Source organism: Elephas maximus, chromosome 20 (genome assembly GCF_024166365.1).
Source record: "Elephas maximus indicus isolate mEleMax1 chromosome 20, mEleMax1 primary haplotype, whole genome shotgun sequence".
NCBI lineage: Eukaryota > Metazoa > Chordata > Mammalia > Proboscidea > Elephantidae > Elephas > Elephas maximus.
The window spans coordinates 34356257-34585376 of NC_064838.1; the positions used below are offsets into that span (position 1 = coordinate 34356257).

Sequence of the window (229120 nt, forward strand, 5' to 3'; positions counted from 1 at the left end):
GTGCATCCTTTGGACCCAGGATTCCTGTGCTGAGAACCTCCTAGACCCAGGAGACAGAGCTGTAACACTGGAGACAGCACAAGACAACAGCAGCATGGGACCGGCAGACAGTTGCTGTTGGCTGGTCAACCCATGGAGAAAGAGAGCTGAATGCCTTCAAGCAGGGACCTTCCTGGCAGGAGCAGGGTGCCTCCAGGCACTTATTGGTGGAGCTAAAAAAAAGAGCTGTAAGACTTGCCTGAGCAGGGCAGAGGCCAGGCTCCTAGCAGGGCCTAGCAGCAGCAAGTCCCAAACAGGGCGCACGGGCAGCAGCCAAGGAGAAGCTGTCCTCTATCAAAGAACTGTATGCTGAGTTGTTCCTATTACTTCTAAATTGATCCTGATCCTGATAGGCTGTTATTTCCCTAATAATCCTCATAATTGTGCATGTGGTCTATGAGTTCTACGTGGCCATTGCAATGAATTATTAAGCACAGCAGGGACGTAGAGAGTACGTGAGAAGGACAGACTGTATCAGAATTGGTAAATAGGTTGGAGAGTGGAGGTATGTCGGACCTCCACCTTGTGGGACTCTCCACCTCATGGGATTCAGCCTTGGGCTGATGCTGATGTTAATTCTCTCCTCTCCCCCTGAAGCTACAGGACCTCTGATGCCACCATTTTACACCAGGGCTCAAGAGCTCTCTATAGGAACCTCCACTAAAATAACTACTCATGAGAAGAAAGGTTTCTCAGCTATTTAAGGATGTGGAAGTGCACTGTTGTTGTTCTTAGCTGCCATCAACCATTGTGATCCATAGGGCTTTCATCGGATGATTTTCAGAAGTAGATCACCAGGCCTTTCTTCCTAGTCTGTCTTAGTCTAGAAGCTCCGCTGACACCTGTTCAGCATCATAGCAATGTGCAAGCCTCCACTGACAAACAGGTAGTGGTTGCTCATAGCGTACATTGGCCAGGAATCAAACTCTTGCCTAGAAGGCGAGAATTCTATCACTGAACCATCACTGCCCCCAGGGAGAACACTACAGATTGGTATTTTGAGGGTGAACTGTTGGTAGAACAGGGGTCAGCAATCCAGAGGAGGACTGCAGCACAGATTACATCCATTGGCAGTGTGCAGATGGGCATCAAGAGGAGGTGGGCATTTGGAAAATTAGGGCTTTTCTTCGCTGAAGTTATCAATCAAGGACATAATACCACAGCAGAATGTGTCCTAGTTTCTTCTGAGTTATTGTTAGGTGCTGTCAATTCAGTTCCAACTCATAGTGACCCTATACACCAGAGAATGAAACACTACCCTGTCGTGTGCCATCCTCACAATTGTTGTTATGCTTGAGCCAATTGTCACAGCCACTGTGTCAATCCACCTCATTAAGGGTCTTCCTCTTTTTTGCTGACCCTCTACTTTACCACTTCTGAGTAGTCCCTTATAGGAAGAGAGACACACACACAGGGGGAACATAGCATATGAGGACTTGTCTACAAGCAAAGGAATGCCAAGAATTGTTGGCAGCCACTAGAGGTGAGGAGAAAGGCATGGAAGAATTCCTTTCTCAAAGCGCCAGAAGGAATCAACACAGGTGAGACTCTGATTTGGACTTCCAACCTTCAGAACTGTGAGACAATAAATTCTTATTTTTGAAAACCCCCATTTGTGGTACTTTGTTATGGGAGCCCTAGACAACTAAGACAACATTTGTATATCTTTCTCTGTGCCTTCCTTGTTCTGGTCCTTTGTTCAACATTCTATGGGGTGAGTCATCTTTTTCTTTATTGACTATACTTGTTTCTTGTCAATTTAGGAGTTAACTCTTTGTCTACGATACAAGTTGTATATAATATTCCAAATTTACCAACTGTCTTTTGATTTCACTCATTCTTACTATTTTTTGTTGTACAGAAATTTTCAATCTTTATGTAGTCAAATTTATCAACTTCTAAGCTTTGTGTCATTCTTAGAAAAGCCTTCTCCATTCTAAGATTATAAATAAATATACCAGTTTTCTTTCAAAAAAAAAAAAAAGAGGAGGTAGGCAGACAAGGCAGCATGACAATCAGTGGTCCAAAGAAGACAGGCAATTACATAAGCAAAATGAGCACAGCACCATGCCTATAGTCAAAAAGGTGAAAAGACTCATGACCAGTGGGCTCCAGCAGAAGGACTGCAGCTCTGGTTATATGTGAGAATTCCCCCCCCAACCCCACCCCATTCCCTAATGCCTGTTGTTGCTGTTGTTAGTTGCCTCTGAGTAGATTCTGACTCATGCCAACCCCATGTGTACAGAGCAGAACTGCTCCATAGGGCTTTCAAGGCTGTGACCTTTTGGAAGCAGATCACCAGGCCTGTCTTCTGAGGCTCCTCTGGATGGCACTGGAACATTTCAGCCAGTGGTTAAGCGCTTAACCATTTTTGCCACCCAGTGACTCTTTCTCCTGATGCCTAGAGGGGATCATTTGAGAGAAGACTCTAGGAAAGACTAGGTTTTCTGCTAATCATGGATTGAAGTGTGCTGTGACTGTCACATTCATATTCACCAGTGGGTGAGATCAAGGGATATTTGTGCTACCCAAGTTCTCCTATCATCCTAAAAAGCATACACTCCAATGGGATACCATCTCACCCCGACATCACTGGTACTAATAAAAAAAAACTAATAAAAAAAATTTTGGAGGGGCTGCAGGAAGACTGAAGCTCTTAAGCACTGGTGGTGGGAATGCAAAATGGTAAAATCATTTTGGGAAATGGTATGGTGCTTCCCTAAAAACATACCCTCATGGAATCCTGTTATCCCAAACTGTGCAAGGATCTAGGTACAGACTTAATTAGAAGTTTGCTAACAATAGTAGCTTTTGTTGCAGTCTAAATTAGAAGTCAGGTGGTATATTAACTAGGTTCTCCAGATAAACAGAACCAACAACATATATACAGTCATGCACTGCATAAAATCCTTCAGGCAACATCTCACTGCATATACGTCCATGGTCCTGTAGGTTATAACAGAGTTCAGAAATCCCCATTGGAGAACAGGATGTAGCAGACGTAACCAGGCTCAGGGAACACAACAGCTTCCTGCACGCAACACATGTATCTCCTGTCTCTTATATACAAAGCAATTGTGCTGCCAGGCATATAATGGAACAGTACATATATAACACATATGTCTTGACAATCCTAATAAACGCTTGTTACTGGCTTATGCACTGTACTGTACTTCCTATCATTATTTTAATGTGAACTTTCCCTACTTACAAATAAAAAGTTTACCGTTTAACAGTATATACTTCAACTCATAGGCAGCAGCATCCAATCTCATGTATCGCATGCCTCTTAAGTGTCGTAGCGTTTTCTTTCTGTTTAATATTCTTTCGAGAACATTACCGTGAAGCACATCGTGGCTCCCAAACACAGCAAAATCAGTGCTAGTGATAGCAGCAACAAGAGGCAAAGGAGAAGTATTGATTTGAAAGTGAAACGAAGGGCATCCCATAGAGTTTTGCTGAGTGTGTAATTTGATGTTCGCACAGCATCCAAATCACACAATGTCCTATTCCACAGAACATACTGTGGATGTGGAGCAACACATGACCATATATATACATACAGTCGGCCCTCTGTATTCACAGCTTCCGTACCTGCACATTCAACCAACCACAGAGCAAAACTATTTGGAAAAAAAGACTTTTTTTCTTGTCATTATTCCCGAAACAATACAGTACAACAACTATTTACATAGCATTTACATTGTATTTGGTATTATAAGTAATCTAGAGATGATTTAAAGTATACGGGAGGATATGGGTAGGTTATTTGCAAATACTACGCCATTTTACATCAGCAGATTTTGGTATCCTTGGGGTGTCCTGGAACCAATCCCCCACAGATATTGAGGGACAACTGTATATGTGTGTGTGTGTGTATGTGAATATATATATATATATATATATATATATATATATATATATATATATATATATATATATATATATATATATATATTTAGGGAGAGAGAGAGTGATTGGTTTTAAGAAAGTGGCTCACATGACTATGTGGGCTGGTAAGTCCAAAATCTGCAGGCCAGGCAGGCTAGAAACTCCAGCAGGATTTCTACATTACAGTTTTATGCTCAGGAAACCTCAGTTTTTGCACTTAAGGCCTTCAACTGATTGGATAAAACCCACCCACATTACGAAGACTAATCTGCTTAAAGTCAACTGATTGTAAATGCTAAGCACATGTAAATACCTTCATAGCAACATCTAGACTAACATTTGACCAAACAGTTGGGTGCCATGGCCTAGCCACATCGACACATAAAATTAACCATCACAGGTAGAAAAGCTACAACAAATATTTTGATATATTTCATGAGAATTAAAATGATTTTTGTCAAAATCTGAGCTTGATGGTACACTATGTATATGGTTGCAAATACCCACTACATCTCCAAACGGAGTGGGAACTTTTCAGCACCAAGATTGCTTGGCCTCTCTGGCATCTGATATTGACAATTCTTCCCTTGAAATTCTCTCCTCGCTTAACTTCCTTTATCCTCTGAGCCTCTCCAGCCACTTCTGATACGCCACTGCCAGCCTGCTGCAGGTAAAGAGGGTGTAGGAAAAGAGAACACAGGAGTATGTGCCTGGGTGCAGCAAAGAATTGCCTTAAGTCCTAGTAGGTAATCTTTGAGGGCTGCTGGGCCCTTCCCCAGACTGAAGAGCAGTGAGTTATGGATCAGACCTGAAGGAGGCTACACTGACCCCTTAACTTTGGTCACAACTCCGTGAGGAATAGGAGATACTCCAGAATCTGCACATTCACTTTTATTCCCATTTCATATGCCTCTTGCATTACTTGTTTGCAGGTTGATAGAAAGTCAAAATGAAAGCAGCCTTGAACTTGTCCACCTGGTCATTCTTACCAGGCTTTGAACCTGGGCTAGTCCATCACAGGCTGGCCTATCTCACCACTCCTCAATCTTCCCAGTGGCCTCTTCTTGGTCCTGCCCCTGAACCATTGCTGCTGTACAGTTTCCTCCACAGCCCTTTTCTTACTATACACTCTCCAGGCAATCTTAACAACCACTCGGTTTTTTGTTTTGTTGTGTTTTTGGCTTTAACTAACAGAAATTTATCTTCTCACAGTTTAGTTTAGGAGGCTAGGGAAAGACTTTCTCTGTCAGCTGTGGGGGAAGGTCCTTGTGTCTTTTCATCTTCTGCTCTTCCATTCTTTGGTACTCTTCATGTGGCCTGGCACTAACTTCCTCCATCTCTGCTTGCTTCTCATTTTATATCTCAAAGGTGATTGGCTTAAAACACACCCTACACTGGCCTTATTAACATAACGAAGAAACCCTATTCCCAAATGGGATTACATCCACAAGCATAGGGGTTAGGATTTACAACACATGTTTTTGGAGGATACATTTCAATTCATAACAGTTGTTTTCCAGTCGATTCCAACTCATGACAACCCCTCATGCGCAGAGTACAGCTGCTCCAACCCTACCAATATTATTCGCTGAGGCACAATTTTCAAAAACAAATGAGAGTAGCCTAGACTCTAAGCCAGTTACATTTTAGGTGAAATTCTGCATTTTTCTGCTGATCTCTTCACCATTTTCTCAGCCTTTGCGGTAATTTAGGATGCTGTTTCTTCAGAGCCGAAGTTAGCCTAGTGCCCAAATATTAACCACAAAGTTCTTGATGTTACCTAGGAAACTGAAAGTTTATCTTTTAAGAGTGCAGCACCTTTCTTGAAAAAGCTTGGTCTCTCTCAAGTCCCTAGGCTGATGTCCCATTTTCAGGTTTCTTTCCCTGGCCTCTGCTGTTCTGTACCCCCTATCTTCAAAGCCGTCTAAAAGCCTTTGCTGCCAAAATCTGAATCATTACCCCGTGCAGCTCATTATTTAGGCAGATTCAAAGGTCAACGTGAGCCACTCTTTAATGCCACCAGACTAATGGGATTTATTGAAACTTGAACTTATTTTGTATGCTCTAGTATCCACAAGGCTCAAGAGTTTAAGAAAGTGGTAGGTACTCCTACGGCCTCAGGGAGTACCATTAGGGCATTGTTATGGATTGAGTTGTGTCCCCCAAAAATGTGTGTCAACTTGGCTAGGCCATGATTTCCAGTATTGTGTGGTTGTCCACCATTTTGTGATCTGATGTGATTTTCCTATGTGTTGTTAATCCTACCTCTATAATGTTAATGAGGCAGGCTTAGAGGCAGTTATGTTAATGAGGCAGGACTCAATCTACAAGATTAAGGTTCTGTCTTAAATAAATCTCTTTTGAGATATAAAAGAGAGAAGAAAGCAGAGAGACAGGGGGACCTCATACCACCAAGAAAGTGGTGGCAGGAACAGGGCATATCCTTTGGACCCGAGGTCCCTGTGCTGAGAAACTTCTAGGCCAGGGGAAAATTGTTGACAAGGACCTTCCTCCAGAGCTGACAGAGACAGAAAGCCTTTCCCTGAAGCTGGCACCCTGAATTTGGAGTCCTAGCTTACTAGACTGTGAGAGAATAAACTCTGTTAAAGCCAACCACTTGTGGTATTTCTGTTACAGCAGCACTAGATAACTAAGACAGGCATGAACATCAAGTTTTTCCCAAAAAAAACTGTTGCCACCAAGTCTATTCGGACTCATAGCAACCCCACAGGACAGAGTGGAACTGCCCCATCAGACTCCCTAGGACACAATCTTTATGGAAGCAGACTGACACATATCTCTCCAGTGGTGCAGCTGGTGGGTTCAAACCACCAACTTTGAGGTTGACAGCCCAGTGCTCAACCACTGTGCCACTAGGTCTCCTTCAAGTCATTCCCACTGGTCTCTGAACTACAAACACCACCAGTCAATCTGTGGGATTGTGTAGACCACTCCAGTTTTAATGGTCACTGACATACTGATAATTTCCAATTCTGTACCTACTGACCCGGCCTGAGCTTCAGACTCATGTACCACAGCTTAGTACACATCCCACAAGCCCCTCAAACTCCACATGTCCAGAATTGAATCCTCTCCCTCCACAATCCAGTCCTTCTCCTATATTTTGTTTCTTAATCAACTGTACCTCCATTAACTTAACTAAGCAAGTTGAAAGTCAAAAACCTATCATCAGGGTTGGCTGTTTCTTTAAATGGATAATTGAAAGTACTACAAGGATATGGATGAATCACGTTGCTGTTTTAAAAGGTCAACTGAATTACTGAATTGAAGGTATGGTGTATGTTCATAGTCTCATAGGACTATTGAACACGTCTTAAATCAGTTTTTCCTTCTCCATCCACATTGCCATGGACTTGGTTCCAACCTGCATTGTACTTTGCTTGGACCTCTATAATAATCTTTTATCTAATCTCCCTCATTCACAGTCTTCTAACCACTGCTTAGGAAGTGATGTTTGTTTCAAGTATATTTAAATGCCTTTTTTCTTATTACAGGAGTAATATATGCTTGTCTATATTTCAGAAAAATTCAAAATAGTATACAAAGATAATCACTGTTAACATTGCATTATATATACTTACAGCCATTTTCTATGAATAGACATACATCTTTAGATGAAAAAAGACTTATATTATGCATACTCTTACCTGCCCTACTCTTTAAAAATTAATGTTGTGAACAATTTTCTATGTCAATAAGTTTTCTCATTATCATCATATATAATGGAAACATAGTATTATATCAGGTGGGAATACAATAATTTGTTTAACCAATCCTCTTATTATTAGGATGTTTAGGTTTCTTTCTATATTTCTTAATACAAAAAAATACACTATAAGAAACATCTTTGTACATACATCTTTGTGAACATTCATTATTATTTTTTAGGAGAGGAATTACCAAATCCACCGAGATGTACATTTTTAAGACTTTGAACCTGTTACCAAATACCCCCCCGGGAAGCTTTTCTCCATTTATTATACTTCCACCAGTTGTTGTTAAGTGTCATTGAGTCAGTTCCAACTCATAGCAACCTATGTACAAAAGAACAAAACGCTGCCCAGTCCTGCGTCATCCTCACAATCGTTGGTATGTTTGAGCCCATTGTTACAGCCACTGTGTCAACCCATCTCGTTGAGCGTCTTCCTCTTTTTACTGACCCTCTACTTTAGCAAGCATGATGTCCTTTTCCAAGGACTGGTCCCTTCTAATAACATGTCCAAAGTACGTGAGACATAGTCTCACCATCCTTGCTACAGCATTCTGGCTATACTTCTTCCAAGACAGATTTGTTCGTTCTTCTGGCAGTTGAAAGTGTATTCAATATTGGTCACCAACATCATAATTCAAAGGTATCAGTTCTTCTTTGGTCTTCCCTACTCATCGTCCAGTGAAGTGATCATTTTAATGTAGAAATCAGATTGTCACTCAAAGTCTTGGAGGGAAGTTACAGGTTCAAGAACTGCAGACCAGAGAAGGTTCAGAAACAATGCAGTCAGAGTCCTTGAGGCCACTGTGTCTGCAAGCATTGTTTTGGCCCACTAGATGAGCCACAAACAGAAAAAAAAAAAAAAAAAAATGCAAGTTCTTTCTTCAATTCTCAGGACAAATGCCATGCATTGCCAGGGACTTTGATTTTTACATATGCCTAAGTACTTAATAGCTTTCTTCATTAATTATTAAGAGTAATTAAACTTTTATATTCACCCATAAAAGTGCTGTACTGACAATTATTGAAAACTTTGGCTCCCACAGAGAGCTTAGCAATGACACAAATTTCTTGCTGCATACACATGACAACACAATTTGCTCGAATTTCAATTTTTTTCAGTATCTCATGTCTTGAGTTTCAATTACAGCTCTTCTTGTACTTATTTTTGACATGTGAGATATCATTGTTTTAATGCTTTTGATATTCTTGTTTAGGAGTAAATGTTATGATGTTGGCCATTTTGGTTGCTGTTTTGTTCCTCTCTAATTCTTTGGAGCCCTGGTGGTGTAGTGGTTAAGAGTTTGGCTGCTAACCAAAAGGTCGGCAGTTCAAATCCACCAGCTGCTCCTTGGAAACACTATGGGGCAGTTCTATTCTGTCCTATAGGGTCACCATGAGCTGAAACTGACTCGAAGGCACCTAACAACCACAACAACAACTAATTCATTTTCATCACCAAATTCTTTTCCCACCAGAAATGGAATGAATGGGGTAGGTGGATCTTGGGGTCTGTTGTCCCAAATAAGTGAGCTATGTCAAAAATTGTTCAAGAACCAGTGGTTTGGCTGGTTCAGAATCTCCATACCCTGAGTCGAGTTTGGGTTAATAAGTTCACTGAATTGGATTACTAGTAAAGAGACCTGGTAATTATTGCCTATAAGATGATCAAATGCTTGAAGGAAGGAAAGAGAAACAGGCCAAATGAAAGGAAACTCATTCTTCCTTCTCCCAAGTCTCAGTTTTTAAAGCACCTGTCTTATGTAACAGAAGAATATAGGCAGGACTCTACTGAACATTAGCAGGGCTAAGAGATCTGAGCTACCTAATAGTCTAATCACAAGGAAGGCTGTATTGAGAATTGCATCGATACTATTTTGCACTCAATCCAAGGTGCCCAGCCACTGGCTTGCAGATTCATGATACTCCTAATTTGAATCTGAAAGTCTAGTGGGAAAAAGGAGAGCAGTCTTCCAAGGAAATGGAGACATCCGTTTAATATGTTCTGGTGAGAGATTCAAAACTTCTTATTTTCCCATCTAGCCCTGGGAAGTCAGGATTTTAAAACGTATGGGATTTGCCTTGACAAACAGCTTACGAGAGGAGATGGGAGCTGAATTTCCACCAGCCCAGCTTGCATTTCAACAGGGGTTCCGTAATGTTACCAGCCTAACTGGTTCACTGCATGGTATTACATTTCCATTCCCTTATAGAGGAAAAGGGGAAGAGAAATTTGGCTAAATTAGTCCTATTTGATTCTGCTCACATTTCTACTGCCAAGAGTAGCATTGTTACTCACCAACAGGCACTAGAAACACCCACACGCTCACAAACACATAGTCAGGCATTTGTTAGGCTATCGCTTAATAAACTCACTGTTTTCCATAATCTAGTCCCCTGGTTAAAATATTCAGTAGCACCAGAATTGGGCTCACCTCTATGGCTTTTTTCTATGGCAGGTTGAAGGGGAAATAGATTCCACTTCTTGTTGGGAGGAGTGGTGGTACTTATAGGGATAAGAAGAATTGTTGGCCACCATCTTTGCAGGCAATTCACCTCATTTACCCCATGCCAGAAACTGCACACGATCTCAGTTAGCCTATACAACAACCTATAAGATAGTCATCATTTTATCTCTGTTTTACAAAGAAGGAAAATTAGTCCCTGAAAGCAGTGGTGTCACTAGGGTTGGTTCCACCCAGTGCGGTAACTCATGTGTCACCCCCACTGTGGCCCTCCTCCCGTACCAGACCGTACAGAATCCTTAGTAATGATGTTTATTGTACTAATGTTACTTGAAAATCATAATTCCCGTGTATCACTCCTTTTCCTTTAATTACTACTTCATTTGCAAAACAGTTATTGATACAGGTTCACAAATACTAATTATCACAATACTGTGGCTAAACCTGGTGGCGTAGTGGTTAAGAGCTATGGTTGCTAACCAAAAGGCCAGCAGTTTGAATCCACCAGGTGTTCCTTGAGAACCATATGGGGCAGTTCTACTCTGTCCTTTAGGGTCACTATGAGTCGGAATCGACTCAACAGCAATGGGTTTGGGGTTTTTTTTTTGGTAGCTAAAATACCAGAAAATTTGACAAAGTCAGCGACTATAAAAACACCAGCAGCAATGAAAACAATAGTGTGTGCTTGAAGCGAGTGCAAATGAAACCACGTGATTTGAAACATCATCGTAATTAGCTAATAAGGACAGCTCTGAACAGAGCGCCTTAGAAGGGTCAAAAAGTAAGTTAGCGTAGAGTTTTAGCCTTGTAGGTATATCGATACGTGTAAGCTGGGCTTACAAAAAAAAGTTTTTGTTGTTACTACTAACTACAGGGATATTTTCACAGTCATTTTGGTGTCACCCCCTCTGATAGTGTCATCCATTGCGGTCCACATCTCCCAGCCCCCCTAGTGATGCCACTGCCTGAAAGCTTAAGTATCTTCCTACAAGTAGGTGGCAGATTTGGGACTAGACCTTAACCGTCTTAGAATTCCAATTCACCACCAGCTGCCGTCGAGTCAATTCTGACCCATGGTGGCCCTACGTGTGTCAGAGCAGAACTGCGCCCCATAGGGTTTTCAATGGTGATTTTTTGAAAGTAGATTGACAGATCTTTCTTTCAAGGCAATTCTGGGTGGGCTTAAATCATCAAACTTTCACTTAGCAGCCGCTTAGCCCTTTGCACCACCCAGGGATTCCTCCAATTCACAATCATCCTCAATATGATGGTCATCTTTTAGGGTCACTGCGAGTCAGACTTGACTCGTTGGCACACAGTAACAAGAGAGTTAAGGTGGTTGAACCCCGCATGTCCCCTCTCTAAGGGAAGTAGGAAAGTATAATAGTTAAGAGCTAGAACTCTGAGCTCAAACTGCCTGGGTTCAAATCCTGGCTGTAAGGCTCATTAACTATGTGCCTTTGGACTGGTTACGCAGTGTCAGTTTCTTCACCAGTATAATAGGTCTAATAACAACATTAACCCCTACAGAACTGTCGTGAGATAATACAGATAAAGCACTGCCTGGATATAGTAAGTTCTTTACACATGGTAATTATCAGTGCTGTTCCCAGAGTGTCCAGATTAGTTTACCCTGAATCAAGCAGATCTTCAGTCTCATGGTCTCCAGGGCTGTTGAGTCTTTGTGACTTTATCATCATCATTTTGTCCCTGCTGACCTTGCTTCTGAGTCAGCTTTGCCTCTGGACCCATGGTGCTGTCGCAGTGGCCACTGCCGAGGGCTCATGCCCACAGCTGCCCCTCTCTTGTTCATCTGTTCATTAGTTTAGTAGTTCACTCCTGCCACATTGTGCCCAAGATCTGGTAGCTGTTCGTGTTTACCTACGACGTTCTCCCTTTGTCAATGCTTTTAATTCTTCTGATTGCACAAAGGGAGAGTGGCTTTGAGAGGCTAATCCCATTAATGCCTTGTTTTGTCTTTGGCTATTTACAAAGAGCTCACTAACATCCCTTTCTAGCAAGGGAGACAGAACGGAAGTTTCCCAGGTTCAGGACATTTGCTGGATATGTTTCCTGTATAACTCAGTTCCTTTTACATTCTTCTGTATTTTGGAAGCACTGCACTGTTTCAACCTGAGTGACCACTAGGTGACAGGATTGTTTCATTCCCCAGTTCATTACCTTCTTCCCCCTTGTAATCTCATTTACAGCAAAGATACAGTTCCTTTCAAAATGAATGAGTTGCTTTTAAATCAACTTGCTCATCGATATGAATTAGAGGGAACAATAAAATTCATGTATACCCTCTTGAAAATGCACTGTGATGTCACTAATCCCATTGGAGAGCTCACACGGGTTACATTACTGAAGCAGTTTTACAGCCTTCAGCTTGAAAGGGTATGAGAAAAGTAAATAAACCTCCCCTAGTTTCTTTTTTTTTTTTTTAGTTTAGGGCATGGCCAAAGCTGATTGCTTTTCCCCTCAGTTGTTAACACCAGACTGGACAAAGGTCTGTAGGGCTAAGGGTTCGTGGACTCCTAGGCTATCATTTCATTAGTAGAATTGGAGAAACTGCTCTCATTTCCTAACGAGGTCCCAAAAAGTTTTTTTAGAGGAGTAGAATTTCAGTAGCTCCATGAGTTGAGAAGGAGGCGTACGGCATTTCTTCTTTCAATTATATCCCCACAGGAATCCAACCTGCCAAGTGGTATCTTCTTTTTAAAAAAACAGGTTGGGAGGTAGAAAGAAGTGAAGACAGGTAGAGAAAAGGGCAGGAGCGCTAATAAAGTCCTCAGCTTACAGTGTGGAGGATCAAAAGATGCTGTCTATAATTGACAGGACACAAAGAGGATGTTTAATATACCACTCAAATTTACAAAAGTAAATTTTACATAGAGGAACAAACTATATCAGGCTGTGACATAATGGGAAGAGAAAGAAGGGGAAAATAGGATGGTGACGATGTTAGTAGGCTAAACCAACTACCATAACAGAGTATATAGATAATACTAAGTTTGAAAAGCAAGAAATAGCAGTAAAAGCATATTATTTAGAAACATGGAAGTAATCACCATATGAACTAAAAGCAGAAGTGGTTAAAAAATCCTTGTCTCTGTAGAGGAGGACAGGAAGGGACTGGAGCCGGGGAGGTGGCTATACTGTTTGCCTCTCTAACCACGATCTTGTTTTAAGAATAGGCAAGAATAGACAGACATTAGGGTAAAACAGATGTCTGGGTTAACAGGAATAACTACCACTGAGTTCCAAATTGGCGTCATCATATCTGATATAAAGAGACCTGGCGGCTCAACGGTTAAGCATTTAGTCGCTAACTGGTTCAAGCCCACCCCGGAGCTTCACATGAGAAAGACCTGGCAATCTGCTTCCGTAAAGATTATTGCCAGGAAAACTCTACGGGGCAATTCTACTTTGTCGCATGGGGTTGCTATGAGTTGGAATCAACTCAATGGCACTCAACAACACACAACATAATCTGATATGAATTATCAAGCTTAAACATTTGCTAGTTTACTCAGGGGTCACTTTAATATCGCTTTAATATGCTGCCACTTTAAAAAAAAAAAAAAAAAAAACCCAAACCCAGCGCCATGCTGCCACTTAGAAACTACAATTTAAAAAAAAAAAAAAGTTTCTGTTGGGTCAATTCCAATTTCCTGTGTGTCAGAGTAGAACTGTGCTCCGTACGGTTTTCAGTGGCTGATTTTTTCAGAAGTAGATGTCCAGGACTTTCTTCCCAGGCACCTCTGGGTGGACTCAAGCCTCCAACCTTTCGGTTACCAGCCTTCAATTTCCGTCGTATATCATAATTGTCCAAAACCGGCATTTTCTAGCAGGGATCCATTTTAGTCAATATTTTCATAGCAGATCACCAGGATCTTTCTGACATAAGCGAAAATACTACTAGTCTTTGCAATAAACCAAAACCCTAAGGAACAAGTACGTCCATTTTTATTTCCTTTGTGGCGTTCAAGCCCAAGTTCTTTAACATGCATTCATCACAGAATAGGGTTACTCACGACCAGCAAGTCTGCTACATCTGATCTTTAAACTTCCCGGTCTTTTTCTTCTCAAACCCCACATCTAATCCACCTGCAATGACAGTTTATCCTTCAAAATACATGAGGACCTGATAATTCTCACCACACTCACCCCTAATGTCCTAGTTGGAGCCATCATGACCTTTCACTTGGACCACTGAAATAGATTCCCACTGTTCCCATCCCTGCCTACATTCTCCACACAGCAGCCACAGTGATTTTTTCTAAATGTAAGTCATGGTGAATAGTTCGTAAAACATTGGCCTATATGTTCCACCCCCTTTTCCATCTCATCTTCTCCCTCTCTCCCCTTCACTCACTCTTCCCAGCCACTTGGCTATTACTAGAACCTGGGAGCATGCCCCTGCCTGAGGGCTTATGCACTCGCTGCCCCCTCAGCCTGGAATGCTCTTCTCCCAGATGTCCAGATGATTTGCCCCTCATGTCCTTCAGGTGCTGCTTTGTCGTCTTATACAAAAGGCCTTTCCCAACCAACCTATATAAAACAGGCACTCCCCTCCATCCCTTTAGCATGCTCCAATTCCCACACTTGCTTAGTTTTTCTCCACAATACTTGTTATTAAAAAAAAAAAGTTCTATAAGGAAGTATCATTTCGCAGATGAGGAACTTGCAGATGAGTTTTCATGATGACCAAAGTTTCCTTTTTAAAAAAATTTGGATAAAATTCACTACTTTAAATGTTTTAAAGAATATTTTTAATATACTCACAATGTTGTGTAACCATTAAAAACAAAAAAAACCAAACCCAGTCCCGTCGAGTCAATTCTGACTCATAGCGACCCTGTACGACAGAGTAGATCTGCCCCATAGAATTTCCAAGGAGCGCCTGATGGATTTCAACTGTCCACCCTTTGGTTAGCAGCCGTAGCATTTAACCACTATACCACTACACCACCAGGGTTTCTGTTACCACTGTCTAATCCCAGAACATTTTTATCACCCCCAGAAGGAAACCCATACCTATTAAGTAGTCACTCCCTATTCCCCATCCCCACAGCCCCCGACAACCACTAATCGGCTTTCTGAATTTGTCTATTCTGGCTATTTCGTATAAATGGAATCACACAATTACGTGGCCTTTTGTGTCTGGCTTCTTTCATTTAGCATACTGTTTTCAAGCTTCACCCATGTTGTAGCATGCACTAGGACTTCATTTCTTTTTATGGCCTAATAATATTCCATTGCAGGGATATACCAAATTTGTTTATGCATTCATCTGTTGACATGGACATTTGGGTTGTAACCACTTTTTGGCTATTATGAATAATGTTGCTATGAATATTTGTGTACGAGTTTTTGTTTAAACACCTGCTTCCAATTCACTTGGGGTAGAATTGCTGAGTTTTATGGTAATTCTGTGTTTAACTTTTTAAGCAATGATCAAACTGTTTTCCACAGTGACTGTACCATCTTACATGCCCACCAGCAACGTATGAGGGTTCCGTTCCTGCTGACTGTTAGGTGCCATCGAGTTGGTTCCAACGCATAGTGACCCTATGTACCACAAAACGAACACCGCCCAGTCCTGTGTCCTGCTCACAATCGTTGTTATGCTTGAGCCCACTGTGGCAGCCACTGTGTTAATCCATCTCATTGAGGGTCCTCCTCTTTTTCACTGACCCTCTACTTTACCACGCATGATGTCCTTCTCCAGGGACTAATCCTTCCTGACATGTCCAAAGTATGTAAGATGCAGTCTTGCCATCCTTGCTTCTAAGGAGCATTCTGGTTGTACTTTTTCCAAGATAAATTTGTTCATTCTTTTGACAGTCCATGGTATACTCAATATTCTTTCCCAATGCCACAATTTGGAGGCATCAATTCTTCGGTCTTCCTTATTCATTGTCCAGTTTACACATGCGATGCGATTGAAAACACCATGGCTTGGGTCGGGCGCACCTTAATCTTCAAGGTGACATCTTTGCTTTTCAACACTTTTAAAGAGGTCTTTTGCAGCAGATTTGCCTGATGCAATGTGTCTTTTGATTTCTTGACTGCTGCTTCCACGGGTGTTGATTGTGGATCCAAGTACAATGAAATCCTTGACAACTTCAATCTTTTCTGTTTATCACAATGTTGCTTATCGGTCCATTTGTGAGGGTGTTTTTCTTTATGTTGAGGTGTAATCCATACTGAAGGCTGTGGTCTTTGATCTTCATTAGTAAGTGCATGAAGTCCTCTTCACTTTCAGCAAGCAAAGGTTGTATCATCCACGTAACGCAGGTTGTTAATGAGTCTTCCTCCAATCCTGATGCCCCGTTCTTCTTCACATACTCCAGCTTCTCGGATTATTTGCTTAGCACACAGATTGAATAGGTATGGTGAAAGGATACAGCTCTAATGCACACCTTTCCTGACTTTAAACCATGCGGTATCCTCTTGCTCTGTCCAAACGATTGCCTCTTGATCTATGTATAAGGTTCCTCATGAGCACAATTAAGTGTTGTGGAATTCCCATTCTTCACAATGTTATCCACAATTTATTACGATCCACATGCTCAAATGTCTCTGCATACCCGATAAAACATCGGTAAACAATGCAGACCCCAAATTCTCATAAAAAGACCAGACTTAATGGTCTGAGACTAGAAGGACCCCAGTGGTTATGGCCCCCAGGCCTTCTGTGGGCCCAGGACAGGAACCATTCCCGAATTCAACTCTTCAGACATGGATTGGACTGGACAATGGGTTAAGTGAGCTTCTTCAATCAGGTGGACAGTTGAGACTATGTTGGCATCTCCTGCCTGGAGGGGAGATGAGTAGAGGGGATTAGAAGCTGGTGAAATGGACAGGAAAAGAGAGAGTGGAGGGAGGGAGTGGGCTGTTTCATTGGGGGGAGTAATTGGGAGTATGTAGCAAGGTATATATAAGTTTTTGTGTGAGAGACTGACTTGATTTATAAACTTTCACTTAAAGCACAATAAAAATTATATTAAAAAAATAGGTAAACATCTTTCTAGTATTCTTTGCTTTCAACCAGGACCCACCTGACATCAGCAACTATATCCCTGGTTCCATGTCCTCTTCTGAATCCAGCCTGAATTTTTCACAGTTCCCTGTTGATATACTGGTGCAGCCACTCTTGAATGATCTTCGGCAAAATTTTACTTGCCTGTGGTATTAATGATATTGTTCAATAATTTCCACATTTGGTTGGATAAACATTCTTAAGAATAGGCATAAATATGCACCTCTTCCAGTCAGTTGGCCAGGTAGCTGTCTTCCAAATTTCTTGGCATAGACCGGCAAGCACGTGCAGCGCTGTATCCATTTGCTGAAACATCTCAGTTGATATTCCGTCAATTTCTGGAGCCTTGTTTTTCGCCAATGCCTTCAGTGCAGCTTGGACTTCTTCCTATAGCACCATCAGTTCCTGATCATATGCTACCTCTTGAATTGGTTGAATGCCATATTCTAGCCAACACTTATTATCCATCTTTTTTTGTCACAGCCATCCTAGTGGGTGTAAAGTGTTATCATTGTGGTTTTGATCTGCATTTCCCTAATGAGTAATGATGTTAGGCATCTCTTCAGGTGCTTATTGGTCATTTGTGTATCTTTGGAGATTCGTCAAGTCCATTGCCCATTTTTTAAAATTCGGTTGTATCTTTGTTGTTGAGTTGTAGTAGTTTCCTTTTAAAATAAAATTTTCTAAGTTGAAACAATCCAAAGAAAAGTATTAAATAAACAATAACGCAATTTGGCAAAAACAATGAAGGCACTATGTGCATAACCATGGCCAAGTTTGAGCGATTCTGGCTCAGGGTTAAAAGCAAGGATTGTAGAATCACACCACCTAGCTTCAAATTCCAGCTCTGCCTCTAAAATGCTGTGCGTGACATTTTGGGCAAGATATTTACAACCCCTTTGACACTCAGTTTTTCCGGGTTAAAACGGTGCCACTTCATAGATTTGTAGGGAGGAACAAACGGAATGTCGCCACGCAGCACTTAGTGCGTGGCACAGCCTAAGCGCTCTATAAATGTTACCTATCATACAGCATACCGTGCCCAGACTCAGCTTGCAGATTACCCTGTCTGGTACATGGGGACACACAAGCCGCAATCGCTGCCACGCCACAGAGAGTCTTGTGCGCATGCTCCTCTCCTCAACCCTGTCCCGACACCCGCCCCTAGCGCTGAGGTAGCGTGACCGCGCGGCCTGACTTCCGTTTCCGGAGATGGCGAAGCGGTTTCCGGCGGCGTGACCTGAGCGCGCTGGGCTGGCGGGGTGCCGGGGCCGGAATGGTCTGAGCTGCAGCCGGTAACCGGGCGGTGGTTGGGAGTGGCCGGGTGTGGCGGCGTATGCCCTTCGGCCACAGGGGAAGGTAGGGGCGGATCCGGGCGCTCCCGGAGAGGCGGCCTTCGCCTTGCGGCGGGGCACGGACCACAGTGCTGTTGCGAAGGCTGGACGCGGCCCTGGACCTCATTCGGTCCCACACGGATCCTTTTTCGCTGCCGCCTCGGCCCTCACCCACTCCCCGAGATTCCCGTGACCGCGGGCCCCGAGGGTGGGAGTCAGGGGGTGGATTCTCTTCCATTCTCGGTGCTGATTGGCTCTGTGACCTTGGCCAGGACATGTAAGGCCTCAGCTGAATTTGTATTCACAGCGATTGTGAGCTCCTTAAGGGCAGGAATTGAGTTTTGAAAACAATGCATATACAGGTATTCTTTGGCCTGCCTCATTTGTTTGGTGGTCACAACCGTTCTGAAAATATGTTGAAAGCTATTGATTTCCACTTCTCTGCCCCCAGCCCCCAACCTGTGTTCAGATGCATTTAATATGACTTACTTTCGGGGAGCCCTGGTGGCTTACTGGTTAAGCACTCTGATGCTAACCGAAAGGTCGGTGTTTCGAACCCAACATTATTTCCCAGGCCTCGCCTGAAACTCCAACCCAAAACCAAACCCACTGCTTTGAGTTGATTCCGACTCACAGCGACCGGGTAGGACATGGTAGAGCTGTCGCATGTTCCCAAGGTTGTAAATCTTTAGGAAGCCGACTGCCACATCTTTCTCCCGCTGAGCTGCTGGTGTGTTCCAACGGCCGACCTTTTGGTTAGTAGCCCAGCGCTTTAACCACTGTGCCATCAGGGCTTCTTTCATGGACCCCAGAGCCTGACATGTAGGCAAATATTTGTAGGTCTTGAGTATTAAAAAAAAAAAAAAAAAAAAAATTTTTTTTTTTGAGTAGTGGCTATCTTTAAATGCATGAATTCTTATTCTCTTAACATAAAGAAGGAAGATACATATCCTTTTAGCAAGTTTTAATCATGTACCTGTTGGTGTGCTTATCTCATTTAAATCTCCCAACAATGAGGAAGGTATTATTTAATTCCCATTGTACAGATAAGGAAACTAAGGATTAGGAGAATTAACTTGTTATGGGTTATGCAACCACTGAATGATAGGGGCAAGAAGTGAAACCCATGTCTCCCTGAAACTTCAAAGCCCCATGTTCTTAACTGGTGGATTAAAGGACTGGATGCAGGAATGTATCTGAATGTGCTCTAGCAGCCTCTGTATTTGGATTGTTAACTGTTGATAGTTTCGAGTTTGTCAATTACCGGCATAGATGGCCCCAAATCAGATGTCGCATACTGTGGAAATACTTTTGTTTCCTATTCTTCCATAGTACCATATTGCTTGTTCAGTAACATGTTTTACAACCTGCTTTCTGCACCCATATTTATTCAATCCTTTTATCTTTGGCGAATGCTTACTCAGGTGTGTTGACTGAATGTGACTGTATCAGTTCATTACCTTGTTCTTCCTGCCCTCCAAAGCACTTATGGTTGATAATATGAGGTGATACTGTTGGGGCTTTTATTTCTTTTCTGTACTGCTTTTTAAGGGACTGTATTAGGGATCTCGAAAGTGCTCCGGCATGTCTGACATTCAGGAAGCCACTGACCAACTCTTGGATGTGAACCTGTTTGAGAACCAGAGGTTTGTACAAGTGACAGAAAGTGGCCACAGAAGTGAGCCTGAGCATCTCCAAGTCACTATTGGAGCCACTGTACCTACTGGCTTTGAGCAAACAGCTGCGGATGAAGTGAGAGAGAAACTGGGGTCATCATGCAAAATCAGCAAAGACCGGGGCAAGATATATTTTGACATTTCAGTGGAAAGTCTGGCCCAGGTTTGCATGTAATAGAATTTAAATAGTTTTCTAAATTGTTCGATTTATGATTACTTTTTACTTACAGATCCTTTTGGAATCCCTTTTGCTTTTCTTTGCCCCAAATCAGGCGATTTTAAAATGTACTTCATTTTCTATTAGGTACTGATTTGTAAGTTTGACTAGTAGGTTTGCTCTGTTTTTAGAAGTAATTCTAGTATTTCCTGAGGATGAATTCACCAGAAAGAATCCTGTGTGACTTATGAAGGAATTCCAAGTATCTGCTGTACATCTTCGAATTTATTTACTTCAGCATCTAGCTCCAGATTTTGGTGATGAAGCAAGGAATAAGAGTTTTCTTGTTGTTTTTAAATCTGTGTAAAGAAATTCTTGCACAAAAGTAATTAGGAATCACTGAAGGTGAGAGGTTAAAGGTCAGCAAACTGCCATCTCCCTATAATAAAAGCTGAAATGTTTTTCATTCCCACCTAACAGAAGGGCAGGGGTTGTCTGGGTTTTTTTGTTTGTTTGTTTTTTAACTGTCGTAGCCCAGCTCTCAGTGTCTAACATATAGTAGTCACTCAGTAAATATTGGGGATGAATTAGTGACCAGGTATTTTCCATACAATATTTTAGTTAATATCCTCAACAGCTGTGTGGAGATAGGCACTAGCACTATTTTTATTCTCAGTAATCATTAGGTTTAGGAAAAATAAGTAATCTGCCCAGGATTACTCAGCTAGTAGTTACAGAGCTGTGCCTCAACCCCATGCTCTTAACCACTGCAGTATGCAGCCTACTACAGAGAGCCATGAGGGAACCACGATAACGTGTCACTTGATTTTCTTTGTCTTCCCCTTCTCCCTCAAGCCCCTGTTGCCCACATAATACTTCAAGCTTCAATCTGCCCTTCCCTTTCTGTTGGGGAAATGCAGAAGCAGATGGGAGACTTGCAGCTTTTTTTTTTTTTTTTTTTTTAAGTTTTACATAGAAATGATAGGTATTACTTGCCTTAAAACATTGTGTATGATTTGTATGTTTAAATGTTGATAGTTTGTTCTTCAAAAGCTTTCTCAGAAATTTATTTCTATTTTTTTTTCCTCCTCCCCAGGTTCATTGTTTGAGGTCAGTTGATAATTTATTTGTGGTTGTTCAGGAGTTAAAGGATTACCAATTCAAAGAAACAAAGGTGAGCAATTCCAGACATGGTGGGTGATTTTTAGTCACCTTCCCCAAGGAGATTATTTCCAGTTTTTAAATTCTGTCATCAGCGTTAACTGTTGCTTTTTTTGTGATACAGAATGCTGGGAGGCATTTATGATAAAATCCAAAGAGATTTGCTGACAGCTCGTTCCAAAAGTTGTTCTTACAAATCAATATTGAAAAACATCAAAGTTTATAGGAAATAAAACAAATTGTTGGACTTACTTAAAAAAGATACAAACTATAGATTAGCTTTGCCGACGTATATAGTTCCAAAATAGAATTACTTGCAGCCTGTGAACCAAAGACAAGTGACAGTGTATGTCATCTACAAACAACACTTTATCTCAACATTCTGCTTTTGCCTTGCTTTCTTCTCTAACTTCATTTTTTAAAATAAAGCCAAAGTAATATCTAAATACTCCTTCAGTTGTTAGGACAACAGCTTTGTCTCCAGCTTGAATTTAGCTTGATTCCCAAATATTCAGCTGCTGCCTAAGCTGAAGGTTGAAAATAGATTGCAGTAAGATTTTAGTGTTTTTCCACATTTTTTTTTTGGTCAGGTTTTCAGAGTCAAATGCTTAGAAACTTTTTTTTTTAACCAGTTGTATTACCTGTCTTAGAAAAATCTTTTTTAAAAAAAAAACTATGATATGCTATGTATTTTCATGTTTTTGTTTATTGGGAACAGGTTGGTTTCCAAAACATTATTCATAAACCAATCAGACAAATTGGTATCAACCTACAGCCTAGAAAAATAAAACCAGACCTAAAAAAAAATTCATACTGAAATACTTAAGAATCTTATTAACTAAAAATGTAACTTTCGACACTAATATTATAACCCTTCAGACTTCTGAGGGCCATTGCCAACTAAATCATATCTATGAAACTAATAAATAATAGACAATTAGAAAAATTTGCTGATATTTTTAAATTTAAGTAGCCAATTCTATAAATGAATAAATGTTGACAGACATTTTTAAAAACTAAATTTCTTGTCTCTAAGTTACCAGGGTGCATTTTCTTAAATTCTTACGTTTTTGCCATCTTAGAGTTTGTATTCTTTTGAGCATTTTTTATCTCTAATTAGAGGGGAATTTGATTATTATGAAATGATTCTATATAAGCCAGCTTTTCAGAGCTGCCTTGTAAGTGGCTGCAAAAGAGGTTCCTGGTGGAAGTCCTAAAAGAAGAGCAGCAAAGATTAGGGCAGATTTTCAAACCAGTGCAAGGGAAACATCTATGAGTCCGACCATAAGAAATTGTTAAGCCCTTGACTTTGTGAACTTAAATTGCAACATACTCCAGTAAAACTCCTTTTTAAAACATTTGTTTCTAGCTTTAGTTCTGTTGACTGAGTTTATTCTTTATGGAGTTAATACTTTCTTTTACCTTATAGTCTGTTAGTTTAAGCATTTTAATGGGTTATTACATTCTTAAGTAGTCAGATCATATCATGAACTTTTTTTTTAAGGCTAACAAATCTGTGATTGATTGATTTAGGTAAAACATGTACTTAGAACAAAATTATAAAGACTGCAAAGAACAGAGTGAAAACTAAGACTTTGCTTCTGTATCCCCATGCTATGTACTTCTGTCTCTGGAGGCAACAACTACTACTAATTTCTTGGGTATCCTTCTAGAGATATAATTATTTTATTGATTTATTTAATGCAGATGGGGCATTCTGTAATACTGTTCTGTGTTGTGGTTTTTTCCATATATTTTGGAGATCGTGTCAAAATCATTATTGGATTTAGTTACATGTATTCCATTGTGTTGCTGTATCATGCTTTAACCAGTCCCATTTTAGGACACTAGATTTTTCCCAGTCTTTTGCCATCACTGTAGTACAATGAGTAGGCTATGTGTATCCTTATACGTATTCAATCTAAGGGTCATTTCTCTGTCTAATAGGAGAGTTTATTCCACTGATATTTATTAATATGACAAATGTTTAATCTTCTGTCACATTTATGTTAAACCTTCTGCTTTTTCTTTTTAATCTTTATGGTATATGTTTGCTTCTTCATGTCCGTGTCTTTTATAATAGTTTGGTAGATTTATGTTTGTGCTCTAGCTGTTACTTTTATAAGTACAACTTGATATTATGTACTTAATCTATTGTTTACACAGTATTTCCTGAATTCATACTAAGAGCAAAGATGAAGTTGGTATTATTTCCACTTCTTCCCTCTACCTCCCAATTTTAGTTAATTTTATTATTTTTCTTAGTGTTGACCTTTATGCCTTTAAATACGCTTTTATTTATTAGCTTTAACTTCTATTCTTTGACCTTTAGATATAAAAGATGAGAATAAACAGCATACTTAAATTACTTCCCTGTTCCTACCTTTGTCCTCTCAACTGTAGGCCATAGTTTGTAACATTTACATCATATTTGTAATCATAATCTCTATATTTGTTTTTATTTTAGTTCTACAGTTAAATAGATTATAGGTGCTCTGTCATTTTGTTAGTTTTTCTTTTAAGCTCTTGAATGACATGAGTTCAAAAATATTTGTCTTTCATCTTTATATTTGATCAATAGTTTGGATAAAAATTTTGGAATCACACTTCCTTAAGGATATTGTAGGCAGTGTTTTTTCTCGTCTAGTATTAAATCTTGCTGTTGAAAACCCTGAGGCCCTCCTGATTTTTTCCCCCTTATTTATTGTTTTCTTGATGTGTTTGCTTGATACCTAGTTGATTTTTTTTTTAACCTTTGAAGTTACTAGGATATATCTCATTGTTGACAATTCCTTGTCAGGACATGTCCATCTGTAGAGAAAGTCACATCCCCACTTACATTGCTGGAAAATTTTTTTGAATTATTTGGGGAAAAACTTTTTTTTTTTTTTTTTTTGGTTTCATTATTTTAATTTTCTTCTTCAGAGATACAATTTATACATATGTAGAATCTTTTCTGACTGCCTTCCATATTTATCTTTTTCTCTCAGATCTTTTTTTAAATTTATTTATCCTGATTTTTTTCTACATTCCTTACTGTGTTTTCAGCAATGTCTTTTATATGTGCCGCTTTCAAAATGATCGTCATTTCTGTGATAATTTTTTTATTCCACTTTTTCTTTGAACTGCACAAACTCCTATTTCATCTCCTTCTGGAGGCTCATTTGATCTTTCTGTTTTTATATCTCTCCTTTGAGCTCTTATTCTACCAAGGTATTTCCTTATTACATTTTTAGAGTCATATCGTTGTGTTTGATCACAGATTTAAACTGCTCTGTGGCAGTGTTTTTCTGATCACTGTTTTTTGTTTGCTGTTGATTTTTGTTCCTTCTTTTACTACCTGTGCTGATTCCTCTTAATAATTGCTCATCTTTGAATGAGACAGTTCCTCTTGGACTTGGTGTTTATAGGTGGGTCTTACAGTGGGAAAAGCCAGGAACATGTGCCAAGCTAACAGGAAGTTTATTTGGTTCACAGTTCTTTCTAAGAGTTGTGAGTGAGTGAGTTCTCCCTTTTTTTTTTTTTAACTGCTTTATTGAGGTATAATTTCCATGCCATTGAATGAGTTCTTGTAACCTTTTCTACTCTCTAGGCTCAAGGGATCAGCAGTTTCAGGTTATTCACAATGCAGAGTATCACTTTCCCACTCTGCCTCACCAACAGTTTTCAGTACACAAGCACATACAGCATGTCTATGAGATTGCCTGTTCAGCCCCCATTCCCCTCCCCTGCTTCTCCTTGGTACAGATGAGGTCCAGGGAGGCTCCTACCATCAGTCTGCATAGTTCTTTCCAGCTGTTCCAAACAAGAGTTGATTTGCTACCTACTTCACAGGCTGTGCTTGTCTGAGGTCTGTAGGTGTTCTCTCTCGTGTCTTCTGGTACTGCACCTTTGACCTTCAGTGCATTTGGAAATCCTTTTGTTGTAGTTCAAAGTTACAGATACCATCTAGATTCAATAAAAATGAGTTGGTGTTTCTGTTTCTTTTTCTTAGACCAGTTTCTGAGGAAAGAAGGGGACAGGGAGCCAAGAAAGTTTTACTGAACCATGTTAAAACTGCAGGTCCTCTAGAGGCCCTTTATAGAGAAATAGTTTGTAAATAGAATTGAAATTGTTAATCCTGACGTTTGACATTATTTCAGCAGGTTTGAAGTAGTATCAAACCCTCACTCACTTCCATTTCAAGTATTCTGTCAGTCAGTAACATACATATATTGTCTATACCAGCCCTGTGCTATAGAACTTCCTGATGGGAATGTTCTGTGGCTGCTGTCCAACATGGTAGCCGTTAGCACATGAAATGGGGCTGGTACAACTGAGGACCTGAATTTTTTTTTTTTTTTTTAAATAGCTGCATATGGCTCATGGCTACTATATTGAACAATGCAGGTCTAGGTCACGCACCTTTTAACATTTAATCTCATATTATCCAGAACTGTTTAATCAGCAGGCATTTTTCTACATATTTGGTCTGTAGCAGTGATCAAGACAAAGTCCTTTCTACCATGCACTTATCTTCTGGGAGGAGACTTGATGACAAACAAGTTAATACGTAAACCTACAAACTTCAGATACCAAAAAAAAAAGTTGCCATCCAGTTGATGCCAATTCATGGTGATCCCATGTGCGCACAGTAGAACTGCTTCGTAGAGTTTCCAAGGCTGTAACCTTTTGGTAGCAGATCACCAGGCTTTTCTTCCAAGGTGCCTCTAATGGATTCGAACCACCAACCTTTTGGTTAGTTAAGCGCTTAACCATTTGTGTCACTGAGGGACTTCCTAACTTCAGGCAATGCTAAATAAGATAGGAAGAGAATGACTTGGGGAGACTTCTTTAAATAGAGCAGCTCTCAGAGGATGTGCCTTTTAAGTTGCTATTAAATAATGATAAAGGAGCTAGCAGTGCAGAGAGACTAAGTGAAACAAATATGTTTCCAAGCAGAGGTAGGAAGTGAGGGAGAGAATAGTCCTGAGGTGATGTAAGGCAAATAGAGATCAGATTTTGTTGGTTTTTTAAGGAATTTAGATTTTCAATGCACAATGCAAAGCTACTGGAGGCTTTTAAGCAAGGAAGGGGTGTGACCAAATTTACTTTTTAAAAAGATGATACTATTTAGAAATTGGATAGATATGTTAGCTGAATGGAAACCCTGGTGGCGTAGTGGTTAAGTGCTGCGGCTGCTAACCAAAGGGTCGGCAGTTTGAATCCGCCAGGCGCTCCTTGGAAAGTCTGTGGGGCAGTTCTACTCTGTCCTATAGGGCCGCTATGAGTTGGAATCGACTCGACAGCACTGGGTTTGGTTTTTGATTAGCTGAATAAATTTTTTTCTTGAAAAAATTTTTATTTTCTAAAATAGTTCATTTGTATACTCAGTACAAAACTGAAAAAAAGACAAAAGGAAGTCAGCCAGTGAGAAGTAAATTTCCTTCCCCTGTCTTTGATCCATCTACCTCCCCTTTGTGGAGGTAACCACTGTTAAATCATTTCTCACTGCTTAAATTGTAGTCTTGAAGTACAACTTCTGATTTACCATTCTGTCTTATATTGTTTTTTAGTGGCTTAATTTGTGTATATCTAACTTCTAGTTAGATACTCATTTCCTTGAGTGCAGGCATTATTTACTCCGTTGTCCTATACTCTCACCACCCCCAACATAATGATCAGTGTAGTTTGTAGCAAACGAGGGGTTTAATTGTTCAATTAAAGTGATAAGAAATGAATGAATTTCATTCTCTTTTCTTTATAGGAAGAAGTTCTAAAAGATTTTGAAGACTTGGCTGGGAAACTTCCATGGTCTGACCCTTTAAAAGTGTGGAAAATTAACACCAGTTTCAAGAAAAAAAAAGCAAAGCGCAAAAAAATAAATCAAAATTCAAGTAAAGGGAAGATTAATAATGGAAGAGGAGAGAAAATAGATGAGAGAGATGTTAAAAAAGAGTTCACTAGCGATGCCTTAGATCCACATATCCTAGACTATTATGAAAATCCAGGCATTAAAGAGGAGATATCAACATTAGTAGGTGATGATTTGGCATCTTCCAAAGAAGATGACACTGATGAAAGCTCCAAAGAAGAAACTGACCATCGAGCACTAAAATTTAGAGTCACATGCAATAGGGCAGGGGAGAAACATTGCTTTACATCAAATGAGGCTGCAAGAGATTTTGGGGGTGCTGTTCAAGACTATTTTAAGTGGAAGGCTGACATGACCAACTTTGATGTGGAGGTAGGTACAGACTGTTAATGATTTAAGAAGGCTGTTATGAAACTCATTGCTGTCCCGTCAATTCTGACTCATAGCGACACTACAGGACAGTAGAACTGCCCCATAGAGTTTCCAAGGCTGTAATCCTTACAGAAACGGACTGCTACATCTTTCCCCAAGTAGTGGCTGGTGGGTTTGAACCACCAACCTTTCAATTAGCAGCCAAGCACTTAACCACTGTGCTGTTAGTGCCCCTAAAGCTGGTATAGATTTGTGAAATTTTCAGACTGACCCAGTCTTAACAGACAAACTGAGGCCACAGAGCTAATAGGGTGCGGTTAAGAAGAGCATCAACTATGGAGCAGGAGATCTAGCTCCAGATTTTGACTTAACTACTCTGTAACTGTGAACAATGTAGTCTCTTCTATGCCTCTGTTTCAAATGAATCCAATAATAGTATATACCTTTTAAGGTTGTCCTAAAGGTTAAATGAGGTAATACATTTAAGTACTTGGCACAACACCTGGTACAGTGAAACTGTGAGAGCTGGAACTCAATGGGACTGCCTTGTTTTCCTGGGTCTTGCAAGTTTTCTGCTTTTGACAGGGTGTAGCCTTACCACTTTTCTGTCACTCATTTCAGTGGAAAATAGTCAAGTTTTCCTTCTCTGGCAGGTTTCCATCTTACACAGGTTCCGGCTTTTGCAGGTTTTACTGTATATAGTAAGTGGTCAATAAACGGGAACTATTGGAACTTGAGTTTTCTAATTTCAAATCTAGTACCTTTTACTACATTATGATGACTTTCAAATTACAAAGTTCAACCAGATTAAAAACAATTATTTTGTTTTTTGTGTGTCTTGGTGGTTCAGTTTTGTTACTAAAAAAAAGCAGAACACATTTTAAAAATAAGCTTTGATCTCCTCCAATCAGAACATCAGTGCTAATAACTCATCCTAGAGCCAGCTTTCCTCCTTCTTAAGCACTACTACATTCCCAAACACAAATACTAGCTCATAGTACTTCTTAACATGTTTACTCTCTTTGGTCCCAGTACTCTACTACCTAGGTGATTCACATATGGGCAGTTTCAACCAGAATCTTTAAATCTCTGACATCTTAAAAAGGCTTTCAGCAGATGAGATTTTTACCAAGAAATCGTTTTCTATTGCTTTTGGGGCTCTTGAATCTGGAGCAAGTCACTTATTTGTGCACACGCTTTCTCTTTTGCATATCTCATAGAGCTGCTGGGAGAAAGAAGAGACTAACTAGGTAACTAGGACAGTGATGTCTAAAAGTTAGCAAGGTGGCTCAGAGCACAGACTCTGGAGGCATCCTACTTGAGTTCAGAGCCCAGCTGTACCAGTTACGAGCTGTATGAGACTGGGTTCCTCATCTATAAAAAGGGGTACTAAGAGCACCTAGCTCAGAGGTGTGACTACGAAATGAGGTAATGAAAATCAAGTGTGTAGAATAGATCCTGGCATATAGAAAGGCTGTATAAGCATCAGTTGCTGCTGCTGCTGCTGTTAGGATCATTAGGAGAAGGAAATGGAAGTGATTTTAAGTGGAAGATTGAGAAACATACTTCATTTGAATAGTTCATGTTCAATATTCTGTGTGTCTTTGAAAAAATTATAATCAGTGTAAGAAACCCATTATTCCACAGACATTACTTAAGGTGAGTCAAATTACAAAAAAAGAACACAGTATAATAGGTGATAAAGCAAATGTGGTATAGCATTAATAATTGGGGAACTCAGAGAAGGATATATTTAGAAGTTCATTGTGCAAGTGTTCTTGCAGCATTTTTCTGTGCTTGAAATGTTTTCCAAAAAAATTTTTAGAAAAATTTAAGTATATTAAAAAACCCAAAACCTTCAAAATATACTTGTATTTTAAAAATTTGGAGAAATCTGGTTACACCCAACTTATAGTGAATGAAAAGAATAAAGTCAATACAAAATTAAGTAAGAAAATATTATATACTATATGATTCTATTTATATGAAGTTCAAAAAGTGGCCAAAATAATCTATGGTGCTAGCAGTCAGATTAATGATTACCTGGGGTGGGGAGTATTGACTGGGAGGGACCAAAGGGAGTCGTTAGCGGGTGCTGGAAGTGTTCAGTCTTGATCTGGATGGTGGTTCCACAAATGTTTGTGTGTGTGTGTATACAAATTAATTGAGGCTTGTGTACTTTACTGTAGGGAAAGTAAAACCTCAATAAAAAAGTTTTTTAAAAAAGCCTCCAATAAAAAATCTTAGTTGTTAGTGCAGTTTGAACAATCCTAAAACAGTTTTCTTCTATCTTCTTTAAATTTATTATAGGTTCTTTTGAATATCCACGATAATGAAATAGTTGTGGGCATTGCACTGACAGAAGAGAGTCTCCACCGAAGAAATATCACACATTTTGGACCCACAACTCTTAGATCTACTCTTGCCTATGGAATGCTCAGGTAAGAGAATTGTTTGCCATCCAGATTAAAGTGGCTCCCTGATTTGAATTTTCTCTTGAAAACACTTGAATTTTTTATGAGGTACTGTGTTGGAATTTAAGGAGCCCTGGTGGCACAATGGTTAAGTGCTCAACTGTTAACCAAAACGGTGGTTCAAACCCACCCAGCCACTCTGCAGGAGGAAGACCTGGCTATCTGCTCCTTAAAGATTAGTCTAGAAAACCCTATGGAACCAGTTGTATTCTGTCACATGGGGTCACTATGAGTCAAAAATCAATTTGATGGCACATAACAACAACACATGTTGGAATTAGTGGCTAAAAACAGAATAAAAAGCTAATGATTTCTTTCCCTGTATTCAGTGTTGACTCCTTGTGATCCTGAAAATACCACTGAATTACTGTTTCAATTTTCTTAATTATAAAATGAGAACAATACCTTTCCTCTGCCTCTTGAATGGAGCTTCCTCATTTCTGTTTAGAAAGCCAATATAATATCTTATGTTGGGAATTAGAAAACAATTTTTTTTTTCATTTCTGTGCAGATAAAAAGATTTTAAAAAAATGTAAAATTTATAAATGAACACATAAAGCTTTTACTTTCGATTTTTGAATTTTTTACTCACAGCAACCCAGGAATGATCCTGAAATTTTCTACTTCTCAAAAGTCTAAGAAGTAGCTCTCCATCTTCTCCTTTGTCTTTCTCTCTTTTTTTGGGTGCTTCTTTCCACCACTTGGACAAGTTTTTCTTCTCTAAGCTGCTGTTTTCCAGGCTGCAAAATGGGTTTGATATAGGATTTAAAGGATTATTACTGAGGATTAAAAACAAAAACATATGCAGAATACCTATTATATAGTGTCTGGCATACACTGGTGGTTTCCTTTTCTTCTGGTATTTGCGTCCTTTTTTATCCTACTTGTCCATGAATTCACAGCTCAGCACAGTAGGAACTTATTAATTCAGTAACAATATTAACAAACTGGGTCCATTTGATTAAGGAAGAACTCCTAGTCATCATTCATTTAACCAACAATTACTATTTACTGCCAGGCCATTACAGTGGAGCCAGAGAAGAAGATACGGAGAGCTATTTGGGGTGAAAGTATTAGAAACCCAAGTAAACTAGCTTAAGGTAAAGTGATGATTGACGGGGAGGGGAATTTATTGGAAAGACATTGAGGCATCTTGGGGAATCCAAGGCAGAATTGAAAACTGGATTCTCAAGGATAGTAGCAGATCCTGGAAACCACCAAAAAACTAGGCAGCCGCTCTTGTCTCTACTAGGAGTCAGTAGGCTCTTGTCGCTGCTCATCTGTGCATATGACTGCCCTTCATCTAATCCATTGCTGCTGAATCAGTTCCAACTTATACTGACCCCATAGGATCTCCAGGGCTCTAAATCTCTATGGAAGCAGACTGCCACATCTTCCTCCTGGAGCTGCTGGTGGTTTCAAACCACTGACCTTTGGTTTAGCAGTTGATCACTTTAACCATTGCGCCACCAGGGCCCTTTGTCTATTATTTATAATTTCAAACTACTAGCCCACACTGCCTAGAGCTTCTAGTTCTTTATTCCAAATTCCTGGAAGAGAGGATCTGATTGACCTAATTTCAGTCAAGTGTTCATTCCTGGACTCATTAGCCATGGCAAGATTAGAACGACAAAAGAAGGAAAGAGAAATTAGTGACCTGGTTGAGGAGGGGATACTTCATAGAGAGGGTAACATTTAAGCCACTGACAGTCAAACAATGCCTCCAATACTCTTGTCACTTCCTAGTTTGTGTTCATGGACAAGTAACTTGTTTTCTCGTCGGCTTCCTTACCTGTAAAATGAGAAGACGAGTAATAGTAATATAATCTTCCTGTTGCGCATTGAATTGTGTCCCCCAAAAATATGCATGATAAATCCTAAGGCTCTATGTCTATGGTTACAATCCCATTTGGGAATAGGTTATCTTTTTTATGTTAATGACAGAGGATTAGTGTAAGGTGTGTTTTAAGTCAATTTGAGAAATAAGAGATTAAACAAGTAAGTGAATAGAAGCAGAGATGGAGGAGAAGAGATGCCATGCCCCATGAAGATTGCCTAGGAGCAGGAGCTATAAGAGACAAGGACCTTTGTCCAGAGCCAGCAGAGGAAAAGCCTTCCCCTAGAGCCGGCACCCTAAATTTGGACTTCTAGCCTCCTAAACTGCGAGAAAATAAATTTCCATTTGGTGAAGCCATCCACTTGTGGTATTTCTGTTATGGCAGCACTAGATAACTAACACAGAATTTGGTCTACTGAGAAGCGGGGGTCCTACTGCAACAGATACCTAAAATATGGAAGTGGTTTTGGAATTGGTTGGAGGTTAGAAGAGTTTTAAGGTGCCTAATAGTAAAACCCTAGTAGATTGCCTTGAAGAGACTATTGGTAGAATTATGGACATCAAAGGCAGTTCTGGTGAGGGCTTAGGAGGAAGTGAGGAGAGCTATAGAGAAAGTCTGTAAGATCTTAGAGAATATGTATGGTGCTTGCAACAGAATGTTGCCAGAAATGTGGATATTAACATATTTCTGGTGAGGCTTTAAAAGAAAATGATACACATGTGATTGGACAGTGGAGGAAGGGTGATGCGTTTTATGCAGTGGCAAAGAACTTGTCTGAATTATGTTCAGATGTTTGGTGGAAGGTAAAACTTGTAAGTGATAAATTGGATATTTGGCTGAGGAAATTTCTATGCAAGATCTTAAAGGGGCTGCCTCGCAACCTTTGCTGCTTATAGTAAAACGCAAGAGGAAGGAGATGGACTTAAAAATGAACTGTGCAAAATGAAAACAAAGTTCAAAGATTTGGAAAATTCTGTTGTACAGACCAAGAACATGTGTCTTAAAGTGTTCACCAAGGATGTGACTGTACAGCCTTTTGTTAAGATTAAACCTGTGACTGATGAACCTAACCAGCTACCACAATAGAAGACCCATCAGCTTAGACTGAAGGGGACAGAGAAAGAACAAAAGGACAGCACACTGTCTGCCTCTTGAAATTCTATAGGCAGGGAACAGGCCAAAGGAGTTACAGCTGTTATCATCCAAAAAAGAAAAGAACCATCCCTGGAACAATTTGGAGATTGGCAGAATTTTAGAAGCACTCTGCTTCTCTGGTCTCAAAGGGTGGGGCTGTGATCTCTGGAGTCTCAAAGGGTGGGGCCGTGGACTCCTAAGATTCAAAGAATCAAATCTTTACCAGCTTGGTTCCAGAGTGTGGGGCTGCCATTTGGTTTGGCTAAGAGGATGGAGCTGCTACCCAAAGCTGAGGCACTGCGCTGCCATGCCCAAGGGGCAGAATAATGGCGCCTGCTGGGGCTGAGGGAGTGGGGTCGCAACACAGATGGACTAGGAGAATGGGGCCTTCCAAAACTGATGGAGCAGAGTTGTCATGCCAGTGGGCCTGGAAGGTGGAGTTGAAGCCCAGGGTGGAGGGGCCTGTACCCAAAATCCAGAAAGCATGGCAAATACCCAGAGTCTGGAGGGCAGGGTCATTGCGTAGATGGTCCCCAAGAGCAGAGGATTATTTTCAAGCCTTGAGAGTTAATGTAAATTGTTCTGCTGGGTTTTGGACTTGCTTGGTGCCTGTTAACCCTTCCTTCCATCCATTTTCTCCCATTTGTAATAGAAATGTCTACCTTGCATGTGTTCCACCACTGTACTTTGGAAGCAGATAACTTGTATTCTTAGATTTCCCAGGTTCACAGATGAGGAGGAATTTTACCCCAGGATGGAATACCCATATTTGATTTAGATGATTCAGAAGATGAGATTTGGAGTTACTTTTGGGATGAAGTGATGGGGTGAATGTGTTTTGCATGTGGCAAGGACATGAATTTTTAGGGGCCAAAGGGTAGAAGGTTATGGATTGAATTGTGTTCCCCAAAAATATGTGTTGTAAATCCTAACCCCTGTACCTCTGGTTGTAATCTCTTTCAGGAATGAGTTGTCTTTGTTATGTTAATAAGACAGGATTCATGCAGGGTGTGTTTTAAGTCAGTCTCTTTTGACTTATAAAAGAGATTTAACAAGCAAGCCAGAGAAGTGGAGATGGGATAAAGTAGATGCTATGCCAAATGGAGATCTCTAAGGAATCAGGAAGCACAAAGACCTTCCTCCAGAGCCATCAGAGAGAAAGCTGTCCCCAAGGGCTAGCACTCTGAATTCAAACTTCTAGCCTCCTTAACTTTGAGAAAATAAATTTCTGCTTGTTAAAGCCATCCACGTTCCATATTTCTTTTGCAGCAGCACTAGATAACTAAGACACTCTCTCACAGGGTTGTTACGAGGATTAAATGAGAAAATGCATGTAAAGAGCTTAAATCCATGTCTGGCAAATCCTAAGGGCTCAAAGTACAATAGTCCCTCTTAATCCATGGGGGAAACATTCCAACACCCCCCGTAGATGCCTCAAACTTCAGATCGTACTGAACCCTATATACAGTTTTGACCTATACATACCTTTGATAAGGCTTAATTTATAAATTAGGTACAGTAAGAAATTAACAATAATTAATAATAAAATAGAACAATTATAACAATATACTCTAAGTTATGTGAATGTGGTCCCCGGATGAGATGGAGGAGGAAGTTGTGAGATTTCATCACACTACTCATTTAACTTTTTTGGACCACGGTTGACCGAGGGTAACTGAAACTCTGGAAAGCAAAACTGGAGATAAGGGGGGGCTACTGTATATCAATTACTTTTAAATCAAGGTTTTTATCTTCAGAATTCATCAGGAATACTGAATGTCTTAATTGCCAGGAAGGTTGTATCAATATATGTTTTACTTGAGACACGTTTGAGCTTTTTCTTGTAACAATACAGGTTTATGTAGAAACTAACGGTGGGTTTCTAAAGACATAAGTGCATTCTAAAAGGTCTAGAAGGATACAAGCTAAAATCCCATCCGGGATTTCAGATGATAGTCAAAGGGGACTTTTAAGTTATACGTAATGATTTTTTTTTCCCCCCAATGCTAGAATATAGAGTCAGAATGTAATTAAAAATTGATCTTTAAAATGAATATAGGTTGGTGTTTCTTCATGCTAGCATGATAGGTTCTTGATCTTAGAGCTTCAGGAATAGTCATTGTGGAAGCCTTGGCTTTTGGTTAAGTCTTTTCACATAGCTGTTCTCTTCTCCAGGCTCTGCGCTCCTCAACCGTCTGATATAATAGTTGATCCAATGTGTGGAACAGGGGCAATACCAATAGAGGTAGGTAATAACTGTTATTCAACTTTTAGGTAAGCAAGTGATACATCCAGAATGTTCTAGATGTAATGTGTAAGTTAGACATAATGAAATCACAGAGGTTGAATCAATGGACCCAAGAGTTTTGAAAGATTACCGTAGTAAAGCTGTAACTTCTGTGTAACGGGTGTAACCACTTATTACAAATAGCCAAGTATCAAAGGACTAGATAGATTTTAGCAGTATCTATTCATTGGATAACAGAGAAGACTGAGAATTAAAAACTGGTGAGTCCCTTTTCTACAACAAAAAAGCTGGTAGAATTGAGAGGGAAAGGATAATTGAAGACATATGCATAAACAGGAGGAAAGCCAGTTCATCTCTATAAGGTGAGATCATGGTTTCTTAATACACTTAAATTCTTGAAGGGCTTAGGTGCAATTGTAAAAAGAGAAACCTAAAGACATTATTTAGATTTTGGGGAGAATCTGACAAAGTTATGTACCAAATGCTCTTAGTTTTCAAAATGACTGTGAGATTGAGAGAACTCAAAAACTGCCTAAAAGCACCGCAAGAAATGGAAAAGGCATTTTCTTAGCGGAGAACATGTAACAATAGAGTTTCCTTGATGATAGTATCTGTACTTCTGTAAACAAATTGGAAGTCGGAATTCCCAGTAAAAATTGCTTAAATTTGTAAAACATGTTAAGTTTTCCCATATAGTGTACCTAAAGGCAGTAGGAATAAACTGCAGAGATATACCACAGGTTCTATGAGTGGACAGGAGCTGAACAGATGAGCAAGTCCAGAGCAACCCATAAAGGGGAAAATAATCCAAAGTGTAATTAGAAAATGACATCTGTGACGTGGGAGTTAAGATCCAAGAAGGAAATCATAGCAGTCCACATGACTACTGTTTCCCGCCAGTGTCAGTTAGATAAGTAGCTCTGGCTAGAGAGACTCACACAGAGAAATAAATCCCAGTGTGATCAAAAAGAATTTGAGGAACAAAGCAGAGTGCTCTCCTTCTCTAGCGTTACACCATGATGCGCCTATGTCTGAAATAGCAAGCAAGGTCAGTACATGTCATGATACAACAGAGCTGGAAAGAGGCCAGAAGAGGGCCCCCAAAATGATTAAAAGTTTGAACCATTTCCTTACAGGGATAGACATGAGGATGCTAGTGTAGAAAAACCTACGTGATGTATGATCAGAATTATGAAAGGTATTGACAGAGTATATGTAAAGATTTGCTCACCAAAGTATAAAATACTTTATCTAGAATACTCTCTTTAAAATTTAGAAGTACTGTAAAACCCATCTCTTTCAAAGGCTGAAAATCTAAAACAGGTGTATTAAAAAAAAAAAAGTTGGAGAATCAGAATCTCTTGAGAGGCTCTCATTAAACTGTCCTTCCCCTTTCCACTCCACCCCTCTTCCCCTAAAATGCTCAACTTCCCTTTTGTCGGAGAGTCACTTCTGTAGGATTATAAATAGGAATGTGTCATCACCCCAGGCAAGAGAAAAAGTTACAAAGTGCTGTATTCGTGGGTGAGAGGCGTGGTACTATTTACAAAGGATGAAGTGTTTGCTGCTCATCGCTAAGCCAAGACAGAGCCTTTCTCTGCTTTCATGTAAGAAACCTGTTATTCTGCTTAGAACATTTTTCTGGCCTAGGAAGGTATGTCACCTGATTCCACGAACAACTGATGACATTTTTTAACTTAAAATTGCAAAATGTTTCAGGGATATGGTGGTTATCATTCAAAAAAAAATATAGGCATTCAAAGGAAATTGTCTTTTATTTTGAAATTCCTAAGTATTCCATGTATCAGAATAAATACATTTGCCTATAATCACAAAAGGCTGTAGGTTTGGTTAATTTCAGTTGCTTAATTTTTTTCAAACCATGTTTATTTAGGGTCTACTGCAAAATGTGTCAAACACGGCCGGGTGAGGGACTGAGTACAATACCAGACTTGTCCTCAAGGGTGTTCCCAGATTAGTTGCGAGGCAAGTGTAGAAATAATTTAAAATAGAACAAGTGCAGTGGCAGAGGTATGTACAAAGTGCTTTTGAAGAGGCAGATGAGAGACAGTGTGGAGATGTGGGGTTGATGTCAACAGAGAGCATGATATTTGAGCTGGCTCCTGAAAGATAAGTTCAGCAAGCACAGAGGGCATTTCAAGCAATGTTTTGCCACCTCAGTAAAGCCAGATCGGATTGTTTCATTTATTGACAACTGGCAGAAATGATTTTCCCTTAAATAATTTTTGCACTCTTCTGCTTCTGTTTTAATACATTCTCTTGTCTTTTAGGGGGCTACTGAGTGGTCTAACTGTTACCATATTGCTGGTGACAATAATCCATTGGCTGTGAACAGAGCAGCAAATAACATCTCATCTTTATTGACCAAGAACCAAATTCAAGAAAGGTAAAAATCTGATTTAAAAGACTTTGTATCATCTCTTAGACTTAATCACTTTTCATGTCGTCTTTATGAATAGCCCCAAATGCATTATGACATCATTAAGTCTAAATGAAAATATTATGAGACACCATTTAAATTTTAAAGTTTGTTGAAAATTTAATTTTTAAAAAGTTTGTTAGCTATAATTCCCTATCATAATGCAACTTTTTATTTCTGTCTTCCTTTTTCTGTTGCTTATTCATACTTATTCCCCCCACATACTGAAGACTATTGTATAAATTTTTAATTTCACAGATTTTGAAATACTTTTTGTATTTTATATACTCTTACTTTTTAATGACTGCATAATATTGCATTGTATAGAAACACTGAAGTTTTTCTAGTATTCATCACTCAAAGGAATGTCAAGAGTTGGAAGTGACCTGCCTAAATCCTATAGAAGATCCTGACCAATCACCTTCCAGCCTGTTTAAACGCCTCTAACCACTCTGCCTTTGAAGACTGTTGACTCTGTCTTTGCTTACCTCTCAGACCTAGTCATATCTTTTAGTGAGCTTAATCTCTCTTTTCCAGAGACTTGTTTTTTTCTCCCTTGAGTCCGTAAAGGAAAAAATTTTGTCCCTATGTCATTTAGTGATTGACAACAGATAGCCTGTCACATGATGACTGTCGTCTCATATTTGAAGGGCTACCAAAGCCTTCCCCACCCCGCTTCATCGCTTGCCTCCAATTCCCGTCTTCTCTAAACAAAATATACAAAGGTCCTTCAACCATACTTCTTTGACATTCATGGATTGGAAGTCTGTTAGCCTCTAGGAAAATGTGTCATTTTTCCATCCTTTTGAGGTATACTTTGTTACAGCACACCATCTTAGGCCCTAGCCCAGTACTCCATATTTGAGTACACTATGCTGGCCTTGTACCCAGTTGAGAGAAACTGATTAAAATGCCACATGGTCTACAATTTTCATAAAATCGCTTTTCTGGTCTCTCTCTGCTGCTGTCATTTATTCTCTTGCAAAGCACCAGGAGTAAAGTAGTTGTCAGTGGATTTGTTAGGCCTTATAGGTGCTTCACATCCTACCTAATCCAGAAACTCGTTTTGTCTTGATTGGTCTTATGAGATCTAGAAACATTTATTTTCATAACCCTCAGTGAGGTTTATATTCGTTAAGTATAAATCAGTTGTTTTAAAGAAGGTAATTTTATTCAAATATTTCAATTTATTGTTTATACATGGTTAAAACCTTTTCTTTGCTAGTTTTGTCTTTTTTTTTTTAGTTAGGATTACTAGTGTCTTGTTTTTTACTTCCATATATTATCTGTCCTATGGTTTTATCATGCTCAGTGCTTCCTGTTTTGAGATTTTCTAAATTTTACGTTACATGCTCTAACAGTTTTCTTTTTAATGATAAAAATTTCTTAGTATAGATGAGTTTTATTCCAAGTACTGTTGTTGACTATATCCTATAGATTCTTATAATGCTCTTAACTTTTGTGATTTTCTTAATCATCGGCTGTGTGCTTGTCTCTCCAAACTAGCAGTTTGGGACCAAAACCAAAAACTAAACCTTTTGCTGTGGAGTCAGTTTTGACCATAGCAGCCCTACAGGGCAGAGTAGAACTGGACCATAGGGTTTCCAAGGAGCGGCTGGTGGATTCAAACTGGTAGCCTTTTGGTTAGCAGCTGTAGCTCTTAACCACTGTAAACATGAGTCACCTGGGAATCCTGCTAACATAAAGATTCTGATTCAGTAGGTTTAGGGTTGGACCTGAGAGTCTGCATTTCTAGCCAGCTCCTAAGTAATGTTGATATTGCTGGACTATGGACCACACCTTTGAGTGGCAAGAGGGTTCAGGAGATCATTTTTTATACACAGTGGTTGGGAAGATTTTGGTTTATATTTTTATATTCTACTTTTTACTGTGATTAAGGAATTTTTATGGTATATTTTGTTTCATATTTATCAAGATGTTCTTTGAGGCTTATTATTTGAGGCTCAGTGTATGAATTTTTTTAACGATAAACATTTTTAAACAATGTATTTTTCTAGCTTTTAAGTATTTTGTTAAGACCCTCTGCAACTTCACTTTTTGTCTGTTGAACCTGTGCAATTTCTGTCAATTTTACCTTGATTTTTAGTGTTTTGTAGCTTATGTCTTTTGTTGCAGTTATTGGTACCTGTGGTTGTAATATAATTTTTTTTTAATTATATAGTGCTTGCCATTAAAAATTACTGTAGCAATTTCCCATTTTTTTAATCTAAAAACAAATATATCTATATTGTTCCTTTAGGTCTCATTATTACTTTATATATTTGTCTTCTTGTAATTTTTTCCTCTTTAGTGTTCTGGTTCTGATTCCTCCCAATGAATGCTTCACTGGTAATTTTGTACATCGTCAGTTACGTAATTTACGGCTTCCCTCCTGCTGCAGTCGTTTTACCCTCCTATATGCATTCTTAAGTTGTAGGCGAAACATGTCGACATGTACGAAAACCAGTCCTAACTGTTGTTTAAATTTACAGATTTTCCATTTCAGCCATTATTAGTTTTATCTTTTAGGATTTTCCCTATTCATCTAAGTTGTTGATGTTGTCACTGATTTTTGTAGCATTTTGTACTTTATTGTAGCAGTCTCTTTTCAGAAAGCTTTTTTTTTTTCCCTTCATTCCATACTTCTGAACATGTTGATGCACTCTGCTCTCTCCCCATAGCAAACCATCCTGGGGCCTACCCATAGATGCTGTTCAGTGGGATATCTGCAATCTGCCATTAAGAACTGGCTCTGTGGATATCATTGTAACAGACATGCCATTTGGAAAAAGGTAGGAATTGGTTTAAAAAAATGTTTTAGCTCTAACTTATACCCACAATGAGTTGGAATCGACTCGACAGCACTGGGTTTGGTTTTTTTGGTTTTATACCCACTTGTCTTCTGAATCTGTCAATATTTTCTTTGAAGTTGTTCTAAGTCAGAAAAAGAAATTTTCAGTTCCTTTTAGCAGACTTCAGCAGAGCTATTTTTCACTTAAGAATTAAAACAGTATGATGGATTCATCCATTGTTTCTTCTGATAATTTGCAAATGTATTACTATGTTTTTATCCTAACCATCACAGATTCGTGTTAAAATTGTGTATCTATAATTCACTTTCTACCCCATTGTTGAGAAAAATTTGGTTCTGATTCAGTTTCTCAAGATAAATCATTTCTGAGAACATGTTTATATAATTTGCTTATATTCATTAAGAGGGCAAGTTATAAAACTATTATAGTTGTCACATTTTTTTCTATCTGTAACTGAAACTCCAAGCAGTTTACTGATAGCTCATTTCATTGACATACAATAATCACAACTCTGGCTTTTAAATATAACTACTTTACATGCCTCAGGGTGCATATTTTTTTACTGCAATAAAAGAATGAGTTTTTAATAACTTCTAAATTTATCTTCAACAATAGTGCTTGACTCACTGGACCCGCTTTTATAGGATGGGCTCCAAGAAGAGAAACTGGAACCTTTATCCAGCTTGTTTACGGGAGATGAGCCGTGTCTGTAGGCCTGGGACAGGCCGAGCTGTACTGCTTACCCAGGACAAGAAATGCTTTACCAAGGTGCTGTACATTAGCTCAAAAAGTCAGCCAATGGCAACTTTAGGATATTGTTAAGTAGAACTTGGGAAACTAGATAGGATTGTTTTCTTTTCCCCTAATGTTCTGACAACCAGGATTGCTGGTTGGTTTAGAAGCAGGTTGTTAGTCTAATTACTTCTGTGCTTTTTGTGTGCACACAGGCATTATCCAGAATGGGACATGTGTGGCGGAAGGTGCATACTGTCTGGGTGAACATAGGGGGTCTTCATGCTGCAGTTTACCTTCTGAAGCGTACCTCTCAGGCTTTTGTTCGTTCTTCAGAACAAGATGAAGAAAAAGGAACCCCTTCGTCATGCCAAGAATGAAGATGACTAACAGTATTTGTACTTCCCAGCACTGGAAATGTCAGCTTGAAGAACTTGAGAAAAAAATAGTATTAACAAAAGTGCATTTTACACTGAATTTAAACTGGTATAAAGCTTTTCACCCTACTTAGCAAAAGATGTACACATAATGTGATGGAACTGAAAAAAGTCTTATGAGAAAGTAGAGCTTTTCTTCTGAGCTGTTTTAAAGGGGTAGCTGAGCAATTAGAACTTTTCTTAAAATGCTTTAAAGATGTCTAGTGAAAAGCCTACTAAAATGCTCTGGGATTTGGGCTTACAACAGTTTGTTTTCAAGCTTTGCTGCAGCAGTTCCTGTTTCTATGGTGGCAGGTGGAAAGCCACCTTGGCCTAAAGGAAAGGCAGAGAACATATCAGAGCGTCTTGGGTCATGTCTGTGCTGATGCAGCTTTGCTTTGCACTTGCTTAATTTCTCATTACCTCAGCTTCAAACAATGAAGTGTTATTACACTTCATGACCAGTGTTTGTCCCACAACAAGATGAAATCACAAGGCCTGTGGGAAAATTTACCATTTGCTTTAAAAATTTATACATCTTTTATTCAGATTAATACATGGAACTAAAATAGTATGAGGATTTATCAAGGAGATTGCAAAGATACTGGGCTATTAGTAGTATGGAACATTTCTTTTTGTAAATAGTAGCAAATACATATATAAAAATAAAGATGCAGTGTGGGACCAACAAGCCAAGTTAAATTTTATTTTTCTTTCAGTACACAAAGGTATGTTTTTCAAAGTCAAACATAAATCTCTCAAAGTATTTTTATTGGTTTCTTAAAGGGACTAGGGAACAGACTGACATATGTTTGAGTGAAAAATTTAAATTTTGGGGTCATATAAAGTTCTTTTACTATTTCTCCTGGATAGCTATTCACATTTAGCTGCTTTTCCAGTTACAGACCTAAAAGCCCTTCCTAAGATAGTTTTCTGGAAAATGAAATGACCTCAACATTTACTCCTTGTGAAAATGGTACCTCCCTGGGGCAAAGAGCAGTTGGGCTACGTTTTATGTGTGTCTGTGTGTAATTCTTTATAATACTCAAAGTTTACTTTTGAGTTCCTCTGCATTCAGCTTAGATTTGCAGTGTCATGTTAGTGACAGAACAGCATTACTCATATTACCTTTTGATGTCTTACATGTTAATTTCTTAAGACACGTTATTTCCTTCCTTTGAAAGAATAAATAGTTCACATTAGCAGCATAGCCAACAGTCCTAGTCTGGTTTTTCTGATACACTACCCCATACTTCAGACTTAACTGGACATAAACAAGACATTTATAAAGGTTTTATACCCTAGACTGGAGTTTTTAATATGATCAGAATGCACAGCAGTATTTATAAAAAATAGGCTGGACATAAAACCTTTCATCTCTGGCAAAAGAAACCATTTAAATCTCATACTAAATAAGGGTTGGTCAGCATCCCACTACAGTGCAGAACCAGGAGGTGTGAGGACCGTGTCTGTTTTCACTGCTTTTTACCAAGTACCTGGCATAGTACCCTGGTGGCACAGTGGTTCAGAGCTACAGCTGCTAACCAAAAGGTCAGCAGTTATAATCAGCTGCTCCTTGGAAACTATGGGGCACTTCTACTCTGCCCTGTAGAGTCACTATGAGTTGGAATCGACTTGACAGCAATGGGTGTTTTGGCATAGTACCTACCACAGTGGGCATTTAATATTTGTTGAACAAATGATTGTTTTACATGAGTTTGGAATAATGAAATTTATGCTTGACTCTTCATACCTTTAAAGTGAATACCACAGTGAAAACATGGCCAGACTCAATTCAGTAAGTTAATATAACATGGGCATTGTCTGCATAGCTTGCCATCTTCCTTCCTAGTGTGGTATTCTGTACTCTGGAGACAGAACAGGAAATGGCTGTGAGCAGGATTAATGGCTGCATACTGGCTCATAATCAAGGTCAGCAGGGAAAAAAGACCATCAATCTGGGGAGGGGAGTTCCCATAAGCAGAAGAGAGCTAGCCGGCGGTCCACATAAAGTGTTCCCTGGAAGGACAGAAAGCAGTTGAGAAGAAGGGTCTATGAGTAGGATATGAAAGTAGTTCCAAAAGCATCATTCCTGGAATCAGAAGACCTGGGAATGAGTTATATATGACACTGCCACTCACTAGTTGTGACCTTGGTTTTCAACCTTTGAAGCCAGTCTCTTGGACCACAGGAATGTGAAGAGATGGAGAAAGTAATCTGTAATCTGAACTGAGTTATGGACCAGACATCCGGTTACTGGGAATGAGTTTTTTTTGGGGGGGGGGGGGCGGGGGGACAACAAACATTGAGAAATATTTTACAAGTTTAAAGACAGGAAGATAACTAGTTACCTCCAGAAACTGACAAAGTACTAGAAAGGTCAAAAAGGAAAACTTGTTTAAACATCTTTCCTTTTAAATGGTAATAAGACTTTCAGGAAGCTCTGCCAAAACTGTAGATCCCTGAAGAACTATTAAGTAATCTAAAGATCAGATACAGCTCAGGTCTCCACTGCCTGCACCAAAAGACTGAAAAAATGAAATATTTTCAAGGGTCTGTAGAGTACCTAAAGCACCATACAAAAAAAAAACAAACCCGCTGCCGTCGAGCTGATTCTGACTCGTAGCGACCCTACGGGACAGAGTAGAACTGCCCCACAGTTTCCAAGGAGGGCCTGGCGGGTTCGAACTGCTGACCTTTTGGTTAGCTGCCATAGCACTTAACCGCTATGCCACCAGGGTTTCCATAAAGTACCATAATAAAAAAATAATATTACTTAACTAGTGGGATGGGAGGCACTGCCTTGATTTGTTCTAAGTTGGTAGCAGTTTTACCTACCACTGCTTTTTAACCATTAGTATAAATATCAATATAGTTCTGGATAAATCATGAGATTAAAAAAAGTTATTCAACATTTTAACTATTACAGAACAAGTTGTGCTTGTCCTGGGTATCTCTGATAATCAGTAGATGCTCATACCAGATAAATACAGCAGAATGACTAGTTCAGGCCATTTGTAGATTCATCCATTTTTAAGGCAAAAAGCCCTGGTGGTACAATGGTTAAGAGCTTGGCTGCTAACTAAAAGGTCAACAGTTTGAATCTACCAGCTGCCCCTTGGAAATGCTATGGGGTAGTATACTGTCCTATAGGGTCCCTATGAGCCGGAAATCAACTCAATGACAATGGTTTTTCCTTAAATAGATGAGATATGACTTCATGTCTACACAAAAATCTTCAACATGACCAATTCCTGTATCATTAAAAAGTGTCACTACTATTATCCTTACTTTTCATCCAGCAATGTCAGCTGTATATGGCCTTTTAAAGTTTCTAGCTATCATGTCTGTCCAGCCAATGTAATACACTTTGATACTTCAGTAGCTTTTTCATTTCTAGTTTGAAAACCTATAAGGGTTTTTTGGATTTGAAGGAGCTCGTCACGTCTACATTTAAAATCTTTTTAAAAAACACTGCTTAGTTTTCAAAGTAATACCACAACCTAGCTGGCACCAAAATACTATTCAAAATTATTGTATTTCATTTAAGACATGATAAGATAAATTAGCATCTACAGTCAAGACAAAGATAACTTTCATATTTTCATTTCTCAGTTCCTTTGGAGTTGATTCTTCCTTCCCGTGAGTCAGAACTTTGAGTTAATATCGAAAAATATAAATCTACACCTACTACCTTAGAAAATTCACAAGTATATAGCACCATCCATTGGCATCAAAAGGAGCCCTGGTGGCACAATAGTTAAGCACTCAGCTGCTAACTGAAAGGTCAGTGGTTCAAACCCACCAGCGGCTCTGGGGGAGAAAGACCTGGCGATCAGCTCCTATAAAGATCACAGCCTTGGAAACCCTGTGGGGGCCGTTCTACTCAAATGGACAGCACACAACATCCATTAGCATCAGTAGATGATGTCATCACACATCATGTAGCCTCTATACACTTGAGAGTGAGAGGAAAAGGAAAGCAGTGTCTCTTAGTATTATGAAAATGGTTTCGACCTCGTGGACTCCCTCGTAGACCTCCCTGTGCTGGGCAACAGGGATACAGCCATAAACAAGCACAGTCCTGCCCTCAAGGAGCAACCTAAAGTAGTAGGAAAAAACAAATTATATAATTAAAATTGTGAGAAGCGCTACAATGAAGAAATTCAGAGTGTTACAACATCCAAGTGGGGGACCCAATGTAGTGGGTCAGGGCATCAGGGAAGGCTGCTTTGAATTTTTTTTATCTGAATACCCCTTCTGATTTATTTTTCAAAAAACATTCTTATCCAGTGTTTTACTATGGTTTTGTTTTAAACTCCCATTCCTCCCTCCCGCCCCCAGCCCCTGGTAGCCACTAATCTAATTTTGTCTTGATGTACTTGCCTAGTCTGGATATTTCACAAAACTGCAATCAAAGAAGTGATATTTTCAAAATACTCTTCCTCTTAATGCCTGACGTTCTGCCCTATAATAGGAAGTCCTGGATAAGAAAAGTAAGATTCTGGGTAAGTGTATCTTCCAATATAAACTAGTATGCCACTAGGTAAGCTAACAAAACCAAGAATTTTCAACCTGCGAAATACCAGATTTCTGGATTTGTGATCTTACAAGACTAGCATGAACAAACTAGTTTATTCTTGTGATGTGGACGTCTATCATATTCTGGAGTTGTAATCCGTAATTACAGAATAATACCAAGCCTCCGTATTATAATAAATACATGGTAGAGGCCTTATCTAGTTCAAATTCTACAAATCTAAATAAATTACAAGCCTTCACAAAATTTACCAAATCCCTCATGCAAGTACACATACGTGTTCAATGTAGTTAATTTTTGTCCTAGAAGTATAGGAAATAATACTGCACTACTTCAAAAGGAAATAGGCAGCCAGTTTATTAAAAAAAAAAAAAAAAGGCCCACAGAAATAAAGCACAGGAAGAGGATAACTGAAATGGTTAGAACAGGAAACCCAAGGAAGGGATGAATGGCACAGATGGATTCAGAGACCACGAAGCATCAGTTTCCTTTATGAATAGAATACTCAGAGACTTAGGTTAAGTATGACCCTAAAGTTCCTCCATGAAAGGAGCCTTATTTCTATGTTTTGTGGGCTTAAGCTAGAACTTGAAAACCAATTTCACATATAAGTAAATAAAATCAGCATTTTCTGAGTACTGAGCTCTGCACTTAGGCATTGGGAATCAAAAATTAAATCCCTGTGTCCTTGAGGAATGCAATTTAGCAGGAGAAACAAAACAATGAAGAACTTCCATTTCTTACCTTAAAAAAATATGTGTGTATATATATATGGACTATGTTAACATCCTTTTGAAAATTTGACCTGCAAGTTCCCCAAAATATTAATTACTACTTTTTTCTTTTTTTGGCGGGGGGAGGGGGGGAAGGATAGAAAATAGCTCAGTTGAAAAATTGAGGGACCAAGAAGATGGGACATAAAGCATCATTAAGTAGTTTTTCTGAAGTTGTAATCATTTCAGAGACAAAAAGATTCTTTTTGTCAGGTAAATAGGTATAATGCAGCCCCCAGGCTGTATCTGCAGTGTGGCTTCTGCACCACCACCATCAGAAGCAAATGAGGAGCTTAAAAAAATACACACAATTCTAGTATGTTCCCCACCCCATCTTAACTGAACTCAATCTCTAGGTGTGGGATTTCACAATCTGCATTAAACAGCAACTCTGTGCACACTGAAGGAAGGTAGGAGTCCCAGGGTGGCACAATTGGTTAACTGATGGAACTAACCAAAAACTTGGCTGCTCAAACTCACCCTCGTGGGGCCAACACAGGGTCGCCATGAGTCAGAATCAACTTGATAGTTAACAGCAGCACTAAAGGTTAAAGACCACTGTCCTGAAGGTCATATATCCTAAGTCCAAATTTTAAGTGAAAAAAACCCTAAAATCTCTTTAAATATATAACTGAAATTGATGAAACGCTATATTAGCCATAAATCAAAAAGTATCTTGGTGTTAAAATGTTTATATTAACTTACACTTAACAGGATGAAAGTTACTTTATGATACTTTCTTGTCACTCATGATGCTTAGAGCCTCTAGTTGTTTTCCGCAAAAAATGAAAACTTGGAGGACTGAAATTTAGGTTCACATTAGGTATAATCCTTGTCTTCATTAAACTTTTGTCATCTCTCATTTATTTTCCAGTTCCCATTATAATGAAATCACACCTTCCTAAAATTCATTATGCGTTTTTTGAAATCCAAACTGGTCAACACTTGCTTTCTCAACACAGTACAGGTGAACTATAGAAATAAGTAAAACAAAACAATTATGGGGAATAAAAACGTACACAGACCAGAACGGTTCAACTTTTATTTTCACATTGCTCAGTATAAAATTATCAATGTCCATATGAAGTTTTCTGCCATCCTCAACAGAATTTTGTGGCTATCACCTACACTGTCCACAAGTGGTTATTTAAATTTAAATTAAAAAATTCAGTTGTTTAGCCAAACTGCCAGTGTTCAACATCACTGGACAGCATATTGGATAGCACAGATAGAACATTTCCATCATTGTAGAAACCTTCCTCAGACAGTGCTAGAGGCTAAAAAAAAAAAAAGCTAGCAGACATAAAACACTGTTCAAGAAACCATTAATATGGCAAACCTTACAAAGACATATGCATGCCATTTATTCCATTTTATTTGTGGTTAGCTATGGTGGCACAGTGGTTAAGAGAGAGGCTTCTAACCAAAAGGTCAGCAGTTCGAATCCACCAGCTGCTCCCTGGAAACCCTATAGGGCACTTCTACTCTGTTCTATAGGGTTGCTATGAGTCGTAATTGACTCAACGTTAATGGATTTTTTTTGGTATGCATCAAGTAATACACAGTTATGTGTTGCTTAAAATCCACAACACATTCTGTGAAATAGAATGTTATGTCATTTAGATAAACTCATATGGCAATGGGTTTGGTTTTTTTTTTTTGTCATTTGGATGTTGTGCAAACACTGTTATATACTTAGCAAAGCTAGTATGGGGATACCTTTTGTTTCACTTCCAACTCGATACTTCTCCTTTGCCTCTTGCTGCTGCTATCACTAGCACTGGTTTTGCTGTTTGGGAGCCATGATGCCCTTCACAGTAATATTTTCAAAGGAAAATTAAACGGAGATAATGCTACAACACTTAAAAGATGTGCAATACACAAGACTGGATGCTGCTGCCTACAAGTCGAAGTATATGCTGTTTTACGGTAAACTTTTTAAGTAGGGAAAGTTCACATTAATAGAAAGAACAGTACATACGTAAGCATTTATCATGACTGTCAACACATACGCATTATAGGTTATACATGCACTGTACCAGTATGTGCCTGGCAACACAATCGCTTTATATACAAGAGACATAAGGTACACATGTGCACAGAAAGCTGTTGCGTCCGCTATGTCTGGTCATGTCTGCTACGTCCCATTCTCTGGGATTTCTGAACTCTGTAATAACCTTTTGGGACCACGGACCTGTACGTGGGTCAGACACTGCCTGAACGGACATTATGCAGCATAAGACTCAAACTGCACCTTAAAGAAGACTGCAATAGTGAAGAGAGTTTAAATCAGCAATAACAACAACTTGAGAACTATGATTCAAGCCAAGTACAAACTGCTATGGGATTAGGAGAAAGTACTGTTACTTCTTTAAAGGGGAGCCTGGCTTAGAAAATATTTGAGTTTTAAGTCTCGAAGGGTACACCAGGGGTAACATTCCAGAAGGAACCCTACAAAGAAGGATGACAATGTCACTATCATTTGGCTAACAGCAATCAATTCAGTGTGGAGGGGTAGTGTTTGTATACGTAAAAAATCATGGCAAATAACAACAATGTAGATAAATGTTGAGGTTAGCTTACTTAAGGACCTTGTGCACCACACTCATGAGCATGTAACTCATCCTGCTAGTTAAGGAGCCAGTGAAGGAGTCTAAGCAGGCATTTACATGCTCTATGTGTACTTTAGGACAATCACCCTGGCAACATTTAAGATTGATCAGAAGATGACACTGGAGGCAGATCAGTTTGAAGGCTATTATCCTGGCAACTGACCTTAGATATTAACAATGAGAATGGAACAAGGGGATGGATTGAGAGGTATTCCAAAGAATCAACATCAGGACTGAGGGCATCACCTGGGGAAAGGGGCAGGGAAAGAGCCCAATATGACTCAGGTGTTTATCACTAGTAACTAAACGGCAAATTAACAGACCTCAAGACTAGGAACAAATGAAGTTTGAAGGGATGGGAGAGTGCAGGAGAATGAATTCAGTTTACACATGTTGAGTTTGAGGTAGATATATCTGTTGTTGTGTGCTGTCAAGTTGATTCCGAATCACAGCAGCCCCATGTGGAAGACCACAACCGACCCACAGAATTTTCTAGACTGTAATCTTTACAGGAGCAGATTGCCAGGTCTCTTCTCCCATGGAGCAGCTGGTGGATTTGAACCACTGACCTTTCGGGTAGCAGCAGAGCACTTAACCATTGTGCCGTGAGGGCTCCTTAGATGTGCCTAACAAGCAAAAACACAAGACTCAGTCAAGGAAGACTGGCTTTGGAAATAGATTTATTAGTCACAGGCACTCAGGTAGATGGATTCCTCCGTGCAGTATATAACGTGCAAATATTTAAGTATGAACTGTTCTGGGAAAATGTTTTAAAAGAAGCTGTAGAAACTGGATCAAGTCACACACCAGGAACAGTGGAAATCTGAGGATACAGGTAAAAGGCTGCAAACTGGTAGGCACTAATTGTGCTTTCTATGGTATATTAGTGTCACAGAACATTTAATTTCACCTAAAAGTCTAGATTTCCAGTTTTCTATTGAAAAATACCAAGACAGGCAAACTTGGTCCCACATTCTTAAGATTCAGCTGAAGTTGAATAGCTGCTTCCCCCTTTGGGCAGAAACTGAACTCCTCAGTTCCGCAGCATTCTCACTCCATTGTCTTCCAGGCAGTACATCTGGCTCCCATCATTTCCAATATCAGGCACATTTCTTGTATTTAGTCACCTGCCTGGATTCTGTAGAACTGTTTACAACCTCTCATGTAGGTTAAGTAGAAAGCTAAAAGAAGTTTCAAGAAAGTGGACTGGTCACAGGCCCAAGTTATAGAGCAGGTGGCTAAGAAACACTACTGGATTTGATGGTATTCACTTGCCCTTCCAGAATGGTTCAATGCCATGGTGCGGTCAAAGTCTGTATCACCAAAGGGCTACACAGTAAATGGACCATGTGGGCGAGAAGCAGCACGGTGGCTGCCTACTCTCATGTAGTTTGTTGGTAGAGAGAAAAAGGAGGGATAACTTGACAAGGTAGCAAGACCAAAAGAAAGCTTTCAAGGACAGAAAACTTGAATACACTCTGGAACTTAAAAAGTTAAATTGTAGAGAAATAGGAAATATGACAAAGGTAAAAGCTCAGGGAGTAAAGTCCTTGTCCAAGGGCTCAGATAAAGGGGTTAGCTTCAGGAAAAAAAAGATCAAAGGACTAAAGAAGACAAATTCTAATGTAAAAGGGAGATGCTGCTGAACTCCATCGTGTCAGATTCTCAGTTAAAGCAGGCGTCAAGGTCAGCTGGACTGTGAAGTATAATCCCAGCTGAAGAAAAAACACAATACAAAAATCAAGACAAACATTCAAGAAAACTCATTAGGAACGAATAGGTAAGGCAGGGTAACAGTGAGGCTGGCTTAAGTTGCGTAGCCTTAATTCGTGGTGGAACCAACCTGTCTAGTTCCATGACTCACTGGGCTACCCATGACCAGGAGAAAGGTTGGACTGGATGAGCAAGAGAAAAATGGGACCAAAGTATGAGTGATAGTGGTAAGATGCTTGACTAGATGGCTGAAAGAGAGCTGGTGGGGAGGCGCGCAGGGGCGGTGGAGGAAGGCAATGAAACACCGGGCTCTGAAGCTAACGCTAAAATTTTAAGATTTACACTAGGATGTTACACTGCGGTGGTATAACAAAGGTGTCATATGGACTAAGTACAAAACTCCGGTGATCGTGCCTTTAATCATCTCTATCTCCAGGAAAACTGCTCCAAAAAGGACCTTAAGTAGCAATACATCATAGTGCCGCTGCAAAAAATCAGCCCCAGGTGATTGCCTAGAGCACATCCCCTCCGCCTTTATGTAGTGACATCGGCTCAGATCTGGAGGAACGATATAAAAATTGGGTTTGCCCTCAAATCTTACATGCGCTCTATCCCCCCGCAGGACAACGCCCAGACACCAGCTTAGCCCTTAAGCCTCGGCGAAAGAATCACGCCCACAATCGAGAAGGCGCAACTCGACATGGAGGCGATGACGAGATCACAGGGAGGGAGGGATTCTTCTAGGCCCAGGGCGGTCCTTAGCAGACAGGAAGCAGCAAAGAACTCCCATAAAGGTATTGCGGCACTACCCTCCCCCTGCCGAGAAGGGTGCGGCCTTCTCTCCGCCTCCTCCGCTGCAGCTCCCTCAGGATTGCAGCTCGCGCAGACTTTTGGAGAACCTGCGCCTCTCACCCACAAATCAGCCAGACAGACCCTCGCTCCCTCCCCTACCTCCACGGGTCCCGGGAGTAGGTCGGGCTTTTCTCGTCCTTCAGGCGGCGGGCGCCCCGGGTGGTCTCCGTCACCCAGAAGCCTCGGCCGGGCGGCCTGCTCCCGCCTCCAACGCGCGCTTCCTGCCACGTTGCGCAGGGGCGTCGGGCCAGACACTGCGGCGCTGGGCCTCGGGGAGGACCGTACCAATGACCGCCTCCGCACCACCCCCGCCGCCCAGTGCAGTGGTTTCGCTCATTTGGGACCCGAGCCAATAGCAAGGGGCCGTTCCTCGAGTTCCAGCAGCCAATCATATGCCAAGGCCGAGCAGGCGGCGGGTAAACCGACTCCCCAAAGGAAGGGGAGGGTGGGAGGACGCGCGCGCGCGCGGGAGCCACTTTCACTGACCCTACCCTTCCCTCCCCCAACTCCCGCGGGAGGCCGACCGCGCCCGCACGTCCAGCTCTCCCCATCCCACCTACCTACCCACCCCACCCAGGGGGCAATGCGAGAGTCCCTAGGCGATTGCGCGCTCCCGAAGCTGTAATTGACAAGACTTTACTCCAACCACAACACGCCATTTGTGTTTTCGCACACGGCGGGAGAAGAAGCGGCCAATCAGCGACAAGAGGTAAGCCGGAAGCACTCCTCCCTATGCGGGAGCAATGCTCGGTCCGGTTTCGTGCTTTTTCCGCTCCTTCCTCCCTCCCCTCCGGTTGCCGCAGGGCGGGCCGCCCTCCCTTCTGCGTCCGACCTTCTGTTTCCCTTCCAGCTTAACAAACATTATATTCCCAGCTTCCTGCGGGAGAAGGGGACTCCCAGCTACCAGACTGTCCACCTCAGCCACCCCGTCCCCCCCAATCCACCGGCCCCCCCCTTCCACCAGAGTTCCGCTCCCCTACCTAGCCGAGGCTCTCTGAGGAGTCGGAGCTCCGGAGCACAGCCTCTCCTCCAGGCGGCCTGGCGGCTTCCGCTGATTGGCGGCGAGCTAGCCAATGACTATGGGCCGGTGGGCGGAGAGGCCAATGGCGCGGCGGGAGGGGGCGTGTCCCGGGTGCCCCTGGCGCCGGCACTGGGAATCCCCGTGCGGTCAGTGGCGTTTCCGCTCGGGCAGCGGCTGACTGAGCTGCCGCCGCCGCCGCCGCCGCCGCTGCCGCCGCCGGGGGAGGGGCGGCCGCCGCCCGCCTGCGCTCAGAGACTCACGCAGCCCCAGTCCCGCCAGTCAGCCAACACAGTAGTGCCGTCCTCCCCTCCTCCCCTGGCCCTCCCCCCTCCCCGCCTTTGGCTCGCTCCGCCTTTCTGCCCCCCACCCCCACCTCTCGGGCACGGGCCATTCCCGGCCAGGAAACGCCGTGGCGCCGCGTTGGGCCTAACTCGAGTCCTGCTGCCTCCCGGGAGTGCCGTGCGCCGCAGCCCGGGCCCGGGCCCCGGCAGCGCCTGGGACAAGGTAAGGGTCTTATAGAAAAGAGACACCTACTCTCACTATCCGGCATGGGGAAGGGAAGGGTCACCTCCCTCGCCTCCGCTCGCTCTCCTCGGGACGTGGGCCTGGCCTTCCCTGGGCTCTTAGCAGGAGGGTGCTGTCCCTTCTCATCCTCCTCGCCGCACTGCACACGCCGTTGCACCCCTCGTTTCTAGGGAGCGAGCCCCCACATAATCTAGGCGACCCCACTACCCTTTTCGTGGTTTTCCCAGGTCAGGACGCTTCCCCTCCCCCCACACCGCCTCACTCCTGAGAACTGCCTGCTCCACGTTTATCTTTTACTTGAGGATAGGCCTCTCGCACTTTTTTCCCCCTCTCCTAGCCTCCCCATCCCCGTTCCCTCGGCCTTGTGCTAACTCTGATGGCTCTGGGGGCCTCGATCTCGCCTTCCTAATGTTCCCGGAGGCCTTGCCTCTCCTTCTCAGATCCCCATCTCAGATGACTGCTTCCTTTCCCACACTGAAGATTTTACCTCCGCCACCCCCACCTCACATTCTTGGGCTCCCAGTGGCGTATTCCCCAGTATCTCTGATACAGCCCCATTGAATTGTAGGGTTCGAGCCTGGAGTGGAGCCAAATTGTGTCGTTTTTTCTGCCTTGGGCGTGCAGTGCGATCATTTGAGAAGGTCTCTAAAGGCAGAAGAATTGAGTCTTTATGAATTCTCTTTTCCCTCTGCGTGGAAGCCTGGGATGTGAAGTGAATGGGGGTGGTTAATAGCCCTGGTTTAAGTAGGTGAATCGCGTGAGAGGGAAAGTTTAACTGTTGGGAAAGCCCCTTCTATGCTAATTTATTCTGTATAGCGCCTTTGCTTGTCTCATTTCTTAGGAGTGTAAGTGGTCTTTCCCTTGGGTACTGATGCTGCAGCCAGCTCTGCTGGTCTAGGTCAGGGGTGCGTGTATGACCTGCATTTTCTGCTTTCTCATGTTACTTGTGCAATGTGTTCACCAGTAACTCATTTCTTGCCCAGAGCTCTGGGTTCCATTGGGCTTTGTCTGTACTTAAGTTCATTTCTCCAATTTACCTTGTGCTCATAGTACTGGAAGAATCCAGGTTCCTTGCTGATTTCCTTCATCACTTGACTAAACAAGTTGTTTTTAATGACATATTTGTGACCAAGGTCATATTTACATTTCTTTGTCCGGCAGATGTTGTATGGTTATACTTTTGAATGGAAAGGAGCCAGCTGAGCTTAGAATAACAAGCTTTTCAGGAGAATGTTTATGTACTCCTTATTTGGGAAAAACATTTTTTGATATTTTATATCAGTAGTGTTTTTAGGTCATTCTGAGAGAAAAGTTACAAATGGTAATTTTAGATGTATGAAATTTGAGCTAGAATTAAAGCAGGGAATACTCATAATCGAAGGTTTCTGGGCCTTTTGGCGGACACAAGAAATTTTTTTTTTTTTGGATTTCTTCCAGTTTTCTCAGGAGGATCATTAGTTTTCTTCCATAGCCAAAAATTCTGGCCCGTTAAGGGATTAGAGTATTTAAGGTTTACTCAGACTGTCACTGTGTGTAGAAAAATGAATTTATGTCTTCTGGTAGGACATGATACAAGGCTCTGTCTCTAGCAGCAAATTTAAATTCGACTGTAGAGTGCTTGGAAAATTGGCCTTCTAAAGACTAAAGCTTAATCTTAGCTCTTAAATTGCTGGTTTAATTAAAATGGATATTTGGAATTTGGTAAATGTTGATTTTTCTAATAAAGGATCTTAATTTAAAACTAAGAGGATGACCTTAGGGTTGTTTCTTTCTGAAAACAGAATTCCAGCTTTTCTGGCACAGAGCACTGGTTTAAAAAAAAAAAAAAAGTGTAAGGAGTGGGGGTGGGTAAGGAGAAGGTTGTTCCTTTGGGTTGGATCACAGGGGTGAGTATACAAGGCAGCAGCAGCTGCTGGCTCTGGAGCTCTGGTTGCTACGTGAGAAGCTTGAGTAGTGCTGGCTGCTGTCTCCAGGGAAGGACAGCAGTGCAGCGTCCATTAATGCCGTTGGCTGCAGGGAACTGCACTTAGGCAATGGCTGCTTGAAGATTAAGAAGAAACCTTGCTTTTCTGAGAATTCTCACTGATGAATTGGTTTGCATTTTATCAGTGGAGAGATGGGAACTAGCAGTTTATAATTACCTATTTGTAGATACCAGCATCTGAAAACTGAATCGTAAAGACTTTCTTTTTTGTTGGTGGGGTGGTGGGCTGATTTTTGTTTTTTTCTGGGGAGTTGTGCTTGGATAAGACTGTAAGTTCCAATAGAATTTTAATTTTTGACTCCATTTAAAACCAAAGTAATAAGAATTTAAGGATCTTATTGAGAACCAGATGGGGGAAAAATCAGCTTTTTTTCTGCCTGGCATGTTTTCCTCCATCTCTTTAATCAGTTTTTTTTTTTTTTTCCTTGTTTGTGTGCCTTCTTCCTTCCTTCCTTCCATTGGTTAGGCCTTATTTACCTATTGAATAGATGGTTTACTAAACTGAGAACCTTAAAAGGTTTAACTCTAAAGAGAATTGCCCTTTTTGAAGTGATTTGTAAATATAAATCTCAGAAATACTTTCTTTTTAATTTCTATATTAGTAATAGACTTCTTCAGTTTAGATTATTTCTTTGGAGTTTTGACCTGTAATATTGATTTATTATATATGTGTTGGAAATAGTCTTCTGACATCACAAAGATGTATTTTTGGCCATGATCAATCTGAAATATAGGACAGACCAGAAGGAATATTCAGAAAGCAAATAAGTCTGGTACGGTACACTTAAGAAGACAGCCTCTAAGCCCCTTAATGTGGTCTCTGCTCCCCCAAAGCTCCTGGACACAGGAAGATCTCTGATTAAGCAGAGCAGTCTGTTGAGTATGGAAGTACTGTAAGGAGAGCCACCACCCAAACATACCACCAGTTACATACAATATAACAGATGCCCATGTGTTAGGTTCTCCCCCGCCCCATACTTGCATTTTATACTTTTTTTCAGAATTTTTATTTGTTCAGTTTTGTGTAAATGCATTTCAATCCCACAAACATTTATAATGTGTACTATGATTCTGACATTTGTGGCAGGGGACCAGAAGGAATGGAAATGAGTTTTGCCATTCACAAATATGGCTTGCGTTGTCTTTCCAGTGATACAAGCAGACCAATGAAACAGAAGCTTAATGGAGAATATATTAGATGATTCTAATTCTTATTATCAAATGTATAACATGCCATATCAGATAAGTATGTTTTCACTCATACTGTTGACACGCTTATAGTTTAAGATGTAAATATTCTTAGTTTAGATTTTTATGTAATATGAAAGTTACCTTGTAAGATAATTGCTTTTTCGCTTGTTGTTTAGAACTCATTGTGGTCTTGATATAATAATTTTCCATAAGGATCATAAAGGCTCAATAGGATTTATTTAACCGAGATGCTGGAAATTTTGTACATTTTCTGATCCTGTTTTTTGTCCCAAGATTTAACATGTTTTGTGAAATTATGCTGGCCTCTCTGGGGGAGTGGCTCTTTTATTTCTGCCTTTTGGATGGAAAAATAACATAGTGCAGATATGCAGATACCATTCTTGTTTTCTCCTCTTTGCATTGAAGTAACCTATGAGATATTACGCCATAGTTAACCACAGTAAGTGATCATTGGATACATTTTTTAGAGAGAAATTGAATTATGACTAGTATACAATTTCTTATAACATCTAGTTCAACTCTGGTGATTTGTGAGTTTATTGTGAAACTAAGAAGCCTAGCGATGAATTTTTTTTTTTTAATTGTGTTTCAGGTGTTGAAAACTGAAACTTCTTGATAGACATTTTAAAGACATAAGCTTACTTTGATTCTGCAAAATGTGTCAGATGATATGTACTTAATAGTACAACTGGTGATCATTTGTAATATGATCAAAACATCTTTTCAGAGACCCTCCTTACAAAATAAGTGTGATGGACCTATGATAGATGGGGATTGATAGCATTCCTTGCTGCCCAAAATTGCAAACTATGTGGAAAATGGCATTTTAACCTTTCAGTTGATGTGATTAATGATTTATTTTTCTCGTGGAAAGAATTCAGGAAATTTAATGAAAGGTAGAGGGAGTATCATCTACTACATAGTCAAATCAATTTCTTAGAAAATTGCCCTATTTTGTATTCAGTTCTAAATTGGGTGAAAGATACCCAGTAACTCTTTTGGGGGGCTGTTAAAAAAAAAAACATTGCTTTAGAAAATTCTCTTATTCTGGCAAAATGTATTCAAACTCAACATTTTTTAGCAAAGGAGCTATGAGATATAATAAGGAAATAATGGGACTGAGGCTAAGTATCAGTCTACTTTATCTGCACCCTCCTTGAGCAAGGAATTTGTAATCCCATCCTGCCTCACTCAATTTTTCCATCGTATTGATTTTGTTTGCTGAATACCTGAGGGAACAATGTAAGAGTTACATGAAGTATCTTTGATACAAAGACAGGGAAAAGGAATTTTCTGCTTATTGGATTAATGTCTTAGTATTTTAAACCCTAAGATTATTTGCCAGTTTTGCTTGATGCATGTTACTGTTGGCTTGATCTGATTCTTTTCTGTGCTCTTCTACCTTCCTTGTAGCGTGAGAATTCCCAGAGTATTGATGGCAGATTGGAGTAGTAATCCTTTCCTTAGCCCCAGAGCCTGGGATACTCTCTTGCCTATGTCATGAACCACAAAAAAAGCAGTGGCTGTAGGAATTTTTATAGAATTGGTTTCTGTCTAGGGAATCGTAGTATTTATTTGTGCTACCTAACCGAGAGAAAATGCCAAATTCCTTGCTGCTGCTTTTTGAGAAATAGATAGAAGCATGGGAGGAGCCAGAAACCTCTGCAGCAGGGTTTGGTCTGAGTAGAAAAGGAAGATTTTTGTCTCAAATTGCCAGCTGCTAATGTCAGACTGACTCCCTTATTATGCCTCCAGTAGGCCTGTCAATATGGCCAAACAGCTAGATAAGTGCAGGGCAGGACAAAGGGCTCTTTGCACAGCAGGGAGGCAGTGTTGGTGGGGGAGGGACAGGAGGTATGAACGGCTGGAGGAGGAGGTTCTTTTCCTTGGGAGATTATTCAGCTTGGCATACAATTAAAGAAATCATTTGTAGTTCCCACTTGAGCATTGAATTTGTGCCAACCATGTACTGTTAACCCAAAATTTAGTATATCCTAGAACATCTAATAGGGCCTCAACCTCTTTCTCCAGGGAAAAGTATGAAACTAAAGCTTGTATATGTTGAAATAAGATAAATCCCATGCCCTCCACCCTCCTGAATACAAGTCACCTCTTTAGTAGACCAGCTCTAGAGCATCTGACAGCTGAGTTCTCATTAGGAGATGGAAAAGAATATTCTGACTGAATAAAACATATTTTGGAGAATAGTGGGTACAGAACTCAAATTCAAGTAAAAAGGCCAGGCTTAATGGTCTGAGACTGGAAGAAAAGACATGACCTCTGGACTCTGTTAACCCAGAACTAAAATCATTTCCGAAGCCAACTCTTAAGACAAAGAATAGATCAGACTAAATCAAAACCCATAGGTCAGACTATAAGACATAAAATGATACTTGTGAAGAGTGTGCTTCTTTTTAGTTCAAGTAGATACATGAGACTAAATGGGCAGCTCCTGTCGGGAGGGAGGTGAGAAGGCGGAAAGGGATAGGAGCTGGTTGAATGGACATGGGAAATCCGAGGTGGAAAGGAGGAATGTGCGGTCACATTATAGGGATAGCAAGTAGGGTCACATAACAATGTGTGTATAAATTTTTATATGAGAAACTAACGAGCTATAAACTTTCACCTAAAGCACAATTTAAAAAAAACTTTTATTTCAAGGTATTTGGTGTCTTTATTTTGGTTGGGATTAGACCAGAACATGTAGAATAATTTTTTGTGTGTGAAATAGTTGCATATTGTTAAGCTCCAATTTCATGTCAGTGAGATGGAGAGCTCCCTCCAGCATTCATGTGTTGGGTTACCACCATGTAAGATGCTAACCATTGAAGGCTACTTATTGTTCCAGCCTCATACCTACTTCCTGGAGAACCTGATATTCCCTGGAGATTACTCCCTCACCCACCTTGTAGGTTAGGCCCAACCTTGTTTGATACATTTGTGCTCAAGTCCCAGCTGAAAGTGAGATGGTTGCATCCAGTTTTAGAGTTAAGATGAATTACAGGATTAAAAGAGCTCTATCGGTTATCAAGCCCTTTGAAACATTTCAAATTTGGGGCCACTGTTGAAGTTTTCATTAAAATGTTAAAAAGATCAGTGTCCCGAACAATACTTTTAGTTCCCTTAAAGTAAACGGCAAGCAATACAGATGAGCCTGTTCTTTTTTTAAAAAAGTTAGAGAACCGCATTCATAAATTAGAGAGCAGTTATTCACATTACAAAAGGATTCTCCTTTATAAAGGAATACATGAGGTTCTTTTAAATACTTAATATATTTTAAGAAATAATTGGTTTGAACTCAGCTTTCCAAGAGCACATCTGTTGCTTGAATTGAGCTACCACCTGTATTGAAATGTTGCTAAACCAGGGCCTCAAACCAGTTCAGTCATGGCCAACGGAGTGAAACTCAAACAGGCCAGAATTTTTAAAATTTGGGTGATTTGGACCATAACTGGAGTGAAAAAAATTATGGGCCAGAGCCCTGGAATGGCAGAGGTGTAGTGATCCTTTTCAGGAGACTGAGGTGTGAGATTGGATTATTGGCAGGATTTTTAAGGAGAGTGACACACATTCATAGCAGCATGCTCAGCCACCATCTTTGAACGAGGCACTGCTTGTTTCCGACAATGCACAAAATCCGACGGGCAAGAAATTTGGTTGCTGTGTAGTGCATTTGCTACCCTTGTTTCCCTAGGAGGGAAGTTAAGTTTCTAGCAGGGCTTCAACCTATAATTTTTCCAGCTTTGGTTGTAGTTCCGGTTCACCCAAATTTTAAAAATTCCGGCCTGCTCCGGTGTCACTTCATCACCCATGATTGAACCTGGAAAAACCGGTTTGAAGCCCCGTATTAAACTAGCTTAAAATTTTCCCTTCTATCCAGGCTGCATGGGAAATTGAACAGTAAAACTGAATGCTAATTTTTGCTTATGGATTGAGGGCTTGTGGCTGTTAGCAAACGAGATGTTTTAACTTAATGGAATAATTTTTAGAAACTGCCTTTAATGCACATTGTAATAATCAAATGTGCCTCATTTTTGTCTTTCTTTAAAAAAAAAAAAAAAAAAAAAGATTTGTTAACCCAGTTAACATTATATGTTTATGTGTAATGGTCTTGGCAATAATGACAAAATATTTTGACCCAAAAAAGAAAATTTTAGTGACTAATTACTGAAATTACCATCAGTTAGAAGTTTCTCTACTTTCTTACAGTAAAATAGCAACAGCATTAACACGAAACTTAGCCATATTTCATGTTAGTACAGAAATTGAGGGTAGTCATTTCTTAATAATTTACTCACATGGATCTTTTCCATAGATTGTGGTACTAAAATAGAAGCCATCTAGCTCAGTGGCTTCCATTCCAGGTAGTTTTCTCTACATGTGCTAAGACCAAATAGGTAGCACTAGGGTAAACATCCAGGAGAAGCGAGGGTATTCATTCTACTGCGTCTGTTACCTAAATCTTGCCAGAGGCCTGAAAAAGTTCCCAGCAAAGGTAAAAGAGTAGGAGGGAGCATGTCTTGATCCCAAAGGATTTGATAACTGCTATGGCTCCCCAAGCAGCTAATCTCATTTTGAATAAGACCTAGCCAGCAGTAGGCTAGAATGGAGGTGAATCATGGCATCATACCTCATCCTGCCGGTGCAGCTGCTCCATCTTATTTCCTGCTATTATTATCCCACAACGCCTCTCCCCAGCAAAAGAGAAATTAGAACAAAGGGGAAAAATTGGATGGGCTCATGTGACTTTTATTATGGTTAGGTTGTGGATATACTTACATATACTTAAATACAAAGCTGATGTGTTCTAGACTTAAAAGTCTATAGTGAAAGAGATTTTTTAACTTCAGTATTCTTCACTTCCTTTCCTGATAAACCATTTCACATGCTTAGCCTTACAGAAAGGTTTTTAAGAATACTTAATTTTCATTGTCTGGTCACACATTCATTATTACCACCAGATGCTACTGTGAGTATTATTAGCTTGAAGAAAGGTGAAATCTCTTTTGTAGGTAATACTTCAGATTTGTATTGGGAATTACTAATTTACATAACTTAGATTTATGATTAAAATAAGGTCTAAAAAACCTAGATCTTTTTATTTACCCCTTTACATTAGTGGGTGAAATTGGTTAACTTCATGTAAATTTTTAATGCTTCAGAATTCTCCAAGTTGCAAAATTTATGTCTTCAAGCTTTCTTTATTGCACGCCACCCTCCAAAACCAAGAAATTGTATTTTTATCGTTTTTTTGTTGCCTTCTGATGCTGAGGTTCTCCTCTCCCCACGCCTGAACTGTGAAGGCTCAAAAGTAATCAAATAAGGCGTGTGCACTGCTGAATACAGTAAGAGGATTATTTCATAATTCTTAGAAATTATGATCTGGTTAGGATGTTCCAGTATCATGTTAGCATATTTTATAGTGCTGACATGTTAATTTTAATACATGTCCAGGTGGATCTCATTGTTTTATGTTTGCACCCATTTTTCCTCATTTTGTACTGGGCTTTTTGTTTTTTCCCTTCCTTCTTTCTGTTGCCAAGGTTCTTATTCCCCATCCTGTTACGATCTTTGGCCCCTGTTGAAAACCCTGTTTCCTACCACCAACCTCTGTACATACCATAGCACATAAAATTTGTGCTCTCATAGTTCCTGTGAAGGAGGATGATCTGAAGTTAATAATCAACCGTTTGGGCATTCTTGGTATCCAAGGAAAGTTTTATTTATGAGAAGGAACCTAGAAGGACCTGTTGGCAATTAGACTGCCTCTGCATTTATTTATGTTATATTTTCCTTTATTAACATGGGCTATTGAGAGTTGACTTGTTTTATAAGAAAAAGCCAGATAGAAAAGGAAGACCCACAGTTAGATATGGTTATCTGAAAAATAAACATGTTTACTGTGATAATATTTAGGGTAGACTCTAAAGGGCACATTTAAAAAAAAAAAAAACTTTTATTTCTAAAGACAAAAGAGTTTAACCTCTTAACATAGACCAAAGGGAAGGACTTTTGAGCAGCACGATTGATTGCATGGTGAATATAGCATTACATTGTTGTATGACTACATAAATTTTTATTTTCTCAATTTCTGTGGTACAAACTCCTATAACCATGCAAGTTAAATATTTTATTATTCTATGACCTGAAAACTATGAGGTGAAATGCCTGTAAACAGTCTGAAGAAAATAAGCAAGTCTAAATTTTTGAAATCTTTTTTTAAAATTATTTTTGTTCTTGTTAAATAAATTTAGATTCTTTGTGTCACTCAGAACAATAATGTTATAGCCTTAGTAACAAAACGAGTAGTATGACACGGTATCAGTGCATATTAGGGTGAGGATAAAAATTTCAGAGTCTGTATATCAAATTAATACATATTTTCTTTTGTAGGCTACTTTTATTGAAAAAGCTTACTCAATATTTAAAAACCTATAAGGTGGCATAAAGTATAGATTAAACAGGCAGTAACCTTATTGGTGGTACATTATGCGAGTAGTGCTAAAACCAGTTATTTACTAAAAATCCAAAAAATGAAAATCACACTAACATATATAGCCATAGTAGGTGATAATGCCAATCCTAATGCTATCACTTCAGAGCCTGGGCTAGCTGATCTGACCCAGGTGTTTTTACCTCACTCTTCCTTACTGAACCCATGGGCCATTAAGACTTGAAGTGTTGCTTGGAATAATGAATAGGAGCTTGACTGGGCCATGTTTGGAGGTCCATGGGAAGACATGTCTTTTTAGAGAAGCAAGGCTTTGGGTAAGTAGTAACCTTCTTTGTAGAGTTTTATCACAACCAGCTGGTATAAAAAGGAATGTAAGTTTGCAGAGTACTACACCACGCAGAAGAGGAGTAGACATCGCACTTTATGAAATAACCTTGTGCCCTCCAAGGGAAATGACAAGCAATTCTTTTTGTAGCATAACTTAATTTTATCACCTTATCATGGAAAATAGTTAACCAAAGGATCGAGTTAAATATCTTTGGTGAAAATGGTAGAAATTTTAGTCTTTTTATAGATAGGGTGACCATAAATATCATGGTTTCCCGGGGTCAGTTCTGGTTTATGCCTGCTGTCGTGGCATAATTAGTAATAACACCCCCTTTCAGTCTCAGAAATGTTCCAGCTGGGACTATAATTTATATGCTCACCCTAATTATAGAGGATCATGGAACTTTTAGCCATTACCTAGCAACCCCGATTTCCTTTATAGAGCACTTTTGATTGTGGAGCCCCTTCTCTACTGGGATTTATCTGTTGGTCCCTCTGAACCCCCATTTCCAAATGAGCAGTTCTTAGAATGATTCATTGCCGTTTTCTTTTCGTTTTAGTTGGTAGCAAGGGAGGGGTGGATATAGATACAATTTTTTGTTGTTGTTACGAAAAACTCCAAATACAACAAAATAGAGGGAATAGAAAAATGGACCCTCCCCCACTAGATTTTATTTAAACCATTAGTTAAAAAGATTGCATTTGATCGTGATAAGGAACGTACATAGCACTTGGTAAGTTTCTTGAGTTTTTTAATTTATAGGTTAGGCTGTCTTTCCCTGTTGTTTTGTTTTGTTTTAATGTAGTGTACTTGTTGAAGAAATTTATTGTACAGAGTTTCCTCCTTTTCGGATTTTGAAGATTCCATTTCTGTGGTTTCATTTAACACATTTCACTGTTAGGAACCCGCCCCCGCCCCCCCACCCCCCATGTAAGGTAGTGGTTTAGTGATTAGATCAATTGCAAGCATACTTTTAAGAGTGCTGTGTACTTCCTTTAAGAGTTATATAATGTCTGCTTGTCTATGTGATGTTAAACAGTTGTTTATAATCATTGCCTAGATCAGCCATTCTCAAATCTAACAGTCTTAAAAATTGAAGATCCAAAAGAGGTTTTGTTTACGTGGGTTATATTTATATTTACCATATTATAAATAGAAACTAAAAAATTTTTAATTATTAATAATTTTTAAAATAAAAGCAATAAACTCTAATGTAAATAACATGATTTTTGTGAAAAATAACTCAAAAAAAAAGGTGACAAGAGTGGCATGGTTTTACATTTTTGCATATCTCTTTAGTATTTGGCTTAATAGAAGACAGCTGCTTTTTCATAACTGCTTCTGCATTTAATTAGTTGTGATAAGTTGTTTTGATTGAAGACCATGAAGAAAGTCTAGCCTCACACAGATACGTAGTTGAAAAAGGAAGTACCTCACATATACCTCCTGAAAGAATCTCAGGAGCTTCAGGGGTTCTCAGACCGCTGGTCTAGGTCTGTCATTTCCTTCATGGTTGCAAAGAGATGGTATTTTATCACCTCTTCATTTATTATCTGGAATATTTCCTTAAAGAGAAACTCCCCCTCATTTATTACTTGGTTACCTTAAGATACAGTTTGAATACAGAAAGCAAGATAAACACTTGGTTTTCCCTTTTATCCATCAGTTTTCAAAATAATGAATTGGTAACCTAGCAGCTTCCAAAGATGATCAATGAAGTGGGTTGTCCTTGTTTCTAGACCTTTCCAATGGACAGAGCTAGGAAAACGGTTTCTTCTTTTTTTAAATATCAGTAGTTGGTACTTAGTAACTTCCATTTCAGATTCATACATGATATTTATGTAAACTATTTCTCCATGCCCCAAAACTGTTTCCATTGACACCAACACAATTCTTTTGCAATGCAACAATTTTAGAATAGCAGAACAATGACTACTGAAAGGTGGGGGGTTTTTTTTTTTACATTTCTTTTTGCTTGTAAGGTGTAGCCTTTTAATGATACACAGTCAAATTACAATGTTTTAAAATCATTTGGCATGGTTCCTTCTCCATGTGGTTATGCCACCAACTCGATACATAGTAAGGTTAATTTGATCCATTTTGCTTGAGGATTTTTCAGGGATTATTTCTTGTTTTATAATTATGTAAAATATTTAAATGGTTACTAAGGGAAATTTACGAAGCTGGATGTACTCAGAAATCTAGCTCTACTTTAGGCTGTTCTCTTCCTATCTTTATGCCTAGGAGTTGACAGATTTCATCATGAGTATGTATTTGAAGTGATACTTTGTCATTACACTTCTCTTGCAATACTTAAAGCATAATAGTTTATTTACTAAAACTATCTTTCTAGATTTTTCAATAACAAGTATTTTTATTCCATGGAATAGGAAGGTGAGCTAGTCAATTCTCTTTTAGGATCCAGAATTTCTTGGCTTAACATAAACAGTTCAAGATAAGAATTTTTTTTAATGTAAAAATTATCTCTCTGTAAATGCTAGATCATTTCCCATTTGTCTCCCATGATTCAAGTATAAACATGACTGTCAACTTGGGACACTGTTGGTACTCGTAATAGCAAGCTCATCAGCTAACATTTCTTGAATGATTTGCCCTTAACCTGGAAATTTAGATGTTATTTTAGGATGTCATCTATATGTGTGTGCGTGCGCATGTGCACGTGCACTTTAGGTGAAAGTTTACAGCACAAGTTAATTTCTCATTCAGAAATTTATACACATACTGTTTTGTGACGTTGGTTGCATTCCCCATAATGGGACAGCATGTTCCCTCTTTCTACCCTGGGTTCCCTGCGTCCACTCATCCAGTTCCTGTCCTTTTCTGCCTTCTCATCTTGTTTCTGGTCAAGAGTTGCCCATTTGGTCTCATATATTTGAAGAAGCATGTTCTTCATGTATGTTGTTTTTTGTTTTATAGGCCTGTCTCATCTTTGTGTGAAAAGTGGGCTTTAGGAATTGTTGCAGTTCTAGGTTAGCAGAGCATCTGGAAGCCGTAGTTTTGGGGATTTCCAATCTCTGTCGACCAGTAAGTCTGGTCTTTTTACGTGAATTTTAATTCTCTTTTGCATTTTTCTCCTGCACTGCCCGGGACTCTGTTGTGATCTCTGTCAGGGCAGTTGTTAGTGATAGCTGGGCACCATCTAGTTCTTCTGGTCTCAGGCTGGTAGAGTCTTTGGTTTATGTGGACCTTTAGTCCTTGTGCTAGTATTTTCTTTGTGTCTTTGGTTTTCTTCATCCTCCTTTGGTCCAGGTGGAATGGGACCAATAAATGTGTCTTAGATGGCTGCTCGCAGGCTTTTAAGACCCCATTCGCTACTTACCAAAGTGGGATGTAGAACACTTTCTTTTGTGAACTACGTTATGCCAGTTGACCTGGATGTCCCCTGAGACTATGGTCTGCAGGCCCCAGCTCCAGCTACTTGGTCTCTCAAAGTGTTTGGGTGTGTCTGGGAAACATGTATGCTTTTGCTTTGGTCCAGTTGTGCTGATTTCCTCTATATTGTGTATTGTCTTCCCCTCACTGACAATTCAAATGATTTAATTATATGATTTTTAAATCTTTTAAAACCTGTTAAATATTAAATTTTTATCCTTCCTAATTATAATACCTAAAAGAAGTTGCAGTATCATTTCAACAATATATATGCCATATTCTAATATGTAATATAGTACTAAGTGAAGATATGCCAAATGGTGAAGCAGTAGTGATAGAGTATTAGGGTTCTGGAGTTGAATAGACCTTCGTTCAGATTCTAGCTTTTGCTGTTTTCTTGCTCTGTCCTTGGACGTTTCTTAACTTGTTGAGTTTAATTCTTTGGCCAAATGGGAATGGTACCTTCCTCATAAAGTTGTTGTAGGCATTAAATGAGATGATGCAGGTAAAGTGATTGGAAACAGTGGCTGGTACAAAGTTAAGTATCCAGTAAATGTTAGCTTTTATTTTATGTTATTGTTATTATGAATTATTTATTATTTGATCAGGTCTCCAAACTGCCCATTATTTAGGATAAGTAACACTAAAAAGCACCTGATTTTCGTGGTTCCGTTGATTATATGAAAAGAGCCCAATTGTTAAAGGAGTAATTGATGTCTTGCCAAAATTTTTTGAGGCCTCTGACTTTACAAGTGTATCACTGCTTACTATATAAATAATATTGCCATTATTGTAATCACACAAAAATGCTAACAGAAAAGGAATCTTTAAGGAAAGAAGGCTCATTTTCAGGATCTAAGAGTCTTTTCAGACGTTAGAAATTGTATTCTCTGAAGTGGTTTTAGGGCACTAAGTATTCTGATTAGAGTTAAAGGAATTTTTTTTAAACTCTTGAGGTTTAGGATACATCTGCCTTTTAAATGTCTCCAGATAAAGCTATATAACACTAGGCTGGTCATTATAATGTTCAGGTCTTTTGTGGTTTTGTTGAGTCGTTTATTTTGTTTTTCAATATTTTGGGTTTGGAGTAAGATGCAAGAGTGGTAAAATGAATTCGTATTGGATGGTAGTATTTTACATATGGGAATGAAACTTTTTAGGAAAGGACAGAATGATGGACTGAAGGTCTCTGCTTTTAAAAAAATTAAAAACGCACGTTTTGTTTAAAAGATTTTATAGCTACATACTGAAATATTTATGGATGAAATGATGTCATCTGGGGTTTGCTTTAGAATGGGGGCATAACAGATGAAGCAAGATGAACGGAGTTAGTAATTGTTGAAACTGGGTAATGAGTAAATGGGAGTTCCTTTATAGTTTTATACTTGTTTGAAGTTTTTTGAAATAAAGTTTTTTTTTTATTTAGCATAAGAATATCCATAGATTTACTTGGTTATCGTGGGTACTGTTAAATCAGACTAGTGAACATACTCAGCTGTTTCAGTCTCCCCATTGGTGCTACTTGCCTTTTGAGCACAGTTTCTCGTTACTGTCATATATTTCCAATTTACAGAAAAATAGGGTGACTACTATTAGGCGAAGAAGCAGATCACCATGAAACCTACCTATGAAAACAGTTGTTTTCTTATCATAAAGAAATAATCTGTTAATTAAGTTTTTATTTTTCAAAATTCAAATAATTTTGCTACTAGAGATTGAAGCCTCTATTCAGACTTAATTTGTGTCAGCTTGGCATAGATGCACACTCAACTGTGATTGGTAGGCTCAATAATTTTTTTCTTTTTCCAAAAGGAAAATACTTTCAAGGAAATTTGTTTAAAGGAAGGCATTCATAGCAGATCCAGAAGTGTCAGGAGGCGCCCTGGGTGGTGCAAGCCATTAAGCGCTCAACTACTAGCCAAAAGATTGACAGTTTGAACCCACCCAGAGGTCTCTCAGAAACAGGCCTGGTAACCTGCTTCCAAAAAGGTCACACAGTCTTAAAAACCCTATGGAGCAGTCCTATTCTGCGCACATGGGATCACCATGAGTCAGAATTGACTCAGGGGCAACTAACAACAACAGAGGTATCCGGTAAGACTTCCTTAAAAAAATTGTATTTCAGGAGAATAAGGAATGGTGGCAAGAAGTTCCTAAACATTTGTCTTTAGAACTTTTTTATTTGCAGATTAGCGTTTTGTATGGTAATAGGTTCCTAGCCAAATATTTATTCCAGATCCCCTCAAAGAAGAGATGAAGGCAAATGTTGCATCCTTTGAGCAGTTCACTAAAGCAGGATTGATAGAAATTCACGAGTATGTGTGCAGAAGTATTGTCAGTCCTCTGTAATTATTATTCTTGGACACTGGTTTCCTGTTTGTGAGCCAGGGGCCCCAGTTGCCAAGGATCTAACATGTTACCAAATTCATATGTATTTTTTACTGTATTATGCTGATCAACAAATAAACATTTTTTACACTTTTAAGAAACAATTCTTTAATCCCAGAAGATTGGGAACCACTACATTCGACTGCTGTTGAAAAGGTTGGCAGTTCGAACCCACCAACCACTCCTTGTAAACTTGGTAGGGCATTTCTACTCTGTCCTATAGGGTTGCTGTGAGTCGGAATCGACTCAATCACAGTGGGTATAATAGATACAGGAGAATAGCTTATCATTTTTTTTTAAGTATGTTTTTGTATTGATTACCAAATATTGGGCAAGGAAAGCCAGTATTCAAGAACAGTAATGTTCAACATTTGGAAATATTTTATTCAAGAAAAAGTAAGTTTGTAAATAAAAGATGTTTTAACAAAAAGTAAAGTAACACATAGATGAAAAAATCCTAAGATACTTTGTGTTTTATTCCACACTATTCATTGTTGGAGCACTGGTAGCGCAGTGGTTAAGAGTTTGGCTGCTAACTAAAAGGTTGTTAGTTCAAATCCTCCAGCTGCTCCTTACTGTGAGTCAGAATCAACTCGATGGCAACAGGTATTCAGTGTTAGAATTGTAGGATTTGCTTAGGGTTACACACATTGAGAGAGATGACAAACTCTGATATAAACAGGAAGGCAACAGAGGTGATTAAAGGAGATGATAAAATAACGAGCAGAATTTCAGTGGTAGAATTTTCACCTTGTATGCGGAGACCTAGTTCAACTGCCAGCCAGTGCACCTCATGTGCAGCCACCACCAGTCTGTTAGTGGAGGCTTGCAGTGTTGCTTTGATTCTAAAGTTTCAGCAGCACTTCCTAGATTGAGCTGGACTAGGAAGACAGGCCTGGCAATCTGCCTCCGAAAACTAGCCAGTAAAAACCCTGTGGCTCACAGTGGTCTGAAGGATGGTACAGGACCAGACAGCATTTCTTTCTATGGCGTGTGGGGTCGCCATGAGTTGGGGGCAGCTGAACAACAACTAACAATGTCATGGTTGTGATTTTATTTACACTGTATGTATTTTAGAATATATACAGCAAAACACCAGTTCAACAATTTCTACATGTAAAATTAAGTGACATTGGTTACGTTCTTAGAGTTCTGCAACCATTTTCACCTTCCTCCTCTGAGTTGTTCTTCCCCCATTAACTCACTGCTCTCTAAAATTCTGTCTAATCTTTTGAGTTGCTGTTGTCAATTTGATCCCATATAGATAGTCCTTAAAAAAGTACAATGCTGAAGGGAGACATTTTTTACTAGTTAAGGTAACCTGTTGTTTGGTTTTAAGAAGATTCCAAGAAGGGATATTTTTGTTTGAAAGTTTAAAACTTACCTCAGGGCAATAGTTTCAAGAGTTCATTCAGCCTCCATGGCTTCAGAAAGTCTGGAGTCCATGAGAATTTGAAATTCTGTTCTGCATTTTCCCCATTGATAAAGAATCTTCTATAGACTCTTTGACCAAAATGTTCAGTAATGGTAGCCGGGCACTATCCAGTTCTTCTGATCTCTTGGCAAAGGAAGCAGTTGCTCAAGGAGGCGGTTAGCCACACATTCCATATCCTCCTATTCCTGACTCTTTCTCTGTCGCTGCAGGTGAAGAGAGACAAGTTGTTGAGCCTTGGATGGCTGCTTGCAAGCTCTTAAGACCCCAGGCCACTTCACATTGAACTAGGAAGTGGAACAGAGGCACTAAATACATTATTACGCCAGTTAACTGGGATGTCCTATGAAACCATGACTGTAAACCTCCAAACCGAGTTACCAAATCCCATGAGGTGTTTGGTTGTACATAAGCAGCCTCAGCAGCTACTCTTTTGTTGTTGCTGTTGTAAATACAGGTAGACCCCAACTTACAACGTATTCTATTAGACCTCTGCTTTTTGGTTTGGGGTTTTTTTTTGTACATCTTCCTGTTAATAATGTATACTACAGTGTTCAGCATGTACCATGCCAGCGTTGTCATTCTCAGATGTTAACTCATCAATGTTTATATGTAATGTTTCCAACCCCCAAAGACAAACCATTTAGAAATACTTTATAAAGGTACTGATAATAGAAGACCAGTAATAATGAAGACTTAAAAAAAAAAAAAAAGTACTCGACTTAACGTTAGAACCAACTTACAACGGAGTCGGTGGAACAGAACCCCATCATAAGTCAGGGACTACCTATATATCTATCAGTGCTTAACAGTAATCGGCTGTGCAACCCTACCCTTAATTGGTGTGATTTTGCCATCTCCATAAACTGAAACTCAGTACTCTTCACCCCTCGTTCCTGCTCCTGGTAACCACTAATGAACTTTGGTTTCTAGATATTTGCCTTTTCTTGTCTTTTTCTACAAGTGAGGTCATGCCATATTTGTCCTTTTGCGATTGACTTATATCACTCAGCATGATGTCTTCAAGCTCCATCCATATTATAGCATGTGTCAAGACTTCATTTCTCCTACTGGCTGAGTAGTATTCCATTGTGTTTATGTACCACATTTTGTTTACTCATTCACCTGTTAATGGGCATTTAGGTTGTTTCCACCTTTTTGGCTCTTGTACATAGTGCTGCAGTGAACATTGGTGTACAAGTCTCTGAGTCCCTGCTTTCAGGCCTTTCGGGTATATACCTAGGAGTGGAACTGTGTCATATGGTAGCTCCGTTTTTAGTTTTTTGAGGAACCACCACTTTGTTTTTCACAATGGCTGTCCCATTTTGCATTCTCAAGTATCAGTGGATAAGGGTTCCAATTTTCCCACATCCTTACCAATATTTTTTCTTTTCTTTTTTTTTTTTTTAATCTTAGCCATCCTAGTGGGAGTGAAATAGTATCTCATTATGGTTTTGATTTGCATCTCTTTTATGGTTAATGAAGGAGCTCTGGCGGCTCAGTAGTTAAAAAGCCCTTGGCTTTTAACTGAAAGGTTGGTGATTCACACCCACCAGCTGCTTTATGGGAGAAAGAGGTGGCAGTCTTCTTTCATAAATATCACAGCTCTGGAAACCCTATGGGGCAGTTCAGTTCTGTCCGCCAGGGTTGCTTTGAGCCAGAATCAACTCGGTGGCAACTGGTTTGGTTTTTTGGGGGATGGCTGATGACGCTGAGCATCTTTTCATGTGTTTGGTGGCCATTTGAATGTCCTTTCTGGTGAAATGTCTTTTCCAGTCCTTTGCCCACTTTCTTATTTGTCTTTTTGTTGTTAGGTTGTGATTATATTTTGCGTGAGATTTTGGAGAAGCTTACTAAGCAAATTGTATTCATTAACTAAAAAACACTATTTTGTCGAAGTCCTGGGGCCAGTTTATTATAAGTATTAATTACTGGCGTGAGAATTTCAGTCCAAATACAGAAGAAATGTTTACTGAAACTATATTAAAGGTGAGCATCTCTGTCAAGATTTTAAAATCATTTTTCATATTTAAATCTCTGAAGTTTTGCTTTCTCCATAAGTTTTTTTGATGCCTTGGATGATAAGAACTGTTGAAGTACCTGGATCTCAAAACAAGCCAGTAGCTGGCCCACAGATGTTGGTTCTCGTGGGCTTCTAGGGAAATAATGCACGCACCATTCCAAAGATCTTATTTCTCTCAGTGACCTTCTGTATGAGTAAATACAGGTTACTAAGCAAAACCTAACAATGTATATTTGATTGAATTGGTCATTTTTTCTATTACTGTTAATTTAAGTTTTTATTGCTATTAATATAGCTTATAGTGAGTAAGTAGTTTGATACAAGAATGTGCAGGGGTGTGTATTTCATAACCATTTGGGCGTATTTTCCAGTAACTGGACTTTAAGATAAGTATGCATTGTGGTTCAAGTAGGAATCATCTATACACATGCCAAGGTTTGTGTTCAGTGACACTCATTGTTATTACAGAGTTATTTTTCCACTGAAAAATGGGCCTCAGTGGAGAAAGATTGTAACTACTCTTAAGACATTCCTCCTGGTACTCTAAGAGACCACTCACTAAAAATGAGAACAGCTGGTCACTAGCCTCAGCTGTGAGCCATCACTTGTGTGATGTAATCAGCACTTGTCTTTAGCAGTACACAGGTTTGTGGAATATCATACTCACTGTACCCACTTTGGTGTGTTTCTCTTCCCTGTGTTTTATCCATTTTTTTATATTGACATACATATAGGAATGCTGTGTCACAGCTGTGGATCATGTGCATATTTGCAGTTAAACCCATGGCGAATTCCCACTCACAGAACTGCCCTGTAGGATTTCCAGGGAGCAGCTGCTGGATTCACACTGCCAACTTTTCAGTTATCAGCCAATCGCTTAACCGCTGGGCCACCAGGACTCCGTATTGCAGTTAGCTCTGCTATAAGAAGAAATTTGCGTTCTCAAGAACACAGTAAATTTTATTATCAAAAAAACTCAAGTCATAAAAGTAATTTTTTATACTGATTACCTGTTTCTGAGACCTTTCAGTGATTAAGACATTTTTAATAGCTACAGTATGTAGTTATAAAACCTAAACATTACTCAGCAGATCTAGCATTCGGTGGATTGCATTTAGTATTTTATCCATCTTTGTAAAAGAAAAATGGCCTCTCCCTATCACCACCACCTATCACTATGATAAGCAAAATATCTTGTACACCTGTTAATGATAAACAAAGGATAACTCCACTCAGCAGATGCAATATGCTTGCTAATATTTCTGGGGTTTGCTATAAAATAACACTGGAGGAGGGGAAAGATTATAGATAAAATAAGATTGACCATGAGTTATTGATTGAAGCTAGTAGGGACCATAGTTTCCTCTGGTTTTGTTTTTTTTTTTAGGATTTAAAAAGCATATGAAACAGAATATACAATGTGAACAAAATTTTGAAGGAGAGGAAACAGGTTAATAGCTAATCAACAAGAAGGTCTTATTCCATTCAGGCCAAGGAGTTTGTGTTTGCTTTATCTGGCTTTGGTATCAGGGTTATGCTGGCTTCATAGAATGAGTTCAGGAGTATTCCATCCTTTTCTATGCTCTGAAATGCCCTTAGTAGTACTGGTGTCAACTCTTCTCTAAATGTTTGATAGAATTCTCCAGTGAAGCCGTCAGGGCCAGGGCTTTTTTTTTTTGTTGAAAGTTTTTTTTTTTTTTTTCCAATTACCTCTTCAATCTTTTCTTTTTTTTATAGGTTTATTTAGTTTCTCTACCTTGGTTTGTGTTAGTTTAGGTAGGTAATGTGTTCCTAAAAATTTGTCTATTTCTTCTAGGTTTTCAAATTTCTTGGAGTACACTTTTTCATAGTATTCTGTTACTATTGTAATTTCATTTGGGTCTGTTGTGATATGGACTATCTCATTTCCTATTTGCTTACTCCTGTTTTTCTTTTGTTAGTTTAGCCAGTAGTTTATGAATTTTGTTGATCTTTTCAAAGAACCAGTTTTTAGTCTTGTTGACTCTTTAAGTTGTTTTCCTATTCTCTGTTCCATTTATTTCTGCTCTGATTTTTATTATTTCCTTTCTTCTGGTACGTGAGGGCTTCTTTTGCTGCTCTCTCTGTTTGTTCAAGTTGTAGGGTTAATGTTTTGATTTTAGCTCTTCTTTTTGGAAGTGTGCATTTATTGCTATAAATTGACCTCTGGGCATTTGCTTTTGCTGTGTCCCAAAGGTTCTGGATATGTTTTCATTCTCATTTGATTCTCTGAATTTCTTTATCCCATCCTTGGTTTCTTCTATAACCCGGTAGTTTTTGAGCAAGGTATTGTTCAGTTCCCATATATTTGATTTTTTTTTTCCCTTGTTTATTCTATTATTTATTTATTTTATGGCTTTATGATCAGAAAAGATGTTTTTTCATATTTCAGTGTTTTGGATTCTGTTAAGGCTTGCTTTGTGGCCTAAAATATGAGGTCTATTCTGGAGAATGTTCCATGTGCATTGGAAAAGAAAGTATACTTGGCTGCTGTTCACTGAAGTGTTCTGTATATGTCATGAGACCTCAGGCCAAGGAGTTTGAAGTAACCTAGCCCAAACCCAGTGAAATAGCAACCAAGGTATATATGAGTTTTAGAGGGTAAGCCCACTCATAGTGACCCTGTAGGACAGGGTAGAACTGCCCCATAGGGTTTCCAAGGCTGTAAATGTTCACAGAAGCAGACTGCCACATGTTTCTTAGGAAGAGCAGCTGGTGGGTTCAAGCCACCGACCTTTCGGTTAGCAACCGAGTGCTTAACCACTGCACCACCAGGCCTCCCGCTGAGAGGGTAATCAGTAGTTGTAAAAGTGTATCACGTAATTGTTGCAAATTTGAAGTTAACTTGCGTTTTAGTGTTTTAAGAATATGGAGAATTTTCTAAGGAAAGGATTGTATGAGGACAGTTAGAATTGAAATTACCTTAAACTTTACAAGAAAATTTAACCTTCCCACCATGAACTTGAATGTTTGTAGACGTGTAAAATGGTCTTAACTTTCTGGAGGGTGGTTTGGCATCCCTAATAACTATGCCCGTGCCATTCTACTAAGTCTGCTTGTAGGAATTTATCCTAGGGAAATGTTCGTACACATGTATGAAGAAAGGCATATGTACATGACGATTCAGTGTAGCATTGCTTATATTACAGAAAACTGGTGATTATCCAAACATCCACCTGCAGAAGATTGATTTAAATTATAATAAATTCATGGAATACTGTCCCATAATTTAAGAGTAAGAAGTAAGTTTGTGCATAACCATATAGAAAGGGGTCCAAAACCTGTTGCCAAATTAAAAAAGCAGGTTACAGAATAGTAGGGTTATCACTTATCTTTGTGGAAGGAAGGTGGAGTTGCATGGAGATTCCACCTGTTTTTTTTTTTTTTTTTTTTTTGCTTTTGTAATGTTTGCATGTTTTTATAACAAGCTTTTATTATTATTATAATAATAAATTAAAGATACAGCCATTGGTGGAGGAGAGAACCTTACTGCAAATCATTAAGCTTTTAATTTCTTCACTGCTATATATTTAGCCACCTGGTCTGCCAGGTGATCACCGAACATGTATGGTCAGGTTTTTCTGTGTTCTGAGAGTTCTTGCTGTCTGTTGGCCTTCAGTAGGATTTTCCATGAGACTGATGATAAACTTTGTCTAAACAGCTTAAGGGGTTTATAAAAGAATATATCTGTAAGAAAGTTTTCTGTGTCATTGGTAAAACATAGAGTGGTTTGGGTTGTTGTCCCCTTCCCCCCCGCCCACCCCATTTTGAGGGAGGGAATGTTGTTTTCTCTTAAAAATTTGACTAATTGTAAAGACACTCTGGGATTTTTTTTCTTTCTTTCTTTTTTGCCTTCATGGTGGTGAAGATGCAACACTTAGAACATAGGTGTCTTAGTTACCTTAGTGCTACTATAACAGATACCACAAGTGGGTGGCTTTAGCAAACAGAAGTTTGTTCTCTCACTGTCTGGGAAGCTAGAAGTCCAAATTCAGGGTGCCAGGCTTTAGGGGAAGGCTTTTTTCTCTCTGTTGGTTCTGGGGGAAGGTCCTTGTCATCAGTCTTCCCCCGGTCTAGGAGCTTCTCAGCACAAGCACCCAGAGTTCGAAGGACACATTCTGCTCCTGACACTGCTTCCTTGGTGGTATGAGTTCCCACTATCTCTCTGCTTCCTTCTCTCTTTTCTGTCTCAAAAGAGGTTGACTAAAAATACAATCTAATCTTGTAGATTGAGTCCTGCCTCATTAACATAGCTGCTTCTAATCCTACCTCATTGGCATCATAGAGGTAGGATTTATAACACATAGGAAAATCACATCAGATGACAAAATGGTAGACAGTCACACAGTACTGGGTATCATCACCTAGCCAAGTTGATACACATTTTGGAGGGACACAGTTCAATCCGTAACAATAGGTATACCTAAAAACAAACAAACCCATTGCCATCGAGTTTATTCCAACTCATAGCAACCCTATAGATACACCTAAAGACTTTGCGAATGACCTGCTTTCTCCTACTTTAAGAGAAACATCTTAAAATAGCACTTAATATAATGCTCGTGGTGATAGGTAGTCACTTTGTATTTGTTGGAATAAATGAAGGGAGGGAAAAAGTGGCAAATCTAGATATTATAAATCCTGAGAGAGCCAGGAATTTTAATCTATGCCTGTTTGTTAATATAGCACAGATATTTAGTGCTTAATTTTTTTTTTAGTAGTTTTAATTTAGAAGCTGCTATCTAAAGTAGTAATTGCTGTAATAAATAGGAGGTATACATTAAAATCTTAAACTTTCTGTCTTCTGAACTCCACTGCTATGTGTGTGACTTCTTACAAGTTACTTAATCTTTTTGTAGCTCTTTTTCTTCATCTGTAAAATAATGAATTAAACTCTAAACCGTAAAACTAAGTTTCTTAACAGATGGAGAAGTTTTGCCTGAACTATTCAAAGTGTACAGGTATTAATGCCTCATAAATGTGCATAACACTTTATCTGGAGTAAGTAAACGTTGTTCCTGTTTCAGGATTTGAAAATAAAAAAGGTCTGAACAAATAGAGTCCAGTGTATGAGAGGCTCTCTTTCTGTGTAGTATGATAAATCTACATGACTGGAAGAGGCCTCTAAAGCATACTCTGAGCCTCAAAACACAGTAGGACAGAACTTTTCAAAAGCCTTGAGAGTATAACTTCACCAAACATGATGTCCTCTTCCAGCAATTGACTCCTCTTGATGGCGTGTCCAAGGCAAACAGGTCAGACAGTAATCTGTTGTGAACCATAAATTTGCACTGGCTAATTTTGGGGGGAGTAGATAACCAAGCCTTTCTTCCTAGTCTTAGTCTGAAAGCTCTGCTGAAACCTGCCCTACATGGGTGACCTTGCTGCTATTTGAAATACCAGTGGCATAGCTTCCAGCATGACAGCAACACAGAAGCCACCATAGTAGGACAAACTGACAGATGGGAAATGGTGAAATAACTTTGGATCATAGTATTTAATTTCAATATTCATGGCATGTGCTATTATCCTACCCTCTCCCCCCGCCCCATCCAACTACTTCTGAGTAGCCTTAGCCTCCATCACATTCACTATTTTGAATATTTGAATATCCTAGAAGTAGAACTACTAGAATGCTGTGAGCATGTTTGTTACTGATCCCAAACCACCCTCCAGACAGTTAAGGCCACTTTACACAGCTACAAACATTCAGGTTTGTGATGGGAAGGCTGAATTTTCTTACAAAGTTTTAAATAGTTTTAATTCTTTCTTAATAAAGTCCTTTCCTTAGAAGAGTCTCTGTATATTCTTAAAGAAAACCCTAAAATGAAAGTTAACTTCAAATACCCAGTGAAAAGTTTTGTCAGGAAAGAAATTCTTAGTCTGGACTAAAATAAAATTTTTTTTAATTGAACTTTAAACACTTCAAATCTTTATATACATCAGTTTATTGTGTCAGTGTTAGAATTCTTGCCTTCCATGTGGGACACCTGCTTTCAGTTCTCAGCCAGTGCACCTCATGTGCAACCACCACCCATCGGTCAGTGGAGGCTTGCATGTTGCTATGATGCTGAACAGGTTTCAGTGGAGTTTCCAGACTGAGACAGACTAGGAATAGAGGCCGGCGATCTCCTTCTGAAAGTCAGTGAAAATCCTATGGATCACAATCGTTCAATCCACAGTTGATGATGCGGATGGCACAGGGCCTGGCAGTATTTAGTTTTGTTCTGCGCGGGGTCACCATGAGTTGGGGCCCTACCCCTCAAGCCCTAAATAAAGTATAAATTAGTCAGGGGAGCCAGAGGAGAAATTAGTGCTGCAGGAGATGAGGGTGGGAGAAAAGGAAAACTTTATTTTGGCTCTAAGTTACTAGATCATGATGTTTCTTTAATATCTTTTAATGCTTACTCCGGTCAGTGTTTCTCCCTTTTCTTCTTCCTCTTTAGCCCTCAATGCCTCCTAGCTTCTTTGTCTAGTTTAACTTGCTTCAGATTGTAAACCTAACTAATCCTGTTACGATAACTTGAACTTTGTACAGGACCTTTGAGCAATTTCTCTTCTTCTAGAGTTCATTTTTTTATTTTCCAATGTTTGTATTTCTTATAGTACTTACATTATCTGCTGTAACAAATTTGAACTATACACTTTTAAGAGAAGAGTGAAAATAATTTTCAGCCATATTCAAGTTATTAACAACAGCTCCTCTTTCTCCACATATACTTAAGGGGGCAAGGAGTCATTAAAACTCTTAATTTGCTACAAAAGCTAGTCCAGGTACACCTCTGAGTCAGCAGGGCAGGTATTTTTTCTACAAAAAACTGAGACTTTGAGACCTTAAGTGAATTGCCTAAACTGGTTAGAAATTTGGAGCAGGAAGAAATCCAGTGAACGTTTGACTTTGAGGAATGTAAGATTCATATATATAATTTTCATGGGCCACCAAACTTAAGTGACAGAATATCACTTTTTCCTAACATACTTTCTCTTCTCCCAAGGTGAAAAGCAGAGTACAACCGTAGTATTTTTAATTCAGGTGTTTCAATTTGGGTTGGAGATGGAATGCAGCCACCATATTAGTTCTCAAACAAGTTTGATCATGTTAGTAAAATACATTCATAATATTTATTGCATTTTGAGCTGTTCTGTGATTTAAAACTTAAGTTGAGGGTAGTAATCATACAAAAAAACCTTCTAGTACTCTTCCCCATTCCCTTATTTTACAGTTTTGTAAAGTCACTCAAAAGAAATTAAAGAAGTATAAACGTATTTAAGAATAAATTCAGCTCTACATGAATAACAGATTTTGGAATAATTCGGTTCAGAAATTGAATCTTAATAGCTCTTGTTTTAATCCTTGTTGAAAATTTTTCAGAAATTTTTCTCTGCTCTTAACTAAGTTAAATTTATTCATTTATTGACCTGTTAAAAGATCTTGTAAGTGCTTCAGAATTGTTCTATATGTCTGTTAATTTTCATTCTTTAGTAGTATAAATATAGAAGGGGTAGTCTTTTAGGCAGAATATACAGATTTCAGAGATGTCTTAGATACTCACATTCTTTTAGTAAATCCCAGTTCAGGGTTATTTCTTTCAAAAGGAAGAAATCTGTGTGAATAACCTGATACTCAGGCACTACGATAAAGGGTGAAGAGTGAGAGAGAAACCAGGCTTAGAAGATGAGGGTTGTAGGAAGGATTTTTAAATCAAGTTATTTTTAAATTGAATTCTAAATAGTACGTTGTGGCTAATATGATGAAAATAATCGTTGTCTCTGTTGTAAGATCTGAAGTAATATTATTGCCCTTGAGAAAAGTGGACGTTGTAAGTAACATATTTGATGATACTGTTCAGCCTACCTTTTATGTCACCTGAGCAATAATAGATTTTTTCTTTAATTCATGTCAATATTTAATATATTGAAAATCAGTGTAAAACTTCAGTGTAAATAGTTTGCTGTTAGTATGCACGAAGAATTGTATTCTTCATAAAAGCAAACATACTCTCAGCGTCTTACATATTCTTTAAAAATTTAGTGATGGATGATAGGTACTGTAAAGACAAAGGAATTAAAGGGGACATTTCGGGAAAATGGTTCGTTCGTATGTATATAACTATTAATGTGTTTTGTCAGAGACTGAAATTGAGGAAGAGAATTTTGGAGTTCTTGTGGTTTTGTTTGGTGGTTTATGGAAGGAGCCCTGGTGGCGCAGTGATTAAAAGCATTCGGTTGCTAACTGAAAGGTCGGTGGTTCGAACCCACCAGCTGCTCCATGGGAGAAACATGTGGCAGTCAGTCTGCTCTGCTTCTGTAAAGATTTATGCCTTGGAAACCCTACGGGGCAGTTCTTCTCTTTCCTACAAGGGTCACTATGAGTCGAAATTGACTCGATGGCAGTGGGTTTGGTTTTGGGTTTTCAGTGGTTTATGGAGAGAGTTGATCAGAGATCGTGCCTTGGTGAGTTGCTGTCTGCATAGGCTGTTAACAATTGTTTCTCTGGCAGCAGATCTTGTTCATCGAGATTGCATCATTTCTGGGAGAATGGCCAAGGTCCACAGCCTCAGTACAAAGACTGTCTGAAGCATATGAGGCCTGTTCTCTTTCTGAAGCGGCACTCCTCTTCCTGCCAGTCCTCTTCACAGGATTACTGAAGCAGACTTGTTCTGAATTTCTTTCATTGGATTGGCTGTTTATTAGACTCTTGTCTCCCAGCTGCTTCCGGCTCACCTGGCTGATGCAATTTCTTTCTCTGAAATCTCTGTTGGAATTGTTCTTAAAACAGTTTTTGTTTGTCTTTTCTGAGAGTGACCAGACAGATCACACGGGTCTTGTGCTTTCAGCAAGTCATAGAGAAGAGACCGTCAGAGTTACAGAGACTATTGGCTGTTCTTGAGCCCAGTTAAAAAGACAGATAATTATATACCATTTCTGGCAGGTTCTTTTTATGTTGTATGGCATGTTCTCTTACAGTTTCACCAAGAAACTGTATGTGAATGGTGACTCCTCTAAAGAGCGCTCAGTAACTGGGAGATTGGCTGGTTCTGCTTCTGAATCCCAGAGTTCCTAATGTTCCTGTGGATTCTGCTGCATTAGTCTGGAAATAGATAAATATAAAACTGAAATTCTGATATATTCATTTTCCCCCTTTGTATACCCGTATAATTTTATCTCTTTTCCTCCTGTTCTTTTTTAACCTTTTTTTTTTTTTTGCCGTTGCTAAAGGATGAGTCTGTGTCTTCCTTTGGTTTATTTTTCTTTTTTGCTTTATTTTATTGCTTTCATACCTTTTATTTTTATAATTTTGAACATCTTAAAATTGCTTTAAAGAAGAGCTTGTTTTTTCAATTTTTTAAAAACTGGTAATCCATAAAACATCAACATAATAATTCTAATGCTTGGTAGGAGCCCTGGTGGCGCAGTGGTTAAGAGCTTGGCTGTTAACCAAAAGTTTAGCAGTTTGAATCCAGCAGCCACTCCTTGGAAACCCTATGGGGTAGTTCTGCTCTGCCGTGTAGGTTTGCTGTGAGTCAGAATCCACTTGACAGCAACGGGTTTGATAAGAGCTAGAATAAGTTGAAATCGACTCGATGGCAACGGCTTTGGTTTGTGTGTGTGTGTGTGTGTGTGTGTAATGCTAGGTAACTAGAATCCCACTAACAGGTCTTTTCTTGTATATGATATACTGACATTTCAAGCGTTAATAACTAATGACGTTTTGGAGAAAATACTGAAAACTTAAGGAGAATTGACCATTTTTCCTTTAAAGTTCTGTCACCTGTTATCCTTTCCTTTTTGGATGGTAGGTGAATTGAGGCTCCATTTTCAGCATGTTTTCATTATGCCGTTGACCACAGATAGAATTGACTTCTTGTTACCCTTTTTCTGTAGTAGAACAAGAGGATGGGTGGTATGGAGTAAAGGAAAAGAAAGGAATAATATGGACTTGTACTTTAACAGATGATGATAGGCCCTCTTCAGGCGGAGAGTACATTGATACTCAATTAAAGAAAAACCTGTGAATTTGGGAAGATGTTCCTGGAGAGAGAAAAAAAAGGGGGGGGATCCCTTGGGAAGTGGGAGAGAACTCCAACTTGAAGTGGAAGGAAAGGATTAGCCAGTGATATATTGTTAGTTGTAGTCAATTACAACTCAAGGTGACCCCATGTGTTACAGAGTAGAACTGCTCTATACCAGGTTTTTTTGTTTTTGTTTTGTTGTTTTGATTGTAATCTTAAAGGAAGCAGATAGCCAGGCTGCTGGGTTGGTTCAAACCGCCAGCTTTTAGTTTTGCGCCACCTAGGGACCTAGCCAGTTGACATAATAAGATATTTACTGTTTCTTAAGTCAGAAGATAATTTCCGTCCCCGCCCTTTAATTAGGCTTTTCAGGGAAATAGGCTATAAAGGGTTAAGCACAAAGATACAGAACTGGATGGAACATAGGATGGTGAATAAGGCAATGTAAAGAAAAATTATCGTTAAATACATAATATTTCTATGGCATTCTGTTCTTTGTGTCTATCAGTGTTATTTCTATACTAATTTCTATCTCAACTTCTTCTAGGTCTTCAGAGCTACTGGCGGATAATTGTTGGGACTTCATATTCAAAGGTCTATAAAAAGGTGACTGAGCCAAAGAATTCTTTTAATTTCTGTTTTATTTTTTGCATTTTAATGAATACTAAAATCATGTTGAGATAACGATGATCATACATTCATACAGCAAGTGTGTCAGCCACTGTTCTGGGTATTGGAACTACGGCAGTAGACAAAACAAAGTATAGCTATTAAACTGGATAACTTACACTAGGAGTTTGTTGTCTTGGGATATAAAACTAGAGTTATTATAAGGTAATATTGGATATAGTTGATTTGTTAAAAGGTCTTAAGTTAATATTTTAAGAGCTATGTCTTGCACAGGGAGTTATTTAGGGAACGAACTATTCTCAGAGTTATATGAAAAATTTGATTTTGTTATCAGAATTTGAACTAAGGGGCTGCATTATTTTAAAAAAAAAAAAATTTTTTTTTTTTTAAATTATTCTGAAAGCATGGTTTTGAATGAGATGGCCAAGGCAACACACTATAATTGCCCTCATCAGAAGAGCGGAAGAGTCATGTAAAGCTAGACAAAAGGAAAGTGGAGGAATTCATGAAAGGCAAATTTATAGTTAACTACTTAATGCTTCTTCAAGTTTATCAACTATCCAGAATGGCTGGGTTGGGTTTCCTTCCATTGGGAGATGTAGAAATCATCACTTATTAAGGAAATAATTACCTTTTGTTTTAGCATAGCTTTTTAAAAAAAATTATTCTCAGAAAAAAATTATCAACTCAGATTTATTTCCAAGTTGTATTTTATCTAGAAGCCCACTTTTTTTTTTTTTTGGTGAATGTTTACAGAGCAAATTAGGTTCCCGTTTAACAATTTCTGTACATACTGTTCAGTCACACTGGTTACATTTTTCACAGTGTACAGCATTCTCATTATTTCTAGTCGGGTTGTTCTATTTCCATTAATCTGGCTTTCCTCCCCTCCTCCCTTATCTTCCTTATTCTTGCTTTATGGTCAGTATTAACCATTTGGTCTCATATAGATGATTACTTCAAGGAGCACAGTACTCACAGGTGATATTGTTTATTTTATGAGCCAGCCTATTATTTGGCTAAAAGGTGACCTCCAGGAATGGGCTCAGTTCCACATTTAAAGGGTATATCAGGGCAATAATGTCAGGTAACCTCTAGTCTCTACTGATCCAATAACTCTGGCCTTTTTTAGGAATTTGAGGTTTAGTCTACATTTTTCTCCCATTCTGCCTGGAAACATCTATTGTGTCCTTGGTCAGAATATTTTGTTAGAGAAGGGAAGCATTTATACACATAAGCCCAAAGGCAGAAAATTATATCAGTCACTTCTTTTTTATGAGCTGTGAGGAAGTAATGGATAAGATTTGACCTCCTTTGCATATCAGCCCCCGCAAAGTCTAGCGCTATGTCACCTCTAGTTGGGTAGGAACCAGGTGCATTGCCACACTAAGGTTTGAATTTGAGGATGGCGCAGGACTGGGCAGTGTTTTGTTCTGTTGTTTATAGTGTTGCTATGAGTTGAAACAGACTCAACAGCACCTAACAACAAGATTCATTTGGTGAGATCCAGCTCCTTCATAGTCTTAAAGTACCAGGGAGAACTGCTTGGTTTATAACCATTCTAGCATTCTGAAATAATGACACAAAAAATGTTAATATTATCTTTATGCATTTTTTTTAAGTTTTGCTTGATTTACCATTCATAGTTTTCTTATCCACATTAATTTGTTTCATATATCAGAGTAAGATTAAAGTGTCTGAAATTGTCTATCATTTAAAATTTGTATTAATTCCATGGATTGATTAAATTACTATATAATTTTTGTTTAGGTTTTTTAGTATAAATAATTGTTTCATTTTTCCACTGTCTTATTTGCCTTCCATGAAGCAGTATATCAATCATGCTTTTTTTGTTGTTGTTACACTTTTTTGCAAAAATTTTTATTAACCTGGGTCTTTAACACTCACATTGACTTTTCCTCCCACAGAAAATGCTTCTTACTTTAAGTTTTCATGGTTTTTACAATAACATACATACAAGAACATAAAATCATACAAAGTACACGTTTTTCTCTTTGCACTACACCCCCAAATCTTTTAGTCTACTTTTGGCTTTTTTTACACTTGAGTAGTTTGCGAGTCTTTTTGTTCCCATATTCCACTGGTTTGTGATCATCAAGTCAGGGTATCTTCACTGTCTGTCCATACAAATTCTCTCATCTTTCCCATGAAACTGTACTCTTTGTGGTTTATGTTTTTGATCCTATCTGGCAGGATATAGTACCCAGCAAATACAGTTGTTCAGGTAATTTAATTGCATCTTCCTCTAAAATTACAGTTTAAAATAAGAGTGTGCTGTGACACATGAAGGCACTAGGAAACTGTGTATCCAATCAAATATAAATAGCACATTGATCTCTTATAATATTTAATTTAGAAGAAATAGCATTATTGGCTACTAATAAAACTGCATTTATTTGTGGCACAGTTAAAAAGTTTGAATTGTTAAGGAGTTTAGGTAAACTAGGATGTTTCTAGTAACCATTCTATATCTTAATGCTTGTTAGATCCTAGGATGCCAAAATATTTTATTTGATGGGCAGTGTTAGAATGGGTAGAATATACTTATCAGTAAACTGGGCAGACTGTTGTTTTCCTTTTGGCTGAAAAGATAGAAATGAAAAAGCATTACTGCTCTTCACCTCACTTTGTTAAACATTAATAAAGTATCTAGTGAACATAGGACGGTGTGTATAGCCTGTGCTTACTTGGTTTACAGTTAATCCTTAAATGCTTTCCTTTCCCAAAAATGAGGGAAAAATGGAAGAAAGATTCAGCAACATTTAGGATAAATTTAAAGAACCATCTGGTTACTGGATATTTTCATTTTCTGTGCCAGGATTCCTCATGTCCGTAACATGGTGGTCGAGGCTCTGCAGCTCACCCCCACTCTCAGAGTGGTCTGTCTCCATTAATTGGACCCCGTGATTTTCACTCTCTGCTGTGTTGGACGTCATGAGCATTGCAGTCCCTCTGGGAGTCACCACACCAGATACATCCTACTCAGATATGGCTGCTGGATCAGAGTAAGTGCTGCTTCCTAGATAGTAGGTTCTATGTCAGTTTGTTTGGAGACAACTTTCTTATGGATATCTAATAATAAATATGTAGTAACCAAAGTCTCTCCCACTGGAAATTGTAAATGACATTAGGCCTTTCCCTTTTCCCTCATAGAAACTGGAGGAAAAAAGGAGTTAGAAGGGGGAGGAAAAGTGATTTTGGGGAGGGTTTTCTGAGTAAATGATTAATAGGAATTAAATTTGCAAAGTAATGATTACATTTTTATTTGTTTTTGAAGGGTAAGGAAGGCGGGTGTCACTACCTGCTTCTGTAGAGTTAATGATTACCCTGATGGAGGGAGATAAGGAGGTGTGTTCTGTCCAACTGATTTTCCTTGAAGGCCTCTTCCTATGTACTTTCAATTGTGTAGAATAAAGGGGCTTAAACTTTATGTGGGCAGGTTACTTAGACCATCTAACATTTGGGGTAGAAAACATGGAGAGCAGTGTCATATGTTCTTTTATAATATTCCTTGCCTAGAAAGAGGACCTTCAAAATCAGTGGTACTAAACTTTTTTTTCAGCAAAGAGCAGCTTTAGGAATTCAGAGTTTGTCGAAAAGCCCAACCCCTAAAATAGACTCAATTCTTGAAGAATTTAAATGCCAAATGGCAATGAAGGTAGGCCTTCATTATACAACTTTATATATTATTCACAGTTTTTAAATTTTTAGCCTTTTGTATCCCTTCTCTTTTAAGTTGTCCGAGATTGCCCCTGCTCACAGATTCCCCTCTTGTCCTTTTACCTCCCTTGTACCCAATCTTCCTTGCTTACAGAAAGGAAGTGGAAGCCCCCTACCTTTCAAGACGAAGTGACACTACACCAGGATGTGAAAGTCCAGCGAAAGAGACCCAAGGGGCCTAGGGGGCAGCACACCCCCAGAAGCCAAGTCTATTCCAGGCAGTACCAGGGATTAGGGTCTGGGCTGGAAAAATCCTGGTGTTTTGAATATGTTCAGGTCCAGTTCAGACTCTTGATCCCACAGCCACTTCTTGAGTGAGGTGGGTGTTGCTCTAATTCCCCCTGTTTCTCTTGCCAATTTTACAGCCCCTGGGGATTCTTTTCCCTTCATCAAAGCAACTGTACCAGAACTCTGGGTTCAACTGCATCCCTGATTAATAGTGGTTTTCTTCCTTAAAACTGCAAATATTATTAAAGAGCATGTATATTTCTTCACAGAGCCACCTGAGATAAGTTATCTGTTTACTGAGTGTCTTAAAGGGGAAGATTTAAAATAAAGCTACCCTAGGAAGTAGTATATTATATTCTAGGGTAGTCTAGAATTAAAAGCAGTTTTTGGGCTTATTCACATGTAAAAAGGAAAGAGGGTGGGGAGTGGGGAATGGTGGGTTGTATTCTTGCCAGGGCTTTTTTCTTGTTCGTTTTTTGCATGCCAAAGAGATTTAGTTATGCCACAAGATTTGAGACTTCGAATTTTAGAACCATTTCCCAAGTAAAGGACTTAAAAATCTTCCGGCATTATTCGGTAGGCCAGTCATATAGCAACTGTTTATAGATTCTTATAAAGTCAGCTACTAACCTCCCACTATATGGATTGATTAACAAACTATGTAGCAGACAACATTAATATTTAAGATAAATTTTAACAATGACATTAAACTAGTGCATTTTGGATTAGTAGATAAGAAAAAGACTTAAAGCAGTTACTCTTCTTAAAACCAGTATTTTCCCCGGGTTATAGAGATAACTGCCTATAAATTTTGCTAGGGAGGCCAGAAATACTTCTGTTAACTTCAGCATATCCTAGGATTTCCTGAAACATTTTCATCTATAATCTCCAGACAAGTTCCTGATCCTAATTCATTTATTATTTCTACAAAACAATAGAATATCAACAATTAGCCCGTGTACCATTCTCTTGTTACTGAGATTTGTTAATGCTTCATCACGTAGTATGCCACTTTTCTAGGTGCTCTTAAAACTAAACCTCGTATTAAGGGCACCCTCCACAACCAAGTGAAAAACCTAGACCTTACCTCATGGGATTTTAAATCTAATGGCGACATTGTGCTTAGGCGTTTTTTGTATATTTTTAGGAAAACCTATAGATGTAACAGTAGAAGCAAAAATTTTTTGAATTTACTACTCTGACATAACAGAATCTCAGACATTTTCCAAGATGTGGCATTATAGCAGTAGGCTGTATATTGTACTTAGAACACGATTGATGGAGTGTATCTGTTGTAAGCATGACTTCTGTGTATTTGTCCAGCTATCATAGTAATTCAGACACAGGAAAAGAAAGGCTGTAATTACATTTGCATAAAATGGTTGGCTAATAAAAAGATGCAGCCCTAACACTCCAAATTTTTGATTCATATTTTAAAATATAGATAAGAGGATTTCCTGTAGTTACCTGTCAATGTGTAGCTATTGTATTTGATGAGTGACTGGTATAGAAATTTCAGAGTTTCTTCATCAAGAGATACGAGCTAAAATTTTAACATGTGACATGCATGGCAATATATTAAATGCTGTGCTCAACTAGAAAGTATGGTGCAATGGGATGGCCTGTTAACCTCCACAATATACATTTTATTTTTATTCCCTAGACTTGCACATGAAGTGCATGTGTTCATATTAACCCAGTTTTGGAGATGGGTAAGATACAACCAACATAGCTCCATCTCCATGGCCATCTTTAATTTCATGCAACTTTCCTTTCTCTGGTCTCCCCCCCAAAAAAATCATTTTAATAACTGCCGTCATGTTTCACCCCATGTGTTTAGTGGTACAAAAGCGCCCATGTAAAATATGTACAGCTTTTTGTAATACTTGTTAAATGTATCTAGTAAATTAACAATGTATAAAATTACTTTTTCTTAACTGTCCATCATAGAAACTAAATTCTGCCTTCATTTTATTAATGCTTGTCTGCCTTTGGTTTCATTTAGGAAACCCCACCTGTTTCCTAATATTCAGAACTGTTTGCCTCTCAGTGAGCCATGTTCAGATCATCTTTTTCTCAAGAATACTGACCTGCATTCTTGATGTATGCCCCCTGCCCCCGCCCTGTCCACCACCACCTCCCCAGTTCCCATCTTGCAAACACTCTTTGAGTAATAAAATGCATGCACTTCACTAACAGAAAATACTTTCCTGTGTCTAAAGTTCTTCTTCACCTAGAAATTACCTTTGCTGTTATTAATAAGATCCCTTCTCACAGTTTTGGAGCATATAACTGGGTGAGTTGGATACATATCTTAGACCTTTCTTTTATCCCTCACTTCTCAACTAACATTGAACTGCACACTTTATCCCTGCCAAGTAGTGTATATTGTATATCCCAAGCAGGAAAAAATGTTTATTACTTGAAGCAAGCAGTATGCATTATTTGATTCCCTTAAAAAAAAAAAACTCATTGTTCTCTTTTAAGGTTGAGGTATGCTAGTCCTTGGAGTTTCTAATTTCTGAATCTCTATTCTGGTTAATTTGAATATTATTTAGTTCTGAAAAGTTGCATAGTTGCATTCCTTAATTATCCTTCAGAATTCCCCAAAACAACCAGATAATAATCAGAGTTGAAATTATATTTCTCAAAAACTTGGATTTGTCCTTCGCCGCCTAAGCCTTTTTATCATCTAGTGAAGGCTTACATTCCATTTCTAAATTTTCTAAGTTTGAATATGTTTATAATCCTTTTATAATAATAAATTGTTTGAACAGTTTATGTTCCACTCAGTGAAGGTACAAAAAGATAATTAAATCAAGCTTTTCACTAAACCTGGTGACTAAAGTCTCATGATTTTTTTTAAAGGTAGAATGTTCTTAAAATTTCCAGACCAAGAGGCACAGTGGAAAGAGCACAGGCTTTGGAGTCAGACGAATATGGTTTCAAATACTGGCTCTATCAGTGTATGACCTTGGGGTAGTCACTGAATCTCACAACCTCAGTTTTCCCTTTTGTAATAATGGGTTGGTATTTACCATGTTTAGGGGCTGCAGAGATGAAATCAATCAATGTACATAAAGCACCTAGCAAATAGTGGACAATTAAAAATGGTAACTGCTACTACTGTTACTTATCACCAGACCAACATAAATTCCAAGTATGGTTTTGATTATTTTGGAGTACTGTGGTATTATCATGCAGCTGTGAAATAATCATGTCCTTGATATGCTTGCATGTCATTGGTGGATGAGAAATTATTACTCTAATTTTCGAAAGGTGTTTGGGGGTTCGTCAAGATAAGAGGTATGATAAATATAAGATGCCATTGTTTTTACCTGTACTTTCTTCAGGGTATCCTGTCTTGGTAGTGAATGGAAGAGGGCCTGGTCCCTGGGGCAGTACAGAAGGCACTTTCATCATCTCACTCACTGCAAATGTCATGTGAGGTTTCATGGAAGTATTAAGAGATCCAATTAAGAAGAATAGTTCTGAGTCTAAACCAGCCCAGAGTGGCTTCTCTAGGGGAAACTCCCCGCTCAGCTGGTACGTTTGTGTTTGTCATTAGGGACACCTTGTATCCCAGGTGCCTGCCTTGAGACATCTGCCTGTACTGGCTTCATGTCACACACAAATCCACATTTAATAACACTCCCACTGTTATTTATAGGCTTAGTTATGTTAATCAGACTGTTCCACTGAGTTCTTTCTCTTATTCTAGTGGCTGGTGGTTGTGGAGAGAGGAGGGGTTAGAATGGGAAGTGAAGTATTAGTTTAAGGGAAGATTAGGTGCTATGCTATCATGCATTGCTTTTCGCCTTTGTGCAGCCCTGAATCTGTGGAGGCTAGTCCAGCAGTTAATGAGAAGAGCGTGTATTCCACTCATAATTATGGGACCACTCAGAGGCATGGGTGTCGAGGACTGCCTTATGCTGTGAGTATGCATTTGTTTCTCTCCAGAGCAGTGATCTTCCTGGAGTGTAATCCATTCTTATACATTGTGACTTTCTTGAAATGTTTATATGCAGCATGACGAAGTTGCCCCTTTTGCACTTCCCTGCCTCCAGCGGACGTCTAGCCCTGCATCATTGTTCTTGTTTTTATGTCCCAGTTGACCTTGGCATTTTGTTTTATCACTTTGCTGGTTGAAGCCAAAAAACAAAGGGTACTACTTTCTTCTTTCTTTCCATATGTACCATACTTTAGGGGAGAGAGGGGCCAGTGTTTGGACACTGTTGATTTAAAAAATCTTATTTTCAGGATCATAATTACGGAGCCCCTCCTCCTCCGACACCTCCTGCTTCTCCCCCTGTCCAGACGATCATCCCTCGTTCTGACCTGAATGGCCTGCCGTCGCCCGTAGAAGAACGCTGTGGAGACAGCCCGAACTCTGAAGGAGAGACTGTTCCTACCTGGTGTCCTTGTGGTCTTTCTCAGGATGGCTTCCTTCTCAACTGTGACAAGTGCAGGTAAGATCATGTTCCTTCTAAATTCAAGCCTGGGTTGCTGGGATTAGGGTTTCTTATTAGTGGGGAAAAGCTCAAAGTATTCTTTCTTGTGTTTGTTAATGTAGATGATTCCTTAGTGCTCCTTGGCTCGAATTCTCTGCACTAGGTGAGAATTGCTGACAACAAGGAATGAGACATTGATGTTAAAGCTATTGAATTTGATATGAAATTTAATGTCCTGGAAACATTTGGTAGGTGGGAGGGAGGGGGTAGTATATGCAGAGACACTTCTCCCATGTGTGCTGTGACATGCTGCATGCTGTTGGAAGGACTACTTTAAGTTTATTTTCCCTCTTTAGGGGAATGAGCAGGGGGAAGGTTATTAGACTTCATCGGCGGAAGCAGGACAACATATCAGGTGAGTGGAAGATGGGTTAGACCCATGTTTTGACATGTAAATATTTTGTAGTTTAAATGTTCATTTCAGGAACCCCCTCCTATAAGTTCTCATGGTCCCCCATCTCTTTTAATGGGAACAGAAGTCTTCTCGTGACCACTATAGTTTTACCTTCTTTCTTGGAGACTGCTTTTTTTTTTTTTCTCTTTGTCTCTTTTTATGAATTGTTAGATTCAGAAGCAACTTCTTAGCCCTGTAGCAATCAAAGCATTCCTTGTTAGCATGAAAAACAGATTGAGGCAGTGGAGCGTGGGGATTATGCATACAAAGGGAGAAATAGTATGACGTAGAATGGGGCCTACGCTTAATACAAATACATGGAAAAGACCTTTTCATAAGGATGGTAGTCATTTATGTTGTTCTGCAGGTGATAGAGCTGATAGTAGAAATAATGACTTCCTAAGTGTGGGGCAGATCGAAAGGAAGAAACTGCTCTTTAGGCATTTTTGAGGCTGTTAGTAGAACATAACTGTGAAGTCACATTTTTTTGCAGGTGGGGATAGCAGTGCAACGGAAAGCTGGGATGAGGAGCTTTCTCCTTCCACTGTGTTGTATACAGCAACACAGCACACACCTACAAGCATCACCTTAACTGTTAATCGGGTTAGGAGAACGAAACCCAAGAAGCGGAAAAAGAGTCCAGAAAAGGGTCGTGCAGCACCAAAGACGAAAAAAATCAAGGTATGGAGGGTAAAAGTATCTTAAATAGAAATATGCCTGGAGTAGCTCAAGTTTTGGAGCAGCAGTGCACTAAAGATGTTTTAAGACGTTTGATCCAGATGTTCAAATGATGACTTTGGGTTTAGTTGCAAAAATTGGCTAATCTGTGTATGTATACATAGACCGGCCTTTCTTCTGCCATGCTGTACCATCACCACCCACACAAACTTTCTTCTGCTCTAACTCCCATCCCAGGTATAAAATCCCGGCCTTACATGGCACAAGCCCATATGTGCAGCAGCCTCCAGACTAGGCTCCCACTACCCATAGCCACTCCCCACTTCCTCAGCCCCAAAGTACAACTTGAAATTCTTGTCATAGCTACATGCCCACCTCATGTCATTGGGTTGGTTGGTTTTTTTTTTTCCCCCCTTGTTTAAAAAAAATCAGGAAATGTCTCTTGAATGGTCTAGGCTTCCTCAGTGTTGTGATCACTTTCCTGTATTCTCAACCTGAAAGTCTCCAGGAGAAACCTCTTCTGTTTAGTGTTCTTTCTTCCCCATCACAGCAACTTTGTTGCTCCTAGATGACTTGCCCACCCCTTGCTAAGGGGATTGGTCTTTGTTTCCTTCTTAATTTCAAAAACTGATAAATCCACAGCCTTACTTAAAGTTTTTTATTTACTTTTTCTTTTATTGTCAGGATTGCACATAGGATTGAAGTGATGCATGCTCTTCCCTGTTAATGATATAGCTCCACAATAGAAAATATTGGAGTTAGTCTCATAGTTCATTGGCCTTGAGCTATCCCTATTCTTGATAATAGTTTGGGGAATTCCATTGCACTTGTTACCTAGAGAGAAGGGAACAGAATAGAACACTAGTTCTTGCCTTAGTTGTAGTCTCAGATAGGTATAACTGTCATTTTTGGTACCAAGTTTTGTTTTGTTCTACTTGTTTTCCTCTTTGGGATAGGCATTTCGAGAGGGATCCCGGAAGTCCTTGCGGATGAAGGTAAGGGGTAATCTTCCCTGATGCTGTGTTTTACTTCACTGTGATCTTGCATTTTGGTCAGCTTCTTTCCTGACATTGATGGTCTGAGAATCTTGGATTCTGCTTTTTGTTAGTTTGTAATTGTTGCCATTCAGTTTTCATAGAGCCTTTTTCCAAAGTAGATTTTCTTGGCCTTTTTGTGGAATATTTTCCCCTTCTGTAATCAGCTTTCATTTATTGGTTTTTCATTAGCGGCTTTTTTGGGTGGTAAGTGACATTTTGCTGAACAAAATGAGGCTAATTTGTTCTGTCGTTATGACTGGCCTTGAACCCAGGACTGAGGTTTTTCTGGTAATGCTATAGGATCTCTTATGCACCTACCCTAGTACCATGTTGGAAGGATAAATTTCATCAATAGAAAGCTGTATTGTTGATAGGGATTACTTTTATTGGAATCATTTATTGGCGAACTTGTTTTCTGGCGTACCTGTCTGGTTTAGAGGACTGAGATGATGCTAGAGTGTTTCTTTCCTTCAGTTATCAAAAAAAGGGCTTATTAGGCATGATTTTGGAGAGGTTGGAGAATAGAAAAATTATATGTGATGGTTTAAAAGGACTGTTAAGTACTGGATGATAAAAACTGTTTGCCAAAAGGAAATTTGATTATACCGACGGTATCTTCCTTTGCACACACATGGTGTGTGTGTGTGTACACGTACGTATACACACACAATACCTCCCGAATCATTACTTATGGCTTCAAAGCATTTAATTAGGATTAAGTCCAGTTTAATTCTATAAATACTCATATCTCTAAGTGTGTTAGTGATACAAAAGCATCTTTCCTGTTATCAGTTGTATGGCATAAACATGAAAATTTTTAGTGAAGATAAGCTTTGTTGTGATTATATTTATGTGGAACTCTATTATGACTGATGTTATCAAAGATTACAACTGACATTTTATCTATAAAGTTTGAAGTCCTCATCTTGCATATACCTAAGACTTGCGGATACCGTAAAGGAGAGAGGAGAGGACTTAGAGCAAAAGAGCATCAGAGGTCTGGGATCTCTTGGAATACAGCCTAATTATTATTTCTTTGATAGATCATCTCCTTTGAGGGGTCAAATTTTCTTTAACTGCTCATTTATTTTTGTTTCATTTGCTTCGAGGGAGCCTTAACTATACTTACAGGGCAGACAGCCCTAATCCCAGGTTTAAGCTCTTATCTCTGTTGTCAGCTAGCTATCTTACTTCTGCTGGTTCTTAACTTTTAGAAGCTATCAACTGACTCTCGCAGAGAACTACACAAATTTTCTGTGTGATTTCAGGAGTTTGGCAGATATCCCCATACCCATTGCCATCGAGTTGATTCTGACTCATAGTTAACCTATAGTACAGAGTAGAATTGCTCCATAGGGTTTTCCAAGGAGTGGCTGGTGGATTCAAACTGCCGACCTTTTGGTTAGCAGCTGAGCTCTTAACTACAGCACCACCACGGCTGTAATATCCCCTTAACCAAAACCAAACCAAACCCATTGCCATCAAGTCGATTCCAATACATAGCAACCCTATAAGACAAAGTGAAACTGCCCCATAGGGTTTCCAAGGAGCAGCCAATGGGTTCAACCTTTTGGTTAGCTCTTAACCTCTGTGCCACCAGGGCATAGGTGTGTTAAAATTTTGAGAGTCTTTTTAATTTTGATTCTGCTCTCAGAATGTTAAGTTCAATTATGAATTTTGTGCTCATAATTTGTTCTTAGTAAGAACTCAGCCAAAAATCAGGTGTGAGCCATAAGAAGGAAAGAATTTATTATTTGGGTTTGTAACCAGAAAGTCTCCCCTACTGGAGACTTAATTCTAAACCAGGGTTTCCCTACCTTGGCACTATTGACATTTTGGATCAAGCAGTTCTTTGTTGTGGGGAGGCTGTCCTGTGCATTGTAAGATATTCACAGCATCCTTAGTCACTACCCACTAGGTGCCAGTAGTGATTGTCCCCCGGCCCCCGCCCCAAGTTGTGGCAATCAAAAATGTCTTTAGATATTAACAGATATCCTCGGGGGACGAAACTGGCCCTGGTGAGAACCACTGATCTAAAACAACTGAGATGGGGCCTGCAGTGTCCTGAAGAATAGGACGGTAGAATAGGCACAGAGTAGGATTAATGGAACAGCAGCTTCCAAAATACAGTAAGTTTAACAAGTCATATTTAGCAATTGCTTCTGGATGCCTGAAGCTAGGAATATTGTTTGGGACACCCCTAATCCCCAGTTTTAAAAAAGCATCCTTGAGTCGTGGATTTTGCACTGTTCTTTTGCTTAGCTGGTATTGACGCCTCAAGCTACTTTTAATGTTAGCAGGTGATACATTGTTCTCAGTGTGTGGGCCTTAGGTGTTTCTTTAGACTTCTTTGTGTATTGTGCTGTCTTATGGACTCTAGTTAAGAAATGTAGAAAACAGTATTGTTGATTTTTTTCTTTCATTTCCCTGTTTCTTGGGGGGAAAATGGTAGACAGTAATCAATCAGCTATAGTGATGCCAAAGCAATGAAAGAAAGTAATCGTAACAGGCATAAAGATTTCTGTACCGTTTATGGAAAGTATATTTAATTTTGTTACTCCTGGTTTGTTTTTTGTTTGTTTTTTTGCAAGTTTAGTGTGGACGTATATTTTCAAGTAGCTTTGGTACTACAGTGTCTTTTCCTTCTACTCATTACTAGCATGATGTCATCACTGTCAGTGTTTGTTTTGTTTTCTGATGGCATCTTAAGTCTTCAACACCATGGAGGAGAACATGTGTCAGACTTAAGTTGTGTCTCTGTAGCTCAAGCACATATAAAGCTATTTGTTTAGGATGCTGTTGCTGAAATAAAATAATCTTTTCTCAGTACTGTCATCATAGAAGGGAATGTTTGTTCTAAGAAATATAGCAAAGTACCTCTCAGACATTTTCTACACTCTCTACCCCCTTCCACCCACACATACTTCACTTCTTCAGAGTATTTAGAACCTGGCTATCTAAATGTCAAAAACGGACTGCTTGAAAGATACACTCAAAAATGATAACTTTTTCTGTGGATGGTGAGAAGTTGGGTTATTTATTTATTTAAGTCAGATTTATTTTTAGAATGAACACGTATTCGTTGTATAGGGAAGGTAATATGTAACACAAAAAGAAAACCAGTCTCCTGGAGAATAACAAAATAATGCCATTTTGGCCTGGCATGCTAACAGATATTGAATAAATATTGAAAATTAAGCAATACAATATTTTGAGGTCTCTACTATTCTTTTCTATGAAGATTTTCTTAGAAATTTAATGTCAGTCATCTGATAAGAACAATTTGATTTTTATTCCATAAATACCCATATACCTGTTGCCATCGAGTTGATTCCAACTCATAGCGACCCTAAAGGACAGAGTATAACTGCCCCCATAGGGTTTCCAAGGAACCAGTGGTGGATTCAAACCGTTGATCTTTTGGTTAGCAGCCATAGCTCTTAACCACTATGCCACCAGGTTTTCCTTATCCCGTAGAAGTGGTCATAAAATCACAGTAGTGCGATGGAACTGTCATCCAGATTAATTTCTCACTTTGTAAGTGGGGAAACTGAGCTTATAAATAATTATCCATGATATAACATCTCAGTGGTAACAAAACCATGATCGAAGCCAGATCCCCTGCTCCCAGTCCATTACTCTGTTATGCCATGCCAACTGCCAAGTGAAAACAGATTTTCTCTGGAACTCAGCCTGGGTTTTTTCTCCCAATTTTTGTGTGTGGACTCTATTAACCTACCTGACCTTTGTTCTCTACAGAATTCTCCCTCTGAAGCACAGAATTTAGATGAGAATACAACTGAGGGCTGGGAAAATCGGATAAGACTATGGACTGATCAGTATGAAGAAGCTTTCACTAATCAGTACAGTGCAGATGTACAAAACGCCCTTGAACAACATCTACATTCTGGCAAGGAATTTGTGGGCAAACCTGCCATTTTAGACACTATTAATAAAACTGAATTGGCCTGTAATAATACAGTTATTGGTTCCCAAATGCAGGTAAGGCTCAAAGAGTTAAAGGGTCTTTAAGTGGTGAAGATTTTAAGGACCAGGAATTGGGCTTGGATTGGAATTACTGTTTTTTTCAAATGTATAAATCCTTACAGTAACATATTGAGCAGCTATTGATCATCTTTAACCAAAAACAGGTTATGTGTTGACTAGAAACTGTCTGGATATATATTTTTAAACTATCTTTATTAGTTAAAAATTGATACATTACAATAGGAAATTTTCATACAGCCCAGATAGGAATTATGTAAAATTAATAGATATCTAAGTTTGTTCTTTATTATTATGTGTGGTTGTTGTTAGGTGCCATCTAGTCAGCCTCCCCGATTCAGTGCACAACAGAATGAGACTGTTGTGATCCATAGGGTTTTCGTTGGCTGATTTTCAGAAGTAGATAACCAGGCTTTTCTTCCTAGTCTGTCTGAGTCTGGAGGCTCGGCTGACAGCTGTTCAGCTTCTTAACAGCTTGCCGATAGGCTGTGCTTGAAGTGCATTGACCAGGAGTTGAACTCGGGTCTCCTGCATGGACGACGAGAAGTCTACCACAGAACCACCACTGTCCTGTCCCCCCTTCTCATTCTTACATAATTATAATCTTTTTTTAAAAAGGAATTATTAGGAATATGGAGCTGCTAAATTCTCAATCATGTATTTTTCTTTGATTTTTTTTCACCCTTCTCTGGGATGTCAGGTTCACTCGATGGAGTATGTTTCCTAGAAAAATTGAGCTTATACCAAATTGAAAATTTTCTGATCATTGAGCTAAATAGTGTAGACAGATGAAACTTGAAAATTTTGGTGCCTTTTCCTCAATTAGGAAATATTCTAGGTATCTACGTAGCTGCTGTTGCCCTGTTCTAATGTTAGTATTCTGTTTTTATTCAGCTACAGCTGGGAAGAGTCACTCGTGTTCAAAAGCACCGAAAGATCCTGAGGGCTGCAAGAGATTTGGCTTTGGACACTCTTATAATAGAGTATCGAGGGAAAGTCATGTTACGACAGCAATTTGAGGTCAATGGGCATTTCTTCAAAAAGTAAGAACATCATTCATTGAGCAATGGGGGCTAAAGTGAGTCTGGCTGACCAGTACTGCTGTAAAAATCATCCTAGTTATTAGGATGTTCTTGGAAAAAAAGATTACAACTCAGATAAGCTCACGCCTGTCTGCTATTTGTAGAGAAGTGAAAATAAATCTGCAAATTGTTTAATGTATAAAGTGGTGACGACTCCCTTCCGAGCCAAACATTCCTTGCTATGTGCTTGTTCTTTAATCAAAAGCAGACAAGCATGTGATGTTTTCCAAGTTTAGGCATTGCAAAAGACTGCTGTTTCTTGTGTCAGCATATGCTTCATATTTGGAGTCATGGGGTGGCTTTTATATTTGTATTGAGAATTAAAGGAATTTTAATTATCCCTAGACCATACCCCTTTGTGCTCTTCTACTCAAAATTCAATGGTGTAGAGATGTGTGTGGATGCCCGAACTTTCGGTAATGATGCTCGATTCATCAGAAGATCTTGTACACCAAATGCAGAGGTAAGATTTTTGTAGCAACTTCTCTTTTAATGGAACCAGCAAAGGACAAGCTTACTAAAGAAGCATCTGAAAACTTCACCCAGCTAAAGGTCTGTCGATTAATGATTATAATCTTTCATTGTGAGAGATAAAAACAAAAGCAATGATGCTTTATTCTGATAGGATGAGGGGCAAGGAATGGGTTTCTGTTAGAAAAGAGAAAAATGAAAAAAGCAAGTTAGAATTTGCTAAGGAGATAAGAGCTAGACTGTATAAGTCAGTGAGATTTTATTAAAGAAATTGCCATGTGGTGGAAGATGTCATTTGACCAAAACCAAATGGCCATTTGGTTGCAATTTTTTATGTTTTAAGCATTGTATGGTGAGAGAGATTCTAGTAGAATTTATTTCTCAGTAGCATAATCAGTGCAGCCACATCAAATGTGGCAAGAAGGTCCACAGAGCTTTTCTTACAGGTTGAGGGATTTTAATTTCCTGGTAGAGCTGGAAACCATTCTTAAGATCTAGAGCATTTTCGTCCCTGAATTTGTAATGTTACAGGGCGTCTCCATTTATTTCAAGAAGTATCGTAAATTTTCATATATTTCTGAAAACAATCACTATATAATAGCATCAGAGTCTATCATGGAATCAAGTAACTACTAGAACTCTAGATGGAAGAAATTATCTGAGTGAAAGGTTTTTTTCCCCTTTTGCATAGAATTTCTGGTCTTTATAATAAATCACCACCCATAAGCCTTGTTCACACAGGTACGGCACATGATCGCAGATGGAATGATTCACCTGTGTATCTACGCCGTGTCTGCCATTACCAAGGATGCAGAGGTCACCATAGCGTTTGATTATGAGTACAGTAACTGGTAAGACCTCGGAAACCTTTTCTAACGTGAATAGCCTTGCCTTACATATTAAGCTATTCAGTTCTATTAAGTCTGCTTGTGGTCCTTGCTCTTTCATTCTTTGTTTACTTAATGTTTTCATGAATAATGCATTTTCTGCTTAGAAATTGTAGAGAGCGAGACATTTTTTAGAGATACAGGTATGTTGTATGACAATGCTCAGAAATCTTATTCCTTTATAGCAAGAATAGCAGAAAGGGTATATGAGAGACTCCTAGAAATTGCAGTAGCATCTATTGTTATGCAAGAGCACTTGTTCCAGGGGCCATACAGAATAAGAATTTAAAGATTCACCCCATCCACTTATATCTTGTAATCTAGCTGTACATGATTATCAGAAAGATGACGAGTCATACATAAACGTGCAGTAGGTTTGGTAAAATAGATGCTTTCTCTGTTGGTCATTTCAGGCAAAGAGAGGTTATGTGGTGAAGTGGTGTTTGGCCCAAGTATAAGGAGAAAGGGCATTCATAATAAGTAGGGAATCAGTAGGTAAAAGTAAGAACATGGTGAGAGTGAACCTAAAATAAATATAGCACTTCAGATCCCGTCACTGATTCACTGCCTACTAAATAGCATAAAAACAGTTGGGAGACTTGAATTTATTAGGGAGTTTCATTCCTTTCCACTGGTTACATGAGTTAGGGTTATACAGAGCAGCACAGAATATCAAAAATATTTATAAGGACTCTGATACCTCAGTTTGGAGCCCTAGTGGCACAGTGGTTAAGAGCTCAGCTGCTAACCGAAAGGGTGGCAGTTAAGATCCACCAGCCACACCTTGGAAACCCTGTGGGGCAGTCCTGCTCTGTTCTGTAGGGTCGCTATGAGTCAGAATCAGCTCTGCAGCAGTGGGTTTTAATATCTCAGTTTAATTTATTCAGAGACAATACTAGAGGAAGTTGTTATACTCTACTGACATTTGGAGAGAACGAATGGGTAATGTAGCAGATTTTCAGAGGCACTGAAACAGGCACTTTTGGTGTTTCTTTGGAGCAGTAATTATAAAGTGGACTGTGCATGTCACAAGGGGAACCGGAATTGCCCTATACAGAAAAGGAATCCCAATGCTGCAGAACAGCCACTCCCACTTCCTCCAAGCCTACCCACCATTGGAGCAGAGACCAGGCGTAGAAAAGCACGACGAAAAGAGCTAGAGATGGAGCAGCAGAATGAGGCTCCAGAGGAGAATAATGACCAGCAACCAGAAGAAGTTCCAGAAAAAGTAAATGTATCCAGTGATCATGAGGTAATCAACCTTGATCAAATGTTGTTCCTATGGTATGGATCCCCTCCATATGAAGAGATCCCAGATCACCACATGTTTTATGTAGAGAAACTGTAGTAATACTTAATGCCCTTTATATCAAGGTGGGTGTGTGTTCATTCATTCTTTTTGTTTTACGATGTCAAGAACATCCTTTTGGTTGTTTTCCAGGTTTTGGTCCAGAGAATTGGGGTTTTCTGTGTTTATCATGTTGCCATGCATGAGTAACACTATAAAGCTATCCTTCCCCCACCCCCCCCGAAAACTTGATTTTTCCCACACCTTACAAATACAGCTAAATATTATCTCTATTTTAAAGGAAATAGACAATCCAGAAGAAAAACCAGAAGAAGAGAAAGAAGAGGTTGTAGATGACCAGGAGAACCCAGCTCATAGCAGAAGGGTGGGTACCTTCTAACATCCTTTTGCTCCTGCTAATTTCTGTTCCCTGCAGCATGTGAACCCCTTCTGTTCTCCTGAGTTTGTATCATCTCACTTCCTCAATGAGATACCATCCACCTGTGGGTTATATTTTGGACTTTTTCCAGAAAATAGATTTCAATATATTTTTGTACACACAGACAACAAACTAGTTGTCTGGTGACTGTTATCTAATGATGACCTTAAGAATTTCTACTATAATCCTACTAACAGTCTGATTGCAAAAAAAAACTGGTTAAAACAGAGTATCTGTGTTCAGGTTATTTTGCACTGATTTCAGAATTTGCTGTGTTTGTGTAAGTTTTGACATTTTTAAAAACCTTTCAGTCATATGAATGCAAAAATTATGCTGAAACCAGCTGTGTTCATTTCTATCCTTGAGGAGAAATATTTTAGGGAGAAGTTCAAGGAAAATCTACTTGGCTATTTCTGAACTCTGAAAATACAAAGAAAAATTGATTTTGATGGCTATTTTTCTTTTATATTAAAATGTTTCAAAATAGCTGACCTTTTTTGAAAAGTTCAGGTTTAACCTTAGTGTCCTTCATAACTGCTTTTATTCTCAAACATTTAAAGTGAAATATTTTGTTTTTAATTTTCATCTTATGTTTTCTAAGATATATGTGTCATCTTACTGGTAGCTAAATGCGTTTCTATAAATTTCCGTTAGTAATACTTACAAAAAGGTTGTCCGTTCTTTTCCTGATTGAGGCCTCCTTTTATCCAAATTAGTCTTCTTTCTTATTTTGTTTTTGAAGAGGTCTTTGTTGTTGTTGGGTGCCGTCGAATTGATTCCAACTCTTAGCGACCCCATGGGACAGAGTAGAACTGCCCTATTAGGTTTTCTTGGCTGTAATCTTTGCGGAAGCAGATCACCAGGCATTTCTCCTGTGAAGCTGCTTGGTGGGTTTGAACTGCCAACCTTTTGATTAACAGCCAAGCATTTAACTGTTTTCGCACCAGGGCTCCTTGAGGAGGTCCTTAGCTAATGCTGTTTCTTTCTAGACCCGGGAAGATAGGAAGGTTGAAGCCATTATGCATGCTTTTGAAAACTTAGAAAAAAGAAGGAAACGGCGGGATCAGACCTTGGAGCAGAGCAACTCTGACATAGAGATTGCTACCAACACCTCTGAGACTCCTGTGGTAGACGAGACAAAAACTGAAGCCTCTGAATCTGAAGTTAGCAACCCAGCTTCAAATGTTGCCGTCCCAAGCACCCCACAGAGTGTTGGTGTGAACACCCGGAGGTCTTCCCAGGCAGGGGTAAGAGATGAAAAGACTTTAGGCCTTAGACATCCTTACCTTTGCTAATGTCAGTTTCTTATCTTTGAATGGTTAAGATGAGTATTTTCAGTTTTGCCCCATATCACAATAAATAAGGCCATGTAAATTAGAGCCATTTTCATCAGGGAGATAGATGGGTGACTACATTATAATTTGAGTGACTAGATACCTTCAGACTAGAATGGAACTTCATACTATTTTTGCTAGATAAACTTGGTGGTGAATTCATAGAAATCATTTGGTTTCTCTGTTGGATCTTCTGTATACCACAGTTTTGTGTCTGGCCTTTCATAGGATTCTCTGGATAAATTCAACTTTCCCTGCCTTACCCTAGCCGTGAATCCAAACTGTAAGCTAAAATCTCAGTACATGGGAAAGAGAAACCAACTCTTCTGAGTTCTTTTCCTGCTTCGAATCCTAAAATTAGTTGGCTACCTTGAGCTGACTTTGGCCTATTTTACAAGTGCTTATTAGAAACAGAAATAACTAACCCAGACATCTGCCTAACTAAGCCTTTTTAGCTGACTTATTGTATGAATTTTTTTCTTTAAGGAATACATTTTAAATTCCCTGTATCCAAATCCCCACCTTTTTCACCTGTAGATACTTAGAATGCTTACCGTGAATAAGCAAATGGATAAGACATTTACTAATAAGAAATTTCTGATAAGCTCTTGACCCTGCTATTGTTACAGGATATTGCTGTAGAAAAACCAATTCCTAAACCACCTCCAGCAAAGCCTTCTAGGCCTCGACCGAAGAGTCGAATTTCTCGGTACCGGACCAGTTCAGCCCAAAGACTAAAGCGTCAGAAGCAGGCCAATGCACAGCAGGCAGAATTGTCACAAACTGCCCTGGAAGAGGGAGGAAATAACAGCTTAGTAACTCCTACTGAAGCTGGAAGTGTAGACAATTTAGGAGAAAACAGGCAATTAACAGGGTCTGACCCAGCAGTGGTATCGGTTGTTGGATCCCATGTCAACCGGGCTGCATCGAAGTACCCTAAAACCAAAAAGGTAAGTCACATCTTCTTAAGGCTGATTCTGGCAAGGGATATGTCTTAGGAAAATATGAGGATCTATAATCCCCAGGGAGGGGTGGGAAATCTCAGTATTATTAGATAAAAAATTCTAGGTAAAATGCTCTGATACAGAGGGCTGAAGTAATCGTATCTTTTGTTCTCTTAATTTTTAAGCAAAGCCTAAGTCACTGATAGCTGAAATTATTCCTCTCTCAATGGGCAGGGAGAGAATGCAGGAAGATATCCTTGTGTTCTGAATGCCCAATTCATATATTCACTGCAGCTGCTGCATATCTCTCCGTCCTAGCTTCTAGACGAGATTTGTCTTTTTGAGCTGCATTGCTGTCTCTGGCTTTTACATCTGCAGCATCAACTAACGATCTCTTTTTTTACCATAGTATCTAGTTACAGAATGGTTGAATGACAAAGCAGAGAAGCAAGAATGTCCTGTTGAGTGCCCTTTACGTATCACCACGGACCCAACTGTACTGGCAACGACTCTGAACATGTTACCTGGTCTTATCCATTCCCCATTAATTTGCACCACTCCCAAACACTACATTCGTTTTGGTTCACCCTTTATCCCTGAGAGGCGCCGAAGGCCCCTTCTGCCTGATGGCACGTTCAGCTCTTGTAAGAAGGTATGTCTATGTTCATGTGTTCTTTTCACTAAGGATGCCTATAATTCTGACATATCTAACGCATTGTCTAGATGACCACTCTCTGCCCCTGTGAGTTTATAATGAGTTAGTTGTTCAGCCAGGAATACTGATGCATCAGGAGTCAGTGGTGCTTAAGGTGGACTGTATACTGCATTCTTGGTGCTCAAATTTGTGAGTATTCACTGTTGTCTTTTCTGAGAGCCCTTGAGGTTACTGAGTGAGTGCGCACAGCTGTTGATGACTGGGTAGGGAGGGGTGTTTTTTGGGTGTGCTCTTGTGGTATTGGTTAAAATGCCCATTTGTGATATACTGTATGAAATTGGGCTCCAGGTACTCTAGAGCACTGTTGCATAAGTTAAAAATGATTGAGTCGTGTTTTAAATTAATCAGTATTATTATTTGAAGGAGATTAAAGGAAAAATCTAATTGTAATTGGCACAATTTGTGTTCCCTTGATCAAATGACATGTTGGATTGTTTATTCCCTAGTGTATATGGAACCACTATAAAAGACTCTCTCTGCCTCTCTCTCCTCTCTCTAGTTACATATCGTTTTTGGATCTAGTGGCAATAGTTTTTTGGTGGCTGTTATGGAATGCTCTTTCTTAATTCCCAGAAGCCGTGCATATTTTCCAAAGGTGTCTCTCAGGAATAGATCACTCCCTCAGACCTGTAATGTCGTTTCCGTGTTTCTAGAAGTATAGGACAACCTTTCATTTGGTCTTCCTTTGAGGTAGAGTCTGTTCCCTGGAACACCCTTTTCTCTTATCCTCAGATCTGGATTCAGGCTGCCTTCCTCAGTGTCTGCCATTGCCCTCCTCCACTGGCATCACGTACATGAGGATGCTGCATGTAGATTATTTGATGTGATGAAGTCTCCAGCTCCAGGCAGGTCTTCCCTGACTCCTCCAAACTTAAAGCTTTTCTCTTTACCCAAAGAACAGAACTTATTTCTGGGGGGAAGGGGGGTGGAAGGCGAGGCAGAGTGGTGTGGGATATGGAGGGAGGAGGGCAGCAGGGATCTGTGCAAAAGGGAAGGGCACTATTGCTGAATGAGCAGCACACATTGAAGAGAATCTTTTCCTGATTGCACATCTTACCTAAGTATCTGAGTCACTTAATGGTTTGGGAAAATTCCCAAATAGAAGAAACTCTAAAGAGAAGTTTGACCGTGAGATCCTTGTCAGAAGAGTTTGTAGATAATGCAGTAACATGATGAGTGGTGGAAGTAGGAATAATGACAGATCCCTTAAGAGAAAATACTAGAAAATTTCTCAGAAGCTGTTTTCTACAGGAAATTTGCTTAAGCAATAAAACAGGGTTGGCTCTCAGGGCATACTTCCTTACACCAAGTCAGTTAGACAGACTGATTTATCTTGGATCTTAGATTACCTGAAAAGAAAAAGTTTTCTGCCTTGTAGTCAGCACTACAATTAACCTTCTTCAGTAATACAGATCTGTATTAACTCTGGCATGGCATGTGAAACTGAGAACCAATCTTCCTGCTATGTCCCTCATTAAGAATAACAGCTGAAAATCTTAACTGTATTGTGAGAATAGTATTGAAAAATTAAGAGTATAGATGATACGGTCTTTAAAGGAGGAGCAAGTTGAGAGATGGGTTAGTAATATATACGAAAAAACATTCCTTTTGTTTTTGGCTAAATATAGGACTAGATTTCTAAGGGTGTTAACTGTTGAAGCATCTTAATCAAACTGGGGAGTAAAATCTCCTCTTTTGGCCCTTTAAGAAGGTTAGACAATTATTTAGTACAGATTAATTGTGAAGTTGGATAGTAAGTAGTAAGGACTAGCCTCTTGAAATGCCTTCTTGATAGTTCTGATGCCGCAGTACAGTATTTCTGTTCTCATCTTTTCCAACTAGTATCGACCTGTAAATTCCAAAAACATGTGTTCTTTCAGTTGGATATAGTAGAAAATCCATTCCTTTGAGCTCTTTTTACTTAGCTATGGTTTAGGACTTGCATCTGTACCTCATCTTTGTATCTCCACTGGCGACGGATAGAAAGCCCATTTAGCTAAAACCAAAACTAAGCCCATTGGCATCAAGTCTATTCTGACTCTTAGCTACCCTCTAGAACAGAGTAGAACTGCCCCAGAGGGCTTCCAAGGGTGTAAATCTTTGCAGAAGCAGACTGCCACATCTTTCTCATGGGGAGCGGCTGGTGGGCTCGAACTGCTGACCTTTTGGTTAGCAGCCAGTAGGGCTCCTTTCATTTAGCTCAAGCCCTGTTGCATTTTCTAAATGTGTCTGATCATCCTTAGTCTCGTTTTATACAGGCTTTCCTCAAGCACGTTTATCCATATGTGTCATGGTCAGTCTTTATGAATAGTTGTTCAGGTTATGTACACCGGATTATCACAGCAAGATTATTTTATTTAAATTGGGTTCTTGCTTCCAAAATTGTTTAAGTTTAAATCTGAATTGTTTAAGTTTAAATCACTGCTTTAATATTTGCTGTAAATGTATCAAGACTGTACCACAAAACAAGAATGTCACTTCTTATGGAGCAAAGTTAATGAAATTGGGTTTTTTCACTAGAAATTGAACTCAGCTCTATCCTGGTTGGGGATGGGGAAGAGTTATTTTTAGATTGGTTGGAAAGGATTAATCTAGTATAGGGCCCAAGAATGTTTCCTTGATTAGACAAAATTGTAAAAAAAAAAAAAATCGTGACACTCCTCAGAGAAGAATGTAAGTTAAATAGATGAGAAAAACTATCCTCCGTGGGATTAGTTAGAACAGCGTATTATTCCTGATAGGCCCCCTGATGCATATCTAATTAAAGAATCTAAAGGCCTCATAAGTTAAAAACAGTGTAAGGCAAATTAAAGTTGCAATTGTATATTTGCACCCCATGGTAATATATCAGCAGATTCTTAGAGTATTTGACAGAACATTTGATGACCAGCTTAAGGAGTTTCTAAATTAAATTGAATCATAGTACTTAAAAAGCATGTTATGGTATATCTTGTTGAATCTTATTTCGGTTCTCATTCTAGAAGCATTTGTAAGTGGCCAACAACACTTGCAGTACTGTCCTACTTTGTTCTCTCTAAATCGTCTCTAAATTCGCCTTGTACACATAGTAAATCTGGGACATTTGGTCTTCCAGATTTCTTAGAAGACACACTTGCCTGATTAGGAAACACTGGTGTTTTGCATTGGTATTCCAGTGTGTACACTGGAGGGTCATTCACCTGTGTATCTCTATACATGTCATTGAAATTTAGTTAACAGTCCTCATTGAACATATGTGTGACTAGTCCTATGCTGTATGATTTCTTTACATTAGCTGTCTCACTTAACCTTCATGACAGTGTTGTGAGATTGGGATTATCAGTCTTGATTTACAGATTGAGAAGTTGAGGCTCAGAAAGCTAAGGTAACTTGCCCAAAGTAAGTCAGCTACTAAGTGATACAGCCAGGTTTCAGTCCAGGTCTTTTGTGCTTGTAAACACATATTTCCTTACTCTTTCTTCATAATAATAAGACTCTTTAAAAATATTTCTCTCACCCTCTGGGCCCTTAAAATGTCTTTTGCAATTTGCTTGAATACAGAGTTTTTCAGAGAAATGTTCTTATGACTTTAACAACTGCAGGCAGGAATTGGAGAGGGTGGAAGAGGACTTGTGAGGGGTTCTAATTTGTTATCCATAGGAGTGATTGGAACTTGATAAATATAAACAAGTGTTCATGTTTTCTATTTTTATGAGCCCTGGAATATTGTGGAAACACATAGCAAGGCCAGGGTGAATGGGTTTAACCAAGTTTTCCTGTGTTTGACCTTAATAGCTAACCATAGAAGCATCTTATTCCTTAGAATGCCTCTCTTCTGGTTTTATGTTCCCTTTTTGCAGTCATCAGATCTGGAATATAACTTCTTTTATGGGTTCATCTGCTTAACACCAGAAGTAAAAGAAATTAACTTTTCTTGGAGCAATGCGCAGATGACAGGGCTTCCGAATGAATCCTGTCATCTCTTCTGAAAAGAAAAACTTGTACTAAAGGTATCTGTAACAAAGGGTTTTTCACTCATTTTGCCCTGTTGGGCCTAATTTTTACCACCTATATAAAATGAGTGCTTTGGACAAGATGACCTCTAAGGCCCCTTCTAAGTTGTAAGCATCTATGATTCTGGTAATTCATATTAACATCAATATTCGGTATATAAGAGTTTATTCTTGGTCTTGTTTTGGCTTTTCAGAGCCTTGGTCATATCCTAAAACATTGATGTCATTCAAATAACTATTGAGACCGCTCTCTTGGATACTCATTCACTCTTAGCACCTCAGGTTTACAGTTTTATTTCTGCTTTCATTTGACAGATCATAATGACATTTACATGATGTAAAATTTTTCCTGGTGAATTTTTCCTAGATTATTTGTTAAGTTTCTAAGGGAAAATCTATTCGAATTGCTGTCTTTGGTGAAGAGAATATTTGCTTACCTGTAATACTTGTTCTCTAAAAGGTGTAAAATTATAATAATTCCCCTTGTAAAATTATAATAATTCATCTTGGCTCTTCCTGTTTGGGGGAAGGTCTGACTCAGAAATTGAAATTTATAAAAATTTGATCTGTCTTGTCAGGGCAGGAGAGCCACAGAGTGGTGAGAACCTACAACTGTGTATCTTAAGAGAACACAGTTACAGTTAAGAAATTTCTGTCTTCCACAGGATGTGTAATTTTATTAGCATAATCTTTGCAGTCTTAGTGTCTGATCTAGATTTATTTCTCATCTATTTAGGTTCTAATAGTTATTACAGAAATATGTGACTGATTAGAGCTCTTCTTTACCTTTTCCCCTTTTTTATTTCTGCAGAAGGTTCTTTGTTCTGATGATTTGCATTCTGCATGCATACTTTAAACTACTTGATAAGGGTAAAAATCCACAGACTATTGTATTTGCCAGTAGACTTTTTAGAATGAAGAGCTATTTATTCTCATCCAGAGTCTTCCTGTGAATCTTTTCTGTTATCTCTTCAGGAATCAACAGCAGGCAACTTTTAAGAGATCTTTGTCTTCCTTCTAGGCATTTTTATGTACTAGCTGCAACATCCTATATGATCAAAGTCTCTCTTAAATGAATGTTAAGTTTTCTTCCTTATCTCTTCTGCATCCTAAGTAGTATGAAATGTTGAACAGTAACCTTTTTTTTTTTTTAAACTGGTTTTCATTTTTTTAATGGACTCTAATTGTGTGTAATCAACATTTCCTCAGTTATGCCTGGTAGAAGGAGTTGATGGGGCAGTGTTCTAAAATGCTGAAACACAAGACATAAAATACTTGATTGTGAATTGAATGTGTGTATTGGATTGCATTTCTCACTTGTTGATGTGTAGTGACTTGTTTAATGCATTTAAAATAGGTATACTAAATAGTTTTAAATGATTATTGATAATTCCTTGGTTCTTTTCCCATTATAGCGCTGGATAAAGCAAGCCTTGGAAGAAGGGATGACTCAAACATCATCCGTACCCCAGGAGACTAGAACTCAGCACCTATACCAAAGTAATGAGAACAGTAATGCTTCTAGCATCTGCAAAGACAATGCAGGTACATGTCTTAAGACCTTTCTGGATATATGAACAGTGATTATTTCAGGGCCACATAAAAAAATTTTTTTTCAATATGAATACTAAAAGTCTGATACAAAAAAAAAATAGCATTGTTCTCTAAATAGTTACTTTACATCTGTCTTTACAGAGAAAGAGATCTCAAGTCAGGGATCAGTTTTCCCAGGACGACAAAGAAGGAACTAGACAGTGTACAGATAACAGCAGAAATGGTTATGAAAAGGTTAGATACATTTAAAGTAGTAAGTTTAGGAAATCTATATCCATGTTTGTAAGAGGAACAAAGGGCGTCAGAGTGGTGGAACACTAATACTCAGAGAAGAATCAAAATTCTAGATGATTGAATTGGATGAGGGCTTGGTTGAAGGGGCAGAGAATGAATAAAGTAAACAAATTATTAACAAATGGCAATTTTTATTAGGGCTTGCACAAGTAGTGTAAAATTGTTCAGAAGACACAGCCTTGAATCCAATTTAAAGTCCATACGTGTTTTGTTTTGTTTTTAACTAAGTGGCCTCTGAAGAATTTCTGGTCCATTAGTCTCACAGAGACTTGCAGGTGTTTTCACTGAATTGCAGTTAAACAAAAGCACCAGTGCGTTAACTTGTGATACTAACTTAACTCTTTTTGAAGCAGTCTTTTTATCATTTTTTGTGTTCCTTTTTTACTTTTTCCCCTTTTTGATTTCTGCAGAAGGTCCTTTCTTCTCATGATTTGCATTATCCACGAATACTTTAACTAAATTACTTGATAAGGGTAAAAATCCCACAGACTGTTCCATTTTTCGAGTAGACTTTTTTAGAAATATTCTCCTATCAATATCATTTAATTGAAAAGTACCTTGTGATTTCACACTATTACTATTTCCATAAGTTTATGTCTAAATCAGTTTTCTGAATATTATGCAACCAAAACAAGACAGCAACTAAAGCTCATGTAAGACTGCAGCTAACGTGACGGTTCTGATTCTCCTAGACCCCACTTCATTGTTCCTGTTCATTGACTTGCTGAGTAAATAATGATGACTCGAATTTGGATTAATTCCTGATTTAGATCTAATTAAATAAATGCATATTAGTAATATCTGCTTTATATTAAAATTGTGTATAGTATTTTAATGTGGGTTATTAAAATACATATATTTTTAAATTATTGACAGCTCCTTCTCCTATCTCTAGACTGGATGATATCTCATAAATTATCACTTGTGTAACCTCAGGATAATAAGATCCCAGTATAGAACATCTGGAAGATGAACGATACCGTGCATTTAAAATCTTGCATTATGTACTTTATCACAGATTTAGGGAGAGTTAGTGAAACCAGATTAATATGAAGAAATCTTGGTGCCAATTTATTGGCAGTTTTTAAAGTGTAGTGAAGATAAAATTTAGCTGAAATATTCTTTCTCGTACATAACGCACACACATGTCCCAACTGGTAAAGAGACCCGTAGGGAAAGTACCTTTGTTACGACATGCCTTGGGTGGAATGGAATTAGAATTTAGTCATCAACCATAGTACCAGCCTTTATTGAGCTTCTTCTGCTCTATTCTCTACTAGTGAGAAACATTCAAAAGGACACACTTTGCACTTAAGGAGCAATATAAACAATAGGAAAATATTTAAATAAAACTACCAAGAAGTAGTCAAATGAGCACCTCATTATATTGCTATAAGTTAGTGTAAATGCTGAGGAATTATTTTTCTTTGTTGCGTTAGTTTTTTGTTTTGTTTTGTTTTTTTTAAGAAGACCAAGGAGACGTTAACAAAAGAGACAAACAGGCATAGTAGAAAAAAACAGACCTGAATTTGAAGACCGCTCTATCCTTTACTAACTATATGACATGGGCAGGTTATTAAAAGCCTCTGAACCTCATCTCTAAAATAGGAATAGTAATATCTGCTATAGGGCATTGTTGTTAGGTGCCACTGAAACAATTTCCACTCATAGTGTGACCCCATGTGATAGAGCAGAACTTCTCTATAGGGTTTTCTTGGCTGTAGTCTCTTCAGAAGCAAATTGAGATGTCTTTCTCCCACAGAGCCGCTGATTGGTTTCAAACTGCCAATCTTTCAGTTAGCAGCCTAGTGCTTCACCACTTGTGCCACTATGAGATTAAATAATGTGTGTCAGGTGCTCAGCACAATATCAGACCCATAATAAGAATTGTTATTGTATTATTCTACGGAAATACTCTTGTCAAGCATTCCTGGAACATTTACAGAAACTGGTCAGATACTAGAATACATTAAAATATATAAATTCCCAAAAGCTAAAATTGTACAAAAATAAAACGTTAAATTTAGAGAGATGGGGGTATAATGTTCATTTGTTATAATGTCGGTATGTACTCAGGAAAGCGTAAGTAACCAGCTGAAAAACTTAGAATTAATAAAGTTTGAATAAAATTGCTGGATAGAATGCAAATATACAAAAATGAGGCGTATTTATATACTAAGAAGATGAAGAAAAATAATCCCAAACTTAACTAAGAAACTGTCTAGGAGTAATCTTTGTGGGACATGTAGAGCAAACCATTACAGAGAAATATTTTTAAAGTCTTGCAGAAATGAAGACAGATTCCATATTCAGTGGAAAGAATAAGTACTGTTAAAAGGATGTATATATAGTCTCAGGCTTCATATAATTTTCATCAAATAACTAGCTTGTATTTGGAATTTTATTAAATGATTTTGCAGTTTATCTAAAAGAATAAGCATGAAAATACAAGAAAAAAGTGAAAAAGAGTAATGATAATAAAGTGCTTTTTCTAGAACCATAAAATCAGTTTCTGGTATGAAATTAGTAATTAAATTTCTGTGGTACTGATGGCAGGAATGGATGTATATGTAGGACAGAATAGCTAGAAACAGGCCTTAATATAAATGAAAGATTTGGTAGATTGTTCTGGAATTTTTACTTGGGAGGATGAAAAAGATTTAGATCCTTGCCAAAATAGATGCTAGGCACAGTCAAATAATTTTATAAGTCAAATTAAATAAATTTTGTATGTCTGTATTGTCAGTGAATTAATAGATGACACATACATCAGGGTAAAGGATTTGCAATAAAAATGATAGGTTAGTTCTGTCCCTACTAGCAATTTGGTAAGATTTATCATGTACACTGAAAATATTTGTAACCCTTAACTTAGTCGTTGTTCATTTAAGTATTTTCTCTAGAAGTATGTATGAACTAAAACGTTACATACACAGATGTTATTTATAGAATTCTTAGTTTTATATATATATATATATATATATGGTATTTTATTTATTTATTTATTTTTTCTTATTTAAGTATAAGGTAAAAATCATCTGAATTTTTAACCAATAAAGGGATGGTAAAATTTGTGTTCATCAGCTGTGGGCACATACTTTTGATGGAAGAGTATACGAAACTCCTAAATCATTTTATCAAATTAAACACCCCTTCTCCCCCTTAAAAAAAAAAAAAAAAAACAGCAAAGTACTGCCTTTGAATTAGATTTCAGCAATCTTAAGTAACACAGGAGCCCTACTGGCACAGTGGTTAAGTGTTTGGCTGCTAACCAAAAGGTCAAAAGTTTAAATCCACCAGCTGCTCTTTGGAAACCCTATGGTGCAGTTCTACTCTGTCCTATAGGGTCACTGTCAGTCAGAATCCACTCAGTGGCAACAGGTACTGGTGACTCTGTAGGACTATTAAAGGAATACTATACTGTGACCAAATGAGGGTTCTCCCAGGAGCGTGAAGGTAGTTCAGTATTTGAAAATATATTAATATAATTCATTTATTAGCAGGTGAAATGGGGTAGGAGGTATAGTGGCGCTGTGAATATGAAAGATTGGTAAATGTCTGTGTTAGAAAATAAAATGATTGTGACAAAATAAAAATGTAAAACACTGTATGGCAAAAAAAGACTGTGACTAAAATTATATGGCAGACAAAAAATAATTACAACTTTTTTGCCAAAGGGTCAACATCCTTATTTAAAGAGCCCTTACAAATCAAGAATAAAGTCAATATGTAGAATATGAGCTACAGGATGTGAGTATGCAGTTCACTCAAGAATGTAAAACCAGTAAACCTATGGAAATATATATTCCTTTGGTTTAACAATCCTACATCTAGCCATTTGTCCTCAAAAATAATAGTAAACAAATCCAAAAATGTGTACAAAGATTATTGGTCATTGAGGTATGTTTATAATAGCAAAAAATTGAAGAATACTTAAATTGGTTAAATGTTGATAACGTGAATGTCATGCAGCCATTAGAAATTGAGTTGTAGATTTCTGTGTATTGTCGTGGGAAGATTTTTACCACATATTCCTGAGTGAAAGTGGTAGGTTGAAGAGCAGTGTGGTTAAAATGTGAGTCAATGGCCATGTCAGGATAAGAGAGGTCTGGATGAAAATACACCAGAATATTTATTAGCATTGGTTTTATTTATGGGTATGATTTCAGGTTGTGTTCAAATATGTAGATGTTTATATAATCTTGAGAATTATTTGAGCAAATGTAGAAAACCATAAAAGATGGATAGATATGACCACATCCAATATGAAAGCTGCATATGACAACAGATAACAGAAAAGAAAAATAAAACTTGAAAAAAAGATGTATTTTGTAAGTATAACGCTATTACTTGGAAAAAAATAAGCAAATGACCAGTGGCCCGTAAGATCTTTAAGGGCAGGTGTCAGGTCTGTTTTGCTCAGTACAGTATGTTATAAAGTGTTGGTAAATATTTGTTGAATGAATGTCCAGTGAATTGATGGTGGGCCAGGGAGTTCATCTGTATTTTCTAATTTTTCTGCAATGAATTTTATCACTTACGTAATTGCATTTAGTAGCTGCAGTGTTAGACCTAGCAATTCAGCAATGTTTTAAAAGAGTCAATGTTTAAGACTCTTGAAATATATCAAAGTTACTCTAGATATAAGCTATGAATCAATCACATGTTTGTTTCTTTGTTTTTTATACCTAGGCACTTAATTAAAAAGGAGAAAAGAAAACTTAGTAGCTGGAACAAAAGGAAAATGTGAATATACTTCCAATCTAGGAAGATAAAAAATGCTCAGATATCAGAAAGGAAAATATACATCTCCAGTATTTTTTTAATTTATTCTTCCCTCTCCATTTCAACATTTATTACTTCAGTTCAGTGCCTCATAGCTCCTTATGTCAACTGCTCCATTAATTCTAAATAGTTTTCCAGTTTCTAGTCTCATTCTCCCCATTACTGCCGATGAATCTTCCTGAAGCATAGCTCTGATTGTGACCTCCTGTCCCAAAGCTTTTCCTTGAAGACCTGGGATAAATGTCACTAATTTGGGAATATAATTTAACAGCGTGATTAGGAAGTAGATGGGAGCCGTATTACGTAGTCTTTACCTGTCTACTCTTATTTTTAAAATGGGGATGGTGACAGTAGCATTGCCGGATTTATAGAGTTGTTAATTAGCTAATTCACATAAAGCATATAACATAGTGCCTGGTGAAATTTGTAAGCCTTTTGAAAACAGATTGTATGATGACCATTCCCCCATACCTAATTTAGTGGCCTGCATATAGTAGGTATTACGTAACTAAATATCTTTTAACTGTGCGTGCATGAAAGTAGATGTTTGAGAAAATGGGATGGGTGGTTTGGTTTGAACAGTAACTAGAACATATAGTGTAGTAGTAACATGTTTCAAGTGGACCTACTTATATCGTGGAAGAAGGCTAGAAAGTAAGGTTATTCCAATCAGAAAAGGAGTACCAGCCTAGTTCTTTAAAATGATTGGGAAAGTCTTTGTGGAAGACCCACTTTAAAACTTTGACCCACCCTAAAACTAGGGCTAGATATGGGTCAGGAAAAATAATCCTTTCCAACTAAAACAATATCATAGAACTGCTGAAAAGTAGCAAAAATTTATAAACGAACATAAAAAGAATACGGATTTAACATCCCAGTAGCTTCAGTTGGTGATGTGGCAGTTAGATCAAGGGTGACTTTTACAAAGTGACACAGCTTAGAGACTTTCAGAAACACAAAGGAAAAAAATATATATTTTATACTGGAAGAGATTAAATTCGTTGATTAAGCCCCAAGGATCAGTCGTTAGAAGTCTCAGGTTCATCTGAAGTTTTCCTGGGAGATAGAGTGTTTTGAGTATTAAGTGTGGTAAATAAAAGAGTTTTTATGGGATTTTGGGTCAGTTGGAAGGATAATAGGATGAGGCAAAAGAAGAGTTAAGAGCCATCGTAGGTTAGAGATTAATGGCTTTACTGCACAGCCTCCGTTAAGCTGTGGTTTTAGACTCTCATCAAAGCTTTGTATTTCACAGACTTGTTGAGCCCATTAAAGAAATGGAAGTCTCGCTATCTGATGGAACAGAATGTCACCAAATTACTGCGGCCTTTATCCCCAGTCACACCACCCCCTCCCAATCCAGGATCAAAGAGCCCCCAGCTGACCACACCTGGTCCATCTCATCCAGGAGAAGAGGATTGTCGAAATGGATACAGCCTCATGTTCTCACCAATCACGTCTCTTACTACTGCTAGTCGCTGTAATACTCCTCTGCAGTTTGAGGTGATTTGGGTTTGGTTGTTGGGAGTGCTGGATATGAAAATCATCATTTGCACCTCCTCATTTCATATATAACATCATTCCAAACGTTTCTTTCCCATGTTCCTTCCCTATGTCAACAAAAGAGTGGGAAACCTCAGGGTCAGTGTGACCTATTACCTGGTAGCCTCTCATCTTGGCAGCCACCATAATTCCCTTAATAGAAACACGGATCACAGTCATCTCTCTTGCATGTAGTCCATTAGTCTTCAGAACTTGAGGTAATAAGCATGCTAGATCTCTCTCTTTATCTTTACTGTAATACTTGGTTAAAATAGGCCTCTAGCTGCCTATAATAACCATAAGGACACCAGCTTAAGAGTTCAGATTATAGCTATTGTGTCTGTTTCTAGGTCTTTAATCAGCGAAGTGTCTTTTCCCAGTTGTCTTGTGTTCTCATTGTGGCCTCAGTATACAAGGATTTGGAAAGCTTGGGGGGTATGGTTTATGGCAGATGAGGTTTTTTTTCACTCCAGGCTACTTTCTTTCCTTATTATAATGTGTTAGGAATGAGAAATAGACAAGGAAGTAACAACATGCATTTATCAGATACAAATTTATTACATTCACTCTTTGAATTAAGTTAGAAATGTATATCTCAGCTGTTTCAAAAAAGTAATTCTGAATCACATTACTATCCAAGAATGGGTGACAGCAGATTTGCTAAATAGAATCTGTGTACAGAATGCTCATTTATTGCATATTGCTTTGATTTATAATTAAATGGACACAATCTCTTCCTGCTTCACAGAAAAAGTTTGTTCTGACCACTAAACACATTCACTCCGCCCTCAGCTTACACTTCTCACGTGTTTTTAGATAAAGGTGAATCTTCTAGCCAGTACCATCCGTCCTGTTCAGCTTTGATAAGAGCATGAGGATTAAAAATACCTGAATTTTTATATGGCTAAGCCAGAAATGAGTAATAGCAACGTTGGAAGTGGCTATGTTCTAACTCCAGACCATTTAACTTTTAGAGCACTGGAGGGCAATAGACTATAGGAACAGGATTTTGGTCTTTGTAATTTTATCAGTGCATGTTTTATTATAAATGAAGGTGAATCACCTTCCAAAGCAACCGCGTTTTGCATGTCGTACATTCCCCATCCCTTCTAGCATTTTGTGTAATTACGAAGCTCTATGCAAATACAAGGTATTTTCATTTAAAAAATAAATCAGATCAATTTAGTGATACATAGTTCAAGCACAATGTTGGAATTCCAAGAGGGAAAGAAAATATTTTATAATCTTTTTAAAAGCCCTTCCTTCAAAAAGTCTAGTGTATGTTTCCCCTATTTTGAACTTATGATTTAACTAAGGAAATATAACCTTTCTCATTAATAAAAAACAAACCACCATCCTGACCCATCCTTACATCATTGTAATTATCATGCTTTTTGCTGTATTCTAATAAAGAAGTGGGGAGCATGTTTTCCATCAGTGGAAGAGTTAAGAGCCATGGAGAAATGGCTCTGAGACATTAGACACATAGAAAAATACCAAACTGATGTCCCAGCTAGCGACCAGCTTAGTTTGGGGAAGAAATTTTTGAAAGGGAGAAGTAAAATGTGGCCTTCTGGGAGAAGGATAGGAAATCTCTCCATGCTGAGGGTAGGAGGCATGCAGTGAAAGAGAACAAGATCTTGAGAAGGGAGAGCAGTGTTGAGAGGGCAAGCTTAATTAATTAGCATCTCCTTTCCACAGAATGGAAACCCTGGTGGCATAGTGGTTAAGTGCTATGGCTGCTGACCAAAAGGTCGGCAGTTCGAATCCACCGGGCACTCCTTGGAAGCTCTGTGGGGCAGTTCTACTCTGTCCTGTAGGGTCGCTATGAGTCAGAATTGACTCGATCGCACTGGGTTTGGTTTGGTTCCACCTCTCTTGCTCTTCCTGTTTTGAGATCCATACCCCCTTGTCCATCACACACATGCATATCATGCACGTACACCACCCACCTACCCCCCACAAAAAAATTCACAACCAGGACCTTCGTCTGCTAAACCAAAATAACCGAAGCCGTTGACGTCGAGTCAGTTGCAACTCATAACGACCCAATAGAACAGAGTAGAACTGCTCCATAGACCTTCTAAGTAGCGGCTGGTGAGTTCAAACTGCCAGCCTTTTAGTTAGCAGCCGAGGTCTTAACCATCGTGCCACCAGAGCTCCTCGTCTGCTAAAGCAGCCTCAATTTCCCTACCACAGCATAGGCCTGCCGCCTCATCCTCCGTTGTCCAGAATCTACATTAGGAACCCCTTCCCTTTTCCCAGCCCTGGCACCTGAAGCCTCATCACAACTACCACCACTACTCTCTCTTCCACATTTTACTATTCACATCTTCCCTTCAGGAGTTCAGTGTCCAATTCATGATTGTTATGGGAGCACTGCATCAGTTGAAAGCCCTAAAAGGTAACCCTGTTTTGGACATAAAGACTCGGAGTATATACATGTGCTTTTTTGGCTGTGTTCCCAAAAGTACAATGTTTTTAACATTAGAGAATAGTGGTAAGAGCACTCAGATCCGATTAGATTATGCCAAGAGCCAAATCTAGGCTGTGAGCTGCAGAGTCCATCAATCACATTTCCTGTAACAGTCCTTCAAGGGGAACTGTTTGTCTCCCTAGCCCCCAGCATGCTAAGCAACACCCCTGGACAACAGTGGTGGATCTAAGGCATATAAAAAAATAAGAAAAATGAAGATCAGGAAAAGGGGGTATGGGAATAAGGAAAAGGGTTCCCCTAAGGAGGAATAAGTGTTAGGGTACCACTCAGTAACAAATACTACAGGTTGCCAAACTCTCATCTAAAATACAAAAAAAAAATGTACTTCACAATTTCACCAGTTTAACTCTTTCCTGGTATCTGCTTGGGCTGTTTACTTATAGCATGATACATTATAACCGATTTACCCGTGAATGCTTCCAAAGACAAAAGGAAGCATGTCAGCAAATCATTCTTCCCATTGAGATGAGTTCTGCCCAGCCCCCCACCCCCCAGAAAAGTTGTGGCTAACATCTGTGCTTGCTTTTACTTTATTTTTTGTTTTGTTTTGCTTCTTGACTTCGAGTAGATGAATAACAAGATGCTTTTCCCTCCTCTAGAACATATCCTCCCCTGAGAGTTCCCCTGCGCATAGGCCTGAGTCCCTGTCACCCGAGGTAGTTATCACACCATCTCAATCACACTGGGAGGCTGAGAGTGAGTGTGCATGAGTGTACCTGAGTGTTTGGGGAGGGCTGGGGGAGTCAGAGTGAATGGGGTGATGGGCTGGAGGGTGGCTGATCGGTCACAGTAAGTTGAATGACTTCCCACGTGTGACCGTGACTACTCAGGGCTATCAATGTAGATGGAGGAAAATGAAGTAGCTGTGTGTGTGGTGGGGTTTGTTTTTGTTGTTGTTTGGGGGGAGGGGATGGCTAAAGAGTTTATTAAACAGGAATAGAATCTAGAATTCAAGTTTAAAGGAGGTGAAGATGTGGTAGAGCCTTGTTAAAGTCTAATTAACAAATAAGGCCTGTTTTCTTAAGAAGGACATTGATTCAAAAATTAGTAGGAGCTATCTTTTAATATTATTTTGGACTGATAAGGGAGCAGCTTACATTGGAAAAGTTAGTGACTTTTATGCCTTGCTCCAGGTTAATCTGACAGTTCTGTGTAACCTGGCGTTTTGGACATTGGTTGATGGATTGAGCAGCTTCTTTGGGAAGACAGAGTAATTTTACCTCTCAATTCTCCTACCCTTTTTCTGTAGCTCCTTACTTGGGTACACAAACTGCTATATCAGTCCATGGCTTCTGTGTCACAAGCCTCCATTCCTGCAATGGTTGTGATGTGGTTGCTGTACAAAAGTAGTGTACTAGTTGAGCGTCTCAAGGATATCAATTGAGTGCTTTTCTCAGAAAAGCCATGGAGATGTTGAATTCAGATTTTAGTGCTAGTGTTTCTTAACTATTATAAAATTTGAACAAATACAGTAATGATTTAACTCCACAAAGCTAATGGAGCCTTTTTCCTCTTGAAGAAAAGGTTATATTCCCTCAGAACCTTTCAGGAATTAATTGAATTGGATATGTATACCCCACCCCCCTTAGTCAAAAATTAGGGCTAAACAAATTCTGAATCAGTAGGATTTTTTAGATCAATGTGAGATCGAAAAAGATTGCATTCCAGTGTTCCAGGTGTTTTCACTCGATAATACAAGGAAAATAATGCTCTCCTCAGTTGTTAAAAGATTCTAATATAGCATAATTTGGAGGCTGACATGGTGTGATATCTGGGTTTCTGGTACCATTCTTTGTACAGAGTTAGCTGTAGTTGACCTAGTGGTAGAAGATACTGGTGTAAAGAATGGTACCGTTCTTTATAGGGTTAACTACATAGTTGGCCTGTGGTGGAAAACTCTTTGTGTTAAGAGGTAATGATGACCAGATAATAGGTGGGGTTTATATTTGGTACAGTACAGGATTTCAGATGCTCTGCATTGATGGATCTCAGTGGTCTTGTGGTATGTTGACATTCATTACAGGATAAAGAATTGAGTGGCTAGAAAATTGCAGTGAGAACTATACCTACTTAATAGTGAAAGTGAATGAAGTACTGGCTGGTTGATGTCTTTAATACCATTCCTCTTTACTGAACCAGTAACTTAAGTACTCACCTTTTCGTCTACTTTCTACTTTCCTTCACCCTTCTTCCCCTAACCCCTACCTTCCATCACAATTAACTTAGGAATGAATAACACCAGTCTCACGTCTGTTCTGTGCATGGGGCTCAGGTAAATCCCAAATTATAATGCCATACCCTTAGTGTAGCATGTGACTTACAAGGTGACTCAGCAAACCTGATGAAAGGCTAAGCAGGCAAAATAGTCACATTTGGCCAATTATCTAATTCTGACTTTCCCAGTATTCTTCGGAAAGACTTTAAAGCAGATTGGGAGAGGCCAGGGTTCTTTAGTAATCTGGCCTATATACACTGTTGCTACTTGGGACTTCTACAGATATTAATGACTTTCTCTCCTCTACTTCCATCTTTCCTTGTTCACCTGTGCCCTTCTCACCTCCCTTCCTTTCTGCCCTTGGACTTTTCCCTTTCTCCCCTACCCCATGTCTTCGTTGATTTTTATTCTTCCAGCTTTGTCACCGAAAAGATACGGATTTGACAAAAGTAGGATACCTTGACGCCAACACTAACAACTGTGCTGACAGACCTTCTCAGCTTAACTCAGGTCATTCTGACCTGGCTCCTCATCCCTCCATTGGGCCCAACTCTGAGTCTGGCTTCCCAAGCAGGAGTGGAGATGGACATCAGACCCTTGTAAGAAACTCGGACCAGGCATTTCGGACAGAGTTTAACTTAATGTATGCCTACTCCCCTTTGAACGCTATGCCTCGAGCAGATGGATTATATCGAGGGTCTCCCCTAGTAGGGGATAGGAAGCCTTTACACTTGGATGGGGGATATTGTTCCCCTGCAGAAGGGTTTCCCAGCAGATATGAACATGGAATTATGAAAGACCTTTCTCGTGGATCCATGTCACCTGGTGGTGAAAGGGCCTGTGAAGGACTCCCATCTGCCCCACAGAACCCACCACAGAGGAAAAAGGTAAGTGTTTCACATTATATAAGCCCTAATGAAGATACATTGTTGCTATGGGTTCAAGTGAAAGGCATGGAGAGTTAGGGAGAAGAGTGTGCAAAGATATAGGTAGGGGTCAGGCCCTGGAGAGCTTGCTAACAAATTGGTACTTTACCTGTAGGTAAATACCTGTCCTAGAAATCTCAAACAGGTATTTACTGAGTGCCTGCTGTGTGTTCAGCACTGTTCTCAGTGTTAGGAAAACAGAAATAAGTAAGACATGGTCTTTGCCAATGTCTAGTGAAAACAGTTTAAATTACAATTTGGCGAGGGCTATAAATATTCAGTAAATGTGAATGTTTGCTATGTGCCGTACACTTGCAAGGCAATTCAAAGGATACAGCAGTAAAAATAATAATAATAACATATTTTATCACTTCCCATGTTCTAGGTGTAGGCACTGTTAAGCTCTTCATATGCATTTAATCCTCACAGTAATCCTATGAGATAGGTAGTAATTTTCCATTTGCAGGTGAGGAAACTAAGGCAAGTTAAGAAAGTTGTTCATGGTCACAGAGCTGGATGGTAAACTAATGCCTGTTCTAGAAATCTCAAAGCCAAAAATGTGCTTTTTATATCAGTGGTTTTCAACTAGGGGTAATGTACTGGAGTATTTTGGGTTGTCACAGCAACTTACATTTTAGTGGGCAGGGCTAGGCTAGGGATGCTAAATGTCCTGCATGTGGGATAGTCTCACATAATGGCAGAGTGTCTGTAGTACTCTCCTTGAAATGTAGCTAGTGGCTTTTTATATTTGCATTACAATAAGATACATTAACCCCCTTCCAAGATTGGTGTATAAAAAATACATACACAAAATTGTATTTTTATATTTTTGTTGTATTTTAATTTGGACAGAAAAACAAGAGCCCTAAGTGGGTAGAAGAAGGAAGAAACATTGTTAGACGATTTGGAGTAAGATAGTAAAGGGTATAGAAGATGGTTGCGTGAACAGCATTGACTGGGGAACAAAGAAATAGAAACAATCTTTATATTTCTGGTTTTAGTTAATTGGTACGTACGAAAGTGACTAGAATCATGATTAGCTATTTCTGAAACATTTGTTCAGAACCTACTGTATGCCGGGTTCTGTGCAGAATGTTAAAGATAAAAAGTCTAGTAAACTTAGTCTTTGCTCTCATAGAACTCATAGTTTAATAGGGGAGCAGGCAAGTCGCTATAATAGATATCACAACCAGTGTAAGGACAATGTGCTTTAATAGGAAAGAGGAAATCCACAAGGCTGTAGTGGGTGGCAGGAGTCCTGTTACGGCAATCGGGAAAGAACTAGTAAGGATTAGGGGGGCTGGGGGAGAAGTTTCCAAGTGTAGATAGGTTTTATAGAGTCACCTTGCTATAAACTGGATATCATTTCTTCTCCTTTGTTCTTTTACTCTGGTTTCTCAACGTGTAAGGCAGAAACTGTAATAAATTCTTAGATGTGTCTTGAAGAACTCTGGAGCATTGGCTTTTTCTGTTCCTCCTAGAGATGATTAGGAATGAGGAAGAACTATCAGAATCACCTGGAAAGCTGTGTCAACCTACACAACCTTCCCTTCATCCTCTCTTTTTTAGCTCCTCCCATTTTTGCAGATAATTATGAGAGTACTCTTCAGTTACTGGTGAGGGTTTGGTGTAATCTCACAGGTTTTTCTAAAGGCAGACAAAAAGTTGGTATCTGCTGGTGAACATCATTCTTCAAAACTGTTACCTCCTAGTTTATTTATCTCTTTACCAAGTTCTGACTGGTTTAATAGCTGTACTCAGAGCTCTCTTACACCTGGAAAAATTTACTGGGGTTGGTACCTGCTTTGTTTGTATGACTTGGCTAATGGTTTACTAGAATTGCATCTTCTTTCCCGTGGCTGTGATCAGTTAATGTTGTCTGGGTGACCCAGAGGTCTATTTCTTGTTTCCTTTGTAGGTATCTCTGCTGGAGTACCGCAAACGAAAACAAGAAGCCAAGGAGTCTGCTGGTGGGGGAACTGACTCTATACAGAGCAAAAGCAAGTCTGGAGGAGCTGGGCAAGGCAGCAGTAACTCAGTGTCTGACACTGGTGGCCACGGTGTACAGGGATCCTCAGCCCGAGCCCCATCTTCCCCTCACAAAAAATTCTCCCCATCTCATTCCTCTGTGTCCCATCTGGAGGCGGTAAGCCCATCAGATTCCAGAGGCACTTCTTCGTCCCACTGCAGACCTCAAGAGAATATCAGCAGTAGGTGGTAAGTTTGTATTTGATGCTTTATAATTAAATTCAAAAAAGAAGTGTATATCTAGGATCATTCCTAATTTTTCCCACAATGTAAGGAAACACTTAAACCTGGGAGAGCCAGCAGATTGGTGCCATCTGTTCTATTCAGCTAATTTAATAGTACCAGCCATAACCCCTCAGCTTTGCAAAAGCAAAACAGTGCCACTAAGCCTGCAGAGGAACATTTTGGACATTATTTAGTTGTGAACACAGATGAGCTAATTTTCTTGGTGGGAACTAATACTGCCTTGTCTGTTTTCTTATTTCATATGAAGGGTAAGTCAGTTCAGCCCAGTTGCACATGAATTAACAGGTTGTTACATATACGTAGGGAGCTGGGACAGATAATCTGAAAGAGCTTGTCTGGTTTAGGGGAAACCACAAATAAAATGATAAATAATATACCTACTCCTCGCTTATCGCCTATCTCATTTCGCATTTATGACAATAGTAAAAAAAAAATCTCTCCGACTATTTTGCCCATTAACGATGTACATCTGGCAGTAACAAACGCCAAGGCCTGAGGCGAAAGTTCTGCTAGCTGTGATGATTAAGGTTATGTGTCACCTTGGTCAGGCCAAGGTTCTCAGCGGTTTGGCAGTTCTGTAATCATGTAGTTATCCTCCATTTTTGCTTAATGCCAGTTTTCACATAGCAACCTGGTTTTGGAACCTAACCTTGTTGAGAAGTGAGTGTACTGGTAGCAAGTACTGAGTACCAAATGAGTGAAGTAGAGGGTAAGGCACAGGAGTTCAGCGATCTGAGCTGAAGAAATTAAGCCTGAGAAAGAAGAGACATGGCTCAAATGAGTAATATACATGATTTATGAAACATTTATTGAACTGATACTGTGTGCCAGGCACATGATTTCACAGAGAAAATCTAGCATTTCAAAATGGAGATTAAAAGAAGTTGGGATATTTAATCCACATTTTTTATGATTTCTTTTTCTCTGGAATTGTTTTTTTTCTTCTGTACTTGACTGGCATAGTTTGAGGCAGTGGAAATATATTGTCTTAAATTGGTCCTAAAGAAAAACAGTGTTTAAGAGGATGAGACTATGTTAATACGTCCAACCTTTTTCAAAGCTTGGTTTGTACCAGACTCTTGATTCTTAAACTTACACCCTATTGCTTTCCCAGGATGGTTCCCACGTCAGTAGAACGGCTCCGAGAAGGAGGGAGCATACCCAAGGTCCTCCGGAGCAGTGTGAGGGTGGCCCAAAAAGGAGAGCCCTCTCCCACATGGGAGAGTAGCACCACAGAGAAAGACTCAGGTAAGCCCATGGCCTTCTGCTGCCAATCAGGTTCAGGGCACATGTGCCAGGCTCCACACAGTTCACACCATATTCTGGGATAAGGTGAGTCAGTTTCCTGCACAGTTGAGCTTTACTCTGTGCTGAGTTCTAGCTCAGCCAGACGTCTGCTCTTTGGGGCTTCACTGTTCTTAAGGTCTAGCATTGCTTGCTCTCTGTCTGCTCTTTTTTCCCCAAGGGATACCTTTCTGTAACTCTCATCTCTCCAAGGGCCTGGAAATCTGCCTTGATGAAGGATGAAGAGAAAAGAAGAGATGGAAGTCAGATCAGGCACTTTAAAAAATTGCCCATAGTTAACCACTCCTTTTGCCCTTCTGGCATGCTGCACTCACCCAGTTTTCACAAAGAGAGCAGCACGGGCTGGTGATTTAAATGAGCAGTGGGTGTTTCTCACTTATTCTAAGAAGCCAGTTTGATTTTCTGTTATCTTCCAGACCCTGTGGATGGAGAAGGTCCAGAGACATTGAGCTCGGCACTCTCTAAAGGAGCAACTGTTTACAGCCCTTCTAGATACAGCTACCAGGTAAGACAAGAAATTGCTGATCCCTGGGCATAGGAGCATGTCCTGAGTTCCAAATGTTTTGTGATCCTGGCCATCCTTTGCAGCCGAGATGCCTTTATGTGAAGAGTCTTTGCATATAGTTTCAGCAGCCTTGGAAATAAGTCCTCATCTCCTCACCTTCAGGTAATAAATTATGGCAGTAAAATAGATAAGGTGACCAGAGATACCCATTTTACTGTCTTTGGTGTCCTGAAAAGAACAAATGGTTCAAAAGAAGAAGGAAAAAAATAATAATAAGATACTGTAAATACTCACAAGCCATTTAAGGGACTTACTTGGCTCTTTATGCTTTTCCTTCCAACTCTTTCTAGCTCCTGCAGTGTGATAGTCCACGGACAGAATCACAAAGCCTCCTTCAGCAGAGTTCCTCTCCCTTTAGAGGACACCCCACCCAATCTCCAGGATACAGTTATCGAACTACTGCACTGAGACCTGGAAACCCCCCCTCTCATGGTTCTTCAGAATCATCCCTCTCTTCTGTGTCCTATTCCAGCCCCGCCCACCCTGTGTCCACAGACTCGTTGGCCCCATTTACGGGGACACCAGGGTATTATAGCAGCCAGCCACATTCTGGAAACAGCACTGGTAGCAGTCTTCCACGGAGGAGCTGCCCTTCTAGTGCTGCTAGCCCTCCCCCACAGGGCCCCTCAGACTCGCCAACCTCAGACTCGGTTTCTCAGTCCAGCACAGGAACTCTGAGTTCCACCTCCTTTCCTCAGAACTCTAGGTCATCATTGCCATCAGACTTACGGACTATCAGTCTGCCCAGTGCTGGGCAGTCAGCTGCCTACCAGGCCTCCAGGGTATCCGCGGTTTCCAATTCACAGCACTACCCACACCGTGGGAGTGGGGGTGTGCACCAGTATCGACTCCAGCCGCTGCAAGGGTCAGGAGTCAAGACTCAGACAGGACTTTCCTAGGGCTTCTGGATTTGGGCAAATAGAACTGAATGAGCCCATAGCTGCTTCCTTCCAGCTGCCTCTGGATCCTAGGCCGAGCATATTGCTGGGGAAGGGAGGTACAAGGTGCCAGAGGATTGGGTCTGGTCAACAAGAAACAAGACTTGTGGTCGCGACTGGCCTCTGGCCTTGGAGAAAGATGTAAATCTTGTCTAAAGCAGAGACTATAAAGAAGTTTCTCCCTGCTGTTAAGGGTACATTGTTGACAAGCAAATGGTGTTTTGGTTAGTAACGGTTCTAAGTGCAATGAGTTGTGTTGAAGCCTCCATCTCCCGACCTTGCCCATAGCCTGTAGTCACTTGTGCAGTGAAGGCATCTTTTTAAGTTAAAAAAAAAAATCTTTTCAAAGGAAGAGAGTGAAAAGAGCCAGTCTCAAAGCCCCAAGCCATCTGAGTAGTGTTAGGGTTTTATGCACTTACGAAAAAAGGTAGGTATGTAAATGTTCACCCTAAGACAACCATTCCAAAAGGAGATATCTGGCCAAGGTGTGTCCACCAAGAATATTTCCTATCATTGTCTTAAAATCACTAAGATACAGCGAAGCTTGGAACATGCTGTGATTGAGGGATGCCTGGCTTTCTGAAAAAGAGCTGATGGTCAACTCTTGATTATTCAGGAGCAGATTATCCTAGTAGATTGTCTGAGTCTCCAGCTGTTACCATCCTACTCCCCCTTCTCGAGCTCTTCCACAGCTCAGTAACCTGTAACGTAGGTAGGCAAAGAAAAGATGAATGTTAAGTGAGATGGGCCAAATGCATTGCTACTTTCCAACCTTTGGTAATAAATTTGATTAGGAAGGATTCCAAGTGGTTTGGGAATTGAGTTTTATTTTTTCTACTCCCGTTTAATCAGGAGTTGATCCATGAGTAGGACCGTCTCCACGATTGGGGAGCATGCACTCGTGACTGCAGGGTAAGAATGGAAAAATGTTTGTGGAGTGGCACCGACAGGACTGCGATTGTGTGTGGGCATGTCCCACATTTCTTCTGGGGGATATTTGCTCTTCCTTATTTGAGAGTGGGCAAGGTGAGAGTTAGAAAGCCACCCACACACGTAACACTGTTCTGGACGAGAGATGAGAACAGATTGGCTTCTCCCCGTCAGTGCATTGTGCCTGTTGTACACCCCTGGAGGAGCCCTGGAGCCAGTCCAGGTGGGGTACACAATCTTTTTAAATTCCATACAGTTGCCAGCTTATTTCTTTCACTTGTTTACTGTAATATCCGGCGTGTTTTTATTTATCTAATTTTGTATTCAGTTATAACCATGGTAGGGGTAGTGAATATATGACAGGTGTAATCCCTGGTGCTGCAGTGGACCTTACTTCTTTTCTTTTGGACAAGATAATACTGTGAGTCTCCCTTCCTTCCCTCTAATTTTTTTTTCTCCTTTTTTTCCCCAGCCACTTGCGTCCCCTTCCTTTCTACCCCCTCCTACAACTATCATATGCACAGTCTTCTCTCTTTGTGTGTGACTGTTACAAAATTTCACTTTTTCAAAATTGAAATCAGGTGTTTGCTCAAATGAGGGGATTTTTTTTGTTGTTGTTGTTGTTTTTTAATGCTGAGACCTCAGCAGAGTACTTTCTTTTTGTTGTTTCCCCCACAAACCCATCAGTCTGGGAGAGCGCTGGGAGTGGAAATCATGTTGCCTGGGATGCTGGTTTCTTTGTATATTATATAAAACGTATGTAAATGTCTCTCCATTTGGGCTGGGGTTTGCATTCTCCCTTTGGCTGTCAACCAAGGGGAGAGGCCAGCGGGCAGGCGGCCCTCACCCTGCCTGGCACGTGCAGAGACCCCAGCCACTCTGTGTGGGCAGGGTGCTGTCAAGACCAGACCTCTTGGGGGGGGTGGGGGGCGGGGTGGGGGGGAACTCTTGGAAGGGAAGAAGTATCACTTCTTTCTCAAGTGGAGTGTTTACACCTTGCTGTAACATTTGAACTTTCACAAAAGATGTAATAATTTTGATAATAAAATTCTTAACCATAATAATCAGGAAGTTGAGAACTTCTTTGTCCAGTTCTGTGACCTTACCTTGCCTGGCTTTCCTAATATTGTTGTCACCTGGAGAGGGCAAGGTGGACCCACATTCAGGAGAATGTGCTCTTAGTGGGAGTTGTTTTCCACATAATGGGGCCAGTAATACTGATTAATCCATCTTCGTCCTTGTATGATTAATGTCAGGTCGGTCTTAAGACAAGTCTGCAACAGTGGAACTGAACATTGAAAAGTGACTTGAACAAGACCAGAGTTCCAAGCCTTGGTGTCATTCATTCAGTGCCAGGCATTGTTTTTGGTGCTGGGCTTATGCTGATTAAAATAGGGAGTGGTGGACCGGGCAGATAAGGTTTCTACTGTCATGGAGCTTACATCCTGGAGGTGGGAGGTACTAAATCGGTACATATTTCAAATAGCCATTATCGTGTTATTGTTTCGTAGCAGATATGTGACTAGGGAGGTTGAAGGGGCCACTCTAGATGAGTTGGTCAGGGCAGGTCTCCGGGAAGTTGAATTTGAGCTGAGACCTGAGTGATAAGGAGGCAATCATGGGACATGTGAGCGTAGAGCATTCCTGGGCAGTTAGAACATCAGAAGCAAAGACTCTAAGGTGGAAAAGGTTTGGTTGGGGTGTAGTGAATGAATGCAGAAAGGGTAGGAATGGTAGAAGACCCAGTAAGAGGAAAATAGGGGTCAGATCTTGGAGAGGAAGGGTCAGCAAATTTTTTCTTTCAAGGGCCAGAGAGTAAATATTTATGGTCTCTGTCACAACTATTCAACTCTGTCACTGTAGTACAGAAGCAACCATAGACAGTATGTGGCTGTGGTCCAATAAAACTTTAATTACAGAAACTAGTGGGTTAGATTTGACCTGCAAGCTGTAGTTTGACCTTTGATATAAACCAAAAACCAAACCCATTGCCGTCGAGTCAATTCTGACTTATAGCAACCCTATAGGACAGAGTAGAACTGCCCCATAGGGTTCCCAAGGAGCGCCTGGTGGATTTGAACTCCTGACCTTTTGGTTAGCAGCAGTAGCACTTAACCACTACGCCACCAGGGTTTCTGACCTCTGATATATAGAGCCTTGTAAATTTAGTTTAAAGAATGTGGATTCTAACTGCAGTGTGGGAGCCACTGGAGGATTATAAGCAGAGGAGTAACATGGTCTAATTTATAGTTGTTTTTTTTGTTGTTGTTTTAAAAAAATTACTGATTGTTTTGATCGTCTTGGGAAAGAGATGATAGAGCCAGGAGGCCAGTTTGAAAGTTGTTCAGGCAAGCAACAATGGCAGCTTGTATTAAGATGATGATAATGGAGATAAGGAGAAGTAGTTGGCATCAGGATATGTTTTGCAAATAAGTAAACAGCAGGACTTGCTGGATTGGATTGTCAGTATTTTGCTCTAACATTTGCTTGATAAATATTTATTTACTGAGTATTTCTAATGGGTTTTGCTAAGCACATAAGGGATTTAAAGATGGAGATGGTATTCTTTAAGGCGCTTAGAAGGTGACTAATTGGAAACAACAAAAATCCCTGCCTTCATAGAGGGACCCCTCTAAGATGCCATAGAAATACCTAGATAATCTATTTCTAGCCACAACCTAATTCTGCCAGGAGTAGGAAAAGAATAGTGTAGGTGATGCTCTTTATTTGGTCTGATAATTCCATGAAGATTGCAGGCCAGATGCTAGAATTTAAAGATGAGAAATTGAGGCCTAGCCCAAGTGTTCCAACTATACCACAGGCCTTCTGATAATGAATAGATCTGTCTGATTTCTACCAGAATTAGAAGGCTTTGTTCCATAATCATTTATTGAACACCTACTCTGTTCTAGGCTATATATGAGGTGCTTATGAATATGGAGGTGAGTAAGCCAGTCAGCTGCCCACTAGGAATTAGTAGTCTATAAGCTATTGTTTAGCAGTTACTTACTCTATCTTTAGGTACTTTGCTTTTTTTTTTTTAATGGAGCTGAGTAAGCCAGTCAGCTGCCCACTAGGAATTAGTAGTCTATAAGATATTGTTTAGCAGTTACTTACTCTATCTCTAGGTACTTTGCTTTTGGTATGGTATAAATATAAAAAGCTAAACAGCATTAAGGAAGTAAACAGGCAATGGTGGCACCTTTTATATCACTTTAAGGTTTACCAGCCTCTTCAATTTATCATTGGCTGTCTCGTTCAAACTTAATAAGTAAGGTAGGTATTATCCCCATTTTATAATTTCTTTTTAAAAATCAGGATAAAACTTGTCCAGGATGTCTCTCTAGTAAATGGCTGACCTACACCAACAGTTTTGAAAAGCTTGCAATAACCCTGGAAACACTTAGAGACATCTGTAGTGCTGTAATGGGAAATACTTATCTACCTGAAAAAGTATGCCATGCCCTAGACAATCCTAAGAACAGCAGTCTGGCATTTTCTGCTCAGCTTGAAGAAAAAACCCACAATTATCCAAATAGAGTAGGCCATTTGCTTTTAAACTGTGCTGATTATTAATTCATCAGCCAAGCAGGGACAGCCTTCATAATCTACTCTAAGGCTTAGAAGGGTAAAGGGATTTGCCAGAGTTTGCTAAAGATTGACAGAGGAAACAGCTTGGAGGAAAGTAGAGTTATTGAAGGAAACAGTGTTCCCTGTAACTTCTACCTGCTCCCAGAGTCAAAACAAAGAGTCTGAAAATTGTGGTTTTGAATATTTCTCAAATCTCCCATAAAAACAGAGCAAACATGATAGCAAGATCAAAAACCTTGAACAGTTTTGCAGCAAAGCTAGGTGAAAAGGCTTCCTTGTGAACCTCAAAACAAAAAGTAGGTAACCACACTAGCCATAAGACCTCTGCAGGGTGTCACCTTATTCTGGGAAAAGCAATGCAGCATCTAATGAATCTCAGAATCCCAAAATAACAAGCACTCCATAGCTCAGCAAGCCACTTTGAAAACAGCTGCTGAAACGGGAAGAGGACATATAGTAAGTACAAATGATCTGATCTTTGGTCAGGTCTGACAGGGCTAGAGTAGTCTAGGCCCAAGAAACTTTAACCAGCAAAGGTCTGTTCCAGAACAAAACTCCACACTGAGAAGAAACTGGAGAATAGAACCCAAATTGAGCAGGACTGTCAAAATAGAGACAAAGGAAAAATAATCACATTAAGTAAAGTGTTTTGAAAAAGAATAAAATTAGGATTATATAAAATCCAGGATGTATTGTCCTTATGGAGCCCTGGTGGCACAATGGTTAAGTGTTCAGCTGCTAACCAAAAGGCTGACAATTCAGATCCACCAGCCACTCCTCGGAAACCTATAGGGTTACTGTGAGTCAAAATAGACTCAGTGGCAATGGGTTTGGCTTTTTTTATTGTCCTTACAGTAATAAGTATATTGTTCTGTTTAACTCTTAAGGGAAATGATTGGTCATAAAGTTGTAAGCATATTCTGTGCTGAATGTAAATAATAGGTATGTTTCTCACAGCTTGCATTTTAATATTTTACCCAAATGGGTACCCTAAAACCATAAAGCTAGAGAAACTATAATAAATCATTCCTCTTCTTAAAGATTAGAAAAACTACATGTAAAAATGAGCAACAGAAAAGGCTCAGTCAAATCCCCAAGAGTTATAAGGAAAAAATTAGGAGCAGAAGAACATCCCTACAGACAATAAAAGTATGCCAAGGAGACATACAAGTTTATAACCTAATAGTTCAGAATAGGCTAAAAAGTATTAACAAAATTACATAAGAGATGAAAATTCTCAAATGAGGTGTAAGAACTAAGTGGAGTTTTTTTTTTTTTAAATTATTTCAGAAATTAAACACACATGAATAAGCACAACATGTATGTCTTAAGAGAAATAAATGAAGAAAAAGATTTAAGTGACAAATACAGAAGACAAGCAAAGAAGGCATAACATATGTATAATAGTCCAAACAAAGAAGAAAAGCACAGAAAAAGAACAAATACCAAAAACTAAAATTCAAGAAAACTCTCCTAAAATATTTGGCACTACAGATTTTAAGAGCATATTGCATACCTAGAAACCCTGGTGGCGTACAGGTTAAGTGCTATGGCTGCTAACCAGCAGTTCGAATCTACCAGGCGCTCCTTGGAAACTGTATGGGGCAGTTCTACTCTGTTCTGTAGGGTCGCAATGAGTTGGAATGGACTCGATGGCAGTGGGTTTGGTTTGGGTTTTTTTTAATTATTATTGCATACCTCGTAAATTCAGAATGACCAGTAGCAAGACCCATGGAAGTTGTTGGATTAAAAAAAAAAAAAAAATCTTGAGCATCCAGTCTCCTCCCTGCCCCCCAGAAAAATGACAAAATGGGATGAAGATTAGTTATCAGGCTTTCAACAGCAACACTTGCTGTCAAATGGCAAAAGAGAATGGAATAGTACAGTGAAGCCTGTGAGAGCAGGAACCTGACAGGACTGGTTTGTTTTTCCAGGTCTTGCAAGTTTTCCACCTTTGAAGGTTCAGTCACCACTTCCCTGTCACTCTCTGTTTAGTGGAAAATATTTGCATTTTCCGTCTCTGACAGGCTTCAACCTTACATAGCTTTCAGCTTTTGCAGGTTTTACTGTATATTTAAATACTCGAAAAAACAGACTATGAGCCAAGAATTTTATACCAACTGAACTTTCAAGTATAATAGCAAAGTATCAACATGCAAGAATTCAGGGGATCTTACTTCCGTGAATGCTTCCCTAGGAATCTGTTAGAAACTGAGCTTCAGACAACCCAACTGTCTTGAGAAACACTGACATTAAAGGCTGGTAGCAACCATTAAATATATAGTCACATGTAGAACTAAGATTAGATAAGAGGTAAAAGGGGAGGGTGTAGTATAAGGTGGTTGATATGAGCAGTGTAGATACTATACAGCTGTTACAAATAGAGCAAAACATTAAGAGAATACATGTTCAGTCATCATTGGTGGTGGTAGTATTCTGTGTTCTTTGAATGTGATGTGGGATAAGGCAGATGAATAATTACGTGATTTTTCTAGTTCTTTCAATTTAAGTGTCCTTAAGAAGCAGAATTCTTAGTGTAGGGGGAAAGGAAATATATATATAGAAGAGGTTAAGCCAAAACCCTGCAAGTATTATTAACTCATGAGGTATTTCATGATTGATAGACTGACCAACCATATCTATATACAGATTGTATTTGTGCCTATCTTAGCTCTGTCAACTAGAAAGACCTGGAAAAATGACTTCTCAGAGAAATAGCTGACTCCAGGTGTAGAAAAGGAAATGTATGATTGGTTTGGAACACCTTGTCATACCAGAGAGCAAGGTTACTATCAAAGAGAATTAGGGTCCAATAAGCACATGAAAAAATGTTCAACATCATTAGTCATTAGAGAACTGTAAATCAGAACCACAATGAGATATCACTTCACCCCAACTAAGATGGTTATGATTTTAAAAAAAAAGCTGAAAGCAACAGGTGTTGAGAAGATGGAGAAATTGGAACCCCTGTCCATTGCTGGTAGGATTATAAAATGGTTCAGCCCACTGTGGAAAACAGTTTGGAGGTTCCTCAAAAAGTAAAAATAGAACGACCATATGATCTGGCAATTCCACCCCTAGGTATATAATCAAAAGAATCGAAAGGAAGAACAGATACATGTACAGCAATGTTCATAACAGCGTTGTTCACAATTGCCAAAAGGTGGGAACAACTGAAATGTCCATCAACAGATTAATAGATAAACAGAATGTACTACACACTGTTTTAGTCATCTAGTGCAGCTATAACAAGTGGATGGCTTTAACAAACAGTTTATTCTCTCAGTCTAGTAGGCTAGAAGATGAAATTCAGGGTGTCAGCTCCAGGGGAAGGCTTTCTGTGTTGGCTCTGGAGGAAGGCCATTGTCATCAGTCTTCCCTGGTCTAGGAGCTTCTCCGCACAGGAACCTCGGGTCCAAAGGACAAGCTCTGCTCCCAGCACTGTTTTCTTGGTGCTATGAGGTCCCAAAAGAGTTTGGTTTAAGACACTATCTAATCTTGTAGATCTCATCGATGTGACTGCCGTTAACCCATCACATTAACATCATAGTGATAGGATTTACAACACACAGGGAAATCACATCGGATGACAAAATGGTAGACAATCATACAACACTGGTAGTCACGACCTAGCTATATTGACAGATACTTTGGGGGGACAAAATTCAATCCATGACACATACATACAGTGAAATATTACTCTGCCATAAAGAGAAATGAAGTCCTGATATATGCTACAACATGGATGAACCTTGAAAACATGCTGAGTGAAATAAGTCAGTCATGGAAGGACAAATATTGTATGATTCCACTTAATGAAATATCTAGAATAGGCAAATATATAGAGACCAAAGTTTATTCATAGTTATCAGGGGTGTTCAGGAGTGGGGAGAGGCAGCCCTGGCGTGGGGGCTCTGAGCTTCTGTTAAGGGTGATGGAAAAATTTGGAAACGGATAGTGGTGATTGCACAACATGATGAATGTAATTAATGTCACTGAATTGTACATGTAAAAAATGTTGAAATGACAAATGTTATATATATGTATACATAATATTTACCACAAAATTTTAAAAAGTATTAGAAAAAAGATCAGGATTATGTTAAAAGGACTCAAGCCAACTCGAAGAGGCTTTTCTGCTAACCAAAGATGGGACACTTGGAGCACTGATTAGGATAATAAATGCAGTGGGGCCAAATACATCAAAATATGTAAATCCCTGAGTTCATAATGGTACCAAAATATAATTGTTCATGTCTGGAGGATGTTAGGAAACCAACTCTTTATTTTTGAAAACTGATAAATAAAGGAGAATACATCAGCATTCATTCTGCCTTTTCTGTATGAATTGTACCACAAGGTAACCAGGTAGCAAATGAGAGTAAAATTCCCTTTATAAGAGTATTCCCACAAATAAATGAAGAAAGAATGGTTGAATTGCTATTTTGTAACCCATAGTGACGTAAAGATCTAAACATTCAGCATCAACAGCTGCTTTCAACCCAAAAATAATTAGACCTTAGGCATCTCTTGAAAAAACAGCTAATGAAGCAGTCATTAAAACACATGCTCACCTGAATCTGATTAAGCATCTAGAGCCAATTACCAATTTACTGGAAATACAGGAAACAGAGGAACAGGTTAAACTACACCACAAGAATGAAGTCAGAATTCCAGCTACGGAACGCTACTGTCTTAGTCATCTAGTGCTGCTGTGATACCACAAGTAGCTGGCATTAACAGAAGTTTGTTCTCTCTCTGTTGGCTCTGGAGGAAGGAAGGTCCTTGTCATCAGTCTTGCCTTGGTCTGGAAGATCTCAGCACAGGAACCTCAGGTCCAAAGGATGTGTTCTGCTCATGACGCTGCTTTCTTGGTGACGAGGTCCCTGCATGTCTCCAGTGCTTGCCTCTCTTGGAGATTGGCTTAAGACGCTATCTAATCTTGTAGACCTCATCAATATAACTGTCGCTAATCCTTTTTATTTTATTATTTTTTTAATCCTTTTTATTACATCATAGTGATGGGATTTACAACACATAGGAAAATCGCATTAGATGACAAAATGGTAGGCAATCACAATCACAATCATACAAGGGAATCATGACCTAGCCAAGTTGACAAAGATATTTTGGGGGGGACACAGTTCAATCCATGACAGCTAATAAATGATCCTATTTCTTCAACAGATAATTGCAAGGAGTGATTAAAAGAGAGATGAAGAAGGGGGAAATAAATCTATTTTAAAAAGGCAGAGCTAAACTATATTGCTTAGAGATGCTTACATGGGTGATAAAAATATAAGTTAGAAGTGGTTACCATAAAACCCAAAAATAGTGATTACCCTTAGGAGGGCAGAAAGGGGATTGTATACAAGAGGGTGCACACGAAGTGCTTCTGGGGTGGTTGTTAAGACTCTTATCACCTTTCATGGGTGGTAGTTGATGAGTATTTTATAATTAAGCTGTACATCTGTTTTATATGGTTTTCTGTATTTGTGTTACATTTAACCAACAAAAAAACTTACAATTTGAAAAGGCAAACAACCCTACTATTAACAGGCATGAGATAATTTATTGAGTCCAGGCACCATGTCTAATTTATTTCTGTATATATTTCTGTATTCTTAGGAATAGGCAAACAGAATCCTAACCAGAATAAGCACTCAATCAATAAATGTTTTGTTAAATGAATAAATGAACTTGAAAAAGCCCTCAATCCACTCAGGTTGAATTCCTGCACCTGCCTCAGCACCTGAATGAGCTTTCCAGTGCTTCAGGATCTGTTTGTATGCCAGCTTCCAGCACTGACTGTGAATCTTAACAAATTATGGATAATGTTGTGAAGAATGTGAATTCCAGACAATTGTGCTCACAAGAAACCTGTACATAGATCAAGAGGCAGTCGTTCAAACAGAATGAGGGTATTCTGCATGGTTTAAAGTCAGGAAGGGTATGTGTCAGGGTTGTATCCTTTCACCATATTTCTTATTTAGTCTATGCTGAGCAGGTAATCCAAGAAGCTGGACTACATGAAGAACATGACATCAGGATTGGAGGAAGACACGTTAACAACCTGCGATGTGCAGGTGACACAGCATTGCTGAAAGTGAAGAGGACTTGAAGCATTTGCCGATGGAGATCAAAGACTACAGCCTTTATCCCAAGAGTATGGCCCTCGGGCACCCTTTTAACTCAGTACCGAGGTCATTCCTGAGGATCACCCTTTAGCCAAAGATTAGGCCCATAAAGCAAAGCAAGAGTTACTGGGCATGCCAGCCCAGGGGCAAGGATGAGAAGGCAGGAGGGAACAGGAAAGCCGATAATGAGGAAACCAAGGTCAAGAAGGGGAGAGTGTTGACACATCATGGCATTGGCAACCAGTATCACAAAATAGCATTTATTAATTTTCTAATGAGAAATTAATTGGCTCTGTAAGCCTTCATCTAAAGCACAAAAAAAAAAAAAAAGACTGCAAACTTCAGTGTGGATTACACCTCCACGTAACTCCTCACAGCTGGACCAATATGCAACATGATAAACAGAGAAAAGATTGACATTGTCAGGGATTTCATTTTACTTGGATCCACAATCAACGCCCATGGAGGCAGCAGTCAAGAATCAACGAATTGCATTGGGCAAATCTGCTGCAAAAGACCTCTTTAAAGTGTTAAAAAGCAAAGATGTTACGTTGGGGACTAAGGTGTGCCTGACCTAAGACATGGCATTTTCAGTCACCTCATAATGCATGCGAAAGCTAGGCAATGAATAAGGAAGACCTAAAAATAATTGATACCTTCAAATTATGGTGTTGGAGAAGAATATCGAATATACCATGGACTGCCAGAAGAATGAACAAATATATTTTGGAAGAAGTACAGCCGGAATGCTCCTTGGAAACAAGGATGGCGAGACTTAGTCTCACATACTCTGGACATGTTATCAAGAGGGACTAGTCTCTGGAGGACATCATGCTTGATAAAGTAGAGGATCAGCAAAAAAGAGGAAGACCCTCAACAAGATGGATTAACACAGTGGCAGCAACAATGGGCTCAAGCATAGCAAAGATTGTGAGGATGGTGCAGGATCAGGCAGTGTTTCATTCAGTTGTATGCAGGGTCGCTATGAGTTGGCACCAACTTGATGGCACCTAACAACAACAGCAGCCAGCATCACCAGTCCTTTTGTCTTGCCTCAGTGCTGTTGAAAGGAGTTTTGAATTACAACTGTTTTTGAAATTTGAATCTTGTTAATTTTACCAACTTAATGTGCCTTGCGCCCTTTGCCACCTCCCAACATGAAAGTTTTCTGTGTCATCTGTCCTCCCCAATGCTTTTTACTTCTGCCGTGTTTTTCCATTTCCCTGCCTCATCCTCTCTGAGCCTTTCTGCTGTGCTGTCTGGACACCTTCTCTTTTCCTTGGTAGACAAACCCTACAGCCTCCTACATCTTGTCTGCTGGCCTTTACTGAAATATGGTTCACCCCTTGGGACACCATTCTCCCCTACAGCCCTTTTAGATGGAAGCTGCTTGTTCTCCCACATTCTATTGCATGGAGGTTGTCACCAAATGTTCCCAGATGAATACATCTTGCCCCTCAGGTAGAAACCCCTACTGCACTAATGCTCATAACATCCTCTAGCCTTCTTCATTGCTGTCATCTTTTAACCTTCCAGCCACTCTGTCATGGGTTGAATTATGTCCCCCAAAAAATGTGTGTATTGACTTGGTTAGGCCATGATTCCCAGTATTGAATGGTTGTCCTCCATTTTTGTGATTGTAATTTTATGTTAAAACCATTAGGATGGGATTGTAACACCACCTTACTCAGGTAGCCTCCCTGATCCAGTGTAAAGAGAGTTTCCCTGGGATGTGGCCTGTGCCACCTGTTTTCTCTCAAGAGATGAAAGGGAAGCAAACAGAGAGTTGGGAACCTCATACCACCAAGAAAGCAGCACCAGGAGCAGTGCATGTCCTTTGGACCTGGGGTCTCTGCTCGTGAGAAGCTCCTCAACCAGGGGAAGATTGATGACAAGGAATCTTCCTCCAGAGCTGACAGAGAGAGAGACTTCCCCTGGAGCTGACACCCTGAATTTGGACTTACAACCAGCTAGAGTGTGAGAGAATAAATTTCTCATAAATCTCTCTTTGTTAAAGCCATCCACTTGTGGTATTTCTGTTATAGCAGCACTAGATGACTAAGACAGAATTTGATACCAGGAGTGGGGTCCTGCTCTAACATAGCTAAAATATGGAAGCAGTTTTGAAACTGTGAATGGGTAGAGTTGCGACAGCAGCAGAGAACCAGCAGCAGCACCAGAAGACCCACGCAAGACAGCACTGGAGCCAGCCCACAGAGTGAGAGAGCTGAGTGCCTGTGCTCAGGAGGCTTCCTGGTGGAGTGAGGTGCTTCTGGGCACTTAACTGGTGGAGCTAGGCTTGCCGACCCACAGAGCCAGAGAGCTGAGTGCCTGTGTGCAAGAGGCTTCCTGGCCAAGTGGGGTGCTTCCGGGCACTTCCCAGTGGAGCTACTGAGTTTTGCAACACTTGCCCCAGCAGGGCAGATGTAGGTATGAGGCCCGAGGAGCTGAGAAGCCAAGAAACCAGGAAACATAAGCTAAAGAGACAAGGAACACAAAAAGCTGATCTGCCTCAGTCTCAAAAGGTATGGCCATGACCTCTGGGGTTTCAAAGGGTGGAGCCATGGCCTCTGGTGTTTCTAAAGGTGGAATTGCCACTCAGATGGACTAGGAGAATGGTGCGCCTAAAGCCAAGGGAGCAGAGTCGCTGTCCCAGTGGGCCCAGAAGGTAGAGCTGAAGCCCAGGGCCAAGTGGCCTCCACTCAGAATCCAGAGAGAGTGGCCAATACATAGAGGCTGGTGGGCAGGGTTATTGTGTAAATTGTCTCAGAGAACAGGATTATTTTCAAAGCTTCGAGGGCTAATGTAAGTTCTGCTGACTTGCTTGGTGCCTGTTATCCCTTCTTTTCCTCCAGTGTCTCCCATTTGTAAGGGAGATGTCCATTTTGTGCCTGCTCTGCCATTGTACCTGCGGAAGCAGATAACTTGGATTCTAGATTTCACAGATGAGAGGAATTTTTGGATTTGGGACTTGGAGTTAAGACTTTTGCTATGATACAATGGGGTGAATGTGTTTTGCGTGTTGCAAGGATGCAATTTGGGGGGGGGCCAAAGTGTGGAATGTCATGGATTGAATTATGTCCCCCCAGAAATGTATGTATCAGCTTGGTTAAGCCATGATTCCCAGTGGTTCTCCTCCATTTTATGATTGTAATTTTATGTTAAAAGCATTAGGGTGGGATTGTAACACCACCCTTAACTCAGGTAGCCTCTCTGATCCAATGTAAAGGGACTTTCCCTGGGGTGTGGTCTGTACCACCTTTTTTCTCTCAAGAGATGAACGGGAAGCAAGCAGAGAGTTGGGGACCTCATACCACTAAGAAAGCAGCACCGGGAGCAGAGCATGTCCTTTGGACCTGGGTTCCCTGCCTGAGAAGCTCCTCAACCAGGGGAAGATTGATGACAAGGAATCTTCCTCCAGAGCCGACAGAGAGAGAAAGCCTTCCCCTGGAGCTGACACCCTAAATTTGGACATGTAACCTACTAGAGTGTGAGAGAATAAATTTCTCTTTGTTAAAGCCATCTACTTGTGCTATTTCTGTTATAGCAGCACTAGATGTCTAAGACACACTCTTCTTGGACTTTGCTTGTCTTTCTCTCCTCCCCAGCCTCTGCCATTATTCCCACAGTTGGGTAGACATTCCTGATGAGGTTGCCTCTCAGATCTTTGACCACTCAAAATCTTCAGAATTCACTCAGAATATTCAGATCAAAAACCCAGCTCTCAAACCACAATCTTTTATCCTTAAAGCCCTTTCACATAAACTATTCCTTTTATCTATCAGCCCCACTCCAGACTCTTCCTTTTTCAGCACACTTGGCTTAACCTTGCACCCATTTATCTCAATCTACAGTTTACCTTCTGTCAGTTGGTAATACCACAAATTCATGGTCGTCTATCAATCCTTTTATTCATCCTTACTCAGTTCCTTCAACAATTCTTTCAAACTTTCACCACTTTTCTCAACCCAGTTCATCTATCCCTTCTCTTCCAGTAAACGACCTTGCCTCCTTCACTGAGAACACTGATGCTGGCAGGCAAGCACCTTCTAAGCTTTGTACTTCCCTTGACCCCAAAAGTGTCTTGCATCTTTGGGCTACCTCACCTCTTCTCCAGTGTTACAGAGTAGGCCATCTTTAAGACCAACCTCTGCACCCTGGGGCTGCTTACTCCCATCTTTCAGGATCTTGTTCCATCCCCTCTTCTTTAGCCTCTACTTGCCATGGCCTATGAACATTCAGAACTCTCCAATATTGGAAGAAAGAGATTCCCCCTCTAGATAATATGCTCGTTCTTGTCCACTGCTGCTTTATTACTTGTGCTTAATATTTCTTAAATAAATTCCAATCACTTATTTCTCCTTCTTATCTACACTTCTGCAAAAGTGATCTTCACTCAGGCTGCTCCCATTCTCTCCCGGAATAGACCTCAGTTTGGCTTTCCCCATGCTCCTCTGAAAAATCTCTCACCAAAGAGACAGCGGTCTCTTGTTCCCAAATCCAGTGGACACTTTCTTCAGTTCCTTATGCTGGACCTCTGTGCTGCATTTGACCAGTTGACCTTCCCCTTGAAACCAAAATCCTTCTTTCCCACATACCACACTCTCATGGTTCTCCTTAAAGTTCTCTGACTCTTCCATTGCCCTCTTTTGTGGATGTCTATTTCTTTGTCCTTTAAATGGAAACCCTGGTGGTGTAGTGGTTAAGTGCTATGGCTGCTAACCAAGAGGTCGGCAGTTTGAATCCACCAGGCGCTCCTTGGAAACTCTATGGGGCAGTGCTACTCTGTCCTATAGGGTCGCTATGAGTCAGAATCAACTCGACAGCACTGGGTTTGGTTGGTTTTTTGGTCCTTTAAATGCTGGTATTTTCCAGCATTCCATAACCCCATTCTCTGTCACACTCTATCATCACCCTTACAAGCTCATCTCTGCTTCTGGTTTCCACTGTTACCTGGATATTCGTGTTTCTGATCCAGTCTCTCCCTTGAGCTCCCAAATCCATGTAAGTCAACTGACTGCTGGCCAACTGCACCAGGATGTCCCACATGCATTTTAAGCTTATATCCCAAACTGAACTGATCCTCTTGCCCCCTTGCTATCTTGGCAAATCTTTCTAGTCCCCCAAGCAAAAATTCTGTTTTTTGGATGGACCTATATTGGATGCAGGTCACTTTCTCTGCCTTGTCCCCATAATCACTTGGTTACCAAGTGTCCTCATTCCTACTTTTAAATGTCTAACTTCTCTTCCTCTCTTCAACCCAGTGCCACCACCTTGCTTCAGGCTAGGTTTCTGTCTTAGGCTAGGTACTCCAGCAAAGCAAAACCAGTGGAGTGTATAAATACACACACAGATTTATATCAAGGAAATGCCTCATACATTTGTAGAGGCTGGAAAGTCCCAAGTTCGTGAGTCAGGCTAGAGGCTTCTCCTGACTCATAGCTGCAGGGGCTGGCGAACCCAAGATCTGCAGGTCAGATAGCAGGTCTCTGGCTCACAGACCACGGAGGCCAACAAATCCCAAGATCAGCAGGTTAAGCTGCTAGTACAAGTCCCAAGAACCAGAGGTCAGATGAACAGGAGCCAGCCACAGGATCCAGAGGGAGCAAATCCCACCAGCTTTGTCAGAAAATCCATCTATATTGGGTGCAGTCTACACCCCCAAGGACACTCCCTTTGAACTGATGGGCTGCTCTTAACAGATCTCAGCACAGTGGTGATTACATCATTACATAGCTGCCAAATTATAACTGCCAAACCACTGAGAATCATGGCCCAGGCAAGTTGACATACAACCTTAATGATCACAGTTTGTAACTGATTTCCTTTTCTCCAAAATTGCCTCTAATTCAGCCGCCTAACACTGAAACCAGAGTGATCTTTCTAAAATGCAAATCTAATTGTGTCCTCTGCTTAAAATCCTTCTATGGCTCCCATTGCTCTTAAGTTCAAACTCCTGTACACAGCCTCTGAGACTTTTCATGATCTGACCCTTCTCTATCTCCCCAGACTCCTCTCTCAACCCTCCGTCTGACACTTTACACTTTAGCATTACCAAACTGCTTTTAGTTCTCCACACATAACACTCTGTTTCATAACTCTCTTTCCTCAAGTTGCCTTCTCTCATGAATGGGCTTTCTGATCCTTGATTGCCTAACTCCTATGTATCCAGCAATACCCTGCACCTACCAAATTATACTGTTTTTGTTTTCATGTTCATCTCCCCATACTGAGTTCTAAGACAGGGACTCTGTTGTGTTCATTTTTCTAGCTTAGGTGCTTAGCATATAGTAAATGCTTAAAATGTGTTGAATGAAGACTGCGGTACCATGGATTGCTTATAGTCTTTCTAGCTATGATCTCAGCACTGGGTTTGGTTTTTGGTTTTAGCTATGATCTTGTAAGTTATACCAAATGATTGGGTGGGACTATGCAAATGAGGCTCTTGTGGCCCACCAAAGGGATTGGATTGCTTGCTAATAATGTAAATAAGGTGCATGGCACCCTTTTGGGGTTGGGACCATGCAAATAAAGTATATGGAACCCCAATGAGAGGATTGGTCAGTTTTGCCATCCCACTAGGCTTAAACTGAGTCATCCCGGAGGGACTCTACCACCAGGAAAAAGAGATGGGCGTGGAATGCGTCCTTTGGACTTGGGATCCCTGTGCTGAGAACCTCCTAGACCCAGGAGACAGAGCCATAACACCAGAGATGGTGCAAGATGTATGGCAGCAGAACCAGGTGACTGGCACAAGATGGCACAGTGGACATCCCAGCCTGTGGAGCAAGGCAGTTACAGTGGGTGTGCCAAACCATGGAACGAGAGAGCTGAGTGACTTCAGGCAGAAGGCTTCCTGGTGGAGTGGGTTGCCCCGGGGCACTTACTGGCAGAGTGAAGATCTTTGTAACATTTGCTTAAGCAGGGCTGAGGCCTGGCCGAAGGGCCAAGAGGCCAAGGACCAAGGAGAGGCCTGCCTGTGGGCATGGCTGAAAAGAGACTGTCCTGATCAAAGAACTGTATCCTGAATTGTAACCTGTTACTTCCCTAATAAACCCCATAACTGTGAGTATTGTCTGTGAGTTCTGTGTGGCCATTTTAATGAATTATCGAACCTAGAAGTAGAAAGTGCCGTGGGAGGGACGGTTGGTGTCAGAATTGGTAGAAAGGTTGGAGAGAGGAGGTATGTCTGACCTTCACCTCATAGGAATCAGCCTTGGGCTATTGATCTTGATTCTCCTTCTACCTTGTGAAGTTAGAGGAGGTCAGACGCCTCTGCCATGCCATTTTTACAGACTCAATTCCCAACTGCAAAAATTATATTTACATTCAGTGTAGCCACCATTTGGGGCACATTACAATGTGCTAGACATGGCTGAGCAATTCACATAATTTCCTCATTTATTCTTTCTGACCTTTCTGTGAGATAGTCACTATTGTTATGCCCATTTATTCAAGGGGGATTTAGAAAAAGATGAAGTGACTTCTCCAAGGCCACACAGTGCCTTGTTTGTTCTAGTCAGTCTAGTCCAAGGTGACGCATTTGCAGTAAGAGTGTGGGCAACTGCTATCCACCCACTCCATTTATTATCTCCTTTCTCTTTAGTAACAGAACCCCAATTTTATTTGAGGTGGCAATGTGCCCAGTTAATAGGCTACATTTTTGGCCTCCCTTACAGCTAGCTGTGGCTATGTACTTAGTCCTCTAGGATTTCAAGAAATCTCCTTCAAATGAAATGTGGATAAGAAGACTGGAGCTCCAGCAGCCATCTTGGGCCACGGAAGCCAGGATTGAAAGGGACTGTACAGAAAGATAGGAGCCTGGATTCCTGATGATACTGTGGGCCATACTTGCCATGGTCTAGCTACCTCCAGACTTTTTGAATGTGATGGTAAAATGAACTACCTTGTTAAAGTCACAGTAGTTGGGCTCTGTTAATATGCAGTCAAACCTGATACAAAGAGATTGAAACCCACCCTTCCTGGTCCCCCGGAGGCTGACGCAGAAAAGGAGAAGCCAACATGGGTGATATAAAGTGTTTCTTTATTTGAACGTCATTCCACCTGCACTGAAGCTCAAATCCAGCAGCAGCAGAAGGGGTCAGGACCAAAATAAATGTTGCCAAATTGGACAATGAAGAGTGAGGACACATTCAGACAGAACTTACTAATGAGGTGTAGACAACACCAAGCTATCCTAACGATACACACACAGGCCCTCTGGGGTCCACTGGCCAGAGCTCCAGGGAAGCGCCATGGCTCCCTTGTTCCTTTCCCCAGGAAACTCCTGTCCCACCCAAAGGCGAGCCTTGAGCCAGGCAGGGCCTGCGAAAGTTTCTTGTGCTGGGAAGGTCCCAGCTTCTCCAAAGAGGATTTCCCTTTCTCACTTCACACTGGAAGCTGGAGAAGGGTAAGTTCCCCTGTGCCCAAGCAGAAGTAGCAAAAGAAGGCCCAAGGAATCTTCCCCCATAGCCTTGTCTGAAAGCTCTTGTCTTCTTAGTGATTCCAGACCTGAAAATGATCTTGATCCTACCCACGGCCCTCAACCCCTCAGGAAAAATATTTTCCTCCATGGGTCCCCAAAAAGATCAGCTTCCCATCTTCTAGACCTGGAAGGACTTCACTGACCTACACAATGGGCCAGAGACCCAACGACATCCAGGTTGTGGCTGCTTTGGCCTATCCCAGGGGCCCCAGACCCAGTCAGACCACTGATCCAGCACAGTTGAAGGAGTGCCTCAGTGGGCTACTTAAAGCTCAGCTTCTCCTAAAGCAAGGAGACTCCAGGTTAGAGTCCTGGCATCAGGAATAGACACTGATCTTTGCTTCAGTCCCCTCCCAAAGGCTAAAGCCAAATTGTGAGCCTTGTGTAAAGCCAGACCACAAACCTTCCCTTCCTGCCATGTCTCCTTGCCTCAGGGGAGCCATGGAAGCCCAGGCTTGGCAAGGTTCAGCCTCCCCTGGGGCCCTACCTGAAGCCTGTTACCTGCTCTGCTCTCACCTCTGTTAAATCCTTGGGACACGGCTATGACTTGGTACCCCTCTGGCCTCTGTCCCTTCCCTGTGTTACCCTAGGGTTCCCTCAGGTTTCAGCCCACCCAACCCGACTTTCCTAGCCCCAAACTCATTGGCTGTGTCTCCAGGCTGCCCTCCCTCTGCCAGGGCAGCAACTGGCTGGAGGGTGGCATGGAAGCTTTTGTCTGGCTGCCCTCAAAGGGAACTAGCCTCTCCTCTTTTACCTGGCACCAACCCATTCCTACAATCACCTGCCCTCTGTGGTAAGGGCCTGCCCTGTGGTGTGGCCTTGGCTGCCTGGGCCCCGAGCCTCCCGCCTCTTGGTTTCTGAGGGGCAGTTCTAACTTCTCCACCATGGCACAGGAGTCTGGTGGTCCCTGGAACGGTAGGTGTCCTTGGGGGAACAAGCTCTCCCCTCAAGTGTCCAGACAGCACCCCTCCCCCTTTCCCGAGTATCCTCCTCCCCTTCACCTTTTCTCCCTCTCAACGTCTTCTCATCATTTGCCTCTTTCCTGATCCCTATTCCTTTGTCTTTCCATCTGTCTCCTGTCCCCTATCCCACATTCTTTCCAGCTCAGTTCCCCTCTCTGTGGGCACCATTAGCTCTGATGCAGACTCTCTCTTCATCTCTCCTTTCTCCATCTATGTACCTGTCACTCTTCATCCCTCCTCCTCCTCAATCCCTGCACCTCTCCATCTCCCTGTCTCCTTTTCTACCTGTCTACATCTCTTCTCTCCTCTGTCTCTCACCCTCTCTGCACCTCCCTCTCCTCTTTCTCTACCCTCTGTCTTCTCATTCCTAAGCACTTGCTCCGGGCCCCTTCCCCTCACTCTTTTCCATGCTGCCCCCACCCCTCCAGCCCTCCAACACTGGGCTTTGGTTTGTGTTTTTGAGGAGCTCACTCCTGCCCCCACTCCGATGAGGCTCCCCTCACTGTCCATTTTGACATGGGACCTTGGTGTCATAGTCTCACTCTCAGGCAGCCCGTTGGGGGAGGCCCCAGCTGTGCAGCTGCAGTGAGGGGTTCAGAAGGTGCAGGGTAGAAGGGGGCATAGTGCTGGGGCCAGAGAACCAGGGAAAGTGTGTTCCCAAAGGAGTGAGTCAAGATGGTGGGGGAGGTCAGGACCTGGCAGGTTCCAGGCTTCAGGAATCCTATCAGTACCCAGTGTCTTCTTCCAGTTAGGGGCCAGATGGGGGAAAGAGGCAGAGGGTTTCTAGATCTTTCTTGGAAGCCCTAACCCTCAGGTCCAAATCTTACAGAGATGAACACAGGTTGGCAAATGCATGGCACGCACACTGTCCCCACTCCTTTGGCTGAGGCAAACATAACTTGGTGATAGCCAAACCATCCCCTTTGGGCCTGCTGGGGGTTTCCCGCTCCTCACCAGTGGGCCCTGCAACCGTGCCCATGGAGAGGAATCTAGATGAAGCCACTTTGCCGCCCCTGAACTAGGTGCTGAAAGCAGTTGTCCAAGCCCCAGGTTGGTGGGGCTCCCAAGGCTAAATGGCTCTACCCCCAAATCCACAAGATAATGATGGGTGTTTCAAAAACACCTGGAGTCTCCCTCATTTGCTCCCTGCCAAGGGGGACAGAGATGCCCCCATGGTGGTGGGAGGGGAGATTTCTCATCTGCTTCCCCACACACACACACACACGCACACACACACACGCACACACTTAAACACACACACACTTAAACACACACGTACACATACACACATTCATGCCTTGGCTCCAAGCACTGCCCATCAGGCTGTGGACCCTGGGCATATCGCAAGGCGAGAAGGTGGGCTAGGAGGAGGAAGAGGCAGGGACAGGGGAATAGGCCTGGGGTTGGGGACAGAGGGTACCCTGTTCAGAGGTGACCTGCAAGTTCAAGTTATGCAGAAAAGTATCAAAGAGGCAAGAATGTCTCTGCCCTTGGTAGACGCCAGGGGTGAGGGACGTAAGAAGGGACAGGAGGAGTAATGCATTTCCTAATTCTCCACCCCTGGACCCCTCTCCCAGCTCCTAACCCTGACAACAGGGCCAAGAAGTCTGTGCTGTACAAAACAGGCCAGGGTCAAGGGTCACTGGCAAGACATCTCAGCAGAGAGGAGGCAAGGCCAGCCCCAGGCTGAGCAGCTTCAAAACCCCAGCTTCCGAGGTCAGGCACCACCAAGACAGGAGTCAGAGCAGCCCCTCCCACTGCCACCAGAGCCTGTCTGTCTCTTCTCAGACTCTGGGCTGAGCAGGGCCCCAGTCAGCAGATGCAGGGAGGCCCGTGCTTTCCCCCTCACTGCAGCTCAGGCTCCTTTGGGAGAGCTGGGAACAGGCTCGAGCGAGAGTAGAGGTCCTGGGAAGGCTGGCGGCACCTGGGGCACTGTGACATGTGGTGGAACCATTGTCAGCAAAAAAAGTAGGAAAGAGCCCAGTCCACCAAAGGGGCCCAGGGCAGTGTCTTGATTAAATTTCCGTGGGAAGCAGGGGCCAGAGGAGGCCAGGATATAGCCAGACAACAGCCTCCAGATGGAGGGAGCCTGGACACCTGAAGCCATGGTGCCTCCTTCCCCTGGCAGTCCTGCAAGGGCCTCCAGACCAGGTTAGAAGGGAGAGGAAAAGCCCTGGGGACTGTGGGGGTCAGGGCTCCCCTGGGTCAAAGGAGGATGGAGCCAGAACCTGGCCCCGCAGGGGCTTCCCCTCCCCAGGCTCCTTCCCAGCCCCGTCCTCTCTTCCAAGCAAGGCAGATAGTAGGTGAGAAGTCAGTGTGAGAGTCAGGTCTTCCCTTGGAGCTTGATCGGAGGGACGAGAGGGCAGGAGACAGGACAGGCTGAGGTCAGGTCAACTCCTGGGCTGTGATCCTGGCCTTCAGGGTCCCTGGGAGTGAGCGACAGGACATGGAAGGACCCCCCATCCAGAGACATCACCCCCTGGCCGCAACACAGAGCTTACTGTAGTGCTCACGAAATCTGGGGAAGAGAGAATGAGTGAGAGTCACAGACTGCCAGGGTGTCAGGGCTCCCCTTGGCCACTCCCCAGGGCAAAATTGGCAAAAATATTACTTGCACTGGCTCTCAAATCCCAACCAGGCCTCTGACCAGCCAGGTGGCCTTGAACAAGGCCCAATTTTCTTACCTGTAAAATGGGGATAATAATGTATTTCAATGAAATGGATGGACATAATGGCTGCAACAATGGGCTCAAGCATAACAAGGATTGTAAGAATGGCGCAGGACCAGGCAGTGTTTCGTTCTGTGGTACATGGGGTCGCTATGAGTCAGAACTGACTCGATGGCACCCAACAACAACAATGTATTTCACAGAGTAATTGAGACGTCAAAAGGAGCTAAATAAAGGGCTTTGCACAGTGTCTAGCACATAGTGAATGCTGGAAATGGTAGCAGTTTATTTCTGACTTTTTTTTCAGAGGCCTTTGACTCAGAACTGAGCTGTGAGGCTCACTCATCTTGAACTCTCTCTGCCAATCAGGCCCTTTTCCTCCTGAGTGAGGGATGACAATCCCCAGACGCTGAAGAGAGGCAAACGATGGCTCCCTTATGTTACTTTTAACACTGAGGCTCAGGAGCTTTATGGAGAAAGGAGAGGAATGCTAAGCCCGCCCAGCTCACACCAGTTTCTTGGATCCTACTCACATTAGAAAGGCCAGACATACTAAGCCTTTGGTCCTGCACTTCTGGAAGCTGCCACTAGAGGGTGGCCTTTGACTTCATGCAAAGACCATAGAAATCATCAGGTCTGAAGGTCTCTGAGGGAGGAGCCCAGAGAAGGCTGGTCAGCCACCAGCAGCCCAGGAGGACCCAGAAGAGGGGGCAGACCATCTCTAGCCTAACCAGGCTGGACAGGTAGCATGGCACAGTGAGGACATGCTTGGGCTTTGGACCTCAACCTGGGTTCAAATTCTGGATGTACCACTTAGGTGACCTTGGGCAAGTCGCTGGACCTCTCTCAACTTCAACCTTCATACTTGTAAAATGGTGGTCAGCACGCCTACTTGACTGGGTCTTTGTGATGACTGAACGCTCTTACTGAGCGCTCACCACTTTCCAGACACTGCTCGCCACTGTACACGCACAATCTTATTTCCTCTTCACACAACAGCTCTGTGAGGGGGTACAACTCTCATCGCCCTGGTTGTATGCATGAGGAAACTGAAGTTTGAGGAGGTTAAGTGATTTCTTAGTTCAGCCTGCTTCCAATGTGGAAAATCTGCCTCTGCAGTTCAAGAGTTCAACTATAATATATACTATCTCCTGTCAAATGAGGTAATACTGTGTAGGCATTATCTCATTTAATCCTCACTACGATTAATGCCCATTTTACAGATGAGGAGAGACTCTAAGAGATGGATCTAATTAGTGTAATTAATTATGTAAAGTGCCAAACATGCTAAGAGCTCAAGGAAGGGTGTGACTATAAAGATCACTACTCCCGTTTTGCACAGTAAAGAACACAGCCATATGCTGGTTTCTGCCCACTGCTGCAGGGTCCCTTTATTGATCAGGTGCAGGGCGGGCTTTGAGGTCAAAAGCCTCTGACTGTAAAGTCAGCTTCTTCGAGTGCAAATTGGTACCACTCCTTTAGTGAGCAATCTGCCACTATCATTACAATTTTAAGTGTGCCATTCTAGTCTTGAAAAACATTGAGAAAACACTTGCATTTGTGCATGAGAAGGCGTGTATAATAATGTCATTCTAGCAACGTCAGTAATAGTGGAACACTGGAAACCTCACTAATAGCCCCCAAAGGAGAATGGTTAAACAAACTGTGGTTCGTTCATTTTAGATAATACTAAGCATTGGAATAAAAACTAAAACCAAACCCATTGCCCTTGCATCGATTCCAACGCTGGAATAAAAAGGGTGAGGTGGATCTCCAGGAAATGATGAAGATCTTTAAGACATGCTCTAGAGTTGAGCACAAAAGTAATCTTAGGAGGGATTCATTTAGGAAGATGCCATTTATGTTAGTATGTAACAATACTGTGTATTTTTTAAAGGAACATGTATGTAGACACGTAGGGAACGGTCTGATAACAGTGGTCACACCTGAGGAAGGTAAAGAGGGTGCTAGGAAAAGGAAGTTCTGCCCTGATGAGTATTTTCGTTCCTCTATTATATTTTAATATGTTACTTGATATGTACAAAACTAATTACAAAGCATACTGTAATAAACACCTATGAATTCACCACTCAAGAACTATATATAACTTGACCAATAACTTGCATATACCTACATGTCCCCCATCTAATGCTCCTGGCTTCCTCCCGTCCCATCCTAACCAGATAGCCACGATCCTACCACTTCTAGTTATTTCTTTGCTTTTTAAGGATGGATAGACAGACAGATGGACGAACAGACGGACAGACAGATGGTAGATAGACGGTAGATGGAGGATGGATGGATGGATGGATGGATGGATGGATGGATGGATGGATGGATGGATGGATGGATGGATGGATGGATGGATGGATGGATGGATGGATGGATGGATGGATGGATGGATGGATGGATGGATGGATGGATGGATGGATGGATGGATGGATGGATGGATGGATGGATGGATGGATGGATGGATTAGATACACAGAGATAGATTAGACAGATAGATTAGATAGATAGATGATAGATGGATTCACTGATAGATAGATGATAGCAGTTTCAATCTACCATCCGCTCCTTGGAAACCCTACAGGGCTGTTCTACTCTGTCCTACAGGGTCGCTCTGAGTCAGAATCGACTCAACAACAACAGATTTTTTGGTTTTATATGTATCTGTCATCTTCTGGAACTTGATTTTCTTTCTCTCTCAATATCACGTTTCCAAAATGCATCCATTCTGTTACTGATGGTCACTCATGTTCATAGTTTTGTACTATTCCATGATGGCCATTTAGGTTGTTTTCAATTATTTGCCATTTTGAAAGTTACTGCCACGTGCTTTCCTGGACGTTTCTCATGGGTTTATGCCCAGATGCGAGTTTGGTAGGTCAAAAGGAGTGCAAATGTTCCACTTTGAGGGGTCTCATCAAATTGTTTTGAAGGTGGCTGTATTGTCTGTAACGTCTCCGATTTTTGCATCACTTTTATTACCTTTACTGTAAATGGTCCCGACCCTGGAAGAGCAGGCCTTGCCAGCCCAGCGGCCCAGCCCCACAGCCCTGGCACTCACCTTTGTTCTCCTGCTTGAGCTCCTCCTGCAGCAGGTCTGTTTGCCGGTTGCCCAGCACAAAGGCGAGGAAGGAGAGGATGAGGGCATTGAGGATGCCAATGATGGCCAGGATGTACGCCCAGCGCACCGAACAGTCCCCCAAGGAGTACTTCCCAGTCTTGGCCCCGCACATGTCCCGGATCGTCTCGGCGTCCCAGCCGTCTGGGAAGATCATGCAGCCCAGGACAAGGCACAGAGCTGAGGGGGCATGAGGGCCGGACCCATCACCATGGTCAGAGAGGAAGAGAGAAGGGGCTCATTACTCCCCAGAGCCTGAAGACCACCAGAAACCCTCCTCAGTCTGGGCCCCAGCATTCCCACTCTGCCCATCAACCAAAGTGCTTATTACCCACTTATTGTGGGTTGTGTGGACACAGATGAGGGTCTGGGATCGGTCTTGGGGAGCAGAAACCTTCCAGAACCTACAATGCCCTCTCCCTCCCCCATCAAACCAGCTTCTCATCCAGGACACCCTCCTGGTTTCTCCAACCCAAACGCCTGCTTTCCCATTAAATCAACTCCTCCTCCAGGAAGCCTTCCTGGAAATACGAAAAAATAGAAAATCACAGCCATCTCCTTCATCTCCCTTTAGCACTCCTGGCTACGTTCACCCTCTCCAATCTTCCCATTTTTTTAATTTATTCATTTATTAAGTGCCGTTTTCTTTTCTTCAAGATACTGGGAATACGTTTTCATTCACGCAGTTAAGCTCCAATCTGAAGGGACCATGGAATGAGAAAGATGGAGTTTGAGCCTAGTTCTTGACCTACTCAGCTACAGGACTTTGGGGAAGCTGCCGAACCTTTTTGAACCTGTTTCTTTGTATAACGGAAACCATAGTGTTTACCTCATAAGATTGTTGTGAGGATTAAATGAGGTAAGGCTTGCAAGACACTTTGCACAGGGCAGCGTTCACTTGCTCAGGTAGTATTTATTGAGGGTAGGAGATCAGACTTGGGGGGCGGGTACATGAATCCTGGCCTCATGGGCTTGCAGTGTAGTAGAATTCTGGGCTCAAACCCTGGCTCATTTATTTACTATATGTGTGACCTTAAGTGAGTTCCTTCACTTTTGCACCTCAGTTTCCTCATCTATAATATGGGGATATTATATATTATAAGTGATTGTAAAAATCACAAAAGGCAGCAAATGTCAAGTGCTTGGCACAGTAAGTCCTCGATAAATATTAGCTATTATTATTAAAAAATAGTTATAATGATAAATACAGTAATAACATAAATAAGGAATGAATGGGGGAGTTCCAGATAAAGAGAAAGGCAGATGGCAGAAGGGGCAGACCAAGATAGGACCTCCAAATGCACGGCTACTCATCTGCTTGCTCCCTCCTCAGCATTCACCCCCTAGGTGTTTAGGCCCCACCCCTGCCAATCCAGCCCCTATGAACTAAGTGGGCTCCTCCCCCAGCACTTAGCGTAGCATCATGGGACCCAAACCTGAGCCAATCAGCACACTGCATTCCTGTGCTAATAATGATTGGCTCAGAGAAGGGCACATGCCCCATCAAAGGACAGTCAGAGTCAACGGGACTCAGTGGCCTGACCTGACTCAACCTTGTGGTGACTTAGTCAGTAGTCATCACCTCCACACATGATAGGGCCGCAGGCTGCGGGTGAGAGCTAGCTCTGGGTTATGACTATGTCTGTCTGTCTTGATGTTGCCCTCTTATTGTCTGTCGGTCTCACCTGTGTCTAGGATACTGTGTCTGAGACCCGAAGTTTCCAGAGGACTCCAGTTGGAACTGTAGGATCCTTGACCCTACACCAGGCCAACGGGGGGAGGGGGTGGCATTTAACTTGGGATTTAGATGACAGCGATGAAATCTAAAACTGTTGGGTGGTGGTCAGTTCTGCCCACTGTCCATGAGGCCTGCCTAGTCTCCAGGGTGGAGAAGGGAGCCCTCGGCTTTGAAAGCTTGCTGCCTAGGTCACAGACTCCTCCCAGCCTGCTAATCCAGTGGTGGTGGCCCTTCCCTTCCTAGGGTGCTTTGGGCCTCCTCTGCTCTCTCCCACCCTCCTGGCCTGTGACAGTCCTCTGCCACTTCCTACAATGTCGTGCTCCCCTGTTGTTCTTGTTAGCTGCTGCTGAGCCAGCCAGACTCATAGCGACCTCATGGTGCCCCCATGCACAACATCTGCCGCCTCCATGATCAGCTGGTCCCTCTGCACAACATGGACGATTGGTTCTGAATCCGATATTGTGATCCTTAGGGTTTTCACTGTCTGATTTAGGGAAGCAAATCGCCAGGCCTTTCTTCCTAGTTCGTCTTAGAAAGTGCCTCTGAAACCTGATCAGCATCAGGGCAACACTCCATCCTCCACTGATAGATGGGTGGTGGCTGCACATGAGTGGCATTGCCCCGGAATTGAACCTGGGTCTCCAGCACAGAAGGGGAGAATTCCACCCCTGGGCCACCGCTGCCCCCTCCCCCATGTTATGTCCTCTGTATCTAAAGCAGCATTCCTCTCCTTGAAGCCCAGCTACTTGCCCTAACACGGGATACCCCTCTCCCTCCACACACACTCTGGAAGCAGGCCTTCTCCCATCTCCAACACTCTCACCTCCTCCAAGACAATTCTTCCCAGCCCTGGGGAAACATACCTCTGCTTAAGGGCTGGGGAAAAAGGCAAAAGGAATGGCAAATCCAAGCGGGAGTGAACTCGGTGAGTTAAAATAATGAACAAGTTAGGTTTGAGATGGTGGTTAGATACTCAAACAGGGAAGTCAGGCGCTCAGGGGAAAAACTGGGGCTAGAGACATAAATTTGGGATACGTAGGCATTTGTGGGGCTTCAATCCCTGAGTGTGGACATTATATAAACTGGAGAGAAGGCCCAGGACGGAGCCCTGGGGCACCGCAACATCTACCCGGCAGGAAGAAGAGGAGCCTGCAAAGAAAGCTTGGCTCATCCCTCTTGCACCCCTGCCCCCATTTGGCCCTGACCCTTTTTGAAAGCCCCTCCCGGGCCCTGGTGGCATAGTGGTTAAGAGCTACGTCTGCTAACCAAAAGGTCGGCAGTTCGAATCCACCAGGCGCTCCTTGGAAACTCTATGGGGCAGTTCTCCTCTGTCCTAAAGGGTCGCTATGCTCCCGCATGGACTCGCTGGCAACAGGCTTGGGTTTTTTTGTTTTCTTTTGTTTTTGTTTTTCCCTCCAGCTCCAGGACTCTATCAGGGAGAGGAGGAGGGTCAAACACTGGGAAGTGGGGCGGGAGAGGAGGAGCGGACTCCGCCCCAGCCCTTCGCCCTGCCCTTGGTGTCTCAGGGCCCTCCTCTGGGCTCGTGGGCTCCCGCCTCCGACTCCCCAGCTGGAGGCAGGAATGGGAGAGGGCCTGAGAGGCCCAACCACAAGGCTCTCCGCCTCCCCTCTGGCCCTCCCACCTGCGGTGCCAAGGGGGCGGGCCCACTGCAGTCCCTTTCCTCTCCATCGCAGAGCATCCCCGTCTCCATGGAAACTGCGCCAGTATCCTGGCGCTCCTCCTTGAGCCCGCCGCTCCTAGCTCCGGAGCGCGGTCCTCCACCCTTCGCACCCCAGGCGCCAAGACCTCAAGGAGACCTTTTTCCTCGTTGCTCCGCGACTGCGCGTTCTGTCTCTCTCCGCCTCATCATTTAAAGTGTCTCTGTCTAGTTGAGTCTTCATTCCTTTCTCTTCCCCACCCTTTTCATCTTTCTTGGTCTGTCCCTTCTCCCCTCTCTCAGGCCTGTCTATATCGTGCTCAAGTCTCAGACTCTACTCTCCCTTTCCCCCTCTTCTGTTTAGATCTCTCAGCATCTAACATTGATTCAACACCCCTCCTCATCTCTCTTCCTTCTCTGTATCTCTTCCCTCTTTCTGCCTCTCCCTTCGGACACTGCACAAATACATTTCTGAGTGCCTACTATGTGCCTTCCGTGAACAATGAATAAGGAAGACGGAACAATTGACGCCTTTGAATTATGGTGTTGGCAAAGAATATTGAATATACCATGGGCTGCCAGAAGAATAAGCAAATCTATCTTGGAAAAAGTACAGCCAGAAAGTGAGAATGTCAAGACGTACTCTGGACATGTTAGCAGGAAGGAACAGTCCCTGGAGAAGGACATCATGCTTGGTAAAGAAGAGAGTCAGTGAAAAAAGAGGAAGACCCTCAATGAAATGGATTGACACAGTGGCTGCAAGAGTGGGCTTAAATGTAGCAATGATTGTGAGGAATGCACAGGATTGGGCGGTGTTTTGTTCTGTTGTACACAGGGTTGCTATGAGTCAGAACCGACTCGACAGCACCTAACAACAACAACTATGTGCCAGGACTGTGCAGGCTTCAGGGGGCACAGGCAGGCATGGTGTCTATCCTCAGGAGCAGAGGCACAGGAAGAGGAATAAAATAAACATGTCAACATGCCAAAAGTATAGTTATACATGTCAACAGGTGCATCAAAGGAAACAGACTAGGGGCTGAGACCCAGAATAACAGGGGTGGTCAGAGAAAGCTGAGGGGCTAGGGGGACTCTTTCTCCATCTATCATTCACCACTCCCTGCCTCCTTGTTCTGCAGTGTCCTGAGTGGTGAATATGGGTGGGGGCACTCTGGTAATGGGAAACACCCAGAAGTGGAACAGAGAGAGGAAATCCAATCAGACAGGCTTCTTGGAACCTGGGGGAAGAGAAGAAGAGACCTCGAAGGACAACCAGGATAGTGGCCAAGAGGCTTGACCATCAGGAAAAGGAATCACAACAGGCAAGGCAGGTTTCAGCATTCTCTTTTACTGGATGAGGAAACTGAGGCTAATGCCTTTGAATTCTGTTATGGATTGAATTGTGTCCTCCAAAAATGTATGTCAACTTGGCTAGGCCATAATTCCCAGTACTGTGTCATTGTCTATCATTTTGTGATCTGATGTGATTAAACTACGTGTTGTAAATCCTAAAGCAGTTATATTAATGAAGCAGGACTCAATCTACAAGATTAGGTTATATCTTGAGTCAATCTCTTTTGAGATATAAAAGAGAGAATCAAGTAGAGGGGAGAGGGACTCATCCCACCAAGAAAGAAGAGCCAGGAGAAGAGTGAGTCCTATTGACTTGGAGTCCCTGCACTGAGAAACTTCTAGGTCCAAGGGAAGATTGACTACAAGGACATTTCCCTGGAGCTGAGAAAGAAAAGACTTCACCTGGAGCTGATGCCCTGAATTTGGACTCCTAGCCTCCTAGACTGTGAGAGAATAAATTTCTGTTTGCCAAAACCATCCACTTGTGGTATTTCTGTTATAGCAGCAGTAGATAACTAAGACAGAATTTGGTACTGGGAGTGGGGTGCTGCTCTAAGAAAGATCTAAAATGTGAAAGTGCTTTTAAAACTGAATGGGTAGAGGCTGGAATAGTTTTAAGGTGCCTTAAAGAGACCATTGGTGGAATTATGGACATCAAAGACAATTCTGGTGAGGGCTCAGATGGAACTGAGGAGAGATGTAACACTGGAGATGGCACAGATGGCGAGAAGCAGTAGCAGAGAAATGGCAGCAACAGAACCAGGAGAGACTGAGGGAGCCGACCCATGGAACTAGAGAGCTGAGTGCTTTTGCACAGGAGGCTTCTTAGTGGAGTGGGATACCTCTGGGCACTCATCAGTAGAACTAGGCTTGCTGACTCACAGAGCAAGAGAGCTGAGTGCCTTTACAAAGGAGGGTTCCTGGCGGCGTGGGGTGATTCCAGGCACTCATCGGTAGACCTAAAGAGCTTTGGAACATTTGCCCAAGCAGGGCAGAGGCCCAGCTGGCCCAAGAGGCCCAAGGGGCCAAGAGGCCAAGTAACCAGGAAGTAGAAGCTGAAGAGACAAGGAACACATGAAGCAGAGCTGCCTCACTCTCAAAGGGTAGAGCCACGGCCTCTGATGTTTCAAAGGGTGGGGCCATAGCCTCCTAGGTTTCAAAGAGTCAGATCTTCACTAACTTAGTTCCAGACTATGGGGCTGGCTTTCACAAGTGCCAGTGGGATGGGGCCAGATCTGCTCCCCAAAGGTGAGGGGGAGTGGCTGCCATGCTTAAGGGGCAGAAGAATGGGGCCCGCCAGAGTCAAAGGGGTAGGATTGCCACTTAGATGGACTAGGAAAAGGGGACCGCCCAAATGTGAGAGGGCAGAGTTGCCGTTCCAGTGGTCCTGGAAGGAAGGGCTGAAGCCCAGGGCCGTGGAGCTTCCACCCACAATCTGGTAAGTGTGCCCAACACCCAGAGTCTGGAGCTTATCAGAGAACAGAGGATTATTTTCAAGTCTGGAGAGCTGATGTAATGTGTTCTGCTGACTTGCTTGGTGCCAGTTATCTCTTCTTTCCCTCCAATTTCTCCCATTTGTAATGGAAATGTCTAGCTTGTGGCTTTTTCACCATTGTACTTTGGAAGCAGATAAAAAAGAATTTTGCAGAAGATGAGATTTTGGACTTGGAATTGATTTAAGACTTTTGGGGTGAATGTATTTTACATGTGAGAAGGACATGAACTTTAGGGAGCCAAAGGGTGGAATGTTATGGATTGAGTTGTATCCCCCTAAAATATATGTCAACTTGGATAGGCCATGATTCCCAGTATTGTGTGGTTGTCTATCATTTTGTGATCTGATGTGATTATCCTATGTGTTGTAAATCCTAACCTCTATGATGTTAATGAGACAGGATTACAAGCAATTATGTTAATGAGGCAGGACTCAATCTACAGGATTAGGTTATATCTTGAGTCAATCTCTTTTGAGATATAGAAGAGAGAATCAAGTAGAGAGAAGGACCTCATATCACCAAGAAAGAAGAGCCAGGAGGAGAGCACGTCCTTCGATCCCAGGGTTCCTGTGCTGAGAAACTCCTAGATCCAAGGGAAGATTGATGACAAGGACCTTCTCCCAGAACTGACAGAGAAAGAAAGCCTTCCTCTGGAGCCAGTGCCCCGAAATCAGACTTCTAGCCTCCTATACTTTGAGAGAATAAATTTCTGTTCCCCAAAACCATCCACTTACGGTATTTCTGTTATAGCAGCACTAGATAACTAAGGCAGATTCCAAGTTCAAGTCTCTTTTGGAAATAATGAGCACTGGCTGCACAGCCAGGTTCTGCAGAGGCACAGGCATGGGTGAAGGGACAGGGACGGCAGGGCAGAGCTTCTTAATCTCAGCATTTTTGACATTTGGTCTAGATAAGTGTTTGTGGCGGGGGGCTGTCCTGTGCATTGTAGGATGTTTAGCAGCATCTCCAGCCTCTAGATGCAAGTAGCCACACCACCCCCATGATACCAAAAAATGTCTCCAGACATTGTCAGATAGCCCTTGGGGGGCAAAATCATCCCTGGTTGAGAACCACTGGTGTACAGGCAGGGGACCTCAGATGGGGCATCTCCTTCCCATTACCCCCACAGTCCAAGTAGCAAGAAGATGTTGTGACAAAATTAATATTAATATTTAGTAATATAATAAATATTATTAATAATGCAATGATATTTTGAAATAGTATTGAGTGCTTAACTATGTGCTAAGCTCCTGACATTCATTATCTCGTTTAATCCTATCACAAATCTGAAGTGAGAAAAACTATCACCTTAATTTTACAGATGGAAACTGAGGCTCAGAGAAACCAAGTATCTTATCCAATGTTGCAGAGATAGTAAATGGTGGGATCTGTATTCAAATCCAGATATGTCCTTATTTAAGGTTTTTCTTTGCACTGACTCACTTTTTAGCTTATATACACTTATTTTAAAAGTAAACTTGATATCACACTCAAAGAAAAGGAAACCAGAATCATTTGCTGTAAGCAGAAGGAAACTATGGAAATAAGCATAAAGAAACAAAAACAATGTTATTAAATTCTAGTTACATACTTTTGCCCGCCAAGTGCTCTGAGCCTAAGCGCTACTCTATTTATTTAAAAGTTCCTATTAGTAAGCCTGAGAGGAGTTAAAGACACATTAGCACCACACTGAGACTTTTTCCTTGAAGCTCTGGAGGAAATTGGAAATGGAATAACATGATTACTACTGGTCACCTAATAGAAACCCTGGTTGCATAGTGGTTAAGAGCTCAGACTGCTAACCAAAAGGTCGGCAGTGCGAATTCACCAGGCACTCCTTGGAAACCATATGGGGCAGTTCTGCTCTGTCCTATAGGGTTGCTATGAGTCAGAATCCACTCAACGGCAATGGGTTTTTTTTAATGGGGTCACCTAATGCCATTGGGCGTACCTTCCACCTTTGGGAAACACTGCCCACCTTGTGCCACCTCAACAGGAGGCTCAGCTCTTTACAGTGCGACTTTAGGCAAAGTCAGTTCGCCTTTCTGGGCCTTGGCTTCTTCATCTGAGAAATGGGAGTTATGACATCTATCCTACCCACTTCATATAGCTTTTGTGAGAATCAAAGGAAATGACAGAGAAGAGATGTGGCAAATTATGAAGGATGGAGTCAGGGCAAGGCATGGCCACTCTTGGCAGAATGGAAGAAACCTTGGATATAAGAGACAAAGAAGCCTTTTTTCAGATACTCAAGAAATGTTAACAGTGGCTGCCTTGGGAAGGAGGTAAGCTTAATTTTTACCATATAATCCTGACAGAGATAGTTAACCACTCCATTATCTGTTGCCCCTTTCTTCCTTAATATTAAACCAAACTCGTTGCCGTTGAGTCAATTCTGACTTATGGCTACCACATGTGTTACAGAGTAAAATCGCTCCATAGGGTTTTCTTGGCTGTCATCTCTATGGAAGGAGATTGCCAGATCTTTCTTCAGCACCCTGGGTGGGTTTGAAGTGAAATTTAAGTTAATAGTCGAGCACAAACTGTTGGTGCCACCTAGGGACCTTCTTTAATATTAGAACCCCCAATTTTTAGCTGAGCCCTTGATTGTATAGAATAAGACTGCATTTTCCAGCTTCCCTTGCAGCTAGATGTGTTGTGTGACTTCAAGGAAATAGCTTCATGTAAACAGATTTATAAGGATGCTAGAGTGTGCTCTTTGACCCATTTTTCTTTGTCCCTTCCTCCAACATCCTGCCTAGAATGCAGATGTGATGGCTAGAGCTCTAGCAGCCGTATCCAACAATGAGGACAAGGGCCATACCCTAGGAGTGGTGGAGGAGAGATGGAGGAAGCTAATGACTTCAGGAGCTGCTATACCAGCTCTAGACTACCTAACTCTGCACTTTTAAATTTATTTACCTAACACCTAAGAGACTAGAACTTTGGGTGTTTAAGATATGATTATTTTGGATTTTCCTGTCATAGCAAAACCTAGTCTTAACCAATACAATAATATTTTATACCTTTTCAACTTTATATCTTGTGTATGTGGAGCCCCGGTGGCACAGTGGTTTAAGGTTTAGCTTCTAACCAAAAGTTTGGTACTTCAAAACCACCAGCTACTCCCTGGAAACCCTATGGGGCAGTTCTACTGTGTCCTGTGGGGGTCATCATGAGTCAGCATAGACTTGACGCCAACGGGTTTTATCTTGTGTCTGTATTATCTTTTGGGCAAAAAAAAAAAAAATGCTTTCAGCTGTGTGTCTTTAGGCACTCGCATCACCTCTCTGAACGTCAGCGTCATCATCTCAAGGTTGCGAGGTAGATTGGGTGATCGCCATCCTTTCTGTAATGGCAGTATGCCTCATGGTTTGTGGAATGTGTGAGTGGCATATTCACTCTGCTTGGAGAACAATTTTGCAGTACTCATAAAAATCATAAATGCACTTACCCCTTGACTCAGAAATTTCTCCAATGGCTAAACCTCCATGTATACATGAAGGATGTATACGAGAGTGTTCACTGCACAACCATCTTAAAGGACTGAAAACAAACGTCCATTAAGAGAGAACCAGTTAAATAAATTAGGAGTCCCTGGGTGGTGCAAATGGTTACCATGCTTGGCTGCTAACCAAAAGGTTGGAGGTTCAAGTCTACCCAGAGGTGCCTCGGAAGAAAAACCTGGCAATCTACTTCCAGAAAATCAGCCACTGAAAACACTATGGAGCACAGTTCTACTCTGACACACGTGGGGTCACCATGAGTCAGAGTCAACTTGATGACAACTAGTAGTTAAATAAATTATGGTGTATCCATGTCATGGAATACTACTAAGCCATTAAAAAGAATACGGTACGACTGTATATGTTATTGTGGAAAATCTTCTAAGATATATTATGGATAAAAAGAAAATCAAAGTACAAAAATACTATATATAGCATGATTCCCATCTGTGTTTTTTTTAAAGGATTACATACCACGGAATGCAGTCCAACAGAAAGAGTGGGATTGGTCTATAAGGACTGACACAGCATTCTGCAACATGCTGTTACTAAAAGCAACTGTAATTAAAAAAAAAAAAACACATGTATCCAGGGTTTTCTATATACCAGTCATGGTTCTAACTGCTTTATGTGTATCCACTTGTTGTTATTTATGTTCTTAGGTGCCATCGAGTCAGTTTCAACTCAAAGTGATCCCACGTGACAGAGTAGAACTGCCACGTAGGGTTTTCTAGGCTGTAATCTTTGTGGAAGCAGATCACCAGGTCTTTTTCCCAGAAAAACACTGGGTTTCGAACCGCCGATCTTTCATTCAGCAGCCCAGCACTTAACTGTTACGCCACCAGGTCGCCTTACTCATTTATCGCTATCTCCATTTTACAGATGAAGAGCCAGGCCCAGAAAGGTTACGTGATATGCTCATGGTCACACAGCGAGAAGTAACAGAGCCAGGATTCAGGTCTCAACCCCTCCCCTCTCTGGCCTAATGAGCAGATAGACTATACATGGGCATGACACCCCTTACATTTTAAAAAGGTAGAGGACACATAGAAAATGACAGGATATATTTTCCTCATGGATGTGCATGTCAGTGCACAGGGAAAGATAGAAACTTAGTTTATAAGAGTGGTTGCCTCAGGCGGGACAGGGTGGGGACTTGAGCGCTTTTGTGCTGTTTCAGCTTTTCACAGAGTAAGCGTGACTACATACTACTTCTAAATTTTAAAACTTAAGTTAAAAATTTAAATCTAAAAGATTAATTTTGCAAAGAATACACATATCTACATCTATATAACTTGCATATCTATAAACATTTTTGGAAGGCTATAGATTTCTGTATATCTATAGGTTTCTGGGTTATAAACATTAAGGAGGGCAACCTCTGAGAAGTGGGCCTGGGAGAGGGAGGGAGGAAGGGAGGGGGATACCTACTTTTCGCTTTACACCCTCGCGTTGAAAGCATCTGCATCTATTACTTTTATATTAAAAACTATATTAAGCTGTATAGAGACCAAAGCTTATTAGTGGTTACCAGAGGTGGGAAGGAGGGAGGGGAAAAGGGGACTCACTGCTTAGGGGACACTGAGCTTCTGTCAAGGGTGATGGGAAAATCTGGAAACAGAAAATGGTAATGGTTGAACAACATGGCAAACAATGTCAGGGAATTGTACATGTGAAGAATGTTGAAGAGGCAAACAACTTGTTACATATGTATTTACCACAATAAAAATAAGAACAAACTATCATGCCCAATCCTCTTCACCTAGTTCAGGCCCTGGAATACTCTTAAGCTTTTAAGAAATAACTAAGAAATCAAAGGATTAGGGTTAAAAGGAAGAACACTACGTTAGAACTGGGGGAATAAAACTAGGATGAGACCAAGAAATGTTAAAGAATAAGCAAGAGAAAAAATACTTTATACTTAGGTGTTTATTTTCCATAAAGCTTGTGCTATAAACGTGCCTTTATATAAAGCTTTTTAATGATATGTTTTATACTTAACTATTTTAATAGGTGATAGGATACAGGCCTGATGTCAGGGTTGTATCCTTTCACCATACCTATTCAATCTGTATGCTGAGCAAATAATCTGAGAAGCTGGACTATATGAAGAACGGGGCACCAGGACTGGAAGAAGACTCATTAACAACCTGCGTTATGCAGATGACACAACCTTGCTTGCTGAAAGCAAAGAGGACTCGAAGCACCTACTGATGAAGATCAAAGACCACAGCCTTCAGTGTGGATTACACCTCAACATAAAGAAAACAAAAATCCTCACAAATGAACCAATAAGCAACATCATGATAAATGGAGAAAAGACTGAAGTTGTCATGGATTTCGTTTTACTTGGATCCACAATCCAAGCAGCAGTCAAGAAATCAAAAGACGCATTGCATTGGGCAAATCTGCTGCAAAGGACCTCTTTAAGTGTTGAACAGCAAAGATGTCACCTTGAGGACTAAGGTGCGCCTGACCCAAACCATGGTATTTTTCAATCGCATCATATGCATGCGAATGCTGGACAATGAATAAGGAAGACCAAAGAAGAATTAATGCCTTTGAATTGTGGTGTTGGTGAAGAGTATTGAACATACCACGGACTGCCAAAAGAACGAACAAATCTGTCTTGGAAGAAGTGCAGCCAGAATGCTCCTTAGAAGCAAGGATGGAGAGACTGCATCTTACATACTTTGAACATGTTGTCAAGAGGGATCAGTCCCTGGAGAAGGACATCATGCTTGGTAAAGTACAGGGTCAGCGGAAAAGAGGAAGATCCTTGACAAGATGGATTAACACAGTGGCTGCAACAATAAGCTCAAGCATGACAATGATTGTAAGGATGGCGCAGGACCGGGCAGTGCTTCATTCTGTGGTACATAGGGTAGATATGAGTTGGAACTGACTCAACAGCGCCTAACAACAACAACTAACATTTTAATAGAGTTTCATCAAAATACAGTTACACCACCCTCAAGAGATGTCCGCTGAGCTGCGCACTCCCAAAGGAGGTCTCTGTTTGCTCTCTTGTCCTGCTCTTTGTCTGCCAGGCCACAGGTGCTACCCACTACTGGGAGTCAAACTGGATGCACCACAGCTTCCTGCCCTGAAGCTCACACCAAAGAGGCACCACCTCCACCTCCCCTCCCTCCTGATGTGGCTTCTCTGATCTGCCACCCCCTGCTTTCTAGCCTGGGTCCCTCTCACCCAGGCCCTGCAGATGGAAGCTCAGCAAGACCTGGCCATATGTGTCCCTTCATGGGGCAGAAGGATCAGTGCCCAGCTGCTGAAGTGGGCCTGGAAAACAGGGAGGGGAGGCCCAAACTACCGAGAGGAAACTTCGGGCCCCTCACCACCGACAAGTCCGCAGAGGATCTGTGTGGTAGGACCTTCTCAGAGAGGGAAGGAAAAAGCCTACAAATTAAGAGGGGCATGCATGGGAGAGCAACCCAGCACAGTGCATCACAGCCTCAAAAGCTGCTGGCCACAGGGTCTCTGGGGCGGAACCTACCCAATCACCCCTAGGAACCAGCCCTCCTCTTCTTGGGTATACCCAGCTGAAATGTATAGATGTTTTCACCAAAAGATGTATACTAGAAGATTCATAGAAGCTTTATTCATAGCCCCAAACAACCCAAAGGTCTATTAACAACAGAATGGATAAAGAAATCGTGGCATTTTAATTCAATGAAATAATATACAGCTACGAGGACAGAGAAACAGTTGCTACGTGCCACAACTCAGATGACTCTCAAAATGATAGAAAGTATAACAGGACAAACGAATCTACAGGATTAATAGTTGGGTGAGTGGTGACCTTTGGGGGTAGTAATTGGAAGGGGCATAAGGTTCTTGATCTGAATGCTATTTCAATAGGTGTCTTCACTTTGTGAAAGTTCTTTGAGCTGTAGACTTAAGACTTTTGTATTTTTCTCTAAGTATGTTTTACTTCAATAAAAGTTGACTTTTATTGACAGGTTGCATACCACTGTATGTATTAAGTAAACACTAGAAAGAACCTAATTGCCCACCAACAGATAACTGATTAGATACAGCTAACACGCCCATGCGATAGCATGCTATGCAGTCATAAAGAGAATAAGGAAGCTCCTTATGTGCTGAGATGGAAGCACCTCTGGATACACTGTGAAGTGAAGGGCAAGGTAATGAACAACATACATGGTACAAATGTTACCATTTCTGCAAAGAAGGGGGAAATTGTGTGTGGGTGGGTATAGGTGTGTATTTACCAGCACATGCATAAAATATTTCTGGAAGGATTTATAAAAGGATCATAACACTGGTTACTTCTAGGAAGAGGAAGTGGATGACTAGATTACAGGTGTAGAAGGGAGACTTTCACCGATGACCTGTTGTACTTTTTGAATTTTGAACCATGTGAGTATATACATTATCTATTGAAACCTTAAGGTGGGTAGGCAGTCAACTATTAATAAGTGGCTATGCCAGAGATTTTAAGTCACTAGGAATGAAACAATTAAATGAACAAAGAGTTAAAGAATGGCAATGCACAGGCCAAATGTAACTTGTCAGAAATAATGGATCGATCTCAGAAACCTAAAAATGAAAATTTCCACGCCCCTTTTGACTAAACTTACCCATTTCTAGGAATTTATCCTAAGAAAATGGTCAAGAACATGCTCTAAGATTTAGCTCCGAGGGTGTTCATCACATTGTTATTTATAATAGCAAGAAAAAGAGGGAGAGAGAGAAGAAATAAGTAAAAAAAGGAAGGGAAGAAGGAAACAGCCTAATATTCAAAAATATGGGAATGTAGCTCTTTCATACCATGGAATATTACTCAGCTATCAAAACTGAGAAAGATTTAACAATACAGGAAATATGCATGATATGTTGGGTGAAGAAAATGCTGTAAAAAATAATGCACAATATAGTTTCATTATGGGAAAGAATACCAAACCAAAATCAAACCCGTTGCCATCAAGTCGATTCCAATTCATAGCTACCCTATAGGACAGAGTAGAACTGCCCCCATAGGATTACCAAGGAGCAGCTGGTAGATTTGAACTGCCAACCCTTTGGTGAGCAGCCGAACTCTTAACCACTGTACCACCAGGGCTCCAGAAAAAAAAATATACACAGTTACAGCAATAGTTAGATAGAATTTATCATGTCAAACACTATATACTAAGTACTTTACACACACTGGAAACCCTGATGGCATAGTGGTTAATAGCTACAGCTTCTAACCAAAAGGTCAGCAGTTTGAATCCACCAGGTGCTCCTTGGGAACCCCATGGGGCAGTTCTACCCTGTCCTATAGGGTCACTATGAGTCAGTATTGACTCGATGGCAGTGGGTTTGGTTTTTTTGGTTACACACATTAGTTCATTTAATCCCACAATAACTCTAGAGTAGATAGTGTTATTCTCTTGTTTTTACAGATGAAGACACTGAGGAACATAGAAGTTCACAAGTCTAAGGTCCTGCAGCTAGTAAGTTGCAGAACCAGGATTTGAATCCAGTCTAGCTCTAGAGCCTGCATATAACCAGCATTCTGTAGGTTATAAGGACCCTGAGTGGTACACGTGGTTACTAATCTAAAGGTTGGTGGTTTGAACCCACCCAGCAGTGCCATGGAATAAAGGCCTGGTGATCTGCTTCCATAAACATTACAGCCAAGAAAACCCTATGGAGTAGTTCTACTCTATAACACATGGGGTCACCATGAGTTGAAATCAACTCAATGGCAAAGAATTTGAGTTTTTTTTTCTTTCTATAAGTTATGGACAAAAAAAAACCAAAACAAAAACCCAATCCCCTTGCTGCCGAGTTGATTACGACTTAAAGAGACCCACAGGACAGAGTAGAAGTGCCCCATAGGGTTTCCAAGGAATGGCTGGTGGATTCGAACAGCTGACCTTTTGGTTAGTAGCCAAATGCTTAAACTACTGTGCCATGTGAGTCGGAATCAACTTGATGGCAATGGATAGGTTATGGACTGTATAAGGAGCCCTGGTATCACAATGGTTAAGTGCTAACCAAAAGATCAGTGGTTTGAACCCACTAGCCGCTCAGCTCTGGCGATCTGCTCCTATAATAATTATAGCCTTGGAAACACTATAAGGCAGTTCTACCCTGTCATACAGGGACACTATAAGTTGGAGTTGACTCAACAGCACACAACAACAACACAACACAGACTGTGTATAGCACAGATGTGTGAATGTAGAGCAAGCAGTTAAGAATGGCTGTCTCTGGAAGAGTGAGATTATGGGTATAATTTCGCTCATCTCCAATTTTTCTACAAAGAATAAAGAGCAATAATAATCTTAGAAAAGGAGAACTGTACAGAGACACAGTATAACATAGAATACACTATTGGCTGCTTGCATTCTCCCTCATGTTTACCAAGGTTTTTCTAGAAATGACCAGGCTTTGGGCTGGGGAGCCGAGGAAGGGTTTGTGTCCGCATTGAGATCACAGCTTTCAAAGGGAACTGCTTCCCTAGAGCAGGTGCAGTGGGGGGCTGTAGTGAGAACCATCTGACAGGGAGGACTCCAGGGAAGGGCGGGAGTGGCAGAGGTGCTTGTCCACATGACTCACCCTCCTAGGTCTCAGCATTCATCTCTGCTCCTGCTCACCCAGGGCAAGGGCTTATTTTACAAGGGAGGCTGGGTCTATCCTAACAGCCCACAACCCAGTAGGTTTGAGGCTCAGGCCCAATCCTAGTGCCCCTAATCAAGCCTGGACCTCTGGAAGGGGACTCCTGGGGCTGGGCTCCCCATCTACCATCCAGCCACATAGATGCTGGGGCCAAAACTGGGGAGTCCTCTTTATCTCTACCTCCCACATCCAATCTATTGCAAGGCTGATTGGCTCAACTTCCAAAAAACATCCAGGCTCTAACTCCTTTTCTCCATCTCTGCTGCTACTACCTTGATCTAAGCTGTCCTGATCTCTTTCCTAACTAATTCCTCTGCTTCCACCCTTGTGCCATCATAGTCTATTCTCCACTCAGCGTCCAGAGTGATCTTTCAAAAACAGATCGTATTGCTCCCGGTTTAATACCCCCCAAAAGCTTCCCATCGCACTTAGAATCAAATCCTGACACCTTGTCATGGCCTCCTTCCTGAATTCCTGAAAACATGTCAAGTTCATTCCCACCTCCGGGCCTTTGCACTGATGGTTCCCTCTGCTTGGGATACATTTCCCTTAAGTCACTCCCTTAAGTCAATCTTGAGAAGCTCACAGTTTAGCCGGGAAGACTGTTAAGAACACAAATAATTGTCTCTGGCATCACAGATGCTGTTATAGAGATATGGAACACCTGTACTTAGCGCAGTAATTATTTGATAGCAGTTTACTCTTGCCGCCACCCCCAGGTTCAGCCTGCACTAAGCCCACAGCCTCTTAATGACCTTTGGATCCACTGCTCCTCCCCATCCCCCCATTGCCCTGCCCTATTCAGCTCTCCCACACCCATCTCTAGGATTTGGTCAAAAGCCTTCCATTGGACTCCCTGCATCCTGTCCGGTTCCCTCCAGTGCTGGACAAGGGCCTTCCAGGTGACTCCACCCCTTCCTTGTCCACTTTTGCTCCTCTAGACACGTTCCTTTCTCAAGGCTGTCAGTCTCAGTTTCTGTTTGCCTCCTACTGCTCTGGCTCTTCTCTCCAGTCTCCTTCTCCAGCTCCTCCTTCCCTACCTCCCACTTAAACCGTCAGCGTTTCCTAGGTTGTCTCCATCTCACCCACGCTCAGATTCCTAGATAATGCCACAGATCTACCTCTCTAGCCAAGCCAAGACCTGTCTCCTGACTCCAGACCCAAATATCTAATTGCTTATTGGACCTTTCCTCTTGCACATCCCATAGACAAAAAAAAAAAAACAAAACAGTTGTGGTTGCATCAATTCCCACTCATGGTGATCTCATGTGTGTCAGAGTAGAACTGTGGTCCACAGGGTTTTCAGTAACTGAGTTTTCAGAAGTAAATTCCCAGGCATTTCTTCCAAGGCACCTGTGGGTGGGTTCAAACCATCGACCTTTTGGTTAGTAGCCAAGCACTTAATCCTCTGAACCACCTAGGGACTCGTCGCATATCTCATACCAGTTACCAGTTGCTGTTGAGCTGATTCCAACTCATGATAACCCCATGTGTCAGAGCAGAACCACTCCATAGGGTTTTCAAGGTTGTGACCTTTCAGAAGCAGATCGCCAGCCCTTTTTTCTGAGGCACCTCTGGTTGTGTTCAAACTGCCGATCTTTTGGTTAGTAGCCAAGCACTTAACCATTTGCACCACCCAGGACTCCATCACAGGAAACTCAAGTTCAACATTTCCAAAGCTGACCTATACCCTGTACCCCAAACCTGCTCTTCTTCCTACACGCTTTGTGAACATCACTCCAGAGACCCAATCCTCCACGGTGGGAACCGGGAGTCATCCACAACACCTGCCTCTTCCTCACCTCCAGCACATCCAGCTGATCTCCTGAATAGGTCTCCAATCTTTCTCCCCATTTTCCTCCCTCAGCCTCATCGTTTTGGATGTGGTCCAGGTGAAGGACCACATCCAAAACCTCCTCCCTGGACCCCCTGACTCCCATCAGACATCTGCCAGGCCTATTCTTCACAGCAGCCACCTGAGTCATCTTTCTAAATCCACATCGGGACCTGGTCACTCCCATGCCTAAAAGTGGCTGCTCATCACCCAGACTCCAAGACCCAACTTTCAAGGATCTCCATAAGCAGCCCTACCTACTTTTCCAAGCTCAACTCTCAACTCTTTCCACCTTTCCTCCCTTGTTCTAGCACAGACCATGGAATGTTGGAGCCAAAGTGAATTTCACCCAGGCCACAGAGCAACTAACAGCAATCACTAAAGTTTATTGAAGGTTTACTTTGTGACAGTGTCTACACATATATGCACAGTTAATCTTCCTTTTTTAGAAAAAAAAATATATTACGCATTAGGTGAAAGTTTACAGAGCAAATTCGACAGTGTTCTGTGACATTACAGCGTGTCAGCACACTCATTTCCATCCTAGGTTTCCCATTTCCTTTCATCCTGATTTTCTGCCCCTTCTTGCCTTCTCATCTTTGCTTTTGGCCAAAAGTTGCCCTTTTGATCTCGTATAATTGATTGTTCTAAGGAGCATGTTCTTCTCAGGCGTTATTGTTTACTTTATGGGCCTGACTATGATTTGACCACAAAGGTGGTCTCGGGAAATGGCTTCAGTTCCAGTTCAGAAGGGTGTCTTAGGGTCAGAGTCTCAGGGGTTCCTCCAGTCTCTGTCAGACCAGTAAGTCTGGTCTTCTTTGTGAATTTGATTTTTTGTTTTACATTTTTTCTCCCGCTCTGTCTGGGGCCCTCTGTTGTGATTCCAGTCAGAGCAGTCAGTAGTGGTAGCCAGGCACCATCTAATTCTTCTGGTCTTGGGGTCATCTAGGCTGTGGTTCATGTGGCCCATTAATCCTTTGGACTAATAGCTCTCTCGAATATTTGGTTTTCTTCACTCTCCTTTGCTCTGGACAGTAAGAAACCAATACTTGTATCTTAGATCATCACTTGGAAGTTCTTAAGACCCCACATGCTACTCACCATAGTAGGATGCAGAACATTGTCTTTGTGAACTATGTTGTGCCAATTGACACAGATGTCCCAGGAGTCTCTACGGTCCTTGGCCTTCACGCCTAGGTGCTTCATCCCTCGAGGTATTTGGTTATATCTAAGAAGTTGTCCTAACTGTGGCCGTCGGGTGCTCTATTGTCTATATTAATACATAAGCAGCACCTACAATTATGTATGTAGAAATATCCACCACCAAACCTCTACCTGGAGGTGGGTGTGACAATTAATTTTTCAACAGCCTCGTGAGATAGTTACTATTATTATGCCCATTTTATAGGTGAGGGAACTGAGACTCAGAATTAAGCAACCTTCCTAAGAACCCTTGGCTGGAACTGGCACAGTCAGGACTCTAACTCAAGTCATCTGACCACTAAACTATGCTGTCTCCATAGGAGTGGGTGGTAGAGCTAGGGCTTGAATCAGATATCATCATTCATTCATTCAGTACATACTTAGTAAGTACCTACTATGTGCCAGGCACAGACTCCTGATTCCGGGCTCTCATTATGCCATTAAGCTGCTCAGGGATTAAAATAAGGTGGGTAATGAGGAATAACATGAAGTGGAAATTAACAGAAAAAGACAAAAATAAGAGGCTTTCAGAATAAAAATTATCCTTTTGACAGCTCCAACACATTCCCTCCACCAACAACCAGATTGGATTGTGTTTCCTCCATGCCTAAAACACCTCAAAGCCTTTCTAGGTATCATCCTAAACCCAGGAGCCATAAAAGAGGGAATTGGTGATTTGCTTATATTAAGAAAAAAACAAATTTCACCACAGAAAAAAAATTCATAGACAAAGTCAGAAGATAACAAGCTGGGAAACAATATTTGTAATTCATCACAAAGGGCTGATTTTCTTAATATACAGAGAGTTCTTACAAATCAATGAGGAAAAATACCATTTACTTGATAGAAAAGTGTATAAGAACTAACAATTTACAGAAAAAAATGTAAAAGGTGCTCAACCTCATTCATAATGACAGAAAGGCAAATTACTACTATAAGAGAACTTTATCAGATTGGCAAAGATAAAATGTTTGATAAGACACTGAGTTGGCACAGATGTGCAGAAACAAGTACTTCATACATTGCTGGTGGAAGTATAACTTAGTACAACCTCTGTGGAGGACGCTATGACTAGATCTATCAAAACTGAGCAATTCCACTTCTAGGGATTTCATCCTTATCCTTAACATACATATTAAATCATCCACTGCAGCACTGTTTACAGTAAAATATTGTAAGCAACTTGAATGTCTCTTATTGGAGGAGTGGTTAAATAAATTATGACACATCTATTATGGATTGAATTCTGTCCCCCTAAAATGTGTATCGACTTGGCTAGGCCATGATTCCCAGTGTTGCGTGGTTGTCCTCCATTTTGTGATCTGATATAATTATCCTATGTGTTGCAAATCCTAATCTCTATAATGTTAATGAGGTAGGATTAGAGGCAGTTATGTTAATGAGGCAGGACACAAGCTAATGAATTAGGTTGTACCTTGAGTCAATCTCTTTTGAGATACAAAAGAGAGAAAGGAGCAGAGAGGAGAGGGAACTCCTATCACCAAGAAAAAAGAGCTGGGAGTAGAGCATGTCCTTTGGACCCTGCACTGAGAAGCTCCTAGACCAGGGGAAGACTGATAACAAAGACTTTCCCCCAGAACCAACAGAGAGAGAAAGCCTTCCCCTGGAGCTGGTGCCCTGAATTTGTACTTCTAGCCTCCTAAATAATGAGAGAATGGATTTCTCTTTGTTTAACCCATCCACTTCTGGTATTTCTGTTATAGTAGCACTAGAAAACTAAGACAGCCCATTGCTGTCGAGTTGATTCCAACTCATACGACCCTGTAAGACAGCAGAATTGCCCCATTGGGTTTCCAAGCAGTGCCTAGTGAATTCCAACGGCCAACCTTTTGGTTAGCAGCCATAGCACTTAACCACTACGCCACCAGTGTTTCCAACTAAGACAACACCTATATAAAAGTGTATTACGCAGATTTTAAGGAAGAGGTGGTTCTTTATGGACTGATATGGAACAATCTCTGGGATGTGTTATTGAATTTAAAAAAAAAAGCAAGACAGAGAACCAAGTGTTTAGCATGTTTAGTTTGTGATGATTTTAAAATATGTCCTCAAATTTTTTATACTCTTCTCCTCCTCAAAAAAATTCCCCACCCCTTGAATGTGGGTTGGCTTTAGTAACTTGATTCTAACAAATAGAGTGTGGAAGAAGTGATGGTATGTGATATCTAAGATTAAGACATCAAAGGCAGTGTAGCTTCTTCCTTTCTTTCTTGGATGCTCATTCTAGAAAAAGCCAGCTGCCATGTTGTGAGGATGCTTAAGCTGCCTTGTGGGGACCTATGTGGTGAGGAACGGAGGCCTCCAGCTAACAGCAACGTGAGTGAGCTTAGAAGTGGATCCTCCAACCCCAGTAAAAGTTCAGATGACTGCAGCCTCAGCTGACCTCTTGATTGTAACTTTAGGGGAAACCCTAAGCCAGAACCACCCATCTCAGCTGCTCCCAAATTCCTGTGACCCACAGAAACTGAGACAATAAATATTTATTGCTTTAAGCCACTAAGTTTTGAGGCAATTTGCTCTTATGCAGCAATAGATAACAAATATGTCATTTGTGTAAAAAATATTGTATATATGTTTGCTTGTATATTTATGGAATTTCTCAGAAAGGTACTCAGGAAACTGGTGATAGTGGCTACCTCTCGGGAGAGAATGGGGACACTGAGGTTGAGGGTGGGAAGGGGGTTTATTTGTAACCCTATACTCTTTTACCTTATTAATTTTTTATCACATGCATGTATTAAGTTTTTGAAAAGGTAAACAAGTCTGGACAAATTAAGACAATAAAATCTTTCAACAACTACCCTCTTCCTAAGGATAAAGTCTAAATCCCTTAACATGGTTTATAAAAAAAAAAGGCCTCCAAAATCCAGGTCCTACCTACCTCCCCAGTCTCAACTCTTATCTCTCCTTGCCCCAAATGCTTGTAGTCCCCAAAACAGACCAGACTGTTTCTCACCTCTGTGCCTTTGATTATGCTGTCTCTTTTTGCCTGGTTTGCCCTTTCCCTTCCTTTTGTTGTTAGGTGTCATGGAGTCGATTTCAACTCATTGTGACCTCATGTGATGGAATAGAATTGTCCATCGGGTTTTAAGGCTGTAATCTTTACTGGAGCAAATCACCGGGTCTTTTCCCCCTGGAGCTTCTAGGTGGGTTGGAACAACCAACATTTTGGTTAGCAGTTGAGTGCTTAACTATTGTGCCACCAGGGTTCCTACTCATCCTTTAAGACTTAGCTCTAATATTGAAGACTTCCCTGGCTGTCCTTGCCTGGGTGAGAAATCCCCTTGATGTCCCCAGAGTACCCTGTGCATGATTCCGTCATTTCTTGTGTCGTCTACTGATGATCTGTTTTCTTTCCTGCCTCTCCCATTAGACCATGAGTTCCCTGGGGACAAGGATTCTTACTCAGGATTCCCAGGTTTAGCACAGTGCCTGGCATGCATAGGAGGAGTTCAGTAAAGGACTGATGTGACAAAGAAAGGAATGGGGAACACAGAGAGGGAGGGAAGGAGGAAAAGAAGAAGGGAGGAAAGAAATGCCCCCACTGTGCTAAGCAGTGTTATCCACAAAGAACTAACACTTACTGGATGAATAAAATCCCAAATCAAATCTGAAACAAAGCCCAAGGAAATGGAGAGGAGTGTGGATGTAAATTCTAAGCTGCACTGATGGGGAGGCTCTTGTGATTGCTGCTCCCAGCCCAGAGACCCCAGGTGACTACGGACACACATCCGAAGGCTGGAAGATGCTCGCCTCTGGACCACACCAGACACCCCCTGCTGCCACCTCCACCCCAGTCTCCTCCAGCTCCCACTCCACCTCACACCCTCTGTTTTCTGCTATGCCCTCAGCACCAGGACAGTGCCTGGCACATAGTAGGCACTCAGTAGTGAGTGAACTGTGGTCAGAATCATCTTCCCTCTGTGGAAATAGGAAGGGTCTGGGCTCAAGTCTCACTCCTTGACCATGAACTTGTCTCTTCTTCCTTTACCACTTATCAACTAGGTGACCTTAGGCAGGTCACATGGTCTGTCTGAGCCTTAGTTTCTTCACTTGCAAAATGGGGATAATACCTGTATATCTTTTAAGAGATAAAGATTAAATGACACAATGAATGTAAAAATGTTTAGCATAGAACCTGGTACATTGTATGTGCTCAGTAAATGGAAAATACCAGGTAAAGAGTAGCAGAGATATCTTGAGAAGCCCAGAAAAGCTGGCTCCTAATTCCTTAAAGAGCCACCTGGGTCTTCCAGTCCCTCTATTTATCATTCGACTCTTCTGGCAAACACATCCTGTCACTATGCCCACCATTTAATCCTCCTCTAACCAAAAGCTTGGGCTTTTAAGTCAGACCAAGTGAAAATCCTAACTCCACCATTTACAAGTAGTAAGTGACCTTGGACAAATGACTTGCCCTCTTTGAGACTCAGTTTTCTCATCTATAAAATAATAATAAAAGTACCTATCGCACAGGATTATTGGGAGGATTAAATAATATTATGCATGTAAAATGCTTAGCATATGTTCTAGTACATAGTAAAGAAATGTTAACAATTTTTCTTGAATAATAGTAACAGTAGTAGTAGCTTCTACCTGCCTGCTGATTATAAGTCCCTGGACCTGGCATTCAGAGCCTTGCACACTGTGGTCCATCACTCCTTCCTGGCCTCTCCTCCTGCTGCTCCCCTAGGTGGGTGCCACACACAAGCCAGATGTGGCTTTCTCACCTGTGTTTGCACCCATGCTCTCCCATCTCTGTCAACAATCTGCCCAGCTCAAGCCTCAGCTCCCAACTAAGCCAGAAGCCCCATCTATTCCCCTGGGTTTCCACAGCACTTAAAGCTCAGCACACATTAGTGTTCAGGCTGTGAGGGAAGCCTCTGTCTGCACTTGTCTCACTAACATTCCCCCTTCTTCCAGGGGTCACACTTGATTTCCTTTTGTGGGAGGTGACCTTTTCTCTCCTATTTCTCCATGTGTTCCAGGGATAGGCATGTGACCCAGGTTTTAGAGAAAATCAGTATGATTGATTCAGAGGTGGACTCTGGACCAAAGCTAGACCAATGAGAATCAGCCTTGGAACTTTTGCTGGAACGCAGGGAAACAGGTGTTTTTCTTCCACAGGCTGAGGGAATGTAAATTCACAGCTACTAGCAGCCTTGTCTGTCACCTTAGAGAAAGAAGTGGACTTAAAATGAAGCCAACACAGAGGAACCAAGAAATGGAGAGAGACAGATTTTTAATGGCTTTATTTGAGTACCTGGATCCATCCATTTCTGAAGCCAAATACTCTTGGCTTTTAAATTATGTGAGTCAATAAACCCTATCCTCTTTATTTTATTTTAATCTACTTAAGCCAATTTGAGTTGGGTTTCTGTCACTTGGATCAGCATTGATAGGTGCAGACCAATATAGTGACCCAACTAGATGGTAAGCTCCTGAGAACAGGTGCTGCATTTTATAGACCTGAGCTCCTTGGGGACAGAGATGGTATCAGGTATGTCAGTACTGTACCATGTAGCATAGGGATGATCACAGAGTAACTGAGTAATAAACAAAGGGATAAACACCTCCTTGCATTTTCCCAGTGGACCAGTGCTTTGCATTTAGAAGACCCTAAAATACTTGAATTAAAGTTCACTGGAACAAGAACCACAAGACAAGCATTCTAATTCTCATGCGACACAAACCAGGCCCTTTGCTTCCCTGCAATTCCTCTGAGGATACTGATGTCTCACTTTCTCAATGGAATTACCTTACTGAAAGAGTTGTTGTAGAAGCCCTACAGGGCTGAGATACTTTAAATCAACCCATTATACAGATAAGAAAACTGAGATTTAAGCTAAAAAAAACTTGCTTACCACTGCATGGTGAGTCACAGGCAGAGTCCGTCACAATCCCCCATCCCATGACTCCCGGTCCAGTCCTCTGGCCTGGTGTCACTTTATTAAGCAAAGTGAATCAGTTACTTTCCCAGAGAGTTCATCAACCACTGAGAAAAATGGAACAAACTGCTCAACTCTACCAACTGCCCTGCTAAACCCTGAGGCAGTAACACTAGGGAAAGAACACTGGGCCAGGAGTCAAGAAAGCCAGGGCTTAGTCCCAGTTTTCACCCTTACTGGCTGCATGACTTTGGGCAATCCCTTCACTTCTCTAGGCTTAGTTTCCTCTTCCTAAAATGTGTGTGTGCAAGTGAGGGCAGGGTTTGAAGGAGATTATCTCTAAGATCGCTGAAATTCTGGGATTACACGGGGTTGCTGGATAGTTCATCAAATCCCCAATATTAAACCCACATGGATTACCGATAATCTGAAGGCCAAGAAGCCAGCATCTCATCTGCAGATTCCAAGTTAAAACTGAGAAATTGGAGGTTCTAGATGAGTTTATATTCTTTCAATTTACCTTTGGAAGAAGAATAGAATGGAAATGCCTAAAATCCACCTCTCCAGGTACCACTGAGGAATATGGAGAGATCCCCCCCAACACACACACACACACACACACACACACACATCTTACAATTCTCCTTTCACACCCTCTCCAAAGATTCTAAAAGACCCATATCTAAGTTGAGGGGGATGAGATGGATTTGAAACAAGCCCATTAGAATGTCCATATCTGAATAAGCATTTTCCTCTTCAAAGTAGTCCTTTTGGGAGCTTGGGAAATTTTTCCAATAGGGCAGCAATTCCTCTTTGCATTTGTAAAAGTTCTCTTGGGGAACGAACCAGCTTCCTGTCTCTATCATCGTACCTTGGCTTTCACCACAAGTGACATTCCTCAATTTGATCACCCACCTTATTCTCCATTTGGCCCTGACTGACTTCAAGCCATTTCCAAAAATCACATTCCTCCTTTAAAAGATGGAGGTTTTCTATCAGTGAAGATGTGCAAGAGAATACACCCCATGCTCTGAAGACAATTCTCTACAATGTTTCGAGTGGTGGAATCATCAGTGAGTGATATCACACCTCCCCCAAGGGGACTCTTTTGAGGGTGCTGACACTTGTTGAGTGTCTGTCCTGAAGTGCTTATTTTAAAAGCCCTCTCTACTGCATGAATATCATGTTTTTCCTCCTCTTTCTCATCCTCAGAAGGCCTCAAACTTTTTTCTAGCCTTCACCAGTTCTCCTCCTCCACTCTTGTCATCCCCTGGCCCCACTTTCCCCAGCCCAACTCTCATCCTTGCCTGCGATTATGTAAATGTCCAAGTTGATGAATCTTCAAAATATGTCTTCAATTGAAGGTATGTGGGAGACTCTAATGGATCCTGGAAAACTGCCTCAGCATTTCTCATTCCCAAAAGGTCTTTCTCTGGTTCTTAGGATAAGATTACTGTCTTAGCCAAACATTTCAGAGGGTCCCAGGGACTCACTCCCATTTGGCATGGCACCAAAACTTCCTGCACTGAGAGTGGGGAGGGGGCTGTGGAGGCCTGCCTTCCAGAGACCCATGTTGCCAGGTGCTGTCATCACCTGCATCTTAAACATTGGTTGGATGCTGTAGACATCCTCCTCCTCCCTTGTCATATCACAGCACTTTACAGATTACAAGATAGTCTTTTATTTGTCCTTTTGGAATCCTTTCAACTGTTTTAAAGATGAGGAAACTGAGACTTAGAGAAGTGAAGTGAGATGCCCAAGTTGATAATGTCAGCAAGCGAAAGGTTAAAGTCAGATCTCTTGATTCCCTATCTCATGCTCTTTACAATACAGCAGAAACTGATCAGCCCTAGAGTAACTCCTCACTCCAATATCTCCCCTAAGATGGCACAATAAGCAGAGACCTTCAGAGATGCTAATGTAATGCTAACCCACTAATAAATGCAGTCTAACCATATCTTGGAACACAAACCCAAAGACCTAGTTCTAAGGTTCTGTCCCCTGCCTCAATATGCCTCTCACTGAATCCCCTCTCCCAGTGGCTGCTTGCTGAGGGTCAGCCAAGGAGGGGAGTGTCTTAGAGAAGCAGAGCCTACCTCTGACTCTTCCAAGAAAGGGACCTGGCAGGAAGAAGCCCCCGTCCCCAGAGCCTTGTCTAGGGGTCCCGCCCCCACCCATCCTCCTACCTGCCAAGAGCTGCATCCAGGCGCAGATCTTGTAGACCGTGGCCGTGTTGCAGAAGAAGAAAAGCGCAAAGCAGGTTATGCAGCCGAGGATCAGCACCATGGAGAGCAGCACGAAGAAGGCGGCCGCCTTAAAGGCGCCGGAGGGAATGGTGCTGAAGTCGGTGAAAGAGCCGCGGCAAGTGAGCTCGCGGCCCGCTAGCCCGCTGCCCACGCAGTAGTGGAAGAGGCCGAAGTAGCCGGGCTTGGGGGTGCTCACGCTGTCGCCTACCCAGTAGGGCTGGATGAAGACCACCACGTTGATGATGGCGAAGCAGATGGTGAAGATGGCCCAGAGCACGCCGATGGCCCGCGAGTTCCGCATGTAGTGCTCATGGTAGAGCTTGGAGGCCTCCTGCGAGGGCAGCATGGTGCCCGGGGGCGGGGCCGGCGGCGGCGGAGGCGGGGGCCGCCGGCCCGGGACGGACCGCCAAGCTGCGGGGCGGGAGCTGGGGACACACGCGAGAGGCGGCCCTGAGCCGAGGAACTCGTGAGGGCCGGACCTGGGGCAGAGCTGGGGTGAAGGAGCTGGGGACTGGGATGGGGAAGTGGGCTAGAAGGGGGTCATAAGAGTGTTGGCGCGGTGTCTGAGAGGAATGGCAAAGATCTCCTCTGGGGGGCCTAGGAAAGGGCCATGTGAAAGTTGGGGGGCTGGGATGAGGCTACGAGAGCTGGAATGGGAAAGAGGCTAGAAAGAGGACATGGAAGAGTTGGGGAGGGGGCTTAGGGGCTGGCATTGCGGGGTTAGAAAGGGGTCATGGGGGAATGGAATGGAGGTTGGGAGCCGGTATTGGAGGATTAGCAGAGGGGATGTATACAGGGAGCTCGGAAGAGAAATTGGGGGCTGGGATTAGGAGTAGAAGCAGGTCTGGTATTGGGTGTCTAAAAAGGAGCTATGGAGAGAGGGGTGGGCGCTTCTATGAAGGGGTAAGAAGGGAGTATAAGGGCTGGTACTGGGAGACTAGGAAGGTGATGTGGAGGCTAGGACTGGAACTGGGGGCTGGTATGAGGGTTTAAGAGGGCGAAGTGGCGGAATTAGGATGAGGCTAGGGGAGAGCTGGGGACTGGGACCGCAGGGTCTGAACACAGGGTGGGGGAAGCTCCTTCCTCTAAGCCAGGATGGATGTAGCCTGAGGGAGCCTAGGCTTGGCGGGTTGGCCTGAGGAGAGGGGCTTTCCAGGCCAAGGGGACGAGGAAGCAGGGCTGGAGGGCAGCCTGGGCCACGAGGGGCGGGAGGTGGGCAGGGGCTGTCCCCGGGACGCCGGAGCTGCCGGGCCCGGGTAGGGCCGGGGGTGGGGGGGCGGTTGCCCCGCGTCCAGGCCAGACGCACCGGAGGCTGCAGCCACGGGACGGGGGTGCGGGGAGACCAACCTGGGCCGGGTCGGGGGCAGCGAGTCCCGGACTGACACTGCTTAGGCGCCGCGGCTTGGCGCTCCCAGCAGCGGCTGCTTGGGCCCAGGCGGTGGCCTCCGTGCGGCCTCCATCTTGCTCGGGTTCTCCCGGGGCGCGCTCCCGCGCCTAGGCGCGCGCTCTCGTGCACCAGCCTGGCCGACGGAGGCGCGCTCTTGCCGCGAGCTGAGAGTGGGGGAGGGGCCCTCCGAGCTCTACAGTCCGGGGGAGGGGCGGACACCGTCCCGGGGTCCCCAAGCCAGAGCAGCAAAACCCCTCCACAGCAGGCCCCCTGATTTGGCGGACCCCCTTGTTCCAGCCTGACCTATGGAGCTGTGGGTCCCCGCAAACCATACGAAAACGAGGAAGGGGCTGACGGGGTGATATTTGACAGGATTTGAACTGGGTTTGAACAGGGTTTGAAATTACCTCCTCTACAACCTGTAACAGTGCCTGAAGTTCCACCATTACACTTCCAGTCTTTTGGGTCTTGGAGGCGTTGAAGGTTTCCAGAATCTCCTAGGAAACTGCCAACACCCCTGGGAGAGGGAACCCCCTAAACTGTTACCAGCCTACGGCTGAGTTGGGGATTGGTTGCTGCCAGCTAAGGAGCAGGGCCTGGGGAACATACTCAGAGAATAAGTACCAGGTGGGTGGGAATGAAGGAGACTGGGGATGTGTTGATTTCCTTCCCATGCAGTAAATCCCCAGAGCCCAATACAATGCCTGGCATAATGTGCACACCATAAAGCTGTGTTAAAGAACAAAGCATCAAAGTCAAGGCTCATGGTTAGGCCCAGTCACACACTGGGGGCTCCCCAAGGGAACCAGTTTGGGTCATTTCTTTTCCTGGATTTTTTTGGCTTCACTGTCAAGATGATCTGGGATAGAACTCAGGCAGGCTCTGACTACCACTTACTTGTCTCTTGCCCTCTCTGAACCTCTGCTTCTCCATCTGTAAAATGGGTAGATTAAGCCCCATTTCACAAGTATATATGCACGTCCAAAACCCAAACACACACGTATAAGTGGCTCTTTATTTATGTGTGTAGGGAGGTGAAAAATAATCGATGTTGTTGTTGTGTACCGTTGAGTCTATTCCAATGCAAAGCAACCCTACACGGCAGAGTAGACCTATAGGCTGTTATCTTTACTGGAACAGATCGCCAGGTCTTTTCTCTCAAAGAGCCACTGTAGGTCCCAAATACTGAACCCCACACAGGAATCAGCCTGACATTTATTTACATGTATCTGCAACAAAAATAATTGTATAAGGTTACCAGAAGTCTTTTTTTTTGGGGGGGGGGCGGTATGCAGGAAGACTGTTCTTTATTTCTAAGATTATGTACTTCCTGCTTTCTTCATGTAAAAATCCCTTTCTTTGGAAAATTGGTAGTTGTCTTAGTTATCTAGTGCGGTATAACAGAAATACCACAAGTGGTTGGCTTTAACAAACAAAAATACATTATCTCACAGTTTAGAAGGCTAGAAGTCCAATTTCGGGGTGCCAGCTCGAGGGGAAGGCTTTCCCTCTGTGTCTGGTCTGGGGGAAAGGTCCTTGTCTCCTTTCAACATCCGGGGGCCAACATTCCTTGGTAATCTCCATGTATCTTGGCATCAATCTTCCCCTGGGTCTAGTAGGTTCTCAGCACAGGGGCCATGGGTTCAAAGAATGAGCTCTGCCCCCAGCTCTTCTTTCTTGTTGGTAATGAGGTCCCTCCTCTCTGCTCGCTTCTTTCTCTTTTCACCTCTTGTAAGATACAAGGTGTGACCCAAGTAAGGGTGTGACTTGAGTCACACGCTCATGTAATGCAGTTACTCAAGATACACTCCACACTAATCCTGCCTCATTAACATATAGAGTTTAAGATTTACAACACATCACAAAATGGAGGATAATTATATCATATCACAAAATGAAGGAAACCACTCAATACTAGCAATCATGACCTAACCAAGTTGACACATATTTTGGGGGACATAATTCAATCCATGACAGCAGTGATCATTAATGGCAGGTTTAAAAAAATGTTCTCATTTGACAAAAGCAAAAAAGTCTTATACCAATCTCAAATTTAAAATAAAATTGTGGGCCCATGAAATCCCACAATTGGGGAACCCAAGAACCACATGACAATTGCTCAATAAATTTTGTTTCTTCTTCCACTGGTTCCTTGGAGAAAGCTTTCTGGCCATCCCCAAAAGTTCTATGATCCTGAAATCATGAGCTGGAAGAGACTGTGAAGACAGTCTCATTCTATACCTTCGCCCACTTTGCAGATGGGGAACAGAGGCCAAAGAAGCAGACTAACTTATCCAAACAGATGGATCAGTCCTGTCAATCAGATTGATCAGCCTGATTCATTAATTTATTCATCCATTTAATAAATACGTGTTAAGCTCCTGCAATGTGCCAGGCACTCTGCTAGGCACTTAAACTATGATGGTGGGTAAAACAGATGTGGAGCTCACAGCTGTGTGGGGAGATAGAATGTTCTAGGAGGAGGGAGCTGGAAAGTGGTCATCCTCAAAGAACTTCTCAAAGTCTCTTTCTGAAGAGGTTGCTGGTATGGATACCATCAGGGATTGAATTATAGTCCCCAAAAAATGTGTGTAGCAATTTGGCTGGGGCATGATTCCCAGTATTGTGTAGTTGTCCTCTATTTTGTGATTGTAATTTTATGTTAAAGAGGATTAGAGTGGGTTTGTAACAACTTACTAAGGTCACATCCATGACCCAATGTAAAGGGAGTTTCCCTGGGTTATGGCCTGCATCACCTTTTATCTTACAAGAGATAAATGGAAAGGGAAGCAAGCAGAGAGTTGGGGACATCATACCACCAAGAAAGCAGTGCCAGGAGCAGAATCCATCCTTTGGACCCGGGGTCCCTGCATGGAGAACCTCCTAGTCTGAGGGAAGAGTGATGAGAAGGCTGACAGAGAGAGAAAGACTTCCCCTGGAGCTGATGCCCTGAATTTGAACTTTTCGACTACTTTACTGTGAAGAAATAAATTTCCCTTTGTTAAAGCCATCCACTTGTATTTCTGTTATAGCAGCACTAGGTGACTAAGACAGATAGTGTTCTGAACATAACAAGTGACTGGAGCCAGAAGCTCCATCTTCACTCCGTACTCCAAATTACTGCTTTTTTTTTTTTTCTCTCTATCCTGTTGAGCTAAATTAAGCAGTCCAGGAAAAAAAAAAAATCCTCTTACTACTCTCCCTCAAGGCAAGAACAGAGTCTTCACCAAGAAGGGGCTCCCAGTTTTTCTCTTGGAACCCACACTGACTGCCCCATTCTCACTCTGCTGAGCAAAGGCACCCTGTACGGATTTTCCTACCACCAACATCACTTCTGATAATAGTACTCTTTTCTTTAAAGAACTTCCATTTCCCCTCATTCAGTCCCTGGGTTTGGTAGGAATCATCCCTTACCACCATACTCCTCTCCAGGGGGAACAAATAATCAGGCCTGGACAATAAGAATACACCACCGTCCTGGCCAGAGTGATTGGTTCAGGAGTAGGCCCATAACCCAAGCCATTTTCTGGGGCTTACAAGAAAGAGGTGTCCCCTTTCTACTGTTTATTGATATGAGAAGATTGGGGTCATCTTTGTCACCCTAAGCAGACAGCTTGCCTAAGAATAAGGTCAACACAGAGGGTAGTTAAGCTAAGAAATGGAGAGAAACAGTTCTGTTAACATAGTTGGGGCACCTGGATTCATCCAACCTGAAGACTTATTTCTGGATTGTTAGGAGAGCCAATAAATTTGGTTTTTGCTTAAGCCAGTTTGAGTTAGGTTTTTGTCACTCCCAATCAAAACAGACCTAAATAACTTACCTACACCACCCCCGCAAAAGAAAGCAGGGCTGGTATGTTGTTGTTGTTGGGTGTTGTCATGTCAATTCCAACTCATAGCAACAGGGGACAGAGTATAACTGCCCCATAGGGTTTTCTAGGCTGTAATCTTTACAGAAGCAGATCATCAGGCCTTTCTCCCGTGGAGCCACTGGGTTGGTTCGAACTGCCAGCCTACTGGTTAGCAGTCAAGTGCTTAACCATTTGCACCACCAGGGCTTCTTAGGGCTGGGATACTGGACTATTTATATTATAGAAGGGTATCTGAACAGGTGAGCTACTCCCAATATTTTGGAGGAAAAGATTACAGTTTGAGGCCACTCTGCCACTTACTAACTGTGTGACCTTGGACAATCATGCTACTCCTTATTTCACAGCTTATTTCTTCATGTGTAAAATGGAGAAAAACATACTTCCTTCCCACAGATGCTGTAAGGATTAAAAGAGATAATGGCTGAAAAAGAGCTTTGTAAACTGAAAAAGGCTATATAAATAAGTGATTATCATTAAATTTTAATAACAAGTAGCTTGTCCAAGGAGTAGAAATAGCAGTAGCATTGGAAATGTACTTCCTGAGCTGTGAGTAGCTGGGATGGAATGTCTCCTCATTTTAAAGACTTATCTTGGAGCAGTTACAGAAAGAAAGGTAGGGAACTCTCTGTAGAAAGAGCATCTCATTGACCTAGGGAGCCACCAGACAAGGATGGAAGAGTCAAGAGGTCAAGATGGTGACTACAGAACAGAAGACAAGGGTGATAGTGAACGGAGCACCTGGACAGAGGAGCCCACAGGGCACTTCCAGCCTAGTAAGGAAAGATTTGGAACTTGCTAGACACCTGTCTTAGTCATCTAGGGCGGCTATAACAGAAATACCACAAGTGGATGGCTTTAACAAAGAGAAATTCATTCTCCCAGTTTAGGAGGCTAGAAGTGTGAATTCAGGGTACCAGCTCCAAGGGAAGGCTTTCTTTCCCTGTTGGCTCTGGAGGAAGGTCCTTGTCATCAATCTTCCCCAGTCAAGGAGCATCTCAGTGCAGGGACCTCGGGTGCAAAGGACACACTATTCTCCTGGTCTTGTTTCTTAGTGGTATGAGGTCCCCCTGTCTCTCTGCTTGTTTCTCTCTTTTATGTCTCAAAAGACATTGATTGAAGACACAACCCAATCTTGCAGACTGAGTCCTGCCTCATTAGTATAACTTCCGCTACTTCCACCTCATTAACATCATAGAGGTAAGATTTACAACACATAAGAAAATCACATCTGGTTACAAAATGTTGGACAATCACACAAAACTGAGAATCATGGACTAGCCAAGTTGACACACATTTTTGGACACAATTCAATCCGTAACATCATCTTTATCCCTAAATTAAGTGGTCAGTAACAGCTAACAGTTATTAAGCTCTTACTACATTCTAGATCCCCTGGTCATTGCTTTATATGTATTGTCTTATTTAATCTTCACAATAACCCTAAGAAGTAAGTATTATTATATGCCCACTTTGCAGATGAGGACACCAAGGTTAAATGATTTGCCCAAAGTCACAACTCTAGCAAGTGCAAGAACTGGGATTTATACCCAAACAGCCTGCTCCAGAGCCCACATTCTTAATTAGTGGGCCATATAGGTCATTCTGGAGCCCTGGTGGCACAGTGATTAAGAGCTCTACTACTAACCAATAGGTCAGCAGATCGAATCCACCAGCCACTCCTTGGAAACCCTACGGGGCAGTTCCACTCTGTCCTATAGGGTCACTATGAGTCGGAACTGACTTAACGGCAACAACTGTTGTTTTTTTTTTTAAATAGGACATTCTATACATGGGATTCAATTTTTCTTTATTTCCTTTTTTATACCCATATCATATGGTTTCATGGGCTTTCATTGTGGAACCATACGAAACGGGTATAAAAAGGAAATCAAGGGTAGTGACGCCCATGGAAGCAGCAGTCGAGAAATCAAACAATGTATTGCATTGGGCAAATCTTCTGCAAAAGAACTCTTTAAAGGGTTAAAAAGCAAAGATGTCACTTGGAGGACTAAGGTGAGCCTGACCCAAGCCATGGCATTTCAATCACCTCATATACATGCAAAAGCTGGATAATGAATAAGGAAGACTGAAGAAGAGTTGACGCATTTGAATTATGGTGTTGGCAAAGAATACTGAATATACCATGGACTGCCAGAAGAACGAACAAATCTGTCTTGGAAGAAGTACAGCCAGAATGCTCCTTAGAAACAAGGATGGTGAGACTTAGTCTTATGTACTTTGGACAGGTTATAAGGAAGGACCAGTCCCTGAGAAGGAAATCATGCTTGGTAAAGTAGAGGGTCAGCGAAAAAAAGGAAGACCTTCAACAAGACGGATTGACACAGTGGCTGAAATAATGAGCTCAAACATAGCAATGATTGTGAGGATGGCTCAGGACCAAGCTGCGTTTCATTCTGTTGTATATAAGAGTTGCTATGAGTTGGGACGAACTTGACAACATCTAACAACAACATCATATGGTTACAAGCACATGCACTAGCATCAGACCATCTGGGATCAGGTCTCATTTCTGCAAATTACTAGCTGTGTGACCTTGGGCATGTTATTTTACCTCTCTTAAGCCTCAGTTTACTCATCTGTAAAGTAGGCATGATGATAATAGTATATATCCCTCTAATGGTCTTCAGGAAGACTGAAATAAGATATTGTGCACATACAGTACTCAGCACTTGGAAAACATTCAAGAACTATTTGCTGTTATTATTGTCTGAGATTATATAGCTAACAAATTGTAGCTCCAGGATTCAAACCTGGGTCAGTTTTGGTCTAAAGCAAGTGCACATAACCCTTACCTTGAACTTCCAAAGATTCTGAGGCCCTAAGGAGATTTATCTGACCCCAGGGTACTTGGATGACAGTGGGGTCACCATCATGCAGGCTGCATCATACAGAGATTAAAGTCAGAGCTATGAAGTCAGACAAATAGGTACTTGTAATCCAGTCCTGCTACCTAATAGCTATGTGACTTTGAATAAGTTTTTTAAATTATCTGAACCTCACTTTTCTTATCTACAAAATTCAACCAACAGAATCCTACCTTACAGAATTTAAATGAGAGAAAATACACAAGGTGTTGGGCACACAGTGGATGCTCAGTAAACGCTAGAACTGTGGAGTCTATCTCTTGTAGGAGTTCAGTTTCGAAAGGCAAATGCAACCAGGGAGGAATATGGTTAAAACTGGAGTCCATGGCTGGTGCAAATGGTTGACATGCTCAACTGCTAAACAAAAGGTTGGTGGTTCGAGTCCATCCAGAGGTGCCTCGGGAGAAAGGCCTGATGATCTACTTCTGAAAAATCAGCCACTGAAAACTATGGAGCACAGTTTCTACCCTGACACACACAGGGTCACCATGAGTCAGAACTGACTCCGTGGCAACTGGTACTCATACTGCAGGGTTAAAATTACCCTTGAAAAATCCCATAGTTCTCCATGAAGTACAATAAGAAATGTTTCATGAATACCACCCCCTCCCATAGTTCTTAGACACTACAGTTTGAGAAAACCGAAATAAACTAAAGAAAAAATCAAAAGGAAATTCTATATGCAGATGAGGAAACACTGAAATAATTCTGCTTTTAAAATAATAAATCCTTAGAAAACGGGGGTTAGATGGAAAATTCGAAAGAATTCATATTTGCCTGTAAAATTTATTCTTATATATGAAGTCTCCAAAACATTAACACATAAAAATAGATTAATTTGTGCTTGTGAAGATGAAAATAAATAGCGCAGGCACCTCTTAGGGAAGGGGTTGGACTCAGTTCTTACACTAATTGTGTGGATGAACCATCAGTATATGTTGTAATGGAAAATTTGTGGGATTTGTCAGCCCAGCATTCCTTTCTCCACTTCTTCTGATAATAGTAGCCAGCTTATTTGGGGGAACTGTCCCTTCTCCCCTCTGTGGGCCATAGGAATAGATGATGTGTCCTAGGTCCAGCCAGTCATACTATCCTGCCTACCTGGCTTTAATGACTGGCCCAAGTGTGGGCAACTGAGTCCATCCTGGCCAATCATAAGTCTTCCCTGGGACATTGAGAGAAATTAGATATAAATAGATAGATGATTAATACATAGGTAAATAGATGATGGATGGATAGAGTGAGCACATGCTCAAATTTTCACTCCTTAGATTACGGGCTGTACAGGTTTGACCTTTAGGTTGTAGGTGGTCATGTCCACCATCCCATGGAATAGCCCAAGAGGATAAGGCCAAAATGTGCTCAGAAGATAGGCTGAGATGGAGAGATTCTTGATGCTGTTTGAGACACTCTAGCAAAAGTTATAATAACTGTCTTTCCATGGTTTACTTAAATCTCCCTTTTTTGCTTACAATGGTTTGAATAAGCTTTCTGTCCCAGGTCCCTGAAAGAGCCCTAATTAGAACCATTATTTTTCTTCCCCCAATACCACATATTATCTCCTGCTCTTTGACTTGGGAATCAAGTCATTCATTTCTTCAACCATTCAATCAATAAATACCAGTGGTCCTTCTTGTTTATAAGTCTCTATGGCTGGCTCTGGGGATACAAAGATGAATAAGACCCAGTCCCTGCCCTTGAGAAGCTCACTGTCTAGTGAAGGAACAAGGAAATACATGGAGTTTATTTAATTAGAGTAACAGAGAATCACTCAGATTTTTTTTTCCTCTGCTCAGAGATTTTGAGAGCAATATGAAGGGGCTCACTAGAGGTGTGATTTTTTATTTTGCTGTTGTTGTTGAGAATATACACAGCAAAACATACACCAATTCAAGCATTTCTACATGTATAATTCAGTGACATTAATTACATTCTTCAGGTTCTGCAACCTTTCTCAGCCTCCTTTTCTGAGTTGTTCCTCCCACATTAATATAAATTCATAGCCCCCTAAGGTTCCTATCTAATCTTTTGAGTTGCTGTTGTCATTTTGATCCCATATAGATAGATCTTAAAAGAGCATAATGCTCAAGGCAGGCATTTTTTACTAGTTAGCTAAACTATTGCTTGGTTTTAAGAAGACTTCAGAGGATACTTTTGGTTTAAGGTTTAAAGATTATCTTAGGGCAACAGTTTCAGGGTAGAGGTATGATCTTGAATGAGTCACCTAAACTTTATGAATCTCAATTGCTTCATCTGTAAAGTGGCCATCATAAAAATACTATTTCACAGAGAATTAAAATAATATGCTTTATACTGTAAAGCAAAATAAGATGACAGGAATTATTCACACAACAAAAAGATGTCTGCCAAAGGCCCCAAAACAGTTAAATGGGGAAAAGACAGTCTTTTTTTTAACAAATGGTGCTGGCATAACTGGATATCCATCTGCAAAAAAAATGAAACAAGACCCTTACCTCCCTCCATGCACAAAAACTAACTCAAAATGGATCAAAGACCTAAATATAAAATCTAAAACAACAAAAATCATGGAAGAAAAAATAGGGACAACGTTAGGAACCCTAACACATGGCATAAACAGTATACAAAACATTACAAAGGATGCAGAAGAAAAACTAGATAACTGGGAGCTCCTAAAAATCAAACACCTACGCTCATCCAAAGACTTCACCAAAAGAGTAAAAAGACTACCTACAGACTGGGAAAAAGTTTTTGGCTATGACATTTCTGATCAGTGCCTGATCTCTAAAATCTACATGATACTGCAAAAACTCAACTGCAAAAAGACAAATAACCCAATTAAAAAATGGGCAAAAGATATGAATGGAAACTTCCCTAAAGAAGACATTCAGGTAGCTAACAGATATATGAGGAAATGTTCCCGATCATTAGCCATTAGGGAAATGCAGATCAAAACTACAATGAGATTTCATCTCACTCCAACAAGGCTGGCATTAATCCAAAAAACACAAAATTATAAATGTTGGAGAGGCTATGGAGAGATTGGAACACTTATACACTGCTGGTGGGAATGTCAAATGGTACAACCAATTTGGAAATCGATTTGGCGCTTCCTTAAAAAGCTAGAAACAGAACTACCATACAATCCAGCAATCCCAGTCCTTGGAATGTATCCTAGAGAAATACGAGCCTTTACACAAACAGATATATGCACACCCATGTTTATTGCAGCACTGTTTACAATAGCGAAAAGATGGAAGCAACCAAGGTGCCCATCAACAGATGAATGGATAAATAAATTATGGTATATTCACATAATGGAATACTACGCATCAATAAAGATCAGTGAGAAATCTATGAAACATTTCATAATATGGAGGAAACTGGAAGGCATTATGCTGAGTGAAATTAGTCAGTTGCAAAAGGACAAATGTTGTATAAGACCACTATTATAAGAACTTGAGAAATAGTTTAAGCTGAGAAGAAAACATTCTTTTGTGGTTATGAGAGAGGGGAGGGAGGGTGAGAGAGGGGTATTCACTAATTAGATAGTAGATAAGAACTACTTTAGGTGAAGGGAAAGACAGCACACAATACAGGGGAGGTCAGCACAATTGGACTAAACCTAAAAGCAAAGAAGTTTCCTGAATAAACTGAATGCTTCGAAGGCCAACGTAGCAGGGGCAGAGGTCTGGGGACCATGGTTTCAGGGGACATCTAAGTCAATTGGCATAATAAAATCTATCAAGAAAACATTCTGCATTCCACTTTGAAGAGTGTCGTCTGGGGTCTTAAACCCTAGCAAGCAGCCATCTAAGATGCATCAATTGGTCTCAACCCACCTGGATCAAAGGAGAATGAAGAACGCCAAGGACGCAAGGCAATTATGAGCCCAAGAGACAGAAAGGGCCACATGAACCAGAGACTGCAACATCCTGAGACCAGAAGAACTAGATGATGCCTGGCTATAACCTATGGCTGCCCTGACAGAGAACACAACAGAGAACCCCTGAGGGAGCAGGAGAGCAGTGGGATCCAGACCCCAAATTCTCATAAAATGACCAGACTTAATGGTCTGACTGAGACTAGAAGGACCCCGGTGGTCATGGCCCCCATACCTTCTTTTGGCCCAGGACAGGAACCATTCCCAAAGCCAACTCTTCAGACATAGATTGGACTGGACAATGGATTGGAGAGGGATGCTGGTGAGGAGTGAGCTTCTTGGATCAGGTGGACCCTTGAGACTATGTTGGCATCTCCTGCCTGGAGGGGAGATGAGAGGGTAGAGGTGGTTAGAAGCTGGAGAAATGGACACAAAAAGAGAGAGCGGAGGTAGAGAGCAGGCTGTCTAATTAGGTGGAGAGTAATTGGGAGTATGTAGCAAGGTGTATATGTTTTTGTGTGAGAGACTGACTTGATTTGTAAGCTTTCACTTAAAGCACAATAAAAAGTATTAAAAAAAAAAAAAAGATGTCTGCATGACTGTACCACTCCTTTCCTTGTAAACATCTGTATTGTTCAGTGCTCTTCAGTTGCAAAAAATAAGAGATCCAACAAAAACTGACTTAAGCAGGAATAGCTTCCAGCAAGATCCAGCTGCTCACATGATGAGGTTGGGAATCACTCTCTACCCATGGATTTTGCTTTCCTGTCCATGATTGGCTCCATGCTCAGGCAGTATCTTCCCGAGTCACGGCAGGATGGCAGTTAGTGCTGTAATCAGAGAATGAGCTGTGTGATACCCATTTTTTGGAATTTGTAGGGCATCCCATTGTGGCCTAGTGCATGATCCATCTTCATAAATGCTCCTTGTGTGCTTTAAAAGAATGTGCATTCCATACTAATGAATGAAAATTTCTTAAATGTCTATTAGCTCAAATCTGTTAATTACACTGTTCAAATTTTATAGATCATTACTAATTTTTTTCTTTTTGATCCATCAGTTTCAGAAGGGTATGTTAAAATCTCCCACTATGATTGACTGAGAGGGTGCATGAGGAAACTTTGTGGAGTGATGGCAAGGCTCTATATCTTGACAGTAGCTTAGGTTATACCCATTAACCCAACCCATTGCCGTTGAGTCGATTCCAATTCATAGCAACCCTGGAGGACAGAGTAGAACTGCTCCACGGAGTTTCCAAGGAGCGCCTGGTGGATCTGAACCCCTGCCTTTTGGTTAGGAGTCGTAGCACTTAACCACTACACCACCAGGGTTTCCATTAGGTTACACAGTGTATGAATTTTTCAAAACTCTGTCAACATACATTTAAAATTTGTGCATTTTATTGTATGCAAAATTTATTTCAAAAGAAAAAAGTGCAATCAGACATTCAACTTTAGTTAATGAAGTCTTAAGGGGAAGGGTGTTGATTCTGCAAGTTACTCTGAAATGTATAAAAAGAATATGGATTAATAACTGGATAGAATGATGGAGAGATGGATAAAAACCCAGTAATAGAAAAGTGAAAAAAACAGCTATACTAAAATATTGTTAAAGTTCTGTGGTGAGAATATGAGTGTACACTGTAAAAGTCTTTCAGCTTGGCTGTATATTTAAATTTTTTCATAATAAAATGTTGAGAAAAGAAGACAGTAGTGTAGGCAGCTCCTAGGTCCTATCCCCCCAACAGACACACCAAAAAAAAAAAAAAGCAGAAACTGACAGAAACAATTTTTTCAAACTCTGGGAACTAGTCAAAGGTTTACAGCTACTAAGCAAACGTTGAATCAAAAACAACGTGACTTCAAAACAGCAGGAAAGTTTTAATTTTCTACGTATCTGTACTCCATCCCCTCCCCAGATCAATGGCAGTCTTAAAGGGGTGGCAGCCCACATTACCAAAGAGGGACCTTGGTCCCTGGCTCCAGAAGGAACAGAAAATATCTTATTTGCAAATTATTGTCTGTGTCTATTCTAACATGTCTGGGGACTAAAGGCACTCGTTTCTGTTTGGCCTGTCTCAGAACTCCCACAAGGCAAAAAGCTGCAGCAGGAATTACCTGAAAACTATAATTGCCTGTAGCTGTGTGGGCCTAAGGAGTATGATTGAGACATACAATAGACACCTAAAGACTGGGAGGAGAAATGGGGGAGAGAGCTTCTTTGGGAAATTAGGGCATCAGATAGCAATCACGTTCTCTTCTACAAATGGCTCTGGAATTTCACATGCAAAAGTATGAAATCGGATCTCTACCTCACAACATATACAAAAATTAACTCAAAATATATCAATAATCCAAATATAAGAGCAAAAAGTGTAACAATTTTAGATAAAAACATTGGGGTTAAGCTCCAGGACCTTCCTTTTTTTTTGGCAATAGATTCTTAGATATGACACCAAATGCTTAGGAACAAAATTTTAAAAATAGATAAATCGGACTTTATCAAATTAAAAACTTTTGTGCATCAAAGGGCATTATTGAGAAAGTACAAAGACAATCTGCAGAATGAGAAAAAATATTTGGGGACCACATTACAGACAAGGCTTTAATATATAAAGAAATTCTACGACACAACAAAAAGACAACCCAACTTAAAAATAAGCAAAAGATTTGAATAGATATTCCACAAAAGATATACAAATGACCAATAAGCAATGAAAAGATGCTTGACAGCATTAGCAATTAGAGAAATGCAAATCAGAACTACTTCACACCCACTAGGATGGCAATTATTTAAAATAAAAAAGAAAGAAAGAAAAATAACAAGTGTTGGCAAGTATATGGAGAAAATGGAAACCTCATCCACTGGGACATTCATGGGGAAAAAGCTGGAATGTGCCCCTCTGTTTCTCCCACGTTCCCAGCACCATTCAGTTCTACAGGAAACACAGAGCCTCGCCAGCTGCACCATCAATGTAATAAACAGGGAACACCTACTATATGCCACACAATGTCATGCAACAATCACTTAAAGCAGTTGTCTCATTTAATCCTCACACCAGCCTGGAGTGTTAGGAAATATTATTCTCCTTTTATACATGAGGACAATGAGGCTCAGAGGGGTTAACTAGCTTGCCCAAGACAGCACAGGAAGCCAGTGGTGTGGACCCCAAGGGCTGTAAAAATTTTATGCAGACAATTCGGTAATTAAAAAAAAGTGTACATGAAGGAATTTAATAAGTTACACACATGTCCAGAGCAAGATGTATGCTCAGAAATTACCTGAGAAGACCCTACATGCTCATGATGGGCTGATCCTGAGGCTCGGTGCAATCCTGGCTAAGTGTTAAAAGAGCACATTGGTACAGAGCCAATCTGAAAACACTGGGAGAAAATTTTTGTTTGTTAGGTTTTTCACCTGGGTGTTCAAGGAAATCTGTTAAAACACCAGTTGAACACAAGCTAAGGAACAGAGACTTCAGTGACGACATATGAACAGGAAAGCAGCTTTTGTAAAAATAGTTAGGGGAAGTCAATTTAAAACATGGCCCACTATAATCTCCAACACTTAAAAAAAAAAAAAAAACAGCAAACCCTGGGAAGGGCAAGAATCTGACTTCCAGAGTTACCATATTAGAATGTTGAAATGTTCAATTTTCAACAACAAAATCACAAGGCATACAAAGTAACAGGAAAGGCTGGGCTATTCAAAAGAACAAAATAAAGCAACAGAAACAGTACGTTGGGAAGTCCAGATAAGGGACTTATTGGAAAAATACTTTAAAACAACTTCATTAAATATACTCAAAGAGCTAAAGGAAAAAACAGACAAAAACTAAAGGAAATCAGGAAAATGATACATGAACAAAATAAGAATATCAAGAAAGAGATAGAAACTATCCAAAGTAACCAAGCAGAAATACTGGAGCTAAAAAGTACAACGCCTAAAACAAAAAAAGTTAGTTTTTGAAGGAGTTCAAAAGATTTTAGAAGGCAGAAAAAAAATCTGTGACCTTGAGGACAGAACAATTGAAATTTTCAAGTCTGAGGAGCAAAACAAAACAAAACAAAAAAGAATGAAGAAAAATGAACAAAACCTAAGCAATTTTGTGACACCATCAAGTACCAGTATACACATTATGGGAATCCTGGAATGAGAAAAGTACAGAAAGAATACTTTTTGTAGAAATAATTATGAAAAACTTCTCAAATTTGATGAAAGACATGAATCTACACATTCAAGAAGCTCAATGAACTCCAAGTAGGATAAACTCAAGGAGATCCACACTGAGACATAATATAATCAGGTTCTCAAAAACCAAGACAAAGAGAGGATCTTGAAAGCGACAACAGAGGAGAATCATCACATACAAGTGATCCTCATTAAGGATAACAGCCAATTTCTCACCAGGAACTATGAAGACCAGACAGAAGTGCTGAAAGGAAAACAAAAAACTGTCAACCAAGAATTCTACATCCAGCAAAATTATTCTTCAAAAATGAGGACAAAATTAAGACATTCCCAGATAAACAAAAACTGAGGGAATCCATTACCACTAGACTTGCCCTAAAAAAAATGTTAAAGGGAGTTCTTCAGGTTGAAATAAAAGGACACTAGACAGTAATTGGCATAGTGGTTAAGTGCTACAGCTGCTAACCAAAGGGTCAGCAGTTCGAATCCACCAGGTGCTCCTTGGAAACTCTATGGGGCTGTTCTACTCTGTCCTATAGGGTCGCTATGAGTCGGAATCGACTCGACAGCACTGGGACTGGGTTTAGACAGTAATATGATACCTTGTGAAGAAATAAAGACCTCTGATAAAGGTAATTTTGTGAGGAAATATAAAGACCAGTTTTACTGTATTTTTGGTTTGTAACTCTACTTGTTATGTCCTACATGAGTTAAAAGACAAATGCATAAAAACAATTAAAAATTTATGCTATTGGGAAAATGATACGTAAGGATGTAATTTATGACGACAACAACAACATAAAGGGGGACAGAGCTATGTAGGAATTGAAGGGAGAAACAGACAATTCTACAATGGTAGTTAGAGATTTTAATATTCCCTTTTCAATAACGGATAGAACATCTACACAGAGATCAATGAGGAAATAGAGGATATGAACACACTATAAACCAACTAGATCTAATAGACATATAGAACACTCCACCCAACAACAGCAGAATGCATATTCTTTTTCACTGAACATGGATTATTCTCCAGTATAAACCATATGTTAGGTCACAAATCAAGCTTCGATAAAATTTAAAAAGATTGAGATCATTTAAAGTATTTTCTGAGATCACAATGGAAAAAAAAAAAACTAGAAATCAATAACAGAAGGAAAAATAGAAAATTCACAAATATGCGGAAATTAAAAAAACACACTATCAAGCAACTAATAGGCCAGAGAAAAAAAACAAAAAGGAAATTAGAAAGTTCTTAGAGACAAATTAAAATGAAAGCACAAAAAAACAAAATTTATTGGATACAGCAAAGGTAGTGCTCAGAAGAAAATTTACAGTGGTAAATGCCTACAGTAAAAAGAAGAAAGATCTCAAATCAATAACCTAACTTTACACCCTTAAACCCAGAACCCCCAGTGCTGTTGAGTCAATTCTGACTCATAGCGACCCTATAGGACAGAGTAGAACTGCCCCCATAGAGTTTTCAAGGACTTAAAGAACTATAAAAAGAAGAGCAAACTAAGCCCAAGGTTACCAGAAAGTAGTAATAAAGATTAGAACACAGATGAACAAAACAAAGAATAGAAAAATAATAGAGAGAATCAACAAAAGCAGAAAGTTGATTCTTTGAAAAGATCAATAAAATTGACAAGCCTTAGCCACTGTTTGGGAAGAACTGAGGTTCTGTTTATGGTATGAGAAATTTGACAACAATTATGGGTGATGATTGTACAACATGATTAATGGTTTGATACCGCTAAATTGTACATCTGAAAAGTCCTGAATTGGCAAATGTTGTGTTATATATTTTTACAACAATAAAAAAAAACTGACAAACCTTTTCCTGGACCGACAAAGATGAGAGAAGATGCAAAAAAATAAAATCAGAAATAAAAGTGGAAACATTACTACTGATCATACGGAAATAAAAAGGATTAGATAATATATATGAAGTGAACAAATTCCTAGAAACACACAAATCACCCATTTCTAAAGAAAAAATAGAAAATCTTAACATACCTGTAACAGAAAAAAGATTGAATCAGTAATCAAAAAACTTTCCAACAAAGAAGTGTCCAGGACCAGACGGCTCCAGGTGAATTCTGTTGTTGTTGTTGTTTGTCATTGAATGGATTCTGACTCATGTTGATCCCATGTGTTACAGGGCAGAACTGCTCCATAAGGTTTTCCTCACTATAATCTTAATGGAAGCAGATCACCAGGTCTTCTCTTCCAAAACATGGCCAGGTGGGTTTGAAACACCAAACTTTTTTTTTTTTAATTAATTTTTATTAAGCTTCAAGTGAACATTTACCATTTCAATCAGTCTGTCACATGTAGGTTTACATACATCTTACTCCCTTCTCCCACTTGCTCTCCCCCTATTGAGTCAGCCCTTACAGTCTCTCGTTTCGTGCCAATTTTGCCATCTTCCCTCTCTCTCTATCTTCCCATCCCCCCTCCAGTCAAGAGTTGCCTACACACTCTCCCGTGTCCACCTGATTTAATTAGCTCACTCTTCATCAGCATCTCTCTCCCCGCCACTGACCAGTCCTTCTCATGCCTGATGATTTGTCTTCGGGGATGGTTCCTGTCCTGTGCCATCAGAAGTTCTGGGGAGCATTGTCTCTGGGATTCCTCTAGTCGCAATCATACCATTAGGTGTGGTCTTTTAGTGAGAATTTGGGGTCTGTATCCCATTGGTCTCCTGCTCCCTCAGGAGTTGTCTGTTGTGCTCCCTGACAGGACAAACATCGATTGTGGCTGGGCACCAACTAGTTCTTCTGGTCTCAGGATAATGTAGGTCTCTGGTTCATATGGCCCTTTCTGTCTCTTGGGTTCTTAGTTGTCGTATGACCTTGGTGTTCTTCCTTTGCCTTTGCTCCAGGTGGGTTGAGACCAATTAATGTATCTTAGATGGCCGCTTGTTGGCATTTAGGACCCCAGGCACCACAATTCAAAGTGGGATGCAGAGTGTTTTCATAATAGAATTGTTTTGCCCATTGACTTAGAAGTCCTCTCAAACCAAGTTCCCCAGACCCCAGCCCCTGCTTCGCTGACCTTTGAAGCTTTCATTTTATCCCGGAAACCTCTTTACTTTTAATCCAGTCCAATTAGGCTGACCTTCCTTGTTTTGAGTGTTGTCTTTCCCTTCACCCAAAGCAGTTCTTATCTACAGATTGATCAATAAAAAGCCCTCTCCCTCCCTCCCTCCCTCCCTCCCCGCTTTGTAACCACAAAAGTATGTGTTCTTTTCCGTTTTTTCTATTTCTCAAGATCTTATAATAGTGGTCTTATACAATATTTGTCCTTTTGCAACTGACTCATTTCGCTCAGCATAATGCCTTCCAGATTCCTCCATGTTATGAAATGTTTCAGAGATTCATCACTGTTCTTTATCGATGCGTAGTATTCCATTGTGTGAATATACCACAATTTATTTACCCATTCGTCCGTTGATGGACATCTTGGTTGCTTCCAGCTTTTTGCTATTGTAAACAGAGCTGCAATAAACATGGGTGTGCATATATCTGTTTGTGTGAAGGCTCTTGTATCTTTAGGGTATATTCCGAGGAGTGGGATTTCTGGGTTGTATGGTAGTTCTATTTCTAACTGTTTAAGATAACGCCAGATGGATTTCCAAAGTGGTTGTACCATTTTACAATCCCACCAGCAGTGTATGAGAGTTCCAATCTCTCCGCAGCCTCTCCAACATTTATTATTTTGTGTTTTTTGGATTAATGCCAGTCTAGTTGGTGTGAGATGGAATCTCATCGTAGTTTTAATTTGCATTTCTCTAATGGTTAATGATCGGGAGCATTTTCTCATGTATCTGTTGGCTGCCTGAATATCTTCTTTAGTGAAATGTGTGTTCATATCCTTTGCCCACTTCTTGATTGGGTTGCTTGTCTTTTTGTGGTTGAGTTTTGACAGAATCACGTAGATTTTAGAGATCAGGTGCTGGTCTGAGATGCCATAGCTGAATATTCTTTCCCAGTCTGTAGGTGGTCTTTTTACTCTTTTGGTGAAGTCTTTAGATGAGCATAGGTGTTTGATTTTTAGGAGCTCCCAGTTATCTGGTTTCTCTTCGTCATTTTTGGTAATGTTTTGTATTCTGTTTATGCCCTGTATTAGGGCTCCTAGGGTTGTCCCTATTTTTTCTTCCATGATCTTTATCGTTTTAGTCTCTATGTTTAGGTCTTTGATCCACTTGGAGTTAGTTTTTGTGCATGGTGAAACACCAAACTTTAGGCTAGCAGTCAACACAAATCATTTGGGCCACGTAGGGACCTCAGGTGAATTATACCAACCATTTAAAGAGGAATTAGCACCATTCTTTTGCAAGTGCTTCCAAAAAATAGAAGAAAGAACACTTCATCACTCATTCTATGAGACCAGTATTACCTTGATACCAAAGCTAAAGACCTGACAAGAAAAGAAAACTGTAGTCCAACACACCTTATGAATATAGGTGGAAAACTCCTTGTCTTAGGTTAGGTTCTCTAGAGAAGCAAAACCAGTGAAGCGTATATATAGAGAGAGATTTATCTCAAGGAAATAGTTCATGCAGTTATGGAGACTGGAAAGTCCCAAATCTGTGTGTCAGGTGTCAGGCTGGAGGCTTCTCCTGACTCACATGGTTACAAGGACTGATGAACCCACAATTGGCAGGTCAGACAGTAACCTGTTGGCTCATGGAGCTGCAGAAGTTGGAGAATCCCAAAATTGGCAGGTCAGATGGCAAGCAGCTGGTTCACAGGGCTGCAGAAACTGGCAAATCCCAGAATCAGCAGGGCAGACGACAGGCTCGAGTTTCAAGAACTGGAGGTCAGATAATGATGAGCCAGATGCAGGATCCAGACCAAGGAAGAGCTTTGCCAGAACATCCATATATATTGGATGCAGGTCACACCCCCAAGGAAACTCCCTTACGTCAGATCACAAAATGGAGGATAAATACATAATACTGAGACTCATGGCCTATTCAAGTTGACACATGACATTAACCATCATAGTTCACCCCTTGTCAACTTGTACAAATCTCCTTAAACCATACATAATCTCTAAATAAAGACAATTATAAAGTCATACATAATACAACTAGGATGTGTGCAACCAAAAATATACTGGCTCCATTACATCTTATATTTTATAAGTGATAGGATAAGGGTGGAGGGAAGAAAACAAAAATATTTACTACACATAATAAAACAAGGAAGAAATACTCATAACAATTACAGTCCTCGAACCTGCAATTGGTCACCTGGTAGTAACTGTTATTTAGAACTACCTTCTCTCACCACCCATTTCATATTCCCTTTACCCTTAGCAAACACTTCAGCTGGTTGTGGTTCTTTGCCTGGTGGGGTGACCCAAATCTTCATTCTTGAAGGGTCTGGGCCATTAGAAGTCATGTTGGAATTGGGTTGCTATAGTTTTCCATTGAGTTTCAGAGCATGGTAGTACTAAGAGATGCCCTAAGGGATCTCATATATTCCAGACATACTCTTCTTTACCTCCATTATGTAATATCAATCAGATTTCCCCTTGGTAATCAGGATCAATTACATCAGCCAACATGGTAACTCCCTTCTTTATCTGTTTATCCAGAAGCATGAGAAGCCCAAAGTGGTCGAGTGGCATTCTTAACTTTTGGTTCAATGGAATCAGTGTTGTGTCTCCAGATAGGTGCATTCCTCCCTTTGGATCTAAGGCCCCTAGACACACAGAGCATAGAATCATGGGGAAAGGAAGTAAAAATTTTGCGAGTGGGTTATTAGGGGTATTAGTGAGTGGTTCCACTCCCATTTCCACCCCTTGATTTCTGGACCCATGACTTCTGGCTATGGGGGAAATAGCACCATAAACTGGATGCTGGTTTAGAGCATATATGTCCTCCTGGAGAACATTGCCCCAACCTTGCAAAGTACTGCCACCTAGATGGTGCTATAATTGTGCCTTCAGAAGGTCATTCCATTGTTCTATCAAGTCAACTGCTTCAGGATAATAGGGAACATGGTAAGACCAGTGAATTCCACAAGCATGGGCCCATTTCCACATTTAATTTGCTGTGAAGTGAGTCCCCTGATCTGAGGTAATGCTGTGTGGGACACCATGATGGTGCACAAGGTATTTTGTAAGTCTGTGGATGGTAGTTTTGGCAGAAGCATTGTGTGCAGTGAAGGCAAATCCGAATCCAGAGTAAATATCTATCCCAGTAAGAACAAAATGCTACCCTTTCCATGATGCAAGTGGTCCAGTGTAATCAACCTGTCATCAGGTTACTGGCTGATTGCCCCCAAAAATGGTGCCACGTTAGGGACTCAGTGTTGGTCTCTGCTGCTGGCAGACTAGGCACCCAGTAGTGGCTGTAGCCAAGTTGTCCTTGGTGCATGGAAGTCTATGTTGCTGAGCCCATGCATAACTGACATCCCTGCCATCATGACCACTATGTTCATGAGCCCACTAAGTAATGACAAGAGTGGCTGGGGAAAGAGAATAACTGGTATCCACAGAACAAGTCATCCTACGCACTTGGTTGTTAAAATCTTCCTTTTCCTAGGTTACCCTTTTATGAGCATTCACACGAAACACAAATATCTTCACTTCTTTGGCCCATTCAGAGTGGTCTATCCACAAACCTATTCCCCATACCTCCTTGTCACCAATTTTCCAATCATGTTCCTTCCAAGTCCCTGACCATCCAGCCAACCCATTGGCCACAGCCCATGAATCAGTATACAGTTGCACATCTGGTCATTTCTACTTCCAAGTAAAATGAATAAGCTAATTATTAAAAACCGAAGGTTGGCTAAGATGGCAAAGTAGTCAGACGCTTCCAGTGGTCCTTCTTACAACAAGGACCTGAAAAAACAAGTGAATCAACTATCTGTGACAATCTAGGAGCCCTGAACATCAAAGGCAAAGTTGAGGAATCAGACTGAGTGGTAGAGGGAGGGAGAGACGGTTCCAAAACAGCAAGGAGTTACCAGACCTGACCCGGTAGGAACCAGCACCCTGCAAGCCGGATCAGCTGACAAGCTCAGTGAGGCAAGCAGTGGCGTTCAGGATGCGTTTTTCACATTGGGAGAGACCAAGCGGTGGAGAGTCTGCTCAACACTCCAGAACCCACGAGAAACAGCTCTCAATCAGCAAAAGATAAGTACATGTGTCTAACTGACCACGTGGATCAAAAACAACCCATTTGGGAATAACATCTTCCCCTGCTCCCTCCCCACTCTGCACCAGGTCCCCAGCCAGCTTCAGCAATTGCTGACTGCCACTTCCCCTTGGCCGGAAGTAGGGCCCATCATTCTCCCAGCCTGTGAGAGGGAAAAATTAACAAACAGGAAAAAATAATCTGCCAGCTCCACTAAGCCGGGAACTCAGGGCAGGTACAGCTCCTTTGCCTAGGCACAAGTATGAGGGGTCCATGAACTTTGAATACCTTTCACCCCTGCATAGACCTCTGTGGGCCCATTTCAACAGTGCAGGCCTTCATTAGCACAGTATAACAGGGTATATACCTGAAACCTATTTCCATCAGTATCTGCTATAAGGTGGAGTGGGAGGTTTGTGACATTTGACGCCACCCTGACCATTAAACAGGGTCCCTACCTAACCACATCAGGGGCCTGAGGACTGGTGGCTCCACCCACTCCACCAAGCCACCTGCAACAGGTGCCCAAGAATAAGCAGTGACTCCCAGTTCTTACAGCCAACAGCACTGGGTGCCCATAGTCCAGGTGCAAAACCCATCTACCTACATGCTCTAGGGAACAGGGACATGCCTTCCACCCAGACACTCAGGCACAGCAGTCAGCCCCCTACCTTGATTAGCACATGACCCTCTACTGCAGCCAGGTACCTGTGCCTACTCGAATCACCCCTGCCTATCTAGGGCTGCAGGTGAGAGCCAGCACCACACACTCGGTGACCAGCAACCTGGACACCTAAGCTGAATCCACAAAACTAAACGGACTCCTGGGCTCACATACCTAGCAACAAGCTCTAGCCACCTGGAGACAGGATGTGAGAGTTTCAAAGACACCAACAATCAAACCAGTTCACATGGCCAGCCTATTTGGGCATATCAAAACAAGAAGCTGGGACACAGTAAGCAAACAAAATAAATAAATATAATAACATATTGATGGCTCAGAGACAACAGTCAATATCAAATCACATAAAGAGGCAGACCATGATGGCTTCAGCAAGTCACCACAGAATTGAGGCAATGAAAGTCAGAACTAGTGATCTAGAAGACAAAGCACTTGACACCAACTTATTTGAGGAAAAATCAGGTAAAAGAACTAAAAAAAAGTGAAGAAACCCTAAGAATTTCTTGGGACTCTATCAAGAGAAGTAACCTACGAGTGATTGAAGTACCAAAACAGGGGGGTACAATAGAAAATAGAGAGAATTGTTGAAGATTTGTTGGCAGAAAATTTCCCTGATATCGTGAAAGATGAGAAGATACCCATTCAAGATGCCCATCGAATCCGACATCAGGTAGATCCCAAAAGAAAGTCACCGAGACATACTATAATCAAACTTGCCAAAACCAAATATAAAGAGAGAACTTTAAGAGTGGCTAGGGATAAATGAAAAGTCGTCTACAAAGGAGAGTCAATAAGACTAAGCTAGGACTACTCTGCAGAAACCATGCAGGTAAGAAGGCAATGAGATGACATATATAAAGCCTTGAGGGAAAAAACCTGCCAACCAAGAATTATATGTCCAGTAGAATATGATGTCTCTCAAATATGATGGTGAAATTAGGGCATTTCCAGATAAACAGAAGTTTAGGGAATTTGCAAAAACCAAATGAAAATTACAAGAATTACTAAAGGGATTCCTCCAGTTAGAAATCAATTAACATCAGCTAACAACCCAACCCAAAGACTAGAACACAGGACAGAGCAACCAGATATCAACCCAGATAGGGAAGTCACAAAAGTAAATCAAAGCTAAAATGCTGAAAATAGGGAAACAGAGATGTCAATATGTAAAAGATGAAAACATTAAAACAAAAATAGGGACTAAAAAATGTAGTCATAGAGTTTTCATACTGAGAGGAAGCCAAGGCAATATGAAGCAATAAAAGATTGGTTTAAAATTAGAAAAATAGGGGCAAATATTAAGGTAACCACATAGGAAAATAATAATCCTACACATCAAGATTTAAAAAAACAACAAAAACATAAAGACTCAGCAAATGCAAAATTAACAACAATGAAAAAATGAAAGAAAATATGTAAAGATAAACAACTTAGCACAGAAAATCAGGTGGAACAAAGAAACAGTGAACACACACACACACGCACACAAAATCAAAATGACAGCACTAAATTCATACTCATCAATAATTATGCTGAATGTAAATGGACTAAATGCACCAATAAAGAGACAGAGAGTGGCAAAATAGATTAAAAAAAACATGATCCATCTATTTGCTCCCTACAAGAGACACACCTTAGATTTAAAGACACAAACGAACTAAAACTCAAATAAAGGAAAAAAAAATCAAGCAAACAATTATCAAAAAAAAGTGGGGTTGGCAATATTAATCTCTGACAAAATAGACTTTAAAGTAAAATCCACCACAAAGGAAGGACAATATATAATGATTAAAGGGTCAATACACCAGAAGGACATAACTACAATAAATACTTGCACATCCAATGACAGGGCTCCAAAATATGTAAAACAAACTCTAACAGCATTGAAAAGACAGATAGACAGCTCCACAATAATAGTAGGATACTTCAACACACCACTTTTGGTGAAGGACAGAACATCCAGAAAGAAGCTCAATAAAAACACAGAAGATCTAAATCCCACAATTAACTAACTTGATCTCATAGACATATATAGAACACTCCGCCCAATGGTAGCCAAGTATACTTTCTTTTCCAACACACATGGAACATTCTCCAGAATAGATCACATATTAGGCCGTAAGGAAGCCTTAACAGAATCCAAAGCATCGAAATATTACAAAGCATCTCTTCTGACCACAAAGCCATAAAAGTAGAAATCAATAGCAGAAAAAGCAAGGGAAAAAAATCAAACACATGGAAACTGAATAACACCTTCCTCGAAAACTACTGGGCCATAGAAGACATTAAGGATGGAATAAAGAAATTCACAGAATCAAACGAAAATGAAAACACATCCTACCAGAACCTTTGGGACACAGCAAAAGCAGTGCTCAGAGGTCAATTTATAGCAATAAATGCACACATCCAAAAAAAAGAAAGGGCCCAAATCAAAACATTAACCCTATAAATTGAACAAGTAGAAAGAGAGCAGCAAAAGAAGCCCTTGGGCACCAGAAGAAAGGAAATAATAAAAATTAGAGCAGAATTAAATGAAATAGAGAATAGAAAAACAATGGAAAGAGGTTCTTTGAAAAGATTAACAAAATCGATAAACCATTGGCCAAACTGACAAAAACTTGAGGGGAAGCAAATAACCCAAAGAAGAAATGAGATGGGTGATATCACAACAGACCCAACTGAAATTAAAAGAATCACAACAAAATACTATGAAAAACTGTACTCTAACAAATTTGACAACCTAGAGGAATGCAAAAATTTCTAGAAACATACTACATACCTAAACTAACACAAACAGAGGTAGAACAACTAAATAAACCTATAACAAAAGAAGAGATTGAAAAGGTAATTAAAAAACTCCCAACAAAAAAAAAACCCTGTCCTTCACACGACAACTAAGAGCCCAAGAGACAGAAAGGGCCACATGAACCAGAGACCTACATCATCCTGAGACCAGAAGAACTAGTTGGTGCCCGGCCACAATCGATGACTGCCCTGACAGGGAGCACAACAGAGAACCCCTGAGGGAGCAGGAGATCAGTGGGATGCAGACCCCAAATTCTCATAAAAAGACCAGACTTAATGGTCTGACTGAGACTAGAGGAATCCCGGCAGTCATGGTCCCCAAACCTTCTGCTGGCACAGGACAGGAACCATCCCTGAAGACAATTCATCAGACATGAAAGGGACTGGACAGTGGGTGGGAGAGAGATGCTGATGAAGAGTGAGCTAATAATATCAGGTGGACACTTGAGACTGTGTTGGCATCTCCTGTCTGCAGGGGGGATGGGAGGATAGAGAGAGTGGGAAGCTGGCAAAATTGTCACAAAAGGAGAGACTGGAAGGGCTGACTCATTAGGGGGAGAGCAAGTGGGAGTACGGAGTAAGATGTATGTAAACTTATATGTGACAGACTGACTTGAATTGCAAACGTTCACTTGAAGCTCAATAAAAGTTAAAAAAAAAAAAAAAAAAAACCCTGTCCTTGACGGCTTCACTGAAGAATTCTACCAAACTTTCAGATAAGAGTTAACACCACTACTACTAAAGGTATTTCAGAGCATAGAAAAGGAGGGAATACTCCCAAACTCATTCTATGAAGCCAGCATAACCCTGATACCAAAACCAGATAAAGACACCACAAAAAAGAAAATCTCAGACCAATATCCCTCAGGAAAATAGACACAAAATTCATCAATAAAGTTCTAGCCAATAGAATTCAACAACATATCAAAAAAAAAAAAAAAAAATGATTCACCACGACCAAGTGGGATTCGTACCAGGCATGCAGGGATGGTTCAACATTTGAAAAACAATCAATTGTAATCCATCACATAAATAAAAGACGAGAACCACATGATCTTATCAACTGATGCAGAAAAGTCATTTGACAAAGTCCAACACCCATTCATGGTAAAAACTCTCAGCAAAATAGGAATAGAAGGGAAATTTCTCAGCATAATAAAGGGCATTTATACAAAGCCAACAGCCAACATCATTCTAAATGGAGAGACTCTGAAAGCATTCCCCTTGAAAATGGGAACCAGACAAGTATACCCTTTATCACCACTCTTATTCAACACTGTGCTGGAGGTCCTAGCCAGAGCAATTAGGCTAGATAAAGAAATATCTGGCACCCAGATTGGTAAGGAAGAAGTATAAAAAAAAAAAAAGGAAGAAGTATAGGTATCTCTATTTGCAGATGATATGATGTTATACACAGAAAACCCCAAAGAATCCACAAGAAAACTACTGTAAGTAATGGAAGATTCAGCAAAGTATTAGGGTACAAGATAAACATACAAAAATCAGTTGGATTCCTCTACACCAACAAAGAGAACTTCGAAGCGGAAATCATCAAATCAATACTATTTATAATAGCACCCAAACAAACAAAAAAAAAACCCAGTGCTGTTGAGTCAATTCTGACTCATAGCGCCCCTATAGGACAGAGTAGAACTGCCCCATAGAGTTTCCAAGGAGCGCCTGGCAGATCTGAACTGCCGACCCTTGGGTTAGCAGCTGTAGCACTTAATCACTATGCCACGAGGGTTTCCCAAGAAGATAAAATACTTAGGACTGAATCTAATCAGAGATGTAAGAGATCTGTACAAAGAAAACTACAAGACACTACTATAAGAAACCAAAAGAGACCTACATTAAGTGGAAAAACATACTTGTTTATGGATAGGAAGACTCAACATTCTGAAAATGTCAATTCTACCCAAAGTGATCTACAGATACAATGCAATCCCAATCCAAATTCCAATGACATTTTTTAATGAGATGGGGAAACAAATCACCAACTTCATATGGGAAGGGAAAAGACCTCAGATAAGTAAAGCATTACTGAAGAAGAATAAAGCAGGAGGCCTCACACTACCTGATTTTAGAACCTATTATACCACCACGGTAGTCAAAACAGCCTGGTACTGGCACAACAATGGACCAATGGAACAGAATTGAGAATCCATATGTAAATTCATCCACCTATGAGCAGCTGATATTTGGCAAAGGCCCAAAGTCCGTTAAGTGGGGAAAAGAGAGTCTCTTTAACAAATGCTGCCGGCATAATTGGACATCCATCTGCAAAAAAGTGAAACAAGACCCATACCTCACACCATGTACAAGAACTAACTCAAAATGGATCAAAGAGCTAAATACAAAATCTAAAATGATAAAAATCATGGAAGAAAAAATAGGGACGACGCTAGGAGCCCTAATATATGGTATAAACAGCATATAAAACATAACTAACAATGCACAAACACCAGAAGAGAAACTAGATAACTGGGAGCTCCTAAAAATCAAACACCTATGCTCATCCAAAGACTTCACCAGAAGAGTAAAAAGACAACCTACATACTGGGAAAAAGTTTTGAGCTATGACATTTCCGAACAGCATCTGATCTTTAAAATCTACAGGATATTGCAAAACTCAACTACAAAAAGACAAATAACCCAATTAAAAAATGGGCAAAGGATATGAACAGGCACTTCACCTAAGAAGACATTCTGGAGACTAACAGATACATGAGGAAATGCTTAAGATCATTAGCCATTAGAAAAATGCAAATCAAAACTACAGTGAGATACTATCTCATCCCAACAAGCCTAGCATTAACCCAAAATACACAAAATAATAAATGTTGGAGAGGTTGTGGAGAGACTGGAACACTTATACACTGCTGGTGGGAATGTTAAATGATACAACCACTTTGGAAATCAATTTGGCACTTCCTTAAAAAACTAGAAGTTCCATACAATCTAGCAATCCCACTTCTTGCAATATACGCTAGAGAAGTAAGAGCTGTCACATGAATAGATATATGCATACCCATGTTCACTGGGGCACTGTTCACAATAGCAAAAAGATGGAAGCAACCAAGGTGCCCATCAATGGATGAATGGATAATCAAATTATGGTATATTTACACAATGGAATACTATGCAACAATAAAGAACAATGATGAATCCGTGAAACATCTCATAACATGGATGAACCTGGAAGGCATTATGCTGAGTGTAATTAGTCGCAAAAGGACATATTGTATAGGACCACTATTGTAAGAACTCAAGAAAAGGTTGAAACACAGAAGAAAACATTCTCTGATGGTTATAAGGGTGGGAAGGGAGAAAAAAAGAGGGAAGGAAAGGGCAATTCACTAACTAGATAGTAAAAAAAAAAAAAAGTAGACAAGAATTATCTTAGGTGAAGGGAAGGACAACACACAATACAGGTGAAGTCAGAACCATTGGACTAAACCAAAAGCTAAGAAGTTTCCCAAACACAACCAAACACTTTGAGGGACAGTATAGCAGGAGCAGGGGCCTGGGGACTATGGTTTCAGGGGACATCTAGGTCCATTGGCGTAACAAAGTTTATTAAGAAAATGTTCTGCATTCCACTTTGGTGAGTGGCGTCTGGGGTCTGAAAAGCTAGCAAGCGGCCATCTAAGATGCATCAATTGGTTCCAACCTACCTGGAGCAAAGAAGAATGAAGAACACCAAAGACACAAGTAAAATACTAGCCCAAGAGACAAAAGGGGCCACATAAACCAGAGGGTCTATCAGCCTGAGACCAGAAGAACTAGGTGGTGTCCGGCTACCACCAATGACTGCCCTGACAGGGAACACAACAAAGTCCCTGACAGAGCAGGAGAAAAGTGGGGTGCAGAACTCAAATTCTTGTGAAAAGACCAACTTAATGGTCCAATTGAGACTGGAAGAACCCCAGAAGACATGGCCCCCAGACTCTCTTTTTTTTTTTTTATATTAACTTTTATTGAGCTTCAAGTGAATGTTTACAAATCAAGTCAGACTGTCACATGTAAGTTTATATACACCTTACTCCGTACTCCCACTTGCTCTCCCCCTAATGAGTCAGCCCTTCCAGTCTCTCCTTTCGTGACAATTTTGCCAGCTTCCCACTCTCTCTATCCTCCCATCCCCCCTCCAGACAGGAGATGCCAACACAGTCTCAAGTGACCACTTGATATAATTAGCTCACCCTTCATCAGCATCTCTCACCTACCCACTGTCCAGTCCCTTTCATGTCTGATGAGTTGACCTCGGGGATGGTTCCTGTCCTGTGCCAACAGAAGGTTTGGGGACCATGACTGCCAGGATTCCTCTAGTCTCAGTCAGACCATTAAGTATGGCCGAGACTCTCTTTTAACCCAGAATTAAAACCATTCCTGAAACCAACTCTTCAAACAAAGGATAGACTGGACTATAACACATAAAATGATACTCATGAGGAGCGTGCTTCTTAGTTCAAGGAGATACACAAAACTAAATGGGCCGCTCCTGTCCAGAGGCAAGATGAAAAGGCAGAAAGGGACAGGAACTGGTTGAATGGACACAGGAAATCCGGGGTGGAAAGGAGGAATGTGTGGTCACATTATAGGGATGGCAACTAGGGTCACATAACAACGTGTGTATAAATTTTTGTATGACAAACTAAATTGAGCTGTAAACTTTCACCTAAAGCACAATGAAAAATATAAAAAGAAGTAAATCAAGTACAAAGTAATAAAATTAACATTAAAATATTTTCATATGATTTCCCAGAAGTTATTTTTCCTCTAAAATATTCAAAATAATTATAATTAAAAGACAAATGTATAAATTATGATAAATGATTTTTAAGTTTTAAAATCAGGATTATTTAAAGACATTTGAAATTAATTTTTCTGAAAATTTAACAGAATTAAATATTTTTATAAAAGTAAAATTATTTGCTACTCTAGATTCTAGAGTTTAGAATTAAACCCTCTGGCCAGACTAATTTATGCCTCAACTTAATATTGCTAAATGGCAACTACATCTAGTTGCCAACGTAATGAATTGGTATCACATATCACTCATGTTACATCTAGACAAACATGTATGCAAATTTAAAGTAAAGAAATGGTTAATATTGCCCAACGCGTCTCATTTGCCATGTGCAACTCCCGTGAAGCAGGACTAATTTGCAAATACTTCAGGAATCACAGATTGGAGCATGAAGAACAGCAAGATACTGTACAGTTAACACTGCTGGGAAACTATGCTTCATTGTGCAAGAATCTACTGCATTCATGCTGAGGGGAAGAATTTGACAAGTGATTCCACCACTCAAATCCTCCGCACACCTAGAAGCAGTGTCTAAACGTCAGCAGTGACACAGCCCATTAAAAACCATTTAGACACAGCTGTCTGTTGTTTACAGGACATAGAGCAAGAGATGTGGATAAGCACTTCCCTAGGGCCTGAATGGTGTTAACTGTCAGAACAAATATTTAGAGTTATGGGTTGCACGCACGATGCCAGCATCAAGGGCTAGATCCCAAATGATTAGAGTGCTTGTATGTTCTTTACAAAAATATTTGCAAAGAAAATGACAAAATTCCATGTGTGTTCGTAATATATGGACCCGCGTAAAGTGCAGGGCCAAGAGCAAGTGTCTCTCTTTTCTGGATTTAAAGTGGTACTGCCATCTAGGTGGCTTTTGTGGTCACCTAAGCGAGAGCTGGAGGAAAGCCTGAAGTCTAGTGCACAACCTCAGCTACGGGGCACAGGAAGTTTACAGGAGCAGTGGTGATTGCTCCTGGAAAGCTCTGAAAGATCAGCAGGTACCACTGAGGCAGATCCCATCACTGGTTGTAAGCTGATCATCTGGAGCTTTACAAACCTTGAGCACTTAATTTGAGGACACTGAGTGACAGTATGTCAATGGTTTGTTAATCAATCAACTAAACAAATGCCTATAGAGTACTACTATGTGCCAGGGGCACTGGTGGTTCAGTGGTAGAATTCTTGCCTTCCGTGAGGGAGATGGGGTTTGATTCCCAGCCAGTGCACCTAGAGCACAGCCATCACCTGTCTGTCCGTGGGGGCTTGTGTGTTGCTGTGATGCTGAACAAGTTTCAGTGGTGCTTCCAGACCAAGACAGATTAAGATGAAAGGCCTGGTGATCTACTTCCAAAAATCTGCCAGTGAAACCCTATGAATTAAACTGGTTTAATCTGCAACCAATCATGCGGTTGGTGCAGGATCAGGCAGCATTTTGTTCCATTGTGCATGAGGTCACCATGAATCAGGCAGACTCAATGGCAGCTTAACAACACTTTGTGTCAGGTGCTGGGCCTGAAAATCAGGGGTAAGCAAGATGAGCTCTTGCTGTTCAGTCTTGCAGGGAAGGCAGAGGCTGAACAACAAACCCAGTGGGTAGAATGTCCAGAAAGAGCAGTTTGCTAAGAGCAAATAAAATGATGACTCTTCTGGAACCTTGTCTACAGAAAATCTGAACCAGAAGGCTGAATTCCCCAATGTCCATCTCTCTCAAGACAGCTGCCTGACTGAATCAGAGAGGGAATTAAACTCTCCGGCCAGACTAATTTATGCCTCACTTAATATTGCTAAATGGCATCCCCAGAGATAGTTTTGTGGAATTTCACTTCTATTGCTAATCTAAGGCCTGTCTGGTGGATTATTTAATAACAAGCCAGACTCTGATTATTTTTTACTTCAAAATGATGTTTTAGGCCCAGCTGAAGTCCAGGAAATTACTTTTCTGATCCTCAGATCTTATCCTTACAAATAACTCGGCTGGGGAGATGGGAGACAGAATGACCCAAAGGCAAGAAGATGAACTTTGGAGCCAGGCAGAGTTGGCTAAGCTAAGCTACCAAGATGGGTAACTCTGAGCAAGGCACCTCCATTCTCTGAGCCTTGGTTTCCTAATCTGTAAAATGGGGACATTGGCATGTATCTCATTAGGTGGTTGAAAGGATTAAAGGGAATAATGTATTGTAAAGACCCAACACACAGGAGGCAAAAGCAAATGTTAATTGTTTCCTTTGTTCTTGCCTTGTTACACAAATTGACATTCAAATAAGTTGGACTTTTCTAAACAGGCTGTGTTTCTTGCTAGAAGTGATAGCTGGGAGGTTAGTTAAAATGACTGGGGTTCTTGGGACAGATTTTTAAAAAATTATCCCTATTTCGTTTTAGGAGTCTCTGGGTGGCTCAAACGATTAAGTGCTCAACTACTAGCCGAACCCACCCAGACACACCTCGGAAGACAGCCCTGGCAATCTGCTTTTGAAAGATCAAAACTTTGAAAACCCTATGGAAGAGTTATACTCAGCAAACATGCGGGTGCCATGAGTCAGGATCGACTAGATGGCAATTAACAATAGCAACAACACTTTTATTCTAAATATAAAAGTAATACTGAATCTCAGTCAATGTGATGGACTGAGTTGATGACAAAATATCTTTTCTCCTGTTCCATACTCACAGACATGTTTTCCACCAAGAAGGCATTTCCAACCCCTAATTATTCCTTCTTCGTTATTAGAAGAGCTCACCTTCCAATAGAGGCTGAAAAATGCCACAGACTCACTTTGTCAGTCTCTCTCATGGTGAGACTGTAGGCAGGTTACCCAGTCCTGGCCAATGGGACCTGTGGGAAAGTCTGCAAAGGGGCTTCTGGGAAAGATTTCTTCCCTAATGGAAATAGATGCATGGGAAGAAATGCCCCCTTTCTCTTTGCTAGGCATGGCCATGTCTGCTGCAGCCGTCTTGTGATCATGGTGAAGAATATTACAGGTGGTTTGCAGAGTGAAATGTTCATTGTTTCTTGATATTATTGAGAAAAATGATCTTAAAACGTGGTCCAGAATTGATGATACCTTCAAGGCCCTACCAGAGAAAACGTGACACAATTCTGTGTCATGGATTTCTGAGGGAAGGAACACCTGCTGAAGATGAACTCATGGTCAAAATTATAAATCACACATGGAAGTGAACCATTATTGGGCAGATTCAACAAATATCAAAAATTAGTGAATTTTTACTCCTCTAACCAGAAATGAAAGACCTGAAGGAAAAAAAAAGAAATGAAAAACCTGAAAGTGTCTTTAGGATAAACATATTTAGAATTCTGTAACCACTCCTATCCAACACTGTAATGGAAGTCTTAGACATTGTTATAAGGTCAAAGAGAGAGAGAAACAAAGGAAATAAAAGAATTAGATTAGAAAGGACTTCTTCACTGCAAATGCCTTTTTCAACAACATAAACGGTGACTATACACGTGGACCTCATTGGGTGGAATATGCAGGAATCAAATCAGCTACATCTGTAGAAAGAGAGGACGGAAAAGTTCAGTATTATCAGTCGGAACAAGGCCAGGGACCAACTGTGGAACAGACCATCAATTGTTCATATGCAAGATCACTGAAGCTGAAGAAAATTAGAACAAGTTCACAAGAGCCAAAGTATGACCTTGAGTGTATTCCATCTGAATTTAGAGACCATCTCAAGAACAGACTTGACTCACTGAACACTAATGGCTGTAGACCAGACAAGTTGTGGAATGACATCAAAGACGTCATACACGTAGAAAGCAAGAGGATATTAAAAAGACAAGAAAGAAAGAAAAGACCAAAACGGATGTCAGAAGAGACTCTGGAACTTGCTCTTTAATGTAGGGTAGCTAAAGCAAAAAGAAGAAATGATGAAGTAAAAGAGCTGAACAGAAGATTTCAAAGGGTGGCTCAAGAAGACAAAGTAAACCGTTACAAGGAAATGTGCAAAGACCTAGAATTAGAAAACCGAAAAGGAAGAACCCAGTCAGCATTTCTCAAGCTGAAAGAACTGAAAAAAAAAACTCAAGCCTCGAGCTGCAATTTTGAAGAATTCTATAGGCAAAAATTGAATGATGCAGGAAGCATCAAAAGAAGTCCAAAAGAATTGGTTGACCTTCAGCCATTCCAGGACACAGCATATGATCAAGAACTGATGGTACTGACGGAATAAGTCCAAGCTGCACTGAAGGCACTGGCAAAAAACAAGGCTCCAGGGATTGAGAGAATACCAATTGAGATGTTTCAACAAATGGAGGCAGTGCTAGAAATGCTTACTCATCTATGCCGAGGAATTTGGAAGACAGCTACCTGGCCAGCTGACTGGAAGAGATCCATATCTGGGCCCATTCCAAAGAAAGGTGATCCAACAGAATGCAGAAATTATCAAACAATATCATTAATATCACATACAAGGAAACTTTTGCTGAAGATAATTCAAAATCGGTTGCAGCAGTACATTGACAGGAAACTGCCAGAAATTTAAGCTGGATTCAGAAGAGGACATAGAACAAGGGATACCACTACTGATGTCAGATGGATCTTGGCTGAAAGCAGAAAATACCAGAAAGATGTATACGCGTGTTTTACTGACTATGCAAAGGCATTTGACTGTGTGGATCATAACAAATTACAAATAACATTGTGGAGAATAGGAATGCCGGAACACTTAATTATGCTAATGAGGAACCTGTACATAGACCAAGAGGCAGTCATTTGCACACAACAAGGGAGTATTTCGTGGTTTAAAATCAGAAAAGGTGTGCACCAGTGTTGTATCCTGTCACCATAATTATTCAATCTATGTGTTGGGAAAATAATCAGAGAAGCTGGACTATATGAAGAAGAACACAGCATTAGGATTTGAGGAAGACTCATTAACAACCTGCCGTATGCAGATGACAGAATCTTGCTTGCTGAAGGTGAGGAGAACTTGAAGAACTTACTGATGAAGATCAAAGACTACAGCCTTCAGTATGGATTACAACCTAACATAAAGAAAACAAAAATCTTCACAACTGGATCAATAAGCAACATCATGATAAACGGAGAAAAGACTGAAGTCCTCAAGAGTTTCGTTTTACTTGGATCCACAATCAACACCCATGGAAGCAGCAGTCAAGAAATCAAACGATCCATTGCACTGGACAAATCTCCTGCAAAAGACCTCTTTTAAGTGTTAAAAAGCAAAGATGTCACTTTAAGGACTAAGTTGCCCCTGACCTAAGCCATGGTGTCTTCAATTACCTTATATACAAGCGAAAGCTGCATAGTGAGTAAGGAAGACTGCAAAAGAACTGATGCCTTTGAATTATGGTGTTGGCAAAGAATATTGAATATACCATGGACCATCAGAAGAACAAACAAATATGTCTTGGAAGAAGTATAGCTAGAATGCTCCTTAGAAGCAAGGATTGTGAGACTTCATCTCACATACTTTAGACGTGTTATCAGGGGGGACCAGTCCCTGGAGAAGGACACCATACTTGGTAAAGTAGAGAGTCAGCAAAAAAGAGAAGACCCTAAATGAGACGGATTGATACAGTGGCTACAACAATGGGCTCAAGCATAACAACAATTGTGAGGATGGTACAGGACCAGGCAGTGTTTCCTTCTGTTGCACACAGGCTGGTTACAAGTCAGGATCGGCTCGACAGCACTTAACAACAACAACAGATTGAAAGGAAGAAATAAAACTGTCTCTATTCATAGAGTACATGCTTATCCATGCAATCCTCCCAAAGATCTATAAAAAAGCTATTAGAACTAATAAGTGAGTTTAGCAAGATCACAGGATACAGGATCTAAATACAAAAATCAAATGTGTATTTACATACTAGCAAGGAACAACTGGAAGTTGAAAAAAAAAAAAAAACCAGTTAAAATAGCACAAGAAAAAATTAAATATTTTAGTATGTGCAATGGATTAAATAGTGTCCTCCAAAAACATGTGCCAGCTGGGCTAGGTCATGATTCCCAGTATTATGTGGTTGTCCTCCATTTTGTAATCTGATGTAATTTTCCTATGTATTCTGTCTTAGTCGTCTAGTGCTGCTATAACAAAAATAACACAAATGGATGGCTTTAACAAGGAGAAATTTATTTTCTCATAGTTTAATAGGCTAGAAGTCCAAATTCAGGGCGTCAGCTCCAAGGGAAGTCTTTCTCTCTCTGTCGGCTCTGGAGGAAGGTCCTTCTTGTCAATCTTCCACTGAACCAGGAGCTTCTCCAAGCAGGAACCCTGGGTCTTCTTTCTCAGTGGTATGAGGTCCCCCACTCTCTGCTTGCTTCCCTTTCATCTCTTGTAAGATAAAAGGTGGTGCAGGCCATACCCCAGGGAAAGTCCCTTTATATTGGATCAGGGATGTGACCTGAGAAAGGGTGTTATATCCCACCCTAATCCTCTTTAACCACAGGCAGAGACTATGATTTATAACACATAGGAAAATCACAAAATGGAGGACAACTGCACAATACTGGGAATCATGGCCTAATCAAGCTGACACATATGTTTGGGGGACACAATTCAGTCCACGACATGTGATAAATCCTAATCTCTGCCCACGGTTAATGAGGCAAGATTAGGTTATGTTAAAGAGGATTAGAGGATGTAAGGGGAGATTTCCTAGGGTGTGGGCTGCATCACCTTTTACCTTACAAGAGCTAAAAGGACAGAGAAGCAAGCAGAGAGATAAGGATCTCATAACACCAAGAAAGATGCACCAGTTAGGGAGTGTGTCCTTTGGACCTGGGGTCCCTGTGTTGAGAAGCTTCCAGATCAGGGGAAAATTGATGACAAAGACCTTCTCCCAGAGTCAACATAGAGAGAGAAAGCCTTCCCCTGGAGCTGGTGCCCTGAATTCAGCCTCCTAGACTGTAAGAGAATAAATTTATCTTTGTTAAAGCCATCTATTTGTGGTATTTCTGTTATAGGAGATAACTAGATAAATATAAACCCAACAAAACATGTACAAGATTTGTATGTTGCAAACTACAAAACACTGATTAGAGAAATAAATAAACAAATAAACAAATGGCAACATATGCTGTTTTCCTGGATTAGAAGACTTAATATTGTTAAGATGTCAAATCTTTCTAAATTGATTTATAGATTCAATGCAATCCATTTCAAAATTCCATTAGGATCTCTGGTAGGAATAAACAAGCTGACTGTAAAAATTATGTAGAAAAGTAAAAGGAACTAGAATAACAAAAAAATTTTAAAAAGAAGAACAAAATTGAAGGACTCATATTACCTGATTTCAAGTCTTACTATAAAGCTACAACAATCAAGAAAATGTGATATGGAAAGATATATACAAAGAAAACTAAAAGATACTACTGCAACAAACCAAAAGAGACTTAGATAGGTGGAAAAACATATCTTGCTCATGGTAGGAAGACTCAACATTGTGAAAATGTCAATTCTACTCAAGGCCATCTACAGATACAATGCAATCCCAATTCAGATTCCAATAGTATTTTTTAATGAGATGGAGAAAAAAATCACCAACTTCATATGGAAAGGGAAGAGGTCCCGGATAAGTAAAGCAATACTGAAGAAGAATAAAGTGGGAGGCCTCACACTACCTGATTTTAGAACCTGTTATACCACCACGGTAGTCATAACAGCCTGGTACTGGTACAACAACAGGCACATAGATCAATGGAAAAGAATTGAGAATCCAGGCGTAAATTCATCCACCTATGAGCAGCTGATATTTGACAAAGGCCCAAAGTCCATTAAATGGGGAAAAGATAGTCTTTTTTTCAACAAACAGTGCTGGCATAACTAGATATCCACCTGCAAAAAAGTAAAACAAGACCCATACCTCACACCATGTACAAAAACTAACTCAAAATGGATCAAAGACCTAAATATAAAATCTAAAATGATAAAGATCACAGAAGAAAAATAGGGACAATGCTACGAACCCTAATACAGGGCATAAACAAAATACAAAACATAACTAACAATGTACAAATACCAGAAGAGAAGTTAGATAACTGGGAACTCCTAAAAATGAAACACTTATGCTCATCAAAAGATTTCACTGGAAGAGTAAAAAGACGACCTACAGACTGGGAAAAATTTTTTGGCTACAACATATCTGATCAGGGTCTAATCTCTAAAATCTACAGGATACTGTAAAACCTCAACAACAAAAAGACAACCCAATTAAAAAATGGACAAAGGATATGAACAGGCACTTCACCTAAGAAGACATTCAGGTGACTAAAAGATACATGAGGAAATGCTGATGATCATTAGCCATTAGAGAAATGCAAATCAAAACTACAATGAGATACCATCTCACCCCAGCAAGGCTAGCATTATTCCAAAAAACACAAAATAATAAATGTTGGAGAGGTTGTGGAGAGACTAGAACACTTATACACTGCTGGTGGGAATGTAAAATGGTACAACCACTTTGGAAATCAATTTGGCACTTCCTTAAAAAGCTGGAAATAGAAGTTACATATGATTCAGCAATCCCACTCCTTGGAATATATCCTAGAGAAATAAGAGCCATCATACAAATAGATACATGCATACCCTTGTTCACTGCAGCACTGTTCACAATAGCAAAAGATGGAAACAATCTAGGTGCCCTTCAACAGACAAATGGATAAAAAAATTATGGTGCATACACATAATAGAATACTACGCAACGATAAAGAACAATGATGAATCTGTGAAACATCTCACAACATGGATGAATCTGGAGGGCATTATGCTGAGTGAAATTAGTCAGTTGTAAAAGGACAAATATTATATGAGACCACTATTATAAGAACTCAAGAAAAGGCTTAAACACAGAAAAAGCATCCTTTGATGGTTCCGAGGGTGGGGAGGGAGGGAGAGAGGAATTCACTAACTAGATAAAAAAAAACAAACCAAACCAGTTGTTGTCAATTCCAACTCATGGTGGCCCTATAGGACAGAGCAGAACTGTCCCATAGAGTTTCCAAAGAGCACCTGGTGGATTTGAACTGCCAATCTTTTGGTTACCAGCTATAGCACTCAACCACTACGCAACCAGGGTTTCTAAAACCGTTGAGCTGATGCCGACTTACAACGACCCTACAGGACAGAGTAGAACTGCCCCACAGAGTTTCCAAGGAGCACCTGGTGGATTCGAACTGCCAACTTTTTGATTAGCAGCTATAGTTCTTAACTACTATGCCACTGGTGTTTCCACTAACTAGATTAAAAAAAAAAAATCTACCTAACTAGATAGTAGACAAGAATTATCTTAGGTAAAGGGAAGGACAAAACACAATACAGGGGAAGTCAGCACAATTGGACTAAAGCAAAAGCTAAGAAGTTTCCTGAACACAAGCAAACACTTTGAGGGACAGAGTAGCTGGGGCTGGGGTCTGGGGACCATGGTTTCAGGGGACATCTAGGTCATTGGCATTACAAAGTTTATTAAGAAAATGTTCTGCATCCCACTTTGGTCAGTGGTGTCTTGGGTCTTGAAAGCTTGCCAGCAGCCATCTAACAGGCATCAATTGGTCCCAACCCACGTGGAACAAAGGAGAATGAACACCAAAGACACAAGGAAAATATTAGCCTAAGAGACAAAAGGGGTCACATAAACCAGAGACTCCATCAGCCTGAGACCTGAAGAGCAAGATGGTGCCCAGCTACCATCAGTGACTGCCCTGACAGGGAACATAACAGAGAGTTGCTGACAGAGCAGGAGAAAAGTGTGGTGCCGAACTCAAATTCATGTAAAAAGACCAGACTTAATGATCTAACTGAGACTGGAGGAGCCCCGAAGACATGGCCCCCGGACACTCTGTATCTGTTGTTGTACCAGTATCAGGCTGTTTTGACTACCGTGGTGGTATATTCAGTTCTAAAATCAGGTAGTGTGAGGCCTCCCACTTTATTCTTCAGTAATGCTTCACTTATCCAGGGCCTCTTCTCTTTCCGTATGAAGTTGGTAATTGTTTGTCCATCTCATTAAAAAACGCCATTGAAATCTGGATCGGGATTGCATCATACCTGTAGATGGCTTTGGGTAGAACTGACATTTTCACAATGTTGAGTCTTACTATCCATGAACAGCGTATGTTTTTCCACTTATGTAGGTCTCTTTTGGTTTCTTGTAGTAGTGTCTTGCAGTTTTCTTTGTATAGGTCTTTTACATTTCTGGTTAGATTTATTCCTTAGTATTTTACCTTCTTGGGGGCTATTGTAAATAGTATTGATTTGGTGATTTCCTCTTCGAAGTTCTCTTTGTTGGTGTAGAGGAATCCAACCAATTTTTGTGTTTATCTTGTACCCTGATACTTTGCTGAAATCTTCTACTACTTACCGTAGTTTTCTTGTGGATTCTTTGGAGTTTTCTGTGTATAAGATCATATCATCTGCAAATAGAGACACTTTTACGTCTTCCTTACCAATTTGGATGCCCTGTATTTCTTTATCTAGCCTAACCGCTCTGGCTAAGACCTCCAGAACAATGTTGAATAAGAGTGGTGATAAAAGGCATCCTTGTCTGGCTCCCGTTCTGAAGGGGAATGCTTTCAGACTCTCTCCATTTAGGATGATGTTAGCTTTTTTTTTAGCTGTTGGCTTTGTGTAAATGCCCTTTGTATGTTGAGGAATTTCCCTTCTATTCCTATTTTGCTAAGAGTTTTGTCACGAATGGGTATTGGACTTTGTTAAATGCCTTTTCTGAATCAATTGATAAGACCATGCGGTTCTCGTCTTTTGTTTTATTTATGTGGTGGATTACATTGATTGTTTTCCTACCTGCATACCTGGTATGAATCCCACTTGGTCATGATGAATTACTTTTTTGATATGTTGTTGAATTCTGATGGCTAGAATTTTGTTGATAATTTTTGCATCTGTGTTCATGAAGGATATTGGTCTGTAATTTTCTTTTTTTGTGGTGTCTTTACCTGGTTTTGGTATCAGGGTTATGCTGGCTTCATAGAATGAGTTTTGGAGTATTCCATCCTTTCTTATGCTCTGAAATACCTTTAGTAGTAGTGGTATTAACTCTTATCTGAAAGTTTTGTAGAATTCGCCAGTGAAGCCCTCAGGGACAGGGTTTTTTTTTTTTTGTTGGGAGTTTTTTATTAACCTTTTCAACCTCTTCTTTTGTTATAGGTTTATTTAGTTGTTCTACCACTGTTTGTGTTAGTTTAGGTATGTAGTATGTTTCTACAAATTTTTGCATTTCCTCTAGGTTTTCAAATTTGTTAGAGTACAATTTTTCATAGTATTTCGTTGTGATTCTTTTAATTTCAGTTGGGTCTGTTGTGATATCACCCATCTCATTTCTTCTTTGGGTTATTTGCTTCCTCTCAAGTTTTTCTTTTGTCAGTTCAGCCAATGGTTTATCGGTTTTGTCGATCTTTTCAAAGAACCAGCTTTTGGTCTTGTTAACTCAATTGTTTTTCTATTCTCTGTTTCATTTAACTCTTCTCTAATTTTTATTATTTCCTTTCTTCTGGTGCCCAAGGGCTTCTTTTGCTGCTCTCTTTCTACTTGTTCAATTTATAGGGTTAATGTTTTGATTTGGGCCCTTTCTTTTTTTTGGATGTGTGCATTTATTGCTATAAACTGACCTCTGAGCACTGCTTTTGCTGTGTCCCAAAGGTTCTGGTAGGATGTGTTTTCATTTTCATTTGATTCTGTGATTTTCTTTATTCCATTCTTAATTTCTTCTATAACCCAGTAGTTTTTGAGAAAGATACTGTTCAGTTTCCATGTGTTTGACTTTTTTTCTTGCTATTTTTGTTATTGATTTCTACTTTTATGGCTTTAGGGTCAGAAAAGATGCTTTGTAATATTTAGGTGCTTTGGATTCTGTTAAGGCTTGCTTCATGGCCTAATATGTGGTCTCTTCTGGACAATGTTCGATATGCGTTAGAAAAGAAAGTATACTTGGCTACTGTCGGGTGGAGTGTTCTGTATATGTCTGTGAGATCAAGTTGGTCAGTTGTGGCATTTAGATCCTCCATGTCTTTACTGAGCTTCTTTCTGGATGTTCTGTCCTTCACTGAAAGTGCCATGTTGAAGACTCCTACTATTATTCTGGAGCTGTCTGTCTCTCTTTTCACTGCTGTTAGAGTTTATGTATTTTGGAGCCCTATCATTGGGTGCATAAATATTTATTACAATTATGTTCTCCTGGTATATTGACCCTTTAATCATTATCTATTGTCCTTCTTTTGTGGTGGGTTTTATTTTAAAGTCTATTTTGTCAGAAATTAGTATTGCCAACCCTGTTCTTTTTTGATTGTTGTTTGCTTGATATATTTTTTTCCATCCTTTGAGCTTTAGTTTGTTTGCGTCTTTAAGTCTAAGGAGTGTCTCTTGAAACAGCATATAGATGGATCGTGTTTTTTAATCCATTCTGCCACTCTCTCTTTATTGGTGCATTTAGTCCATTTATATTCAGTGTAATTATTGATAGGTATGAGTTCAGTGCTGTCATTTGGTATCTTTTTTGTGTTTTTGACAGTTTCTTTGTTCCACTTAATTTTCTGTGCTGAGTCATTTTTCTTCATTTTCTTTTCACCTTTTTCATTGTTGTTGATTTTGTATTTGCTGAGTCTTTTATGTTTTTCTTGTTTTTTATTTTGATTTGTAGGACTGTTAGTTTCCTTTGTAGTTACCTTAATATTTTCCCCTATTTTTCTAAGTTTAAACCAATCTTTTATTGTTTTATATCACCTTGATTTCCTCTCCATATGAAACATCTATGACTACATTTTTTAGTCCCTTTCTTTGTTTTAATGTTGTTATCTTTTACATATTGACGTCTCTGTTTCCCTGTTTTTAGCATTTTAGCGTTGATTTATTTTTGTGACTTCCCTATCTGGGTTGGTATCTGGTTGCTCTGTCCTGTGTTCTAGTCTTGGGTTGTTAGCTGATATTATTGATTTTCTAACTGGAGGACTCCCCTTAGTAATTCTTGTAATTTTCGTTTGATTTTGCAAATTCCCTAAACTTCTGTTTATGTGGAAATGTCCTAATTTTGCCCTCATATTTGAGACAGTTTTACTGGACATATAATTCTCGGCTGGCAATTTTTTTCTTTCAAAGCCTTATATATGTCATCCTACTACCTTCTTGCCTGCCTGGTTTCTGCTGAGTAGTCCCAGCTTAATCTTACTGACTCTCTTTTGTAGATGACTTTTCATTTATTCCTAGCTGCTCTTAAAATTCTATATATTTGCTTTTGGCAGGTTTGATTATAACACGTCTTGGTGACTTTCTTTTGGGATCTACCTGTGTGGGATTCGATGAGCATCTTGAATAGATATCTTGTCATCTTTCATGATATCAGGGAAGTTTTCTGCCAACAAATCTTCAACAATTCTCTCTGTATTTTCTGTTATTCCCCCCTTGTTCTGGTACTCCACTTGTAGGTTACTCCTCTTGATAGAGTCCCACATAATTCTCAGGGCTTCTTCATTTTTTTAATTCTTCTATCTGATTTTTCCTCAAATAAGTTGGTGTCAAGTGCTTTATCTTCAATATCACTAATTCTGACTTCCAATGCCTCAATTCTGCTCCTATGACTTTCTATGGAGTTGTGTAATTCTGAAATTTTATTGCTAATATTCTGGATTTCTGTTTGAAATGGGCCCACACAGGTCTATGCATGGATGAAAGGCATTCAAAGTCCATAGGACCCTCATGCCTGTGCCTAGGCAAAGAGGGCTGTGCTTGCCTTGAGTTCCTGGCTTAGGGGAGCTGGCAGATTATTTTTTCCTGTTTGTTAATTTGTTCCCTCTCCAAAGCTGGAGAATGGCTCAGGAGGTACAACGGTCCTACTGCCACCCCAGAGAGTGCAGCAATTGCTGAAGCCGACTAGACCCGGAGCAGAGCAGGGAGGGGGCAGGTAAATGAGAGAGAGGTACTTCCCAAAAAGGGTTTTTTTTTTTTTTTAATCTGTGCAGTAGGTTACATATTTGTACGTATCTTTTGCTGATTGAGTGCTGTTTCTTGCTGGTTCTGGAGGCTTGAGCCGACTCTCTACCACTTAGTGTCTCCTGATGTGGAAAATGCATCCTGAGCACCACTGCTTGCCTCACCAGGCACGCCAGCCTATCTAGCCTGCAGGGTTTGGGTGCCAACCAGTTCAGATCTGGCAACTTCTCACTGCTTCTGAACCATCCCTCCCTACCGTTGCCATTCAGTCCAATTCCTCAACTTTCTCTGATGTTCAGGGCTCCTGGATTGTCATATATAATCAATTCATTTGTTTTTCCAAGTCTTTGTTCTAAGAGGGAACACAGGAAGCATCCAGCTACTTCACCATCTTGGCCCTGTATCCCTGGTTTACTTTTTTAAAGAAAATGTATTCAAATTGTATACGGTTTGAGTATAATTTTTAACCCTATGATCATTACTGTCAATAGGACACAAATTGTGTAAGAACTTGACTTAGACAACATAACGTGATTTTTCTGAAAGGATAGCAAGAAAATTAATTTAATAGAATAAATACATAATTACTTATAAATTATGTATTATTTTGTTATTCAAACATCACAAGTTTATGAACAAAACAGTCAGACAATTCACTATAACAATTAAATTTGATCATCTTTAATATTTTTCTGACTTTCAGTTATACAAATCATATTTTTCAACTTTGACATTATGAAGGTATGGTGTCATGGTAGGCAGATAGAACATATTTATTTAACAGTTTGTTTTCCTGATATACCCACTAACGAAAAAAGTGCAGTTCAAATCCACCAGCTGCTCCTTGGAAATCCTCTGGGGCAGTTCTACTCTGTCCTGTAGGGTCGCTATTAGTCGAAATCGACTCCACCGCAACGACGGGTTTGGTTTTGGTTTGGTTTTGGTTTGGGTTTTTTTCCCTGATGTACTGATAGATATTTAAACACATGGTACATGGGCTTCCACGTGTATTCTTGTCTCAGGTTCCACACGTTATGGGCAAAGCCTCTAGCTGATCTTTCTGCTTTTGACCTCACACAGCAGACAGAGTAATTTTTTTTTTAAAGCCATAGATCATGTCATTCCCCTGCTGGAAACTCTCCAGCAACTACCTATTATACATAAAACCGAAATTCCCAGCAGAGGCCTGGAAGCCCTTTCATGGTCGGATCCTTGCTTACCTCATCTATCACTAATCTCCTGCCAGCTATCCAAGTCACTTTCTGTTCTTCAAACACACTAAGCTCAATCCTGCCTCAGGGCCTTTTCTCTTACTATTACCCCATCTGGAAAGCTCTTCACAGATCTCCTCTTTCTCATCATTTAGGTCTCAAAAGTCACCTCTTTAGACAGGCTTGCTTTTCTCTTCCAGCATCCATTAAGTTCTTACTATGTGCCTGGCACTATACCAAGTGCTCCTCAGATTCTGCCTGTCTCAGGTTACACAGGTCAGATCTTTTATACTCTGAGGAAGGAGGAAGTTCTTAACAAATCATACAACTAGAGGTTTCTATATTTTCTAACATACTACGCAAGTGCAATACAGACCTAATCTCATTATAATATTAGCATGTCTCATTATCCTGTTAAGTCTCCACCTAGGGGAGTAATTTTTACTATGTTAATGAGCCCTTCCTCTGA

General features: G+C 40.7%; 5 protein-coding genes across 28 annotated transcripts; 3 read left to right on the plus strand and 2 right to left on the minus strand.

Annotated features, from left to right (window-relative positions):
* Nucleotides 1–18387: 18387 nt before the first annotated feature.
* Nucleotides 18388–41786, plus strand: THUMPD3 (THUMP domain containing 3). Of its 6 annotated transcripts, none has more exons than XM_049863404.1 (10): nt 18388–18468; nt 20059–20346; nt 21437–21514; nt 27248–27727; nt 30038–30168; nt 35349–35418; nt 37713–37828; nt 40543–40653; nt 41319–41442; nt 41622–41786. In XM_049863404.1, exons 2-10 carry the CDS (start codon nt 20092–20094, stop codon nt 41784–41786), a joined length of 1530 nt encoding a protein of 509 aa, XP_049719361.1. In that variant the 5' UTR covers nt 18388–18468; nt 20059–20091. The 6 variants fall into 6 exon arrangements, with proteins under 6 accessions (XP_049719361.1, XP_049719363.1, XP_049719364.1 ...); XM_049863406.1 differs by having other exon boundaries at nt 18390–18452; XM_049863402.1 differs by having other exon boundaries at nt 18395–19262.
* On the minus strand, nt 21509–52950 carry LOC126064381 (uncharacterized). Of its 7 annotated transcripts, none has more exons than XR_007514490.1 (5): nt 41717–41805; nt 31859–31993; nt 30794–30941; nt 30607–30704; nt 21509–25503 (listed from the first exon to the last, which is right to left on the minus strand). XR_007514490.1 is itself a non-coding variant. In XM_049863408.1 (3 exons), the coding sequence occupies exons 1-3, from the start codon at nt 52861–52863 to the stop codon at nt 25492–25494; spliced, it is 612 nt and encodes a 203-aa protein (XP_049719365.1). In that variant the 5' UTR covers nt 52864–52950; the 3' UTR covers nt 21509–25491. The 7 variants fall into 7 exon arrangements, 3 of the variants coding, with proteins under 3 accessions (XP_049719365.1, XP_049719366.1, XP_049719367.1); XR_007514489.1 differs by having other exon boundaries at nt 41703–41788; XR_007514488.1 differs by lacking the exons at nt 31859–31993; nt 41717–41805 and adding an exon at nt 52412–52950.
* On the plus strand, nt 52896–86660 carry LOC126064388 (uncharacterized). Its single transcript, XM_049863413.1, has 5 exons — nt 52896–52911; nt 52946–53021; nt 53186–53837; nt 83651–83709; nt 86573–86660. The coding sequence occupies exons 1-4, from the start codon at nt 52896–52898 to the stop codon at nt 83672–83674; spliced, it is 768 nt and encodes a 255-aa protein (XP_049719370.1). The 3' UTR covers nt 83675–83709; nt 86573–86660.
* Nucleotides 86661–86674: 14 nt separating this feature from the next.
* On the plus strand, nt 86675–129172 carry SETD5 (SET domain containing 5). 13 transcript variants are annotated; one of them, XM_049863387.1, is made up of 24 exons: nt 86675–86759; nt 87317–91248; nt 91531–91636; nt 91963–92171; nt 92510–92568; nt 93101–93288; nt 94242–94280; nt 98082–98324; nt 99222–99370; nt 99755–99872; nt 100622–100731; nt 101770–102019; nt 102357–102440; nt 103484–103741; nt 104458–104778; nt 105182–105424; nt 110895–111024; nt 117365–117612; nt 120748–120804; nt 122780–123250; nt 125208–125506; nt 126678–126811; nt 127285–127373; nt 127724–129172. In XM_049863387.1, the coding sequence occupies exons 2-24, from the start codon at nt 91157–91159 to the stop codon at nt 128330–128332; spliced, it is 4506 nt and encodes a 1501-aa protein (XP_049719344.1). In that variant the 5' UTR covers nt 86675–86759; nt 87317–91156; the 3' UTR covers nt 128333–129172. The 13 variants fall into 13 exon arrangements, with proteins under 13 accessions (XP_049719344.1, XP_049719346.1, XP_049719351.1 ...); XM_049863388.1 differs by having other exon boundaries at nt 86681–86759; nt 87840–91248; XM_049863400.1 differs by lacking the exon at nt 86675–86759 and adding an exon at nt 127457–127535 and having other exon boundaries at nt 90498–91248; nt 127724–127804.
* A 21721-nt stretch (nt 129173–150893) lies between these two features.
* Nucleotides 150894–183224, minus strand: LHFPL4 (LHFPL tetraspan subfamily member 4). The gene is made up of 4 exons (XM_049862629.1): nt 183209–183224; nt 181802–182286; nt 154215–154451; nt 150894–150994 (listed from the first exon to the last, which is right to left on the minus strand). Exons 2-4 carry the CDS (start codon nt 182205–182207, stop codon nt 150894–150896), a joined length of 744 nt encoding a protein of 247 aa, XP_049718586.1. The 5' UTR covers nt 182208–182286; nt 183209–183224.
* Nucleotides 183225–229120: the final 45896 nt, after the last annotated feature.

Bases quoted from the DNA above. Each gene is read 5' to 3' on its own strand.
- THUMPD3 (XM_049863404.1), top strand. From the start codon at position 20,092: ATGTCTGACATTCAGGAAGCCACTGACCAACTCTTGGATGTGAACCTG. The intron at 21,515-27,247 runs GTGAGCAATTCC...TTTTCTTTATAG, and splicing joins ACCAATTCAAAGAAACAAAG to GAAGAAGTTCTAAAAGATTT. The intron at 30,169-35,348 runs GTAAGAGAATTG...TCTCTTCTCCAG, and splicing joins CTTGCCTATGGAATGCTCAG to GCTCTGCGCTCCTCAACCGT.
- LOC126064381 (XM_049863408.1), bottom strand. From the start codon at position 52,863: ATGGGGAGAGCTGGACGTGCGGGCGCGGTCGGCCTCCCGCGGGAGTTG. The intron at 30,942-52,411 runs GTAGGGGAGGGA...CCCATTTTGCAG, and splicing joins TACTCCCGGGACCCGTGGAG to CCTGGAAAACAGCAGCTTAG.
- LOC126064388 (XM_049863413.1), top strand. The intron at 53,022-53,185 runs GTAAGCCGGAAG...TTATATTCCCAG, and splicing joins CGGCCAATCAGCGACAAGAG to CTTCCTGCGGGAGAAGGGGA. The intron at 53,838-83,650 runs GTAAGGGTCTTA...AACTTCTTCTAG, and splicing joins CCGGCAGCGCCTGGGACAAG to GTCTTCAGAGCTACTGGCGG.
- SETD5 (XM_049863387.1), top strand. From the start codon at position 91,157: ATGGAAGTATTAAGAGATCCAATTAAGAAGAATAGTTCTGAGTCTAAA. The intron at 120,805-122,779 runs GTAGTTATCACA...TTATTCTTCCAG, and splicing joins CTGAGTCCCTGTCACCCGAG to CTTTGTCACCGAAAAGATAC. The intron at 126,812-127,284 runs GTAAGCCCATGG...GTTATCTTCCAG, and splicing joins CACCACAGAGAAAGACTCAG to ACCCTGTGGATGGAGAAGGT.
- LHFPL4 (XM_049862629.1), bottom strand. From the start codon at position 182,207: ATGCTGCCCTCGCAGGAGGCCTCCAAGCTCTACCATGAGCACTACATG. The intron at 154,452-181,801 runs GTAGGAGGATGG...ATGCCCCCTCAG, and splicing joins CTGGATGCAGCTCTTGGCAG to CTCTGTGCCTTGTCCTGGGC. The intron at 150,995-154,214 runs GTGAGTGCCAGG...TCTCTTCCCCAG, and splicing joins GCTCAAGCAGGAGAACAAAG to ATTTCGTGAGCACTACAGTA.